Source organism: Oryctolagus cuniculus, chromosome 8 (assembly GCF_051225735.1).
Source record: "Oryctolagus cuniculus isolate XC-2025 breed Fujian yellow rabbit chromosome 8, ASM5122573v1, whole genome shotgun sequence".
In the NCBI taxonomy this organism is placed as follows: domain Eukaryota; kingdom Metazoa; phylum Chordata; class Mammalia; order Lagomorpha; family Leporidae; genus Oryctolagus; species Oryctolagus cuniculus.
This window is the reverse complement of record NC_142874.1, coordinates 105174825-105463182: the sequence shown is the minus strand read 5'-3', so window position 1 is coordinate 105463182 and position 288358 is coordinate 105174825. Positions and strand designations below refer to the sequence as shown.

General features: G+C 39.5%; 2 protein-coding genes and 1 pseudogene across 10 annotated transcripts; 1 reads left to right on the top strand and 2 right to left on the bottom strand.

Annotated features, from left to right (window-relative positions):
• Positions 1 to 89302: 89302 nt before the first annotated feature.
• SNCA (synuclein alpha) lies at positions 89303 to 215727 on the bottom strand. Of its 9 annotated transcripts, none has more exons than XM_070047864.1 (6): positions 215000 to 215727; positions 213387 to 213532; positions 207802 to 207843; positions 199060 to 199202; positions 91230 to 91313; positions 89303 to 89899 (listed from the first exon to the last, which is right to left on the bottom strand). In XM_070047864.1, the coding sequence occupies exons 2-6, from the start codon at positions 213505 to 213507 to the stop codon at positions 89867 to 89869; spliced, it is 423 nt and encodes a 140-aa protein (XP_069903965.1). In that variant the 5' UTR covers positions 213508 to 213532; positions 215000 to 215727; the 3' UTR covers positions 89303 to 89866. The 9 variants fall into 9 exon arrangements, with proteins under 9 accessions (XP_069903965.1, XP_069903966.1, XP_069903968.1 ...); XM_070047865.2 differs by having other exon boundaries at positions 214636 to 215109; XM_070047867.2 differs by lacking the exon at positions 215000 to 215727 and adding an exon at positions 214243 to 214637.
• On the bottom strand, positions 158100 to 159358 carry LOC100358185 (L-lactate dehydrogenase B chain-like). Its single transcript, XM_089302629.1, is given in 2 exon segments — positions 158100 to 158861; positions 158864 to 159358. Coding segments are annotated over 2 exon segments (1002 nt in total). The 5' UTR covers positions 159312 to 159358; the 3' UTR covers positions 158100 to 158307.
• Positions 215728 to 242876: 27149 nt separating the features above from the next.
• On the top strand, positions 242877 to 264715 carry LOC108178048 (small ubiquitin-related modifier 1 pseudogene; annotated as a pseudogene).
• The last annotated feature ends 23643 nt before the right edge of the window (positions 264716 to 288358 follow it).

The following is a 288358-nucleotide window of genomic DNA, read 5'->3' as shown; positions in this document are numbered from 1 at the left end:
AGAAGGGGTTTCCTATCATTTTGTTTGCTTATACTACCACCTTCTCTTAGTAAAATTGTAGAAATAATCTCCAAAATGACGTTTCTGACTTCATCCCATTTCTGTCACATTTTTTCTCTGAGCTGTAGCCTGAATGAGTTTTTCTGAAGGGCAAGTTTGAGATAACTCTCATTTAAAAGTCTTCAATAATTACCCATTACCCAAGTCCTTGAATTGTTTCTGTGGACATTTATGATCTGGCCATATCTTACTTTCTTAGGCTCCATTTCTTCCTACTGTCCCTGTTTCATATTGTCCCATGTTCATATTCTGAACTTGAATAAAGTTCAAGTCTGGGCTCTCCCTAGTCTCTGGAACAACCTTCTCTCTGGTTTCACACTCTTCCTGGGTAGTCCTGGTTGTCCTTCAGGACTCAGCTGGGATTCTGATTCTAGCTCATCCATGTGGGCTGGCTATAATCTTCCACTCTTGTCTGTTTCTGCTCACAGATTTCCCTTGAAGAATATCTTTGTCCTGGAATGCTACTAATCTAGATTCTAGATTAATCCTTTCACTTTATATGTGGAAACAGGCTCGTATTTATAAAAAAAATAGTGGCAGTCTTGATTCCTTTCCCTTCATTCCAGTTCTTTCTACTCATGCAACTGAGAACTCTTCCCTGACTACTGCAGTCCCTTTGTTCCCAAACACTCATAGCTTATGGACCTAGGCCTCTGACAAGCAAGATGTCAGAGCTCTTCTCAAAGAACTCCTAATATTAGGGGGAGACAAATGTCAACCCATAATGATTCAATGCAATGAATCATAGGAGGTGCAATGTTAGCAATACGCATAGTATGTTAATAATTTCTAAATCTAGAATTGTCTTCATATGTGTTGATTGTATTGCTCAAACTTCAACATAAATTTGTTCAGGAAGTGTTTCTTTGGTTTCCTTTGTGTCTTCTATTGTTTCTTATCTGTCTAGATAGGGTTTATGTCCTATCAGGCTTAATTAAATTCACTGAAAGAATGTCAGTAATCCACTGTGTTCTACTTTCTGCAACAAAATGAAGATGTAGCTATACCAAGGGCCTGAAAAGATGTTTTGATTTTCTAGCTGGGATCAGAAGAAATATCAGTGGGAAGATTATAGTGACTTTGTAAAATGTATCCCTTTAAATCAGACTGCCTGTGTACCAAAGTACTTTCTGAATAAAATTTTTTCTCACTGTATTAGAAATTGTAAAAATTAAGTTGGAAAGAAATTTTTCAACTTGAAGTATACTGATAGGTAACATTGAACCATGTGCTTCTCAAGTATTCTATCTGTAATATTTAATTTAATGGTCACAATGACTTGCTTCTGCTATTATCATCATTATCACTTTATAGGCAAGAAAAAAGCAGGGGCCTGCATTGTATTGCAGCAGGCCAAACTGTCATCCTGTATCAGAGCACCTGTCAGAGTTCTGGTTTCTCATCTTTTAGTCCAGGTTCCCTCTAATGTGCTGGGGAAAGCAGCAGAGGATTGCCTAAGTCCTCAGCTCCTGCACCCAACATTGGAGACCTCAGCCTGCCTGGCTCAGCTCTGACTGTTGTGGTCATTTGTGGAGTGAAGCAGCTTACAGAGGATCTCTTTTACTTTGTTTTGTGTTTTCTTACTGTCACTCTGCCTTTCAACTAAATAAATAAATAAATCTCTTTAAGAAACACAAAAGCATAGAGACTTTAAAGAATGCTTCAAAAATCATATAGTCAAAATATCACGGAGTTGAGATTTTTTTTTTTTCATTTGACAGGTAGCATTGTAAACAGTGAGAGACAAAGGTCTTCCTTCTGTTGGTTCACTCCCCAAATGGCCTCCACGGCCGGCATTGTGCAGATCAGAAGCCAGGAGCCAGGTGCTTCTTCCTGGTCTCCCATGCGGTTGCAGGAGCCCAAATACCTGGGCCATCCTCACTGCCCTCCCGGGCCACAGCAGAGAGCTGGACTGGAAGAGGAGCAACCGGGACCAGAACCTGACGGCCATATGGGATGCCGGCGCTTCAGGTGGAAGATTAACCAAGTGAGCCATGGCGCTGGCCCCTGGAGTTGAGATTTCTAACCCAGGCAGTCTGACTTAAAGGGATACATTTGACAAAGTTACTATAATCTTCCCACTGATATTTCTTCTGATTCCAGCTAGAAAATCAAAACATCTTTTCAGTCCCTATTTTGTTTTGCTTTTCTTTCCAAATTACTTTGTTTTGGACAGAAAGATTGGATATGATTAAGAGGACTGTGTCATACTCACATATAGAATCTCTCTGAACTTTTACTGTACTATACTATATTCATTCCTGGGTAAAAACATTTTCTTATATTTTGTACAGCCCTCATCGTTTTACCACCTATTAACTCTAAAATAATTACCATGCACTTAATCATTCACATTTTCTGAGACTTGTAATAGAATCAGAACATTTGGAAACCAGATTTTCTTTATCTGGGAGAATTGAAAAAAAAATAACTGAATGAGAATTGAAAACCTGATTAGTCTGGGTGAAATGCAATTGTGTATTTCCCCCAAATAAAACTACCACAAATTTAAAATTCTTTTTATATCCTATGATCAACCTATTATGCAATGATTAATGGCCAGAGCAATTTGTTTTCCATCAGACAGAAGCTAATATTAGACAACCTCTACTCATAAGCAGACAGATACTTTAAGCTTCCTTTCAGAACTGGGCCAGCTCTCCAGAGAACCCAGGCTCCTTTATTTGGAGATGGATCTATAAATTGACTAATACTCACACACACCAAAAAGGCTTTTGGGAAAGCCTTTGAGAAGGTCAACCTTCCTACCTGCCACTCACTAAAGATAAATGAAGGAAGACAGCTTTTATTTTTGTTTTTCTGGATTTACTTTTCTGGATCAAGGATCTTGCTATACTTATGGTATACTATGGTCACATATTGGGTCTTTCTATGTCTGTAGTATATGATACTGTGCTCATGAACTTAAACATAGAATTTATGATTCTGCTGTTAGGACAGTCCCATACCACATATTTTCCTTATGATATTTTACATATCTTAGAGATATTTCCAATGTTTCAGAAGCCATCCTGGGCTTTCAGTCAGCTAAAGGGTAAATGGAAAGCATTATTAACACTTTCAAAGACTTAGAATGTAAGGACAATAAAGATTTCTAAGGAAGAAATGTCAACAGAACAAGCAACGGTCAAATGTGCAAGAAAATCAGTAAAAGGACATTGCCTTTGTAAACATCAGAGAAGTTCCTCCTTTAAAGTCTTAATCTTGTTAAGACAAGAATTTGTCAATCAACTCAGTGGGAAAATTGGATTATTCTTTGACCCATGTTTGAATGGGTTGCAGAAAATGTTTCAGGATAAGAAATTAAATAAAAATAAATTTAATAAATTCAAATTTTCCTTGATATGGAGCATAAATATTCTGAAGCCACCATCTTTTTTTTTCCTACCAAAAGGGATAAATTGCTGGTGAAATAAAGACCTCCAGGGAGTATATAAAAGATACTCTCCAGGAAAAAAAAAGAATTTTCCCTCTGCTCAATTATTACTGGAAGCCCTGTTGCTACTTGGGGCATTTCCTTTTTCAGCCGTAATCCATTGCATTTGCATACATTGTGCATAGTCACTCTTACATACACTGGTGATGGTTTTCCTTAATAGCTATATCCTTCTTCTTCCAGCATGGTAATAATTTTTATTTTTATTTTTGGTTGATGTCAGGATTCTAATTTATAGCCAAATGAAATAAAATTTTATTATCTTGTGTATCTGCCACTTGCAGTTCGTGTCTAAAGTGGAGGGTGGACATTCTTGTGAGACTGAACTCTCAGTTTGTGGGATCTGGGCTAGCTTTAGGCTGTTAGTGTCAAAGTTACTTGGTATGGGACTCCTACACATCTGGTATAAGAAATTCTCTGTAGAATTTGGAAACAGAAAAACAACAAGCTTGTTTTTCCTAAACAGCTAGTAATAGCAAGATACTATTACCAACTGTAGGTCCAAAGACACAAAAGGACAGAGTAGTCACTAGAACCCAGAGTTTGAGCACCTCCTCAGAGGAGCTGTAACCACTGGTAGAGGAATGCAGCTAGACCTGCAGGTCCTATAGAGAAGCAGTCAAGGAAATAAATACCCTGATCTCTCTCTCCTACTACTTGGATAGTTTTGTTAACATTCCCAAAACTGATTTGAGGAATTACGTATAGGGCCCTCAAAATGGATCTACTTGCCTGATGTATAAGAAGTCAACACTGACACCAGAGTGGTAGAGGGGAGTAGGTGTTCATTTTGCAATGCACAGAGTGAGGAGTCAGACAGCTGTTAGTCAGTTCCCCAACTCTCCAAGGGGTTGGCAGTGATGAATCTCATTGATTAAAGTAGGGGTCAGATACACATGATCAGCTGTTCGTGGGTCTCTGGTTGGCCCACAGTACTCATAGCCTTCTTTTGATTGGTCAGTGATAGAAAGTCAGCATGTTTCTTCTGTGATGATAAAGTGGTCTCGGGAATCCAGGGAGATTGGGTGCTACTGTCTTTGAACTGCTCCGGCTAGTTCCCATAAAGCTTTCAGAAAAAAAGCTAGCACTGAAGTGTACAATATTGAATTCTAAAGCTTTGTGATTGGGGTCTTATAGCACCAGTCTTATCCTAGTGTCATTCCTTTAATTTAGTACATTAATCTTTAGCAAGAAGTTGACTTGTAATTATCAAATAGAAGACATAGGAACTACAAGCTAAGAGAGAGCTAACTGGGGCCTGATAAAGTCTACTTCAAAGGGGTAGGGACTTCTATTGATGCTTTGCATTGAGGGACTCCAATCAGAAACCAGGAGGCAAAAGAACTTGTTGTCCCAGCTCATGGAGGTCAGGTCAGTGCAAGATGGATAGGAGGAGAATGTAGAGACACTCTCCACCACTCCTGCCATGATGCCTCCTTAGCCAGACTTGATGACCCAAATCTTATTATATTTACAGTATATTTGAACATAGCACTTACTATACCTGAAATTTCCCTTTATGCTCCATTCTTCTTTTTTTTTTTTTTTTTTTGGACAGGCAGAGTGGACAGTGAGAGAGAGAGAGACAGAGAGAAAGGTCTTCCTTTTGCCGTTGGTTCACCCTCCAATGGCCGCGCTGATCCGATGGCAGGAGCCAGGAGCCAGGTGCTTTTCCTGGTCTCCCATGGGGTGCAGGGCCCAAGCACCTGGGCCATCCTCCACTGCACTCCCTGGCCACAGCAGAGGGCTGGCCTGGAAGAGGGGCAACCGGGACAGAATCCGGCGCCCCGACCGGGACTAGAACCCGGTGTGCCGGCGCCGCTAGGCGGAGGATTAGCCTAGTGAGCCGCGGCGCCGGCCCATTCTTCTTTTTTTTTAACTTTTATTTAATGAATATAAATTTCCAAAGTACAGCTTATGCATTACAATGGCTTCCCCCCCATAACGTCCCTCCCCTTATCCACTCCCTCTCCCCTTCCATTCACATCAAGATTCATTTTCGATTCTCTTTATATACAGAAGATCAGTTGAGCATACATTAAGTAAAGATTTCAACAGTTTGCTCCCACACAGAAACATAAAGTGAAAAATACTGTTTGAGTACTAGTTATAGCATTAAATCACAATGTACAGCACACTAAGGACAAAGATCCTACATGAGGAGTAAGTGCACAGTGACTCCTGTTGTTGACTTAACAAATTGACACTCTTGTTTATGGCATCAGTAATCACCCTAGGCTCTTGTCATGAGCTGCCAAGGCTATGGAAGCCCCCTGAGTTCACTGACTCTGATCATATTTAGACAAGACCATGGTCAAAGTGGAAGTTCTCTCCTCCCTTCAGAAAAAGGCACCTCCTTCCTTGATGACCCATTCTTTCCACTGGGATCTCACTCGTGGAGATCTTTCATTTAGGTTTTTTTTCCTTCAGAGTGTCTTCGCTTTCCATGCTTGAAATACTCTCATGGGCATTTCAGCCGGATCCGCATGCCTTAAGGGCTGATTATGAGGCCAGAGTGCTGTTTAGGACATCTGCCATTCTATGGGTCTGCTGTGTATCTCACTTCCCATGTTGGATCGTGCTCTCCCTTTTTTATTCTATCAGCTAGTATTTGCAGACACTATTCTTGTTTATGTGATCCCTTTGGTTCTTAGTCCTATCATTATGATCAATTGTGAACAGAAATTGATCACTGGGACTAGTGAGATGGCATTGGTACATGCCACCTCAAAGGGATTGAATTCGAATCCCCTGGTATGTTTCTAACTCTACCGTTTGAGGCAAGTTAGCTTGAGCATGTCCCGAATTGCACATCTCTTCCCTCTCTTATTCCCACTCTTATATTTAACAGCGATCACTTTTCAGTTAAGTTTCAGCACCTAAGAATAATTGTGTATTGATTACAGTATTCAACCAAAAGTATTAAGTAGAACAAACAAAAAACATACTAAGAAGGATAACATATCAAGCTGCTCATCAACAGTCAGGGTGAGGGCTGATCAAGTCACCGTTTCTCATAGTGTTCATTTCACTTTAACAGGTTTCCTTTTTGGTGCTCAGTTAGTTGTCACCTATCAAGGAGAACAAGTGGTATTTGTCCCTTTGGGATTGGCTTATTTCACTCAACATAATGTTTTCCAAATTCCTAACAGGGATCACTTTTCAATTAAAATTTAAACACCTAAGAACAATTGTGTGTTAATTACAGAGTTCAACCAATGGTACTAGAACAAAAACAAAATACTAAAATGGATAAAGTATTACATTGTACATCAACCGTCAGGACAAGAGCTGATCAAGTCATTGTTTCTCACAGTGTCCATTTCACATTCTTTTTTATAAAGACTCATTTACTTATTTGAAAGTCAGAGTTACAGAGAGAGAGAGAGAGGGAGAGAGAGAGAGAGAGAGATCTTCTATCTGCTGGTTCATTCACCAAAAGTCCACAATATCCAGGGCTGGCCCAGGGTAAATCCAGGAGCCAGGAGCCTTCTCTGGTTCTGCCTAGTGGGTGACAGGGGCGCAAGGACTTGAGCCATCCTCTGCTGCTTCCCCAGACCATTAGCAGGGAGCTGGTTCAGAAGTGGAGCAGCCGGGACTCAAACCAGCACCCATATGGGATGCTGGCATGGTAGATGACAGCTTAACCCATTATGCCATAGTGTTGGCCCCTATTCTCCATACTTCTAGGACAATCACCCTTCCAATAACACAAGATCTCTTTGTGTGAAGATCTATTTTAAGACTCAAAACAAGTCTTCCCTCCCCTGGGCAGTAGGCACTGTGTCTATTCCTGATAAGTAGCTGAAATGGTTAGAATTAGGCTCAGCTGCATAATGCAGAAAAACCCAATAAAAGATTGGCTTATCTGATAAACATTTATTTCTCACCTAAGTAAATTAAATCTACCTAGGAAAACCCACAATCATCAAGGAAGTATCCTGTAGGAAATGAATGAACTCACCTCAACGTATTGGAGCCTGGGTCCAAGAAGAAATGGGCTGCAGAACTTACAATTGTCAGTTACAGTTTTCATAGGGGTAGGCACTAGTTTCTACAGACTTATAGTAACATCCAAGAAGAATCATTAGGTAATATTTAGCTATAGTGTACCATTTTATGAGTATATTTTCAAAATAAATAAAAAAAAAACAGAATAAAGTGATAAGGATGGAGTGAAACACAGCAAAAACATTTTCTTTCAATAACACGCACAAAAATTATAGTAAATTGGGTCTAGTCCTGCTAAATCTTTGAAAATAGGACTCCAAATAATTTGCTCTCCAATAAGGCTAATCATTGCCAATTATATGAAAGTACATTTGCAGAACCAGCACAGAAAGATATGAAGAATCCTGCCAACAATAGTCATGTTTTCATACTACAAGAGGCCTGAGCTAATAGGTGAATGAGAAGTTGTTGACTCAATACTCCTGGGAAACTGTAGACATCACCAATAGTAAAAGCATCTTGTGTCCATTCATTGTTCCAGTATCAGACTTCATCTGAAAAGATGCCACACTCAGAGGGCATCTCTACCATCTACCGTTATGTCCTGTACCTTATCAGAGAGGAGCAAATGATTGGTGCATGCTTCTTAATTCTTGGAAGGATAATTTGGGAGGCAATGAAACCCTTTTTTAAAAAACTAAGATGATAGGAATGATTTCAGAGGAAGTAATTTTGCTCATTTGTAATTTTGCAGTGGCTATTAAGATATTGCTGTATAGCTCTCAGGACTTAGGGTGAATATTGAGTTTGTGCTCTAGGATGTGGTGGGTGTCGTTAGTGACCTAAATGTTTCTACTGGGGCTTTCCTGATCTCTCCCATTCCTGTTGTTGCTTGTCCTGTTCTTCCCCACCCTTGTTTGCATAAATGTCTCTTAAAAATTAATATTAAGTAATATACAGAGTTTCTAAAAATTATTTCATTTTATTAAGAATAAGTTAAACATAACTTTTCGAAGAAAATAATCTGACATAACATGAGAGGCAAAGAGGCTGAATATTAGATAGTGCCATGTATAAACAGCAACTTTACTGGCTTATGAGAATCCAAGGAAGGAAGGAAGAAATAAGAGACAGAAACGGAAGGAGAGAGGTAGGGAGAATGGGATGGGAAAATAGAAGGAAAAAAGAATACGCCTTTAAATCACAAGAATGTTTGTGAACTGAATGAACTGATTTTTTTTTTTTAAGATTTAACTATTCCTTTGAAAACCAGAATTACAGAGAGAGAAAGGAGGAGACAGAGGGCGAGAGAAAGAGATCTTCCATCCTCTGGGTCACTTCCCAAATGGCCTCAATGACTGGGACTGAAGCCAGGAACCAGGAGCTTCTTCCAGGTCTCCCATGTGGATGGGCAAGGCCCAAATACTTGGGCTACCTTCTGCTGCTTTCCCAGGAACATTAGGAGGGAGCTGGATTGAAAGTGGAACAGCCAGGACTTGACCTGGTGCCCTATGGTATGCCTGTGTTGCAGGTGGCTGCTTAACCTGCTATGCCACAACATCAGCCCCTGAATGAACTGATTCTGACTAGTGCTATGGCACTTGAGATTCAATAACACAACTATAACTCTTTAAAGACATTTTACAAATTAGCAAAGCAACAATTATAAAAGTACCATTGTCTTATTACATTTAGAAGTACATTTGGTAGAGTTCTGAAGAATTTTATCCAACTGGCAGAGACTTAACACATTCTATTGATCCATTAAGTACGAAGAGAAAACGTGGGAATAAACTTCTAACTACATTTTTTTACTGCTCTGGAGACATAAAAGGAAAACATATCAATTATGATTCAGACATTGTTCTCAGGCTGATATTATAGAACAGAATTTAAATTGGGCTTGACTATGAAGGAGTTTGCTACAGGTGCTCCAGGAAAGAAGTATGTATTCTGGTTTAAATGTTAATTCCAAAATGCAAAAGCCCCAGGTTTGCTCGCATATGTCTTGATGGAATCAGCTAGAAACAGTTTTATCTGTCCTTGAAAAAAGGTTTTAAAATTGGCTCTCAAGTTTCATCTTCCAGATGGGCAGCCTAAAGCAGGCCCTGCTGAGATGGCATATTAAAGTCCCAAATATGCCTTCAGTCTACACATGGATTCCCAGGTTGACAATAAATATTTAAAGAGCTGCTGGTGTGTCATGAAAACAAAACTGTACCTTGTGTCGATGTAGGATGGTTTATAAATAAATCTGTTTTTCACTTCTTTGTGTCTAGTCATTTTTGTATAAAGGGGCTGAGCCAGCTGCATTTTCAATGGCTCACCAGTACCTTGAGCCACGTAGCTGAGTCACATAGTCTTAAGAAGTTACAAAGAGGTGCCGTGTGTTCTGGGGATTCTACCAATATACACATTCATGTTTCCAGCAGAAAACAGAGACATATGTGGTTCAGAGACAAAAAACTAATGCCACTTGTGCAACAGTAAGTCTCTTTATTCACTTATCTGGTGAGAATACTCATTATAGGAACTGACAACTTCTGAGTTATCAGCAGCAATGAAAGAAAATGTTCCAAAGTTCAAAACATAAAAAGCTAACAAACATAGGGATGAGCATTTAGCAGAGTGGGTAAGATACCCACATCCTACATCAGAATGCCTAGGCTCAATTGCCAGCTTTTGACTCTAGCTGCTTGCTAATGCAGACCCTTGGAGGCAGCAGTGATGGCTAAGGTGGTTTGGTTCCGGTCACCTTCATGAGAGCCCAGGATTGAGTTTCTGGCTCTTGACTTTGGCTCCCTGACCATTGTGAACATTTGGGGAGTGGACTAGCAAGACAGAACTTTCCGTCTTTCTTTACCTCTCAAAAGGAGAAGAAAGAAAGAAAAAAGAGAGAAAGAAAGAAAGAAAAAGTATAAATCTTAATATATATGAAGTGATGGATGCCAATTATCCTAATTTAATCATTAAATGTATGCATGTATCAAAATAATACATTATATCCCATAAATATGTACAATATGTACAATAATTGTTCAATAAAACAAATAATCTAATAAAATAATATTAAAAAGTAAAATACATTTCACAAATAATATCATTCAAGATAATGAACAAATACAGATTGAATCTCTTTTTTTCCTAAGTGCCCAATCAAGATGTATGCTCTAACCCTACCATTTCTTTACCATTTCCTAAAGAAAAAAATGTTGTTCCTCTTAGCATTTATACCAAGTACTAAGATAATTCCAATCTAGGTTTCTTTGGGAAAAAATTTAAAAAATGATTATGCAGTGGCTGGTGCTGTGGCGTAATGGGTAAAGCAGCTGCCTGCAGTGCCAGCGTCCCATGTGGGTGCTGATTCAAATCCCAGCTGCCCCACTTCTGATCTAGCTCACTGCTTATGGCCTGGGAAAGCAGTGGAAGATAACCCAAGTCCTTGGGCCCCTGTACCCATATGGGAGACCCAGAAGAACTCCTGGTTCCTGGCTTTGAATCAGTGCAGTGTTGGCTGTTGCAGCCATTTGGGGAGTAAACCAGAGGATGGAAGACTCTCTCTGTCTCTGTCTCTGTCTCCCTCTCTCCCCGGTAACTCTGCTTTTCAAATAAATAAATCTTTAAAAAAGATTATGCCAATCTCTTCATATATTTAATATTTCTTACTTACATATGAGGAAACTGAATCCAAGGATGTTTAAATAACTTTGATCTCTTGGCCAGTAAATATTACATCTATTCAGGAATGAATCCAAGTCTGTGTGATTAGAAAATTAGTTTCCTTAAGTGAATCAATGAGAATGTTTTTGTAGTAAATAATATAAATTTGGTTTTATGGTTATAATGTTGGCCTACGGGTATTATCCAAACTATATCAGAAAAATATAATTAGATCAAGATATAATAGTGGTGTAAAATTCCAATTCTCTTAATATATATAGGAAATGTTACGTAACTGAACAATAAATGCTGGATGTGATCCTGAAGTCTTGTGTTTCCCTTAGGTATCTATAATTGACAAGATATTTCCAAGGTGTCTCAAGATATCCTTAGGGATAAAATCAACAAATACAGGCCAGCTGTTAGTATAAGTAAATAGAAAAAGAAATTCCGACCCAGCTCTCTGCTATGGGAACAGCAGTGAAAAGATGGCCCAAGCCCTTGGGCCCCTGTGCCTGCGTGGGAGACCTGGAGGAAGCTCCTGGCTCCTGGATTCAGATCAGCAAAGCTCCAGTCATTGTAGCCAATTGGAGAGTGAACCAGCGGATGGAAAATCTCTCTCTCTTTCTGTCTCTCCTTCTCTCTCTGTGTAACTCTGACTTTCAAATAAATAAATAAAAAGGGAAAAGAAACTGTTCATATTATCACACCGAGATGTTTTTAATAGATTGATTCCAATCTGTTAACATCTTCTTAATGTCCTTAATGAAGAATTGGACAGCATATTTATTGTTTTCACACAGTAAGATTATTGTTGTGAGAAAAATACACTGGAGCAGGATCAAATGGTATATAAAGAGATTAAAAGAATAAGTTAATCTTTAGAAATCACATTTGACAAAAATTTTTGTCCTTTGTTATGGAAATCCAAGTACCATCTTAGGGAAACAAAATAGTAAATATAGGTGAAGAAAGTGGAAACAATGGGAAGATTAGTGTTTTCCCTCAATTTTCAGACCAAAGTAAACCAATAGGCTAATGTGAGTGCCTCAAAACAAAACAAAACAAACACACACAAAAAAGAGAAAAAAAGAAATTTCTGTCTGAACTAACACATGTTGTGAAGTAACCATCTCCCTTAACGAATGCAGAATCGCCCAGACTAGTTAGATTGTCTCCCATATGAGGCTGCTGCGTGCAGGCAAGAACATCTGATAAAGCAGAGGTTATAAATGGTGAATACGTCTGCATTTTCCTTAGAACTCAACTACTGGGAATATAGCTGCCATCCGGAGGGCTGATAACAGTGTGCTGTGCCCTCCCCCATTCCCAGCCAGGATCAAATGTGAATTTTGCATATTCTTCTGATCTTGGGCGAAATTTTCAGAAATTTTGCTCAACACTAACAGAAAACAAAAGAGAAATTATTAAAGATTTCAAGGTACCTACAAATAGTTCATCTCAAAGATCTGAGAATGCAAATTTTCCCAAAAGAAAGAGGAGACATTTGTCTCTTGTCCTGAAGGAGCTCATAAACCTTAGTTGTCCAGGCCAAAGTTACCTCTAGCTCTTACCTTGACCTCATTTCAGTGATGCCACTTTTCGATTCATCTTCCAGGAACCAGTTGCCTAAAACCTTGTTCCCTTGACATACATCATAGTCTCCTCTTTAGTTCAGCATTTAGGTCTGAGAAATAGGAATCTTCAACAATAATTAGTAGATTTCAATTTCACCTTTTAGGTGATTCTTGATTATCTTCTATACTTGGAAAGAAACAATATTCTTCTGTGCTCCAAAGAGTAATAATATTCTAATCCACAATGCTTCCCTCAAGACACTTTACAAAAAGGTTGTATGGTTAGAAATGTTTGGAAATCATTGAATTATGTTCATGCCTTGGGGAGCTACCAGGCACAATGACATATTAAAGGTTCTGATGTGTCTTATGACTTAAAAGTCTCTTCAGGGCAGGCATTTAACCTAAAACATCATTGAACACCCATATTCCACATTAGAGTGCCTGGATTCAAGGCCACGTTCAGGCTCCTGACTCCAGCTTCAGACTAATGCAGACTCTGGGAGGCTGTGATGATGGCTGAATTAATTCAATGGATCCCTGTCACCCACATGGATGGGGTTCCCTGCTCCTATCTTCAGCCCTGAGGCTCCACCTTGTCTTATGTGGATACCTGCAGAGTGAAGCAGCAGATGGGAGCTCTCTGTCTCTCAAACAAACAAACAAGTTGTTGAAATTTACATTAACTGAAATTTTCCAAGCTAATTTAACCAGGAAACAATTATGAATATGTGTTACATCAGGGTATAGTACCTATGAACTCCTATGGAACTCAGTTTGTATAACAATGCCCTAAACCAAAGAAATATACAGCTAGACTTTTCAAATAACATTTTTGAAAAATTTATTTATATGAAAGGAACAAATTTTATGTATTTCATATATACAGTTTTAAGAATATAAGACTTACCATCCTTCCTCCTCCCCTCCATCCCTCTCTTGCTCTGTCTCTCCTCTTTCCTTTCTTAGTTTTCTTTTCATTTTTGCACTGACATATTTTGAATTTACTTTATAATCACAAACTCAAGACTCCACTAAATAAGTATTCAACAAGTATTAATAGAAAAAACTGTTCCACAGGAGTATAGACAAGGACTATACATGATAATCTAATCTCAAGATTTCAATTTCACTCATATATGTTACCATTTTTAGTACTCTGTATGTTAGTTACCACGAATTAAAAAAAATATATATATTTATGTTTTTGGGATTGGCTTATTTCACTAAGTATACTGGTCTCCAATTGCATCCATTTTGTTGTGAAATATTTCATTCTTTTTATGGCTTAGTAGTATTCCATCATGTGTGTCTACCATATTTTCTTTTTCTTTCTTTCTTTTTTTTTTTTTTTTTTTTTTGACAGGCAGAGTGGACAGTAAGAGAAAGAAACAGAGAGAAAGGTCTTCCTTTTTCCGTTGGTTCACCCCCAATGGCCGCTGCGGCCGGCACACCACATTGATCCAAAGCCAGGAGCCAGGTGCTTCTCCTGGTCTCCCATGCTGGCGCAGGGCCCAAGGACTTGGGCCATCCTCCACTGCACTCCCGGGCCACAGCAGAGAGCTGGACTGGAAGAGGAGCAACCAGGACAGAATCCGACTGGGACTAGAACCCGGGGTGCCAGTGCCGCAGGTGGAGGATTATCCTGTTGAGCCATGGTGCCGGCCAACCATATTTTCTTTATCCTCACCAGTTGATGAACTGATCTGGGCTGATTCCATATCTTAGCTATTGTGAATTGAGCTGCTATAAACATGGTGGTACAGATAACTATTTCATGTGCTGATTTCCTGTCTTCCATAATGGTTATGCTATTTTATAATTCCCAACAACAAGGTATTGGGGTACCTTTTTCTCCACATCCTTGTTAGCATTGATAATTTTTTATTTTTGTATGATTGCTGCTGAGGGTATGGCCAAGTAGGGACAGCAACACTGCAGGCAGAGGATGCCACCTGCCTTTACCTGGCCAGCTCTCCTCCCAGGCCAGCTAGGTAATGGAAGTCAACAGGGTGCCTTCCCCAAGGAGGTTCACACCTCCCTTAGGATGTACCCCATGTGAAGAGATTGATAGGCCTGGGCCTCATACTGGCAAGGCCTTAAAGCCCATCAGATTATTATCAGGCCTTTTCTGTCAGTTTCTATTTGCCTCTCAGTTGGAGAACTTATTTGTGGCTTAGACAGCACCTTTCTTAGGTCCTCTGATAATGACTCTGTTCCTTGTTCTAGACCCTGTCTAGCCCACTTGAGGCCTCATTCCTTTGTAATCATAGCCTCTACTCTTACATCAATGGCTCTACTCCTGACCTGTGTTTATTGATGGTCCTCTCCCTCACTTAAAGTTGTATGATTGTTCAGGATTTCCCTACAGACAAACTCCTCTAACTGCAAAGGATGGTGGCTTTTCTCCCTGTCTTGGTTGGGGTCGGCTTCAAACCACATCCATCAGACAGTCTTTACAAGGGTCCAGAGACACCCCCCGCCCCATTTCCTCTCCTCTATGAAATCCTCTCATTACTTGGTTAATGCTACTCTTAGGCTCATTGGCTGCTGGTCTCACCCTGTCTTTTATACTACCATGTCTGTTTTTATACTACCATGTCTGTTTAGAAGTAGCTCTAAAGACAGATCATTGTCCCTCTGCCCTTCCTGGACTTTTGGGCTGATGTAATCCCACACAACGCCTGCTTTATAAAAAAACCAAGGAGGGAATGTTAGTAAAATGGCACAGTCTTATCTATGGCGCAAATTACACCCTGGACACCATCCTAGGCTCTAACCCCCCCCCCCCCACCATTGCTGAAAGCCAGGTGGCCACATGGCCCAACCACCGGTGTCAGCTCCACCCCCATCCTAGTGGGATTCGCTGCTCCTACTTCCCTTCCCCCCTCCTCAGCAAAGTTTTAAGAGGACCTGTTCCTGATCTCTCTCCCTCTCTCTGTCTCTCAATCTCTCTCTCTCTCTCTTGCTCTCTCTTACACTCACCTTCTCCCTCTTTTTCCTTCTTTGCTTCTTCCCTCCAGTCTGTCAGGTTTCTCCCTATAAACCCTCTCCCTTAAAAAAATTAAATAAAATAAACTGTCCTTTCTCCAGGGAGTGATTTTTAGCTTTATTTTTTTTAATCAAAGATTAGTTTATTATAGATGTGTAGATTAATTTCTGGGGTCTCTAATCTGCTCAGTTAGTACATGTGTCTATTCTTGTGCCAGCAGCAGGCTGTTTTGATCATAACTGCCCTGTAACATGTCTGAAACCTGATATTGCGATGCCTCCAGCATTGTTTTTATTATTTAATATTACTCTAGGTATCCAAGGTGTCTTGTGTTTCCATATGAATTTTAAGGTTGTTTTTTCTTGATCTGTCTATATTCTCACTAAACTAGGGTCTTTTTGCTTTTTACTAGTTAACTTTTTATTCAGTGAAGTATTAAGCCCAGGATCCCACTCTCACAGTCTCATTTAACCTTTATTATCTCCTCAAAGGAATTATATCCAAGCACACTCACACTGGGAGTTATGAATATGACTTTCTTATATGCACAGCTCAGTCCATAAGAAAGGAAGAACAGAGAGAGGGTTTAGAGATGAGTATTTAGTTGCTACAAAATCAAGGAAACCACTATACATTAAAATATGATAATTTTTCTAATGCACATTTTACAAATGAACTATTTTCCAGAATAAATATTGTTTAAAGGCTTGTTCAGTATTGCTTTGTTTCATATGCAAGTAATAGACTCATAACAACTTTATCTTGAACTTAAGTTGAAGAAAAATTGGAATATCCTTGAGTCAGAGACTTCTGGCTGTCTATGGCTGACACAAACATTTACACCTAATACTTCAGAAAAGGCCTTTTTTGCTGCCATTTTAAAATGATAACTTCATTTAGTGTTTATGATTGTTATGCACCAAAGGAGCTGCCATGCTCCTGCCAGCTAAAACTTTCCTTGTCACATGAGGAACTCTGGTTTTAGTGGAAACTCTGGACAATCATCGTGCAGACTGCTTAGCATGACTAATGACAGTGACAGCTTGTTCCATTGGAGTTAATGTTTTCATGGGCAGACGTCCAAGTTCCCTAAAGGAACTCCTTAGCATGGTGGACAAATATCTATGCAAAAAGTATAGATATAGTATAGGTTCTGACAAATGGATCTTTTGCTATCCATGATGGTGTTGATCATGAGCCTCTCTTTGCAAGGGAAATGTTCTCCCTTAGAAGAGACAAAATAGTTCTGAATGTTGTGATATCATTTTCTATCCACTCAGGAACTTAAAAATGCATCGCTAGCATTCAATGGATCTCTAGTTATTATATTAGCTCTTTAAATAATTCTCCCACGTGGTAATGTTTATCTCATAGTTAATGCAACTTTAACTACACAACAAACTGGATTTTGCCATCATCTTATTTACTTCAAGATTTCAAATTGATTTTCTTCTAAAATATTAATTTAAATCCATAATGGAAATTAAGTTAATCTTATTATCAAAATTCAACTCCTCACACAATTGATATTTTAATATTTTTCTTACAAACTTACAAATCATAACCCTGATGATCATGAGTTAAATTTTTCCTTTAACATAATATGTAAGTTTGACACCTTAAATAATTTTGAAAATAAAATTGGGCTTTACTTTGTTAGAAAACTAAGATTTAAGAGCTATATATTAAAGGCAACACTGGATCTTTGAAGTTCTCTAAGCTGAGATATATTTAACTGATTGCTGGTCAGTTTTATGGTTATGGATCTAGAAAGCTGTAGTTGGTTATATCTGTGGGTTATAGTGGAGAATATATTGCCTAGAAACTCTATTATTGATGGACTGAAATATTAAGATATCCATAATCTTAGGGGTCAATGCTTTTAGGGACAATGGATATCAGGAAATAATTTTCAAGGGGGTAAATTTTGAGTTTGCCAGCTGAAATCAATTCCAAAATAGCTATTATTTTTATAGAAAGTTACTACTGTATTATAAAGCTCTAATACATTAACATATAAACTATTCTTTGGGATGTGTCATTGCTATGTAACCTGGTTGTTTTCTTTGCATTAGTGTTTACCATTTTCTTTTTTTTTTTTTTTTTTTCTTTTATTTAATGAATATAAATTTCCAAAGTACGTCTCATGGGTTACAATGGCTTTCCCCCCCATACCGTCCCTCCCACCCACCACCCTCCCCTTTCCCACTCCCTCTCCCCTTCCATTCACATCAAGATTCATTTTCGATTATCTTAGTATACAGAAGATCAGCTTAGTATACCTTAAGTAAGGATTTCAACAGTTTGTTCCCACACAGAAACATAAAGTGAAAAATAATAGATGATTTTTTTTAAATGATGATGAAATCAGATCAGACCTATTGTCATGTTTAATCCCAGTGAGAGTCAAGTTGGGAATTGATAGTTTCTTTTTTTTTTTTTTTTTTTTTAACAGAAGATCAGTTTAGTGTACATTAAGTAAAGATTTCAATCGTTTGCACCCCCATAGAAACACAAAGTGAAATATACTGTTTGAGTACTCGTTATAGCATTAAGCCTCAATGTATAGCACATTAAGGACAGAGATCCTACATGAGGAGTAAGTGCACAGTGACTCCTGTTGTTGACTTTACAAATTGACACTCCTGTTTATGGCATCAGTAATCTCCCTATGCACCAGTCATGAGTTTCCAAGGCTATGGAAGCCCCTTGAGTTCTCCGACTCTTATCTTGTTTAGACAAGGTCATAGTCAAAGTGGAGGTTCTCTCCTCCCTTCAGAGAAAGGCACCTCCCTCTTTGAAGACCTGTTCTTTCCACTGGGATCTCACTCACAGAGATCTTTTTGCCAGAGTGTCTTGGCTTTCCATGCCTGAAATACTCTCATGGGCTTTTCAGCCAGATCCGAGTGCCTTTAGGGCTGATTCTGAGGCCAGAGTGCTATTTAGGACATCCGCCATTCTATGAGTCTGCTGAGTATCTCACTTCCCATGTTGGATCACTCTCCCCTTTATTTATTCTATCGGTTAGTGTTAGCAGATACTAGACTTGTTTATGTGCTCCCTTTGACTCTTAGTCCTTTCATTATGATCAATTGTGAACTGAAATTGATCACTTGGAATAGTGAGATGGCATTGGCACATGCCACCTTGATGGGATTGAATTGGAATCCCCTAGTATGTTTCCAACTCTACCAATTGGGGCAAGTCAGCCCAAGCATGCCCCAAATTATACATCTCTTCCCTCTCTTATTCCCACTTTTATGTTTAACAGGGATCACATTTCAGTTAATTTTCAACACTTAAGAATAACTGTGTGATAATTACAGAATTAAACCAGTCATATTAAGTAGAACAGACAAAAAAAAAATACTATGAGGGATAATGTATTAAGTTGTCCATTAGCAGTCAGGGCTATGCTGATCAAGTCACCATTTCTCATAGTGTCCATTTCACTTCAGGAGGTTTCCTTTTTGGTGTTCAGTCAGTTGTCACCAATCAGGGAGAACATATGGTATTTGTCCCTTTGGGACTGGCTTACTTCACTCAGCATGATGTGTTCCAGATTCCTCCATTTTGTTGCAAATGACTGGATTTCGTTGTTTCTTACTGCGGTATAGTATTCTAAAGAATACATATCCCATAATTTCTTTATCCAGTCTACCATTGATGGGCATTTAGGTTGGTTCCAGGTCTTGGCTATTGTGAATTGTGCTGCAATAAACATTAGGGTGCAGACCGCTTTTTTCTTTATCAATTTAAACTCCTTTGGGTAAATTCCAAGGAGTGGGATGGCTGGGTCGAACGGTAGGGTTATATTCAGGTTTCTGAGGAATCTCCAGACTGATTTCCATAGTGGCTTGACCAGTTTGCATTCCCACCAACAGTGGGTTAGTGTCCCTTTTTCCCCACATCCTCGCCAGCATCTGTTGTTGGTAGATTTCTGTATGTGAGCCATTCTAACCGGGGTGAGGTGAAACCTCATTGTGCTTTTGATTTGCATTTCCCTGATTGCTAGTGACCTTGAACATTTTTTCATGTGCCTGTTGGCCATTTGGATTTCCTCTTTTGAAAAATGTCTATTGAAGTCCTTGGCCCATCTCTTAAGTGGGTTGTTGGTTTTGTTTTTGTGGAGTTTCTTGATCTCTTTGTAGATTCTGGTTATTAACCCTTTATCTGTTGCATAGTTTGCAAATATTTTTTCCCATTCTGTTGGTTGTCTCTTCACTCTCCTGACTGTTTCTTTTGCAGTACAGAAACTTCTCAATTTGATGCAATCCCAATAGTTGATTTTGGCTTTGACTGTCTGTGCCTCCCGGGTCTTTTCCAGAAATTCTTTGCCTGTGCCAATATCTTGAAGGGTTTCTCCAATGTTCTCTAATAACTTAATGGTGTCAGGACGTAGATTTAGGTCTTTAATCCACGTTGAGTGGATTTTTGTGTAAGGTGTAAGGTAGGGGTCTTGCTTCATGCTTCTGCACGTGGAAATCCAGTTTTCCCAGCACCATTTATTGAATAGACTGTCCTTGCTCCAGGAATTAGTTTTAGATCCTTGATCAAATATAAGTTGGCTGTAGATGTTTGGATTGATTTCTGGTGTTTCAATTCTGTTCCATTGGTCTATCCATCTGTTTCTGTACCAGTACCATGCTGTTTTGATTACAACTGCCCTGTAGTATGTCCTGAAATCTGGTATTGTGATGCCTCCGGCTTTGTTTTTGTTGTACAAGATTGCTTTAGCTATTCGAGGTCTCTTGTGCCTCCATATGAATTTCAGCATCATTTTTTCTAGATCTGCGAAGAATGTCTTTGGTATCTTGATTGGGATTGCATTGAATCTATAAATTGCTTTTGGGAGAATGGACATTTTGATGATGTTGATTCTTCCAATCCATGAGCATGGAAGATTTTTCCATTTTTTGGTATCCTCTTCTATTTCTTTCTTTAAGGTTTTGTAATTTTCATCGTAGAGATCTTTAACGTCCTTGGTTAAGTTTATTCCAAGGTATTTGATTGTTTTTGTAGCTATTGTGAATGGGATTGATCTTAGCAGTTCTTTCTCAGTCATGGCATTACTTGTGTATACAAAGGCTGTTGATTTTTGTGCATTGATTTTATATCCTGCCACTTTGCCAAACTCCTCTATGAGTTCCAATAGTCTCTTAGTAGAGTTCTTTGGATCCTCTAAGTACAGAATCATATCGTCTGCAAAGAGGGATAGTTTGACTTCTTCCTTCTTGATTTGTATTCCTTTGATTTCTTTTTCTTGTCTGATGGCTCTGGCTAAAACTTCCAGAACTATGTTAAATAGCAGTGGTGAGAGTGGGCATCCCTGCCTGGTGCCAGATTTCAGTGGAAATGCTTCCAACTTTTCCCCATTCAATAGGATGCTGGCTGTGGGTTTTTTATAAATTGCTTTGATTATATTGAGGAATGTTCCTTCTATACCCAATTTGCTTAGAGTTTTCATCATGAAAGGGTGTTGAATTTTATCAAATGCTTTCTCTGCATCAATTGAGATAATCATATGGTTTTTCTTCTGCAGTCTGTTAATGTGGTGAATCACATTGATTGATTTGCGAATGTTGAACCATCCCTGCATACCAGGGATGAATCCCACTTGGTCTGGGTGGATGATTTTCCTGATGTGTTGTTGTATTCTATTGGCCAGAATTTTATTGAGGATTTTTGCATCTATGTTCATCAGGGATATTGGTCTGTAATTTTCTTTCAGTGCTGCATCTTTCTCTGGCTTAGGGATTAAGGTGATGCTGGCTTCATAGAAAGAATTTGGGAGGATTCCCTCTTCTTCGATTGTTCTGAATAGTTTGAGAAGAAATGGGATTAGTTCTTCTTTAAATGTCTGGTAGAATTCAGCAGTGAATCCATCTGGTCCTGGGCTTTTCTTTGTTGGGAGGGCCTTTATTACTGTTTCAATTTCTGTTTCAGTTATGGGTCTATTTAGGTTTTCGATGTCTTCATGGTTCAATTTTGGTAGATTGCATGTGTCCAGGAATCTATCCATTTCTGATAGGTTTTCCTGTTTGCTGGCATACAGGTCCTTGTAGTAATTTCTGATGATTCTTTTTATTTCTGTGGTGTCTGTTGTTACGTTTCTTTTTTCATCTCTGATTTTATTGATTTGGGTCTTTTCTCTTCTTTTTTTAGTTAGTTGGGCCAATGGGGTGTCAATTTTGTTTATTTTTTCAAAAAACCAGCTTCTTGCTTGGCTGATTTTTTGTAATGTTTTTTTGGATTCAATCCTGTTAATTTCTTCTCTGGTTTTAATTATTTCTCTTCTCCTACTAGATTTGGGTTTGGTTTGCTGCAGTTTTTCTAGGTCCTTGAGGTGCGCTGAAAGCTCATTTATTTGGTACCTTTCCAATTTCTTGATATAGGCACCTATTGCTATAAATTTGCCTCTCAATACTGCTTTTGCTGTATCCCATAAGTTTTGATATGTTGTGTTGTTGTCTTCATTTACTTCCAGAAAGTTTTTGATTTCTCTTTTGATTTCTTGAATGACCCAGTGTTCATTCAGGAGCATGTTGTTCAGTCTCCATGTGTTTGCATACTTTCTGGGGTTTCCTGAGTTGCTAATTTCCAGCTTCATCCCGCTGTGGTCTGAGAAGCTGCATGGTATGATTCTAATTCTTTTAAATTTGCTGAGACTTGCTTTATGGCCTAGTATGTGATCAATCCTAGAGAAGGTTCCATGCGCTGCTGAGAAGAATGTGAAGTCTGTAGATGTAGGGTTGAAAGTTCTGTAGATATCTGTTAGATCCATTTGGGCAATAGTGTCAATTAAATCTGCTGTTTCCTTGTTGATCTTCTGTCCGGATGATCTGTCTATTTCTGAGAGTGGAGTATTGAAGTCCCCCAGTACTATTGTATTGGAATCTAAATCTCCCTTTAAGTCCCTTAACATATCTTTTAAATAGACCGGTGCCCTGTAATTAGGTGCATATACATTTATAATAGTTACATCTTCCTGTTGAATTGAACCCTTAATCATTATATAGTGTCCCTCTTTGTCTCTCTTAACAGTTTTTGTATTAAAGTTTATTTTGTCTGATATTAATATGGCTACACCTGCTTTTTTTTGGTTTCTGTTGGCATGGAATATCTTTTTCCAACCTTTCACTTTCAGTCTGCATGCCTCTTTGTTAGAGAGATGTGTTTCTTGTAGGCAACAAATAGTTGGGTTGTGTTCTGTGAGCCAGTCAGCTAAACGGTGTCTTTTAACTGAAGAATTCAGACCATTAATGTTCAATGTGACAATTGATACGTAGTGACTTTGCCCTGCCATTTTCCTGGAAATATTTTCTAGTATATGCTTTGAGCTTCCCATGCTCTTTTACTGGTAGGTGTTCTTCCTTTCCCTTCTTTCATATTGATGGCCGTGTTTCTGTGTTTCTGAGTGTAGCACATCTTTAAGTATCTTTTGCAGGGCCGGACGAGTGGCCACAAAGTCTTTCAATTTCTGTTTGCTATGAAAGGTCTTTATTTCACCTTCATTCACAAATGAGAGCTTGGCAGGATATAATATTCTGGGCTGGCAATTTTTCTCTCTTAGCACCTGTGCTATGTCTCGCCATTCCCTCCTAGCTTGTAGGGTTTCTGATGAGAAGTCAGCTGTGAGTCTGATTGGAGATCCTCTGAGAGTAATCTGACGTTTCTCTCTTGCACATTTTAGGATCTTTTCTTTATGTTTCACTGTGGTAAGTTTAATTACCACGTGTCGTGGTGAGGATCTCTTTTGGTCATGTTTATTGGGGGTTCTATGAGCTTCCTGTACTAGGATATCTCTGTCCTTCTCCAAACCTGGAAAGTTCTCTGCTAGTATCTCACTAAAAAGGCCTTCCAATCCTTTCTCTCTCTCCATGCCTTCAGGAACTCCTAGAACTCGAATGTTGGTTTTTTTAATAGTATCCTGTAGATTCCCAACAATATTTTTCAGGTTTCTAATTTCCTCTTCTTTTCTTTGGTTTGACTGTATGTTTTCCTGTGCTCTATCTTCTAAGTCCGATATTCTCTCTTCTGCTTCACCCATTCTGTTTTTAAGGCTTTCTAATGTGTTTGTCATTTGATCTATTGAGCTCTTCATTTCATTTTGATTTCTCTTGACTATTACACTTTCCTGTTCTACTAGTTTCTGAGTTTCATTTTGACTCTTCCTTAAAATTTCATTTTCACGAGAGAGATTTTCAATCTTGTCCATTAAGGATTTCTGTAGTTCAAGGATTTGCTTTTGAAAACTTCTAAATGTTCTTATCATAAATTTTTTGAAATCCGTATCTTGCATTTCTTCTATCTCATCATCTTCATACTCTTGGCTTGGGGTGTTTTGCTTATTTGGAGGCATCATAGTGTCATCGTTGATCTTGCTCCCTCTATTTCTGTGTTTGTTACTCGGCATAGTTAATTCTTCTTGCGTCACTGTGCGCTTTTTTTTTTTTTTCTTTCTTTTTTTTTTTTTTTATACTGTGTCCTTGTTAAGTGGACTGCCTGCTGTTGGAGGAGCCTTGGAGGCTTGAGATGGGTGCGGCCTGAGAGCTCTGCCTGGTTCTTCCTGGTTAAGGGTGTGCAAAGGTGACACCCTCAGGTTATGCGTGGTAAATCTCTCTCTTTTTATTTATTTATTTATTTTATTTATTCAGGGGGTAAGTAACACTGCAGGGCAGGGCTGTGCAGAATTGATGGTATTTAGCTTCCAGTCTTTGGCTCCTCTGGACTCCCACTGGGTTGCCTAGGCTACTGAATTGTAGTGACTCAGTTCCTTAACTCTCCCCCACTGATATGTAAATCCAAAGAGGAGGCCTGCTCTTTGTCTCTTGGGAATTCTTCAAGTCTTGCAGCCTTGTAACCTTTGCAAGGTTAGGGGGAAGAGAAACCCGAAGCTTTTTTTTTTCCTTCTTTCAGGTAGTGAGTTTGCTGCACTTTCCGGCCCCCCTCTAGATTCTGACCCCCGTTTCCCCACCAATGTCTCGGGTTATTGAGCTCACCTCCCCTTCCAGCGCCGATGTGTGGACTCGGAGCCCTGAGCGTCTCAAGTCTCCCCGCTGTTTTCTGTGTGGCGTGCACTCTCCTTGGAGCACTGTCGCGCAGACCCTGGGGCTTCTGCGGCTGGGTCCCGGGACCTGTGTTTACCATTTTCTAATGTGAGATACACTGTCTGATGGTCCCTTCTTACTCACTACTGAGTTCCAAGCTGATGAACAAACATCCCAAGCTGCTCCCAGTCCTGTCCGGGGAGGGATAAACACTATTGATGGATGAGTAGAAGAAGCTGACTCCCATGCCTGCTATCTTATCCCAGAAACTAAAGTGTTTCTTCTTATGTATGAATAATATTAAAGACTACTCTGTATCTCTAATTTACTACACTTCAATATATTATTTTTTCAATGAAGAAAATTCTTTCAGCTGGAGAGAGCTAAGGTACTATGGAAAAATTCTGTCTACTCAAATGCAACTAGCTCCAAGCCCCCATAGTGCCAGTCTCTTAGAAAGATGAGGCATCATTATTGAATTGAAGCAACCATGTATTTTAGACCAAGATTCTACTTCTAGCTTTCATTCAGGCATTTTATGAGAGTGAAAAGCAGGGAGTTGAATTAAGTTTGATGTGAATTGCCACCCACTTAACATTATTTGGATTGTATCTCTGTGACAAAAACTGAACCAGTAGATGGCGATATTTATTTCAATGAGAACAGTACAGTTTCCTTGCTAATTAAAGAAGTTTGGAATAAAAATTAGGGGAAGCTGGGTGTGGTTCATTAATTGTGACAATGATACTGAAAGAAGATGTTAATGGGGAAGTAAAGTGAGGGGAATATGGGAACTCTTTGTATTTCTACTTCACAATTTTTGTTTTATAAATTTAAAGCTACATTAAAATAAAATGCTTTTAAAAATTTCTTAAATTGAAAATAAGTGAAATTCTTTACATTTTATTGTGTATGTCTCCCAATTGGTTTCTATTTAAATACCTCAAGGAGACATAAAATTAACACAGTTTTCCTCACTGAAGAATGAACAAGCAATGAACTTCAATGGCTGTGTGTGTTTTTCCCAAAAAATGATACAAAGAAAAATGATAAATTTAGAAATATTTATTTGGGGGCTTTGCTGTTAGCCTTAAAATGAAATATTCTAAAAATGAATGTTATGGAAATCAATATTTTTAAAAACATAACTCAGTGATTGCTATACAACCTGGAGATTCTTTCCCCAGTGCTTAAGCCAAGACAGACACAGTAAGTATATATTCTGAAAACCTCTTCTCCCAGCACACAAATTAAGGCAAGGTTAACATGAAAATAACTACAAAGATTGGCCATTTTTGGATGCAATACAAGGATCATTGTGGAGCAAAGGTGGAATTAAAATACAAAGTGATAAATGAGACAGGCTTGCTGGCTTGCCAGGCATTGAAGCCAAAAGCAAGCCTATGCTGAGAGGACACTTGATCCTTTGGATAATGGAAACCAAAATCTTTCTCCTGTGGGTTGGAGAACTCAACCCTGTTCACCAGCTGAACCCATTCAAGGGGAAGGAACCTCCAAAAAGCCAGGGCTTGCCCCTGAAGAACTGGGGAAGTGGACGTGGAGGAAGCCTTCCAGGTAGGGCATGAGCCATGTTGCCTGGTCTGAGATGGGGTCAGCATCTCTCATTGCCACCTAGAGCTCAAAGTCACTGCCATTGCACTGGTTGCAGAAGAGGTGGAGTTGAAAGAGAAGCTTCTTACAGCCTAGTAGTCTTGGTTCTGTGGAAAGAAATTAAGAAAGATATGCCTTTAAACAGTTCAAATAGCAAAGCATTCTATTTTAGTTTTAAAATAGATTAAAAAAAAGATTCAAAATTAGAGTGATTAAATATTTTCCAGATTTGAAATTTTAAATGTCTTAATCTTGGCAATTCACCTTGAGGGCTAAAAAGGAGAAATGAAAATAAGCCTAGAGTCAGACACATCCTAATGAAACATCAGGATGTCAAAAATAAAGAAAAAAAAATAGAATCTACCAGAGAAGGATTCCTGCCAGAAAACCACAGCTAGGCTAAGGGTAAGCCTCTCAAGAGCCACTTACTAGCTGAGAGCAATGCTAATTTACACTCAAGTGCTGAAGAAAGGTAATTCTCCACCCAGGACTCCAGATTAATCAAGCTGCTACTAAGATATAGAGGGAATTATATCAGAGGTCTTCAAAAAGTTCATGGAAAATGCGCATTATAAAAAAAACTATGCATATGTTTCAACTTATTTCGCACCTCAAATACATGTATTTTTAGCTGCATTTTTCCATGAAACACACAGGAACAGAGAGCTTACCATCCATATTTTTCCAAAAAGAACTAAATGGGGAGGGGGTATTTTCCTGGTGATAAAGATGCTGGCTGGAATACTCACAGCCCACGTTGGAGTGAATAGTCTAGTCCCAGTCCTGCTCCTGTTTCCAGTTTCCTGCCACTGTGCTCCCTAGGAGCAGCAGGTGATGATTCAAGTAATTATATCCCTACCACCAACATGGGAGATCCACACTGAGTTCCCAGCCCCCAGGTTTGACCTGGCTCAGCCTTGGGAATTTGGGGGGTGTACTAGTGCATGAGAGCACCTCTCTCTCCCTCTCTCTCTCTCTCTCTCCTCTCTCACCTCTCTCTCCTCCCTTCCCTCTAACTGCTAAAACATATATTGAACCAAAAAGATTAAATCCAGAGAAAAAGAACAGAACTCATGAAAAAAACAGTGAATGTGAAAACTGGTAAGATAGGTTGGCAAATTTAATTAACTATTGATTAGAAAATAAATTATTTAGGATGACAAAATATAAAACTGAAGTATTTGTCACAAACAACAGATTAATTGGGGTAGGATAGGGGGGATAAAGCCAAGATCCTTGCTTGATATAAGAGGAAGAATAATTTTATACAACATAGGAAAAAGATGCACAGTTAAGGAATAAAGTATAAAAAGGGCAAATAAAGAAACTTTAGAAGTACCTCAGAAGAAAAAAATGAATGGAAAGAAAGGAGTGACTCAGAACAATGACTGTCTGCTGTGGGCATAAATATATTAAATTTCATTCCAAATTCGTGCCCCACAGAGCGAAAAAGTTAAAGCAGAGGCATAAATACAGTGCGCAAGTGAGAGTGGGATTTCCTTACAGGTTTGAAAGTGAGTGTGCACTCACAGGACAACGTGGACACCCCACGCAGGGAGATACACATCCAGAGTTGCCTATGAGGACAAAAAGAGGGAAGAGCTCAGAGAAGAACACATAACAAGTTCCAGAAGCCAAAAGGAAAAAACGATGTTCCCATAGGCGCCAGTCACTTAGATACAAGGGTGGATTTGGGCTTGCATGAGGCTTTCTGGGAGTTTCATACCACCTCCACATGCAGCTTGACTTCCATGAGGTCAGCATGCATCTCCTCCCTCCTGGCCCTGGATGAAACATAGGGGCATCAAGAGAGAGTGGGTACACTGAATGGACGGGTAAGGGACAGAGGTACAATGCAAGTGCTACAAAGAAATTATGAAAAAATATTTCAGCTCAGCTATTCCTATCTCATCTTCCTGCTTAGGTCCCCCAAATCAACACTAAGGAAAAAGGGAAGTCAGCATGCATGGAAAGAAAGGGGGCATCCAGGTAAATCTTAGTCTTTTGCATATTAAAAGACAAAGATCTATGGACATTTATTTGTTGCATGTGGCTGGCAAGTACTTAAGTATTTTTATATTATTCTTAAATATTCTTTATATAATTTGCTGTACTTCTCTGAATGACTAAAGCATTGCAAGATGTAAGTCAACACCAAGAAAAAAGAAAACAAACGAATCATTGCAATGGATATGCATTAACCCTACCCCTTCCCAGGCCCTAATACTGAAGTTGAAGAGGTTTAAAGCAGTTAGAGCTAATATATTGGAGATAACCCCAAAACAGGTTTTCTTTAAAAACCTAACAAAATGGAAGAAAAATGGGGTGCAAAAACTTGCTCAAATTCTTTTGCATATTTTCTGCTTGTTTTTACTTTAGAAATCCACAGTAGCTCTGCTCAGCTCACATTTGTGTATATTGATGCCTACCAGTTACGTGGGGTAGCATGAAGGCCCCTAGCCTCACACAGGGTCATGAGCCTGTGTCAGTGCAAATCAACAGCCTTTCCTTAGCACCAAACTCGCCTTAGGAAATAACACTGCAAGTATTAGAATTGCATATTTTTGTGTGTTCCTATGAACCAAAACATTTAATTGGACTATTTGTGGTATTTGAAAACAACATCTAACCTGGCAGCTTTACTAATGAAGACAAGTTAGCTTGCTCCCAAATTTAAAGGCTTTCAAGTACACATAAAGAGATTTAAACCTGGGTGTAATAAAGGATAATAAGGGATTTTTTTTTCTTAGGTAGGGGATCTTAACACCACACAAAATCTCTATTTGTGATGTATGAATGAGATTTTTAAAATTCAAGTTAGCATAATCAATAATCCTCTCATGGAGAGAAAAACTATCTTGCTCATATTAGGAGGCAATCCCAAATTATACTTAGCTCCTAGACAAAGGAAAACATATTTTTTCAGAAAAGCTCCTGAAACCAAAGTGATTTGAAAGACTTAATATAAAAAATAAAATGCACATAAATAAAAAACATTAAAACTCATTGACAGCCTGACTTGAAATGACAGATTGACTATAACGTTCACTCCCTATCCTACCAGCAATTCTATTGATGTAACAGAAAATATATTTATAAAGAATAAGCCTGTGAAACAAGTATAGATTTTTGACAATAGGCTAGAAAGTGTGAAAAATTCTAAAGGCTCTCAAGTAGATGGGATTTGATGGCAGAAAAACCAGGCTACAGAACCCTGCAGCCACAGCAGATGGAGGGGTGGAGTGTGCTATAGGAAAGGGCAGTTTGTCTCACTAAGCCCAGAGAAGTCCTGTATTCAGAGAAGCAAAAGCACCAGCAGGCAGGGCCACTCAGGAAGCGCTGGGATCCACACAGAGCTGCTCGTGCGTGTGGAATGACCAAGTCACACAGCAACCACAGGCTCCTTGTGTGAGTCAGTGCGTCCCAAGGAGAGAACAGAGACCATGGAGGGAAGAAAATCAAACAAATAGTAATAGGACATTTGTGGAGGCAGGAAAAAGTGCATCTTTCAGTTTAAAGGATTTACATACATAGTGCCAAGTGGGATTTGAAAATAGTCATATTTAGATATTTTATACAAAATTTGGAAACTTAACAGTTTCCTAGGAATATCATAACAAATTACCATGAACTGGATGGCTTAAAGCAACAGAAATTCATTCCCCCATAGTTCTGAAGGTTATAAGTCTGAAACCAGCACGTTGGCTGGGCCATGCCCCCTCTGAAGTTTCTAGGGGGGCGTCTTCAAGTTTCCGGCAGTTGCCAGAAATTCTTGGCATTCCTTGGCTCATGGACATAGCACTTCAATCTCTACCATTGTCAACACATGGCACAGTTGGTGTGTGTATCTGCATCCATATTTCCCTCTTAGAAAGACCCCAGGGATTGGATTAGAGAAAACAAATATGAAAGAAAATTTTGAAAATGTAAAAGACTTATCTACATTAGAGTCTAAATATAATAAAATACATAAAATACTCAGACCCAGATCATTACAAAATGATGCTGAAAGTGGAACATATCTAGAGAAATGGATGCATATACAATGTTCATGAACTGAAAGAATCAATATTGTTAATACGTAAATTCGAACCATAAATACATTGCCTAATTAAAATGGTTAGTACTGAATGGGATGTGAAGTTCAGAAGAATAATTAAGTTCATATAATGCATGAAGAAAGAATTTTTTTCAAAGATTTATTTATTTATTTAAAAGAGTTACAGAGAGAGAGGGAGAGACAGACAGAGAAGAGTCTTCCATCTGCTGATTCACTCCCCAAGTGGATGCAATAGTCAAGCCTGAAGCAAGCAGGAGTCAAGAACCAGGGTCTGCATCTGGGTCTCCCTTGTGGGTGCTGGAACCCAAGCACTTGGGCCATCCTCTGATCAGAAGTAGAACAGCAGGGACACAAACAAGCTTATGTGGGATGTAGGTGTTGCATGTGTAACAGGCAGCAGCTCTATATGCCGTGCCACAATGCTGGCTTCAGGGGAAAAAAAAATTCATAACCATTTAATAAAATCTTAAAAACAAATTAAAATAAAAATTGTCTGCTCAATAAAAAACAAACTAGTTATTTTAAAAGATGAAGACAGAAGATAACAATTGGATAATGTGACGAAGAAAAAGAATATGGGTTGAACATTAGGAATGACAAAGGGACATAGGTATTGAGACACATTTATGTTTTCTAATATAAAAGCAGTTCACATAAATATTGTTGATCAATTTAACAATCATAACAAAATGGATGCAATTTTGAAAATGTTGACTACTAATATGATTCATCACATAGAAAATCTTGTTGACCCATAACTGTAGATAAGAAACACATGAAATAAGTATTATCAACATATGGTAATACTGCCATCTTTCAAATTGCCCTTCAGAGATTTTAAGTAATTGCTTAGTTAATACTACTATTAAAGCACTGAAGTCAGGGTGGGCAGTTGGTGGAGCAGTTAGGATGCCACTTGAGACAGGCACATCCCATATCTGAGCACATACGTTTGGGTCTTGCTTTTGCTTCTGATTCTACCTTCCTGCTAATGCCAACCTAGCCAATGCCATCATTTGGGGAGTGAACCAGCAGGTGGAAGACCTCTTTCTCTCTCTGGCTCTATCTTTCTCTGTAACTGTATCTTTCAATCAAATAAAATAAATCTTAAAAAAAAAACTTTTTATTTTTAGAAGTACAGTATCATTTCTGTATTGTTACCAATTTACCTCCAATCATCAAAGAAGGTAGTAAAGACAATAATTCACTTATTGATTCAATAAACACATTAAATATCCATTTGTCCATCTGGCAAAGTGGACACTAGATGCTCAATAGTAAATAAATCTCAGTTTTTGTCCTTGGTAGCTCTCAGTTTTAAACAATGTTAATTTAGTATTTAATATTAACACTTTAATACTAAGATGTGATAAAATGGCAATGATGGTGCAATAAAGTTCAGTGGGTTGATAAAGAAAGAAAGGATTACATGTAGATATCAGAAAATTGCCATAAGTGATGAATATCTACTGAGCACCAAGCAAAACAATATGATGATGGAGAAAACTTAATGAAACAACTATTCAAAAATTATAAAGCATGTCAAAACATCTGCCTTATGCTAAAAAAAGTCATTATTAAAACAAGTGACCAGAAACTGTCATTTCTCTTCAAGTCATTGTTAGAATGAATTTGTCTTTAAGACTAACCTGGCAACTTTTTACCTGAAACCACTTTATATACATCTGTTAACGCATCAATGACCACACCTTGTTATTAGAAAGAAATTTTTGAAAAGATTTTATTTATTTATTTATGTGAAAGGCAGAGAGACAGACAGAGAAAGAAATATTTTTTCATCCACTGATTCACCATCAGAAAAGGCTTCTACATTCAGGGCTAGATTGGGCCAAAGCCATGAGCCATGGAATCAAGTCTAGCTCCCCATATGAGTGGCAAGGGGCCAAGGCATTTGTACCATCATCTACTGCCTTCCTAGCTGGAGTAGAAGTGGGGCAGCTGAGACTCCGATATGGGACGCAGGCATCTCAAGTGGTGCCCTAACCTGCTAGCCCACAAAAGAAAGATATTTTTATCTATTTTGCATATGAGATAACTGAGCCCAGAAATGCTAATCATTTCTCTAAAGAATATAACTACAGAGGCTTGCATTGTGACATAGTGGGTTAAGCCTCTGCCTGCTATGCTGGCATCCCATATGGGCACTGGTCTAAGTCCTGGCTGTTCCACTTCCAATCAAAGCAGAGGAAGATGCAGGCTCCTGGCTTCAGCCTGGCACAGCCGTGGCAGTTGCAGCCATTTGAGGAGTGAACCAACTGCATAGAATCAATCTCTCTCTCTGTCTCTTTCTCTCTCTCTCTCTGCCCCTTCTTATTGTAACTCTACCTTTTAAATAAATAAAAATAAATCTAAAAAAAGACTATAACAACAAAAAAGAAATAAAAACTAAACTCCATGTCATTCTTTTATATATATATATATATGTTTATTTATTTATTTATTAGAGTTAGACAGTGAGAGAGACACAAGAGAAAGATCTTCCTTCCGTTGGTTCACCCCCCAGATGGCTGCTACAGCTGGCACTGTGCCAATCCAAAGCCAGGAGCCAGGTGCTTGCTCCTGGTCTCCCACATGGGTGCAGGGCCCAAGCACTTGGGCCATCCTCCACTGCCTTCCCGGGCCACAGCAGAGAGCTGGACTGGAAGAGGAGCAACAGGGACTAGAACCTGGCGCCCATATGGGATGCTGGCGCTGCAGGCAGAGGATTAACCAAGTGAGCCATGGCGCCGGCCCTGTGATTCTTGAATCTGTAAGGCAATAATGATGGGGGCGGGGCAGGCAAGTGATATTATTCCAGATTGCTGGGCCTGGAGATACAAAGACACAGAGAGTATGGGAAAGAAGCTCCCTTATAGTGACAACCTGACTGGACAAAGAAGAATACAATAAATGGACTACAGTTAGAACAGAGACAGAGATGAAAGGAAGAGAGATTTGTAGTGCAGAAGAGGAAGAAAGGGGATATCAGCTACTCCAAGGGGCATATAGTGTGTAGGAGGAACTGACCCCTAACATGACCCTTTCACTGTCATAGAGGCTGGGAGATCGCAGGGAAATTGCCAGCAACATGGCACTGGGCAGACACAATGGCTAAGCTTGCAGCCATCACTCCTTTGCTGCAGGTTAGCATCACTTACCTGTGCCTGGGTGGGGACAAAGCAACTTGGTATTTAAAGAAACTTCTCATATTCAGCTCTGAGTGCAGCAGCTCTGCTTAGAATAAGCCTTTCTATAAAGGTGGTATTTTTCCAGGGAGACATGTGTACTTGAGAAAGTTATATTAAGCCAAAGGTCCTTACGTTTAGGGGAGCTGATCAGGGCAGATCTAAATTGAGACTTCCTGAAGAGCAGAGATCCTGGAAAGGATGTGGGGGCAGGATGCAAAGGCCTGGAGGAAGGTCGGTGGTTTCTCAGTTTCCCCGTCCTTGGCCCCTTGGGCAGATCAGATGGACCAAGTCAGCAGGAAGATGATTTTAGGGAGGCGGAATGCCGACAGGCAGAGGAAGGATTGCTGCCTCTGATGGTGCTGGGATCTTCTATTAATGAATGCATTTGCTCTGAGATCAGATTTGAAATGTTAATAAGCCCATTCCTCTTGAGGACTTTGAAGCAGTGTTTTAATTATTACACCTCCTGTTAAATAACCTGATATTTTTAGTCTCTCGCTGCTTTCAGAAGAACAGTCAGGCACAATGGTAAGATGAGGAAAATGTGTTTGGGGTTCTCCTTTCTTAATTCAAGGAAGTTTCTTCATCAGACTCACTCTACCAAGTGCCTCGAATGTGCCCACCCACCTACCGTGACAATGACCTTTCTCTTTCTCATCATCTTGCTAATGATACCATGGAAAATCTTTACAGGTGTCAGAACATGTTGAAAGTCAATGTGTTGGGGCTGCTGCCTGTGATGCCAGTATCGCATTTGGGCACTTGTTGAAGTCAAGCTCCCTGCTAATGTGCCTGGGAAAGCACCAGAAGATGGTCCGTCAAAGTCTTTGGGCCCCGGTACCCACATGGGAGACCTTGAAGAAGCTTTTGGCTCCTGGCTTTGACCTGGCCCAGCCCCAGTTGTTGCAGCCATTTGGGGAGTAAACCAGAGGATGGAAGATCTCTCTTTCTCTCTAATTTTCAAATAAATAAAATAAACCTTAAAAAAAGTCAATGTGCTATGTCCAGCAAAGCTGTTTACATTTTAACTAAAGATGTCTAGAGATTGAAGATATTTATGATTTACAAATGAGTCTTTAAAATTAGAATTTCTATTATTCTGGTAAGCTATGGCAGAGAACTGTAAACTCAAAAAAGTGTGTGTGTGTGTGTGTGTGTGGTTAGCATTTATTTATTTGGAAGGTAGAGTTACACAGAAAGGGAGAGACAAAGAAAGAGAGAGATCAAGAGAACTTCCATCCACTGGTTCATTCCCCAAATGTCCACAGTGATCAGGGCTGGAGCAGGTCAAAGCCAAGAGCCTGGAACTTCTTCTGGGTATCCATATGGGTGGCAGGGGCCCAAGTACTTGGGCCATCTTTCTCTGCTTTCCTAGATGCATTAGCAGGCAGCTGGATTAGAAGTGGAGCAGCAGGGACTTGAACCAGTGCCCATAAGGGATGCCAGTGTTGCAGGCAGCAGCACCACAACACCAGCCCCATGATTTTTAAATAACGTACACAACTGAAAGAAATAAGCAAAGAATTTCTTTGCAGGTCCCATGATAACTGATACTATTTCTATCTACATGATAGAGTGTTGGGAAGATGCAACCCCTCCAGATGCTCCCCTGATCCTAGTACAAGGGGTCAGCAGAAGGCTGCACACTGTATGTCATCTGTGTGTGAGCCTGGATTCATAAGGAAAACAGTCAACACACTGATTTACCAGTCTCTCCCATTCGTTCAAAACAAGCCACATGTTCCTCCTTTACAGAGTTCTCAGGAGAGATACGAGAACACAATTCAACTGACAAGACAGCTTTCCTTCCTTACTTAAGAATAGTTTCCCTTTATTTTGGGAGGCAATCTAGAAAGGTGGTGACAGTGATAATTCATCTGATGGATGAAAATGGTCATCTGTTTCAGAAAAATGAAAACCATTTCAGAGGAACAGGCAGGAGCAGAACAATGAGAGCCAAGATTGATAGTTGTAGTAATTGTTATTTTTATTACAGTAACTCCTTTCCGTCACTCTTCAAAGCATATTGAATCTAGTTTTTTCATAAGCACACACATTCTTATCGGGCTGTCATTAAACATGACATATTTCTATCAATTTTCCCATTTAACGTTCCCAAAGTAACCTCTGGTAACTTCACCATTCCAACAGTTTGACAATCTTCTTACCAGAGTGGTTATTTCCCAATATCCAATGGCAAGTAGTCTAACATGAATCATTAATTGGTAAGAAAAACTTTTTCCTCCAACAAGAATTAGGCCAAGTCAACTAGTAATTTGGCTTCCACCATGTGTTTACATTGGAGAAACAAAATACAAAATGAGAGAAACTATGGTTTCTGTGTACTTACTTTGATCTGACTTTGAAAGGTTAAGTCATCTCACATAAAGACAGAGAAGCTAAGGAAGTATCCTTGAGGCATCTTACCGGTGGATAGATGTCTGTAAAGCACTAGATTCAGAGTTCATCTTCAATCTGTGTGGTTTTAAGAAAAGGCTCAGTAAAACAAGTTGCCTCCATGTATAGAAATACCTACCAAAATGCAAAATATTAAAGGTGAACCTACAAGGCAAAGAGAATGCCCTGGCAACCAAAAATGTGTAAAAGAAAGAAACTGCTACAGTTGCCAGTGATTCTGTGCAGAGACGTGCTCTTTTGGAAATAAGGAGAACTTTCTCTGGATCTTTCCAAGAATCTGGCTCCTGGGCCCAGGGAGATGGCATTTGCTGCTGGAAGAATGGTTTCGATGTTGGCACATGAGTTGCTCTTGACATCAAAGACAAACCAGGAGTAAGAAATGCTGCAACCAACTCCCTGGGTTGCCTTCCACCAACCCTTCCCTATGACTGCAACCCTAGGCTTAAAGCTGTATCTCATTTCCAGCATCATTCTCTGAACCGGAGAAGAGCAGTGCCCTCTCCTTGGTGTGGTAAAGAGGGCTTTCTAAGCAAACTCCTGGATGGAATAGGGCATCTAATCATCCCATATCCAAATGCATGGACAGAAAGAATGTGGGAAAGCAGATAACTAAAACTGATGCACCTAGGAGATGCTCTAACAGAGGGAGCACAGGATTTGGGTGGTACGGGTGAGCACTGCTTCCTGTAGCTCTGGAGAGAAGCATCTTCTTCCCATCCGTTAATGCTGAGAAGCTATGCCAGAACAGCCATTGGTTCTGTCGTCGTCAGTCATCACTGCTGATCAGTCTCCCACCTTTGTCCCACAACCACACCACACAGCCTTCAGAACAGAACAGGAACAGGTAAGAAACCCTTCCTTCCAGCAAAGGGCAGATTATCTGCTTTTCTGTCAGTGGGGTGCTTCTAACAAGGATAAATACCTGGACAGAGTAAATCCCAGAATTTTGTTCTCTTTCACAGAATTGTGGGCACATATGTAGAAAAGATGGAGAGAGGCCGGCGCCACGGCTCTATAGGCTAATCCTCCGCCTGCGGCGCTGGCTAGTTCCAGTCGGGGTGCCAGATTCTGTCCCAGTTGCTCCTCTTCCAGTCCAGCTCTCTGCTGTGGCCAGGGAGTGCAGTGGAGGATGGCCCAAGTGCTTGGGCCCTGCACCCCATGGGAGACCAGGAGAAGCACCTTGCTCCTGGCTTTGGATCAGCACCATGCGCCGGCTGTGGCGCGCTGACTGCAGAGGCCATTGGAGGGTGAACCAACGAAAAAGACCTTTCTGTCTCTCTCTCTCTCACTGTCCACTCTGCCTGTCAAATAAAAAGAAAAAAAGAAAAGATGGAGAGAACTCACTACTGTTGGTTGCAGACCCAGAGATTCAGCTTCATAAATTAAAAGCAACTCACAATCTGGGAAGTGGGAAAAAGTAATTATAGTAAGTAACTTCCTTACTCAACTATTATGCTTATAACCATCTAGAATAGAAGCTTAGCAAAGAGAGTACTTATAAGAACAGTACCATTAACAACAGCTACAAAAAATTTTAAGTAACATGGAATAAATTTAACCAATGATGTGAAAAATATCTACAATGAAGATTACAAAATATTAATGAAAGAAATAGAAGAAGGCCCAAGAAAATGGAATAATCTTCCATGTTTCTGGACTGGAAGAATTAATATCATTAAAATGTCCATAATACCAAAAGCAATTTATGGGTTCAATGTGATCCCAATCAAAATACCAACAACATTCTTCTCAGATAGAGGAAAAATAATGCTAAAATTCATACAGAAACACAAGAGACCCTGAATAGCTAAAGCAATCTTATACAACAAAAATAAAGCCAGAGGCATCATAGTCTCAGAATTCAATATATACTATAGGGAAGTTGCAATCGAAACAGCCTATTACCGGCACAAAAATAAACCAGTAGAACAGAATATAAATCCAATAAATCTATCCACACATCCACAACTAACTAATCTTTGACAAAAAAGGTAAAACTAATCACTGGAACAAGGACAGCCTCTTAACAAATGGTGCTGGGAAAACTGGATCTCTGCATGCAGAAGTAGGAAACAAGACCCCTACCTTATGCTTATACAAAAATCAACTCACAGTGGATCAAGGATCTAAATCTATGACATGATACCATAAAATTACTACAGGACAACATTGGGGAAACTCTGTAAGACATTGACATAGTCAAAGACTTCTTAGAAAAGACCTCAGAAGCACAGGCAATTAAAACAAAAATAGACAAATGGGATTGCATCAAGCTAAGAAGCTCTGGATTGCAAAGGGAAGAGGAAACCAACAGAATGAGAGAAAATATTTGCAAACTATGCAACTGATAAGGGATTAATATACAGAATCTAAAAAGAGCTCAAGAAACTCAACAACAACAAAACAAACAATCCAATTAAGAAATAGGCAAAGGAATTGAACAGGCATTTTTCAAAAGAGGAAATTTAAATGGCCAACAGACACTAGCCATCAGGGAAATTCAAATCAAAATCACAATGAGGTTTCACCTCACCCCCATTAGAATGGCTTTCAAACAGAAATCAACTAACATCAGATGCTGACAAGGCTATGGAGAAAAAGTTACCCTAATCCACTGTTGGTGGGAATGTAAACTGATGCAGCCACTGTGGAAGACTGGAGATATCTCAGAAATCTGAATGTACATTTACAATATGACCCAACTGGGAATTCACCCAAATGGAATGAAATTAGCATATGAAAGAGTTGTGTAATCCCACCTTGTTTATTGCAGCTCAATTCATAATATCTAAGATATGAAATCAACCCAGATGTCCATCAGCTGATGACTGAATAAAAAAAGTGTGGTATATATACACTATGGAATAGTACTCAGCCATAAAAAAGAATGTCTTTTACAGCAATATGGATGCATTTAGAGGCTAGTATGCTTAGTGAAATAAACCAGTCCCAAAAATGCAAATATGTGTTTTCCCTGATCTGTAGTAATTAATAGAGTACAAAAAATGTAGTATGTATGAATGAAATTGACATTTTGAGATTTGATTATTGTTTTCGGCCTTGTCTCTACTGTTGAGAAACAGTGTTTTTTCTTTTTACTATTTGTTGAATTCTTCATTTAACGGAGGGTTAGGCTTATGATTATAAAATAAATAAAGTGTATCATTGTAGAAATTAAGAGTAAGAAAGGAAGGAGGAAAGATAATGGGAACATAGTAGGAGGGAGGGTAGGGTGAGAAGTATCATTATGCTTCTATATATGACATAAATGAAATTTGTTCACCTTATATAAATAAAAATTATTTAAAAAGAAGAAAAATTTACATACATCAAATAATTCTTAAATGTTCACATTATACAAATCTCTAGCCCAAAGCAAGAAATAGAACATTTCTTTCACAACAGAGAGATCCCGGGAGCCCCCTTCCCAGTCAGTCTCCTTTCTGTAGGCAACCGCTTTCTGATTTCTACCCCAGTATCTGTCAAGAGTCTATGAGCTTATCTTTGAAAGTGAACAAGTTACACTGCTACAGTTGCATAGATTCTGGCAAAAGATACCGGTTATAGTAAGAGTGCAACAGTTTTGGATCACCAGCAAAGGATGCACTAAAAATGAAAACAGCCCTGATTGCAAACCTTCTAAGGGAGTAGTGAACAAGTAACAGGAGCCTTCAAAGGAACACCCCACACAAGTTTAAGGTTTAGCTACACTTTCGTGTTTCGTCATGGAATTCTAATTCTAGTTTGAACTAAATTAATTTAAAAGGCTAGAGTCCAATTTATCACATTATCATTTTATATTTATTTATTTATTTAGATTTAAAAACAAGATTTATTAGAGTCAAAGACCTCCAGCCAGAGCAGCATGGAGGGAGGCTCCAAGAAAAGAAAAAATTCTGAAGGGGCTGGTGGTACTAGGGTTGTTAAGCACAATTTTGGGGAAGAAAAAAGCTTGACATTCATTTACAAGGCTGGGACAAAATCCATCAAAAGACCTGATTTGCAATCTTTCATCCTGTCTGGCTTGGGCAGGATAAAACAAAGAGCCATCAGAAGGGTGGGATACCTAAGTTACTTTACAATGAACTAAGAGCTCAGAAGGAATGACCACTCGCTTGCTATTCTCATGATAAAATTGGAAGCTTTCAAGCAGTGAGCAGGCAGGCACTTTAGACCTTATTAAAGATTTTGCACCCTCTGTTTCCACTGGGACTACCCTGACTGCTTATTAACACCATCTGCCTCTTCGTTTTCGCCCCCCACAAAAGAATGGACCTTAACTTCTGTTAGGGGAACTGGGTGATGACAGCTCTGGCTGCTTCTTGATGAGAAGGGGAGTCACTGGGATTGACAGTCAAGACAGAGTTCCAGCAGGAGGTGGCTTCTCAGCAGGAGGTGCTTCTCCAGGGGGGTGCAGTGCCAGCTTGCAGAAACTGCTTCCATCTGAAGTTTCATGTGCATGGCCACCTAGAATTTCACTGTTTCAAATCTGGAGAAAATGAATCTAACAAGCATATTAAACCCACAGGGTCTAAAACAAAGGACAGAGTCATTATTAGAGGACCTAAGAAAGGTACTGTCTCAACCACAAGAAAGTTTTCCCATTGAGAGGCAAATAGAAACTGAGAGAAGGGGCCTGATAACAATCAGGAGGGCTTTAATGCCTGGCCATATTACTGTTTAGAATGACATTCATGAGACAATTTTGTGGCTTTATGAACAATATTTGTTTCCACTTTTCATTTTAATGTGGTATAAGTGCCTCTGTTTGACAGTTCAGCTCATGATGGTGGTCACCGCAAAGAGATTTAGTAGAGATACAGATTAGGGTGATAGCATGAGTTAATCTTTAATCATGTTTAGGGGAAAAAATGTATATCATGAGATATCACATATTTATCAAAAAGTTCTATTATGCTCCATAAATCTATATAATTATTATTTGTCAATTAAACATGAAATAAAAAAAGAATTGAATAAATAGGTATCTGTTTTTGGATACTTGGCTTTGCAATAATTGTTTTTCAAATTTTGAATTGCTTTCTTCCAACCATGTTTTTAAGAAAGTAAATGTGATGTGCAGAATGGGAATTACTATGTCTCTTTGTATGCTCTCTGTCATGTAGTACACAAAACAAAAAAGTAAACATTTATTGGTTTTTCTATCAAAGTAAAAATGTATTCACAAGGAAACTGAAGTCAGAGCTATTAAGCTTACTTAGGTAAGCACAAATGTAACAACCAAATTCAACCCCAAAATTTCTGCTTCTCATGTCAATCTAGCAACAAGTCAGATTAGAACATATCACCACTTAGTTTCAATTAGAGGAAGTAAATCTTCCAGAGTGATTCCAGGGTTGCTATGATCTGGAAGAAAACAGCTGTTTAACTGCTTCAGGCTCATTTGGAGCTCAAGAACAAGGGAATGCAAGTCGGGGAGAACACAGGCGAATCATCATGCAGCGAGACAGGAACAAGGCATTTAGGCTTCAGAGGTAGAAATTCAGGTCAGGAAACAGGTTTGCTGATTCTGAGTTGTCCAAGAACCATATTCTCAGAACAAAATCAGAGCTAAATGCTAGGTAAAAAGAAGTCTACAAGAGCAATTGTATCAAAGAACAACAAGTACAGCAAAATACAGCAACTCCAGGGGAATAACTAAAGTTGCTGACAAAAAAAACAATGCTTGTGTTGCTTGAGAAATGAAAATTGTTACTAAGAGACTCCAAATTACGAGTATTCACTTGAAAAGTTATGAAATACAAACTAATTCATATTCCAGTCAAGCCAAGAACCTAGTATTTCTACAAAATGTAGTCCTAAATACGGTTCATTTCATATGTTAATGCTTTTTCTTTCTTTCCACCTTCTCAAGGCAAAAATGAGACCGGGGTCTCCCTAGAAGAGCATATATAATATAATGACTTTAGCTAAGCCCAATTAACTTCTTCTCTACAGACAAAAACAAGCTGTTGTCTCATGTGAAGTTCCTCTTTTTTCCTATCACTGTCCTCTCTGTTAAAAATTCACCTTTCCCTCAAGGTCTAATTTAGTACTTACTCCTTCAAGGATTCATTTCAGAAATCCATTAGTTCAAATTATTGTGTCTTTTTCCCAGGTAATACTATTGCTGGATATTTTCCACTTTTTCTTATCTATATTAAAGTGATTCTTCATCAATATCCCCCTATTACAGTGTCCATGGTGCATTTGTTTCTATGTGACCCAACATACTGAATATCGTTAATAAATCAGTGATAAAAATAAGTCTGAGTTAATTGATGAATGATAGATCTGATATTCTGGATGATTCTGTGTGGTTTAAGTTATGTCGCATGAGAGCACATGTGGAGAGTGTGGAGGTTATCCAGCGCAGGGAAAGTGCTTCGGTGGCTTTGTACCACTGCCAGTGGTAAGTCTAGAAACACAACAGGAGAATTTCAGTCGGGAGCTTTCTTTCACCATCCCACTCTACACCTGTATCATTGCCTTCCTGATAATTCCTACTTTCATGTAAGAAAAGAATGTCATTAGATGTAAATATACTCTATCCATGCTTTTACTGCTGAGATTTGAATTAGTATCATCCATTAGTCCATTTGTTTTCAGAATGCATCCACTGAATATCTCCTATCCTATCCAAACAACAATTATAGTACAGCCTGAGCACTCTGTTGGAGGGACTTCTCTCCCTACCCAGTGCTGCCAGAACCATTCAACCCTAGCTCTGGAGTTTAATTTATGTATTATTTCCCCTTAATTTGTGCAGGCTAGTTTTGCATTGCAAGAATTTCTGCCTTCTTTTTCACAAAAGAAAGATTTAAGTAAACAAAATCTGGCAATCAAACCAACACTCTTGGGTGACAATGATTAAATGTGGAGTTTTGCTACCTGCTGCCTGAGCAGCTTTAGCAATATCAGTTCTCTGATAGCTCTTTTTCCTTCAGAGATTGACTCTGTCCTGCCACTTGGTACGATGGCGCCAGCCCCTGTATTTAGAACTGTGGTCTAACAAGGAGACACTAGCAGCATAAACAATCTAAAAGCATTAGATGCTACCTGACCTGTTAACTACAGAGGGACTCGCTGCTTATTCTGGCTAAAATCCAAGCTATAATTCAAAATGAAGTCAGTAGCTTTTGTAATTTTTTTTTTCCATTTGCCAGCAAATAAAGAAGCTGCCTCAAATTGCCATGAATCCATTCCAAAGCATGGTGGCTGAAAATAACTATTCAGTTGGCTCACATCTCATATCTGGCCTGAGAGCTTGGCTCGGTCTTGTTTCAGGTCTGGTGCTGGTCAGCTGGGGGCTGTTTGATCTAGGATGGCCTCTGCTAAGACTGCTCCTCCCTTTTCTTTTTTTTTTTTTTTTAATTCATCTATTTTCCATTCCTTGAGATTGTGTTTTCTTTATTATTGATGCCTAGTACCTACAACAATGTATGACACTGTGTATGGGGGGAAGGAAACCTGCCTCAAGATTCCCACTCTGAGCTCACTCCCCATTGGCTACACCATACCAGGAGATTCTTAACTTTCAGGAAAGCTCAATAAGGCTCTGCTCTTTTCCAAAAAGTGTGTCCCTTCACCGAAATATCAGGCCTCAGAGGGTGGCAACGATGGGAAAAGCAATGCTGAGAAGTGAAAAGACACAACTAAAATGGTCTTCCCTGGTCAGCACACCCAGCCCTCTTCTGCTCTAAGGTCATCAACTCAGAGACTAGAATTCAAGTACCTTCTACCTCCCTGAGGGTTACTTCGGTTTTATCTATGTGTTTGTGTCTTTTGAGAGACAAAGACAGAGTGAGCTCCCTTCTGCTGGTCATTCCTCACATGTCCACCATGACTGGGGCTGGGCCAGGCTAAAGCCAGGAGCAGAGAACTCTATCCAGGTCTCCCACAAGGGCGGCAGGAACCCAAGTACCTCAGCCAGCGCCTGCTGCCTATCAGGATCTGTTTCAGCAAGAAGCCACAATCAGGAACCAACGCTGGGGATCAATCCCCGGTATTCCAATGTGACATGTGGGTGTCTTTACCGGCATCTAATCACGAAGCTAAACACTTGCCCCTCATAGTTCTTGTTTTCTTTCACTTGTGTGGCATTTCTAGTTTCAAGAAGGGAGTTGGCTGCCACAAATTATCAAGAATTCCATGGTGACACAAATTATCTACAGTTCAGGAGGTCAGAAGTCGGAATGGCTCTGAGCTAAAACTGGGGAGTTGGCAGAGGTGCATTCCTTTACGAAGGCTTTAAGGACTTCCAGAGGCTGCTCACACTTCCTTGACTCATGGCCTCTGTAATCCTTGTCTCACCACACTGACTCTGCTGCCTCCCAGGGTGTGCATTAGCAGGAAGCTGAAATTAGAAGCAGAGCTGAGACGCGAACCCAGGCACTGTGATATGGATGCAGGCCTCCCAAGCAGATTCTCACTCACTGGGTCAAAGCCCTGACCTTAGGGTTTCTTTAACTGGAGTCCAGCTCTGGGTTTCAGGGGTTCTGCAAATCCTTGAAACAACCTGCACAATGTTTTGTGCCTTTGTGAATATTTTTCAAGAGACAGAGTTCTCCCAGTTCTCAAGTTACATGTGAGCCCATCACTACATAAAGGTCTGAGATCAAGGCCTGAGTGAGGAAAGAGAGCAGATCCCAGCGCTGTCCGCTCCTCCCTTTTCCACACGGCATCACAACCCCCAGCAGCCTAGACCAGCATCATACATAAGGTGGTAGCGGAGTCCCAGGCTCAGAAACAGCACAGTGCCACCCCCACCACATCCTACTCACCAGCCCAGACCAGACTTCAGCTCCTGACGGGATTGAAAATTGTATCAAGAAAAGAGTGGTGATTGTTGCCATTTTGCCAGGTGCCATGCTTGTCCTTGGCCAAGAAGATGGATTGCGTGTCTCTGGTGGAGAAAGTGATCTTGTTTGAGAGCAGAGACTTCACTAATGTCCCATTCAGATATAAGATTACTTATGTGGTGTGGGACAGGATCCAAGGCAGAAAAGCATCGCTGTGTTGACTTCTGTTTTGTCAGAAGATTTTACTTTTAAACCATGTGCTGGTACTGTTTTATTGAGGAAAAATAGGAAGTAGTTCCAAAATGTAGTAGCAGGCAACTCTATACTTCAGTCAGCATTTAATAAAACTTTCCTTGAAACAAAGGACAAGAGAGACAATCAAGGCTGTTCTACTAAATTAGCTTCTTCATATCAAAATCTGTCAAGTTTGTGATTCATCCAGATAGCACTTGTTTTTGGTATAATAACTAAATTGTTCCTTTAGTGTACTGCATTCTCTTATTATTTTGTTCAAGCAGGATACCATGCTGAATTGAACCATGAAATGAGTTGTATCGAACAACATCAACAACAGAAATGTTCCAGGGTCTCATCTGCATTTTCATTTCTGACTGTTCAATTCTTTTCACAGTTATCACTTTGATAGTAACATAATATTTTTCATTATGTATCAAACCATAGAAGAAGACAATAAAGACTGGTTAAGTTAACATAGTTTAACATAATACAGCAATTGGCAGCATCAGTAAAAGCAGCGGGTGCTAATGGACCTTCCAGTTCAGTTCTATTGCAATATTACAACACAGCATTTGTTAACTCTTTGTGGCACATTGCTACAATGCCAAAGATCATTTTTCAAGGCTGAAAATATGACATTTGAGCAGGTCTTGAAGCATGGGGTGGGGAGGTAAAACAAGCAGATATCAGGGGCAGACGAGAAGAGCTGTGAGAAAGAGTTAGAGTGAGAGGCATTCCCAGTGTCATTTAAGAAGAGAAGCTAGTTCCTCACTATGGCTGGAGAAAATTTGAGTTGGGGAAAACAAAGGAGTTTAGGCACAGTGAGGGGGCAGATCATGCCTTAGGCCACTGTGATGAGTCTGATGTTAGCTCCGTAAGTTAGGAAGACAATTATAGGATTGGGGCAGAAGAGTGAAATGATTTGCCTTCATTTATGAAAGGGTCACTTTGCCTGCTCTGTTGGAGTAGGGTGTGTATGTACTGGGGAGTGAAGGTAGGTTGATGGCTACACTGGAAGTTGAGGGCAAATTAGGAAGTGTTCTGTGTTCTTTCAAATTCATTCCTTCCCCTTTCCTTGATGTATTACATCTATTGAATGGGGTCTATTCCCTACAGAATTTATTTCCCAGAGTCCATTGCTAACTGGTTTCAAAGTGAATTTGATCAAGTAGAGAACTGTTTTGATATTAAAGGCAAAAAGAAGAGAGAAAAGCCAGGATAGTGTCCCCTTTATATTTTGGGGCTACAGTTCTGGTGTCTGTTGCATATGCTCCAAGCCAGTCCCCGGTGGGGAAGTCACTGTGGTGGATCCTTAACATTGGGCAATCTTGGCTTTTATGTTCCAGTGATAGCACCTCGAGAGAAAGCTGCTGCGTACATTAACAATGTCTGGATTATCCTAACTCTCCTCTGTATTCATGCAGATATACTAACTTTTTTAAAATAATTGGCTCAAATTCATTCCCCTGGGTGGATTCTGCTATTGCACTAGACCCTGACTAATAGAGCAAGCTACTATAATAATCTATGCTAATAATGATTCTGGTTTGGAACAGACATGGTAGCAGTGAAAGTGATGATATTCCATTCAATAGATATAGATAGTAGTAGAAGAAAAACTAAATGTTTGATCTTTGTCCCTGGTTCCCCACAAACAGCTCCTAAAGATTTGAGATCTCTAGAATAATAAGCATCTTTGTGCTCATGATATTGTTATGGGCTGGGTTTGGGCCTCAATTAATTTTCCAGGTTCTTGACTTTAAGAATTCAAAATACAGGCCCAAACACAGCATGCAGTATGATAAACTTTATTTACAAAGTGAGAAAAATACACAGGCCCATTAGGGCTTTATTTTGGGAAAGCGGGACATAGAAATGGAATTATCACACCCTGTTCTGCTTGTCCTGAGAAGGGGAGAGCAAGCTTCCATTCCTCCAAGCTTTTTATGCACTTAGTAAAATGGAAGTGTTTACGCAGTACCACCCCCACATCACAAGTAAGAGAAGGTACTTCCTGGGGAGGGGTTCCCTGATTGACAGGTAGATGAACTTGGCAACACAAAGTAAAGAGGTGCAGCTTCCAGCTCATGAACTTAAAATTATGTATCTAAGCTGTCCTATATCAAAATAACTGGTGTCTGGGGGCCCCTAGAAAGCTCTAGGACGAGGGCTGGTCACCAGAATGACCAGGACATGATTAGAAGGTCAGAACTCTCATCCCTACTCCCTGAGGGCAGATGGGCTGGAGAGATTGAATTCAATCATTCATGCCCACTGATTGTATTACTCATAGCAGTGTAATGAATCCTTCATAGAAACCCCTGAACACATCAAGCCCAAAAAAGAAATGGAAGTCTGTGCACCTCCCTCCCTTCCTTGTCCTGTGCATCTCTTCTACTTGGTTGTTCCTAAGCTGTCTCCTTTACATAATCAACGTGACATTTGATAGGATGCATAACTGTTATGAAATAATTGAAGCATCAAAAATGACTCTAGGGGCTGGCGTTGTGTAGCTTACAATTCTTGCATCCCGTATGGATGCTGATTTGTGTCCCAGCTGCTCCACTTTTAATCCAGTTCCCTGCTAATAGCCTGGAAAAATACGATGGAAGTTGGACCAAGTGTTTGGACTCCTGTCACCCATCTGGGAGGGTGGCTTTTGGCTCCTGGCTTCAGCCTGGCCTAGCCCTGGCTGTTGTGACCAACTGTGAGTGGACCAGTGAATGGAAGATGTCTTCTTTTTCTCTGTAGTTCTTAATTTCAGAAAAATAAATAAATCTTTTAAAAAGAATGACTTTAGTGTTTTTCCTAAGAAATTAACAGTGCTATAATTACCACTAAGGTCAGAAAGCTCTATAAACAAAGTGAGAATAGAATGCAGGAAATCAGAAGTTCAGTTTTGTATGTGCTGTGCTTAGGAGGTCTATTGCATATCTAGTTGGAGGTGTCAAATGATCAGTTGTATATATGTGTATCTAGAGTTCAGAAGAGGGGTCCAGTAGCTTTTATGGTTGTCCAGGCAAAACTACGAGACTAGATGATATCACCCTGGAAAATGAGTATACATTCAAAAAAAAATACCAAGAGTGAATTGAGAGCTCCATTTACCATACCCTCAAATTCTTCAAAATCTTATAATTCAATGCTATCCAACAGAACTTCCTTCAGTGTTGGAAATGCTGATCTCTGCACTATCTAGTGTAGCAACTGCATTAGTTCTCTATTCTCATTAAGAAAGTCTCAAATTTGATGGCTGAAGAATACAACTTTATTATCTTATGGTTCTGTAGGACAAAAGTCCAGTGTGGTTTCACTGGGTGAAAGTCACAATGTCAACATGGTTACATTCCTCTCTGGAGTCTCTCGGGGACAATCTGTCTGTCCCCTTGCTTGTTCCACCTGCTGGAGACACCTACATTCCTTAACTCACGCAGTTAGTAAGTCTCCTGGAACTAAAAACTCAGTATTCTAGTTGTATCCTCTGTTTGCCCTTTTGGCTTCAAAGGTCTCTATAATAATGGGTCCACCCAGATAATCCTGCCTAATTTCCCTATATCCATGTCTTTAACTTTAATCAGATCTATACGATCCAACGTATTGACACATTCCAGAAATTAAAATGTGATCACCTTTAGGAAAACATGACTTTTACTACTGTAGTGCTCATTACCATCATACGGTGATTGGGCACTTGCAACCAAGGACATTTTAAATTTTTGCTTAATTTTAAAGAATTAAAATTGAAGTTAAAATGCTCACTTGTTGATAGTGGCTGTTTATTGGACAGCACAGATCTAGAAAAATAGGAGGGTAAAGAGAACAGGTATAAGTGGTATAAGCACAGATCAGCACTGAGAGCCCAAGTGTGGTTTATAGTCATGACTTTCCAACAAGACTTTAGCATGGTTGTGAGTATTTCAACAATCATGCCTATCTTTCACAAGGGATGGCATCCTTAGAATTGGCTTGAGAATGCATTATTAAAAGAAAAGCTACAAAACAAGGATGAGGAAAATTTTGAACTCAAGAAACAGTGAGGAGCAGAAGGGTCGGTAGAGTGTTCATTTAATTTTGCAAATGTAATGTAATTTTTAAAAAAAAAAAACATTTATTTATTTGAAAGAGTTACAGTGAGAGAGGGAGAAACAGAGAGAAGGGACATTCACCATCTACTGGTTCATTCCCCAAATGGCCACAATGACCAGCAAGGCTCCAGGCCAAAGCCAGGAGCCAGGAGCTTCATCCAGGTCTCCCACGTGGGTGTAGAGGCCCAACCACTTGATCCATCTTCTGCTGCTTTCCCAGATGCATTAACAAGGAGATGGATTGGAAGTGGAACAATCTGGACTCAAACCAGAGCCCATATGGCATACCATAACTACAGATGGCAACTAAACCTGCTGTACATAACACTGACCCTTAATGTGATTTTTTTTTTTAAAAATCCATGAAACAGAAGACCCAGAATGTAATCGACAATTTTAATTTACCAAAATTCAAATGGCTAATTCCTGACAATGATAGATAAGTAGACTTCAATATTTTGCTCCAAATTTAAGGATAGCTAATATAATAATAGAAATAAGATATAGAGTTCATTAGAAATAAATAGCAAAGCTGAAGGTAGAAAAATATTTTAAATGGCATTCAAAAACATAATAAAATCACAACACAATGTAACAGAAAAAAGTTTAAACATACTGTGATAATTATAGGTTGAGAATCCCTTCCCTAAAACACTTGGGACCAGAAATGCTTCAGATTTTGTGTTTTTCAGATTATTGAAATATTTTCATAAACTATTTGTTGAACTACCCTAATCTTAAAATGTGAAATCTTCTAGAATCTAAAATTTCTTGAATGAAAGTACTGCTCAAATTTGAAAATTTTCAGGTTTCAGATTTTGGACTGGGGATGTTCAACCTGTATTGCTTAGAAAAACTCTCCTGTCAAAGATAAAACTGTTTATTGAGTGACACTAAAATAAAATAATACCCAAAATAAAAGACCAAGCCAGGCCATCAGAAGCCAGACAACATACAGAAAAAAAAAATTGTGGTGGTGGGTACCATCCTTACCAGTAGAAGTTGGAATTTACAAAACTTATGGAGCTCAAAAAAGACCAAATTAAAATTTTATTTAAAATATTCTCCAATCAGTAGTTTCTTCAAGATACCTGGCTGAAGCACTTACAAATCCATTCATTTTGCTTTTGTTACTCCTCAGGCAAGGAGAGTGGGTCCAGCTGCTCCATGCCCTTGAGTTCTACAATGAAGCCCACAGATTCACACTCCTTGACCATGCGCCCAGAGATTTCACTTCCACCTTTCAAGAAAGAATAACGTAGGGAAACAGACATACATGGCAACAGTAAAATTTTACATCAGCTGCCAAAATTAACAAATTCTCCACTTATAGTGAAAAAGAAAATGATCACCAGACATTTGCAAAAGATCAGTAGCACAAAAGAGAAACACAATCCAACAATAATTTTTGGTCAAACATCTCTAAAAGAGTGGACAATTTTGAGAATATTGGAAAATCTATTTTCTAACAACAAGAAGCAGAAAGATAAGATATTCAGGGAAAAACTAAAATCTACACAATAAAAAATGGTTCTAATACTCAGCAAAGTAAAATGGGATGTGATTTTGAGTGGTCAAAAGAGTGTAAAATAAAGAACGCACTTGACATTGGTACTTTCAATGTCACAGGGCCATGACATTGGGCCTACTAGGAAAGAAAGGTAAATGCCACTGCATTTTTTGCCTCAGGACTGAACAAAATAATAAGGAAAATATAGTTTGTTGGTTTGAACATTTGATCAAACTTTTGTGTAGCACAGATGAGTTAAATTGAATTTTACTGTCTTTTGACATTATAATAGTGAAAGTATCTATGTGGAAGTTTGAGATGAGGAGAAAATGATATAGTAGGGTCAATTATATCCTCCTGGTACATGGTGGGTGGTTTAGCTACTTGTCTAAAGTTATTATCTTGTAAAAGAATGGCTTAGGAATATTACTTAAAATTGCTAAGGTACCAATAGAAGAGTTAAAAATAAAATATCAAGTGTAAAAATGACAAAAGCAAGAAGAAATAGTAAGTAATGTGAACAAATTCAGATCTTTCAAAGGGAGAAGACAATGTATAATGTCTAAAATTGTTAATCCACAAAATAGAGATGTAATTATCTGATGCAAAGTTAAAAAAATAAGCATCAGAATAGCATAAATCAGAAATGGCAAAAGTGTTGCCTCTGGGACATGTGATTATAGATATTATAATACTCTGCTCTGTCAAAATGTGCTTTTAAAAAAGAGTAGATACAAAGAGAACAGTTTTTTATTTGAAATTTGTATCCTCAGGGAATGTCAAGAAATTAATGCATTCACAAAAGAGTAATAGGTATTTGAAAAGATAGAACTTTCTTGAAAGGTGGCATAATCAGAGCTGCCTAAAAATGTTTGCAATTTTGATTTCCTCTTTAATCTGAGTTATTTAGAAGAGTATTTATTTCAAATTAGGTGGATTTATCTTATTGTTTTTTGTGTCTTTTCACTATTAAGCCAGAGTTTTATTGTGCTCAGAAAATGTCACAGGAAAGTAGACAAAAATCTACTGTTTTTTAGAGATTTGCTTTATTGATGAAGAGATTTTTACAACATCTCCATAGGATTTTAGAAATGAATAAATGATCTTTCTTTGTAAGGTATAAAGAATTCTGAAACTTAGCTGCATTAGAATACTGTATAATACTGTAACACTATGCTATTTTAGGTTAGTATAATTTTTCTTAAAGCAATGGGTTGAAGCCTTGACATTTGTGGCTTTGTCTGTTTCTCCCATTGTATGTGTATATATCAAAGTCATGTTGTTTGTAACACCAAAATCATGACTATTATGTATTTGATAGAAACAAAATATTTTAGCCATTTATATTTTAATTTTGAATTTATTTTTGTTGAATGTAAATGTCAATTATACACATTTTTACTCCTACCAATCTGGATATAATTTTGTAATCTGCTTTAATTGTTTTAAAATTAAAGGAAGAGGGGACGAATGCCTAGCACAACTAAGAAGTCCCCAGAGATGTCCTCATCCCTTATAGGAGTACCTGGATTCAAGTCCTGGCTTCACCTCTGCTTCCAGCATCTTGCTACGCAGACTTTGGAGGGCAGCAGTGATGCTGAAGTACTTGAGTCTTTGTCAACCACGTGGGAGACCCAGATTAAGTTCCAGGTACTTGGGTTTGGTCTTGCCTAGTACTAGCTTTAGCAGGTATTTGAGAAGTGCACCAATGGCTAGAAGAATTCTCCCTCCCCACCTCCAGTCTCTATGTCCCTCTACCTTTCAACTGATTTTAAAAATAAAGAAATAAATTATAAATAAATAAGTCAATAAAAGAAACAGGGAGAAGTACTTACAGAATGGTGGGGTAAAGCACTCCAAGAATGTTTTCAATATTGATCAAATTGTCAAAATGAACTTTTTTGGAATTCTGGAAACTAATCAAAGGCTTTCATAAACCTGAGAAACTTTCATTTAAAATTGAATCTTGGTAGAAACAGTGAGCTTTGTCGTTTCAAACCCACTTCACTCTAACTGACCTCTTGTTGGTTATATTCATTGTAGTACACAAGCGTAGTAGACAAGCAAATCCCCAGCCTGGCATCGATGGAGGGGAAAGAGGGATTCTGGAACTCATGGGAGCCCCCACCACACCTGCCTGTTACTGCTCAACCTGTGTGGAAGCTACTTTCTCAGAGCTTAACTCTTTACTCAATTTCCTCTAATATAAGTTCTTGCAAAAATCTAATATGATACTACAACCAGAATATTCACATTCATTCAATCAAAATACATAATCAATCACTATAGGTTCAATTCTTTAATGTTAATCAGGAAAAGGTATTACTTTTTTGAGAGCTTACTGTGGGATGAGTTTTCTGTGCTTTATTTCGTTTAATTCTAATTACAGGCAATTTTTAAGATAAGGCTCAGCTACAAATGGAAGTCAGGTCCAAAGTCTGTGTCTGACTTAACAGTCTTTATTCTTTCTATTCACGTGCTGCCCCTGAAACAAATCTGGAAGATCTTCATCATTCCTTTACGTAGTATTAAATTTCATCACACATGCCACTGGAAATATATGTGTGTGATGTGCATCTGTTTCCACCAGGAAAATTTTGCTTATGCAGCTTTACAGAGCCTCAGATCTCTGAGATTTAAAACATATCCAGGTCTAGGTCACCTAGCCCATCAGCTGTGCTGGGATTAAATTTGCACTGTCTCCTGGACTCGCTCCTTTCTTTTTCACATTTTGCACCATGGCCTCATTCTCTGAATGATAAATGAGGGCAGAATACTGCAGAGAAAAAGCAGAACACAAAGTCATTTATATGTTCCCGGGAAGAAAAGTAATGTTGCAATCAAATCTGTTCAGAGACTTCCTTGTTTCTGTAGGACAAACTGACAAAACCAAACACTCTTCTCTTTGAAAATATACATGTAAAATTGACAATCATGTTGCTGGTTTTTGACCATTCTCTACCAATCTCCTAGGGTTCAAACCTCAAAGTCTTTCTGATTTCTTTGAGATTCTTAGGAACCTTAGGCCCCATGAAGAAGCTACAAGGACGTGTCTAGACAACAGTTCCAGTTCAGGACATGAGGGACAACCAGGATTAACCTCCTGGTAAATTAAAGGTACCCCAAAGTTAAAGTAAAAATTACAAAGTTTACATAATACAAATGTATTGAGGGTCTTTTATGTCAAGATTAAAATGCTGGGGATATATGAAACCAGAAAGACACAGCTCTTTCATGATGCAAATGGAATGCAAATACACTCTGCCTGCTCTATCTGTTGGTTCTGCAGCCACATTTAACCACCTAGAACTGAAAATATGCAGAAAAAAAGTCACATCTTTACTTACCATGTACAGACTTTTATCTTGTTGTTATTCTTTAAATGACATCAATATCAAAGCTGTTTACATTGCACTTTCGCTGTTTTAGGTGTAATAAATAATCTAGAGGGGATTTAAAGTATCCAGAGGGATGCACATTGGATATAGGCAAATATTGTAGCCTTTTATATGAGGGACTGGAACATCCTTGGATTCCAGTATCCTTGAGGGTCTTGGATCCATACCCCACAGACACCAAGGGAAAATTGTGCAATTATACAGATAGATACATACTGATTTTCCACATGCGGTGTTGCAGGAATTCACACCGTGTTAGGATTGTGCATGAAAGGGTAACTCAACAGAATCTGAAAGTTTGGAGTAAACTTCTTTGAGGTTGGAATATCTAACATGAGAAGTGAATGATGAGAGGACAGCTTCTCTGTACAGACAGGAGCCCTGCGTCCTGGGTGCTGGCACCCTCTGAAAGTCTGTATGTTTGCTCCTTCTCATACCTGGAGAGGTGGCTGACCATTGAGACTCAGCACTGGCTGTCTGCGGAACATGTACTTGTGGCTTTACCATGTGGTCTGGGCTTCCTCATGGCATGGTGGCTGGGTCTCAAAGATGAAGAGGGGGAAGTGAGCCAGGTGGAAGCAGTGTCCCATGTTACGCCCAGGTGCCCTAGGCAGGGCGGTCCCTGAGCATCACTTCCACCATGTTGTGTTTGCAGAGGTAGCCACAAAGGCCAGCCCAATTTTAAGGGAAGGAGAGATTGACTCCATCTCCTGATAAGGAGCGGTAATATTCTGGAAGAGCATCAATGCAGCAAATATTATATTTTTAGTGATTTTGGGGAAAATTCAATCTACCATAAATATCATAGTTCTAATCTACAAAACAGAGCCCAATTAAATTGACAGCTCTTCATCAACGTATGAAAAACTTCAAGTCCATTTTGATACTTTAAATTCAAAACCTATATTTTATTTCTAGATCTCATGTTCAATAAAAAATTTCCTATTTCTTAAAAATATGTTTCATATATTAGTTTCTATATACTTGTCCAACTTTGTGTCAAGTATCAACAATATTTGGACCTCTAAGTATTAAGGGAATGAGAGCTAAATTTATAAATATATTTTAAAGGTTTGTTTATTTATTTGAAAGGCAGATTTACAGAGAGACAGAAGCAGAGAGTGAGAGAGAGGTCTTCCATCCACTGGTTTACTCCCAAGTTGGACACAACGGTGAGAGCTGGGCCCATCCAAAGCCAGGAGCCTAGAGCTTCTTCCAGGTCTCCCATGTGGGTGCAGAGGCCCAAGGACCTGGGCCATCTTATACTGCTTTTCCAGGCCATTGCAGAGAGCTGGATCAGAAGTGGACTCGAACTGGTGCCCATATGGGATACTGGCAGTGCAGGTGGTAGCTTTACCTGTTATGCCACAGTGCTGGCCCTTATAAATAGATTTTAATCAAATATGAACTGATCTACATTCTCTGGCCTTCTGATCAAAAAACTATTCTAAATAAATAAACTCCATTCATGGTGACAAATGTCTTATTTCTCTTCCAGTTACCTCTATCTGCCACTATATTTATTCCTGTTTGAGGAAACATGATATGAAGACTGCAAGTAATATATTCAGCTGTTCTAATAGAGATTCTCAAAGGAAGTAGAAAGAGAAGCATAGTACAACACAGTTGAGTGTTTGCGTGCATGGGCTCTGAAGTCAACCTCCTGAGTTTGAAATCAAGTTCTAAATGCACCACATGTGAGTCTGTTTACCTAACTTCTTTGTAACTTCTGGTTCCTTTCTGTCACATAGGGTAATAAGAGGACCAAACAACTGAGTTGTTTAGCTAAAAATAAGGAAAAGCTTATAAACCATGCTCAGCATGAAGCGTATATTAAGCCCTCAAGAAATGTTGGCCATAACATTTATGACATAATTATGTCATAGTTGCTTTTATTAATGAGAAAAAATGGCTTCCAATTTACCTTTCCAATGAAGCTAAGGACATAGGAATGAGGATGATTGATTGATGTTGGTGTTATCACATCTTATTTGTGGTGTATCTTCAGTCATATAGTCTTTTTTATTTTTTTTATTTTTTATTTATTTATTTGACAGAGTTATAGACAGTGAGAGAGAGAGACAGAGAGAAGGTCTTCCTTCACTCTGTACAGGTGCCCAAGCAGTTGGGCCATCCTCCACTTCCCTTCCAGGCCACAGCAAAGAGATGGACTGGAAGAGGAGCAACCAGAACCAGAACCCAGTACCCATATGGGATGCTGGTGCCACAAGGTGGAGGATTAACCAAGTGAGCCACAGTGCCGGCCCCCCAGCGTATAATCTTCTAGTCCAATACTCTTCAGGTAGACCTGGGAGAATAGCTTCATATCATTGGGACTATAGCATGAGTGCAAATGATATTGACTGTTGTATTGAGACCTCACATACCTCTCAAAGAAACTGATTGGGTTATCTTCATTAACAGTTATAATGATCTCTGCACTTACACTTAGACAAAATTACTTTAACTCTGTGTCCAATCAGTTGAGGTTTGCTTGCTGTTTAATACCAACCCAAAGGCAGAATCATTTGTTAAAAGTAGGACTGTAGGCTCAGCAAGCTCCTAGAGTGACACAGATCTTCTGTGAATATAGGCTTGTTTGGCAAAAATGAACTCATCTCAGAGCACATGAGGGATCCCTCCCTCCACAGCCCTCGTGGCCACTGTCAGTCATCAACCACTTAAATAATCACCTGTGTGGTGCAGCTGCTCTTTCTTGGCCTCCCACAACATCAACGGGCTTCACATCTGTATTTTTTCAACCATCACTGAAGTGTAGAATCTTTGAGATAAGAAGTGTTTTGATTTATTGTTGTATCATTGCTGCTGTTTGCTCTGTTCCTTGACCTGTGTCTCTTCTGCTGCTTCTAAACTCCTCTAAATTTTCCTCTCCATGATTAATGGATCCCAGAGCTAACCAAACTTTTCAAAAAATATTTTCTACATCTTGGATTTAAGTGAAATCACATTCTCCTGGAAGACCCTGAGTAAAGTTTTCTTCTTTTAAGCAAAGTTGTGTATGCTCCCATGTCTTGCATCTTATTCATTGAGTGACAGGCTCTCAATGTGCTATGATCTTAATCATCTCTTTCAGACCCAAATTCTTCTGCCTTCTTTTAAAAATGTCATGCTCCAGGGCCGACGCCATGGCTCACTTGGTTAATCCTCTGCCTGCGGCGACAGCATCCCATATGGGCATCTGGTTCTAGTCCCGATTGCTCCTCTTCCAGTCCAGCTCTCTCCTGTGGCCCTGGAGGGCAGTGGAGGATGGCCCAAGTACTTGGGCCCCTGCGCCCGCATGGGAGACCAGGAAGAAGCACCTGGCTCCTGGCTTCAGATTGGCGCAGCGCCAGCCGTAGTGGCCATTTGGAGAGTGAACCAACAGAAGGAAGACCTTTCTCTCTCTCTCACCGTTTGTAACTCTACCTGTCAAATTAAAAAAAAAAAAAAAGTCACTCTCCTTCATGACTCATGTCGATAAACTATACTATCTGTATCTCAGTGCTGAGGAGTAATCGAGGAGTGTCAAATTCTCTGCTGCACATGACATAGCCTTGTTCCAGAATCTTTAAGATTTGGACTATACATTGAAAGTTTGTCATTGCAAAAATTAAAAGAAAAAGAATAAAGGAGGAGGGAGGGAGGGAATGTGGGAAGTATTGTCATGTTCTTAAAACTGTACATATGAAATACATAAAAAAAGTTCTTTTAAAAAATAAATAATTTTTTTAAAAAAAGGCCTGTTGAACTCCAACAAGAGTTTCTAAGAATTTCCACAGATTTTTTTTTTACCACAAAAGGTGGGTCATATTATTAAGTATGAAACGGCAGGGGCCGATGCTGTGGCATAGCTGTCTGTGGTGCCGGCATTCCATGTGGGCGCCGGTTTGTGTCTCGACTGCTCCACTTCCAGTCCAGCTCTCTGCTATGGCCTGGGAAAGTAGTGGAGGATGGCCCAAGTCCTTGGGCCCCTGTGCCCACGTGGGAGACCATGAAGAAGCTCCTGGCCCCCGGCTTCAGATTGGTGCAGCTCCAACCGTTGTGGCCAGTTGGGGAGTGAAGCAGTGGATAGCTGATCTCTCTCTCTCCCTCTCTCCCTCTTTCTTTCTCTTTCTGTGTAACTCTGACTTTCAAATAAATAAAATAAATCCTTCATAGAAACCCCTGAACACATCAAGCCCAAAAAAGAAATGGAAGTCTGTGCACCTCCCTCCCTTCCTTGTCCTGTGCATCTCTTCTACTTGATTGTTCCTAAGCTGTCTCCTTTACATAATCAACGTGACATTTGATAGGATGCATAACTGTTATGAAATAATTGAAGCATCAAAAATGACTCTAGGGGCTGGCGTTGTGTAGCTTACAATTCTTGCATCCCATATGGATGCTGATTTGTGTCCCAGCTGCTCCACTTTTGATCCAGTTCCCTGCTAATAGCCTGGAAAAATACAATGGAAGATGGACCAAGTGTTTGGACTCCTGTCACCCATCTGGGAAACTTGGATGAGGCTCTTGGCTCCTGGCTTTCAGCATGAAACTTCAAATGATACGAGATATTACTCTATAAAATTATGAGTTAGGTTATCTATGTATATCTATCTTTCATCTGTTTATCTATCTATGTATATATGTATCTCTAAAAGCCTAGGCCTCTGGATAACAGAACAGACCATTTATTTACAGACCATCTCAGCAGGACCCTAACTCTCCACTGGCAACCAATGAGGCCATATATTACTTGTTTAGGCAGAGGTCACAGTTGAAAAAAGGAATCTTGAATTTAAGGGAACCAGAGCTTGCACAGGGTAGATGACACCTGTGTTTCTCCTCCTCTCTAAGAAGACTATTTTGTTTTGCAATGCAAGCAAATCTAGTCCAAGGAGGAGAAGATAAAATCTCTAACTTCTCTTTACCACATTGGAATATAAACAATTGGTTCCATGACGGAGTTTTGTTTAGTATTCTTTTCAGGCATCCTTTACTTAGGAATTCACATGATGCATAAATGGAAAGTATTGGTTGTTTCACGACACCATGGTTGAATTTGGCAGACGCTTTTCATAGCAGCCTGGATCTGCTGCAGGCCGCTACTCTGTTCTATATACCCATTACATTTGCCTGCCTTCCATGCTACCCACTCACGTACTGTTCCCAAGGGTGGAATTTTCTGCCTCTCAGGCCCAAAGATGCTTTATTCTTATTGATGAGATGTGTAAGTTCCAACAATTTCTCCTTTCTTTTGAAGGAGATGTCTAAGCACTGTCCAGAGCCATGGGACCCTAAAACCTTTCCAAGGCAATTGGTCTTGATTCTTCATAGGATTTATTTACCATCATCTGGAGTTCATGTGTTTAATAAAAATCATTTGATTAACATATTTGCCACTTCTAGCTCATCTGATCCCATTACATGATTTTGTCCATACAATGGACTAATAAGATGTCTCATAAATATTCAGATGGTATGAATTTCTTCAGAGTATGTGAAGAAATGGCAGGGTAGTTAACCCAGCTTTGTGGCAAGCCCAATGAGGTATGTTGCTCTGTCCAAAATGAATGCAAATTTATTTTGATGCCCCTTCTCAGTAGTGATGGGAATAGATCAGTGGCTATGCACAAGGTATGTAAGTCCAAGTTAAATAGTCCATGTCTAGGTCGACAGACAGAATTCATCTGGCTGTCTAGTGAATTAATTTGGGAATGTGATGGTGATTGTCTCGTCTACATTTCCTAAGTCTGTAAAGATGGAATTAATCTCTGTCGTTCCCTTCAGGATACATTATTATTATTAATTTAAAATCCTGACCAGTAGGGAGGGCTTCCATGACACTTTCAAAGGCTCCATGTGGCCTTTCTTAGTATAGTAATTTTACCAACCAGGAAAGGAACACATGCAGGTGTTCTAACAACAACTCTGTAAATCTAAACCAAGTATATCTTCAGGACCAGGGAACTGTCCGCTGGGTGGGTCTGGAAACTCATGGTTGACAATCTGGAACTCTATTGCATTTAGTTTATTCTCATCAATTTCCACTTAGAGCCAATGTCCTACAACTGTTAAAATAGTGTTGTGACTATTTGAGTAAATGGCTGTAATTTATTTTGAGGAAAGACTGTGAGAATTATTTTCCCAAATACTTTCCCATTTGCACAGTCAGGTGGGGTTCTTTCTGAGGACCCAGTTTGTCCTTCAGTAAATATGCTTCAGATCTGAAAATCAGCTCTGTATGGAAATCAGTAAGAATGGTAAGTCTTTAGCCTGGTGTCCCAGGCCTCCTCTCTAGATTTATTTTGGTTATACACATTGAGTCATACACCTGTAACTTACCACTCTATCTTGCCCCTAGGGAAGGTACATTTTATGGGCTATTTCAATGGTGCTTGTAATTCAGGATTTCTGGTTGTCTACTCATGCATTAATTATAACCTTCTTGCTTTTGATAGTCGAATGCCATAACCTGGTATCCATTAATTTGAGATTCCCAATTATATTATTGATCCCAGTTCTGTAACAGAATCTCCTGCTGCTTTTCCTCCGCTGCAGAGGAAAAATCACTGCTGAGTTTTCCAGGGATGTCTGTGACTCCCTCACCAGAGCATAAATTATCACTCTGGTGAAAGAAGTGTTTTCCGGTTACAGCCCCGGAGTGTTGTCAGCTGGCAATTTCTAACCCCATATCAAAACGCACTGTAACATTTCCGTTTCTGCTATCTGCCTTTGAAGTTGTTCTGCTCTATTCCACTTACTGTGGGCCACTACTATCACCAGACTCCTAAGTGCATCCAAGGATCGTATTAGCTTAATCTCCTAGAGTCCTCACCAGGCTATTGGATCCTGTGTTATGGGAGAATGCTTCCAAGTTGTTGCACTCCTTATTATTCAGACTTCTGCTCCAACCATCCCTCAGTCTCACAATTTAGCACCTTCAGGATTCAGTGCCACACACCATTTTCTGACTGCCTTCAGTACATCTTGGCTTCATCATAGAGATTCTTTAGTATATAAGCCATTTCTTCTCGTCTAGTTCTAGAATTTTATTGGGGAGCTCCTGTTGCAGATTGATACTGCTGACTTGTCTGGTGGTTAGGAAGGGAGGTAGGATTAGATTCTTAGGTGGGATTGCAGGCTAAAGACTGCTGCATACACTACGGAGTACTACTCAGCTGTTAAAAAAGAACAATGGGCAGGCACTATGGCGTAGTGGGTAAAGCCACCGCCTGCAGTTCTGGCATCCTATATGGGCACCAGTTCGAGTCTCGGCTGCTCCACTTCCAATCTAGCCCCCTGCTGTGGACTGGGAAAGCAGTGGAAGGTGGCCCAAGGACTTGCACCCACGGGGAGACCTAGAAGAAGCTCCTGACTCCTGGCTTTGGATCGGTGCAGCTCTGGCTGTCGTGGTCAATTGGGGAGTGAACCAGCAGATGGAAGACCTCTCTCTCTCTCTCTGCCTCTCCTTGTCTCTCTGTGTAATTATGAGTTTCAAATAAATAAATAAATCTTTAAAAGAAAAAAAAGGACAAAAGAATCCTGCATTTTGCAACAAAATGGATGCAACTGGAAACCAATATACTTAGTAAAATAAACCAGTCCCAAAAAGACAGATACCATATGATTTTTCAGATCTGTGGTAACTAACAAGAGTACCTAAAATGTAACATATTGGAATGAAATTGACATTTTGAGATTTAATGATTGTTTACAGCCCTTGTGTCAACTGTTAAGGAACCTATGTTTTTTCTTCTTTACTTAGTGTAGGATTAATCTTATGAGTATAAAGTCAAATGAAAATAGATCTTTGTAAAATTTAAGAATGGGAATAGGAGAGGGAGGAGGAGAAGGGTGGGAGAATGTGTGGGAGAGAGGGTAGGATGGGAAGAATCAGTATGTTCTGAATCTGTAAATAGGAAATACATGAAATTCCTGCACAGTAAATAAGATCTAAACAAGTATTACTCAGATGCTCAGTGAAGATGAACTTATCCTTCTAAAAATTGCACAATAGATTGAATTTCATTTTCTTAATGTTTATTAAATTTTCATCGATGCTCAGAATTATTTCTAGTAACCAAATATGTTAAAAATTCATCTGTTTAGAATGAAAATGTCGATGATACTTTCTACTCTGCGTGGTTGATGCATTTTTAATAAATTAGAAGCTTCAATTTTCCAAAACAAAGACTGCTGCATTGTCTCTGAGCAGGAGAAAAATGATCATCTCAGACAAGGAGAAGTGGAAACGTCCTTTAGGCGCAGAGGGTTCAAGGGGATGCGCTTCAGCATTCTCTGCCCGCACGGCATCAATCCAGGCCTGAGTCTCCTTTCCAAGCAGACTTTGCCTCAGTGCAGTGGAGATTTAAGCTTGTGCTGGCCTTATCCTCTGCTTTTCCTGTCTAAAGCTGTAAACGATAAGAGCTGCTTTTTAAGCTGCCAACAGGAACCTCTGACTTTCACATTTTGCTTTTGATCTGTGATTAATTATCCTCAGCCTTTTGGTATCTTTCTCCAGTGCATCAGTTATGCTCAGCAAGAACCATCTGATTCTATTGTCCTTAAAATTAGTACTTCCACTAAGCCTCAACAAAGCCTGATAAGCTGAGCCAGCCTGTGGAGTTCCATTTTCTGGTGTTTCAGTGCACGTCAACTGCGGAAGTTTAATAACCATCACTCTCATCAAACCTCATTCTCTCTCCTTGTTTGATACCTTTCTTCTAGATTCCACAACATTCAAAAGGAGTTGCAAGTCTTCAGTGTCGGACACAATGTAATTACTCTATTTATTGAATATGTAAATATTAGATTTCTTTTAAGGCCTGTGTGATGATTTTCACTAAGCCCAATAATTGGTTGCTTATTAGTATAATGTAAATAGAACAAAGCTAATTCTAGTAGCTGATACATTGGAGCTGGAATCTGTCTACTGGAATGAATCTAATTCACAATAAGAAATAGATTGCAGCTAAGCTAATGGTTATCAATTATTTAAAATTGGCTTAGGCAGACCCAATGGATGTGTTGCAATCTATTCTGGCTTGCTACAGGATGTACCTCTTTCATTCAGATTTGTTAGAAACAGACAACAGAGTGTTTGGCAAAGACCTCTCCACATATTAAGAAATAACTCCAGTCGGCAAGCTAGTTTAATTAGTTACATCAAATACATTAATTAGTCAAAGAAGTTATCACCTTAATGCACAGACACAAACACCCACACACACAGACAAATGTGTACAAGGGGACTTCGGAAGTTTATAAAAATGTATATTATGAAAATGTTGTGCATGGACTTCAAACATGTTTTGCACCAAAATAAAATTATTTTTTAATTCCATTTTCCATGAACATTTTGAAGTTCATTCAGATTTCCCTTTGCAATCGAATGTATCATAACTCACAATGGATCCCAGAGAAATTCCAGTAATACTTTAGCCAATGGAACATAATGGAATCCGTTGTCACAGCCTCCCTCATCTACACTCACAGAAATCCCTGCCTCTTGTTCACTGTAAGGCAGCATGGCATGCTACCACAGAGAGATTGCCATTTTGGCTTCTTTGCATCCTTCGGGGTGAGGGTCAAGGACTCCAAATATGTTTTTCTTCTTCCAAAGAAAGAAAGAACAGGAAAGACGGAGCTTTGTGGGGCAGTGCTCATTTCCCCGCATGTGCCGCTGCCAGTGTGCTGAACAGCAAGGCTTCCATCTCCGCACGCACAGACATCCAGGCTTGCTTGCCGCCTTCCATGTGCTGCTGGTATCCGCCCTTGAATCAGACAGCACCGCTGAATGCACAAAGGGCTTGGTTGTATTTCTTGTCATTTCTGTTCTTGCTCGAGCCCCACTGATGCTCCTGCAGCTCAGCATCAGCTGCTCAGACAATGAGAGCTTGTCTCTTCATCTGGCAATTTCCTGCCCTCCCTTCTCCACTCCCAATAGCCAACAAAAGGAATTCATTAGAGGAGTTAAGCACTTGCTTATTATCAGAAGGGGAAAACAAATTTAGCTATTTTTGAGCATACAGGGCTTTCTCAGCAGTCAGCTCTCTCCTCAGTTAACAGTAAGCATACAGAATCACCTAAAGTTTCTTCCGGTCCCCTCATGATGCCATTATAGGACCCGCAGAAGAACAATTACAGATTTTGTTGTTATTTAAAATCAAGGGTAGATTATGTAATCTTTTAAGGCATGCAGTGTTTCCTTTGTTCTTTGCTCACTTACAAGTCACTTGTGTAATCACTGAATCTCTTGGTAAAGTTCTGAATGTTAAAGTAACTAGGCTGGTGCATTATTATCTCCCTGGAGAGCAAGTCAAGGAAACGTCTTTACTTAGTTCATCAAGTGCAATTTGTAAGAGTAAAATCCTTTAACCCAAGAGCAGTCAAATGCTCTAGTATCTTGAAATGCTCAGAAGGAAACCTATGTGTTTCTAAAAGGCACCAAACCTATATGTTTTTGATAAACCCATAGGTATGTAGAAAAGTTATTCTTTTTTCATATGGTTGTTTTCAACTTTGTGTGAAATTCGAAAGTTGAGTGATTACATTTTACATCTAAGATTTTATAAAAGAAGAAAAACAATGATTGAGCTGAGGTTTTTTTTTTTTTTTCTCTCAAAGTGTTTACTTATAAAAATAAAATTGAAATCATTTTGTAATACTTCTCTCTGTGAACCTCAAAGGAAGACTGGACATGTATTTTAGTCATATTGCTGATCATGGGGGACTTCTACCCATAATTGGTAAACAAACTCAAAGGTTTTTAAAGATGAAATCTGAGGCTGGCCAGTGGGGCTGGGGGCATGTGGGCCCCTCAGACATAGCAAGCTGCCAGCTATGGCTGGAAAGCCTGTCTCAGACGGACTGGCATCTCCCCACTAACGGCTTCTTGTGCTGCATGTGTGACCTTGAGGCTTTAAATCCCACCTTCAGGGTGGGTGCAATCTTTCACTCAGAGCCAGCAGGGGAAGGCCTGAGCCCCTGGAGAGACTCAGATTGGCTCTGGGAGATCCCAGTTATCTTGTGTTACCCTTGTGGTTTTAAACCATGCCTTTAAATTAGTTGCAGCCTTACCCAGAGCTAGCAGAGGAGGGGGCTGAGTCCCTAAGGAGATGAGCTGTCTCCAGGAGATCCCCTGCTATCTCCATGAGCCCCAAACCAATCAACATACAGTATCTGAAACCCCTGTCCAATGGGCACCCTCACAGAATGACCCAATGAAAAAAAGCAGTAATGCCTTAAAAACCCGGGGCACTTCCTCAAAGCCAGTGTCCCGCTCAGGCACTCCGCCGGCTCTCCTCTCTGACCAGACACTTTCTCTGTCACTTGCCAATCAAATAAAAGTTTCTTTTCTGTCTGATAAAAGTTTCTGCCTCTTTGCAAATTGTTTCCCAGCTTTTTATTTCTATACCAAACTGAGGAAAATTATCCAAGAGACTTGCTCCAGCAGCCGCCCTCCCCTCCACAACCAGTAATGAAATCCAGGAGTGGTTTTCTCATAATACACATTTTTATGAATTTTTGGAAGGCTCCCTCGTATGCATGATTTAAAAAAATTTTACAGCAAAAACAATGTTATCTTTTAGTTTCATTTTCCAGGAACTTTTTGGAGTACCATGCTATTGAGTCTTCAAATCTTTTCATAATCATTAATTTTACTAGTATTTTAAAAGACTTATGTATTTGATAGGCAAAGCAACAGAGACAGAGGGAAAGATAGATGATTGATAGATGATTGGTAGATGGAAAGATAGATAGATAGATAGATAGATAGATAGATACAGATAAATGAGATTTTCCAACAGCTGGTTCACTCTCCAGATGTCTGTAACAGTTCTGTGCCAGGCCAAGCAGCAGGAACTCCATTCTGGCCGCCCACATGTGTAGCCAGGGCTCTTGGGCTGTCTTCCACTGCCTTCCCAGGTACGTCAGCAGCAAGCTGGGTAGGAAATGGAGTCCTACATTCTGATATGTTTGTATTGTAAGCAACCACTTAACCTGTTGGGCCACAATCATTGCCCCTAATCATTAAACTTCACTTCGGTAAACTATTACACACTTTTCTTTCAATTTATGGAATATGCTTGTCTTAGTCTGTTTTCTGCTGCTGAAAAATCACAAACTGATTAGATTGTAAGTGATACAAGTTTATTTTGCTCACAAGTTTGGAGGCTGAGAAGTCCAAGATCAAGGTTGTCGGGTTTTTTTTTTTTTTTTTTTTTTTGGACAGGTAGAGTTATAGACAGAGAGAGAGAGAGAGAGAGAGAGAGAGAGACGGAGAGAAAGGTCTTCCTTCTGTTGGTTCACTCCCAAAATGGCCCTATGGCTGGCACTGTGCCTATCCAATGCCAGGAGCCAGGTGCTTCCTCCTGGTCTCCCATGCGGTTGCAGGAGCCCAAATACCTGGGCCATCCTCCACTGCCCTCCCGGGCCACAGCAGAGAGCTGGACTGGAAGAGGAGCAACCGGGACTAGAACCCGGCGCCCATATGGGATGCCGGATGCCGGCGCCTCAGGCGGAAGATTAACCAAGTGAGCCAAGGCGCCTGCTCCCGGATCAAGGCTTTTGATGATGGACTTCTTATTGCTCTTAAAATGGGAGAAGGCACCACACAGCAAGAGAGCATTTGAGTATCAGAGAGGAAATCAGACTAAAATTAGCCTTTTTATCCAGAGCCAAGTCCTGAGATAACTAACTTACTCCACGATAAGGACATTAATCTGTTCATGAAAGCAAATCTGTCACGATTTCACCACCATTTAAAGGTTCCACCTCTTAATACTGCTACAAGGTCAATTAAATTTCAACATGAATTTCAGAAGGGGCATGGCTCTTGGGTTATGGCCTAGTTATCAATAGTTCTCTATGGAAGCTATCACTGATGCAGAGAGTTTGGTCTCTTCCATGCTTGGCTCTGCTCTGTGACCCACTTTTTTGCCATTGTTTGGCTCTCATGTAGCTATTTCATTTAAGCTGTGGCAGTTAGATGATCACAGGAATTTAGAAAACTGAATTGAGAGACATACAGGCTGGGAGCTTCTGGTAGCTGACTTATTAATGGCAGTGTCCCTAGCGTTTATGAATTCCCATAGCTCAAACCTACTCTGATGACTGCTTTACCCAAGACCAGGCTGTTTAGTTCCAGTTCTGTTTCTGTGAGATGTGTGTGTTTATTTGTTTTATTTAGTTCCACTTTGTAACTCATAGCTAAATAAAACCCAACTGTCACCTTGAGTCTATCCCACCAGGAATATACATTTATTTTTACATTATAAACATTAATATCATTTTACATTTTTATTGCTTACTGAAAAATGTAGAACAAATATTTTTCTCTGAAAATTTTCACCCAGGTAAAAATGTTTGCATTAATCATATTGAAACAATATTTCAAAGATATCCATAATAAAAATCCATATTTAACATTGTGGTTCATATTTAATATTACTTACAGAGTATGACCTTCATCTAAACGTACAGAAAGTATTGTGTTGAACTCTGATGAATTTAATTAAGTTCAGTTATTATATGTAGACTACCATGGTCTTGGAAAGCTCATTCCTATTTCTCTGTACACCACACTAATTTTTGGGAATTCAATGTGCTAGCTAATGACAGCAGTGCAAAAGATAGTTGTTAAAGAACACAGTATAATAAAAATCAGTTCAGCACTCTAAATCCCATTACATTCCAACATAGAGCTTTTTAACAAAATAGATTTCCTAAAAATGTTCATAATTCTTTTGAAAATAAAGAAGCCATTTACCAATGTGGAGTAATATCAGCTGCCATAGCAACTCCGAGACAATACGAAAGCAGCATTCTACAAATGAAGAGTAAAGTTAGTGATGTCATATCTCATTACTACCAAATAAAAGCCCCTTATTGGAAACTTCATACTATTCTTGGATCGAGTAGCAGCTTTCCTTGTCCTTTGCTCTCGTGTGAGTTAGGCAGCTTCCCTGCATCTTGGAATAAGTCCTCCTAAACAAATATATGCAGCCTTCTGCTTATCATACATACTCCATAAATATTTGTGGAATGAAAACTTATCTCTCTGGGAGGCTAATGAAGAACAGATGTAGGCAAAAACAAGATGGTGACACTGGCGGAGAACATAGTTGCTAAAAAACATTAGTGTAAGCAGAGGGAATTAAAGAAAAATAGCAGTTGTCAGCTTAAATGGAATCAGTGGATATAATTGAATAGTTGATAAAGTAGAGAGGAAGGAAAGGGATGACCTGTAATCTTATTTTCTTTCTTTAGGTTACAGCTGTGATTTTGGTAGAAATAAAATACAGTTCCTATTCACTTATAAGGAACATCAATCCTACTGGAAGCAGTTACATAGAATGCTTCAGTCTGAAGAAGTATGGCAATGAAGATTCAGTATTAATCAAGTTTAATTAGCAGTAGAGTATTTGATTCTTGGCTAATCATCTCTCCCCAGCTGGTTTAGTTTGTTTGTTGACATAGGTTTACAATGGATTAAACATCAAATCCTGGTAATCTAGAAGCTAAAATGCAGTTCTTTGCTATACTTAACACATTTTATATGGTTTTACCAATGACTGTAATTCCTGGAGTTTTAAGTTAAAACATTCTCTTGTTTTATTTGCTTCCCTGTCTTGTGCTGTTCTTACCTCTCTCTCTATATATATATATGACTAATAGATATTATATATCTCTCTATATGATCAATATATAATAGTTTATATATGATACATAATTATATATTACATTATAAATATTATATAAGAAATTATATTTAAATTGTATTCATATTATAAATATTATATATAATATTATGTATATAATATATAATGCATAATATAATATATACTGCACAATATAAATATATTTATATTTAATGTTTATATTAAATATATAAGTTTTATGTACTATATTTACATATAATATATTCTATAATATTTATAATATAACATATAATGATATATATTATATAAATAATATGATTATATATAATTTTATTTAGATAAATTTATAATTATTATATATTATATAATTAGTATGTGTATGATTTATATTTATTATATAATTATATAATGTGTAGAAATAATTATATATATAATTTTTTTCTGTAGTGACTAGTAAGGATCCTTGGGACAAACAAAAACAGACAACCCGGTTGCCCCTCTTCCAGGCCAGCTCTCTACTATGGCCCGGGAGTGCAGTGGAGGATGGCCCAAGTGCTTGGGCCCTGCACCCCATGGGAGACCAGGAGAAGTACCTGGCTCCTGGCTTCGGATCAGCGCGATGTGTGGCTGCAGCGCGCTGGCCGCGGCGGCCATTGGAGGGTGAACAAACAGCAAAGGAAGACCTTTGTCTCTCTCTCTCACTGTCCACTCTGCCTGTCAAAAAAAAAAAAAAAAAAAGACAATATTTTTCTTTTAAAAAATATTTCCATTTCATTTGAAATGGGGGTGGGGAGGAGAAAGAGAGAGAGAGAGGTCTTCCATCTGCTATTTCACTTTCTAAATGCCTTCAACAGCTAGGGCTGTGCCAGGCAGAAGCTACGAGCCCAGAACTCAATCCAGGTTTCCCACGTGAGTGGCAGGGACCAAAGGACTTGCGTCATCCCCTGCTGCCTCCCAGGCTGCACATTAGCAGGGAGATAGAATTGAGAGCAGAACTTAGACTTGAACTGATAGGTGATGTGAACATCTTTATCTCCGGGCCAAATGCCTGATCCCAAGCAATATATTTCCTAAAGACGAGTTGCCTCGATGATTAAATTACATGTGGAGAAGTATTCATTCAACTGCTGGTCAGTTTACCTAGCTGTTCAAAACTGTGGTTAGTGGTTTTTGGAGAGCAGTGTGGTGCCGTAGGCACAAGTGTCATTTTACTTACTAGACATTTTTGGCTGATTTAAGCTAAATTATAAATGCCTCGTTTCATTACAATCTCTCACTCAATGTTTGATGAGGAAGTGCCGTGTGGAATCACATTTCCACAGACACTTTCCTTGGAATACCAGAGCTAGGCAGGGTTCCCCAGATAAGCAATTTCCCTGGCTGGTGAGATTTGGAAACACTGCCTAGTGCTTCACACTCTGGGAGATGAACAATACTCTTAAAATGCTAAAAACCCTGCAATATGAAAGCTTAATTTATTCTGTCAAATCCTCTTGTATCTATTTAACTACCTGGGAACTAGTGTTCTATGGAATATATTTTAGGAAAATAATGTTTTAGTCAGTAATTCTGAGATCAGTACAGTAGTCTCTCAAGATTATTCTTTAGATTCCCAGCCTCTTTTGAGTCACATCTACTTTATAAGTGGATGAAGAACATAAATGTTTTTATTCAAAGAGTAAATAGAAATATATAGGCATTTAATTTATATAAAATTCTAATTTTGCAGATTACTTTTAAGGGTAACACTTAAAATCCATCACTGGAAACTTTTGGCACATTAATAGAGTAACCTTCCTTTTCGGTACTGCTCCCAGCAGGTGTGTTTAGTTATTGATCATTTCAGTTTTGCGGGGGGAGTTTCCTGCTGTTCTTTACTAACTGTAGTATTTGACTTTCACCCTGGCCATGGGCCGTTTGAATCAACCGGCAAATTGCACTTTACCAGATAACCAAGAACAAAAAAATCAAAGTTGTTTTCCTCTCTTGGATGCATACTGAAATAACTGAGTTTATTTAGCAGATAAAATTAGAATTTTCTTACCCTGTTATAGAATTTATATTAGAATTTATTAGTCATATAATAATTTCTTTACTCTGTTTATATTACTGGTATTCAAAAGTAGAATATTTTTAAAAAGTAGAATATTGAGTCTGTTCAAAAAAATCTGTAAAACATTTCTCAGTGCTCTGTAGTAGCCAAAAGTGAGACATGCAGACTGTATTCAGTTGGTGTGCAGACTGTTTCAAATATGCAGTACATTTAGCTTTTCTATTATTTTCTTTTTCCTTCCATGTATGCCAGGATGCTGTGAGTATTCAGCTAGATGTTGTTTTGAAATTAAATTAAAACTCTATGTGTATGTACTTCTTACTGAATAAAAAAGAGCTTTCAGGCATTACCAAATTCTCTCCAAGATAATTTCCAGGAATATATCATTGCATGGATAAGAAAAATTTTAAAATGTTATTCCTATTATTTTTCCTTCAGTTTCTTTTACCTTAAGCCTTAAATGCTCTAAGTTTTTCTCCTTTTTTTGACATTTTCTTTTCTTTTTTATAATATTCATCATAATAATGTAAAGAATTGCTGCATTATAAGCCCAAACAGATATATTTATTTGAACTGCATATTTATTTAAATACTATTTTAATCCTATTATATTTTGATCTGAAAATTTATTTTACAAGTGGAGATGAGAAACAGAAATGAAGAAATGTTGGATAGAATTATAAATAATTTAATTATATTAAATCTCATTGAATCTAAAAGAAGTACAATCAATTCATTATTTTCACTTTATCTAATTTTCAGAAAGACTAAGGTATTCCCTAGAGTCACATAGCTAAAATGTGTTAGAGCTAAAATCAGAACCCAGGATTAAAAAACAGCAGTATGTTGGTGATTTTTAATGACTTTAAAATCACTAACAGTGTTACTATTTGGGGAAGATTTTCAAAAATAAATTAAAAATTGCGTTTAGGGAACCATAGTCCTAAGGCTTAAAGCATGGTAATGATTGAGTTAGTTTGCACAGTAAGCAGACTGATTTCTTTTTTCCCCTTTTGTTGTCAAATTCTTTGCTTTCCTTTGCTTATTGTTCCCATCCTAGGATCTAGATTCATGTGGCATTATCACGCTTATAATTATTAATGCATTTTACACAACACACACGCATGCTTTTATATCTTTTCTAAACTAAATCCATCCCCTAGCCTCAAATGTGAAAGACCTTAATTGGCTGGCCTAGTTTGGAATCTTGTCCCTTGTATAGTTGCTGAGTTCACACCTGCTGTTTTCCCATCTGCTACAATTTTAGATCAGTGAGACCTTCTTGGAATATGTGGAAAATGTCAAACATACTCCCAGAAAAGTGTTGTCTTCTTCTAAGCTGGAGATGTCCTGAAATGACTGAGGCTTTTTCTCTCCCGAAAGATTAGCACTTTTTTTTTGTCACTGACCTGGAATCTTTATTTAAAGGATGGAGACAATTTGGTCATGGTTTAGAGAACAGAGAGCTAGCATTTCCAAAGTAAATGTCATTGTAATTGATGGTAAGCTCTTGAAAGGGCATCCTATACTTAGAAGATTTTAATGGTACACCTGAATGACATAACAAATTTTAGCCACTTTTTAATTTAATGAAAGTGCAAATGGATTTCTTTCCATCTTAATCTTAACATCCACAAGATATTTTATATGTAAGAATAATATCTAATAGTTTGATTGATTCATTCAGATATTTACTCTGAATGAATTAATTGTACTAGGAACTGTACTAAGAGGGTCCAAAATTAGGTCATTAAGGAGCATAATAAAATTATTTTTGTGGGGCTGGCACTATGGCAGAGTGGGTTAAAGCCCTGGCCTGTGGCACCGGCATCCCATATGGGCACCAGTTCTAGTCCTGGCTGCTCCTCTCTCTGTCTTTCTCTCTGTCTCTACCTCTCTCTCTGTAACCCTGTCTTTCAAATAAATAAAAATAAACCTTAAAAGAAAAGAAACCAAGGCCTGCATACTGAGGTTTCCAAAAAAAAAATTTGTTTGGGTTTGTGAATGGTTCTTAAATTCATATTACATTTTTACTTTTTGTGCTTAATATTTCAACATGGAATATTTTACTTATTTTCTTATACACTTATATGGAAATATATTGTACTTTTCTTAACTTGCACTCAGTCCTTCATTCCATTGGTTGCATATCTGCACATTAAATCAATGTGGGATGGAATATATTTGAAAAGAAAATGTTATGTTGTGCCATAGTTGCATCTATATTGATCATGTGCAGATTTCTCTTGTGTTATTCCCTTAAAAAACAGTATAACAACTATTTATGTAGTATTTATCTTATTAGATATTATAAATAATCTAGACATGATTTAAATTAGATATGAAGAGGGAGAATCTACATGGATTATATGCAAATACTTTGCTATTTTATATGAGAATTGAGCATCTAGAGATGTTGTTATCTACAGATTTCTATGGAACCAATCATTGTACTTAAAATTTATAATATTTCCTCCCACAGAAATAAGGAAGATGTAGATATTAAAAGTAAACCCAGTAGTTGAAAGGAGCAGGAAGTAGTGAATCCTGAATCTGTTATTCAATAGAATTTTCAATAATTTGGAGCATTACTATGCTTTCAGGATATGTTGAGGTTTAGTATTAATATTTTACATTGCTTGTGGAGACATATACTGGAATATAGTCAAGATTTAGAATGGAATTCATCAGTAAATAGTTTTACAGCAATAAGTTATTGGTGGAAAGTTTTATTTCTACTGAAACTGTGCAACACCATGCCATCTTGTGCATGTGTTTATAAAGTGAAAGCACTTGAGAGTTTTAATGTTGTGTGGTTCTCCAGTCTTAAGCTAATCCACAGCTTTGTGGTCATACTGCAGCAAGGTTTCTTTGTCACTAGAAAGAGATGATGGGGAACAAAAAGGTGAGATGCCTTCTAGGAGATCTGGAAGTCCTACAGGGAAGTACTGCCATACAGACGGTCAGGTTGATTTTCCTTAGCACATCTGCTAAGTGCTAAACCTTGACCTGATCTATCTCTTTTTTTGATAATTTTAATGATCTAGATTTTTGCAATTGTTCTCTTTTTATTGCTGTCACCTAGGGAATCTCACTGTAGCTATCCCACTTGCTTCTCCTGCATGACCTTAATAGGACTATCACACCCACCAAATAGAAAACTATGTAGGTCACAGGAATCCAGTCAAGATTCCACGTAGTAACTTGAACCTTTTCAAGTATGTTCTTTGAGACTTTTCAGAATGCACAATACCAGTCAATTTGCTTCTTGGAATTTGGATGTTAAGAGGCTTTAGGTTTTTTTCCGTGAAAGAAAAACAACACAGAGGGAACTAAAATGTGCGTTCTACCTTAGAGATTTAGAGGCTCACACAGATGGAAAATGGCATTTTTCATATTTCTGCTTCACTTTGGCCTTAGATATATAAAAACATTTAGTTCAGGACAAATTCAACAGCAACACTAACCCTTCCAAAAATTTGAAATTCCTCAAATTATCAACAGCATGGTTAAGAGCTTTGTTTATTATTTTGGCAATTAACTGGGTGAGTCAAGGCTGACATTTTGTTTGGATTACCTTCGTTGATTGGCAATAAAGTTATTTTTAGCAGATATTTATTGTTAAGCTTTTCAGAACCCTTGTCTTTTTTGTCTGTAAACTGACCTTGGTCTTGTTAATTCACCAGCGGCTCTGGAATTCCACCACTGAGCCCTTGGCATGGGGTGGGGATAATGCTGCTGTCTGATGTCAAGCTTCATTGATGTTGCCTTTGATGAGTAGTGCAAGTTTCTAACTCAGAACTCCCTCACCTGCATTCTGGCTACTTTTTGTTGGATCCTTGTGTACTCATCCTGCGAGGTCCACACTGTAGGGATTGTGGGCCAACAGTGTTCTTAGACAAGAACCACTGGAAAGAGTTTCAGCAACTCTTCAGCAGTTAGGCACAAGCTTTTATAGGGCAGGCAAAGGGAAGCAGCTAGCTCAGGGTAGCAACACTGATTCTATAGGATAAAGCTGATACTGGTGCCATTATGCTTCTCCAATCAGCTTGAAGGTCACATAGCCCATGTAGCCTTCCAAGCAGTCTTATGGGTCTGGGCCATATCTTGGAGCTGTTTACCTAGCTAACAGTTACAAGGCCCCTCAATAGGAAGCGGGGGTTGGGGAAATGTGCCTGAAGCACCTGCCACCTGCCAGCACTCAGGTCGTTTGTGGGTCTTGGTGTGCTGAGTCCTCAACCAGGGTTTTTCCTGGGGGTAAGGAAGCGGGCATGGTGTGCCATGCCCTCTTGACCCCCAGCATGGTCTAGGCAGACAGTCTTCCAGCCAGGCACAGGTTCACCCACAGATCCTTAATGCACTGTCATTTGTAGGATTTATATGGATTTGTTCCTATTGCCTATATCTAGACTTCTTTCCAATGTTTCCTTCTTTCTATCAACAAGTAAATTTCAACATGTCTTATTCGACAAGTATGAGGATTCTATATGTGAATGTAGTTAGAAAACTTCACAATCAGCAAAGATCATTCTAGTTGACCTTTTTCTTAAGGAGAAATGTTGTAATGCTCATAATGCTGTCACTGAATAGGCAACACTTGGGACTTGGTCTAATTGCTTCTAGAAGTTTAGAAGATATCTATTCAGGTCTATGCTACTCATCATGTGGCCCATAATACAGGGGAAGACTTAGTAGTTTATTCAGTTCCTCTATAGTTAGCATGATCTAGGATATTGACCATTTCTTCTTCGGGAAAGATCTTGGTGACAGGTTTTTGACCATAAGGAGTTACAATTTGGAAGGGTAAAAGTTGTGTTAGGTTTTAAAAGAGCTGCCTGGCAGACTCATAGAATGGCAGATGTCCTAAACAGCACTCTGGCCTCAGAATCAGCCCTTAAGGCATTTGGATCTGGCTGAAGAGCCCATGAGAGTATTTTAGGCATGGAAAGCCAAGACACTCTGGCAAAAAAAAGACCTAAATGAAAGATCTCTACGAGTGAGATCCCAGTGGAAAGAATGGGTCATCAAAGAAGGAGGTACCTTTCTCTGAAGGGAGGAGAGAACTTCCACTTTGACTATGACCTTGTCTAAATAATATGGGAGTTGGCAAACTCAAAAGACTTCCATAGCCTTGGCAACCCATGCAAGAGCCTAGGCTGATTACTGACGCCATAAACAAGAGTGTCAATTGTTAAGTCAACAACAGGAGTCACTGTGCACTTACTCCCCATGTAGCATCTCTGTTCTTAATGTGTTATACAATGTAAATTAATGCTATAACTAGTACTCAAACAGTACTTAACACTTTGTGTTTCTTTGTGGGTGCAAACTGATGAAATCTTTACTTAATATATACTAAATTGATCTTCTGTTTATAATGATAATTGAAAATGAATCTTGATGTGAATGGGATGGGGGAGGGAGCAGGAGATGGGATGGTTGCAGGTGGGAGGGAAGTTATGGGGGGGGCACTGTAATCCAAAAGCTGTGCTTTGGAAATTTATATTTATTATATAAAAGTTTAAAAAAAGCTGCTTAGCAGGGATGGTGCTGTGGCACAGTGGGTTAAAGCCCTGGCCTGAAGCACCAGCATCCCATATAGGCGCCAGTTCTAGTCCCGTCTGCTTCTTTCCCAATCCAGCTCTCTGCTACGGCCTGGGAAAGCAGCAGAAAATGGCCCAAGTCCTTGGGCCCCTGCACCCGCATGGCAGACCTGGAAGAAGCTCCTGGCTTCACATTGGCACAGCTCCGGCCATTGCAGCCATCTGGGGAGTGAACCAGCAGATGGAAGACCTTTCTCTCTGTCTCTACCTCTCTCTGTAACTCTTTCAAATAAATAAAATAAATCTTAAAAAAATTTTTAAAAAGCTGCTTGGCAATAAATTTTTACTTTATTAGAAATAAGAAATATTACAAGAGCTCTCTGTCCCTCTGCAAAATAATGATGATGATGACCATACACAATGATAATAACAAAATGCTTCTTACAATTATAAAAAGCTATGTAATCTTAATGTTTCTTATACGGTTTCTTAATTACCAAACAACATAGATGTGAATTAGAGTCTAAAGATATTTTTACATACAATATTCTTAGTCATTTTCTCTCCACTATCTTTAAATGATTTCTACTTTAAAAAATTCAGCTTTATTTCATGGTCCAATGTAATTCTTTCTGTTTGTTGGTTTGCTTGCTTGTTTTATTACAAGAGTGGTCTAAAGTTTTTGGAGGTAAGTTGGATATAATAAAAACACATTTTTAAGTCAAAAACAGTATACATAAATCAAGTGTTAAAGATTAGCTATCAACATCTCCATATTGAACACAGTCTGTAATTGATATGCAAGATGACAGATTGGTCTAAGCTAATGATGGGCATGAGTGGGAGTATAATGAAGAGATTTGTCAGCTAAGATACTGCTTGAAGAATCCAAGTAAATTATAAACTAACAATAGCAATTATCATCTATAAAAAGGCAACTGTTATGTGGAAATCATTGTTATTACAGATATAATTACTTTGAGCAAACTATTTCCAGGACATCCAGGAATTCTTGGCATGAAAACAGTAACCAAAATCTATGTCTAATGGCCTGGAACTAGGTCTAAAAGTGAATAAATTGAGAGGGTATAGCATTTGGATGTCTAGTCTCAGTGTGAGTGGTGACAAAACAGTCATAAAAACCCCATACTACTGATTTACAGGGCTGTCCCTAGACACAACGATGTATTGTGCTACACTTCTTTTCAGGAGGGAACCAAGTATTCAATAGTATTTCTTTTTATATAGAAAGCTTTTATTTAATAAATATAAATTTAATAAGTACAAATTTTGTATTGTAGCAGTTCTTCACCCCATGCCCACCCGCAGACCCCCAAACCATCCCATCTCCTATTCCCTCTCCCATTCCATTCTTCATTAAGATTCATTTTTAATTATCTTTATATACAGAAGATCAACTCTATACTAAGTACAGATTTCCACAATTTACACCCACACAGACACACAAAGCATAAAGTACTGTTTGAATACTAGTTTTACCATTAATTTTCATAAAACAGCACATTAAGGACAAAGGTCCTACATGGGGAGCAAGTGCACAGTGATTCTCGTTGTTGATTTAACAATTGATACACTTATTTATGAAGTCAGTGATCACCTGAGGCTGTTGTCATGAGCTGCCAAGGCTATGGAAGCCTCTTGAGTTCACAAACTCTGACTTTATTTAGAAAAGACCATAATCAAAATGTAAGTTCTCTCCTCCCTTCACAGAAAGGTATCTCCTTCTTTGATGGCCCCTTCTTTCCACCGAGATCTCACTCACAGGGATCTTTCAGTTGGGTCATTTTTTGCCACAGTGCCTTGGCTTTCTATGCCTGAGAAACTCTCATGGGCTTTTTAGCCAGATCTGAATGCCTTAAGGGCTGATTTGAGGCCAGAGTGCTGTTTAGGGCATTTGTCATTCTATGAGTCTGCTGTGTAGTCTGCTTCTCATGTTGGATCATTCACTCCTTTTTAATTCTATGTATAATTATTAGCAGACACTGGTCTTATTTATGTGATCCCTTTGACACTCAGTCCTATCTTTATAATCAGTTATGAACTTAAACTGATCATTTTAACTAGTAAGGTGGCATTGGTACCTGCCAACTTAATGGGATTTGGAGTCCCATGGCAAGTTATTAGTTTTACCCTTGGGGTTAAGTCTGAGGGAACGTGTCCTGAACTGTACACCTCCCTTTCTTTATTCCCACTCATATTTTCAATAGTGATCAATTTTAAATTGAATTTAAACACCTAAGAATAATTCTGTGTTAAGTAAAGAGTTCAACCAAAAGTATTAAGTAGAAAAAGAAATAATAAATAGAATAAAATAGTAAGCTGTTCCTCAACAGTCAGGACAAGGGCTGATCAAGTCATTGCTTCTCATAGTTTTAGTTTCACCTCTACAGGTTTTTTGTTAGGTGCTCAGTTAGTTGTCACAAATCAGGGAAAATATATAATATTTATTCCTTTGAGATTGTATTATTTCACTCAGCATGATGTTTTCCAGATTCCTCCATTTTGTTGCAAATGACAGATACCATTTTTTTCACTACTGTGTAGTACTCCATGGAGTACATATCCTGCTACTTTACTAAACTCTTCTATGAGTTCCAATAGTCTCTTAGTGGAATTCTTTGGCTCCTCTAAATAAAGAATCATATCATCTGCAAAAAGGGATAGTTTGACTTCCTTTTTCCCAATTTGTATCCCTTTGATTTCTTTTTCTTGCCTAACGGCTCTGGCTAAACTTTCAGGATTATATTGAATAGCAGTGGTGGGAGTGGGCATCCCTGTCTGGTACCAGATCTCAGTGGAAATGCTTCCAACTTTTCCCCATTCAATAGGATGCTGGCCTTGATTGTGTTGAGGAATGTTCCTTCTAGACCCAATTTTCGTAGAGCTTTCATCATGAAAGGGTGTTGTATTTTATCAAATGCTTTCTCTGCATCTATTGAGATAATCATATTGTTTTTCTTCTGCAGTTTGTTAATGTGGTGTAGCACATTGATCGATTTGTGAATGTTGAACCATCCCTGCATACCAGGGAAAAATCCCACTTGGTCTGGGTGGATGATCTTTCTAATTGTTGTCAAATTTTATTGGCTAGAATTTTATTGAGGATTTTTTCATTTATGTTCATCAGGGAAATTGGTCTGTAATTCTCTTTCTCTGCTGCATCTTTTTCAGGTTTAGGAATTAAGGTGATGCTGGCTTCATAGAAAGAATTTGGGAGGATTCCTTCTCTTTCTATTGTTCTGAATAGTTTGAGAAAAATTGGAGTTAGTTCTTCTTTAAATGTCTGGTAGAAATCAGCAGTGAATCCATCTGGTTCTGGGCTTTTCTTTGTTGGGAGGGCCTTTACTACTTATTCTATTTCTGTCTTGGTTATAGCTCTGTTTAAGTTTTCTATGTCTGCATGATTCAATTTAGGTAGATTGTATGTGTCCAGGAACCCATCCATTTCTGCTAGATTTCCCAATTTGTTGGCATACAACTCTTTGTAGTAATTTCTGATGACTCTTTTTTTTCTGTGGTATCTGTTGTAACATTCCGTTTTTCATCTCTAATTTTATTGATTTGGGTCTTCTCTCGCTCTCTCTCTCTCTTTTTTTTTGTTTTTTTTTTTTTTTTTTTTTTTTTGGTTAGTTGGGTCAATGGTGTGTCTATTTTTTTTTTTCAAAAAAAAAAAAAAAAAAAAAAAAAACCTGATCTTTGTTTTGCTGATCTTTTGTAACTTTTTTGGATTCAATTTTGTGATTTTTTTTCCTCTAATTTTAATTATTTCTTTTCTCCTACTGGTTGTGCTTTTGGTTTGCTGTAGCTTTTCTAGATCCTTGAAATGCATTAATAGCTCATTTATTTGGTGCCTTTCCAATTTCGTGATGTTGGCACTTATTGCTATAAACTTTCCTCTTAACATTGCTTTTGCGGCACCCCGTAAGTTTTAATATATTGTGTTGTTATCTTCATTTTTTTCCAGAAAGTTTTTGGCTTCTCTTTTGAATTTTTTATTTCTCTTTTGATTTCAATAGTATTTCATCTCTAATCATTGTTGCAATAATGAGAGCTCAGAATCAGTTACTAATAACATGTGGGTGCTTCAAAAACATTAATGGAAAAATGGAATGAAATAATGTTTATTTAGATGCAAAGTTTTTGAAATCTGTATGTATTTAGAATATAATCCTATGAATGTACAAGGGTGCATTTAAAAGTTTGTGGAAAATGAAATAAAATTAGTTTATTTTGCAGAATATTTTATGTAATGCATTCACATGATGGGATTTTCAAAAGGTTCATGAAACATACATATTATGAAAAAACTGCTATGGATTTCAAAAATTTTACACTTATGTAAACTTAACTTTTAATCCATTTTACAAACTTTTTAATGTATCTTCCCACATATTTTACAATTATTTTAGGTTTGATTATATGCTTTAGATGCAATTAATAAAATTGTCAGAAAGGTCTTTATCTCAGCTATTACCATTTTGCTTATTATTGCTAGGCAAGTGGCTTACCTAAAAGCATGGCACAAACCACTAAGGGTGCTCAAGTCTGATTGCCAAGGAAGTTTGCCAAAAACAGTTGCCAGATTTCTCCTCATTCACTATGACACTCATTCCTCAACAGCAGGAGTCAGTTCTGCTCAATGACAAATGTTTGGCAGTCTCTCAAGACTTGCCCTGACCATTTCCAGAGATTTGAATGAGGCCTTATACAGCTAATCATCTGTTCTAGATGATCATCTGTCTGTCATTAGTCTTTGGTTATTTTTATGATTGGTTGTTTTTGTTAGCAAAATTAATGTTGTTACTCCAACTTAGTTCATTAGGTTGTGACAGTGTCCAGAGGGTAAAAGGACAAGTGTGCGTGTCCTACTAGTTCACATCCAACACTGCTGCTCAGATGATCTGAAGGCGTGCAATCATGTTCTTGTGCTTCTCTTTTGGTCCTGATTCCCAGGGACTCACAAAGACATAAAGAGAAAACAACGTTTTTACTAGAACTGCAATCACTGATATTTTCATTGTTTCTAGTGTAATAGAAAAGTTGTGAAAACATTATCTCCTTTTAGGTAAAAAAAAAAAAAAAAGTGACAATTAGCCACATAGGAAGGGTAAAGAGGAAGATAGTGATAAGACATGAATCAGATTTGGGAAACTGATGGAGATACAAGTGTTTGGTTTTGTCCCTTGTAGTTGATATTATCTGTTTTAGGTCAGTGAATTTTACTTATACATGTTTGTCATTTTTTATAGCAATCAGAATCATAATCAGTGAACATACTGTATATCTGGAAATATCAAACACATGCTATCTCAGTCAATGAGAAGATATGTGACAATGAGTATAGGGAATCAAAAATTAGATATGTTCCATGAACATAGCAATTATAGATTTGGTAAATAATCACCCCTAAATTATGCTTTCCAAATCATTATTTTATTTGTGGTGCTAGATGATACTCTGCTAAGTACACCTACATATAGCAATATTGATCATTAAGATATTTAAATGCCCCCTAGCTAACCTCTGTCTCCCAAGTGTCCTTATGATCACCACAATCTTGACTGAGATATAAATGAATGTATCTGAACATTTTAAAAATATGTTATTTCACACTTTCCCTAAAAGATATGGCACTGTCTTCTACTACTAACACAACTACCATTAATAATAGCATCACTGATCCACTGATCCCTTACTATCAGCCAAGCACTGTCCTAAATATTTGATGTATATTAACTCATTTAATTCTGACAATTCATAACATCCCATGTTATACAACCTTGTCTTCTGCATTACTACAGATAAAGAAACAAAGGCATCAAGAGTGATTATGTAACTTTCCCAAAGTATCACAACCGGTAAGGAACATAACTTGGAACCAAATCACACAGTCTGGCTTTAGAATCAGCATCTTCACCACTTAACCCTGCCAGCCTCATCAAGCCAGGGTCCCCGACTATTCCAGCTAGAGTATTGTATTCTCTTCTAAGATAAATAGATAGACTTGCTACTCTATTTGTTTATATTTGACTTTACTGGACCCTAAGATTGGCTTTGACATTTACAGACTTGAGTTAGCTTTCATCTTACTGCAAAACATAAGGCAACCTGGTATTTAGTTTACCTGGAAAAAGCAGCAAGGAAGCCCTAGAGGAATCTAATTAAAATGCAGCATATTTCCAAGGCACCGTATCTTGCTGTGCTGCCATAGAAACAGTAGGAATTTCTGGTCATTGATCACTGAGGGAATCTGAGGATACATTTCCATAAGGTTCATAAGAGAAACCATCCTACTTACATTAATCTACAGTTGCAGGATCAACATTTGGAATCCCCTGTACAATCCTAACTGGATTTAGAACTAAATTACATTGGCAAAACTTACTAGAGACTTAAACTAGAGCTTTTTAAAAAAAGTTTTAGAAATTTCTTTAGTTGAAGGGCAGAGACAGGAAGACAGAGAGAACTCATCAGCTGGCTCATCACCCAAGTGCCTGCAGTGGCTGGTATTTCCTAGGCTGAGGCCAAAAGTCAGGAACTCAATTCAGATCTCCCATGTGGGTGCCAGAAACCCAATTACCTGAACCATCACTGTTGCCTCCCAGGGTGTGTATCACCAGGAAATGAGTCAGGAGCTGGAGCCAGGTATTGAACCAAGGTACCCTAATGTGAGACACAGGCATCTTAACTGGTAGGCGAGAAGCCCGCCTCCAGAGTTTCTTGAAGGAATGCAGTTAACTACTTCCAATACAGGATTTAAAATAATTGGAGACAGTGTAGTAGCAGTAAAGAAACATCAAAGGAAATCTAGGTTATTCTACAGGAAATACTGGAACTAAAATCATATTTAGAAATATACTAGTGTTATATCTATTCTATTACATTTTGGGTTCTTCAAGTCTAGACTTACTCAAAGGATAAAATACAGTATAACAGCATCAAAAAGCAATTGAGAAAAATAAAGCTTTTTCTAAAAAATTAAGGCAATGGGGCCGGTGTTGTGGTGTAGTGGGTAAAGCCGCCAGCTGCAGTACCGGCGTCCCATATGAACGCTGTTTCGAGTCCCAGCTGCTCCTCTTCTGATTCAGCTCTCTGCTGTGGCCTGGAAAAGCAGTGGAAGATGGCCCAAGTCTTTGGGCCCCTGCACCCGCGTGGGAGACCTGGAAGAAGCTGCTGGTCCTGGCTCCTGGCTTTGGATTGGCACAACTCCGGCCCTTGCAGCCAACTGGGGAGTGAACCAGCAGATTGAAGATCTCTCTCTCTCTCTCTGCCTCTCCTTTCTCTGAGTAACTCTGACTTTCAAATAAATAAGTAAATCTTTGGAAAAAAGATTAAGGCATTAATATTATTACAAATTTTTAACTCAAGCCCTTTACTCCTTAATTATTATAGATACAGTCATTCAATTACTAAATATGTATAGTCGAAAATACTATAACTTAATTTGTATTTTTCTTTGGCCATTTGGTAGGAGCTAAGTACCCACTGTTCAACATGGAAGACGACAAAACCTGCCTTGCTGTAGACTGCTATTATTATTATCTGAACATTTTTTATATTGTGCTGAAGTTAAACTGCTACATATTCTATCATCAGAATATGCACATTTTAATTATAAGAAAATAAGTACTAGGAGATAGCTACATATTCCTAGAATCAGAAATAATATTGAGGTCTGGCACTGTGGCATAGTGGGTAAGACTGCCACCTGCAGTGCTGCTATCCCATATGGGTGCCGGTTCAAGTCCCCACTGCTCCACCTTCAATCCAGTTCTCTGCTATACCCTGGGAAGGCAGCAGAGGATGACTCAAGTCCTTGGGCCCCTACATCTGTATGAGAGACCCAGAAGAAGCTCCTGGCTCCTGGCTTTGGATTAGCACAACTCTAGCCATTGCGGCTATCTGGGGGGGTGGAGCAGCGGATGGAAGACCTCTCTCTCTGCCTCTCCTCTCTCTGTGTAATTCTGACTTTCAAGGAAATGAAGAAATCTTTTAAAAAATCATTCAAGAGAAATAGAAATATACTAATAATTACACCAGTAAATGGGAGGTTGCCATCCTCATTCTCTGGAATTTTGAAATGTTCTCTTATATAGTTCCATGTCCTCATGCTGAGAGGCAGTGTGGCCTAAGGGCTGAGAGCACAGACTATGATGTTGTACTGATTGCAATTCCTCGCCCAGCCACCTACAAGCTGTGTAGCCTTGAGAAAGTTCTTAGCCTATGAGTACCTTGCTCTATTCATGCATGAAATTACAATAACAGTGGGAACTCCTAGGGTTGCTTTAAGAATTAAATGACTGCCCTTTGATACATCTCTTACATCTAGATTTGATGCATAATAATTTTTAAAGGTATATCCAGAGTGCCAGTTCTGTTCCATTCCTGCTATACCCAAGAAAGAAAGAACAAAGAGAGATGAGCTCATCCCAGATGGCCAGAATGCCATCCGTGCAGTGGACAGAGGCAGTGTGTCAATTTGCAGTTAGAAAGAAGGATTTTTCCTTCACACTATGGATTTTAAACAGTGATATCTATGAGAATTTCTGTTTATCTTTGAGGTGTGTGTATTTGTTTAATCCAAAAGTGAAAAGGAAAACCCAACTGTTCTTTCTTCTACACTCACTCACAACACCCAATATTTCCAGACGACTTCACTGTGACACCAGATGTATGTAAGTTTTTCCCACACCAAGCAATTCTCTAATTCTCAGCAGACATAAACTGAGTGTCCTGTAACTCACATTAGACATGATCTGCCCAGAATAAGCACAGATCCACAGGCAAAGGCTTAGTCTCACTTTTAGACAACAATTGCATGTGGCAGGTCCTTGGATTTTCCACAACGACCGTCTGACTTGACTTCAAGTTGGAGGTCTCCATGACCTTCTCCTCAAGCTTAGTAATTTGCTAGACCAGTTTGGAGAATCCAGGAAGGAAAATACTTTTCTTACTATATTCCCCATTTGTTATAAAAGGATGCAATTAGGAACAGCCAGATGGAAAAGTTGTTGAGAGCAGGGTATGCAAAGGAGGTTGGAGGAGGGGACTTCCATGCCCTGAGTGTATCAGCTCCGAGCACCTATCCTGAAGCTCTCTGAACTGTACGTGAGAGAAGCTTCATCAAGGAAGATTGTTCACTGATTAATTCAGTCTTAAGCTCTTCACTCCACCGAGGAGAGGCTCAACATTCCAAGCTTCTATAATCATAGCTTTTGTCTTTCTCATAATCTATGTAGGGACTCAGAACAGAAAACCTTGATATATAGCACTTTCCCATACCAAGTGATTTAAGCTGAAGGAAAATGGGAGAACTGCAGAAGCAGGAAGGTGTCTTTGAGGTTCTCCCACCCGAAGACTTGCAAGTGCCAGGGTCCTTCTCCATGCCCAGAGGGAAGGATTAGAGAGAGAGGCCAAGACAAATCTGAACACACAATCCTTGCTAGACTCCCTCCAACTGATTATCATTAAGGCACAATCCATTTAGGTCCAATCTCACTTCTATACCACTATCCATTTTCATCAAAACTAAGCTTAAAAATGGTTTTCCCTTGGTCATTGTTTCTTCATTTCTGAAGGCTCCTTTTTCAGGTAAAGCTTGTGTTGAACAAATTTTGGAGGCTTTTCTCTTGTTAATCTGTGGTAAGGGGCCGGCACTGTAGCATAACGGGTAAAGCTGCAGCCTGCAGTACCAGCATCCCATATGGGCGCTTGTTCGAGTCTCGGCTGTTCCAGCTCTCTGCTATGGCCTGGGATAGCAGTAGAAGATGGTCCAACTCCTTGGGCCCCTGCATCTGCGTGGGAGACCCGGAAGAAGCTTCTGGTTCCTGGCTTTGGATCAGCACAGCTCTGGCTTTTGCAACCATCTGAGGAGTGAACCAGCAGATGGAAGACCTCTCTCTAACTCTGCATCCCTGTAACTCTGCCTTTCAAATAAATAAATAAATCTTACGAATCCATAAGCTGTACTTTGGAAATTTATATTTACTAAATGTTAAAAAAAAGAACTGACCCAGTTAAAAAATAATTTTTTTTTTAAATCTGTTATAGGAGTGTCAATCATGATCCCTGTGAAGAGTGAAGGAAATATTACACTTTTTGTCTCCTGTGATGTGGGATAAATAGGCAAGTAACTAGTCAGGTCTGCAGAGCTGGAAATAGGCAGCAGCTAGTTGGATCTACAGAGCCAGAAGTCCCCACATACCCTAGTTGTCTGTCAAAAACATCTGCTTTCCCATGATGCATCTGTTGCACCTGTGACCTGCACACAGAGATAAAAGGAGGTAGAAGTTATTAGAGTCCCTCTGCCCTGGGCCTCACTTGGAGGTGCTTTGCCCATCTTTTCAGTGCTTGAAAAATGGAACATTTCCACTCTCCTGCCTTCCTATCATCAGAGCTTCCCTACCACAGGTACCATTTTCAGTTTCCCATTTCTCCCTAGTTTATGGGCAAGTCTTTGGCGCACTCATGTTGTGCATTTCTGTGTGGGGCAGCCCATGCTTGGGTGTGAATGTATGTTCCTTCCCTCAGTACCAAACAACTCTTCTTATTTTCACAGAACACCAGTCTCCACTTAGTATTTCTATCTCTGCAGGAGACAACACCTGGTTTAAAAATGAATAAATTCATTGTCCCACATCACCAACATCAGCCCCGCTCTCCATCCAAAAGCCCACCAAGGGTTTTCTCATTAGAACAAGAGACAGTCCTATCACTAGGGAAATTCCAAGAAATTTGGGAACTCTGAGTCAGGAACAAGTCAAAAACCAGATATTAGAGCAAAGGATAAACCTGGAGCCCCTACCTCTCAAGGATTTGCAAGAGTTTTAGAAGCCCCACTGGCAAAAATTTAATACATACATTTTATGATGTCACAAATAGCTACTTACCGGTTGAGCCAACAGGATGAGGTAATGTTTTCGCATCTCATACTGGTGCAGAGATTTTTTTCAAAACTCCACCTTGGAATGCCAAGTGATGCCTCAGACTGTTCTGCTGCCAACCGTGTGCCGAAGCCTGTCCTGAGCTGCTTTGCTGAAGTCCCCATGGAGCCATGTAAGACTGAGTTGCTCAGAGTTGGGGGGAGTATCTATCCAAAAACTAAACATAAGGCCAGTGTGACCTCAGGTGATGTCTCCAGAATGAATATGAGAGAGACTTGTGTGGCTTACAGATAGATCTTATGGGACAAAACACTTTACATTGGTAGAAGTTCTACCAATATAAATCCTTAAGTTCAGGTTCACAGATTTTTTTTTTCTTTTTTTAAGATTTGTTTATTTGAAAGACAGAGTTAGAGAGAGAGATTGATTTTCCATCTGCTGGTTCACTCCCCAGATGGCTGCCAGGAGCCAGAAGCTTCATTGAGATCTCCCATATGGGTACAGGGGCCCTCTGCTGCTTTCCCAGGTGCATTACCAGAGAGCTGGATCAGAAGTGGAGCAGGGGCTGACACTGTGGCTCAGCAGGTTAACACCCTGGCCTGAAGTGCCAACATCCCATAAGGGCGACGGTTTGAGACCTGGCTGCTCCACTTCCCATCCAGCTCTCTGCTGTGACCTGGGAAAGCAGTGGAAGATGGCCCAAGTCCTTGCGCCCCTGCACCTGCATGGGAGACCCGGAAGAAGCTTCTGGCTTCTGGCTCCTAGCTTCGGATCAGCACAATTCTGGCCATTAAGGCCAACTGGGGAGTGAACCATCAGATGGACGACCTCTCTCTCTCTCTCTCTCTCTGCTTCTCCTCGCTCTGTGTAACTCTGACTTTCAGATAAATAAATAAATCTTAAAAAAAAAAAGAAGTGGAGCAGCTGGGATTCACACAGGCACCCATATGGGACGCCAGCATTGCAGGCAGTGATTTAACCTTCTATGCCATGATACCTGCCTTAGGTTGACAGCTTTTCTAAACTCAAACTGTTCTCAGTCTCTGCTCTCAATCTAATTCTGTTCTCATTTTATTTTTATAATTATCAATATGTTTTGTTTTTTAAAATACAGTGCTTTATTGGATTGAAAACATATCCTAACCACTGGTTTACAGCCTATTTTGAAATACACTGCTCAACAATGAGTCTTTCACTTGTTTAAACATAACTTAAACACAGTGAGACTTTCCACTTCTCTCTACTGTAAGACTATACATGGAGCTTAGCACTAAGTAGTAGTCTCTGATTTGGAAAAAATGGAAGTTTCTATGATGACCATGCTTATAGTCACAGTCCTTCTTGCAAATGTCCACTGTATATCAAATGTCTCATTGATTCCACATAAAGTTCTAGCAGGTCTAGAATATTCTTTCTTGAAATTATACTTTCTTCTAGTGACTTTTAAAAGTAGCTATGCCATTTTTATCCTGAATAATTAAATAGATAACGTGAATTTTTTTAATAAATTATACAGTTTTCAGAGTCAGGTTTATTTTATTAGCACCTATGGAGAATAATGGAGCTTCCCAAAGGAGGAACACTTTCCCTAAAGAAGTATCCCAGCTCTCATGTAGGTAGCAGAATCTAAGGAAGTCAATGAGACTTCTACAAATCCAGAGAGTAGGCATTTCTTAAGCTGGGATCTCTTAGGGATAATTTAAGGCATTTCCTGGAAACGGAAACAACAACAACAACAAAAAGATTTGGGATTATTCAACAAAACTGGGGTTGGGGTGGGGATGCTTACCAGGTTCTCTCAGAGTCTTAGGAATATCTAAACAGTATGTAGACAAAATCATTTGCTACACTTCTTAGTTCCATGGAAGCCACTTTTCCAGGACAGTCTCTTAAGAGACCAGTGGATATCAGAATACACGCTGGCCACAGTGGAATGCCCAGAATGTAATGTTAATGTCTTTTCCCCTCTGTTGAACGCCTCAAAAATTGCTCCTTCACCAAATGGATGTTAGGAACTCTGTGTTTAACTTCATTGTGTCAGTTCTCATTTCATGCTGTTAATAAGCATGATGATATTCTTAAAATGAAGTGGGATAAAAATATTTTGTAATGAGATTACATTTTATTTTAGTTTTCACCATTTATATATAAACACAAGTTAATAAAACATCACAAAATGGTAAAATTTCATAGTTAATATTTATAGGTGCATAGTTTCATGCTCACATTTTATATATTGTATATATTAACAAATTTCACAATACATCAATTCATAGACAGAAAAATCATTAAAAGACACCTAAAAACCTTAGAATATGTGATAGTCACTCACAACTTTTCAACAACAGCAACAAAAAAATAGTGAAGATTTAGAAATAAGTGATAGTCACTTAGGTGTTTTTAATTTGCTTTAACATTTTAGATTTGAAGCCACAACATCCACAGCACACAAGGACCCTGCTACCATATATTCACTTCAGTGAGAGGGAAGCACCGAGATGCTGGGTGGGGGCAGGTGCGGATGCGTCAATCACTGCTGATGGAAGACTTCAAGATACACTGTACAAACTCTGAGAAAATGTCATGACTGGGCACATTGGAACTGAGCACTTGCACAGGATGGAACATCTGTCAGCAGATCTGAAGCAACGGAGCAAAGGTCTTTCTTAGGCTTCAGGTTCATAGTCTTGATACCCTTCCTAGTATTAGAAAAATCAACAAGACGACATACAGTGTTAGTGGAAGGGAAGAGTCATCGAGAGTTGAGAAGCTAATTAAAGGAATAAGGTCTTCCAGTTTGAGTAAAAATAAGGTTCTTTTGGTTGGTAGCAGGAGAGCTGATGGTTTTAGATGCTACAAACAAAATTAACTGCATTTTTTAACAGTTTTTTCTTACTTGTCAGATACTAAAGTGAATCAGGGTAGCAGTCCGAGTTAGGATATCTGGGTTCTACTTCCAAATGTGAATCACCTGGCCAAATCCTCTGGGATAAATGAGTCAGACTATCTAGTACTCGGTTTCTTCAACTGGAAATGTCAGAACCAAATCAAGTGGTCTGTAGAGCCTCTTCCAGGGCCGAGACACTCTACTTTTTAGAAGCAGATGAAGACACTTAGAGGCAGGAGACATCTTCCTTCCTTTCACTCTCTATTGGAAGTTTCATCTTTATCCATGGCTTCAGTGACTACTTTGATTCCAAAGCCCAAGTCCCCTGACACAATATCTGCATAACATCCTTAATAAAAATATGAATGGTCTTAACTAAAGAGTTCAAGTTAGTCTAGAGAACAATTCTAGTAATAGCAGCATTCTGCTTGAGTGTAAACAAATAAACATTCCTTCAATAACATTTCTTTTCTATTTAAAACAATCCTTTCATTTCATTTTATTTGGAAAGCAGACAGAAAGGGACACGGGCAGAGAAATCTTCCATATGCCAATTCACTCCCCAAATGCCTAAAGAGCCAGAACTATGCCAGGCTGAAGCCAGGAGCCTACATCTCATCAGGATCTCCCATGTGGGTGGCAGTCACCGAAGTACTTGAGCCATCACTTGCTGCCTCCCAGGGTGCACATGAGCAGGAAGCTGGAATCAGAAGCAGATGCAGAACCTGAACCTAGGCACTCTGCTATGAAAGGCAGGCCTCCTACGTGGTGTCTACCTCTCAAGTTGCTTTCTGATTAAAATACAAACTTGCATGCAAGGGTGCAAGGTTGCCCTAGTACTCTACAGTTTGTCTTGACTTGTCTGCAATGTTAAGCTGTCACTGTTCTGTTCTCTAGACTTGCATCCTAACTACCTCTGTTCCTCTGACATATTCGTACACATTCTCAGACACACTTGTCTTTGCTTCTGACATTCCCTGATTGTAGAAATGGCCTCCCTTCATTTTGCCCAGTTATAGTGTCTGTCTTCTCACCACCAGGTCAACACCATCTCTCCATAGAACTTTTCCACAGAGTCTGGCAGTGACAGATTTTTGGTGTTGCCTATTTGAAAGACCCAACTTGAACTCTCAAAGTCTCACCTCCGAGGGCATTTCATAAGCTTCACTGTCAGGATCCATGGGCATAGCTTCCAGAATTCCTTCCTGTGGGGCTCCTTCTTCACTCTAATATTTAAAGTGGGAAGTACGAAAAAGAATGTGATGAGGTACTATTCTTCACTTTTTAAAAATCACAAACATATTTTTAAAAATCTTCCATACAATGTGTACACCAGGATATTGATGGAGATGGTATAAAAAATGACACTGAATATTGCTACTGGAATTTTGAGCTATACAATACCTTTGGGAGAACACTGTGGAGGCATGGGCTACTAACCCTAAAACTGTACCGAGTTTTTACCCAAACACTTTGCTACCCAAGAAATGGTCAGAAGCTATAATCCACAGATGTTTTCCACAAGATCAATAACAGCAGTAAAAATTGTCAACTCAATCAATGTTCAATGGACAATGAAGAGTTAAAAAATTATCATCCAACTAACCACTCAATAGATTCACACAAAGACATATATTACTATGACATTGGAATTACGTAACAAAATGAGTATTTGTAGTATAATGTTCAGCAGATACAAAGTGTTATACATATTGTGGATATAATCTATGCAGAATTCAGATGCAAAGGGAAAACATTTGGAAGAAAACAATTAAAAGTTTGTTGAAAGATAAAGGGTGAACAGTTATGCAATTTTTTACTATTTACTGAATTTTAACTTATATAACCATTTACAATATAAACATATATTTTCCAGTTTATTTTAAAATAATGGCAATGAAACAAATTCTTATTTAAAATGTGAATACTGATACTACATATCTGAAGATAGTTCAAAAAGTTCATGGAAAATGGAATTAAAACCTAATTTTATTTTGGTGCAAGGTTTTTTTTTAATCAATGCATAGTTTTTTCCAAATATGCATTCTCATGAACTTTTTGAAGACTTCTCATGTTTGAAGCAAGAAAATTAAAGACATGGCCAGACAATTTTTCCAGGTATCTCTTCACAGAAACAGGATACCACAAAATTCAGCCTGAAATGGTCATAGCTTTATTAATATTCTTCATTAAATGTCTTTTTGCTTTGCATTTACTGTGGGAAACAAATCATAAATGGTAAAATTTCATCAAAAATTGGAAGAGTGGAGAAATAATCTGAGTCTCATTAGACTTTCTCAAAGAGATTAAATAGTTCCCCAGCCAATGTGGCTTATGTTTAACCAATATGTCTGATGTAAATAACACCTCAACATGGCTTCATAATGGAAGTAACAACAGGTAGGCAAAAAGATGAAGAAGGGGCAGACAGAAGACCAAGCTAAAAATTGTGCCACTGGCAGCTGGCCAAGAAAGCTTGTGGATCATCCTCCCCTGCCCAACCTCTGTTTTATACAGCAAAAATGTCTGGGTTATTTATAAAATTAATAAAGTATAACCCCTCTAAACTGCTTCTCTTCGAAGTATTCAGTAAAGCCATTATTTTCACAGTATTTCACTTGCTGGTACACATCAAGAATGCAGGTCCTGTTGCATGCTGTGTATGTGCAAGGACTGTAGTGTCAAAGGACCTAGGTTCAAATCCAGCTTCCTTACATTACAGATTTTTTTGTGACATTGAACATGTGTGTCTTATGCTTTAGCTAAGCTTCAATTAGGCTAATGGTAAAATGGGGCAGCAAAACCTTCTTTGTAACTGCGAAGCATATGACATCATTAACCCGCCCATTAATATGTAGATAACTATTAGTTATGTCAAGTACAGTAGAAAACCCTGATCCTCAGGAGAATTGTGTTCCAGGACCTTGACTGCATGCCTGAAACTACCAACAGTACCAAACTATATATATGCTCCTGTTGACTATATATATGTATCCATTAACATACAAATCTGGCACAATTTAAGATTAATAAAAATTAATAATAATAGAGCAATTATAATGATATACTGTAATAAGACTGTAATAAAAGTGATTTAAAACTTTGTTATTTCTGAAAATTTTCACATAATATATTTGAACTGCAGCTGACTGCAAATAATTGAAATCACAGAAAGCAAAACCATGGATAAAGGAGAATTACTATATAAAGAAAATAAAGCAAACTTCTTGTTTCTGTGCATTTTTAAGCTAACAAGTGAGGATCTATTTTTCTAGTCTAATGTTTTAGGAAATTTTGATATAGGCTAAGAAATTTTGATACAGACTAGACTAGCAAATATTGAAGACAGGGTTTGATTATTGTTTGACTATCACAAATTAGTTGCTACTATAAATCTAAAACTGGCAAAGGCCAGAACAGGTAAGAGATGGAGTACTGGGCTGGCATCGTGGCTCACTTGGCTAATCCTCTGCCTGCAGCGCCAGAATCCCATATGGGCCCCAGGTTCTAGTCCTGGTTGCTCCTCTTCCAGTCCAGCTCTCTGCTGTGGCCCAGGAGTGCAGTGGAGGATGGCCCAAGTGCTTGGGTGCCTGCACCCATGTGGGAGACCAGGAAGAAGCACCTGGCTCCTGGCTTCGGATCGGCGTAGCTCTGGCCATAGTGGCCATTTGGGGGGTGAACCAACTGGAAGGAAGATCTTCACTCGGTCTCTCCCTCTCACTGTTTGTAAACCTACCTGTCAAATAAATAAATAAATAAGCTTTTTTTTTTTTTTTTTTTTGAAAAAAAGAGAGACGGAGTATTTCATGGAAGCGAGACATTTGCACAAGAACTGACCAGGAGCCATGTCATCTGGGAAAACCATCAAGCATACATCTCGCCTTTTCTGGAGAAACCATGTCTCAGGGTAAACAAGGAGATGATGAGCAGTTCTCCTGTATAAACACAATCTGGTTAAGGCACTAAAGACAGAACCAGAATATCATTTTTGTTACAATGATTCTGGCCAATGAGCACCCAAGGCTGCTGGCGGAACATGAAGAGGCCATGATTTACGTGTTTGTCGAGGAACTACACATCACCATGCTTTAGAATAAGTTAATATCATTTGAGAGCAATCAGGAAATTTCAGACTGTGGGAAACTGCACAGGAAAAATTACACAGACCACACAGCTACTTCAATAAGTAAATCACAAGGAAAATAAAAGTTATTGAGAGTCTATAAAGCAGATTTGAGAGAGAATCAGCAAATCACAACCTCATTTCAAACAGAAAAATAAGAGGCATTTGGAAAAATCTGACACTGACTAGATATTTTAAAAGTTGTGGTTTTTTTTTCAGTATTAAAATATATTAGGCTTTTCCTTAAAAAGGGGTCCTTAACTTTTAATTAAATGATCAAATGTTTACAGATAAAATAAGATGTCAGTTATTTGCTTTTAAGCTATTTAAATTTGGGTGGGGAGAAATGGGTGGAGTCTAGAAGAAACAAGAGTATAGTTTTTCATGAAAAGTTTTAAGAAGTAGACACACTCAGTTTAATTGTTATTTCTCTAATATATTTTTCTGAATATAATTCTGTTAGCTAAATTTGTTGATTCAGTAATATTAACAGATTTGTAAACATACTCAAATACTTGGCAGCTATTCCAACAGTATAACAGCAAACATGTTACATCATTACCAGATGTAATTTTACCTCTATATCTGTGTATTTACTGTTCTATAAACTGCAAACCTAACCCACAATCAGAGAGAGATTCTTCAAAGGAAAAGTACGCTTATTTGGGAATAGCAGAACATCTTAACAGGAATATGCATATCTCGGAAATCTATGAGTGGATTCAAAGAGGCTGAGGCAAAGGGAGGTTTTTAAAGGTGAGATCAGGAGGATTACATAAGACATTTTGACACAATAATCCTTGGCTACAATGATCAATAACCAGAGTGGCATCAGTGTAAGATTAAACAGACTGCGGTTGGGCAGACGTCCTTGCAGAAGTATTTTTTGGTGCAAGGTTGCTGTGACGTTGCACAAGGTTGTGGTTCTGGCAGTCTTTTTTGACTAATTCTTGCTGTTACACACATACCTGAGACCTCTCCTTCATAACCTCCAGCTCCATTTATTTACTTTTTTTGGGCTAAGTCTTGACAAAAGTGATTCCGTTTTGATTCTGACAACTTTCAAAAAGTCTATCTCTAAAAACATGATATGTGACTTACAAAGAATTCTTCTAATACATTTCTATATTCCAATTTAGAACTGTGCCTAATCATGCTTTAATACAAAAAAAAAGAAATGTTGCATTTTATAGATATTGAAAACTTATTTTCAAAATGTAATCACCTTTGAAAATAGGAAGTGAATTTTATATTCATTTTTACTATGCAGCAAAGAAAAAATATCAATGTTGAACATATTTGGTAAAAGCCATTTTGTTCTCAAGTTTTCAATTTGGTATTACATTAAATCAGAATGTATTAGGGCAATAAAATACAGGAGAAAAATTTCTGCATTCTGGTATATGGCTGTATCTTTAGGAAGAGAACCTATGGACTATGTATTTGTAGATATTTATAGAATGACAGAATACCTTTTTACCTCCTCTCCAATAGGTTCCATCCTTTTTCAAAAAGCATTTTTTCTTTATAACATGGAAACAAAGTAAGTTCAGTATCTTATCTCTGCATTTGATCCATGGAAAGGAAAATGAGTATCAAAATCACATTTTGAGCTTCCATTGCTAACAACGAAAGATTGAAAAGCTACATCCTTGGTAGGGAACAGAAATGGTTGAAACAGACTCTCCTTCCCCCAACAAACCTGCTCAAGCGCTTTATTAATGAAGCTATTGTGTCCAACACCTGATACAAAACCAATGACCAACTGGTGCTTGGCTTACCTAAAGTTCTCTTAAGACAGATCCTAGGACTACACTTAACTGTTAATATTTTATTGAGAAGTACAATTCCAGGAAGAAGGGGAGTGAGTGAGGAGAACTGAAAAAGAAATTTCAGCTGTGTGGAGAAAAGACACAGCCGACCACTGAGCTTGCTCCAGGGAAATGGTGTGAATCACACAGCTTACAGCTGCATTCTGAGCAAGACAGCCAAGGTCTCGGAACTCTCACAACCTCTCACAGTACTTTTATTGGCTGTGAAATGGAATGATTCCCTGTACTAAAGACTCGCATATTTGGGTGCAGGAATTTAGTGCAGTGGTCAAGATTCTGTTTGCAATGCTAGCATCCTACATCAGTGTGCTGGAGTCTGAGTCCCAGTTTCATTTCCAATTCCAGCCTCCTGCTGATGTGTACCTTGAGAGGCAGAGATGATGTCTCAAGTAGTGAGGTCCCTTGCCACCCGTGCAGGAGACCAGGACTGAGTTCTGGCCCAGCCCCAGCTGTTCTGGGCATTTGGGGAGTGCACCAGATGCGGAAGACCTCTCTATCTGCCTTTCAAATAAAAATAAATAAATAAATAAATTACTTTTCAAAGGAAACCCTTGTATATCTTGAAAACAGAGCATAGTCTGTTTCCTTGACCAAACTCTGGATCAAAAGACAAATTAAATTCAATTAACTTTTATTTCTATTTGCCATTAATTTTTCATATTGTTGTATAGGTTTTGGTAAGCATATGAATCTTTATAGATACTACTTCATACAAAATCTTTCGTTTTATTTCATATTTTAATCCATATTGTACGTAGGCATCTACTAATACTTTCTGTAAAGTTATTTTTATTAAATTCTATGACTCTCATGAGTAATTTACTATATATTTAATCTGACACACAAGGAAGATAAAAACTGCATTCCCAAATCACACTCTCAGGTAAAACCTACAATCCTTTGAGGCCCTTGTTAAAAATGCAGGTTTTAGAGGCTGGCACTGTGGCAAAGTAGGCTATGCCTCTGCCTGTGGCACTGGTATCCTATATGGGTGCCGGATTGTGTCCCAGCTGCTCTTCTTCCTATCCAGTTCCCTGCTAGGACCCGGGAAAGCAGTGGAAGATGCCCTGACTGCTCAGGCTGCTGCACCCACGTGGGAGACTTGGAAGAAGCTCCTTGCTCCTGGCTTCAGATTGGCCCAGCTCCGGCCGTTGCAACCATTTGGGAGTGAACTAGTGGATGGAAGACCTTTCTCTCTGTCTCTGCCTCTCTCAGTCTGTAACTCTGACTCTCAAATAAATAAATAAATCTTTTTAAAAATGCAGGTTTAAAAGATTTTGTGAGTGCCTTTTTAACTTTGCTCCTTGGAAGCCCCTGCCCACCAACTGTTGATAAACTCTAGGGTGTTACTTGGTATTGAAGAATGCATATGAATGTATTGTTGTCAATGTGGATACATTAATAATAATAATAATAATAATGATAAAATATCTTACATTTTGAAGTCTATGAAAGGCTGACAATGGGCAGGGTTTTCTGAAGACATGGTACTTGTTTGTACATGCTGATGTTTATAAAGACAGGGCTTCTTTAGTTACCTGACATCTGCGCCTTATGCATTCAAAGCCCTCTTTTCCCCTTTGTGAAGACCCATTATTTTGCTGCATTGTTGAACAACATTAATGATCCTGATGAATGGGACTGAACTCTTTGTTCAACAGATCCAATCATAGGGATATAGGAGACAGATGGCAGCCATAAGATAAAGGGAGAAACTCAACAGAAAGAACTCTGACTTAAAAGTGGGGAAAAAAAAAGCTTCAACTGAAGTACCCATTTGCAAGATTCCAGTGTTTTTAATATGAAATCAAGCTTAGAAATCTTATTTAAATCTTTCAAATGTGTATATATCAGAACCTCCCCATCTAAAACAGTTGTCTTAATACTATGTGTAGGAAAAAAACAATATCATAAGGACTACCTCCTTTTCCAGTTAGGTATAATTAAGTCAAAATTTAAATTTTAGTTTTTGGGGAAGTATAGTTATGGTTTAGATCTAAAGCACCATCAAAATGACTAAAGGACTTGGGCCATTCAATGCACTAACATCATTCAAAATAGATGAAAAATGACAGGTCCAGCATTAATGGTATCTATGATTAGAAGTTTTGTGGTTGAAGTCTGTGGATTTTATTTATTTATTTATTAGAAAACTGTGTAGACAAAAGACAAACAGTGCAACATCATTGATAATATTATAACTTCTTAGAGGAATTATAAGGTAAAGTAAGTAAAATTCATAACATTATAGTTAGTGAGACAGATATAAATGAGACTGGGTAAAGAGAAGAGTAAGGTATCATCCCTGTGTAGAGCACCAGGCCTTCCACAATCACACAGACATGTTTATAGTGTTTTGAATATTTTGAATTCCTACTTCAATGTGACACTAGTTTCGGTTCTGTTAGCCTAACTTTACAACAGGATGAAAAATGTTTAGCTTTGATCATGCATTGTCTGTTGTGTTGTACATGCTGGAGACTATAATTTTCTAGCATTTTCTACTCACTTGCACGAGACATACTTTAGGATGTGAAAAGACACACATGTGTGCAGCCAGTTGACCACTGATTATCTCTGGTGCTACCTCCTGAGACCATCTTAAATCTCTTGATTAAAGAGTGGAATGACAGAATATGATTTTCATCATAAATTGCATTGGTACAACAAACAAAATCTAACAATAAGGCTTAGTGAAGATTCAGCTCCTGAGTCATCCGCTAGGCTTTGTTTATTGCAAAGTGACTTACTTTGCCTCAGCCATGTCGTACACCTGATCAGCTTATGCTGCTGCAAATTACAATCACAATGTCATCAACCATTTTGGTTATGTGGGCATACTCAAAACAATGAATAGTGTAAGTCACATAATAAAAACATTGCAAACCTACAAGGAACCTTTTCAGAGTAAGAATACAAATATATTTTAATTAAATGATACTTTTGGAGAGACCAGTCTCACAAATAAGTAATAAGCACTTAGAAGCCATCATTCTCAACTTCAAGTAATCTGCTGGCATATTACTTTGGATTTCTAGCTATCTCTTTAGTCTTGGTAATCCCCTTAGAGAGAAAGATAAATGGAACAAATGAAATGAGAACAAGCTTTCCTCACTGTTTTTTAAGTGGGGGTGAAAGAAGAGAGTAAAGATAATGCATTAAGTCAATCTGGGAGTTATTTTTGGATACTATTTATCAATGTTATCCCTGCATCCAATTTTAAATACTGCATGTTCAACCGTAAATTATAAAAATAACTGGTATGCAAATTAGAAATCAGTGAAAATCATTTTTAGGGGAGATTTTCATTATGTAGCAAAGAGGCAGCATTCTCTCTTCAATCCTAATTCTCTTTGGTAAGCATAACAAGCAGTTCAGTGCTTGCCTTGTTAATGGCTGAGCTGTTTAATTAGCTGACTCATCTAATAAGACGTCACACCACAGCAACCACTGCCAGTTTTTTCCCTGTTACTTGGATATAGACCTGGCTGCAAATCATACACAATGGAAATCTGGGGATAAGCCAGTTCCACTTTCCATTTCTAGGGATTGATTCTCCTTTTCTACTAATGAAAAAATATTATCATCCTAGATGCTTAAAAAATTTGTTTATTATTTTGAGCTTGCACGGATTGGATTCTTAAAGATCAGTTTCTTGCATGGTGACAGAATACTACACCATTAAAGGGAAAGTGGATTGAGAAAGGTCTGCTCTGTGTTGCACTTGCAATCCACCAGTCATTTCATCTGTGTAAGTGCACAGCTATTGGGAGGCAAGTCTCAAAGCCAGCAACTGAGCGAGGCCTCAGTGGGACATAGGCCCAGGTGTTCAGTTAGAAAGTAATGAGGGCCGGCGCCATGGCTCACTAGGCTAATCCTCCGCCTTGCGGCACCGGCACACCGGGTTCTAGTCCCGGTCGGGGCGCCGGATTCTGTCCCGGTTGCCCCTCTTCCAGGGCAGCTCTCTGCTGTGGCCAGGGAGTGCAGTGGAGGATGGCCCAAGTGCCAGGGCCCTGTACCCCATGGGAGACCAGGATAAGTACCTGGCTCCTGCCATTGGATCAGCACGGTGTGCCGGCTGCAGCGCGCTGGCCACGGCGGCCATTGGAGGGTGAACCAACAGCAAAGGAAGACCTTTCTCTCTGTCTCTCTCTCTCACTGTCCACTCTGCCTGCCAAAAAAAAAAAAAAAGTAATGGGAAGCCAGTCTTAGTTCTCATATCTGACTGGGAAAAAAATACTTCTGGCAAAACGAACAGCCCATAATCAACAGGAGCACCTGGGCAGGAATCCTGCAGTTGGGCGCATACAGTACCTGTGGAGTCTCCAGACTACCTGGGACAGGTACCAGGTGAAGATAGGGAGAATGTAAGGTCTGGAAGGAGAAGTCATCAAGTGAGGCTCGGTCTTCAGGTTGGAATATCTTTGCTTAGAGTCCAGCCATGGCAGGGGGCACCACAGTGGTAATTTTGAAAAGCAGTTATAATTACTTGACCCTGTAAATTTTTTACTGTGAAGTTTTTGCACATAAGTTGTGTCTGCCACTTCTCTTGGTTACATGTAAGCTTCCTTTGAAACTTCCAATCTCACCTCTACAGATTGGAGGTGATGGTGATTATGATGATAATAATAATAAAAACTTTCTCACCAGATTATCAGGAAAGACAGTGAGCATACTTAGGATGTCACTGATAGGAATAACTGTTAAGATGTCACTTTCCCATCTTACTCTATCATGGAATAATAATAATGCCTAATATCTCTTTAGTGCTTACGCTGTATTTAGCACCATTCCAAATCATTTATATTCATTATTTGATCTCAGAAAATCAACCCTCTGAGAAAGTTACCACCATTATCAACATTTTATTCATAAATGAGCAGAGACAGGCTGGCAGGCTCTAGGACCCTGCTATGTATCATTATTTGTCAAGCTCCTTGAAAGAAAACAAAACCTCGTCTTATTTACTGAAATATAAAGTTGGGCTGCTTAAAAAAATAAAATTTCAAAAATTAATTTTCTCAAAATTCAATGTATTTTATGATTTAAATATGAGTATTACTCTAAATATCTTACTAATCACTTGTAGTCTGTTATTTTTATCAGCAAAAATAGGATGTTAAGGAAATTATTGATATTCATGTACCTGCTACTTCTGCCAAGGCAAAAAGCAAACAGATGTATTTTTTACTATCTGGTTATTAAATCTACAAGCACTAAATTGATCAACACTTGGTACAGGGAAAATGGCTTACTATGCATTCAAGGCACATGCATTCTGGTTGGCTTGGATATTTTTCACTAGAGTGGTTTTTAATAAAATGAAGACAAAAATTTATCAGAATCAATTGTTCATCCACCCAACCCCCAAACACACAGCACAAACACTGCAGTTATTTAGAACGGTTTGAAATATCCTCACTTGACTTCCTTACCTGGGTCTCAGCCTGGTCTTTCTCAGCATTCCACTGGACGAGGTAATCCCTCCCCAGCCTTGCAACATGTTCATTTTGATTATCACAGTAAAACATAATGATCCATTAAGTCCAGAGGCAGATGTTACACTGGGTCGTGATGTTTATTTATTTATAGCCCAACTGCACAGGGAATTTGAAGAGGAATAAAAGATTATTTCCTCACCACAGCAAACGAGTATCCTTTGTTTTGTTTAATGTTCTCTCTCTCTTTAATTAGGTACCAAATGTTTATTTGTGTTCTTTTAATTACTTTTAAAGCATCCATTATTTCTGGATTACATTATTTAACTCAATAAATCAATATGCAGTTCTGCATTTCATCTTTTTCAATGATTCTCCCTTCTTTAATTTGGTTCCTTTGTATTTCCTTTTGCCATTTATTGGGTAGGGGCTTCTGGTTTCTGTTTCAGAGGGACAAAAAACAAACAATGCAGAGAATGTTCTGTATGTACGATGCTACAGCTGTCACTGTGGTTGCAAGGGCCAGGTGAGGACAAGTGCATGTGCTTTGGAAAAATCTATGTTAATGAAGATTCCTAACTCTATCATTGAGAGGAATTGAAAATGTGACTCCACAATCACATTGTGTCACAGTTTCCTTCCACCAACAACTGCATGTACTGTGTGTGTTATTTAGAAGCTCAGGAGAAAACACGCTTTCAAGAGTATGGTATTTGGTGGCAGTCTGGCCTACTGGCAGATGATACCTGTCAGATCTTCAGCAACGTAGATGTCTCAATTGGAAAAATGACACAAGACTTTTTTCAGAGGTTGTTGTATCTACACATGAGGTAGTCTGTAATGGTCAGTACTAACACCAGATACTTACTGAGCATCCACTACGTGCTAGACTAGTTTAATCACTTCATTTTTGTTACTTAAGTATCCCAATTAATGCATACCATATATTATCTCAATGAATATAATCACGGGTGTTACATTTTCCACTTACTACTAATTTTATTTTATGTTTCAAAAACTTTTCCTAGAAAAGATTTGACAAAAAATTCTCTTTCAAGAACAGAAATTTTGCTTAACTTCATGGCTAGCCACTTTCATATTGGTGTTTTGCTTTTCTCAAACTGGTTAACAGGTCTTCTTCCTTGTTTCCTTTCTCTCGTTGCAGAGAAAGGAAAGCTTTAAAAAGCTGCAGTAATGGGTAATAGAGTATCCTACTGTCACATATAAAAGCACATGCTACACAGCTATCAGTGTAAATGCCGCAAGTAGAATTTTTAATTGTTTTTAACTGAAAACTATGATGCCATACCAATAAGTTCATGGAGAATGCATATTATGAAACAATTATACATGAATTTAAACATTTTTGCAAAAAAATTACTTATCTTTTAATTTAATTCTCCTTGAATTTTCTGAAATGCCCCCATAAAATCAGAAGATGTAAGCTAATGTTGTATTTAGGCCATACTTTCAAAAATATTTATTTATTTTCATTTCATTTGAAATGCAGAGACAGACAGAAATCAAACCAGACACTCCAATATGGAATGTGAGCATCCCAAGCACTGTCTTAACAGCTGCTATGCCAAATGCTTGGCCCAAATATACTTTTATTGGTAATTGTAACACTGGAAAAGAAGCACCTCTTGCTCTTTCCTATACAGTCTTTGGGTAACCTAACCTACGCTTATTTGCAAATGACGTGATTCAATAAATAGGGATCAAAAAGGCTCCACTGAGAGACTATTGGAACTCATAAAAGACTTTGGTAAAGTGGCGGGATATAAAATTAACACACAAAAATCAATAGCCTTTGTATACACAGATAATGCTATGTCTGAGAAAGAACTTCTAAGATCAATCCCATTCACAATGGCTATGAAAACACTTAAATAGCTTGGAATAAATTTAGCTAAGAATGTCAAAGATTTCTATGGTGAAAATCATAAAACATTAAAGAAATAAATAGAAGAAAACACAAAAAATGGAAAAATCTTCCATATTCATGCATTGGAATAATCAATTCCATCAAAAGTCTACACTAAAAAAGCAATTTAGGCCGGCGCCGCGGCTCACTAGGCTAATCCTCCGCCTAGCGGCGCCGGCACACCGGGTTCTAGTCCCGGTCGGGGCGCCGGATTCTGTCCCGGTTGCCCCTCTTCCAGGCCAGCCCTCTGCTGTGGCCAGGGAGTGCAGTGGAGGATGGCCCAGGTGCTTGGGCCCTGCACCCCATGGGAGACCAGGAAAAGCACCTGGCTCCTGGCTCCTGCCATCGGATCAGCGCGGTGCGCCGGCCGCAGCGCGCTGGCCGCGGCGGCCATTGGAGGGTGAACCAACGGCAAAGGAAGACCTTTCTCTCTGTCTCTCTCTCTCACTGTCCACTCTGCCTGTCAAAAAAAAAAAAATAAAAAAAAAAAAAAAAAACAATTTACAGATTCAATGTGTTCCCAATCAAAATAACAATGACATTCTTCTCAGATCTAGAAAAATGATGCTAAAATTCATATGGACACCAAAGAGACCTCAAATGGCTAAAACAATCTTATAAAAAAAAGAAAAGCTAGAGGCATCATAGTACCAGATTTCAAGACATACTACAGGGCAGTTATCAAAGCAGACTGGTACTGGCACAAAAACAGACATGTAGACCAATGGAACAGAATAGAAACTCCAGAAATCAATCCATGCAGCTACCACCAACTTATCTTTGACAAAGGAGCTAAAATCAATCCCTGGAGCAAGGACAGTCTCTCCAACAAATGGTGCTGGGAAAACTGGACCTCCATGTGCGAAGTACGAAACAAGACCCCTACATTGCACCTTACACAAAAATATACTCAAAATGGACCAAAGACCTAAATCTATGACCCAATATCATCAAATACTAGAAAAGAACATTGTGGTATTTCTGCAAGACACTGGGATAGGCAAAGACTTCTTGGAAAAGACCCCAGAAGCACAGGTAATGAAAACAAAAAATGGCAAATGGGATTACATCAAGCTGAGAAGCTTCTGCACTACAAAGTAACCTCTCAATAAAGGGAAGAGGCAACTGACAGAATAGGAGACAATATTTGCCAACTATGCAACTGGTAAAGGATTAATATCCAGGATCTATAAAAAGCTCAAGAAATTCAATAACAAAACAAGCAATCCAGTTAAGAAATGGGCAACAGAGTTGAATATACATTTTTTCAAGAGAAGGAATTCAAATGGCCAAGAGACACTTGGAAAAATGCTCAAGATCACTAACTATCAGGGAAATGCAAATCAAAACTACCACAATGAGGTTTTCCTTCATCTCAGTTAGAATGGCTCTCAGGCAGAAATCAACAAACAAGGATGTAGGGAAATAGGTATGTTCACCCACTGTTGGTGGGAATGTAAAAGTGGTACAATCAGCCGGCTAATCCTCCTCCTGCAGCACCGGCACACCGGGTTCTAGTCCCGGTCAGGGCACTGGATTCTGTCCCGGTTGCCCCTCTTCCAGGCCATCTCTCTGCTGTGGCCCGGGAGTGCAGTGGAGGATGGCCCAAGTCCTTGGGCCCTGCACCCCATGGGACACCAGGACAAGTACCTGGCTCCTGCCATCGGATCAGTGCGGTGCGCCGGCCACAGCGCGCCAGCCATGGCGGCCATTGGAGGGTGAACCAATGGCAAAAGGAAGACCTTTCTCTCTGTCTCTCTCTCTCTCACTGTCCACTCTGCCTGTCAAAAAATAAATTAAAAAAAGAACATTAAAAAAAAAGTGGTACAATCAACTTTGGAATACAGTACAGAGATACCTTAGAAATCCCAAATAAGACCTACCATATGGCCCAGCAATCCCACTCCTGGGAATTTACTTAAACCAAAAGAAATCAGGATATGCAAGGATTATCTGCATCCTCATATGCATTGCAGCTCAATTCATAAGAGCTATAGTATGGGACCAACCCAGATGTCCATCAGCTGATGACTGGAGAAAGAAAATATAGTAAATATATACTATGGAGCACTATTCAGTTGTAAAAAAAAGAAATGCTTTCTTTTGGAGCAAAGACCCTGCAACTGGAAACCATTATACTTAGTGAAATAAGCCAGTCCAAAAAAGGCAGATATCATATGTTTTTCCTGATCTGGGGTAACTAATAGAGTACTTAAAATGTAATGTATTGAAGTGAAATGGACATTTTGAGGTTCATTGATTTTACCACCCTTGTCTCTATAGTTGAGGAATAATGGTTTTTTCTTCATACTATTTATTGAACTCTTTATTTAATGTAGGGTTATCCTTATGAGTATAAAGTATACTAAAAATAGATCAATGTAAAAATTAAGAGTGGGAATAGGAGAGGGAGGAGGAAGCAGGTATGGAGCATGGGTGGCAGGGAGGTTAGGTTGGGAAGTATCACTCTGTTTCTAAATCTCTAAATAGGAAATACATCAAACTTATATACCTTAAATAAAACTTTTTAAAAAGGGTCATTACTGTACCTATGAAACTCTAGATGGCTTTTATAAGTCAACTAAGAGCCTGGCAGAGAAAGATAACATAGCAAGATTGTTACCTTTTTGGGTAACTGATTGTTGAGATCTCAGAGTGGCAAACACCAGTCATGTAATACTAGCATTTATGACAATTCATCACAGTAACGGGTAGCATTGTTACTTACTTCCAAAAATCTACCATTCATTCATGTTTAAAAGGCTGATATGATCTTGGTAGGAAATTTAGAATTAAATTTATTTTGTACTAAGAACTGAGCTAGTAATAATAATGTTAATTTCTGCAAAATTATTTATCGATAAAACTTTCAAATTATAGTAAATTAAAAAAACAGAAAAGTTGCTTCTATACAGTCTAATTAAGAGATGGGGTCTACTCATATTTGTTTTGTTATGAAATATGAAATCTTACAACCAATTTAGCTTATCTGACTAATCAACAGAAAATACCATTCTTACATTCTCATGTTAGTGCATTATGTCAAGAATTTCAGAACACATCAGATGTACAAGATGTCTTCACCTCAAGCAATTTGAAGTATAAAAAGATAAGTAAGAGGTATATGAAAGCTAATATAACACAAGGCTATAAATGTGATAAAGGGCATAAAGTACCTCTGTTATGTTGAGAATATGGAGAGATCACTTAGGAAAAGTATCATTAAACCTTGGACTGAATGTTTTGGTCTAGAACTTCAGGGAGAAGGTGAATCAGGAACATAAACAGCAGCCAGAGAGTGATTCTCTCTGACCAGAGAGCCAGGCGTGGAGATAAGTGGGTGCCATGAAGACCAGAGTGGAGTTTGTAATTTAAGAATCATTTCAAGAGAAAATTCTGTTTCAGGAAGACTACTCTGGCCATGATGTGCAGAATAGTTAGGAAGGAAAGGATAAGCCATGTAGACTACAGCAGCAATGCAGGGGAGGTGATGTGACGACTAGAGCAATGAGATTGGAAACGGAGCAAACAGATTGGATGAGATACTGTAGAAGTTGAATGTACAGCATTTAAAACATGAAGCGTTTAAGGATCATGAAGAGTCTGAGATTTTGTCATACTTGCAATCTAATTAGTCTGGTAGAGTTTGATGAGTGCTGGGCAGACATAATAGCAATGAATTAGAGACAAAGGACGTCATTACTCACAATAAAGCCATAGCCAGAGTATCATCATTCTCTTGCATTGATTCCCCAAACCTTAAATCCCACAGGGAAATTCAGATGGCACCTACACACCCAGAGGCACCCAGAGGTTAGGTCAACTGAATCTTTTATATTGGGAGTAAATATCTCCTTCTGCTCCAGAAAGAGGCCCTATCCCCAACCATGCTTCTTGCTGGTAAGGGTGAGGAAGCCTTTTCTGCCAAGGGCTATTCGTATATTTCCAGCATCATTCGTGAGCCATACAAAATGATCAACTTAAAAAGTAGCCTGTTATAGCTTTATTGAATTTTGGATCCTGCCTATGGTTGCCAGGGCAGAGGCAGACCAAATGATTTCACAGGCCTACTATCCTCATTCCTGAGAACTATAGCCTATTTCCACCTTCCCAGGCTGTTCACCACACAAAAAGCCTTGAAAAGATAGTCTCAAACAAAAGGCAGTTAGGGACTTGCTTGTGAGAACATGAGTCTCCCACACTGTCTAAATGTGGGCAGATGACACAGATACACTGGGTAAAAATGATTCATTTTTGAGCTTTACTGACTAGAAAGATAGGGATTATTATTAACAGTAGAGAAACAGGAAAAAAGATTTTTAAGGACACATAAATCATTCTTTGGATATGTTGAATCTGAGATGCCTCCAGAAATGTATGCTGAAAATATGAGACTGGAGTTGAGAGATTTCAGAAATGCAGATATATTTTAGGTATTTACCCCAAAGAGGTAACTGAAGCAATCAACAGAGTTCATAAAATTCAGGAGAGAAAAAGAGGCAAGTGAAGTGAAACAATCTAGCATCACATGAGGAACTTTCTCAGGATGCAAGATAGAAAATGAAGAGGAGAAATCAAAGGAAGAGTCAGAGACGGACGATGAAGACGGAGAAGCGATGTTTTGGAAGTTTCAAGAAAAAGCAGGTCTTTTGCTAAGGGATTGGAACTGCTACTTGTCAGTTTCAAGCACTGATAAAGCATGTATGTACCTTCCTTACTATAGACTTTATGGATGAGAGATACACACATGTCTAATAAATGTTTGCTTTGTTGAGGTTGTTGAGAAAAGAAGCCCAGAAAAAGAAGTCAGAAGTAAGACTTCGGGGGATAAAGGAATAAGCAAGGCCACTGCAGGCCACGCTTGGAGGCAGCAGTCTGTGAAGTTATGAACAGAGCAAGCTGGTGTTGAGACAATTAATTTGCAGAGTATCAGGATTTGGGATTTGAGGAGAGTTTTCAGCATTGTTATATATTTAGCTTGTTTTATTTCCTTTTTTTAAAGCAGACTTCTTCATGATTAAGTGGAAGTAGAATTTCATGATGCAAGGAAGAGAGAGGTTGGTGGGTGGAGCAAGACCTCAAAAGAGAAGGAAAACTATGGAGTGAAGACCAGGGGGGATGCTTACTTTGGAAAACATGGGACACATTAACATGCGGGTTCGTTTCTCAATGGAGTCCAGAGTAGTGCAAAGAGCTTGTGAAATGGAGGAGTCTATTTCCTCCGTAAAACACACACTGAGGTTATAAAGATGAAGCCTCAAAGGAGAGGGAACTTGGATTTACTGAATAATCTTGTAAAGCAGTTAATCACTGCATTGCATTGAGGATAAAGTATGTCAAAGGCTATGCTTTTGCCTAAGGTCACAAAGATGATTGACAGACTGAGCTCAAGCCATTATTAGTCTTAGGTCAACCTGTGAGCTGCTAATTGTGGTGGTAGGGCTGTGATGCTGCCATCTTAAAGGAGGTGAGAAAGTTTTGTAACAGACTCTCAGACAAGTAAGACAACTACTGTGAAACAAAAAGTGACAAGTGGAATCTAAGTGTCATTGCTTTTTAATCAAATCAACCAATCCATTATCAGGATTTTCTTAAACAGCAAAATATGTAGGGTAAATCTTGAATCTCTCAAATGGACTGTGTTCACTGTAGACTGTTTTACAGCAGTAACATAATAGTGTCCAATCCTGTAGATAACAAAGAAAATCCAACACCTTCACAGACAGTCCTATGACCCCGGTTTCTCCTCCTACATGACTTTGTGGCTAGTTTTCGAGTAAATAATTCAGTTGGATTTACTGTGTCCTTTTAGCTAAAAACCAAACCTAAATCAGACCAAAGATAACATTTTCATGCAAAAATTCCTACATCATTCAAGTATTTTTTAAAAATAATTACAACTATTTGGAAACAAAAAAAATCACTTAGATACCATTCTGACATATGAAGCAGATTGTCCATAAAGAGTTTAAAACAAGATGATAAAACCTGAAATTTGATCTTTGAGATAAAAATGATTTCAGTTTATATCAATTTAATTTTTTGGAAAATTGTATATTTATTGTACTTGCTTTCCATACAAACTTTTATTGTGTCTTGCTTACTGTCTTTTTTAAGATTTCTCCCACTTTTGCCTGATTTATCTGAATGTTAAGACTACAGGATTATTCAATGTTTGCTAGCCCCATCTTTTTCAGAACCAGCATTTCTCATTTTTCAAGCTATGGCTTTCCTGTCCCATTTTTCACATCCCAAACCATAATTTGGTGTGGGGTACCCATGCATCCCATTTCTATGGAAACCAAGACGTAAGCAGCACAAAGATCATTTTATTTGAAAGTCCACTAGAGCAGAGAGCCAGCACACACTATTTACTTTCCTAGCAGACTCAGCAAATTTAGCCTGGAAAAAAAATGTCTGCTTCTGTTGAATTATCCCAGGCAAATGAAAGATCTGAAAGGTACTGAGTGTTCCAAACAAAACAACAGTCAGGTGTCCAACTATGTGCGTGCTCTCGTGTGCTAATTATGCCTAGAACATAAACAGACTGGAACTTCTCCGTGATTACATGAAATTGTAGTGGAACATTTCCCGCCCAGCTTTGACAATCCAATCAATTTAAACTTCTGTATCATCATCATCATTACCATAGCATCGTCAGTAACTTTACTAAAAGACCTCTGTGCAAATAGAGATTTCTGCCCATCACTCCTTTTCCATGACAAGCAGGGGGGTGGACACAGTAAAGGAATTCATAGGGCTGCTTGGAGCAATGGGAAAATCACAGTGATGAATGAAAATGCCTCTATCAAAAGAAAAACAAAAACACATCACATCAGAAAAGGCACTGTGATATAATGGAGTATTCCCTGTTAAGAAACTTGAGGAGGCCGGCGCCGAGGCTCACTAGGCTAATCCTCTGCCTTGCAGCGCCGGCACACTGGGTTCTAGTCCCGGTCGGGGTGCCGGATTCTGTCCCGGTTGCCCCTCTTCCAGGCCAGCTCTCTGCTATGGCTTGGGAGTGCAGTGGAGGACAGCCCAAGTGCTTGGGCCCTGCACCCGCATGGGAGACCAGGAGAAGTACCTGGCTCCTGGCTTTGGATCAGCGTGGTGTGTCGGCCGCATCGTGCTGGCTGCGGCGGCCATTGGAGGGTGAACCAACGGCAAAGGAAGACCTTTCTCTCTGTCTCTCTCTCTCACTGTCCACTCTGTCAAAAAAAAAAAAAAAAGAAGAAGAAACCTGAGGTACCACTGATAAATTATGTGACAGTGTTGTTAATGTCTGTACACTTCGTCCACATATCTGAAAAAATGGAGACTGTTGAAACATATATTCCCACCAGTTACACAGATACTTTAAAAAGGGCTTGGTGAACAACCAAATAGGAAAGCTGACAACTTCAGCTTTATTTTTTTGTGGCCCAGCATAATATGCATCAGTTGAGTTAATAAACTAAAAAAATTATTTGACATGGGTTAGTTTCTTTTTTAAATTTTTATTTATTTATTTGAGAGGCAGAGAAATGCAGAGACTGGAAGAGAGAGAGAGACAGAACTGGAGCCAGGTCTCAAACCCATGCACTAGGATATGGGATGCAGGCAGCTCAGCCAACAGGTTAACAGTTAGGCCAAAACCTATTGACACGAGTTAGCTTTAATTATTTTCAGAGCAGAAGTCATTTCCATGAACCCACAGCACACATCATGTCTTGGTTCTAAATCTCTCTGTGATTGCCTGCTCCGATTGCTGGAAGCTCTTCAGCCTTGGGTATCTAGCATTATGCTTTGCCTGACCCTCTCTTTAAATGTCACAACTATTTCTAGCAGGCAAAATGACTGCCTTGGTTAAAGTGAACCCACCAACCGTGGAGCCAAAGCACCTGTGGAAAAAAAAAAAAAAAGGCTGCCAAAATCAAGGAAATGACTCAGAATTAAAAAAAAAAAAGGAGAGCATCCTAAAACTACAACAGACACATATGGGTCGTCTTACAATCATCCATCATGTCTAGCATAGAAAGAATATCAGGTGTTGAGAAAATACTGCGTTATCTGCAGCTATACTTAGGGCTGTGACCACTGAATGCAAGTGCTGTTCTTGCTTGCTCTTGGGAAGGGCAATTTAGAAGTGAGAGCTCAGTCTCTAAGGAGGGTTTATGCACTCTATCTTGAGGCACATCAAGGAGATAGAGTTTACCATTTTTAGAAAGCACTGCCATAATTCAAGTCAGAGAGAAGGCTGATGGAAGATTTTGAAGCCTTAGGAAGATTATGAAGGCGAGCTGGCTTTTAACAAAAACAAAGTGTTTTCACGCAGTTTCTGTCTGTCTGAATTTATGAAGTCCAGAGACTCATGTGAAAGCCAAGGCTTTTCTATTTTTTTATTGGTATGGGAGGGTGGAATTGGATATTATTTGGGCTATTGTGAAGTTCAGTATGAAGGAAATGTTGCTAATGGGTGGTTTTAAGATTCATAAATGTGATGGCTCAGCAAATTTTATGCAGTGCTTTCCATTGCAAGACCACTAATTAATTACCATTTTTACGAATGACCATAACATTATGTGATACTGGATTTTTCTCTGCCAACAGACAGTGCTTATAATTATTAATATGTCTTAGTATTCTATTCCACATTCACTTCTATCTGAGTATTTCTTAATTTTCATTTTATCCAGTCCTGTCACTCTATTACAAAAGCTGCTATTGAAATCTTCTTGCTGAGATTCAGTAGTGTTTCGAGTTCTAGGGACTCACGTGACAGTAAGCTGACTTTGTTAGCCATAAACATCAACATGAAGAAAAGAGTTTAACAACAAGCGCATGAATGAAACTAGGAAGTCAAGTTCTTCAGGGTGTTTTGTGGCCCAGAACTTGATGCCGTGATTATCTGAAGCCTTCGGATAGCTAATTATTGAGGGACTCTTGCAACTGTCCCTTGCCTCTACAGAGAGCACCACATTAATTAAGAGAGCCTCTCTGGGGAAAGGATGCTGTTTCACTTCTTTAAGTATTTTTAGCCCTTTGTTTTCAAAAGAGGGGAAAAAAGCATTAAGAAAATGCTTCCTGGCCACATTTTCTGATATGTAGATAGCCTCAAAAAAAAAAAAAAAAAACACTTCTGGAATGCATCTTCACAGTGCTATTTTTGTGCGTTTTTTAAAAAGCGGTCCTGAAATTTGCACATCTTTCATGACCTTTAATGCATTTCTCTAACCTGATTCACTTGAGCTTGGAAAGAAATACAAATTGGGTGCTTTCTGGGCTCAAGCTGGCAAAGTCATATTTACACCACAGCCCAGCTGTCAGGTAGGATGAGACAGGAAGCAAACTGATAATTAATCAGCCACAGAGCGGCCCAAATCTACCTCAAGAGGGTCTTCTTGGGCTCAGGTAGTGATGGGAGAACTTGGCTTCCTCCTCATTAAAGAAATGCCGGCCAAAATGTATGTACCTCTGGACTTTGGAGGATGCTTTTTTTGTTTGTTTTTTTTTTGTTTTTTTTTTTTTTTTTTTTTTTTTTTTTTGACAGGCAGAGTGGACAGTGAGAAAGAGACAGAGAAAGGTCTTCCTTTTGCTGCGGCCGGCACATCGCGTTGATCCGAAGCCAGGAGCCAGGTGTTTCTCCTGGTCTCCCATGTGGGTGCAGGGCCCAAGCACTTGGGCCATCCTCCACTGCACTCCTGGGCCATAGCAGAGAGCTGGCCTGGAAAAGGGGCAACCGGGACAGAATCCGGCGCCCCGACCGGGACTAGAACCCGGTGTGCCGGCACCGCAAGGTGGAGGATTAGCCTAGTGAGCCATGGCACCAGCTATGGAGGATGCTTTATTATTCTGAGTTGCAGCAAAATAAAAGCAAAAACAAAGGCAAGAAAATCAAGTGATCAGGAACTTCTTCAATTTCCTCACCAACATCCTTAATAACCTTTGTCAAAGGCCAGCCTACATGCCCACTAGAAGAGAAGGGATGGGAGAAAAATAAGTGCTCTTGCTCACCCTAGAACTTGTAGATAAATGAGTGCTGAGCCAATATTCGAGGTGTGACTGCCCCTCTCTATGAGTTCTTCCTTTCTGATCTCCCAACAGGGTTAATCTGCCTTTTCTATGTGGTCCCTTAAGTGCTCTCCTCAGGGACTCAGTTCAGCATAAACTGCCATGTTGTCAGAGTTTCAGTCTAAGCCAAAGTCCTCTACTGAGTTATGAGTCCTCTACTGGGTTATGCGAAGCTAACAGCAAGGACCACGTAGATGTTGTTATCTTCTACTGTTCATTACCCACTGACTAGAATATAATGCCAAGTAAAAACTGCAGCAGGGGTTGGAGGAGAATAAGAGTGCCTAAAACAATAGTAGAGAAAACAGAAAATCAAGAATTATTTTTTAAAAAGTTATTTTTTTGAAAAATAGGAATCCCTCCTGTACTTACAGCTGAAATCAGAATTCGAATCCAAATAAAAAGCCATTATTGCCCCAAGATGACATCACAACTTGTTGCAAAGTGGACTAAAATGTATATAGTGTGCTTTGAATTTTTATACCTCATTTCAAGTTTTAAAAAATTTATTTACCTTTATCTGTTGATAGCTACAGATCATTAGGAAATACATGCATAACTATCACTTTAGATATACATTGCAGACACAACATCCTTGGTTTTATCCCTTAACTACTGAGTCAGAGTCTTCTGGATGAATCAACAGGAAACTGATTTTTAAAAATAAGTTCTTAGGGGGCTGGTACTGTGGCACAGTGGGTTAATGCCCTGATCTGCAGCACCAGCATCCCATGTGGGCGCCAGTTCATGGCCTGGCTGCTCCATTTCTGATCCAGCTCTCTGCTATGGCCTGGGAAAGCAGTAGAAGATGGCCCAAGTCCTAGGCCCTCTGCACATGCATGGGAGACCCTAAAGAAGCTCCTGGCTCCGGCCATTGCAGCCATTTGGGGAATGAATCAGTGGATGGAAGACCTCTCTCTGTCGCTGCCTCTGCCTCTCTGTAACTCTGCCTTTCAAATAAATAAAATAAATCTTTTTTGGCCGGCGCCGTGGCTCACTAGGCTAATCCTCCGCCTCACTAGGCCAATCCTCCGACCGGGGCGCCGGTTGCCCCTCTTCCAGGCCAGCTCTCTGCTGTGGCCCGGGAGTGCAGTGGAGGATGGCCCAAGTGCTTGGGCCCTGCACCCCATGGGAGACCAGGATAAGTACCTGGCTCCTGCCATCAGATCAGCGCGGTGCGCCGGCCGCAGCGCGCCGGCCGCAGCGGCCATTGGAGGGTGAACCAACAGCAAAAGGAAGACCTTTCTCTCTGTCTGTCTCTCTCTCACTACCCACTCTGCCTGTCAAAAAAATAAATAAATAAAAATAAAAATAAATCTTTTTAAAAATAAGTTCTTAGGGTGATTCTTACACATATAAGGACAACTGCTTTAATATACAATAAAGAAGGCTCAAGAGAGAAACCTGAGGGTTATCTTAACATCCCTCTTTGCATAGATACTAATAGTGACTATTAATTCCTCTTCTGCTTAGAGTTTTACATATGCATTGGATGCTAAGTCTCATTTTCCTGACAAAAAGACTAATTTCTCTGGGAAACATGAAAAGAAGGTAATCAACTGTCCCAGAGAACACTCGAGCAAGGCGATGAGAGCACCCTTTATCTCCTCTACCTCACCCTCTTGCAAAAGGGGGCTCTCAAATCCCATCACAGATGGTTCCGTCTATGTATTGGTGCTATCCATGGGACTCCCACAGAAGTTTAGGAATCTGGATAAAGGAAGGAATGCACAAACCTTAAACCTCTTAATAAGAAAAAAATAGTAGTGTTGAGAGTTACAATAAAAAATGAATATAGACAGTGTTTAAATTAGAGTACCTTGACTATAAAATGAAATTGTAGGCTAGATAATCATCATAGCTGGTAAGTTTTAAAGATTTACTTGTTAACTGTTTATTAGTAGCTTTACGAACACCGTGAGACTGGGTGAAGATGATGTCCACCCCACAGATACAATTAATGTTCCCCAGTTCTCTCACTGGAGAGGAGAAGCAATCAGGGAACTAGAGCAGCTGCGGTCTGAGCTCTTGGGCCACAGTGTCCATCAAAGCATGCCGGTATGTGTGTGTGTGTATGCCTAGGCACACAAACTTCCCAGGGAGCTACGGTAAAACTTTTTACCAATCTCACCTAAGGGCTGAAATTCCAGGAAAAGGAGACCATATTTGTGCCTGTAAACCATTAAAAGTCAAGTGGAATTCATTGATAGTCTGTATCTCTGTGTATTTCAGCAGCATATTAAGTGTAATAGCTACAAGTAAAAGAAATACTGAAGTTTATACAAGAAGAAAAACTGCTTTCTCCAGTTGACATTTACTCCTACATTTCTGGTTCCCTCTTGATCTGACTTTAGTATCTTCTAGCTGACTTCTATGAAGGATTTAGAAAAAGATTAAAAGATATACAAATGCAAGTGACTATTGTAATACTGCCCTTCTCTTGTTTGCTTTCTCTAGAGCATATCACCTCCTCCAAAATCAGTTCAAAAGAGTAAACTCCCAGCATGCTTTGTTTTTTAAAACACATATACAAAAATATATGTCTAAGTACACACACATTATATCACATGTATGTGTATAAATGTTTCCTTGGAGGTACTGCTAGGGGCATATTTTTATCATTTAAGAATTTTGAGTATTCATCTTTATGAGAAAAGTTATTGTAAATGTGGAAATACAGAAAATGACTATATATCTGTTAAAGGGTTTTTTTTTCTAATAAGCTCATCCAATGATTATGAAGTTATCCAAGAAAAAAATACACGAGCTCGACTTTCCTATTAACTCTTTGATCAGACAGTCCCATGACTTTAAAGTTGTATGTTAACATGTAGATTTCCATCAAGTAGAAAGCATAATTCCAAGTGTTACGGTTTATTACCAGATAAAATATTAACAAGTTTTGTAACTATTAGCCCACTCATTCCCGAATTTCTTTAACTCACTGTTCCTATAAATCTTTACTCCTTACATTTATCATTAAGTTAGCTGAATGATTTTATTGTTAATGAAATAGATGAGTAAAATCTTTGACATGCAATTTTTTTATTTTGTACAGAAGTCATGTTGCTTATGTTTGGAAAACTCTCACTTGCTATACTAGATTCAGTAGAAGAATTTCTGAATCATCTTTTCTTCTTTTGGTTTTAACATTCTGTACAATTTTAACTTACTTAAAACTTCAGAAAATATGTCAGGCTCACATTTATAGACTTTTAAAGTCATATAATCTTCAACTTAGATTAGTTAAGTAAGCTTTCTAGGAAACTTTTATGAACAATGGAAAATTGTGTATGGCACTGTTGTTCTACTCTAAAAATAAAAATTATTTTCCAGATCTCTAAGCCATCTTCAATATAACGACTCCTTAAAATGGAGCTCAACAAAAAGATTGCATGGATTAAAAAAAAAATCCCACTGGATATTCTTATGTTATTTTTATAATTATATTGTCTTTTTATGTGCAATGCATTGCCCACTTTGGTGATTTCGGAGGAAGCTTGTCGTTATTGCCAGCATCTTTTCTACAGAGCGCAGGTCAGGATGCCCAAGAAGAGCAAGAACCACGGCCACTGGAGAAGTCAAGGACTTGCTACCACACTGTGTGCCGCTCTGGGACAGTGATTACTTCAGGATGGAATCACTTGAGGGACGTCACTTTCAAAACGCCCCGTTGTCCTATCTTTCTCTTCATGCAGCAAGTCATAAATGTCACCCTTCAGCTTTAGCCACCAAAGACAAGCTACTGGGGCTGTAATGAACCTGAGTAAACAAACTTCTTGAAGAAACCCTTCCCTTCCGTGAGTGTTTACTTCCCTCCTTCAACCCTTGCCAGTGTCCCTCTCAGTGACACCCCTGGAATTTACTACCCTAGTCCAGAGATCCATTTGCCTGTTATTCCTTCTCAAATCTATTGTTCTTTTTCTTAAAAAAAATATATATATAAAACTACTTTGCTATAGTCATTTCCTTAGACTTCACTCTCTTGAGAAATCCTCATGTAAAGTAAAATTAAAAAAAAAAACAAAAACAAAAAAAAAAAAAACTTGTGTGCTTTTCTCTTATTGATCAGCACGTGTATAATCTGGGTCCTAGATCCAGCAAAGAGCCCATAGAAGGCCTATGGTGGGTAGAGTGGATATCTTCCTCCCCATAGAAAACCTATGGTGGGTAGAGTGGATCTCTCCCTCCCCTACTTATCCATGGAATCCTGCGTCCTCAGAAGGACAGACAGAGGATCCAAAGCAATGAAAAAGAGCAACCATTGGGAAAACCACACGGAAGGAAGGGGTTGCTTCATTTCCTTTTCCACAAGCCTTCATACACAGCACCTGTCTGCTCTCCGGTAAGAGACGTTAACTCCCAAGACAACTACTCACCTTTCCACAATTCCTCTCCCACCCCGACACCTACATACAAACCCACGGAGATTAATTAACACTTTTTCCAGGAAGAAACACAGACAATAGCATCCGATATTGCAATACTCCTTTGTGAATACATACAAAACTTATGGAGGGAGAGGGAGATGTTTTGAGAAAGGAAAAAAAGCATTGAACTTCATTGCCTAAAGCCAAAAGAAATTAATATTTGTGGTAAATGTAAAACAATGAAACTTTGTGCTGAGTGTCTGTTTGTGGTGATGGTCTGTTACCTTAAGACTTACATAAAATGAAAAACTGCACCTGGGACACTTGCTATTTTACTCTACTCAGAGGCTATGAGGATTTTTAATGAACAGTTGGGATACTACAAGTAGACATATACTTAAAAAGGCACATACACAATGGATTCTTTTAAAGTATAACATAAATAATTTAACATAATACAGTTGTAAATATAGTTTATCTTTTCAAAGCTACATGTAGTCTGATCTAAAATCTTTCTATTCTGAGACAGATACTTGACAATTTAAAGACTTCCTTTTTTTCCTTATGAAATTTATGAAAGTAAATGCTTTTGAGAACTTGGCTGAGTCTGAGCCCATTTCAATAAGTAGCTTTCTCATTCACTTTTGAGCAATGACTTGGAAGCTGTCAAGACCTACTAGTTATAATCTTTCTATGTACAGAGTTACTTGGAAGTGTTTCATGGACATATCTAACAATTTCTTCTCACAGCATTCCAGGAATATAAAACATGAGCATGCATTAACTCAACAGACACCAAGATGTTTCCCATTGGTAAATGGTAATCATAAAATAAAAACCATGTTTAGCAATGTTCCCTATGAAATGCTCATGTTTATAAACACATGCATATCAGAATTTATGTTCAGATTCAAAATATTGAGCTATTTTTACATTGTGAAAATACATATGCATTTTATATTGAAAACAATCACCATAATCCCACTGTGATTACTTAATCTGTTGTTGTTTTTCTCCTTTTTAAAATTTGTTTATTTACAGCATTTTTTATCATAAATCATGACATAAATGAAACAATGTTAATCCCCTTTTTATAAAACTCAATGTCTTCCCACAAGTCTATGCATGAAACCCAAACCTTAAGAGATCCAAAAGAATATGTATATCCAGCCTCATCTCTTCTCACACTCACTATATTTGAGGTAGTCTGGCCTCTTATGCCATTAAAAACACCAGAATCTCCCATTCTCAAAGTTCTCACAGGTCACTGTGCTCTGCTTTGGATATTTGTGTCCCTCATTCTTTTTTTTTTTTTTTTTTAATTGGATATTTGTGTCCCTCATTCTAATAACTCCATCCCAAAACATTCCTTCTCTCATCACATGGGAGGGAATGGATTCTTCTCCCTATTTTGAACTCAATTTAAATGTGACCATCTTGTATAAACTTTCCATAGGCTGAGTTGTCTGACAATCCAACTGGCTAGTGGGATTTCCTTCCATTACACACTCTCCATACACCTCTATTACAGTTGGAAAAAATAGGGGTGGGAGCAGGGAGCATGCCAGTATGCTGTAGAGGTGCAAGGGATCAGACTGATATTTACAAGAGAGACAGGGAGAGGGATGGGGGTGGGGGGGAGACGAGAGAACCACAGTCACTGCCGATGGTGCTATTTTGATGGAATACTCAGGGCATAAGAAGTAAGATCACTGGAGAGGCCAGCAGTGACATCATTCCCTCTTTAGTCACTCACAGGAAAAAGATTTCAAAAAGGTAAGCCAAGTAGAAAAAAGTGAAAAAGTGAGCAGATTTGTTCGTGAGCACAGGTAAGCACCCTCGGAGATTCCAGTAACTCATGGAAGAATCTGCTAGCAGGCTTTGGTCCTGCAGATGGCATCTGCAATGGGAAGAAATCATGTTGATGCTCAGGCTGTCAGGTCTGAGGATAGTTGGGTTAAGTGAATGACCCCGAGATGGCTGGCAACAGTCAGCGATTATTAGCAGCTGCAGATCCATCTCTACATCAGAACAGGCAACAACATCCAGGAATTATCAATGCCACAAATCAACCTCAGTGTCTTGTCACGCACCCACATAGTGCTCCTCCCTTTCCTCCCAGATACTTAATGGATACAGGCAAGCTGTCACAAAGAAGAGAGGATAAATGTAGCTCCCAAGTTTAGGGTGAATCATTCATCAGCCTTGGTGTGGTCGGGGAATTTCGTCTGATTTCTAACTAGCTTACTTGCAGCACAGCTATAAATCTGATTGTAATTGTCTCCAAGTCCAGTGACTCAATACATTTAAACATTTCACTCGACTCTCACCCATGAAAAATCGTCACTGATTTGACATCACGGCTTTGCTGTTACACAAACGCACGTGATCATGTGATGCTCTCAGCACGACATGTGCCCCCGAATGCGTTTTCTTATAATCTTGATGAATTATCATGAACTTTCTTACATTTTCCCTGGTCCTGTGCTGGTTCAACAGGATGCATCTGAGAGGCAATGGTAGAGTTTGTGGTCAGTGGCTACATTCATTTCTAAATATCCAGAAAATCAGCTTGTATGGGAACTGAACAGAGAATGGGTACCTTTTTTTTTTTTTAATTAATTGACCCATTTGAAACATCACCTCAGTCAATGAAGAAACTAAATATACTCCAAATGTGATAATGAGATTATTTTTATCTGAGATATAACAAATTGTTATTTTAATCATATGGCTTATTTAAAACAAATAGGAAAATATTTCCATCAGGAAACAATTCAAAATAATATTTTTTTTTGCTTTCAAACCTTTATTTAATGAATATAAATTTCCAAAGTACAGCTTATGGATTACAATGGCTTCCCTCCCATAACGTCCCTCCCACCTGCAATCCTCCTCTTTCCCACAAAATAATATTTTATATTTAAATCACATGGCACATGCTGTATAATGAATAGTAAACATGTTTAAAAATTAAAAATTTCTTTGATACTTTGTGGGTATTCCTCCACATACTCATGATTTTCATTTCTCGCAGTATTTTTATTCATTCACAGAAGCAAAATGTCAAGGCTTTGTAAGATTCCATCAAGTGCTAATTTAACACCTAAGTTCCTATTAATTAATTTGAAAAGAGATAATAATGAGATTCAAAGGAAAAGGCATCATCTGTAGACAGTTCCATTTCCAGATTTCAACAAATCTATTAAAATATTTATGGCATTGAGACTGAATCAGATGGGTCTTGTGTACTCTCTTGTGTGGCCATATTGCATAGCAGTGGGGGGCCTAGAATAATGAGATTCTCTCATCCACTTAGACTCTGGCAACTTCAATCTGTCCTTATGATGATAAATTTCAAAAAAGATACACTATTTGTAGACCTGTGCTAAAAATTATGCAGTGGAAGCAAAAGGCTACATATTTGGAAAATAAAAAGGAACAGATAATCAAATATAAAGGCATGAAATTTTGTCATTTGCAGAAAATAGTTGGACTGGAGGACATCCTGTTGAGTAAAATAATCCAGACACAGAGACAAATGTCACATGTTCTCCCTTATATGTGGGAGCTAAAATTTAAAAAAAAAAAAGAAGAAATGCCCACATCAACTTTGATGCAAAAACAGTGTTTTCTCAAACTTTGTTTTAAATCTTTGGCCAAAAAATTGATAGCAATTACATATGACTATCATTTTCATGATTTTGTAACTATTTTAAAGTTTATATGAGTGAACTTGGACATCTTACATTTGATTAGTGCTTATAGCCCTTGCCTTTTTTTTTTTCTTTTTACTTGCTGAACTCTTTATTTAGTAGAGCCATTAAACCTTTGACTACAAGGTAAAAAAAAAAATTAAGATAAAAATATGTTATCTCTAGGACTGGTATTGTGACACAGAGGGTTAAGCTGCCAAATGCAACATTGGCATTCCATATGGATGCCGATTAGGGTCCTGGCTGCTCCACTTCTGAGCCAGCTCCCTGCTAATGCACCTGGGAAAGCAGTGGAAAATGACCCAAGTCCTTGGGTGGGACAATGCACCCACCTCTGAGACCCAGATGGAGTTCCTGGCTCCTGGCTTCAGCCTGGCTCAGCCCTGGCCTTTGTGGCCATTTCAGGAGTTAACCAGCAAATGGAAGATTTTCTCTCACTCTCTCTCTCTTTCTCTCTCACCCCTTTCTCCATAACTCTGCCTTTCAAATAAATAAATCTTTAACAAAAATTTAAATATTCCCTACATGTTTGGTGAGACTTAAGATAAAATATAGCCTTTCAAAAACCCCTAACAAAGAGATATACTCAAGAAGCAAAGATTTTTGTAGAAGCAAGGATTTTTATTGAATTCAGGGAAAGCTGAAAAATGGCCTTTGTTATATATTCCTCAGATTTTTAAAAGTAAATGATAGTGTCTTAAGGAGCTTGCAAAATTGCTAAAATTAAATGTTTGGACATAAATGTGGGATGCACGGTAAGCTATCCTTTCTAAATTCAACATTCTTGAAGAAAAATTAAAATTAATAATTACATTGGTTATTCAATTATAAATTAATCTTATCAGAAAAGTTGACAAAAGCATAATAGATTTTAAAAACTCTAAATAAGTAAGTAGATTTGCAAGGATGCATTCATTTTCAAATGTTTAGCATGTTAGTGTTCACACATTTTCAGCAACTTTTCCCCTTTTGACTTCTTCTATCTTGCCACTCAGCTAATGATCAAGCAAAAAAATTAAGATGAATAATTGGAAAGAATAATTAAATGAATAAGAAACTGATAACTGAAGCGAAGTAATGTGAGATAAGTATTTTATGAATTACTTGAACTTACAAACTGTGTAGGGGTTCTAATAATACATCTAGCAGTTTATCTAACTAATTAATGCTATAATTCTTAAGGACTATTAACTCAAAGTAGTGAATTACACCTACATAAAGGATGCCTTTATATATATATATTTGTTCTTATTTCTAGCCATGTAGTCTTCAAATGTTTTTTAGGCATAATTTACCAAGATGACAAGAAATATAAAATCTGTGTATACAATAGAGAGATCCAGGAAGTTACTCAGTTTGTAATACCAGAAAAAAATTTTTTTTATCATAGGCTAAAGCAATCTGAATTGAACAAATATATTCTTTGTTGGAACTATTGTACTCTCTAGTCCTTAAAAATCCTCACACACATTTACAGTGATGGTAGGGTTCATTATTTCTCTTCATCCCATGGATTCAATGTTGTAGCAGTATCTCTGTGTGAAACATTTTTGATGGATAGGGAAGTTTAAAAAAGAGATGTTTCAAAGATGTGGAAATAGTTTATAGAGATCCATCATTATAAGGAATACAGAATTATAAGCCAACAGAATACATCGTTATAAGTCATATGCAGATGGAAAGCCAAGACACTCTGGCAAAAAGAAAAAAAAATGACGTAAATGAAAGCTCTGTGAGTGAGACTCAGTGGAAAGAACGGGCCATCAAAGAAGGAAATACCTTTCTCTGAAGGGAGGAGAGAACTTCCACTTTGACTATGATCTTGTCTAAATAAGATTGGAGTTGGCAAACTCAAAATGCTTCCATAGCCTTGGCAACTCATGACAAGAGCCTAGGGTGATTACTGATGCCATAAACAAGAGTGTCAATTTGCTAAGTCAACAACAGGAGTCACTGTGCACTTACTCCTCATGTAGGATCTCTGTCCTTAATGTGTTGTACAATGTGAATTAATGCTATAACTAGTACTCAAACAGTAGTTTACACTTTATGTTTCTGTGTGGGTGCAAACTGTTGAAATCTTTACTTAATATATACTAAATTGATCTTCTGTATATAAAGATAATTGAAAATGAATCTTGATGTGAATGGAATGGGAGAGGGAGCGGGAGATGGGAGGGTTACGGGTGGGAGGGAAATTATGGGGGGGGGGAGCCACTGTAATCCATAAGCTGTACTTTGGAAATTTATATTTATTAAATAAAAGTTTAAAAAAAAGAAAAAAATAAGGCATATGCAGAATACAACATATCAGTTAAGAACAATGGCATCTTTAAATAAAAATAGTGTGTGTTTGTCTTTTGAGAGGTTGTCTCACTGTTTGGCATCACCGTTTAAGGTAAGAGCATGAAAATGGTATCTGTGTACCAATGTAGCGTTTGTTAGACTAGGGTATCCATATATTCAAATTGTTGTGAGAAGAATGAAATATTTGAAAACAGGGCATTAAGGGGTTATCATGATAGTTATTCCAAACAACTGAGTTCAAAATCAGTGCATCAATTCTATTATCAAATGTTCTAAAACATGAGGTAAAAATAAATGTTATGTAAATTATATACTGGAAAAAAAAAAACCTTAATTCAGAGAAGCAGTAATTTCCTCATATGTGAACTGTTCTCGGTGTCTTTAAAACCTGTTAGTTCTGCCAATGTGAGTAGCAGATGACGAGCAGGCAGTCTGTGTAACATCATTCATTACACAGTCAGAAATCAAGTCTTCCTTTCGCTTTATAAGCTGTTAGAAAGAAGTGTGTGTGTGAAATGGGAAGCAAAGAGAAATTAGCCTATAAGCCATTATCTGATGCAAAAACAGACATGTATGAAGTCATCTATGTGAAGATGGTTCAATACACTCAAGCATTCACATAAATCTTTAGGGACCCTGATTCTCCCAGTGTAACAGAACACTCATCTCTACTGCCAGCACTCCTATTTGAAAAGATCACATTTGGCAAATGGCGCTGGTGACAGGCTGGTTTTCAACCTGATTAACCTTATTTGAGGACAATGACACAACCTTCAATTAAAACCACTTTTACATTTTGTCTACCTGTGCTCCACCAGGGACAACCTTTGGCTCTTCTTTTAGAATGATCTTTAAAACATGAAAAGCTGATTTGAAAGAGATACCTTGGAAGCCATGGAAAATAATCACTGTTCAATGCTCTTCTACACAGCACTAGCAACACCACATAGCAGAACACAGATTCATCCAGAAAAGGAGCATTATCCTGCCTTCTGAACACACAGTAAGTCAGCACAAGTGAGCAAAATGTGGAACAGGTGATGCCCTAACACACAGTTTAAGATTCTCACTCGGCTCCTTGCTTTCATCTGATCCCTGTAACATCCAGGCTTCCCACAACATACTGGATGAAGCAATGTTGCTGTCACAGGGTTCTTAGGCATACATTATTCATTGTTCTAATTGTGCTCACGTAATCACAGATGAGCAGGCAAATGTATCACCAGCCTACATCAGCACCCCTGCTTAAAATTCCACTGTGTTTTGCTTTTGGGAATTTTTGGGTAATTTACATTGGGAATAACCTCTGGAAATAAATAATGGTTAATTAACTGTGACTCTTTATGAATTCTCATAGTGTCAAAAAATCAAGTCAATAAACCTTTTGTAGAATCCTTATGTTCACAGGACAAAAGAGATCATGTACTTTTTATGAAAGAAAAAAGACAAAGTTTGTACACACTCAGAAGGAGCAGCCTAAATCATTTATGCATCTGTTTCTGGACTTGTGATGGAACTCATTATTTTAAGAAATGCTTTTATTTTAAAAGTATATTCATTTATGATATTGTCCTTCTCTTCTATAAAAGGATATTTTTGTGTAAGTATAATATCATTTACATTATTTGTAATTTCCATTTAATTTACCAGTTAACCCCATTTCATTTATTTGCTAGTAATTTGGCATAATTATACTTATTGTTATTAATTAAAATCATAATCTCCCAGCATTACGAAGGAAATAGAGACATCAAATTCATCCAGGCAGGAAAGACAGTGGTTTGCCAAGAACTAACTACAAGCTTTTAAAATTTGACCTTGGTCTATGCTAGCTACACATTCAGGAGAGCTGTCTAAAGTGAGGAGATGGCACACTAAGGGGTCAAGAGGCTCTGTGGTGGCTCATTCTTCCTCAGGACACTTTACCCACAAGGCCTGCCTTTACTCATAGACTTGTAACAGTAGACAAACACCAGAAACCAGGCGAGGCACAGCCAGTCACTATCCTGAGGTACAGCGGATACGAGTCACGTGAATAGAAACTATGAAGTTTGTATCAGTACAGTGTTGTCTGGAGCCTGGAAGTACGAATGGAAAGTCAACTGGATGTGCACCTATATGCAGTGTGGAGAAAACAGCCAGGTATGAGGGACGCTCCTAAAATGACACCTATTATTTTAGGAACTGGAGAGGGAACAACTATAATTGCATTTCTACTATTCATCCCTAAGAGATCTTCCAAGAAAATGGATGACAGTGAGTGAAAAACAAATTCCATTTCTTGTTCTACCCACAAAGTACATAAAACTTGAAATATTTCCCAGCTAGAAAGTAGTTACATGTTCTGGCATCAGTTTTAATTTCTCCTACAACCATTTCTCCCATAATAAAGTGACAAAGCCATTCATATTTCACACACATGTTACATCTAATTCTTTGTTTTTCATTTAGATAAATATGCCTACACCCTAGATACCATAGGAAATCCCACAGTTCAGAAAATCCCTAATGAGAATGGAAGAAAGCAACCATCATGAAAACTGAAGCACACAGCTCCTATGCAACACTGCTCAGAGTTCATGTAGCAGTTTAATCGTGTAGCAGCTGTTCAATGAACTCTATTGCAACTGGAGTCTCACATTCTAAGTCTGAAATATCTATTTTTAAGAAATGCAGTAATTTCATGTCTTGCAAAAAATAGTGTTCTAATGTTATTTATAATGTTTTAAATGAGATGTTTAAATTAATTTAACCTTTGTCTTACCTCAGACAATTTCTCTTCTGTTTTTACCTGGGTCTTCATTGTAAAGTAATGACAACATGAGGGGAATGTTAATTATTCTGATTCAAGGAGTACACATTTCATTCATGTATTGTGAAGGTTGAATGGGAAATTATATTGTTGAATTTAAAATGGCTTTAACTGAATTATTTAGCGTCAGCACAGTGATATATCTTCATACTAAATTTCATCATTTAGTATTCATCAAGGAAAGGTGGTGTTGGGAAGTTATATTTGGTAGATGTATGTATATAATTTCTAACATTCCCAGATGACATGATTTTTCCTAACACGTAACTTAAAATATAAATGCTACAACATTTAAAGCTATAACACTTTTACTAGTCTTTTAAAGAACTATAGATCAATACTTGTTTTGCATTAAGTCAAAGCGCATTAATATACACAACATAAAAAGATCTGCAAAACATAAATCATATGTACTACTCCTATAAGAAATCCATGGGAGTGAAATTATGATTATAAAACTCAGCAGACCTAAACAAATGAACACATTCTTCAATAAAGTTTATAGATACCAAAGATATTTTATTGTTAAAATCCCACTGTGTAAAATCAAATGAAAAATGACACAATGCTCAAATACGTGTTTAGTATCATACCTGCTGCCTAACTACAAGCTAATTAATTTTATAGCTGTCCTGGAACCAGCATGGTCCCTCTTTTCGCCTTAGATAAAGAATAGTTCTACCACCCTTACCATGCAGAGTTATCTTCAACAAAATAATCCAGTTGGAGAAGGAAGAAAATAAAGCGATAACAAATTTTCACTTGTTTCTAGTCCCAAAAGATATTTGTTCATTGACATCTCATTCTATATAAATGCACATAGAATCTTAACATTCCTCATTGGTCAATTTTATTGATAATAAATTTTCACAAATCACTTTAGGACTATCTTGTATCCAGAGATATTATACAGTTAATTGGCATCAATAAGTATCATTGTGAACCTATGATGAGCTTATATGTATTAGTATAGGCTTGACCGATCATTTACAAATCACATGCTTGTTCTGTAAGGATAAATTTCATCATTCATACTTTAGTAAGTTTCATCTTTATGTTACCTGTTACAAATTTGCAACCCATTTATTTTAAGCTGTGAACTTCACATAACATTTTGAAAAGTCAATTATGAAGGTACTTCAAAAGTTCATGAAAACTGAAATAAACTTCAGTTTATTTTGGTGCAAAGAAGTTTTGAAATCCATGCTCATCAGGAGTCTTCAAAATGTTTATGAAAAGTGGGTATTGTGAAAAAAAACTACAAATGATTTTTTAAAAATTTTAGATAAATTAAACATCTTTTAATTCCATTTTCATAAACATTTAAAGTACCCTTATATAATTTCAATAATTGAAAGATTATTTGAAATGCAATACTACTCGTGGCTACTTCTTTTATGTGGGGATTTTTATAGATTCTTTTTAGGAGTAACAATTATGTGGAAACCAGTAACCGCAATGCCCTAACTTTTAATCACAAATTTCTCATTTCCATTTTTGTACAAAGAGGCCAAAACCACAAACAGCCTTTTCTGTTTTCTCCTTTATCACTTCCCACAAGTGCACTGCTTCTCTCTTCCTAGTAGTGCAGGTATACGCCTTGCTGTCACCTTCTGTTTGTCTGTCACTACCTTCAATCACCAAGGATGTGTTCTTTCCAAGTCATTGTCTAACTTCTATTTTACAGACATATATCTATATAGGAATATGTTAAACATGAAAATAAAGTCAATCCTTTTCCCTTTACATTAGTAGCCATCACCAAATTGCTAAGGGGTGAATACTGTTAAATACTTTCTTTAGACCCTACAAAGAAGTGGTAATTTTTATTCTTAGCTCACATATGAAGAAAATGAAACATATAAACATTAAAGAATCTTGCCCAAGGTCTCACAGCCGCCCAGTAGTCTGTCATGAGTAAAAATAGAGCTTTCAATGACTCTACCATAAGGTCTCTTGTGTTATTACTATAAATCTCTCATTCCATGGTCTTGACATGCAGGTTCTTTACCTTCAAACTTAACTGTCTTGCAACCATGACACTAGGTTGTCACTTGCACTAGAAGTCAATTGCTGGAAAACCAGTATTCAGAATAAGACAAAGACAGGCCATGGAGTACCTGAACAGGTGGAAGAGAGGTTCAGGAAGTGTTTTGTATTGGCTGGGAAATCATGGAAGAGTTGTAGCTGAGGATGTGCAGAATCACATGGTGTAGGGATCAAGAGAGCAGGGGAAAGACGAAAGGTCCTGAACTATGTTGATGTTGGCAATCTTGAGGAGGAGAGAAAGAGTCAAACAGTATTCAGAAAGTGGGATTTCGAGGTCCCTGTGATTGATTGGATGGAGAGATAAGAAGGTGAGATCATTCCCTGGTACATCGCACACACATCATAACTGTGGATGTTGTTACACTGGGAACATGGTCTCTTCCTGTCCCTGCTCCCAATCCTATGCTCATCCTGGGCTGAGCCTTTCCCATGGTTGCTGCTTCTCATGAGCAAAAGCACTCTAGTTTCCTAGTCAGCAAACACATCTGAATTGTAGAAAAGGAAAGAGAGTGATCAGAGGTTCAGGTGGTACCTGGACAGGGGCTCTGTGTGTTTGCCTGAACACAGATGAAATCATAGTCACGGACACACTTGTTTCAAATAATGTTATTTACTATGAAAATCTGGTCATAAATGGGATTTAACTGGTTCCTTATCTTTCCAAATAAAACTTCTCCCTGTATGAGAGCACCTTATGATTGCTTATAAATGCAAGTGAAGAATAATTTTGTTAGCTTCTAAAACCTAAAGGATTCCATAATACACTCATGTACTTATATCAATATTCTATAATTAAAATCTTGTGATTTTCAAGACCATCCTCTAGTTGCAAAAATAAAATAGGTGTCATGAGAGTTTACCTGCACTATTTCAACAGAAAAGTTAATTTTAAAATATATTTTTCTTATAGCTACTAATGAAATCCTTTGGACAGCTTAGCCTTGAAGACTCCAGAGTCCCATAGGCCTTGCTCAGCTAGGTCAAGATCACAGCAAGGGATCAGGTAAGAAGCTAAATTAAACAAATACATTCATAGTAGTATGGATGCAAAACAACACATTGACTATGAAAGAATCAATGACATGCATCCAGTATACAAGGAACCTTCAAACAGTCCACAGAAATGTACATTGTTTTATTTATTTATTTGAAAGGGAAAATAGGAGAGGGAGAGGGAGAGGGAGAGGGAAGGGAGAGAGGGAGAGAGGGAGGGAGAGGGAGAGGGAGAGGGAGAGGGGAGGGAGAGAGGGAGAGAGGGAGGGAGAGGGAGAGGGAGGGGGAGAGGGAGAGGGGAGAGAGGGAGGGGGAGAGAGGGAGGGGGAGAGGGAGGGAGGGAGAGGGAGAGAGGGAGGGGGAGAGGGAGGGAGTGAGAGGGAGAGGGAGAGGGGAGGGGGAGAGGGAGGGAGGGAGAGGGAGAGGGAGAGGGGAGGGGGAGGGGGAGGGAGAGAGGGAGGGGGAGAGGGAGGGAGTGAGAGGGAGAGGGAGAGGGGAGGGGGAGAGGGAGGGAGGGAGAGGGAGAGGGAGAGGGGAGGGGGAGGGGGAGGGAGAGAGGGAGGGGGAGAGAGGGAGGGGGAGAGGGAGGGAGGGAGAGGGAGAGAGGGAGGGGGAGAGAGGGAGGGGGAGAGGGAGGGAGGGAGAGGGAGAGGGAGAGGGGAGGGGGAGAGGGAGGGAGGGAGAGGGAGAGGGAGAGGGGAGGGGGAGGGGGAGGGAGAGAGGGAGGGGGAGAGAGGGAGGGGGAGAGGGGGAGAGGGAGAGAGGGAGGGAGGGAGAGGGAGAGGGAGAGGGAGAGAGAGAGAGAGAGAGAGAATCCCATCCCTTGCTTGACTCTCCAAATTTTCAAAAGCCAGGGCTGGGCGAGGCTGAAGCCAGGGGTCAGGAAATCAACCCAAGTCTCCCATATAAGTCTCAGGGACCCAAGTACTTGAGCCATCAACTGCTACCTCTCAGGGTGCACATAAGCAGCCAGCTTGAATTAGGAAAACCCAGGAACTGCGATATGGGATGTGGGTGTCCTAAGTGACACCTCAACAGCAGCACCAAACACTTGCCCCCATATTATCTGTTTAATTCCATTTTACCACAAGATTTTGAACTTCCCTTGATCATGTCTAGGTATACACACAGAAAATTTATGAAAGAGTACATAGTACTATTACTAGGATGATAGATGTATTTTGTAAAATATAGTTTGCTTTAAATTAAAGTGACTTTGAAAAGAAAACACAAAAAATGTTTTTTTAACTTTATATGTTTATGATGTGTCCAAGAACTGGCACACAGACTGGACACACAGTAGGTTCTTTGTGGATAGGTGTGGAATAATGAATAACACACAGGAGTCAGGGGTGAGAATTTTAGGGAAGTGTAATAAACATGAGCTTCTCAAGCTATATCCAAGTTATTTCTAAGTTTGAAGCATCCTGTTTGCAGGAAGTTTAGGCCTGTGTAATAAAAATCTAGCACAGGATGTTCCTGGACTCAAACATTCAGCTACATTATAAGAATGGAGACTGCTCAGAAGGGACAACTGTTTGTACTTAGTGCAGCATCAGAGGGGGCTTTATGCCTGTGGGTGGAGGGTAACCACCTCTACCAGGAAAGATTTGGAGCCACACCAAAGATGAGGCTTCTTCTTCAGCAAATCCGCTTCATCTCCAGATGAGGGCAAGAAACCCGACACTCAGGGACAAGGAGGTAGATCTGCCCTCTCATTTGAGGATGAAATGGAACTCCTGGGCCTAACAACACATGCCAAGTCTCCAAACAAGCTCTTTTTAACATATATAATTTCTCAATTCTTTCACTTAGGCGCATTGTAGGGACAACTTTGATAATTCTACTATCCATTGCCAAGACGCAATAAAATCCAATATTTATTGAGTATTCACTATGTGCCAAGAAGTTTTCACAACACTACTTGGTTTAGCTTGTTTATTTGAGGCAAATATTTTATTGCCCTCCCTTCGGGAGATGTGGGAGAGGCAACCTGACTCACTTACATGGCACTATTCATTAGTGGGAGAACAGGACTCTAATGCCAGCAATATAACTCAGAGACTATTGTCTCGATGCATTTATTACACACCTCACTGAGGAAACCGACCAAATTAAAAGTATGCCATATCCTATCATTTTCACATGGGCAGAAGAAATCTCAAGAGAAAAACTCAATAATCAACAGGAATCATAAATAGTTGCAGAACATAGTTCTTTTCAAAGCAAGTGAACATTTCATGAACTTTGAAAGACAGATTTGGGTTTCCTTGATGGTGGTGGTTTTCTGCTAAGACTGTTAATGAATGGCTTCTGTTAACTCAAGCACCTCTCACACACTCTGCAGTAGGTGTGTTTACTGTTATTCTGACAGCAGAGGCCTATGCACATCAAATTGCACATCAAAACTATGCATATCAAAAACAATTCCATTTGTTTTATGTCCCACGATTGTGAAGATTCACAAGAAACAGACAAACATGTCCTCACAAATCTATAAATAAATCCTCATCAAATTATGAAATTCAAAGATGTTTGGTGCAAAATAATTTTGGAAATACATGCAGACAAGGAGTCTTCGAAAAATTCAGACAACAGTAGGATGCAAGAATGTGTTTCCTCCACTGGCTTTGAGATCCTGTGGTTAGGGACAGTATTGTAGTCTTCCCTGAATCTCCAATGTTGATGCTTCCGGAGACGCTTGCTGAGATCTAAATGGGAATATGTACAAGGGCATATAAATGACGCTAAGGAAGGAGGAAGTAGTTTCAAGAATTCTCTTGTTGCATGCTTCAGTGCAAAGTGCCAGTCACTGATACATGATTATGTTATGATTTTTCAAATTATGTGAGACCCTTGGTTTTGAAGATATTGAGGGTATTTCTAACTTGAATACAGTGAAATTTTTAGTCTCTTCTATAAAAAGGGCATTATTCAAAATCACAAAATTTTCTGCCTCCTAGAATTTCCGTGAGCCACAAGTGATACACCTGTCAAATTAAGGATATCCCCAGGGGCCGGTGCTGTGGCGCACTGAAGTACCGGCATTCCATATGGATGCCGGTTCGAGTCCTGGCTGCTCTACTCTCAATCCAGCTCTCTGCTGTGCCCTGGGAAAGCAGTGGAAGATGGCCCAAGTCCTTGAGCCCCTGCACCCATGCAGGAGACCTGGAAAAAGCTCCTGGCTCCTGTCTTCGGATCAGTGCAGCTCTGGCCGTTGCAGCCAACTGGGGAGTGAACCATCAGATGGAAGAACTTTCTCTCTCTCTCTCTTTCTCTCTCTCTCTCTCTGCCTCTCCTCTCTGACTTTCAATTAAATAAATAAATAAATCTTTAAAAAAAAAAAAGAATATCCCCAGTCTCAGGGAAATAGACAGCCATGCAGTATACCTCCTGATGAACCAGGTTACCCCTTCTGCTGGTGAGCACAGTCATGGTGTAGACTTCTTACTTAGATTACAGGTGCCCATGTTGCTGAAAATTGTGATGTTCAGTGTGTTCACTGAAGTAGAATTCTTACTGAATATTTCTCTAATAAAACCTGAGGACAGGAATAATAAGTGTGGAGCTATTTAAAGGGATGAGAATTCATTGTAATTCATTGCAGATATCCTGTTTTCAGTTATTATTACCACTATATTATTTATCCTTAGGTGCATACATTTTATTCCAGATGGTTGGAAATGATTAAGAAAGATTTGAAAGTACATAACAAAAATTAATTTTAATACAGAAGAACATTCTTCTACTCTGTGAACAACTAGCACTCTGTTTCTATTTATCTAAAGTTGAAATAAGCAGTTTTTTCATTTCCAGCTCTTCCATAGGATAAGATTAATATCAAAAGCATTTAATACTTTCTAAAAGATCTGAATAGAAAAATACTGATAGTAAAATTAAGAAAGAAGTAAGCTATACAAAAAGCTGGCTACAAGAGTAAACTTAAAAAATTTCTCAGTCTATTGAGAATATATTTCATATATATGTAAAGAAGAAATTGCTTAATAATTTATTTAAATTGGGAATAAAAACATACAGCTATAAATATATTCTGCATCTATAAAATTTATAAAAATCAAAGCTTAGATGTTGTTAATCTTTTTTACTTCGACCCTTCATATGTATAATATTTGTTCCCAGGCACAAAAAGTCCTCTTGAAGACTCATTTTTATAAGGGTGGAGTTACAGAGTTGCCTTGGTAACAGCTACTATCACCAAACTGAGTGTTAACGACAGAACATGTTTAAAATGCAGACACCAAAGTAGGACAGTGTAAGGAAAAGATATTTTAAGTTCCTTTTCCCACATCTATTTAAACTTACAAGGTTTGTACTACTTTCAGAAATGTTCAAGTGTTCAAAAAGGAATCATATAAACACATATAAAAATATAGAATGCTTCCTATTGAAGTAATCACTGTAAAAATTATAAAAAGTAATGAAAAACAGAATGATTTTCTAATCATCGACTAAGAGAGCAAAGAATCTTTACTCTGAGACCAAGGCGAGTCATACAAAATCATGAAGCTGTGTCTTGTTCCCTCTCACTTGTAAAGAGAAGTCTGGAGCCAGATTCAGAGGATTTTTAGCATCAGGTCTAGAATTATTTTGATGGATAAGTCTGGTGCTATGATGCTATGCACAAACAAAATTGGTGTTTGGCTCCAATAACATGCGTGGGACTAGCTACTTCTTCCCTCGGCAACAGGCACCCGGCCAAATAAGTTTTAACCAAATCTTGGATCCCAGTTCTGTATGAGCTACTAAGATGCTATTTCAAATTGATATAAGGAAATGGAGGAAAGTGACAGACTGATACTCGTGAGCCCAGAACTTAAGGCTGCACCCATACAATTCCTGTTTGCTTCCTAGCCACTGGGCGGTTTCTTCCATCTCAAATTCCAGGTTTATAATTTTTTGTTTGTGGTAGTTTTGTTTTTAAACTAGATTTGGTGAGAAGCAGAGACTAAGTATACTAGCAATTTTTACATTTTCATTTTATTTTAAAGGTAAAGAGACAGAGATTTGGCTTCCCATCCACTATTTCATTCCTCAAAAGTCTACAACAGGCAAGGCAGCACCAGGAGCCTGGAACTCAGTCTGAACCTCCCATATGGGCGACTGAGACCCAAGTTCTTGACCCATCACCTAGGTTACCCATTAGTAGGAAACTGTAGGGTGGAACCAGGATTCCAACCCAGGCACTCTGATAAAAGATGCAGTCATTCCAAGTAACATCTTAATTGTTGCAACAAACACCCAGCCCAACATAAATATTTTAAGCAAAACATTAAACTTACAGTGAATCACTTAAAATCAAAACCTAAGACTCTTCATACACTGAGTCTTTGTTATTTACAAATAATGAAAGGAAGTTGGATTTTATTAGTAAAAGGTACAGGACAAATAAATAAAAGGCACTTTTTCCTTTTGCTACACATAATGCTGGCATTAATAACACTACGTAAAATTTTTGTTTCTTTCCTTGGTTTCCAAATAACAATGAAATGAAACATTTTCCTTTAGAGCATAATTATTGCATTTTAATTAAGAGTTACTGTCATTATCATCTATCTTCCTAGCTCATGATGTAAATTTGCAGCTGAATTTCTTTAACCTTTGTTATTTTTTTCTTTTGTTTGGCACATAGAACAATTGTTTCATGTCTTAGCTGCATTTTTAACTTGAGTTGATCTACAATCATTTTTTTTTTTTTTTACAGGCAGAGTGGACAGTGAGAGAGAGAGACAGAGAGAAAGGTCTTCCTTTTGCTGTTGGTTCACCCTCCAATGGCCGCCGCGGCCGGCACACCGCGCTGATCCGATTGCAGGAGCCAGGTACTTATCCTGGTCTCCCATGGAGTGCAGGGCCCAAGTACTTGGGCCATCCTCCACTGCCTTCCTGGGCCACAGCAGAGAGCTGGCCTGGAAGAGGGGCAACCGGGACAGAATCTGGCGCCCCGACCGGGACTAGAACCTGGTGTGCCGGCGCTGCAAGGCGGAGGATTAGCCTAGTGAGCCGCGGCGCCGGCCTACAATCATCTTTAATTTTGTCTCTGCTAAATTTTTTTAAGGTTTGTTTATTTATTTATTTATTTATTTGAAAGTCAGAGTTACATAGAGAAAGGAGACGTGGATTTGTAGAGAGGTAGAGAGGTAGAGAGGTAGAGAGGTAGAGAGGTAGAGAGGTAGAGAGGTAGAGAGGTAGAGAGGTAGAGAGGTAGAGGTAGAGGTAGAGGTAGAGAGAGAGAGATCCTCCAACCAATGTTTTACTCCTCAATTGGCTGCAATGGCCGCAGCTGCACTGATCTGAAGCCGGGAGCCAGGAGCTTCTTCCAGGTCTGCCACGTGGATGCAGGGGTCTACTGCTTTCCCAGGCCATAGCAGAGAGCTGGATTGGAAGTAGAGCAGCTGGGTCTCGAACCAGCACCCATATGGGATGCCGGCGTTTCAGGCCAGGGCGTTAACACACTGCGCCACAGCGCAGGCCCCACAAAATTTTAAATATAATAAGTATGGCCTGGTAAAAGATGTAGCATCTTTTTGCCTTTAACAGTCATACTAAGACTTTTTTATTGAATGAAATATATTTCCCTTGAAATATGTCTTATGATTATAACATAATCAATTTCTGAATCAACGAAAATGGGTAGTAGTGTATAAAACAAAGATCTCTCAGACTTTGTGCAGTATGTTCTTTCTTTTCCTCTACAGCATTAATTTAAAGTTAAAAATTATTATAATGTAACATGTTTCTGCAGGTCATCAAACATATATAATGTTTCAATAAATTTTATTGTGTATAATTAAGACATGCAACATGTTATGAGATACAAACGTAGTAAGCATTATTACAGTGAAATGAATTAACATATCCATCATCTCACATAGCTATATTTTTCCTCTCCCTTGTGGCAAGAGTAGCTACAATTTAATCATTGAGCAAAAATATGATATAGTCTTGATAACTCCAGTCCTCATGTTGCACATGTTTAGACTTGTTTAGACTTGTTTCTCCTACTTACCTGTTTAGTTTGTATCACTTGATTTGCATCTCCACATTTCCTCCTCCCCACATCATCTCTGCTGCTATTATACTCTACCTCTGTAGATTTGACCCTGTTGGATATTTTTTTTAAGATTCCACACAGAAGTGAGATTAAACAGCACTTTTTTCTGTCTCCATACTTTACTAAACATAATGTTCTCTAGATCCATACACGTTGTGGTAAAAGCTAGGATCTCCTGGAGACTATGGTTTCCTCATCCATTCTTCCACAATAATCCCATAAGTTATCTTATATCGACTATGACTGTGAACAATGCTGCAACAGAAGTGCAGCTATCTTTCCAACATGGTCATTTTATTTCCTTTGGTTATATATCTGGAGAAGGGATGGCTGGGTCATGTCATAGTTTTGTTTTTAATTTCTTTAGAAATCCCCATACTGTTTTTCATAAAGATAGCACAAACTTATGTTCCCACCAACAGTGGGCAATGATTCCCTTTCTCCCCATCCTCATCAACACTTCTTATTTTGATTTATTGATAATAGCTAGCTATTTTCATGGGAATGAGGTGAGACCTAATAGTCACTAAGTTTACATTTTCCTGATTATTAGTTATATTGAACACCTTCTCAGATATATATTAAAGTTACAGAGAGAGAGAAGGAGAAAGAGAGAGAGAGAGAGAGAAAGAAAGAGAGAGAAAGAGAGAGAAAGAGAGAGAAAGAAAAAGAGAAAGAGAAAGAAGAAGAAAGAAAGAAAGAGACAGAAAGAGACAGAAAGAGACAGAAAGAGACAGAAAGAAAGAAGAAAGAAGAAAGAAGAAAGAAGAAAGAAGAAAGAAGAAAGAAGAAAGAAGAAAGAAAGAAAGAAAGAAAGAAAGAAAGAAAGAAAGAAAGAAAGAAAGAAAGAAAGAAAGAAAGAAAGAAAGAAAGAAAGAAAGAAAGAAAGAAAGAAAGAAAGAAAGAAAGAAAGAAAGAAAGATAGATCTTCCATCCACTGGTTCACTCCCCCTTGGCCTCAACGGTGAGAGCTGTGTTGCTCCAAAGCCAGCAGCCAGGAGCTTCTTCCAGGTCTCCCACATGAGTGCAGGGGCCCAAGGACTTGAGCCATCTTCCACTGCTTTCCCGGGCCATAACAGAGAACTGGATTATAAATGGAGCAGCTGGGACTTGAACCAGTGCCCATATGGGATACCGGCCTTGCAGGTGGCAGCTTTATCCACTATACCACAGCACTGGCCCCCTCCTCATATATTTGCTGGCCATTTTTATGATACCTTAGGAGAAATGCCTATTCAGGTCCATTACTCATTTTTAAATTGGGTTGTTTATTTCTTGCTATAGAATTTTATGAGGTCTTTATAAATATTTGATATCAAATACAGTTTCCAAATAATTTTTCTCAATCAGTAGGTTGCTTTTTCATTTTGTTGACTGTTTCCTTCGCTGTGCAGAAGCTTTTTAGCTTGATGCAGTCCCAATTATTTTTGCATTTATAGCCTGAACTTTTGGTCTGATATCCAAAAATGGCTCTGCCAAGGCCCAGACCAGTATCAAGAAACTTTTCCCCCTTGTTTTCTTCAAGGAGCTTTGTGATTTTAGGTCTTGCATTTAGGTGTTTTGTTCATTTGGAGTTGATTTCTGTGTATGGTGTAATAAGAGAATTCAACTTCCTTCCTTTGCATGTGGACAGCCAGTTTTTCCAGCATCATTTACTGAATCATGTAGCCTTTCTTTCAGTGAGCCTTGGTTCCCTTGTCAAAAATTAGCCAGCCACATACGTTTGGATTTACACATATTTCTGAGTTCCATCTTCTGTTCCTATGGGCTTCGGGTCTGTTTTTATGGCATGGTATTTCAATTACTCTGGCTGTGTAATATAATTTTAAAACAGGAAGTGTGTTGATTCCAACTTTTCATGAGATGATAAAGGGTATTCATATAATTGGAAGAAGTATATTTAGAAAGTAAATGAATTAAAATAAATAAGTCTAACAACAAAGTTCTTCTTATCTTCCCTAAATTATTTTGTACTATGTTCGCTTAAACTTCTTTTATGATTTAAAAGGCCAATATTTTAGTTTCTTATTGCTGCTGTAACATATTATGAAAAATGTAGTGGCTTAAAACAATAGAAATTACTTTACAGTTCTGGGAGTTAAATGTCCTACACAGTTCTCACTGGACCAACATCAAGGTGTTGGCACGTCTGAGTTTGTTTACAGAGGCTCAAGGAAGATCCACTCCCTTTACTGCTCCAATTTCCTGAGGCTGCCCACATTCCTTAGCATATGCTCGTATTCCTTAGTATATGCCTTATGATTGCACTGACCCCACCTTGATAATCCTGGGTAAACTGCTCATCTCAAGATCAGCTGAATAGCAGCCTTCTTTCTGTCTGCAACCTGAATTCCTTTTTCCATAACACACTACATTTTCAGATTCCAGGGGTTGGGACCTGGATACCTTTGAGGGATGAGTAAGTGGAGGAGCATTATTTTACTTACCACACTAATGCATTATTCTTAAAAGAAAAATAAAACCTGTCTTTAAATAATAATTTTTTAATTATGTCTTCCATTTCACCCTGGGATTTAGTTAGAAATAAAGATTGATAGAATATTAATTATTAAAATGTACCAGAAGCAGAAACAATACTAATCTTTTAATAACACTGATCTAGGGTGGCACTTATGCTTATATTATAATGTGATAGTGGCTTATTACTGTTCTTACTCATTGGTGGGTGATTTGCAGCTGACAATCTTTTGTTAATTGCAGATCTCCCACACAATCATAGAATAGGTCCACTATAATGCAAATACAAAAATTATTTCATCATTTTTCTTCCATAGACTCCACATTTTCACTTGTTATAAGTACAATCATTGGATGACCTACTGTTTGAATTCTTTAACCAATTCTGTTTGTTTTTAATTAGCATATAGTATATTTATATATTATATCTTCATGTGACTGATAGTCCATAAGTGATCAGGGATTTATTTACCCCCGAAAATATGAGTCCCAGGGTTTGAACTAAGACTCACCTTTGGAAACAGAAGTCTGCTTATTTTCCTTTTTTTCCATTGTGCTATAATAAATACATATACAGGAATTGGGTTCTGCTAATTACTTACTTTTTGACTCAAAATTAACATCCAATCCCCAAACTGCCTGTCCACAGCAATCTTCCCATTGCCTATCCATCCCATTGATAGATTCCCTCTGTCAGTAGTGTCTCCATTTATGATGCCAGATGTTCTCATATTAGTAATCAATAAGGTGTTAAAACTAATGAGAAAAAAGTATTACTGTCATCTGCTTACAGAGAAAACAACCAGCAATTACCTCTTACTAAGATAAAATGGCTTTGCTTCAAAATATTTTCAAGATATTTCAAACTGCAGATGATCTTTCCCAGTTTTTGTGCTTTCATCTATCACAGAAAAGGCCAACTTTAGATTGAAGTGGTCAGACTTTTATTAAACCGACCTTTGTATTTGAGAGCTGACTGCTGTTTCAACAACACTTTAGAAAGGACTCCTATTCTGCTTTCATTTAGGGAAGTTTGATTCTCCAAGGCCAGGACTGCATTTACAATGGTATAAATGCAGATTTTTTCTTATATTTGACAGCATTTTCATCTTTGTGATAACTCACACATGCCTCGTAGATTTTATATCCAAAAACATTTTTAAAAAATTGTCAGAGGACTATTTGGATTAACCGTAGATTTCTAAAGTTGGAAAAGGTAAACAGTAAAGTCTAAATTAATGGTAGCATTAATTAGAAAGGCAAACATTTTTCAAGTAATGAAACATGTTTTAGATGTAAATGTCATGTACAAAAATCACATACAACATTGCCAGAAAATAATTGAAACAGGTTTTTTCCCCAATCCAGAATTAGTTTTATTTCATTACAATTTTTTCTAAAACAGTAATCCATCCACCTCTACTCCTCCCTCACAGTTTCACTTTCTATGATTTCAATTCCTTACAATAAATATGGTCTGCAAACATAAAATGGAAAATTCCAGAAAAAAACAATCCATACATTTTTAACTTGCACACCATTCTGAGTGGCATGATGAAATCCCATGTGGTCATGCCCAAGATGTCCACTATCTTGGTGCTGCCTTTCCCGCTGGTCACTGTGTTGACATCATCTGTCCCTGTATCATGGTACTTGTGTTCAGGAGACCCTTATTTTACTTAATAATGGCCTCCAAGTGCAAATTTTCATTACAGTATACTGTTATAATTATTCTAAGTGATGTAATCAATTGTTGCTGTAATCTCCTATTATATGTAAATTAATCTCTATCATAGGTATGTTGTATAGGAAAAAAACATTGCGTAGACAGAATTTGAAACTGACCATGATTTCATGCCTCCACTGGGTACATATAAGAAGGACCACTGTGTTCACATCTGTGTAAATATTTATCTGTTTCATCAAGGAGAAAAGTATGACTGCACAGAATCTTTGAGTAAAAGTGTTCACAGAGCTTATCCACACTTGGAAGAAAGAAATAAGTAGAAGAATAAACAACAATGGATTTTTTCCTTCCCATTACTTTCATATTCAATGTGTTAAATCCTCTGGATTATATATCATAGGTAGCTTCATGCTTTGGTTCAGGATGACATTATTCATAAATCTGCATCATTAGTCATCAAAATGTCTTCCAGTCTTCGGTTTTGCTGTCTCTTAGAGTTCAACGTTGTTGCTCTAAAACAGTGATTCTTCAGGAGTTCTCATCACCTGTGGGATAAGGTTAACTCTGAGGCACAAAAGTGCCCACCTAATTTTCTTACCTAAACTTCTGCCAATCTTTCACATGCATCCTCTTGCTAACTGCCTCTCAGAGGTAGGAAAGGGAACATATCTTTCTTTTCCAAAGTTTAATATGTGTGTTTTCCCCATGTTGTTGAACAAGTGAACCTCTTATCCAGCATGTTTTTGTCCTTCCATGTACAGGAAGAACAGCATATCCAACTAGAAGAAGCATCAGAGCTTCCTCTCCTTTCCAGCCAGAGCTGGATGCACAGTTTCCTATGGCCTCCATTCATTTGGGGTCAACAGCTTGCCTTTTTGCTTCCTGCCTAAGGGCATCTGCAGTGCCCAAAGAAAGAGGAGACCTCTGCAGGACTGAAAGGAGTTAAGATTCTGGTGGTAGCTCTCAATCAATGGGAGACCAGTGTTGATGGACACGTATTTCCTCCTTTTGACCTTCAGGCAGATGATTTGGGGAGACTGTTGGCACAACTCCTGAGTGGGTACACTCAATAATGTACCTTGGATCTTTCTCCTCACCTGCCAGTCCCCTCCCCTTTTCCTGGATTGGTAGCCACATGAACTATTGCTGCTGTACACAGTATTTCAGACTCTGCTTTCAGGGAGTTGTACCCAAGCTAAGGCAAAGACCACTCCTATTTAAACTCATCCTGCTTCTGTGCTCCCAAGATCCCTGAACCTATTTCTTTTACAGAACTTGTCATAGAAATGTCTTTAACCATGAGATTTCCCTGGCTCATCTTTGAATCTCTGGTGATACTACAGTCCCTGAGGAACTAAACTGGTCAGTAAATATTCAGTGATGAAATAAACACTCTCATAGCTCTCATTTGTGGACTTTCAGTGAAGCTGTGACCTTTAGGAAAAAGACTTACAAAAATACATCTCTAAGCTTTATGGCACCTACCACTGAGTGCCAGCTCAAAATGTTTGTGGAATGAAAGAAAATGAAGGAACTCAAGTCATCAAAACATACACATTCTTATATTCTTACATTATTGCAACCAAAGTCAGGAAAAAAGCAGTAGTGCCCAATGTAACTTCTAATAGGTTGTAAAGGAGAGAGGAAAAAACAAGATCGGTTCCGTTCTCAGACTTCACACCTAGAAGGCTTAAGCTGGGGAAAGGAAAAGACTCTGAAAAGGGACTCAAGCAATATCACTTTCTTCCTCCCTTTCTCAGGTGATCAATTTCCTGCAAAGAAATCCCTAGGCTGCTTTGCAATGGACAAGGCACTAGCACTCTGGTCATTCATACTTTTATTTTTTAAGACACAGAAGCATGAATATCTAGTTCTAGATAAGTTTTCTTGTCTTTAAATATTCCAGGAAAATTTGACAATTTAGCACAGATCACACAGAATCCCATGTCCTGTTGACCTTCTAATTGTAGGAGCCCACTTTAACATTTCTTATTCATGGTCTCCTCACTGAATATTCACGGGCCCACCAAGGAGAGGTTTAAGACATGGGTAATAATTCAGTCTCCTTACAACTTCCTTTACAGTCTTGAAAATAAATTTTATATTTGTAGGATTACACATAAAATATAATAAAACCTTTTACTCTAGGATGAAATCCATGCATAGTCTTACAACTATATTAGAAGTAGCCTTAAGCTAATAGAGTTCACTGAAAAATAAATTTAGGTTCTAATGCAATGGTTAGGGATGCACAGAACTATGCTTTATCAAAGCTTGGAAAAATACAAGTATAGGGGCCGGCGCTGTGGTGCAGTGGGGTAACGCCCTGGCCTGAAGCGCTGGCATCCCATATGGGCGCCGGTTTGAGACGTGGCTGCTCACTTCATCCAGATCTCCACTATGGCCTGGGAAAGCAGAGAAGATGGCCTAAGTCCTTGGGCCCCTGCACCCACATGGGAGACCCGGAAGAAGCTCCTGGCTTCGGATCAGTGTAGCTCCAGCCATTGCGTCCAATTGGGGAGTGAACCAGCGGCTGGAAGACCCCTCTCTCTCTCTCTCTCTCTCTCTCTCTCTGCCTCTCCTCTCTCTGTGTAACTCTTTCAAATAAATAAATAAATCTTTTAAAAAAAGAAAAATACTAGTATAAAAATATGAAATGATATAAATTAGAGCATTGTTAGTAATACCTAGTAGATAAAGTTTAAGTGTTTCAAAAATCACTCACTTATTTTGTTTGAGAAGCAGAAGGAGCGAGGGAGAGAGAAAGAGAAAGAGAGAGAGAGAGAGAGAGAGGTCTTCCATCCACTGGTTCACTCCGCAAATGCCCACAACAGCAACAGGTAGTGTTGGGCCAGGCTGAAACCAGGAGCTGGGAACTCAATATGGATATCCCAGGAGGATGGCCGGGACCCAACTACTCGAGCTATTACTGCCAGTGTGCTCTTTAGCAGGAAGCTGGAATTGGGATCTCCAAGTGACATCTTAACCACTATATCAGATGTCTACCCCAAAGTTTTTATAATCATATCATTTTTAAGTGTTTGAACTATTTTAGGAAATATTTAACCAGTTAATTCCAAAAATATTTACAGTAACATTTCTATTTTGGGGAGGAAAATATTTTTACCCAATTGTAAATGTTTCAGTTTAGGAAAACAATTTCTTTACTCAAAATATTTATAAAGATAAGCAGTTTTATTAAAATTTATTAAAATATAAACACCATTCTAGTAATACATAAACACATTATCAGAAACAAGGCAATGAGCTTTTCATACAGGATTCCTAAAATGGGTAGAATTCACTTGTTTTGCTTGTCTAGAATTACAATGGAATTTGGAGGTAATGGGGCTGGACTTCTCTGTCAGATCAGACACAGAGAAAAGTTGTGAAGTAAGGATTTCTACTTGTTCAGTTTTCCATCCACCGCTGAAATGATAAATTTCAAGAGTTTTGCTTTGTTCAAAAGTATAATGTCTGATTAGTTTAAATACTCAAACTGGGGCCAGCATTGTGGTGCAGTGGGTTAAAACCCTGGCCTGAAGTGCTGGCATCCCTTATGGGCACCAGTTGGAGTACTGGCTGCTACGCTTCCTATCCAGCTCCTCTGCTGTGGCCTGGGGAAGCAGTAGAAGATGGCCCAAGTCCTTGGGCCCCTAATCCATGTTGGAGACCTGGAAGAAGCTCCTGGCTCCTGGCTTCAGATTGGCACAGCTCTGGCCATTGCGGCCATCTGGGGAGTGAACCAGCAGATGGAAGACCTCTCTGTCTCTACCTCCCTCTGTAACTCTTTCAAATAAATAGAATAAATCTTAAAAAAAAAAAAATACTCAAACTTTCATTTACTTCTTAAAAACAGGTCCACACTTAGTCATTCTTCCACACCTCCCTCCCGCACCCTCCTCACACCCAAATTGTTACCTATTTTCCTCCCTTTAATTCTCACATTTACAATCTGGGTCAGACCTTCAGTGATCTCTCACTTACGCGTGTGCTTAAATTTCTTAATTGGGATTCCTATCTCTGATCTCTTGATTCTGTATATGTCAGAGTTTTCTTTCTAAACCCACATATGGTTTCTCTACTCCCTTGAAAACTCCTCACCATGTCCACATTGTCCACTGGCCATAGGGTTCAAAGTAGGATACACAAAAGGTCACTCATGACATGGCATAACCAGCTTCCTACTTCACCTCTGGGTATTCTTTGCTTTGTTCTCAGCACAGTGAAAGGCTATATAAGTACATGAAACAGCGATTGCTCAGGCAAGCAAACTATTATAACAATTTGGGTAGTGTAATGACAGAACTGTGCTCAAGTGCCATGGAGCAAAAAGGAAAGATAGATCCAGACTGGAAGGAAGACTTTCTGCAGGAAGATTTTTCACAATGCCAGCACAAGTCTTCCAATGGAGGGAAGAGCTGCCCAAGAGAAGGGGAAAGAAGGCGGCAGAAAGACACCAGATAATAAAAGCCCAGAAAGAAGTAGTTCTGTGTCGCTGTTTTTCTCACAACACTTCTGTGAAGTTTTCTACAATCTTCTCCTTTAGAGTTCAATTCTTAACTTTCCAAGTTCTATCACTTTAGAGTTACTTCCATTACTGTATCTATCACGCCCATGGCCTCCATTCTTCCTTGTACCTCCAGTTCCTGCAGTAAGTCCATTGTGCGTGACTCACATCAATGTTCTATGAATGTGTGGGTTGCATAAGATTCAGTGGTGGTTCCGTGGGTATGGACATTTTATGACTTTCTATCATGTAATCACAGAGAAACTGGGTGACCAAAATATGTCAAGTTGTTAAGAAGTCCAAGTTCATTAACTCTCCTTGTAAACTATGTTGAATCCTCTAAATTATGCATATTTTTAAAACAGAGACAAAAAGACTAAAAGAAAAACACACTCAATAATTTAATAGTTTAGGTCCCAAATTACTGTGAAATTAGTCATAAGAAAAAGCAACAACCTCTCCTACAGCATTTCTTTGAAACTGTTGTAACTGCTGGACCGACTGATTGTCCATGAGTTCTGCTCCCTCTTATATTCCAGAATCAGCCTAACTTGAGGCTGTCAGTGCTTAAGCAACTTGCAATGCCTAAGATAGTACTGTAATGGCAGTCCTACCTCTACTTCCCTATCGATAATAAGTCCTAATTCACGTCTCTTTGGTAGTCAGACCTGGGACATAACAGACACCAAATTATCTTTCTGTAAGGTTCATCACAGCAGTGCTTGAGAACTGACCATGGACACTTTTACCTCTACACTTATGTCACCCTTGGTGTTGATCTGTTTACAGACTAGCAGTAGCAACCTGGTTCACAGAATTGTCTCTTTATCAGTGGTGTTCCTCAACACACTTATAACCCCCTTCGTGGCATGTAAGGCCCTGTCCTGAGATGAGTATTTTCAAGCCTAAATTTCAGAGACCTGCTTCCTCTACCCCAGGTGTCTCAATTTGTCACCTGGGCTCCTACTTTGAATCCTTCTCTGAAATGTCAAAATACTGCACTTGTTTAGGCTGGGTTTATGCCATGTACCTAAGGAAACTGAAACCCACTCCCTGATGGCCATCAAAGAAGCCTGGTTTTCTGCACTACCAGGAACCTCCACAGATGCCTATTGGTTTGTGTGTGTGTGTGTGTGTGTGTGTTGTTTTACTGGACCCCTGAGGAAGATAGAACTCCATTGATGCTCTTCGCAATCTGTTGGCAAAATCTCAATGTAAACCTCTGATATTATCAGGGTTTCAGACCTAAGCCATACAGCTTGGACACTGGTTCCTTTTGCTGCCCTGTTTTGAGATGTGTATCCCTAGACCAAACCCACACATCAAAATAACAAAAGGCAAAGGTGTCCAATATTCTAAAGAGTTTTCAGGTAGCATTTCAACATCATATAATTGTTGGTCAATATCTCAGAACCAATAACAAGTGTTTCACATATTATTTATAATAGGGGCTTTAAGAAAATTACCTAAGCGTATAGAAGCCCATTGATTAGTAATATGCAAATTATTCTTCAAATGCCTTTCTAAATCCATTTCATAAATTGAGGAAAGTATTTTTATTTCTTTTGCCAGGCAGAGTTAGACAGTGAGAGAGAGACAGAGACAGAGTTACAGACAGTGAGAGAGAGACAGAAAGGTCTTCCTTCCGTTGGTTCACTCCCCCAATGGCCACCACGGCCGGTGCTACACCGATCCAAAACCAGGAGCCAGGTACTTCCTCCAGGTCCCCCATGCGGGCACAGGGACCCAAGCGCTTGGGCCATCCTCCACTGCCCTCCAGGGCCACAGCAGAGAGCTGGACTGGAAGAGGAGCAACCAGGACTAGTACCCGGCACCCCAACCAGGACCAGAACCCAGGGTGCCGGTGCCGCAGGCAGAGGATCAGCCAAGTGAGCCACGGTGCCGGCCAGAAAGTATTATTTTCAAAAAATTATTACACATGGACTATTGCTGGAAGAGTGTATTAACTTACAAAAACCAACCTTTAAATATTTGACTGCCAGTTAGAGTATCTTAAAAAAATTCACTCAAAACTCTTGTGAGTTTAAGATCAATCTATTATGGACTTCGAAGTGTCATTCTTACACCTAACCTCTTTTCTCTTAAAAGTATTCTGCACATTACCATCACACTAATTATTTGAAAGATTCAATTTCATCATGTCAGTTCTCTCATTCAAGATTTTCAAGGACCTCACTAAACTACATCAATATGGTATGGTTTATTCCCAATCATCCCTTTACTAAAATTATGTGTTCTTTTCTAAAATTATTGTCTTTAACACTTCTATAGTATATATTTTATTTCTTAATGTATTACTTTTAATGAATTATTTTACATTATTAAATTATTAACTGTATTATTACGGCTTCACATTGTAATTCATTAATAAATTAACCCCCCTTTATCAATTAGATTATGAAGCCTTGAGGGCCATTGACTAGAAGTACAATAAGTGATTAATGGATGTAATTATACCTCTTTATATAGAGATCCTCTATACTGGCCTCATATATGCTTTTTTTTTTTTTTTTTTTGACAGGCAGAGTGGACAATGAGAGAGAGAGAGAGAGAGAGAGAAAGGTCTTCCTTTTGCCGTTGGTTCACCCTCCAATGGACGCTGCGGCCAGCACACCACGCTGATCTGATGGCAGGAGCCAGGTGCTTTTCCTGGTCTCCCATGGGGTGCAGGGCCCAAGCACTTGGGCCATCCTCCACTGCACTCCCGGACCATAGCAGAGAGCTGGCCTGGAAGAGGGGCAACCGGGATAGAATCCGGTGCCCTGACCGGGACTAGAACCCGGTGTGCTGGCGCCGCAAGGCGGAGGATTAGCCTATTGAGCCGTGGCGCCGGCCTCATATATGCTCTTGCATAAAATACAATTACCTACACATCAGTTGACTGATTAATAAACTGGTTTTACTTTTTAAAAAGTTTTGTATAAACAATTTGTTGTTGGAAAAAATTAAAATTTAGTTCAAATATACGATGTAAAAGATACAACTGAAGTGGCTTCCTAATTTTTCCATTTTTTTAAATTTATTTATATTCATTTTACTTGAAAGTCAGAAATAGGACATATAATCAGACACACAGATATCTTCCATCCACCGATTGATTTCTCAAATGTCTCTAACAATCAGCTTGGTAGGAGCCAAGAACACAATCCAGGTGTCCTATGTGGGTGGCAGAGATCCAAGTACTTAAGCTGTCGCTTCTAAGGGTACACATCAGCAGGAAACTAGAATCAGAAACTGAGCCCAGACTCTAATCCAGGCATTTGGATATGAGATGCAAGTGTCCCAAGCAGTGTCTTAACTGTTGCGCCCAATAGCCACCCCAGCTTCCTACTTTGAACGCTACTCTCAAAGTCAAACCCTTTCTGGACCCATCAACTTCACATGGGATATAACTCTTTCACACATGGGGAGAATAATCCTGTACCTGACTTGTGCATTGCAACACAAATTATGCCCCTAGAGAGGGAACTGTCTCAGTGCCACCCAACAACAGTCATAGGAAAAAGAAAATTATTGTCCAAGGTTGGGCAGAATCCTTACTGTAGCTCACACTTAATCTTCAGTAAGAGGTCTTTTTATACACTCACTTAAGTGGCTCTATAAGACAATAGTGCAGAATTTTACCTAATAGTATCAACTTACTTTTTCTTTAGACTGTAGGTTGACCTTAGGTTTTTTTGTTTTGTTTTTTTTTTTTTTTTTTTTTTTTTTTTTTTTTTTTGACAGGCAGAGTGGACAGTGAGAGAGAGAGAGACAGAGAGAAAGGTCTTCCTTTTCCATTGGTTCACCCTCCAATGGCCGCTGCGGCCAGCGTGCTGCGGCCGGTGCACGGCACTGATCCGAAGGCAGGAGCCAGGTGCTTCTCCTGGTCTCCCATGGGGTGCAGGGCCCAAGCACTTGGGCCATCCTCTACTGCCTTCCCGGGCCACAGCAGAGAGCTGGACTGGAAGAGGGGCAACTGGGACAGAATCCAGCGCCCTAACCAGGACTAGAACCTGCTGTGCAGGCGCCTCAAGGCAGAGGATTAGCCTATTGAGCCGCGGCGCCGGCCAACCTTAGATATTTTTAAAATCCTTTATACTTTATTTCTGAACAAAGACATAAAAGGAAAACATGTTCTAACACTTATCTCAGAAACATAGTTCTCAAAGTAGATATATCCAAATACTGAGTTCTGCTCTTTTGCTTTTAACTATGTATTTCATATACATAGCCAGAAATCACTTAGAACTGCATAAAAACAAGTGGAATAAATGTTATCTGGTTCTCTTGTCTATTCCTGAGGCCAGGATTTCATTAAGGATTCTTCATTAACAACCATGAGGAAGGTGTTACTTTTACAGTTTTGTTGTCTTTAAAAATGGTGAAATCAGCTCAGTAATGTGATAATGAGTATGATCTAAAAAACAATAAAAAAAACTTTATATTTGAGAACAGATGGTTAATAACTAACACAGAGAACACATCCAAGGTTAATGACCTACATGCTGAAATTGTTTTAATTTTTAAAATCTATTACCAATTGAAAAGCAGCCTTGCTTTATCTGAATCAACACAGGAATATTTTTTTAAATCTCTTTATATCACTGGAAAAGTTCTCCAGCTGTTGGTTCTCTCTAGAGCAATAGAGGGCTCTGCGTGGGGGGTTTTCCTTTGTGAATACAAGCCTCTTTACAGAATACCTTGTTTCTGCACTCGTACACAAATATATTTTATTATACCAGTGCCTTAAATGCAAATTTTTTTCTAGAATTACTTTGAAATTCTTTAAAATTACAAGCAATTCCACCAGCAATTGCAATGGACTTCTTCCATTAAATTATTATTTATCTTCTAACCAAAGGGTATTTGCAGGTCCTATCACTTCGATGTTTGAAGAGTCAGGTGAAACAAAAAAGTATACTAATTACAGTTATCCAAAGAATATTTAGATTTTTAATATGAATGGCAGTTCTATGTTCTGGTTATTTGATGCATTCTAACAGTGGTCAGGAAACAAAAAGAGATTGGATCTGCATTGTGTTTTCAAATTGTACGTTCTTTTTTTTTTTTAACAGATGTTACTTGAAAAAACACACATTTCTTTTTTATTTTTTTTTTAATTTTTTTTTTGGACAGGCAGAGTGAACAGTGAGAGAGAGAGACAGAGAGAAAGGTCTTCCTTTTGCCATTGGTTCACCTTCCAATGGCCGCCACGGCCGGCGCACCACACTGATCTGAAGCCAGGAGCCAGGTGCTTCTCCTGGTCTCCCATGTGGGTGCAGGGCCCAAGCACTTGGGCCATCCTCCACTGCACTCCCTGGCCACAGAGGAGAGCTGGCCTGGAAGAGGAGCAACTGGGACAGAATCCGGTGCCCCGACTGGGACTAGAACCTGGTGTGCTGGCGCCACAAGGTGGAGGATTAGCCTATTGAGCCACGGCGCCGGCCACATTTTTTCTTAATCATTACAAATATAGTTGGATGGATCACACGCACTCCTACCTGAAGTAGGTAATCTTATATCATCACCTATTATTGTTCCTCCAGTAAATCAAGACAAACAAATTGTGCTTCCATACTCAAGTTTAGCATTAATATAGACATATCTTTTGAATGATAAAAAAAGATATATTTTTCTCAAGTCTAAACTTAAGTCTTGTTAAGTCTATACTATTGGAAAAAATGTCTCATCATTTTTGATTCACATGATGATAACAAATAGAATTTAATCAGTTAATTATCTGAATAATGAATAACTGCCCCTACTAAAATTTTTAAATATTTCCACTGAGGAAACAAAATACAATATTTGCTATTAAATCTTAAAGGCCCAAAAGTTAGCTGGAGACTAAGACAACAATATTATTAAATGTGGTTCTGTAAAGAAACCCATTTATAGGAATGCCATCCAAGGATAGGCATTTCAATCACATTTGCTTCTTAAAAATACTGGCCTGGCCTTTAGGCAGGGAAGAAACAATATAAGTTGTTTATAGTATTGATATGAAACCTACTTGGGTACTTCAAAAAGCTCATGGAAAATGCATATTGCCTTTTAATTTTACTTTTCCATTAACTTTTTATTAAGTCATCTCCTATATCCTTTCCCAATATCTATATCTGAGATCATTTAAACTATCAATAAATAACACTATACAATATTTTAATAGAACATATAATTTAGAGTTTATCATCAGTCATTTTTTAGTCAATTTTAAGTAAAGAAATAAAGTGACTAAGAGAATATTTATGCTACAGTAATAACATTAAACAATCAGAAACCCAAAGTACAACAATGAGGTCAAGGTCAAGGCTCGAAAGATAGAAGCAAATATATTAAGAAAGAAAAGATATCATCCAATGGCAGATTGTCAGAAACTCAATTTGAGACCAAATCAATAGTAGTTAATTATCAGCTAAAGCACTAGATGAGGAAGAAGATGGATGATGGGCAGATGGATGGATGCGTGCACATGGGGACCCTTCTGTCACTGTGCATAGGCTGATTATGTTTTTAGAAAATGCCTTGAAAAATGCTTCCTTCTCCTGTGAGTAAAAGGAATCAAATATGGGCACTAGGAGAACAAGGAGTCACAAAGCTCAGACTGTTATAATAAGGGAGGCAAAGAAAGTTTGAAATTTCTCTATTGAAGAAAATTTTGCATTCGATAGTATATAATATCTCCATTAGTGAACAGAAAAACCGTGCCTTGCAGTGGAAGAAAACATTTATTTTGGAAGCCATTACAATCAAATGTCTTGTAAACAAAGCAGAGAGAGTGACCATGTTTTAAGAGAGGGAGGAGATGTACAGTTTGGCACATGTTCCCTCAGACTTAGCCCTAAGGTTAAAACTGAAAATTTGCCATGGGACTCCGAATCGTTTTAAGTTGGCAGGTACCAATGCCACCTTACTAGTTAAAGTGATCAGTGTAAGTTCATAACAAATCATAAAGATAGGATTAAGTGTCAAAGGGATCACATAAATAAGACCAGTGTCTGCTAATAATAATTGATAGAATTAAAAAGGAGAGAACGATCCAACATGGGAAGCAGGATACACAGCAGACTCACAGAATGGCACATGTCCTAAACAGCACTCTGGCCTCAGAATCAGCCCTTAAGGCATTCAGATCTGGCTAAAAAGCCCATGAGAGTTTCTCAGGCATGGAAAGCCAAGACACTGTGGCAAAAATGACCCAACTGAAAGATCTCTGTGAATGAGATCTCGGTGAAAAGAAGGGGCCATCAAAGGAGGAGGTACCTTTCTCTAAAGGGAGGAGAGAACTTCCACTTTGACTATGGCCTGGTCTGAATAAGGTCGGAGTCTGAGATCTCAAGAGGCTTCCATGGACTTGGCAGCTCATGACAAGAGCCTCGGGTGATTACTGAGGTCATAAATAAGAGTGTCAATTGTCAAATCAATAACAGGAGTCACCGTGCACTTGCTCCCCATGTAGGACCTCTGTCCTTAATGTGTTGTACTATGAGAATTAATGGTAAAAATAGTCTTCAAACAGTACTTTATGCTTTGTGTGTGTAGGTGCAAAGTGTTGAAACCTTTACTCAATATAGAGTTGATCTTCTGTATATAAAGATAATTAAAAATGAATCTTAATTAAGAATAGAATGGAAGGGGGAGTAGGAGATGGGATGGTTTATGGGTGGGAGGGTGGTTATGGGGAGAATAAGAGCTATAATCCAAAAGTTGTACTTTTGAAATTTATATTTATTAAATAAAAGCTTTCCATTAAAAAAAGAAAAAGCTAACAAATAAAATCAAATCCACTCCTTTTGCTAAAAAAAAGAAACCAATCAATCATCTTCTTCTTTTCTTTTACTTGTATATTTTATTTGAAATATCTGAGAGGAGAGTTGGCCATTTTAATCTACCTGCATAAATTCAATATTAAAGTAACAATTTTAGGAATGTGGGGTGGGTCCATCAACCATTATTTATTATAGCAATGTATATCCTTCTAAAATATTGTGTGAATAGAATGTAAAATTCCAACAACAAAAAAGGGACTGATTCCACAAATCATACAATACAGGTTTGGGAAATTAGGTACTGAAATGATTGTTTTTAAAGGAACAAGCTATTCTTCAAGATCAAAACACTGAATTCTCTGGTTTTGTTCTTCTAATCCCACCATGCACCTGGCATACAATCACTGCTGTCAATAAACTGCATCCAGAAGGTGGGATAAAATGCCAAGTTGTACTTTTGGCAGAATTTCAGAGATTTTTAGATTTTTTCCTCTCTCTTCTTTAAAACTGTATCATAGGAACTAAATTTATTTTGAAATGTCTATGAACAATAAGCTAGATCTTTCTTGAAATTGGCCTCTCTTGCTAAAGAATTGCTTTTGGAAATACTTCATTTAAATCTTTGTCAATTTTCTTCCTTTATTCCACTCATAAGTCAGTCCTCTATAAAGAGCTTCAATATTTCACCATGGGGGCTGGTGCTGTGGCATAGGAGGTTAAGCCGCCACCTGCAGTGCCAGCATCCCATATGGAAGCCAGTTCGAGTCCCAGTTGCTCCACTTCCAATCCAGCTCTCTGTTATGGCCTGGGAAAGCAACAGAAAATGGCCCAAGTCCTTGGGCTTCTGCACCCACATGGGAGACCTGGAAGAAGCTCCTGGCTCCTGGCTTCAGATCAGCTCCAGCCATTGTGGTCCATTGGGTAGTAATCCAGATGATGGAACACTCTCTCTCTCTCTTTCTCTCTCTCTCTTTCTGCCTCTCCTTCTCTCTCTGTGTAACTCTGACTTCAAATAAATAAATAAATATTTTTAAAAAAATTTCATCATGTCAAATATTATTGTAAAAACATATATTATATGTGTAATTGAAAGACATTAGGTCAATTTATTAGGAGAACTTTACTTTCTGATCTTAAGAAATAGTCGAAGAAAATAAATATAACCTGAAACTGAAGATCATTAAATGAGTTGATCACTTTATGTATCAAAACTTAATAGTAATAAAACATAGTGTTTACCGCTTATAAAGTAATATTTCACATTTCCATTTACTCTCATAACAACACTGCTATAACATATAAGCATGTACACTCATTATATACAATAACCCTTTATTATACATAAGATTAATGGAGTAAGTGAAATGAAAAGGTCATAGAGCCCTTAAATTATGTGCTATTTATTACGTTTCTTAAATTATTTCTATAGGATTAATTGGCTCCAGTGCCATTGAAAATTGTATACAGTTATTTGATTTTATCAAATTCTACCAACTGCTTAGTGAATGCATATGCATTTGTCAGGAAACTACTGTAAGAATAAGAAGATAAATTCATTAAAGTAATAAACATTTACTAAATATAATGCATTTATTGTATGTCAGGAATTAACAGCAGATATGCTTCTCTAATAGTTATTTCTCTGATCTTTTCTAAGGAAGTTCATCAAAAAGTTATTATGATTTATACTAGATACCTTTATTTTTCTGTGAATATTTTTAATATCTGTTATGTTCATCTACTTGAAAGACAGAGAAACAGACACAGAAAGAGACATATTCCATCCTCTGGTTCACTCCCCAAAAGTCCCAAACAGTCAGCGCTTTGTGAGGCTAAAGCCTGGCCCACATATTAGTTATTATCTGCTGTTTCCCAGAATGCATTAGCAGGATCCTAGATTGAAAGTGGAGTAGCTGAGAATAGAACCTGCACTTCAATATGGAATACAGGCATCCCAAGCAGTGATCTAACCTGTTGTACCACAGGGCTCATCCACTCCGAAAATATTTCACATCGTTCACAAATAAACTGTAACCAGAAAGGTCACATGATTTTATCATAAGCACTGTGGTAGCTAGGACTCAACTCCATGCTAGCTCTCCCAAGACATAAAACTCTATCAGGACACTTTTTAAACAATACTTTCACTGTAGGACTCATGGTTTGCCCTGTGGTTTTTTGCATACGGGAATGGGTGTGTGTTTAATTGTGATTAAAATCATTATTCACTTAAATAAAAAGGGAGAATGGGTAGGTAAATAGATTACGCTTTGGCCAAACAGCAGGTTGTTACACAGCCACATGTACCACCTCTTAGATAATATACTTCAGGTTAAGTATATTTTCAAGGCTTTTATCTTCCTCAGAAGTTAGCTCTCCATCAGAAGTCACAAAGTTGTGTGATGCTCTGGTAGAAACTAGAAACCACGAATGCAGAGCATCTCTATCAGATGACCACTAAATGAGTGAGTTAACTGGAACTTAAAATAAAATTTATTAATTTTAGAGAAAAGCCAAAGCCAATACTTCAACTAATTTTCTCCATAAAAAATTTTATTTACTAAGATAATACTTCTAGTTTCTTCGAAGAAACCAAAGAGGAATGGCAGAGAAAAGTGAACGCAGAGATATTAAATGAAAACTGCAGGCGAATATTCAGAGCAGTTTCAAATGCTCTTCTGGCGTTCGATGCTACTAAGAGTGAATTATTTCCAAGAAGCCAAGGTCAAGCTGGTCCACAAGCTGCACATTAATTACTTGAAAAACTTCCCAGTAGGGCAAGGTCTAAATATATTTCAGTGAGAATAGCATATAGATTTGTTACAATGGTGATGAGCTAGCCAAAAGAATGTCAACTTCCTAAATACAACCACTAATAAAAATGTAATGAGCATTTGCAAAACAGTGGCTAAGGAAGTCTGCAGCACAGATGGGCTTCTCCACATTTTGGCCATGACTGCACATTTGGCCAGATCAATCTTCACGATCAATTCCATGTAAAGCCAACAACATGGTTAGTTGGTTGTGGAAAATGTAGCATTTGCATTGCTAACATGCTCCTTTCTTATGGTTTTAAAATTACAGTCCTTAGCCGGCGCCGTGGCTCAATAGGCTAATCCTCCGCCTTGCGGCGCCGGCACACCGGGTTCTAGTCCCAGTTGGGGCGCCGGATTCTGTCCCGGTTGCCCCTCTTCCAGGCCAGCTCTCTGCTATGGCCAGGGAGTGCAGTGGAGGATGGCCCAGGTGCTTGGGCCCTGCACCCCATGGGAGACCAGGAAAAGCACCTGGATCCTGGCTCCTGCCATCGGATCAGCGCGGTGCGCCGGCTGCAGCGGCGGCCATTGGAGGGTGAACCAACGGCAAAAGGAAGACCTTTCTCTCTCTGTCTCTCTCTCACTGTCCACTCTGCCTGTCAAAAAAATTAAAAAAAAAATTACAGTCCTTACACCTGAATGTTAGAAAGTATAAACATGTTTAAATATAGAAAAAACTAAAAAATTGACAACTCTAACTGCAAAGATAAATTCCTCAATCCAAACACCTTCTTTATCTCCTTGACATAGTAACATCCAAATATAATGTACAGCCATCCCACAGAAATGTATTGATAAATCACACTCAGTCTACAACTTTACCTCAGTGGCACCTGCTCTTCGTTGGCATGATTCTACCACATCCTTTGTGAGCAGACAGACAAGAGTAAAACTATGTCTTTATAAGCTTTCTAAATATCCCCATCACCTAGTTTGGTTCTGATCAAAGAAAATACATTAAGGACATGTTGACTGAAGGGAAGAGACTCTCCTTCTGTTTGGCATCCACACAAAAGGCTTAATCACAACTGAAGCAAAGTTTGTTCCAATCCATAGAAACTGTTCTGCCTTTTTTATCATGGAATATGGCTATGTTCTACATTTTCCAGTTGCTCTTGAATTGATCTTGACCAGTATACAATGGAGAAAGAAAGAAAATACCATACACTACTTCAAGCTAGGGATGGGTGGGCCCCTCCTAGCATTTGTTGTGTCTATGTGATGGAAGGACATCAGGTCCCTCAATCACTCCATGGAAGAAATTCACCCTTCTGCCCAAAACACCTACCATGGACTTAAGAGAAAGAGAAATATACTTATGTTTGAGCATTTATAAAGAACTTTATCCTATGGCACTGAATGTACTGATATTCAATATTCACTGAACTAATTCCTTTTTAGCTTTTATTTTTAAAAAATAACTGAAATACATTAAAATTGACACAAAAATGATGATAACAGTAAGGCAGGTCTCCAAATCCTCTTCAACTAAAATATATAATTATTAGCATTGGATTTCACGTGTCTCCCTGTCCACCATATGTATGCACACATTGTCTGCATGTATATAAATGCACACATAATCATGCATGTGTGTGTTTGTGAGTGTGTATATTTCTGCTATGATAGTACATGAACCTTAAATTCTCCAGCATGTATATTCCCCAAACAAGGACGCATCTACACTAATTCTAAAAAACTCCCACAACCAACAACACAACACTGATGCAATACTACCATCTAAGTGGACTATGCTGAAATTACTGTATGCTCAATTATTTGCTCAGTGTGGCAAATCTCTTATCCACACTGGCTTCCTCATTCACTGACCATCCGCACATCCCACTTTCCCTCCTGCTTCATTGGCTGCCAGGCACCTTGCTCTTGACCTCTGCTTGGCCCCCCATCCCTCAGCACCAAGCTTGTTCAGATACCAGGCTCCTTATTCTTTACCAAGAAGGGAAGAAAATGGGGTATGGAAGGGAATGTGAGAGAGGTGAAGGGAGATGCATGAAGAAATCCATTTTTAATTTACTGCTATATCAAAGGAAATGCCTATAAGTAACTTTTTTTTTTCGCACTACAATAGCTAATTTTATTTGTTCAAGAGCTCATTTTTGCAAGCCTAAGCCAGGCTGCGCTTGGAGTCTGAGTCCGAAATTCACCTAGTAAGGAGGAGGAAAAGCAAACAGTGCCCTACACCAGGGCATGAGCACTGTGGGCTCAGGACTAATCACATTAGAGCTTTGGTTTCTACAGCCTAGCACTCTCGAGTCACAGGTCTTTGAGGTCTTTCTGGATGTCCCACAAGGTGTCTGCACTTTTCTTGAGCTGGGCAACCTCATCGTCCTTGAGCTTCTGGTTGATGACGCTGGTTAATCCCCGGGCATTGAGGATGCACGGAAGGCTCAGGAAGACTTCGTTCTCAATGCCATACATGCCCTTCACCATTGTGGACACTGGGTGAATCCTGGAGAGATTTTTCAGCATGGATTCAATGAGATCAGCCACACTTAATCCAATGGCCCAGTTAGTGTACCCTTTTAGCTTGATGACTTCATAGGCACTGTCCACCACCATCTTGTGCACCTCCTTCCAGTTTTCACTATCGCTGTCTGTTCCCATCTCTGGATTCAGTTCCTGGAGAGAAACACCTGCCACATTCACTCCACTCCAGACAGCCGCACTTGAGTCTCCATGTTCTCCCAAAATCCATCCATGGCAGCTGCTGGGATGAATGCCAAGCTTTTCAGCCATGAGATAGTGAAATCTAGCAGAATCCAGATTGCACCCACTTCCAATCACACAGTGCTTGGGCAGTCCACTAGTTTCCAGGTCACGTATATAAGAATGTCCACTGGGTTGGAAACCACGATGATGATGCAGTTGGGACTGTACTTGACAATCTGGGGAATAATGAACTTGAAGACATTCACATTTCTCTGCACCAGGTTGAGACGGCTCTCCCCCTCCTGCTGTCGGACTCCCACGGTCACCACCACGATCTTAGAATTGGCCGTCACGGAGTAGTCTTTATCCGCCACAATTTTGGGTGTCTGGAGAAACAAGCTTCCGTGCTGCAGATCCATCATCTCTCCTTTGAGCTTATCTTCCAGGACATCCACAAGAGCAAGCTCATCAGCCAGAGACTTTCCCAGAACGCTAATAGCGCAGGCCATCACGACTTGTCCAACACCCACTACAGTGATCTTATTGTTGGGGACTGCTGCCTCATTGTCTGTGACTGGCGCAATGAGTTTCTCCTTAAGGGTTGCCATTGTGCACGGGCGGGGGGGCGCAGGAGCTGCGAGGCGCTACAAGTAACTTTTTAAAAGTCAGTTGTGAAACCATACCCAGAGGCTACCCCATGTGACATTTCACTAAAATTCTGAGTTTAGGAAAGTAGTTGAAAGGGTTGAAAATTACAGTTTGCTGCCTAAACTTATAATTCTCTTTGCTCAACAGTATCTTCTTACTACTTCCCTAAATAGCAGGGTCAGGCACCCAAAGCGGAATTCTTTATCCAGAATGAAATCTAAATCTCTTGTTCCCTTGGTTGTTAAGTATCTTCTCAGGCTAATGACAGTTTAATAGCCACATTCAATTGTCCAAGTAGCATAATACAGATTGTCCACAAGGCCTTATTTATGTATGCTTATCATGTATCTTCTTACATCTCACAAACCAAATGCTGCTTTTTTACAAAATGTACATGTAAGTCAGTGTGAGCTTTTTTTGTCAAAACAAAGATTTTCTCTGAAATACAACTGCAGGAGAACAGAGGTTCCTAAGAAGTTTATAGTACACATCCAGAAACATTTTGTCTCAAAGACATTTCTATGTGGGAGTTAAAATATTTCTGCTAAAAATACATTCCCTTCCTTGAAAAGTCATAATTGCTTGCCAACAATTCTCAAAAAAGAATAGACAGGGCTGATTGGCATTTATGTTATTTAATTTTATAACAATTTAGATTTTAAATAATTTCTAATCTATTCATTATGTTTTATAATACTATAAAAAGCTCTTGATTTAGTATTATATACAAAGTTTTATCAAGTTCGCTGGTTAATTAACAGAATAATAAAGACTTTTTAAAATATCCACACTATTACTACCTAAATGAGCTAAAAAGAATAAATATAAGTGAGAATCTACAAGAAAACAAGTCATGATTTAACAATATAATGGGTCAGAACTTCTGGTGCAGTGAGGTAAGCTACCACTTCAAATGTCTGCATCCCATAATGGTGTGCCTGTTTACAGAGGCCCAGTTACTCCATTCTTCCAATCCCATTTCCTGCTAATGCACTTGGGATACAGCAAATGATGGCCCAAGTATTTAGGTTCTTATCACCTACACAGAAGACCCAGATGGAGCTCCTGGCTCTTGGCTTCATCATGGACCAATCCAGGCTATCGCAGGCATCCATAGCCTTGGCAACTCATAACAAGAGCCTAGGGTGATTACTGGTGCCATAAACAAGAATGTCAATTTGTCAAGTCAACAACAGGAGTCACTGTGCACTTACTCCTCATGTAGGATCTTTGTCCTAAGTGTGCTGTACATTGTGATTTAATGCTATAACGAGTACTCAAACAGTATTTTTCACTTTGTGTTTCTATGTGGGTGCAAACTGTTGAAATCTTTACTTAATATATGCTAAACTGATCTTCTGTATATAAAGAGAATGAATCTTGATGTGAATGGAAGGGGGGAGGGAGAGGGAAAGGGGAGGGTTGCGGGTGGGAGGGAAGTTATGGGGGGGAAAAGCCATTGTAATCCATAAGCTGTACTTTGGAAATTTATATTCATGAAATAAAAGTTAAAAAAAAGAAAAGCAGATGGAAGATCTCTGTCTCTCTCTCTTTCTGACTTTCTCACTCTCTCCCTCTCTTTCTCATTCTGCCTTTCAAAACAAGCAAATAAACCTTTTGACAAATAAAATAAAAGCACAACAGGAGGAGAACATCACTACTCAGACACTGCCTCTTCAGTTGTCAATGAGTTTCCTCCCCACCTGTGTCTGCCTTTTGCTTGAACAAAGAACTTATTTCCACCACAGAAATTACAATAAGGATATTTTTTTAGTTCCCAAGACAAAATCCAAACCAATCATTTTTATTCATTATATCATGAAGCTACAACACTGCATTATTTTTGTGTCTCTTACCAAAAATACCTGATGTCCATCCTCAAGACCTGGGTTTCTCTGCTAGTTTTAGCAGCATTAGTTATATCGGTTCTCAGCAGTAAGTTTTCTTAGCTCCTTTAAACAATTATTTATTTTCACTTTATTTGAAAGGCAGAATGATAGAGCCAGACAGAGATCTCTCATTCACTGTCCACTCCCCAAATTCCTGCAGAATCTGGAGCTGGGCCAGGCCGAAGCCAGGAACCAGGAACTCAATTTCGATCTCCTATGTAGCTGGCAGGGATCCAAGTACTTGGTTCTCACCTGCTGCCTCCCAGGGTCCACATGAAGAGAGAGCTGGAATCAAATGTAGGGCTGGGACTCAAACGCAGGTCAACAGATACAGGATGCAGATGTTCTAAGCAGTGTGTTAACCTCAGCACCAAATACTCATATCCTCCTGAGTTCTTAACAGTAAGATATAAAAATCCCAAGGCTCCTGGTGTAAGAGAGGGGTTCCCAGGTCAAAGCAGAGAAGCTATAGAAAAAGACTGAGTCTTCATGTACAATGTTTGGTAGTAGCTGTGTCCAGTTCTTATCAGGTATCCCGAGCTTGCAGCAGAAACTGCTTGGGAAAATAACTATGATTTTGGTGACAAAAATATTGGTGGAAGGAGAATGGAAAGAGATACACGACACAACTAAGGATGATGGAACAATGGTGGAAGGACAGTTCCAATAGCCCATTTGAGTGACAGAATCTTAAGCTTGGGAAAATATCTCTTCTGAGTATATATGCATACACACACATGTGTACACACACATACACAGGCTTAGTATACCAACTGGAACACTGCAAGCTAGTTCAAAATAATTATTACTATTTAATAATTTCAACTATTTAGATTCAGTGTTTTATAGCATTGCTCTGATATTAATGAGAACAAATTGTACATGAGTGGTTCTTCAAACAGTTCATTGAATAATGTAATATGAAACAGTTCATGGAAAATGTATAATATGAAAAATCCATGGATAGATTTTAAAAAAGGTTTGCACCTACATCAACACTTTTAATTCCATTTTTGTGCACACTGTTTGAGCCTTGCATTTATGAAATGCTTGAGTATATAGCTGCTATAAAAGATTGATGTGCTAGGTAATATTTGTGTTTTCTCTCTCCTATCTCAGGAGGCATAACTGACATCATTGAGACAGCTCAGCATGTCATATGGAAAAATCTCTTATAAAGTAAAGGTCAGAGATTAAGTAGGATAGTCATTGAATTAATTTTGGTTTTTCTTAAGAGGCATTTTCCTCAGGTCAAAACTAAAGTCACTGACATACTGCTCTCAAATATTGTTCACCAAGTATAAAGACAGCAACTTGTGGGTTTCCTTTGGTGGCTTTTTTCTTGTCTCAAAAGAATAAATTAATAAATTCTGCTCTGCTGTGATTTACTATATGACAGAAATGAAGAATGTGCTTCTCTGTCCACAGAGCAAACCCAATATGGACCCCCTGCCTTGCCTTCCTCCCCAGTCATCAGCACACAGCCTGGTGAGGCGTTCTAATCCAACCGCTTTAAAAGGTTTTGATATAATGTTGCCTCAAAATCTTACTAATCACAATGTTCCATCCTTTTGTAAATACATATACACTGAATTTCTTGTTTATATTTTATATAGAATTGATTCCTACAGGTAAAAAATGTCCTCCCATTAGTCATTTTGATTCAGCTACCTTTACACCTGAACATTGACCCCTGCAAACTGCTTTCACTGGAAACAATGCAATGAGCTTTCCAACTTCCAAAAGAGCAAGTCTTTCCAACTTGTACCCAGAGGGCCTTAACAATTTCTCACCTCTGAATGGCTTGCACTGAGGACGCTTAATCTATATTTATTTCTAGAATGCCTGTTTTTTACATCTGGTTTTTAAAATGAGAAATTTGAAGATCACACATATTTAGCATATTCATGACAGAACAGCAAATCACTGTGGAGGCCATGGAGAACTATATTTTTACAGTTGCAAAGAAACTTAGAGACCCTGTATCACATGTCCTCACATTTACAAAGAGGGAAACAGGGTATACAAGGCTAGGCGACTTGCTTAAGCCACAAGTAGTGGGAGAACTGTTATTAGGTCATCCATTCCATTTTCTCCCTGATATAAACCAAGTGATGCAGCAACTGCTAATTCTTTCACAGTAAGCTGGCATCTTGTCTGAGAATCATACAGTGGACAGTCTTCCTAAGTAACACAAGTTCTTAGAATGTTTCTAATTTCATTCTTTTATTCTTTTTGAATAAAAATGATTTACTTATTTTACAACCTTCCTCAGTATTTAAATTCCTAATGTTCTGACTTTTAGATTTTGAAAGGTATTATTCTATATCTGTAATTAACTGGTTTGAATAATAATATAAGCAAGAGGTTAATAATAGTGAACCAGAGTATTAATGACTAATAAAATTAATAATAGAAAGAATCTGACAGGATCCCTGGAGAAACTGATATATTTAAGGTAATATAAAAACTATTCAGTATAATTTTACATCATGTAATTTCACATGTAGTCTCCTATAAATAATCGGATAGTTCCTAAATAGGAGATGAAAGGTCAAATTCTATTTTCCTATTACATTATAACACAGCATTTGGAAAAAGAATGCACACAGTGTTCTTAGTATCCTTCTACTGTGTTTCTGTAAGCTTTGTCTGAAATATTAACTTCAGCTTTATTCGAAGAGAATAAAATAAGATTTTTAAAGGATTGGGATATGAATGGTGATTTTTTGATAGAAAATTATGTTATTTACATTCTAAGTGCTTTATTCCATTTAATCCTCATTAGCACAGTATGTAAGTAACTTTGCACAGACAGGTAGTGTAGGTTTTCTGATTGTAGGTCGTATCTTCTTAATCCTTACACTGTATTGTTCCTCATGAGAAGCAGAGTCATTTGTGTTGCACCATGATTCCACAGTGTCTGTATTCAACATGTAGGTAAAATCAACAAAAGCTTGGCCACAAGGTGTACCAAATGTAAACAACCATGCTAGGGGTTTGCAATATTAAAGTTAAATTAGTCCTTAATGCAATCAAATTGTGCACTTGGTACCTGTAGTACACAACCCAAAATGCTCCTGCAACCCACACTGCTATGAAGAGATAATCACAGAGAACAAGGTAAAGTGTAAATAGTACATACTCATGTCAAGGAGAATTTTCACCAGGAAAGAAAATTAAGAACAATATGAAGGCAGATAACCATCCTCAGATTTCTGCAAGTGAATATAAATTGCCTGAGTTAAGAATTTAAATAACAAGTTCTCCAGTCTAGCCCAACAAGTTAGCCAAAAGATAGACACCTGTTACAAGCTTACTCACTCCCATAACCATTGCAAAACTGTATACATAGACATAAGAATAATGTACTATTAGGGAGTGGGCCCACATTGGTGTGCCTAGGTTCAGAACTCTGCTTTGGGTTCTGATTCTAGCTTCCTGATAATTCTGACCCTGGGAGATGGTTGTAATAATTCAAGTAACTGAGTCCCTGACACCCATGTGGGAGACCTTGGACTGTGTTCTTGGCTCCTGGCTTCAGCCCTGGCCTAACCCGGCCATTACAGGCATTTGGGGAGCGAACCAGTGAATGCACTCTGTGTGTGTGTGTGTCTGTGTGTGTATGTGTTTCTCTTTATCTCTCTGCCTCTCATAAATAATAAAAAGTATCATAAAACAATATTAAATATGTATCTCAATTACATTGCTTGTACACATTAAACACTCATGTGCACTATTTCTATTTAAAAAGCAACATCCTATGTAATTATTAAGTCACATATATAATTTTTAATTTTCTAGTTGCCATATTTTAAAAATAAAAAGAAACAGATGGACTATATATTATTCTTAATGCAATATATGGAAAATGTTATAGTTTCCACATACAAGCCACACATATAACACTATTAAAAAATTTATTCTGTTTTTCATAGCAATTCTTTAAAATCTAATGTTCTACCTATATCTAAAATCTAATTTTCTACCTATATCTCAATTCAAGCTAGCTACATTTTAAGTGTGTAATATTAACACGTCTAGTGGCTACCATCCTAGACAGTGTGAGCTGGAGATGAATAAGAAACTTACATTAAGAATCTATCAACAGTATAAGAAATTATACTAAGTCCTAGGGAAACTAAGAGGGAAAAATGTCACCTTTGAGAAATCCAGAAAGAGCAATATGGACAATAGTTTTCACAAGAATTTATAGCAGATTATGGTAATACTGTGCAAAAAGATGTGATATTTGAATGGCTGGTGTTGTGATGCAGTGCCAGCATCACATAGAAGTGCTGGTTTGAGTTTAAGCTGATCCACTTCCAATCCAGCTACAAGATAATGACCATTGGAAAGCAATGGAAGTTGGTTCAAGTTCTTGGAACTCTGCTACCCACATAGGAGACCTGGATGGGGGTTCCTGACTCCCAGTTTCAGCCTAGCCTAGCCCTGACCATCACAACCAATTTGAGAGTGAACCAACAGATGTAAGATCTCTTTCACTTCGTCTCTCCCTCTCTCTCTCTTACTCTGCCTTCAAATAAATAAAACAAACCTTTTTTGAGATCCCAATGGAAAGAAGTGGCCATCAAAGAAGGATGTACTGGGGCTGGTGCCGTGGTGCAGTAGGTTAATCCTCCGTCTGTGGAGACAGCATCCCATGTGGGTGCCGGTTCTAGTCCTGGCTGCTCCTCTTCCAATCCAGCTCTCTGCTGTGGCATGGGAAAGCAGTGGAAGATGGCCCAAGTGCTTGGGCCCCTGCACCCACGTGGGAGACTGGGAGGAAGCTCCTGTCTCTTCTTCTGTCTGTAACTCTACCTCTCAAATAAATAAAATCTTTAAAAAAAAAAAAAAAAGAAGGATGTACTTTTCTCTAAAGGGAGGAGAGAACTTCCACTTTGCTCTGGCCTTTTCTAAATACTGAGTTTGTGGATTCAAAAGCTCCCATACCCTAGGCAGCTCAAGTCAAGAACCTCAGGTGGTCACTGACATCATACATAAGAGCGCTACTTATTAAATTAACAACAGGAGTCACTGTGCACTAACTCCCCATGCAGGACCTCTGTACTCAATGAGTTGTATTATGAGAGTTAATTTTGATACTTGTTCTCAAATAGTTTTTGTGTGTGTGTATGTGTGTGTGCAAATTGTTGAAATCTTTACTTAGTATAGAGTTGGTCTTCCATGTACAAAGTTAATTGAAAATGAATCTTAATAGAGAATGGGACTGGGAAGGGGAGAGGGAGGAGGAGAAGGAGTGGGAGTGTGGGTGAGAGGGTGGGTATAGTAGGAAGAATCACTATATTCCTAAAGTTGTACATAAGAAATTTGCATAATAAATTAGCTAATTAATTTTAAAAAAGGATATGATATTTGAGATTTAAGAACTTTAGTTGTAAAATATGACAAACATATTTACAAAGGTAGTAAAAGCCTAATATATTATGGTGACAATGGATGAACCATCATTAAATAGTTCATATGACAGACAGTGAATTTTCTAGATGTGTAATGATTAGCTAAACTCTTAAATGTGTGAATGAAAAAATGACAAAAGATATAACATTAGAATAACAACAAAGAAAAGGTTTAAACTTTAAAATATCAGTCTAATAACAAACTCTTACTTCTATATAATTAAGAGTTTGTTTGACGGCCGGCGCCGTGGCTCAATAGGCTAATCCTCCACCTTGCGGCGCCGGCACACCGGGTTCTAGTCCCGGTCGGGGCGCCGGATTCTGTCCCAGTTGCCCCTCTTCCAGGCCAGCTCTCTGCTATGGCCAGGGAGTGCAGTGGAGGATGGCCCAGGTGCTTGGGCCCTGCACCCCACGGGAGACCAGGAGAAGCACCTGGCTCCTGCCATCGGATCAGCGCGGTGCGCCGGCTGCAGCGGCGGCCATTGGAGGGTGAACCAACGGCAAAGGAAGACCTTTCTCTCTCTGTCTCTCTCTCTCACTGTCCACTCTGCCTGTCAAAAATAAAAAAATAAAAATAAAAAAAAAATATATATATATAAGAGTTTGTTTGAATGGGAAATGAAATGCGATATGATAAATATGGAAATTAACTGTTAATTGGAACAGCCAAGCCACAGCTAGACCAGCTCAATACAGCGCAACCTAAATAAAGAAGAGACAGAAGAAAGAATGAAGGGAGATGGGAAAAGATAAAGATTTTAGAATCATCTTGTGACTGAATGTGAAAGAGGAGATTACAAATGCACTAGTGGTGTATATTATGGATGAGAGAAAATACTGACAACTGACGCAGAGGGACACTTTAGGGGAAAGAGAAGTTCAACGCTGAGGTTTTTTTTTTTTTTTTTTTTGATCTGTTGGAATCAAAGTGGTGGTATGATATCAAAGAAAAATGTTCAGTGGATAAGGAGAAATATGAGAGTGTGTATTAGACAAGAGATTTGCCTAGAAATGTAGACAAAGGGATAAATGGTTATAAGAGTACATGACATAGCTAAGGGGAAAAGACTTGGATAATGAATCAAGAATCCATACAGCAGAATAAAGGTTTAAGTTGTAAAAATTGAGAGCTAGTGTTTCTGAGAACCCTCTGGGGAATAAATTAGAGCTCAATAAAAGAATCAAATGTCAATTAGGTAGGAAAGGCATGTACCTCATGTACAATCATATATAGCTACAGTAATGTTGAGTTTACTATTGTATGTGGCTATATAATACGCAAATTATAGCCTTTAATGCTACATGAGTGTAAGCAACATGGAGATTATGTAGTCATGAAATCTTCCCATACAACACATGATTCTATTACATTCTCAGCCATGTTTTATATAATATGACTGGAATGTGAGTATTATATGTGCCCTTTATTAATAAACCCTTGTATAAACTCCATAAGGATTTCTCTTAAGAGAAATATACCTTGCTAAACATTATGTACTTCAGGATGAATTTTAATAAATTCCCTGAAACACTACCGATGTACTTCTGAGACTTCTGTGTTTTAGTTGCTGTCTTTTCCCCCATGTCTGCCATCTTCGTTGGTTTCTTCCATGGGCTATGCTGGCTTCTTCCTTTATTCCCTTTTGAAACTCTCTCTACCCTACTCCTACCTTGTGCACTGGGAAGATGGCCCACACGCATTACATCAGAGTTTCTCAACCTTGGCACTGGTGACACCCTGGTCAGTTGACTTCATCACAGGAGGATATCCGGGGGGAGTCCAGGATGTTTGCAAGAATCCCTAGGCTCTATCTACTGAACGCCATTAGAGCTTCCTTTTCTGCCCCTACCAAAGTCAGGAGACCGAAAAATGTCTCCTGGTAGCAAAATTTCCCTCAGTGGACAAGTACTACACATCAGTGTACTCCTTTTCCTTTGGGCTGCCATGTGAGTTTGGCCAAAGGGGCCACCAAGAGGAAGGTATGGAGAAGGTATGGGTGTGTGAATTGTTTTCCAGATTTTCACTATTCACTCCCTGCCAGGCCAGTCAGGAAACTGTGATCCTAGCAGCCAGCCAGTATCTTCAACCCTTCACACAGTCCTTGTTTCTTCCTCTCTCTCCCCCGACTCTTTCACCCTCTCTCCCTCCCTCTTCTTCTCTTTCTCCAACTCTATGCCAGCCTCCCCTGTTCATTTCACTCATTTACACCTAGTGGTTATGATGGTGCCCATGGTTACATAGTCTCTGAAGTACTGCACTATTCCTTGTATTTTTCCTAACCCTGTCCAAGCCTTCATAACTACTGCCTTCATCCAGTCTCCTGAAATTACCTAATTTGTGCTCACCATCTGTTTCCTGAAGGAATTATAATTGATACAGAGTAAATACATACCAAAACATTTACAGAAAAGCGAAATAGCAAGTAGCTATTGAATTTTTTTAAATATTAACCCCAGTCCTTGGAATGCTAAGTGCACACAGCCTTACTGATATACTAATTGGTACATATGTTACTTTTTATAACTTGATTTGTTCAATGATGTCAGGTAAGAATAACAAGATCATTAAAACATCCTCTCGCCCTACCACTCTCCAGTGAAATGGGGTATGAATTTCTAGCAGAATAGCACGATGGTGCAATTGTGCAACAGCACTACACCCAAGAAAAGGGTAGTAGGATTGTAATGAAATGAGACTGAGTCCAGAAGAAGGTAACATAAACCTGTTTCTGTGTTTGTTTGTCTCACCAAAGAAATAAGAAGGGAGGCAGAAATAGATGCTTGTTTGTTAATTTAGTCATAGATTCCTCATCGAGTCAATCAATTCTTGGGGCCTACTGTTTTGGGAGGCGTTGACTGTACAGACCATGGAGGATACAAGGGTGAGTAAAATATGGTCTAAGCTGAGGAGGACTTAAGCAGTGAAATTTGTAAATGAAAATTGAATGATAAATCACCAAGGCCACAGAGTGTACCTCCTCAGTGCCTTAGGGAAGGGGCCACATAATAGGCCCCCAATAAATATTTGTTGAATGTGTAGTTAAATAAAATTTGAAGGAAGGAAACAGAAGACTTTCACATGCCTCACAGTGCTAAGCAGAAGCTATTAGTGTAACACACCTTCTGCAGTTTCTAATTGCATTCCTGGAATACCTTATCTACATTAATCTTCTGTGATTAAATGAAACATTAAGGGCTCTATTCACACTAACTGTAAAACAATGCATTAATTAAGGATTATTTTGAAATACAAATTTCCCCATAAATCTTAAATTCAGATATTTCAAAGCCAGTCTTACTTAAGTGCAACACTGCTATAAAGGTAGGATAGAAGGAATAATGTGAAATAAAATTGCTACTATTTTGCAACTATATTTTATTTGGGCTTTACATCTTTTTAGTAGACTCTATTTTGAAGAGAGGTTTTAGGCTTACAGAATAATTTCATAGAAAGTACAGAGTTTCCTTATTCTCTCTTCTTTCCCCCAATTCCACTACTGTCATCATCTTAAACTACTATGGTATATTAATGATACTGATGAAATATTGACACATTATTATAACTGAAGTGCACAGTTTACATTAGGGTTTACCCTTTGTGTTGTACCGTTCTGAATTTTAACAAAGGCATAACATCTTGTGCCCATCACTACAGTGTCACAGAGAATAGTTTCATTGCCTTAAATTTGCCTTATGCTCCACCCATTCATTCCTCTGCCCTTCCCCAGAGTCCCTGGTAACCACTGCTTTTTACCCTGTCTCTACAGTCTTCTTTTTCTCAGAATGTTATATAGTTGGAATCATATAGTATGCAGCCTTTTTAGACTGACTTATTTTACTTTGAAATATGTGTAAGTTTAATTCATGCGTTTTTGTGGCTTACTAGTTCATTTCTTGTTATCGCTGAATAATATTCCATTAAGTGTCTATGCCACAGTTTGTTTATCCATTCACCTATTGAAGAACATCTTGGTTGCTTCCAAGTTTTGAAAACTATGATTAAAGCTGCTATAAACATCCAGGAGCAGGTTTTTGTGTAGGCTTAAGTTTCCAACTCATTTGGGTAAATACCAAGGAGCATGATAGTTGGATCATATGTTATGTCTAGGTTTAGTTTTTAAAGAAACTGCAGACTAATTTCCAAAGAGGTTGGTCTATTTCATATTCCCACCAACAAGCAATGAGCATTCCTGTTGCTCTAGATACTTGCCAGCATTTGGTACCATTACTGTTTTGGATCTCAAGCATGCTAATAGGTACGCAGTCAGCTTTACAATTTTGTAGGTATGTTATGGATGGGCCAAAAAAAAAAAAAAAATGTATCCAAGAAAAGGTAACAAGAGGTTCTGCTTTTCTGTTGAAGTGATGAGGAAATGTGTTGAAACTAAAGATAGTTTGTATGCTAAAAAGATTTTTACATTTACTTAAAATTTAAAAGTGTATTAACATACTTTGCTTGTACAGCTTTCTAGGGCATATGCATATTTGCATGCACAATCATCTCTACCTTGCCATCCTTCCTCCCATGTTTTAGAGTCTACTGGCTCTGCTTCTCCTTTCACTATCCATTTTTACATTGGTATCAATGCTTCATTTTGTAAATACTTAAGCATAAATCACTGTTGGTAGCTGTTACTTGTTAGCAATTTTGAGTAGTAGAACACTTTTCTGTCTTGAAGTAGAAATATTTTCTGAAACACTGGAGATTTCCCTGGGAGATGTAATAGTCTATAATGTTGTAGGGCAATCACTGAGCTATGAATCAGCTGATTTCAGCTTGTTTCTTTTGGGTCATGGGAGTATGGTTCAATTGACTACGGACAACCTTAAACATTAATTTATGTGTAAAATTTTTTTTTACTTTTTCTTTCCGTTTTACTGTGAAGCTGTTATAATAATAATACTGAAAATAATGATAATAATAAGCACTTAACTGTGTTGCGTACTTGAAGCTCTGCCAACAATTTGAAAATCACAAAGCACTATGTAAAAGGCAAAGTCATAGCAGTGGCAATCTTTACCACAGTTTACAATTTGGCAGGGAAGCATCAAACCAAGTGCATCACAATTCAGTCTGTGCCAGAGATGAAGTACGACAATTTCCTGCAGTGTGCAAAGGAGGAACAGAGCAATGTGTGGTCTTTGTACCATTTTTGGGACATTAATTCTGTGTAGTCAGCACATCACTAAGGCATGAATTTCATTACTCTCACTTCATAAGGATGATCATTCTAACTGAATAATGAAGCAGGTTTTTCATGGTCACATGAAGATATCATAATTCCATTCACAGAAAATTGGAGAAGACTATGTCATGTATCCTTAATTTGTAGGAGCCATTTCTAAAATTTAGATTTTTAGGAATCCAACAATACTGCACACAACCTATTACCATATAGCTTACTGATGGTCCTAAAATATGCGATCCCTTTGCATGGAGACACATACAGGCAGGATTCCTATTTACTAAGAATCTGTTGTATACATTGGCTCAGGGCTCATATTGCTGTTTTTTTATTCATTTCTTATTAAAAAAACACACACACACACACACAACCTCATTCTGTTTGTGACCTTCAGAACCAAGTAAGATTGCACAGAATATCAAGACAAATCTGTGGCAGATTTAGTGTGCTCTCTGTCTCATCTTTGTGATTGCCCAGAAGTTAAGAGGCTTGGAATGATTCCAGGTTGATAAGGAGAAAAAGACATTGACCTAAGTATCTGGAGTCTAAAACAATCTGAGAATCTATTCCTTTAGCTTTCCTTGGACTTAAAATGAAAATGAAGCAGGAAAGAGGAGTCAGAATAACTGCTACATGGAGATGCGATGCTCCTTTCTCCTGAGACCTCAGAGCATCTCTTATTCATTCTTGTATCTTAGAAGTTATGGAGGGGATGGCGCTGCACAGCTCATTAAATATTTGTTGAAACTACCAGTGGAGGAAGGTTTGTAATTCACATAGGACCTAACAGAATGATTGTAGACTCACTTACATTCTGTGTTTGACTATAAGGTTGCTTTTAGATAGTTTTGCTATTAGAGCTTTTATTGGATGTTATCTAGAGCTCACCTTCAATTCTTATTCCAAATACTACATTTAAAAAGAATGAAAACTAAAAATATAAGTGCACTTCTTGCTTAGATTACAAAGGATCTGAAATGGACAAATAAAAGATGGCAAGTTTAGTCTCCATGCAATAGTAGGTCCTGCGAAAAGTACTCATTATCAGCTTGTGTGAAACCCAACAATGGTATTAGAAACACGGTACCGTGTTTACCCTAGAAGAATTCATAACAACCATGCACAATACAACAATATTGTATTAATTTATTTCACAGCAACATAAGTTAGAAAACAATGTATCTGCAACAGGAGAAAACTCAAGTGCTATTTTACCTAGAGATCCCATTAATTTTTTTTGTTTGTTTGTTTGTTTGCTTGTTTGAGAAGCAGAAAGAAAGAAAGAAATATCCTATCCCCACAGTGGCTGGGGCTGGGCCAGGGCAGAACTAGGAGCCAGTATCGCAACTCAGGTCTCCTATGCAGGCGGCAGGGACTCAATTACTTGAGCCATCACCACTGCCTCTCAGGCTGTAAATTAACAGGAAACTAGAAACAGGAGAGGACCTGGGACTCAAATGATGTTAGATGAAAGTGTCTCAACTGGTAGGCCAAACATGCACTCCCACTTCAAGTACTTTAAACCATATTCCCTAAGGTAATAAGTTAATTCTAAAAAAATCTAATAAACTAATTCTGGAAAGGAAGATATAGAAAATGTATTTAAAAAGTCGTATTCAGAATTGAGAGAGCTGCTCATAGAAACTAACATAAAAAGCAGGTTGAAAATCAATTTGAGCAAGAAAAATATAGAATATAATGAAAGGAAAATGGAAACATACATAAAAAACACTAGATGAATACAAATTTTCAAAAGCCCATTTTATGAGACTTTTAAAATTAACTTCCAAAGAAGAATGATGGCAGCGAAAGCCTTGCACATGTCGGGTTGATGCAGCTTCAGTTGAAAGTTTGGATAAAGACATGTGTTTGGCCTATCAATTAAGACACCACAGAACATACAAGAGTGCCTAGATTCAAGTCCTGGTTCCGCTTCAAATTCTAGCTTGCAAGGCTGCTGCTGACTAGCAGGTAGGTGGTGGCCCAAGTAATTAGGTTCCTGTCACCTTGGTGGCCACGAATGAGTTCCTGGACCATTGGTCCCCTGACTGGTGCAGGCATCTGGGGAGTTAATCAGCAGATGGGAACTTCCTTCTATCTGTCTCTCTGCCTCACAAATTTAAACAAAAGTCATTATAAAAAACAAGTTCGGATCTAGGACAACTGAAAATTTGGGACAAATATAAACCTATACAAAATTTGACCTGTGGACTCATATAACCAGTTTTCAATATTTTAATATGGTAGAAAGTATTGGTCAAAGCAAATATTAAACATCTGTAGGAAGAAAAAAAATGAAGAGGTGACAATTACCGCAAAGCAGAATGGGCAGAGCACAGCAGATGGTTCTACAGGTCTTCTAATTTTACTGTCACAGTTAGAAGAGGTGCAAGAACAGGAAATGAAAAGAGCTGTGGCCCTCCAGCCAACTCGCTCACAGAATTTTCGCTGGCATCTAGATATGGAGGCTATATTTTGGATTAAGAAAAAGTAAATAAAAAAGAAAGTAAATATTTGCAAAATTTGCATTCAATGTGAAGCTAGTGATCCCTACATCCAATATGGCTGTAGGAGCAGGAAATGTTAAACTAAAATTATTTCCACCAGATCAAATATTATAGTAGGCAAAATTTATCTGTCATTTTCAGTAGACTCATCATGGTTTATCATAAAAATCTGCCACATCCAGTGATACCTCTGAAATTAGAATTTTCTAGCTAAGGCAGGATAGCCTGCAGACAAAAAAGAAGTTACAAAGCCTTTGTTAGGGTTTGAGGGTCTTCAAGGGCTCATGTGTTGAAATGTAATCCCCACTGGGAGGGATTAAGAGGGTGGAAACTTAATCTGACTGTGGTGTTTAAAGGTGGGGTCACTGGGAAGTGATTAGTATTGGATAAGGTCATCAGGGTGTAGTCCCTATGATGGGCTTTACAGGGGGTGGGGGATGGGGAGAGTGAGAGAGAACAGAACACAGACACGCACACACCCTTCCCATGTCTTGCCATGTGATGCCCTACACCACCTCAGGGCTCTGCCAGCAAGAAGGACTTCACCACATGCAGATGTAGCCTCTCAGCCTTGGACATGAGTCAAACTATATCCTTTTTCTTTAAGTATCCAGACTTGGCTATTTCACTATAATAATGATAAGCAGGCTAACACAACCTACCTCATGAATCTTGACCAATATTCAGAGATGACTACTCAGTACCAAAAAAGTAAATTAGTTTTTAACATTTTCCTCTGTTCCTAATGAAGTCTTTTTTGCTACAATATTCCCAAGAAATAAATAAAGGAGCCTGATGTTTCAGCCAGTGCCTCCAAACTGATGAGTCCAGGCAGTGACAAATGATACTCTATTCTTCCATGTACAACCTCTCTCCCCCTCTCAGCTTCTGCAATGGAACACTGTTACAGTCACTGCAGGGGAGACACACATTTCATAGCTGTCATCCTGGCATAAAAGGCAAAGGAAGGAGAAACTCCTCTTCCAATGTGCCTAAATATTTAATTCATTATTTATGTTCCGATTACCATGAGAAGACAGTGAGTATGTCTGGGTATGAAACATGGGAAGGTGTCTTGGAAGGCACTGGTTTTCAAAAGAAACAAAGTAGAGAGGCAGGAGCAAAGGACCAAGGTTTTCAAGAGCAATCGGAAGCTCCCTGCCTTTTTATTCCTAATCTTCTTTCTGGCATCTTATGCTCACCAACTGTGTAATGTTGGATCCATGTGGCTCTGCCCATCTGTCCAACAGACATTCTAAGTCATGCGGTTTACTAAGAAAATATTTAACAAAATATGAATAATGTATAGTTAGAAGCGGTTTTTAAACCTCTAAGATTTGTCTCATGAGTGAACTACATTGCTCTTAAGGAGAGGATTAATTTGATATATCCATGTTCAGTAACTACAGTCATTATAAAGAAAGAATTCTTCAGAAAAGTATAAAAGATACTGTTAAATTCAATAGAGGAGGCTCACATTCCATAATATACTAAATCTCTGATATGTAGTAAAACCATATGGAAATCTGAAGTAGAAAATATCATTGCTATTTTACACATTCATCCAATTTATATTTTTAAAATTAAGATCAAGAATTCTGAATCATTTTCTTTTTGAACATAAATAATATATCATTTACCTTTTCTCTTAGAAGGTAACAGCCAACATTTAATAATAACCCTTTTTCCATGTGTTCACTGGCTGTTGGAAAGGTGCTTGGCAGGTTCAAAGAACTAAGAGGCGAACCACATAGCTGAAGGGTAGTGTACAGGAGATAGGGGATGAGGGTTAGGCGAATGCAGGGCTGTTCAACCATAGTGAGCATTTGGAGTTCATTCTCTTCATGATAGGTGGCCACTGGATCTTTGAGAGCAGGGTGGGGAAGACACAGACTAGCTAGAATGTAGATGTGTTGCACAGAGACTCTTGAAGAGGCTAGGGAAGGAGTCTAGGTGGGAAATGATGGCCTGGCCCAGGAGGGTAGCAGAGGAGAAAGGAGGTGTGGTAACATTAGGGCTATGCTGGGAAATACAGGTAATGTGATTAGCTGAAGGGGAATGTGAAGGGCATGAAAGGCAAAGAATCAAGGACATACATGGTATATATGCAAATGCTACCAGTTCAAAGCAAGATAGAATTACTATTTGTTTTAACAGTTAGGGAAGACTTTTTGGAGTTTTGGTGGTTTGAGCTAAATTTCTTTTTCTTTTTTTTTTTTTTTTAATTTTTTGACAGGCAGAGTGGACAGTGAGAGAGAGAGACAGAGAGAAAGGTCTTCCTTTGCCGTTGGTTCACCCTCCAATGGCCGCCACGGCCGGCACGCTGTGGCCGGCGCACCGTGCTCATCCAATGGCAGGAGCCAGATACTTATCCTAGTCTCCCATGGGGTGCAGGGCCCAAGCACTTGGCCATCCTCCACTGCACTCCCTGGCCACAGCAGAGAGCTGGCCTGGAAGAGGGGCAACCGGGAGAGAATCCGGCACCCCGACCGGGACTAGAACCCGGTGTGCCGGCACCACAAGGCGGAGGATTAGCCTAGTGAGCCGCGGCGCCAGTCTCTTTTTCTTTTTTTTTATTTTATTTTATTTTTTTTATTTAGTAAATATAAATTTCCAAAGTACAGTTTATGGATTACAGTGGCTTTCCACACCCATAATTTCTCTCCCACTCGCACCCCTCCCCTCTCCCGCACCTTCTCCCATTCCATTCACATCAAGATTCATTTTCAATTCTCTTTATATACAGAAGATCAATTTAGTATATATTAAGTAAAGATTTCATCAGTTTGCACCCACACAGAAACACAAAGTGTAAAATACTGTTTCAGTACTAGTTATAGCATTACTTCACATTGGACAACACATTAAGGACAGATCCCACATGAGAAGTAAGTGCACAGTGACTCCTGTTGTTGACTTAACAATTTGACACTCTTGTTTACGGCATCAGCAATCTCCCTAGGCTCTAGTCATGAGTTGCCAAGGCTATGAAGCCTTTTGAGTTTGCCAACTTCGATCTTATTCCGACAGGGTCATAGCCAAAGTGGAAGTTCTCTCCTCCCTTCAGAGAAAGGTACCTCCTTCTTTGATGGCCCCGTTCTTTCCACTGGGATCTCACTTGCAAAGATCTTTCATTTAGTTGTTTTTTTTTTTGTTTTTTTTTGCCAGAGTGTCTTGGCTTTCCATGCCTAAAATACTCTCATGGGCTCTTCAGCCAGATCTGAATGCCTTAAGGGCTGATTCTGAGGCCAGAGTGCTATTTAGGACATCTGCCATTCTATGAGTCTGCTGTGTATCCCGCTTCCCATGATGGATCGTTCTCTCCCTTTTTGATTCTATCAGTTAGTATTAGAGCTAAATTTCTTAGCACAGATAAAATTCTGACAGGAGACAAAAGTCTTCTCAAAGGTAAAACAGAGTCAAAAGTCACATATTGTATCATTAGGTAACTGGCAAGTATTTTGAAGACACTTCTCTACCTAGATTAAGGAATTCTATTCAGTAATTGGGAGATGCATGATTGAAAAGACAGAGAGGTAAGAAAAACAGGGACTTGAATAACAGGATTAGTCCTTAGGCCTTGATTCTACAGATAGCGAAAAGCCATTGGCTAATTTTATGGAACTAATATGACTGCTAATGTCCAAATTTCCAGCACAATATATTAAAAGAAATAATTGCCAAGATTCCAAGGATAGAGACCAGCATAGACATATTTATAGAATGATCACTCTGTACCAGATATTTTAAATTTGTTGACATGTTTGCACTTGGGTTTACTGATAAAACAAGTTACACTTGTGTTAGATATTTAAGCACTGTTTCCAGATACATGCATTCTTTCATTTTTTTATTTTATTTTATTTTCTTATAGGCAGAGTGGACAGTGAGAGAGAGACAGAAAGAAAAGTCTTCCTTTTTCTGTTGGTTCACCCCCCAATGGCCGCTGTGGCTGGCGTGGTGGCCGGCGCATCACACTGATCCGAAGCCAGGAGCCAGGTGCTTCCTCCTGGTCTCCCATGCGGCTAGAACTTGGGCCATCCTCCACTGCACTCCCGGGTCACAGCAGAGAGCTGGGCTGGAAGAGGAGCAACCGGGACAGAATCCGGCACCCTGACCGGGACTAGAACCCCGGGTGCCGGCACCGCAGGCGGAGGATTAGCCAAGTGAGCCGCAGCGCCGGCCTAGATACACGTACTCTTGAAATTTATAGAATGCATTGGACCTTCTGGAAATGTTTTCATAAGTTGTTATCTAACAGTTAAACTTGTTTGCTAAGTTTTCATTTGATATTGTTATTGTCAGTAAGTGTCCTGGGAAGTCTGACTTGTTCTGTCATTTGTCTGTATTCTCTTCAAGAAGGGAAATGAATCTATTCTGAAGGACTCTCCAGGATGCACAATTTGATCTTAGACCTTATAAAGGGGATAGCTAACATTTTTCTGTAATAATAGCATAGCTAGGATGAGAGCTTAAATTACTATTTCATAGCTAGATTTACTTTGCCATGGGCACAGTAAAGAGGCAAGAACTCCCTTTCAGACCAAATGAAGGGAGAGAAAGTTTTAAAGTGAGGACATAGCTTTTCTCATGGGCATTGTCTACCTCAAAGAAAAACCAGTCTCAGAACATGCCTGTGACTATACATTTCTAGTTCAGGCCTCCAAAGATTAGGGACAGAGTACCCCCATGATTTGCATCCTCTAGAAGTTTTCCTATGGTCTATTTTAACAAAAACCAGGAGGAAGAGGAAGCTAGGCAACAAAAGAAATGTAAAGATAGGTGGCAGGCCAATTAGTGGCTGCTTTTTACAGTGATCTGCCATCAAGGAGACCCAACAGGCCAGTCCACCACAAATGGCATTCGTTTTCGATGTAGAAAGTCAGGGCAGCAGATGGACACAGAAGGAAACTTTTGAAGAGCCCTGACCATTCTGTCAGCCAAGACCTGGGTCACTGGAAACAGAACTGCCTTGGGGATTGGAGGACTCCTGGGTCAGAACTGGAGACCTTGTTGGCCCCAAGCTAAAAAGCCCTTAACTCTTCCCATCTTCCAAAATAACTACTGCTACTGAGGGGACGGCCAAGTAGGGTCAGTAACATTACAGGAAGAACTGTAAATTTCCTGTTAGAGATGCTACCTGCCTTGACTTGGCCAGCTCTCCTCCCAGGCAAGCTAGACAATGGAAGTCAACAGAGTTCTATCGCTAAGGAGGTTCACACCTCCCCTATGATGTCTCGTCCAGTACTCCATGTGAAAAGATAGGTCTGCACTCTTATTTGGCCAGGACCTTAGCCCACCTGACTGTTATCAGGTCCCTCCTGTCAGTTTCTATCTGCCTCTCCATGGGAAAACTTGATCATGGTTTAGATAACACCTTTCGTAGGGCCTCTACTAATGACTCTGTCCTTAGTTTTAGACTCTGTGAGTTTAAACTGCTTGTTAGGTTCGTTTTCTCCAGACTTGAAACAGTGAAATTCTAGGTGGCCATGCACATTGAAACCTCGGATGGAAGCAGTTTCTGCAAGCTGGCAAGGTCATCCCCTTTGAGAAGCCACCTCCTGCTGAGAAGCCACCTGCTGGAACTGTCTTGACTTCCTTTCTCAACAATGCCCCTTTCCAGCATGAAGCAGCCAGAGTGATCATCACCAATCCCCTAACAGATGTTAGGGTGCATTTTTGTTGAGGGGGGTGGAATTTGAGGAGTCAAATGGATTAATAGGCAGTCTAGAAATTGAGGGTGGAAAATGTTTCCCCCCAAAATTACCCTTGTCAAGGTCTGAAGTTCCTGCTTGCCCACTCCTTGAGAGCTTCCAATCTTATCAACAGAATAGCAAAGGAGTCATGACTCCATCCTTCTGAGCTCCCAGTTTATTGTGAAAACAAATTAGGTATCACACCCTTGTGATGGCTCTTTTGTTTTATCATGAGCAAGCCAGATAGGATAAAGGATTGTAAATCAGGTATTTTATGGGGTTTGTCCCCACCTATTGATTGACAGTTTTGTACTTAACCCCCCCCCCCCACCAGTCCCTTTGGGTTTTTTCCTCTCTTGGAAGTCCCCCTCTATGCTGCTGTGGCTAGAGGTCTTTGACTCTAATAAATCTTTTTAAATCTCAAAAAATAAAATAAAATAAATGATCAAATTCTGAGAAGGCAGTGGATTTCTGAAGAAAATGATAACATAAATTTCATCATATCAACCAACACACACATGCTATATACACACATGCAACATTGAACTGCCAGCCATAATATAAACCAGTATGAAAAAAATAAGTGTTCTGCAGTTTATTTTTATAAAGGTGTCAATTAGACTGTAAAAAGAGAGGGGATGTATGAAAGAGAGAAGCAATTTCATTCTCCTAAAATAAAATGAAAACACAAATATCCATTAGCAATAAAAAATACATTTTGGTTTTCCTCAAATAATTTTAGGATATTTATCACATGAAAAAATAAGCACTTTAGTGAGTTTTTTCCTTTAAAGCCTTCACTTTTTTTATACATAGTTGACTATATTTTTTAAATCTAAAAACCTCAGCAGTTAAAGTCTTCATTTGGGATACCCACATCCCAGGTTGGAGCGCATATTTGAGACTGGCTACTCCATTTCAGAATGGCTGTTGCAGGCATTTGAGTAGTGAACCAGCAGATAGAAGAGATATCTCTCTCTTTCTCTCTCTCTCCCTGTCTCTTTCTCCCCCTCTTTATTTCACTGCCTTTCAAACAAAATTTTAAAAATATGAAATACTGATTTCCATTCACATTTGAATTTTATTTCCAAATATATTTTAGTACTTTAATCCTTCTTACACTTCATTAATGTTTTAGACCCCAAAATACAACTTATTTTAAAGTGTGAATCTGAATATTTTGTATGACCAGATTTTCTTATTACACGGAACAAAAAGTATACTAACATGAAGACACTGAAAAGTTATAATGGAGGGATTAAAGAATAAAAATGCTGCCCTCAGTCTGTGGTCATATGTAACATAAACCTATATACTATGGATGGGGTTATCAAACCACAGCAGAAATAAGCTACAGTGAAATGCCTATCATTTATACATAGCATGAATCAACACACACGGGCCAAATGAATGAGTGGATAAATGGGTAAGTGAATGGACAAACAGCCAGTACTCTAGCAGTACTTTTAAGTGTCTAGGAAGTTAAGCTGACTGATCTGAATCAGTTGAATGAATGCAAGAGGGGTCTGGGACACAAAGAAGGGAAATCAGATTCTTTAAGTTCTAACAGTGACAAAAGCAGAATTTCAGTCACACAAATTTTGAACAGCATGGACTATTATAAATAACATTTATTATGTTTTTGTTATGAATCTAATCATATTTACTAGAGAAAATATAAGAAAAGCAAGACAATAAAATGACTATAATCTATGACCAGAAAAAGTCACTTGGTTGCAATGTTTTCTCAAGGACAATGTGGGAGGCATTTCTGTGGTTGTTGCAATGCCTGGGGAGCACTGCTGGCATTTAACAAGTGACGCCAAGGGCTTGTTTGACGGCTGGCTGGCATTCTGGCACAGCAGATAAAGAGGCCACCAGTGATGTTGGTGACCCATGTGGATGCTGGTTTGTGTCCTGGCTACTCCACTTTCCATCCCGATCAGCTTGCTGCTAATAGACTTGGAAAAGCAGTGGAGGATGGCCCAACCACTTGGGCCTTTGTCCACTGACATGGGAGACCCAGATGGAGTTCCAGGCTTCTTGGCTTCAGCCTTGCCTAAGCCCTGATTGATGTGATCATTTGGGGAGTGAACCTGTGGGTGGAAGATCTCTCTGTGCATGTTTCTCCCTCTCTCTCTGTAACTCTGCTTTCAAATAAATAAATAAATCTAAAAAAAAAAAAAAAAACTGCAGTGAATGATAGTTCATCACAGGGGGAGAAAAAAATCCTTAGTGAACTAGAGTTCACAATAGCAAAGGCCTACTTAGCTTAAAATGCAGTGTGTTTCACTGTAAAGAGCTGAGAGCCTGGTGCATTTACTGAAACACTAAGCACCCAGTGTCTTTATACATGTACATACCACATAAAGATTGTTTTAAAAACTAAAAATATTACAGTATACAATTGTTCATATTGTCTGGTATCGCTCTTCTCACATAATGTAGTGAGAACATCCTTCTACAACATTATTTTTAACATCAACACTTTAATGACTGTTCACCACACTATTATATGCGACAACCATAACACATATAACAAAGTCCCTATTGCCACTTCTAGTATTTTTCCTATTGTATACTATAATTAGTGCTATGAAAAACAGCCTTATATTTAAGCTTACAATAATTTGAAATCTTAGACATGAAATTGTTGAGTCAAAGAGCATGCATAATTCCAAGGCTTTTAGTATGGACTTCCAGCGTGTCCTCCAGAGTCACCTGTATCCATTCATCCCTTGGCTCTAGTGTTGGTGATTGGTGGGCATCTCTAAGTTAAGTTGCTGAAAATGTAAAACACCAACTGAAGGCAGTCCTTGGGAATGGGCTGGCCCCTTCTGCACCTCTCACCCAGAAGGAGAACAAGTCCACAGCTGAAAACCTTATAACTATATTCCAACTCTAAGTGCCAGAAAGAAAAGATGTTTTCAGGGAGAGACATTTGAAGCATTAGCAGAACAGCAGAGTTTGTTTTCTGCCTTCGTCCTTGCTGCGTGGACGCAAGTGGTGACTCATGAGGTCTGGTGTTGTCTGGAAGCAGCAGTGACCTGCGTCTTACTGTCCAGTAGGATGCAGCTGAGGAGGAAGACCTGCGGAGCCTTCACAGCACTGAGTATGAGCCAACAACCACACAGACATGCTGGTGATGGACCACGTGCCTGCTCACACCTGTGCCCCTGGTTCCTGAGACCTGAGCCAGGAGTAGTAGGGGTCCCAAGATTTCCCATGGGCTTAGATCAGGTGTTGGAAAGCAATGCAGGCAGGGCCTGGCTGGCTGAAGTGTGGAGGACAGGGCCAGTGACTGATAAGAGAGCATGTTTTCCTTTCTTGACTCGTGTTATGAGGAGGGAATCAGCCTGGCACATTTATCCCCTAGAATGGACCGCATCATAGTGCCACCCAAGACATTAGGGGCTGCGCAGTAGTGTGCAGGAGAAAGTAGAACCCATCAACAGCATGGATACCCCTGTTCTTACCCTTATTCCCCTGATCCTTTATAGGCGATCAGCACACTTCCAAGTGAATTTGGAGAGAGAGGGTCCTAAATTCCAGTGGGAGGAGGTTTTTCCCCTCCTTGAACTGCTCCCATTCTAGGAAGTTCTGGCACAGAACATTAACTGGAAGGAAAACTCTGCTCTCTTTCTTGCCTGCCTCCCAGGAGGAGAGAAAGGGGCTGGGAAGACACAGCTGCAGTCCTCACCTGCCCCGACCTAGCTCATCACGGATCCCTGTGAAAAGCCTCATAGGAATGAACCGGGTCATTTCTTCGGTCTTAACCTGAAGAATCTTAGAGAAGATGGCTAGGAGAGAAGGCATTCTGATATGGGATGCTGAGAGCTGATCATCTTTCTCCAGGTCTTCCATCCAGGATCTAAAACCAGCCAGCATTTTATATAGGAGGAAAGGAGGGTGGAGGGGATAGTTTTCATTAAACTGGGCATCACAAATCTGTGTGCCAGGGGGCATCTAGAAGTCTTCTCTGTGGGGGATGTGGGACATCAAAGAGGCATGGGGAAATGCAGAACCTACACCCCTAACAGATACTATAGGGACCCTGAGACTATCTTTAGTTTAAAAGAGAAACATGTTAACTCTGTTTACTCCAATGCTTCCCAAATTATTTGAGCACAGAACCCCCTTTTAACCACACCATGTGTGTATTGGTCAATGAAACCACGTGACTTTGGGGGAAATCTGAGGAAAAGTAGTAACAGTGTGACTTCAAGTTATTTAGCTTAATAAAGGGGCATATTTGGTGAAGCTACTTCTCTGTTACACAATTTACTTATTTAATCATCAAACTGTAAACAAATATGGAAAAGGTCTGCTGTAATCATCTACTATGTCTTACTCATTTCAGAGAAAAGTGATAGCTTTTCTTAGCAAAATGCTGGGACTATACAGTGCATTACAGATTATTGTTTATCTCTTGTCTGGATTATCTCATTACATTCACACTGCAACCCAGTGCAGTTGGCTGACCACTCAGAGATGAATAGCTTCAGTTTAAAAGGTTAAATGAGTTGCCAGGGGTCCAGCAGTGCATAATTGAATAAACTGGACTGAAATTCAGACTACTAAACACAGATTTAAAACATCTGAACTCACTGAATCCAACAATGCTATTTCACAGTTGGAAAAAACTCTTGCTCAGGGCTGGCGCTGTGGCACAGTAGATTAATCTTCTGCCTGTGGTAATATGATCCCACATGGGCGCCAGTTCTAGTCCTGGCTGCTCCTCTTCCAATCCAGCTCTCTGCTGTGGCCTGGGAAGGCAGTGGAAGATGACTCCAAATGCTTGGGCCCCTGCACCCGTGTGGGAGACTCGGAAGAAGCTCCTGGCTCCGGATCAGCCCAGCTCTAGTCGATGTAACCACTTGGAGAGTGAACCAGTAAGTGATGGCAGACCTCTCTCTGTCTCCCTCTCTCACTGTCTAACTCTACCTGTCAAGTAAATAAATTAAAGACTAAAAAATAAATAAATAAAAACTAAAAAAAGAAAGAGAGCACTTGCTCAGAGAGATGGGATGACGCAATTCAGCACAAGACAAGGCTGACTCCAGGTGCCCGGACTGAAAGCTCATGCCCTCTACACCAAGCTGTGATTTCCCTGTGCATAACCAGATCTAATGATGCAGGTGAATCAGGGACCCAGTGCACCGGACAAAGCCAACTGGCCATCACTGTCACACAGGAGACACGGAGCAAATCAGAACAATTGTGAATGGCCTTCGTTTTAAACTCCAGAGCAAGCTAGTTTCCCGTTGCAAGAACACTTTGGGTGTATTGCTACTGTAATAACAGTTGTTAGTATTGTGTAGTGATTATTTTTTAAAGATGCCTGCTTTACAAATGTTAAATTTAATCATATGTTAAGTAAAACATTATCCCCTTCTTTATTCATTTATTAGTCGATTTTTTTTTTTTTACATGCAGAGTTAGTGAGAGAGAGAGACAGAGAGAAATGTCTTTCTTCTGTTGGTTTACCCCCCAAATGGCTGCCATGGCCGGCGCGCCGTGCCGATCTGAAGCCAGGAGCCAGGTGTTTCTCCTGGTCTCCCATGCGGGTGCAGGGCCCAAGCACTTGGGCCATCCTCCACTGCCTTCCCAGGCCACAACAGAGAGCTGGACTGGAAGAAGAGCAACTGGGACAGAACCGGCGCCCCAACCGGGACTAGAACCTGGAGTACCGGCGCCACAGGCGGCGCTGGCCCATTTAGTCAATCATTCATGTATTCAACAAATATATATACTGTGGCTTATTGTTCTTTATATACACTGTATACACAGTGGCTGTAATAAAAATTAAAAACTACTTTTGGAATTTTTATAACTATCTGTTTAGTGACTCCAAACTTGTAGAGAGGGACAATTATATTTTAACTTAATAATTCAAATGTTAGGTAAAGGTTTTCATAAATTTCCTTATAAAAGAATTACCTCATATTTAAATTGACTAAGTATTAATTTTCTTTTTGTAGAAAAACAATTAGGCTGATGAGATGTAACATCTAACTGTAGCTTCTGTAAGTATATATTTGCATGCAAAACAAAACTGGCATCTTATTTACCTTATTTCTGTTCCTTGACTCTCAGGTAAATATATTTTGTTCTAGATTTTTGTGTACTTTGAATATTTTGAGAACCATAAGACTTTTTTCAATATTTTCTCTTGATAAAGCAAACTGTCTCCATGCAAATTAAAAAAACTAAAACCTGCATTTGAAGGGACAAAAATATCAATGTTTTCTTACTTTTTATTGCCAACCGTGTGATTAGCATTGAAAGTTGGGGTGATATTACTGTATATGATAATATATAAATAGATCTAATTTTCTTTATACCTGTCACCTAAACATATAAAGGATATTTTTCAGGCTCAAATTACAAAGTAGAAATATGGATCAGTTTGTAATAGAGGTAGAAACAAAACAAAACAATCATCTGAATTATATAGGATGAATTAGTCTAGAAATTTAATGTAACAACTATAATTAATAATATTATATTGTGGGCCAGCACAGTGGCTCATTTGGTTAATCCTCCGCCTATACCGTCAGCATCCCATATTGGTGCCAGGTTCTAGTCCTGGTTGCTCCTCTTCCAGTCCAGCTCTCTGTTGTGGCCCAAGAAGGCAGTGGAGGATGGCCCAAGTGCTTGGGCCCTACACCTGCATGGGAGACCAGGAGGAAGCACCTGGCTCCTAGCTTTGGATCGGCGCAGCACCGACCGTAGCGGCCATTTGGGGGGTGAACCAATGGAAGGAAAACCTTTCTCTTTCTCTCACTGTCTAACTCTGTCTGTCAAATTAAAAAATAATAATAATATTATATTGTGTTCTGTTGACTTGCCTAGAGATTAGATTTTAGGTATTTTGTTTTCAAAAGAAGAAAGAAAAAAAGATTTGAAAAATTAATGTAAGCTTATGAGATAATGAAAATGTTAATGTTCTTGACTCTGAGAATCACTTCACTGTGTACAGATATATCAAGATACATATATCAAAATACCACCTTAAACACATACAATAAAAGGCAAATTTTATAAACCACCTGTTTGAAACCATACTATATATAATAGTATCTGATTAACACAATCAAAAATATCATGCTATATTATTTACATGTAGGGGGACATTAACAATAAATGTTGGCTCCTGCACATGAAGATGGGATCATAAAAGGGTCACTGTCACTCTCATATTGCAATCTGCAAATTTAATCTATGGTAAGCATTTATGAAGGAACAGCCAATTGCGCAAATACAATTTTTTTTTTTTTTTGACAGGCAGAGAGTAGACAGTGAGAGAGAGAGAGACAGAGAGAAAGGTCTTCCTTTTGCCGTTGGTTCACTCTCCAATGGCTGCCGCGGCCAGCGCGTTGCAGCCAGCGCACCGCGCTGATCCGATGGCAGGAGCCAGGAGCCAGGTACTTCTCCTGGTCTCCCATGGGGTGCAGGGCCCAAGCACTTGGGCCATCCTCCACTGCACTCCCTGGCCACAGCAGAGAGCTGGCCTGGAAGAGGGGCAACCGGGACAGAATCCGGCGCCCTGACCGGGACTAGAACCTGGTGTGCCAGCACCGCAAGGTGGAGGATTAGCCTAGTGAGCCACAGTGCCGGCACACAAATACAATTTAAATCTATTTGTTGCTGCCTTGAAGCTGTTCTGTCACATTCACCCTGTTTCTCTCTAAGAAACAAAATTATCATCATGATTGGCTCTCTGAAAATGGAAATTCGGTCACGTCTCAATGTTGTTGTGCATGCAGGTGATGAACCACTGCTCCTAGGATTTGGGTGCAAGTCTGCTTATGTTCCTATATCTAAGCACCTAAGACACAGCAGGTACTGTCTCTCTGTGTGTGTAAGGAAGTTTATCTATTGGCAAAGATACAATTGAAGATGTAAAATTTATTGAGAATAATATTTGCTAAGTACATGTATGATATTTATTGAGAGGAAGGGTTTCTCTCATCACTTTTATTTAAACTTTTATTTAATAAATATAAATTTCAAAAGTACAATTTTTGGATTATAGCGGTTTTTTTCCCCCCATAACCACCCTTCCACCTGCAAAGCATCCCATCTCCTACTCCCTCTCCCATCACATCCTTCATAAGATTCATTTTAATTATCTTTATATACATAAGATCAACTTAGTATATACTGAGTAAAGATTTCAACAGTTTGTACCCACACAGACACACAAAGTATAAAGTACTGTTTGAATACTAGTTTTACCGTTAATTCACATAGTACAACACATTAAGGACAGAGATCCTACATGGGTGTGTCTCATTTCTAACAGAAGTCTTTTTTTTTTTTTTGCCCCCTTTAACTGTTTCAACTACTTATAGTTCTCAGAGACCACCACTTTCTAGGATTAAACATGTCAGTCCTCCTGCCTGGACTGCATGAGTCTTGAGGTCTGAAGCCATGCATGTGTGAGTGTTTCTCACAACTGAGTGTCTGGCACCCAGAGTAATTAGTAAAGCATTGCATGTTATTGAATTTAACAAAAACCTAAGAGTCAGCACATTTTTCTAACAACTTTCTGTATAATTACAGTGTACTTCCCACTTGGAATCTCACAAGATTAAGACTCATTGAGATTAATGATCCATCTATCACAAACCCAGTATTGTCAGGCACTAAGAAAAGCTGTGATGGATGCATTTCTAAGTAAGGACAGTTCTGGTACCATTAATAGAGTCTCATATGAGTACAAAAATTGATTTTTATATACCAGATTGCAAAGTGTTGCTGATTATGTCTCTTTGAAAGAAATCAATTAGTTGTTTAGGTTTTTTTCTTTAATCACCACATTATGCTTGAAGTAAGATGACAATACTCTTAAAAGTACACTCAGTTCTCACTACAACTACAAATTAGGTAATTCATTGCTTCATAAACCTTTTAATTTATTGGCAATACACCTAACAGTCAAGTGGTTATCATCTGAGGTCAAGCACAAAGATATACATCAAACTTCTAATTACTGAGATTATTATATCAATCACTATTAAACATTTAAGAAGAAATTTTGCTATAAATTAAAATATTGCACTAATCCTGCCACTTCTTATTATGGCCTTAATACAAACAATATTGAAATTATAACTGAGTTCTGTGTGAGTCTTCAAATAAATCTCAAAGGTTTCCTTCAACCCATGGCTTGTTTGTGAATTCATTAGCAAAGGATTCAGCTGACGGCAGCACCTGCCATCTGATGAATCACTTCATCAGTGAGTCCATAACTCTCAAATGTTAGGAAAAAAGTTGCATGAAGCTAAATATGACAACCCTGGTAAGTCACAGAAAATAAGTGGAAGGAGGCTTAAACATAACAGATCACAAAGTCAAAGCAGATATTTTCAGCCTGCTTTTGTTATTCATCTAGCACACACTTAACTATCTTCTTGTTAATTAAAGCAGGGAAATGGAATATCTGCTTTTGGCCATTTAAAATAAAGATTCTGAAAGATGGTTTCAGATCTACTCTTCTGATTTTCCCAAAATGGCATGGTTTAGGAACTTCATTTTGATTCTGCAGAAAAATAAATAGCTCCACTGCATCTGGATATCTGAAGTATCGAAAGCTATACATATTTCAAGTTTATTTCTTGCATGGAAACTATTAATTGCCATCTAGATAGATCTACACCAAAGTGGGATAGGATAATGAAACCAATCACTGTACTATTTCTCAGGCAACAGATTCATATTATTCAGAACTTTCAAACTCTGAAAATTAAAAAAAAAAAAACTCAGGAACCTACTCTTCTAGAATATTCCAGATTGTATTAAAGAAAAGCCATTTGTTCAGCAAGGTTTTGTTTGAGCAACAGCTACACGCACAGCACTGAGGTGATTAGCGCTACATCGCAAACACAGTAACACTACAGAACAACTCTGACTGAAGATACTCTCTTTGTACAATATTCCTGGTACAAGAAGTGGGTAACACAATTTTATCTATATAACATCACTGTTAGGTTGAATTTAAAATTTCTGCCAATGCTAAAAATGCCTTTTCCTACTTTGTCTATCAAATGAGTTAATTTTAAGAAATGAACAGTATGGCTGATAACCTTTTCAGTGTGCACAGGTGAAAGCAAAGATCGGATCTGTTACTCTGATGTATTAAATAGACAAGCTAAGGGTGGGCATTTAGCCCAGTGGCTAAGACGTCAGTTAAGATGCCTGTCCCACACCAGAGTGCTTGTATTTGATTCTCCGGTTCAGCTCCTAATTCAAGATTCCTGCAAATGAATACCCTAGGAGCAAACAGATGATGACTCAGGAGTTGGGTCCATACCACCCACATGAAAGATCTGGATTGATTTCCTGGATCCCAACTTTAGCCCGGCTGAGCCCGGGCCTTTGTAGGCATTTGGAACTTGAACAAATGATAGCATTCTCTCTCTGTCTTACTCCCTCTCAAGTAAATAAACAGAAATTTAAAAATAAACAGAGAAGCTAATGTTTGAAAAAACAAATTCCTAAAATTCAAGACACACTGTCATTTTTAAAAAATTATTTTATTTATATAAGGAGAACAAATTTCATTTATTTTTAATCTAATGTTTTAAACCAGAAATCATTATTAAGGGTGATTCCAGTCATGTGACTGAATTAACAATGAAACCACTTAGGTAGGTATTTCTTTTGATTTCTTCTTGATCAATTGGTGGTTCAGGAATGTATTGTTTTATTCTTACATGTTCTTGGATTTTCCAATTTCCTCTTGCTATTGATTTCTAGTTTAATGCCATTACAGTTAGAAAAAATATTTGATGATTTCAGTCTTCTTAAATTTGGTGAGACTTGTTTTTTGATCTCACATACGATCTATCCTGAAAAATGTCCCATGTGCACTTAAAAAGAATATGTATTCTGCTACTGGTGGATAGAGTGACCTGTGCATGTTTATTATACTAATTTGATCTACAGTGCTGTTCAAGTTGCCTTTTCTTTATGACTTGTCTAGATGATTAATTCAGTGTTCAAAGTGGAATACTGAAATCGCCTACTATCTTTATTTTGCTACCTTTTTCTCCCCCTCAGTCTGTGTTTTTTTGTTTGCTTAAATGATTATGTGCTTGAATGCTGGTTGCACTTATACTTACAATGGTTAAATCATCTTGGTGAACTGACCACTTTATATGATATTATATATGATGTACAAGCTGAATATCCCTTATTCAGCAAGCTTCAGATCAGAGGTGATTCAGACTTTGAATCTTTTCAGATTCTGAAAAAATTTGCAGATACACAGTAAGATATCTTGGGGATGGAATCCAAGTCTAAACATGAAATTCACTTATGTTTTATTTATATTTTTAAGAACAGGTTTATTTTATTTACTTGAAAGGCAGAGTGACAGACAGAGAAGGAAATACAGAGACAGAAAGAGATCTTTCCATCTATTGGTTTAGTTCCCAAATGGCCATAACAGATGGCGCTGGGCAGGGCTAAAGCCAGGAGCCTGGCATTCCATCTAGGTCTCTCAGGTGGGTGGCAGGGGCCAAGCACTTGGTACATCTTCCTCTACTTTTCCAGGTGCATTAGCAGGGAGCTGGATCAAAAGTGAAACAGCCGGGACTTGAACTAGCTCTCTGAAATGGGATGCCAATGTAGACAGCCACAGCTTAACCCATTAAACCCTCAGGTATGTACACTTCAAACACAGCCTGAGGGTAGTTTTAAATCACCTGTTTGTGCCTGCATTTTGACTGTGACGTGACAAATGAGACAAGGTGTGGAATTTCTCATTTGTGGCATCATGCATTTTGTGGCATTCAAATGATAACAGATACTCACAGAGTATCTTGATAACTTGATAACAGAGTAACTTGATAACAGAGATACACAAAGAGTCATGTATTACATTATATATAACTTTCTTTGTCTCTTGTGATAGTTTTGGACTTGGAGTCTGTTTTGTCTAATACAAGTATAGCCATCCCTGTTCTAATTTGTTACCATTTATATACAATATCTTCTTCTATCCCTTCACTTTCAGACTATGTGAACACTTAAAGCTCAACTGAGTCTTTCCCAGGCACCATATAGTTGAATCTTGTGGTTTTTTTATTGATTTGACCATTCTATATAGTTTTATCCATTAATTTGAAATATTAGACATTTTCTTTTTAAAAAATTTTATTCATTGATGTTTCTTCATTTGAAAGACACAGAGACAAAGAGAGAAACAAAAACAGAGTTTCCATATGCTGGTTTATTCCCTCAAACACCTGTGACAACTAGGCAGGGCTAGGCTTGAAGCCAGGAGGCTGGAACTCATCTAGGTCTCCCACATGCGTTGTAGGGATATAAGTATCTAGGGCATCGTTTACTGCCTACCAGGTGCACATCAGCAGGAGGCTGGAAGTGAAAGTGGATCCAGGCCTGAACTTCCACATGGGATAAAAATATATCAAGTGTGTAACCACTGCACCAAATGCTCGTCCTACTCTATTGCTTCTAATTAAGTAAATTTAATTTATTTACATTTGAAGTAATTGTTAATTGGTAAGAACTTCCTACTGCTATCACCTGAGGATATCAAGGGATAAAGAAACAGAAGTTGACAAAATTTAACATTTTTCATATCAAAACTCTCAAAAATTAGGTGTGGAAAGAATATAGCTGAACATCATTTAAAAAAATCCATCTAACACAACTGACATCACATTAAACAGAAGAACTGAAAGTTTTTCCTCTAAAATCAGGAACAAGGCAGGAATGTCCACTCTTGTCACATCTATTCAACATAGAACTGGAAATCTGGAGCTGGCACTGTTGTGTAGCAGGTAAAGCCCCCTCCTGCAATGCTGGTATCCCATATGGGCACTCGCTCAAATCCCAGCTGTCCCACTCTGATCTAGCTCTCTTCTGTGGCCTGGGAAAGCAGTGGTAGATGGCCTAAGCCTTTGGGCCCCTGCACCCGCATGGGTGACCTGGAAGAAGCTCCTGGCTCCTGGCTTCAGATCAGTGCAGCTCCGGCTGTTGTGGCCAATTAGGGAGTGAACCATCAGATGGAAGACCTCCCTCTCCCCTCTCCCCTCTCCCCTCTCCCCTCTCCCCTCTCCCCTCTCTCTCTTCTTCTTTCTCTGTGTAACTTTGACTTTCAAATAAATAAACAAATCTGAAAAAGAAAAAAAGAACTGGAAATCCTAGTCAGAGCAATTAGCAAGAAAAAGAAATAAAACACACCTAAATTGCAGAGCAAGAAGTAAATGTGTCCATGTTCATCTCACATGAATAAAAACTCAAATTACTCCAATAAAAAAAGGTTAGGTCTTGTAAACAAATTCAGTAATATTACTGGATACAAAAAGAACATACAAAAAACTGTGGAATTTTTATAGACTAACAAAAAACTATCCACAATAAGAAATCAACAATCCAATTTACAATAGCATTAAAAAATGTAATAATAAAGTTAATCAAGGATGTGGAAGATCTGTGTAATAAAAACTATAAAGCAGTGTTGAAAGAAACTACAGAAGACATAAATGAACGGAAATGTATTCTGTGTTCATAGATCAGAAGAATCAAGATTGTCAAAATGTCCACACTATCCAAAACAATCTAGAGATTCAATGTACTCCTTCTCAAAATTCCAGTGACATTTTCCTCAGAAATAGAAAAAACAACCCTAAAAGTCATATGGAATTCAGAAGAGCCAAGCAAAAGACTCCAAATAGCACAAATAATCTTCAGCAACAACAACACAGGTATCATTATAGCTTATTAGCTGAACCCATCACACTGCCTTGTTTCAAAATATACTACAAAACTATGATAATCAAAAGAGCATGTATGAACATAAAAACATACCTATGGACAAATGAAACTGAATAGAGAACCCAGAAATAAATACACACACTTACAACTGATCTTAGACATAGATACAAGAACACAAAATGGGGGAAGGATAGCTTCTGCAATAAATGGCGTTCAGAAAACTAAGTATCTACAAGCAGAAAAATAAAATCAGACTCTTATTTCACAGTATATATCCAAATCTGAACACTGAATAAAGACATATAACATCTGAAACTGTAAAATTAGATGAAAACAGAAAAAATCATCCTACCATTGGTCTGGGGAGTGATTTTTTGTACATGATAATAAAAGCACAGGTAACAAGTGCCAAGAGAGAAAAATGGGATTGCACCAAACCAAACAGCAAAGAAAACAATCAGCAGAGTGATGACTCAACCCAGGGGATGGCAGAAAATATCTGGAAACTACACATCTGATGGGGTAAATATCTAAAATACATCATAAGAAACCCAGGCAACCCAATAGCAATAAAATAAGCATGCTGATTTTAAAATGGCTAAGGACCTGAATAGACATTTCTTAAAATAAGACCTACATCTTCAAAGAAGGATGTACCTTTCTTTGAAGGGAGGAGAGAACTTCCACTTTGACTATGACCTTGTCTAAACAAGATAAGAGTCGGAGAACTCAAAAGGCTTCCATAGCCTTGGAAACTCATGACTGGAGCATAGGGAGATTACTGATGCCATAAACAGGAGTGTCAATTTGTAAAGTCAACAACAGGAGTCACTGTGCACTTACTCCTCATGTAGGATCTCTGTCCTTAATGTGCTGTACATTGAGATTTAATGCTATAACGAGTACTCAAACAGTATTTTTCACTTTGTGTTTCTATGTGGGTGCAAACTGTTGAAATCTTTACTTAATGTATACTAAACTGATCTTCTATATATATAGAAAATTGAAAATGAATCTTGATATGAATGGAAGGGGAGAGGGAGCGGGAAAGGGGAGGGTTGTGGGTGGGAGGGAAGTCATGGCGGGGGGAAGCCAATGTAGTCCATAAGCTGTACTTTGGAAATCTATATTCATTAAATAAAAGTTAAAAAAGATGAAAAAAAATAAGACCTACAAAAGGCCAACAGGTAAATGAAAAATACAAACAAACAAAACCTCAGTACCATTAATCATCAGGGGAATGCAAATCAAAATCACAAGGAGAGATTACCTTTTACCTGTTAGCATAGCTGTTATCAGTAAGTCAGAAGAGAAGAGAAGACAGGATGTGGAGAAAAGAGAACCCTTGTTCTCTGTTGGTAAGAATGCTGATACAGCTATTATGCAAAACAGCTTGGAGATTCCTCAAAAAATTAAAAATAGAACTACCTTATCATTAGTAATTCTACAATTAGGTCTGTAACTTAAGAAAACAAAATCACTCTCTTGATGAAATATTGCACTCCCGTGTTCACTGTAGCATTATTCACAACAACCAAGACGAACAAATCCAAGTGTTAATGAAAGGATGAATGGATAAAGAAAATGTGGTAGCACACACATAGAATATTATTTAGCCTTACAAAAGAAGAAAATCATTGCATTTTCCACAACATGGATGAATGTTGAAGACATTACGCAAAATGAAATAAGCTAGGCATGCAAAGACAAACACTGCATGATCCCTCTTCTCTGTAAAATCTACAAAAGTCAAACTTGTAGTAACAGAGAGTGGAACGGCTGTTACCAGGGGTTAGGGTTTGAAATGGGGGCTGCAGGTCAAGTGGTACAAAATTTCAGTTATGTAGAATGCATCATTTCTGGAGATGTAATGCATAGTATGTTGTCTATAATTAATAACACTGTACTGTACGGTTAAAAATTTGCTCAGATAGTAGCTTTTAAATGTCACCATGAAAAAGAAAAATACAACTATATAAAGAACAACTTACATTGTCTTGATTGTTGTAATCACATCACGATATATGAATATATTAAAACATCAATTCGCACTATAAGTCTATACAAGCTCTATTTTCAATTATCATTTAATAAAAATATATACGAATTTTATTTATTGATTAAACTTTAATAAAGTTAAAAAAGAGAAAACCACTTGGATAATTATGGTCATATCTCTGTTAACATCAGAAGTATACCAAAGCAATCATGCTTTAAAGAGATAAAGTTAACAAATAAAAAAAAGAAAGAAAAGTAACTGGAACTCTTGGTTTCAGAAAAAAGAGAACAAAACAAGAAAACAGAAAGAGAAGGAAACAAGAAGGGAGGAGGGGTGGTGGAAGTCTTGCCTCCTCATCAGCCAGCCAACAAGGATCCAAATTCCCTCACAAAAGCACAAAAGGTGAAAACCAATGCCATTACTTCTGCTACAGTTTTCTGACCCTGAAGAGAGATGCCAACTACCAAGAGAATGACCCACATTTCTAGAAACCTGATATCTAAGAGCTCTAATTGTTACATCCCTCTTACTCTAAGTTTCTGGCACATTATGAGTAACCATTTCTTGAATGATAAAGGAATGTCTCAATGAGGTCATTAACAAGCAAGTTAAGGTTTTAAAAAACAAGCTTACTTCTACTCACAAGGAACATTTTGTTCATAGTCTGAAAGATTAAACTATTTCAAATTTCACAGCAAATAATTTGAGTGATCTTATTTAAACCCTTTAGATATTTTGGCATCCCATAGATGTGCTGATTATATGCAGTTATTGAGACATTACTTGAATTGTTATGGAAACTCCCAACTTCATTGCTAAACTGGGCTTTAATAACTTTCTAGTACAGTTTTCTCATTACATGAAAAAGGGACTTAGGAGAGATGAGAAAGCTCATCCAGCCAGTTAAGAGACCAAGCAGAATGTGAAGATGAACCATTCCAACTGCCAGTCTATGTTATCTTCTACAACTGTGCTGCAATTTCCATAGTTTATAGCTTCATTCTCATATGAAAAATTTATAAGAACCTGAACTACCCATAGAGAAATATCTCCAAATGGTTAATTTTGTCCCATCGTTTAGATTTCTACTCTAAAATATTAAACTGAGTACCCGTAGTTTCTAGAAGGCACAAGCTCAATTTTGTAAAGATGAAACACTTCTATGCCTCGTCTGCTATTTACATAAGCCTTAAATCGGGACAGCAAAGGTTGGTGCATGTTTCTTTATACTACAAAGCAATGAAATTCTCCAATTAAATCTGCTTGTCCATAATTCAATTTGTGATGGCTGGAAGGAAGGTAGATTCTGAAGAAGTGGCTGGGGAAGTGATGCAGCAGTTGGAAAAGCACCGTTGGTGTCCAATCTGCTACAATCTACTATAACTGACTATGCAACCTGCCTTCCTTTGTCTGGATTTCATTTTCCACAGCTGTAATTCCCGGGAATTGCTAGAAGTCATAGAGAGTAAGTGTGGCATCCTTCAATGAACCTCCTCCTGACACCTAAGGGGCATGTGTGTGTGTGTGTGTGTGTGTGTATGTGTATTCATTTTCCTGGGTAGAGGACCCATAACTTCTTTTAGCTTGTAAAAAAGTATCTAGGACAAAAAATATATTAAATGCCTCTGTACTAATTTCTAAGATCCTTCCTAATTTCTCAAATATGACAAAACCAAAAATGTAATTTCAAATGGAAAATAGATATTAGCACAAACAAGCCTATTTGGAAAGCATATCTGCACACACAGTCCCATCATGATGAAACAAAGATACATTCAAGTGTTGGCTAAAAGAAGTTCACTAGAAGCCCAGTCAGTTCTTCATAATTAGCAGGAACTGGCAAACACAATGTAACTGCATATGGTGAATCGAAGTCTACAACAGGTTTCTAGTCCTGTCTTTTCATTACCAGTGTTTTAATGTGCTGTCAAGGTCAGCCTGCTATTTTGATTGCATGAGGTAGAGACAACCAATAACATTCTGCCAGCAAATGAAGCTCCCTGCTTTGTTTTCAGAATATCCGTTCCAAAACCATGTTGACTGCAACTTTCAGATGCTTGAAGAGCCACCATTTTTATAGTATATTGATTATAAAAAACTTAGACACTAAAAAAGTCATTCTACCTATTTCCTTCCTCTCTTCCCTTCTTAACTTAATAAATGTTCACTGAATATATTGCATCCATTGGGAGCTCTACCAGAGCTGATACTGTAAAATACCAATAAACAAAATACATACACCCCACCCTCTTGATGCTTGCATTGAAGAAGGGAAAAACAAAATTATCAACACCCATAAACAATAAGCAAATTATTTATTATTTTTAAAGGTGATATCTACTTTGGGGGGTGAGAGAATTATACAGATTGGGAATATAAAAGGAGAGGAGAATGGCTCCAATTTTAAGCAGGTCAGCTCTCCCCAGAAGGTGTCGTTTAGGGAAGATCTGAGGGGAGTCAGGGACTTCTGCTGCCTTGGGGATGAACTTACAGGCAGAGAGAGGAGAGAAGGCAAAGAGGCAGGGCTAACTTGTTCAAGGGATAGCAAGGAGGCCATTGTGGCAGAGCAGAAACAAAATCCTCCTCCTCCTGTGGCCATGAAATTTATAAAATGTCATCTTTCACACAACACCTCATATTCTATTACTTCCATGTATAAAACAGAAGGTTTATAATCTTACTAGAGTCCTCTATTTGTTAAGAAATACAAAGTTACAATTCTGAGAATTCAGCAATCACCTCAAAACAGGTTTCTGGTAGTATATGCATTTTGAGTCTGTGTTCTCACAAACATATATGTGTATGAACTGCTATGTAATATGCAAATATGCCATTTAGCAGGTGATGACATGAAGAAATCAAGTACCAAATATGAGTAAAGGATTTTTATGTTGGAACTTTAGAGATTAGCCACAAATGATTGGCGTTTCCAACAAAGAGGCATTCCAAGATGCACAGTTAACATAAAGCATCCATTCTTTGTGAAATGTCATTGTTCCTTTTGGCATTTACCACATCGCTCATTTCATTAGTGCTCTTCCAGAAACTGAAACAGTCGTGATGACTGTACAATTTGCATGGCATTTCTCGGTGTTCATACCCTAAATACAAGCTCCATATGAAAGAAGTACTTTTTTCTGAGGAGAATCAGGCAGTACTCCCCCCACGGCAGTCATCTTGTTTCTGAGTTTCGCCTCCTTTGAGAATGAGCCATGATCTTGCGATAGTTTAAATATAACATCAAACTCACACAACATACCTTGCCTTGCTGGTCTTTTTTGACGAAGCCGGTGGCGGCTGCAATGCTCCCCGCTCCTTCCACTGTCTTCTGGGCGACTGCTGTCACACCTGTCACCACTGCCTCTCCAACATTTGTCACTTGCTCTTTGGTCTTCTCAGCCACTGGGGTGAATGAAAAGCAATAGCAGATTAAAGACAGCAGCAACTTTATAAAATTCTACTTCCACTAACAGTCAACTTCCATTCAGCCTGTATTTTTTTCTTTTTTTTTTTTAAGATTTTTTTTTTATTTGACAGATAGAGTTAGACAGTGAAGGAGAGAGACAGAGAGAAAGGTCTTCCTTCTGTTGGTTCACCCCCTAAATGGCTGCTGCACCGATTCAAAGTTAGGAGCCAGGTGCTTCTTCCTGGTCTCCCATGTGGGTGCAGAGGCCCAAGCACCTGGGTCATCCTCCACTGCCCTCCCGGGCCACAGCAGAGAGCTGGACTGGAAGAGGAGCAACCAGGACTAGAAACCGGCACCCATCTGGGATGCCAGCGCCACAGGCGGAGTATTAACCAAGTGAGCCATAGTGTAAGCCCCAGTTCAGCCTGTATTTACACAGGCTTTAGGCAATTGAAGGATCACAGGAAATAGTAGCTACCAAGATTTCTAAGTGAGAGGGATTACTCAAAATCTGCATCTTCACTGACATCTTGTTATAATCACACAGACTTTAGAAGGTGCCTCCTCTTTAATGATCACAAGTGTAGGCCCACAAGCAGCTTGGGTTTGACTTATTTTTAGGAAAGTTGCAGAAAGTAGCACTTCCAAAGTCAGATATAGTGGAATCAGACTCAGCAAGAAATTTATTTCTTTATTTCAATTTCAGGGCCGATTCTTCTATCTCAATCAGCAAGTTCATTTTCAGCAGATTGCTGAGCAACATGACACATTCTACCTACAGGTTGAGCATCCCTAATCTGAAAATTCAAAATTCTCCAAAATCTGAAACATTTGGAGTGCTAACATGATGGCACAAGGGGAAAATTCCACACCATGAGACTTTGTTTCATGTACAAAATTATTTAAAACACTGTATAAAATAGCCTCCAGGCCAGTCATATACGGTATATGTGATACTCAAATCATGTGTATAGACTTGGGTCTCATTCCCAAAATATCTTATTTGGTATATGCAAATATACCATAATTCCCCCCACCGAAACAAAAGAAATCCAAGATCCAAAACACTTCCAAACCTAACTATTTTAGATAAGGGAGACTCCAACTGTTTTTGTGCTCATACATGTTACTATCAAAATGCACAATGGCAGAGGAATGGTTAAGAAGGAATTCTGAACCTTTTATAAAATTTCAGTTTGTGAAACAGAAAGGTTCTTAATTATAAGATTGTCAGTAATTTTAATGGGAACAAAGCATCTAGATTTTAAGTTAATATGAAAATTAAGAGGCTTATTGAACATATAATTCACTTCCATAAAACAAAATATGATATAATAATTCAGTATATTTCTAAAACCAATTAAAAATTTAGAGAAGATGGTGTAAATAATGTAAATTTATAATCTAGAGATTTAATTTCTTATCAAAAACTCCCAAAGACATCCTAGAAATGTACCTGCTTGTGGAATCAAGTTTTCTATATTATTTCAATATAATTATATAAAGAAAGCCCAAATAAAATTTTAATTTCAATTAACTAAAAAGTTGTATGCAACCAAATATAAAAGATTCTATGCTGTTAATAATTCAATACAGGGGGCCGCAGCACATGGTGCAGTGGGTTAATCCTCTGCCTGCGGCACCGGCATCCCATATGGGCACCAGTTCTAGTCCCCGCTGCTTCTCTTCCAATCCAGCTCTCTGCTATGTCCTGGGAGAGCAGTGGAGGATGGCCCAAGTGCTTGGGCCCCTGCACCTGCATGGGAGACCAAGAAGAAGCAGTGCAGCTCCGGCCATTGCGGCCAGTTGGAGAGTGAACCAACGGAGGGAAGACCTTTCTCTCTGTCTCTTCCTCTCACTGTTTGTAACTCTACCTCTCAAATAAATAAATAAATAAAAATAATAATTCAATACAGAAATAAAACCATCCATTTCCATCCAACCTGCTATAACATCCATCCATGCCATGAAGCCTTTGGTCCTGCATCTCTTATTTGTCTACAGAATCTCTGCCCTCTTTCCTTCTGCTCCCACAAACTCATTCCTGTTCTGCTTTTTCCCCCAACATTCAGGAATTTGGGGTTTTGAGGGATTCATTCATTAGGCACTCCATTAAGAATAAAGCCATATTTTCATGTTTCACCATCCTTATATCCTCCTGGTGAGCCTCTCTCTGAGAAACATCTCCAAATGCTACTCGCGTGATCCTTTTCAGATCTTACACCACTAGTTTGGGGCGTCAATAATTAAACAGTGGCACAAGGCAATTTGTTTTCAAGTAGAGTGTTTGGGTCAAGAAAGCAAGGGTGGTGAGTAAGGACTCTCATCCAGGCACTGTAGGGAAGGGTGAAGCAGCCACACAGTCTAAAATCAACGAACCCACAGCAGGTGTTGTTCTCAGTCTGCCTTTTGCCCAGAATTCTGCAGGTTTGCCTAGTGACGTTGTGCCACTGAACATACTAATGTCTCTGAAGGAGTAACAGCTATTTACAATTCAAAGTTCAATTTAAATGCCAGTGAAAAGCTGTACTGGAAAATTTATGTTTTTAAACATTTCTGGAGTGTTGATCTTTTAAAAATGGTGAATTATGTATTTCAAGTTGTCATTTTTTCCTTTTTTAAGAACATGAACAGAAAGTTTTGCTTGAAATGAACATTTTCTTGTTATAAATCTCCCAGTAAGAAAAAAACAGATTTTGGTTTTTTTACAAACTCATAGTTTCTCTGCCCTTCATGAATTTTACAAAATCTAGGCAATCCTTTAGATAGAAACTTTTATCTATTATTTTAATGCATCCAAACTATACAGTAAAGTGTATTTGTTATGTAATTGCAACTCATGAGGCTTTGTGGCTGTAATGATACATAATTTAGGTATATTATAAAATGACAGCATATACAGGCGGCAATAATAGACATATGTACTAAGATTTCTTTAGGACTGACTTTGCTAGTATGTTCCCTGTTGCCTGTGAGCCTCCTTTTTATACCTTTGAGAACTTTCAGACTGTTTCCCTTTTCCCTGCTCATCAACACTCCAAAGAGGGATAAAACAAAAGCTAAGAAGACACATTCAAGTACATTTTGGATATAACAAATGGCAATTATTTTTAAGATAAAAGACTTTCTAATGAGGGTCAAAGGGAGACACTACTCCAAACCAACTGATGCTATAATATTTTGATCTCATTTAGCTTTTCCCCAAGGTCCCTCTCTTTCCCATTTTGGTATATGCAGCTCCATCTGGCCAGAAACCTTTAATTCACCCCTGTTGACTCAGCTAAGTCAATTCCTTTGTTAAAACCCAGCTCAAATGTCACCTTCCATGTTAAAAGCATCTTCTCCCAGAAAGTGCTTTGTTCCTTCTCCTGCAACTCCGAATCATTAGAAACATCTCTACTATGACATAATTATTCATTTATCAGTGTGTTTGTTCCAATCCATCACCCTATTTTGACTCATCCAAAATTAAGGAGCTTGTTTTATGTTCCTTTATGTTATTTCATGGTGATAGGTAATTTAGAGTATGGGCCAACATCATGGCACAGCAGATTGAACTGCCGCCTGCAATGCCAGCATCCCATATCAGAATGCCGGTTCTGAGTCCCCACTGCTCTGCTTCTGATCTGGCTCCCTGCTAATGTGCCTGGGAAAGCAGTGGAAAATGGCCCAACTGTATGGGAACCTTCCACTCACATGGAGTTCCAGGCTCCTGGCTTCAGCCTCGCTCAGTCCCAGTTGTGGGCATTTGAGGAGTGCATATATTTCTCCATCTCTCTGCTGAAAGTAAATAAGTAAGATTTTAAATAACCCTACTCAACAAATTAAGTAATTTATCTGACATGTGAGAGAAATGGTACGAATGGCAGCAAATTTCTTCCATTGCATTTCTCATAGCCACATTAGTTATGACAGCATTTTTGATATTTTACCACTGTCGAGGCGTTTAACTGGTTTAACAACCACAAAGACTGCTCATGCCCATACCTTCATGGCCTTGCTGCTCAGCAGCGTTTCTCATAGGTATCTGGAATACAAGTCTGTTCGAACCCCCACTAACTGAAGATCTCAACAGTCAAACAGATTAAAAAAAATCCTAGTTTATAAACTGTGTTATGCAAATTTACTTCCTGTAGATTATTCAATATGATAAAGAGAAGATGTGGAATGCAAAGTTTTCAACAAGATAAAACTATAGAAACATGAGCTGGTGGATGGATATTCTTCGGAAAATGTTTTCTAAAATGTTGCCTTGTACCTGCCTCAGTTACCATCCCCTTCCCCCTTCTCATACACTTTGGGGCATTCTGGAAAAAACTAAAATATTGTGACATGTCTACAGTTATCCTTGTAATTCATCTCCTCCATGAGATAATGTTATTAGCTAAGTACTTGAATTTTTACACAGGCTCTGAACACTGCCACTTGCTTATCTGCTTTTTAAATGTAAATGGTTCTCCCTCAACTATCACGATGAAATATCATTAATCTTGGTTGGGTCTCTTCAGGCAGCAGCACAGTCTCCCACTGTCAGCTAGACAGTCCTTACTAAAATCCATGCTTACTATCATCACATTGGTAGAAGGTCCCAAGAAGACAATACAGCCCATTTACTTGGCTACTTCTCTGTATTACGTAATTTGGTTATAACAAAGCAAATGAAAATTACAAAATTTTCTTCTAATAGACTCAGTTTCAAGGGATGCTGATTTCTTCTTACATCATCATCCATTATTGTCGCTCCCCGTCTTCGTGGAGGAACGACACAGGACCCTGCGCTGTTCTTTCGTCTGCTCGGCCCTCCCCGGGTTTGCTGCTGGTTCTTCCCGGGTTGGCTACCGTCCCTTCCACCTCCGTGGAAGGGCGGTTCCCCCTAGCCACTTTCCCCACTTCCACGGGGGAGCGGCACACCACCGGCCGGCTCTCTCGGGGGCTGCTCAGATGTTCCTCAGGTGTTCCTGGTGCATGTTGTCTCTCTCCTCCTTTATAGTCCTCTTCCACCAATCCCAACTCTGCTACCCACACGCCGAGTACGCTGCTCTCCTCCAATCAGGAGTAGGTCCTACAGTTTATTGGTTGAACTGGAGGCAGCTGTATAGAAGCTGTTTCTCCCTTCTCAGCACCATATTGTGGGAGAACAGATGCATAGAATAAGTCTTAATTCCAGTAACTTAGTCTAGTCCGAGTTGCTCCCCACAGATCCCCCTTTCTTTTTATTTTTTGGCGTTGATACGTGCCTGTCTTCGGTGCCCCGCGGCACACACTCTGCTCTGCTTGCTAGAGTTGCCCACAGGTGCTTACAAGCCCTACCAATCAGGCAAACCGAGTCCGGGTCCTCTCTTCGCCATGTTGTGAGGAGGTTTTTAGGCGCTGATGCGTGCCTGTGTTCGGTACCCTGCAGCACATGCTCTGCTCTGCTAGAACTGCCTGCAGGTGCTTACAAGCCCTATCAATCAGGCAAACCGAATCCAAGCCTTCTCATTGCCGTATTGTGGGGAGACTTATTGGTGTTGATTCGTGCCTATGTTCGGTGACCTGTAGCTCATACTCTGGTCGAGCTGCCTGCTGGTGCTTATCGCCTTACTAATCAGGCAGACCGAATCCAAGCCTTCTCATTGCGGTGTTGTGGGGAGACTTATTGATGTTAATTCGTGCCTGTCTTCGGTGACCTGCGGCGCATAAGCTGCTAGCCCCCCGCAGGTGCTCACCACCTCCCTAATCAGGCAGACCGAATCCAAGCTCTCTCATTGCCATGTTGAGGGGAGGCCTTATTTTTCTCTATTTCTCTATCTCCGGGCATTCCTATCTCTCCCATTTTACTTCTATCTGCCAGCATTCCTATTTCTCTCATTTTACTTCTAAACTTCTGTTTCTCTTATCCCCGCGGCTTCCCGGCGCCCACCCCGAGGCTGCTTCTCGGCGCCTCACCCCGCGGCTTCCCGGCTCTGAGCCGCTTCCCGGCTTCGCGTGCTCTCTGCGGTCTCTGCGCCCCTTCGCGCCTGCACCACGGCCTTCGCGCTAGCCCCACGTTCCCTATCTATTCATGCCCCGCACACTCTCTCTGCACGCAGCGGCTTCCGCGAGTCACACAGCGTAGCTTACGTTTCCGCCACCGGTATTCAATCTAAGTTCCCCGGGCTAACCTGGCGAATTCAACCTAGCTTACGCGTCTCCGCCTTATGGTTTGGCTTCCCGTCTTTTGCTCCCCAGGCTAATCTGACGGATTCCAACCTGGCCCACGTTTCTGCCTCTGGTTTAACTTTTCGCCTTTTGCTCCCCGGGCTGACTTAAAGAATTCCAACATAGCTTACGTTTCCGCCTCGGCCTGCCCCCGCAGTTTCAATTTCCCTAACATTTTTCTCTACCCGGTATGTTTCCCTAAGTTTTCTTCCAACAATATTCCTCCCTCATTTCTCCTGGCTTCTCCCCACAGTCCGTATCCGAGTCTGTTTGTTCTAGCTTTCACTTTCGCTTTCGACCTTAGAGATTTCTCCCAGCTTCCCCCCGTAGTCCGTATCTGAGTCTATGCCTAGGCTTTCAATAGCTTCTTCCGGCACCTTTTCCATCCGGCTTTTCCCTAGGCTCTTTGCTAGTCTCTCTCTCCGGTATTTTCCCACTTCTTCCCGTTTCTTCCCTCCTAGGTTTCCTATCCGAGTCACGGCACCATTATGTCGCTCCCCGTCTTCGTGGAGGAACGACACAGGACCCTGCGCTGTTCTTTCGTCTGCTCGGCCCTCCCCGGGTTTGCTGCTGGTTCTTCCCGGGTTGGCTACCGTCCCTTCCACCTCCGTGGAAGGGCGGTTCCCCCTAGCCACTTTCCCCACTTCCACGGGGGAGCGGCACACCACCGGCCGGCTCTCTCGGGGGCTGCTCAGATGTTCCTCAGGTGTTCCTGGTGCATGTTGTCTCTCTCCTCCTTTATAGTCCTCTTCCACCAATCCCAACTCTGCTACCCACACGCCGAGTACGCTGCTCTCCTCCAATCAGGAGTAGGTCCTACAGTTTATTGGTTGAACTGGAGGCAGCTGTATAGAAGCTGTTTCTCCCTTCTCAGCACCATATTGTGGGAGAACAGATGCATAGAATAAGTCTTAATTCCAGTAACTTAGTCTAGTCCGAGTTGCTCCCCACACATTATCAAAAGTACTCACTTAAAAAGTCATATACAAAAATCACATGAAATTCATTTTCCACCAGCTAAAAAAATGTTAAGAAAGATCTGCTATAGAGCAATCAAAAGTAAAAACTATATAACAGAAACTATACTTTCAGTTATCTAGTTCATTTACTCTTTTACAATTGAGAAAGTTAAACCACACAGAGTTTAAGTATCTTGGCAGAAAATCACATAGCCAGTAAGGAGAATAAATTTGAACTCAGGAGATCTGACTTCTGTTTATGCTGTTAATTTTTACATTGGATTAAGACTCTCATTTCATTTCCCCATTTCTATTTTATAACACTGACAGGAACATGATACGTTTAAGAGGCATTATTATATGTAATGCCTTCTTATCGTGTGAATTGTATTTCTGATGATATCTCCTATTTCACCCTAACTATCAGGGAGCATGGAGTACTTCGACCGTGAGACTCAACAACAGCAAGTTTATGGGCTCATAATTTGTTACATTTTGGTTCTTCTTTGATTCTGCTATAGCTATCCATGACCCTCATCCTCCTTATTACCATCATCACTAACATTTTCATCACTTTTGCTCTCTCTTTATTATAAACCTTCTTACAGACCTACTCAAATTCTTGGTAAGATCAGATTACTGATCATTGTAAGTGTTGCCCAAAACATACTCTCAACCATAAAGAAAACATTATAATCAGTTGAGGATCAGAATATTTTATTGGGCTCTCCAGAGAAGCTTACTTTAATCCCTTGAAAAATAGAAATCTTTACATTTTATTTACACTAGCAAATTGCCAATTGGGCAGAATACTTAAATGTCCAACTACCACAAATTAAACACAACTGGTCAATTCAAAGTTATCAATCTTGACAATGAAATATATGGTTTATCGGCTGGCGCCGTGGCTCACTAGGCTAATCCTCCGCCTAGCGGCGCCGGCACACCAGGTTCTAGTCCCGGTCGGGGCGCCGGATTCTGTCCCGGTTGCCCCTCTTCCAGGCCAGCCCTCTGCTGTGGCCAGGGAGTGCAGTGGAGGATGGCCCAGGTGCTTGGGCCCTGCACCCCATGGGAGACCAGGAAAAGCACCTGGCTCCTGGCTCCTGCCATCGGATCAGCGCGGTGCGCCGGCCGCAGCGCACCGGCCGCGGCGGCCATTGGAGGGTGAACCAACGGCAAAAGGAAGACCTTTCTCTCTCTCTCTCTATCACTGTCCACTCTGCCTGTCAAAAAAAAAAAAAAAAGAAATATATGGTTTATCTACTTATAAAAAGGACCTATTTAAAAAGTACTCCATAAATCATCAAGTACGTTCAAGGCTGATGGTCTCATAGGATGATCCTGTATGCACACGATGGTTCTTTACAATTACACTCTAGATAAATGATGCTGGGGCCATACTAGTTACTAGGCTATATTTCAATCCCATCCTGGACCCAAGCTTTCTGGAACTTACCTGTTGTCACACCATGAACAACTCCCTCCTTGGTTTTGGAACCTATGAAAACAAACAAATTCAAAATATAAGCTTCAAACTACCTTATCTTACTAATTCGCTAGTTTTAAACACAACTAACTTTAAAATGCTCCATCTTCAGGAGCTCATATGTAATGACAGCTTCAGCATGTAAAAGAACTAAAGTGAGGAAACCAATAAACACCACAACAAGTACAAGGCAAAACTAACAGGAAGTTCTCTCCAATTAAGATTCTTGCACATGGGGTCTGCGCTGTGGCATAGCAGGTTAAGCCGCTGCCTGCAGTGCCGGCATCCTATATGGGCACCAGTTCAAGTCCTGGCTGCTCCACTTCTGATCCTGCTCTCTATTATAGCCTGGAAAAGCAGTGGAGATGGTCCAAGTCATTCGGCCCTTGAACCCACATGGGAGACCCAGAGGAAGCTCCTGGCTCCTGGCTTCAGATTAGCACAGCTCTAGCAGTTTTGGCCAGCTGGGGAGTGAATCAGTGGATGCAAGACTCACTCTCTCTCTCTCTCTTTCTCTCTCTCTGCCTCTCCTTCTCTAACTCAAATAAATAAATAAATCTTAAAAAAATTCTTGCACAGAATGTTGACCTCATCCTCTTGCTTCGCACTTTCTAATAACAACTTTTAGTGGGGAAAAAAAGGTGATAAAACACTGGGACCCAGAGGGAAGACAATTTGGCTTCAGATCTGAAAAAGCTTTACAAATACAACACAGCAGAGAGATTAACTCATGAAACATGAAATAGAAGACGGAAGGAGACAGAGCCTTAAGATTCACTAACCACCTCCTATCTATGAGGCATTTTAGATCTCATCTCATTTCATGTGCATAACATCCACTTAATATAGGTGTCTTATGCCCATTTTTTACATGAGGAAATTAAAAATCACAGCTAAGTCATTTGCCTAATGTTACACATAAAATAGGCTATAAGCACATTCAAACTAGGTCTCTTCACATGGCAAGAAACCCCTCCTCCAAATACAAACAGCATAAACAAAGTAAAAAATCCCCTCAAATCTTGACCATTATTAAATTTGTATATAAATTATTATATAATTACTAAAACTGTTAATTTTAATCATAGCCATTCTAATGTTAGCTTCTTCATTGAAATTCATACTTCTTTTTAATTATAAGGTTTTTAGGTAAAATAATACATTGAAAATTTATTTGAAAACTACTCTATAACTCAAATAATGTAGTTCTATCAAGAAATAGAAAAATAAAGAGAAATAAAGGTGTAAAAACTGAGGCGAATTTAAACCTATATGTAGATGCTAAGAAAGTTATCCACCTTTTGTTTAAAAATGCACAAAGTTGGGGCCAGCACTGTGGCTCAGCTGGTTAATGCCCTGGCCTGAAGCGCTGGCATCCCATGTAGGCGCTGGTTCGAGACCCCACTGCTCCATGTCCTGTCCAGCTCTCTTATGTGGCCTGGGAAAGCAGTGGAAGATGGCCCAAGCAAGTCCTTGGGCTCCTGCACCCGCGTGGGCAACCTGGAGGAAGCTCCTGGCTCCTGGCTTCAGATCCGTGCAGCTCCAGCCATTGTGGCCAATTGGGGAGTAAACCATAGCATGGAAGACCTCTCTTTCTCTTTCTCTCTCTCTCTCTGCCTCTCCGCCTCTCTTCTCTCTGTGTAACTCTGACTTTCAAGTAAAATAAATACATCTTTAAAAAATGAAAAATAAATAAAAATGCACAAAGTTGGGGTTGGTGTTGTGATGCACTGAGCACTGTATGGGCACTGGTTCTTTTTTTTTTTTTTAAGATTTACATTTATTTATTTGAAAGGCAGAATTAAAGAGAAAGAGAGGAAGAGAGAGAGTGAGCAGCCCCACAATGGCCAGGGCTGGGCCAGGCCAAAGCCAGGAGCCAGAGCTTATTCCAGGTCTCCCACATGGGTGCAGGGGCCCAAGGATTTGAGCCATCTTCTGCTGCTTTTCCCAGCCTGTTAGCAGAGAGCTGGACCAGAAGAGGAGCAGCCAGGATTCAAACCAGTGCCCATATGGGATGCTGGCACAGCAGATGGTGGCTTAACCTGCTATACCACAGTGCTGGCCCCACACTGGTTCTAATCCCAGCTGATCTACTTCTGATCCAGCTCCCTGATAATGTACCTGATAAAGCAACAGAAAATGGCCCAAGTGCTTGAACCCCTGGCACCCACATGGGAGACCCTGATAGCATTCACAGCTCCTGGTTGTGGCCATCTGGGGATAGAAGATATCTCTGTATATCCTGAACCACCCCCCATAACTGTGCCTTCCAAGTAAATAAATAAAACCTTCTTAAAGAAGAGCATGGAGTTGGGGCCAGTGCTGTGGCACAATGGGTTAACGCCCTGGCCTGAAGTGCCAACATCCCACATGTTGGCACCAGTTCAAGGCTCCGCTGCTTTGCTTTTGATCCAGCTCTCTGCAATGGCCTGGGAAAGCAGTGGAAGATGGCCCAAGCTCTTGGGCCCCTGCACCCATGTGGGAGACCCAGAAGAAGCTTCTGGCTTCTGGCTTCGGATCGGTGCAGCTGCGGCCATTGCGACCAGTTGAGGAATGAACCATCGGATGCAGGACCTCTCTTTCTCTACCTCTCCTCTCTCTGTGTAACTTTGACTTTCAAATAAATAAATAAATCTTTAAGAAAAAAAAAAGAGCATGGAGTTTTAACTCTAAGTATGAAAAAAATAACTGCACACATTTTTAAAACAAAGGAAAAATGTATTCTTTTTATTAAAATTAGCACATAAGATTAATTGATTACTGTGAAAAAAACTGAAAAACCATGGAGTGGAGCACACTTAGGCGAGTGTTCTGGTTAAAAATGCTGCGCAAGCCACCAGCTGTTCAATAAACAAAGAATAGATATTTACATGTTTATTTAATCGTATGATATTATAAAGATAACTCAGATAACTCCTGGCTCAAATTTTTAGAAACACAAGTTTGATCTAGTCTCCAGATTCAAATTTATTGTATAATTTTGAAGTACTCATACATATTTATGTCCTCAAAAATGTGATGGGAGCAGCATCCCATATTTGAGTCTCAGCTCCTGTTTCTTGTCCAGCTCTCTGCCTGGGAAAGCAGTGGGCCACTGCCAGCCACATGGGAAATCCCAGCCATTGCGGCCATCTGGGGTGTGCACGAGCAAATAGAAAGTGTCTCTCTCTGTCTCTCAATCCCACCCTCTCTATCACTCTACCTTTCAAGTAAATAAATAAATCTTTAAACAAGAAAATAATGTGATGACCAATGGGCTAATTCATAGAACTCACTATCTGGTCCTTTACAAAATAAGTTGTCAATCCCTGGACAATACTATTGTGTCTCCACATTATCATTTTCCTCCTGAATCCTATATATAACTTACCTTTCATTAGAGTTCTGAACATAGCCAAAAAATTATATGTAGAATATACTTGTGTGTGTTAAATAGCATGGTAGAAAATGGTTTAACAAATATGTGACACATAAACAAGTTAAAATTGTATACAACTGGGCCAGCGCTGAGTCATAGTAAGTAAACACATGGCCTGGGACACCAACATACTGTATGGGCACCAGTTAATCTCGACTGCTCCACTTCAGATCCAGCTCCCTGTTTATGGTCAGGGAAAAGCAGCAGAAGATGGTCCAAATATTTGGGCCCTGTCACCCACATGGGAAACCAAGATGAAGCTCCTGACATCTTGACTTCGATCTGACCCAGCCCTGGCAATTGCAACCATGTGGGAATTGAACCAGCAGATGGACTCACTCACTCTCTCTCTCTCTCTCTCTCTCTCTCTCTCTCCATATATATATATACACATATATATAAAATTCTGATTTTCAAATTTTTTGAAAAACTGTATATAATCATCTCAAAGAAAATAACAGAACTGATCTCTGAGAAATAAAATCATTTCACTTGCCCAAACTCATAGTCAACACGAAAGCAAATAAGTGTTGCAGATGATAAAACTTATTCATTACCAGGAAAGAGCAAAGTATTAAATTAATATTTAGTAGTTTCTGAATTTACAACAAATGACTAGAGGGAATGTTGACTCCCTAAAGAAAAATCTTTAAACACACAAATTATAGTCAAAGGAGCTTGTACTTACAGAAGTTGGAAAACTGAGGACCAACAGAAAAATACTGATCATCTTTGTCATTGTTTCAGTATTACCAATTCTAACTAAAATGATACAATTCATCCTTTACAAAAAAACTTGCACTTAACTTCCCAATTTTTCCCTCTTTCAATGATATTTCTGAAAACATATTTGCAGAAAAAAAGTAATTTAACTGAAGACTTACGGGAAGATCAAGCCAACATAAAAAGAGTCTGAAGAACAAGGAAAAAGTACTCTGCTGTAAACTGTAAAGAGAAGCAGTCATAAAAAGCATCTCAAGTGTAAGTTTTCTCCTGTGATCTACATCTGAGAGTAGCTCAGCATCTTTCACTCCACAGACACAGGCACAGCAAGTGTATCGCCCATGCCATGCAAATGCTCACCCTCCACCTGCCTGCTCAGGCTATGGCTCCTGCTGCTGTAGTCGCCACCAGAGAAGGCAGCAGAGCTCAGAGGAGCAGTGGAGAAAGAAGAGAGGAACAGGCAATGTGTGTGTACATAATGAGTCTTCAAGAAGTTCTCCCAAAAATGCCTACTGGGAAAAACTTATGCATGCATTTCAAAAATGTTTGACACTGAAATAAACTTCTCTTTTCATTCAATTTTCCATGATCCTTTGTAGTGCCTTCCATGTGGATATGTACCTATGTGTCCATTTGTTCTCCAAAAAATTTAAAGTAATTTGCAAAATAACACCCAGTTTAACACAGTTCAAGATACAGATAAGAGGGTCAAGCTCTTGGCGGATACTCCCAGGTGGGAATTTAGAACCAAGTAGAGTGATAGGCAACAACTGCATGATTATTTTCTGCATGTCATTTGAGAGATGAACTACATAAATATTTCTGAAGATAGCTGCAGCACCTTTAAGCACTTCCTTCAGCCTTTGGACCGAGTGTCCACAGGAATCAAGGCATCACAAGGAGTAATCACAACACAGAATAACCTCTTCTTTCCATTTTGGAGTTACAGTCACAGAGCAGGGCTGTATCAAAGTCTTATTTTATAATTGCCAGACATTAAAATTAGTAAATATTATTCATCATGATAAAAGAGATCAATAGTCGATGAATTATTTTGATCATTAGAAATGTTTTAATTTTTTAAAAAAGGACTAAGTTTTCCAAACAGCCCTCTGAATACAGCCATTCATTCATTGGGGAAAAAAAGGATAAAAAAGTTCTAAGTGTTCTAAGTGTTACTGCAACATTTAAAAATCTGGGGAAACAAAAGATTAGCCACATTTTCTCACGATTAGCTCAAACATACACCTTCACATTCACCTACCTACCCAGTCCTCCGACTCAATCCATCCTTTTGACAAGTGATGATGCAAGAACGAATCACGTGAGAAATGTCAGCATTCTTGTATCCATCATTGTAACTAATCAATCAGGGACCAGTATCAGAATGACATGGGGGGGGGGGGCTACCTACCTACATAGAGAACACCCTCTTTTGTCTTCCCTGCAGCCTCTGCCACACCCTGTTTGGTTTTCTCAGCGGCAGCCACAACTCCCTCCTTGGCCTTTGAAAGCCCTTTCATGAACACATCCATGGCTAATGAATTCCTTTACACCACACTGGAAAACACAAAATACATGCTGAGTGAGAACTTTTTGGTAAAAGCAAGCAAAATTCAAACCATCCAAGCTAAAAACAAAACAGAAAACGAAAACACTAAAAATCTGTAGAAATCCCCAAAAGCGTGAAAACTCTTTGACGTGACCCCTCATTTCAACCACTTGGACAAAGCAGTCCGCCCCTCACTCGCACCCCAGCCCACTCCCCTTAAGCTTTAGCTTTAGGAATTTCTCCTCCCCCATCCATCTTGACTCATGCTGACCAGGGAGAGCATCTGAGCTGTTCTTACTGCATCTCCGAAGTGGAGTGGCAGGAACAGATGCGCCCTTCTTCCAACTTCCCAGGGTCCAAAGGGTGACCCTCTAAGTCAGCAGGAGGTTTAGAGGAAAGACCTCAGGAAAAGGACGGGAGCTGGGGGCCATGGCCAGGCGCATCCTTAAAATGAATCCCAGAAAAGGGGTAACAGGTTGATCCCAGGGGAGGGAAGAGCACTACTCACTCTGCATGTGGTTAAACCGCAAGACAACAAGGAAGGAGCCCGGGGACGCTCCTCTGAATCCACGGTGCCCTCCACCTCCGCCCTCTGCTATCTATCCGGAGCAGGCGCTGGTCTTCACCCGCTGGCAGCGTCCACACCCCTGCCAGCCACACTCAGCCGCACCGCACCCCTAAGCAGACCTAGCGCCTGCACCTGTTAACCCCTTCCTACCTGTTGCCTTGTCCCCTCTGCACTTTATTTAGAAATTGGCCAAAGGTGTTTCCTCTCTTCTCGGGAAACAGCGAGAAAGCGGCCTACGGGGTGGCGGTTACCGTAAGAGAAGAAAAGTTGGATGCTCTTGCTCCACCCAGCACCCGGCGCTTCCGCGGGGAAAACGCACCCCGGAGAAGCCGCTGATTTCGCAGCCTTTGGGGAGGCCGGAGACAGCCGGGTCAACATCCACTCCTGACGTGCACGCGAGGGACCTGCACGCCCCGCCAAGAGCCTGGACACCGCGGTCCTGGGGTGCACCCTACCACCACCCCGCGTCCGCGGCGGCTCCTCTGCCTTCCCGGGTTTCTCCACGATTTCCAAAGCTGCCCGTTCAGAGCCACAGGTACTCACCCGAGAACTCTGCTTCTCCGGGACTCCGAGTCCTCCCCTCCCCCCCTTTCCCTTTAATTTAAACAAGTGCCAAATATTATTTAAACGGGCCAAGGGAGGGGACGGGAGCGCACAGGAAGGGCGGAGGCGGCGCCAAGAGACGGATGATCCCCAGAGGAGGCTGCCGTCAGCGCAAGCCGGCGACGGGAGGCGGGGGGCGTGGGAGGCACACGCGCGAACCTCGCGTCCAATTGCCACTCCCCGTCCCCCGCACGGAGGATGGGGGAGGAAGAAAGCGAGGGTCGCGAGGGAAGGCGGGCGGAGGGCTGGAGGTAGGCGCAGGGCGGGGCTGCGTCCCGGGGCTGCCCAGAGGCCAAGCACACACCTCGCTGCGCGTCAGCACACACTCCCGCTCCGCCGTCGTCCCGCTCGCGGGCCCCTGGTCGCGGCCGTCCTCCTCCTCGCCGTCCTCCTCCACCTCCTCCTCCGGCGCCCGGATCTCCTCGACTCACCGCCCCCACGGCTGATTTGTCAGCGCCTCTCCCCGCCCCTCTCCCGCGCTCGCTGCGCTCCCGGCGCGTGCTCTCGGCTCTCGTGCTCCGTGGGGAGGGGGTGCGGGGCAGGTGGCCCCGGCCACTGCAGCCGGCCGCCTCGGCCTGGGAGGCGTAAAGGCGCGGGGCCCGGTGCTTCACCGCAGGCTCAGAGGCACCGGGAACGTGCGGACCTCCGGAGCGCTTTGGCTCGGGCTGAGGTCTCTTCTTTCCACCCGCTCCCTCGCTGTCTCCTTTCCTCTGGTTTCTCGGGGACCTCGCTCCCAGCAGAGCCTAACCCTGGGGCTTGGGGACCGAGGAATGGGCGTCGCAGCCGAGCCTGGCTCCGGGAGCGGACGGAGGAGACACGGGGCGCGGCGGGGGCGCCTGCACCTGCCCCGCGTCAGCCCGCTTCCTGACACTTAGCACACGGCCGAGGGGCGCCTCGTGCAGGGTCGCTTTTGTTCGAACATCCTCGAGGTTTTCTGTTCTCGCTTAACCCCGGGTGAGCCCGAAAGGGTCCCGCGGGCAGGCTGGGGACCACCGAGCAACAGATACAGGTTCGGGAGGCACGAGGGGACTCGTCAAATCGTCTCCCTACCAGGCTCTCACCATTTTCTTTTCCACCAATCAGCGGCTGCCAGAAGCTGATTTTTTTTTTTTCCCCATCTGTGAAGCAGGCAATAAATATTCCCCAGCCGTCGAAAGCGAGCGGCCCCAAGGCTTTTCGCTCTGGAAACGCGGCTTCGTTTCCAGACCCCAGGACAAGGTCTAGGAGGCAAATCCAACGTGGTGCACGTTGCCCTCCGAGCTGACACCCCCTCCCCTTACACGGCACACGCGAGAGAGCCCCCGCCGATTTCTGCGTCGTTTAACGCATTTTCACCCTTGTCAGTGCTGGGTGGAAAACAGCTGTTCCTAGATCACACCAGAAGGGAGAACCAGGCTCCCCCCCTCCAGCAGAAGGCCTTGCTTTCCTGGCCCGGTTCTTGGAGATGGGCTTAGCACGGAGGGGAGAACAAGGCTCTGCTGCCTCGTTTGTTCCTTGGTCTGTTTCTGTTTTTCTGCCGCTTGCACGCATCTGGGTTCTGAAATTTGAGTCAGATGTGCTTTCCACCTATAAAGCACAACTTGAAACCACAAGGGATGGAAGCTAACGACTACATAGAAAGGATAGAGATAGCTAAATATATAGATTGTTAGATAAAAGATGGATAGATGACAGGTGACAACCAATACATAAGAAGGGGAGGGGATGGTGGTAGAAAGAAATGATACAGATAGATTCCGAAGAAAAAAAAAATGTGAAAATTAGATCACAAGTATTTATCACTTAATAGATCCTCACACTCCTTGCCTCCCTTTTGAAAAACAGCCTTTGGACGATACAGCCGCTCATATTTTGTTTTCCTGGGATCAGAGGAAGAAAGCAGACACGGGAGCTAGTTTGCCATCTGATTTTAAGGCCGTGAGCAAGTTATGTCCTCCTGTTTACAGCTTTTCCTCCTGTAAATGAGGAGGTGAACTAGATGATCCCTCTCTTTTCAGTTTTTTATTATGGAAAATTTTCAGACATGTACAGAAGTAGAATCAAAGACTCTCACATGAGTATCACCCAACTTTCACAATGTTTCAATGCCTGCCTAATCATATCTAACTATAAACACTCCACTTTATCGCTACCAATCTTCATTTTTAAGTAAATTCCAAGTTTTATATGCATATTTTATCTGTAAACATTTCAACATGGATTCACAAAATGTAAATTATGAAACAATAATCACCATAGCACTTGAGAATTTTTATTCTTGGTTATAATTTACATAGAGTAAATGCTCAGCTCTTAAGTGTCGCTATGTGTCCATTTTGAAAAATCTGCACTATTTGGAAAACCCAGAACATTTTCATCACCCCACAAAGGTCCCATGGACCCTTCTTAGGTGTGTACATTCTAACACTTCATCAAAATGGAATCATAAAGTATGAACTTTATTTCCTATTTGACTTCTCTCTTCTAGCATAGTATTTCTGAGACTCATTCATGCTGTTACATGAATCACTGGTTTGATTTTTTAATGCTTTTCATTACTGCTAATAATGCATTTTTCCACTGTGACCCACCACGACCACATGTCTCAACAGATATAAATAATTATGACAGTTATTTTTTAAAGATGTGTTTATTTAGTTGAAAGGCAGAGGTACACAGAGAGAAGAAGAGGCAGAGAGACAGAGAGGTCTTCCATCCCTTGGTTCACTCCCCAATTGGCCGCAACGGCTGGAGCTGCGCCGATCTGAAGCCAGGGGCCTCTTCTGGGTTTCCCACACTGGTGCAGGGGCCCAAGGACTTGGGCCATCTTCTGCTTTCCCAGGCCATAGCAGAGAGCTGGATGGGAAGTGGAGCAGCCAGGACTAGAACTGGTGCCCACATGGAATGCCGGCGCTTTAGGTCAGGGCGTTAACCCACCACACCACAGTGCTGGCCCCTGACAGTTATTTAATATGTGATTTTATATGACATATTTGTGGTTTACCAGGGACCTGGTCCTTTAAGATGGAGGGGTGAATGAAATGACAGTTATTTTAGGTGTCATGAGCAAATCAGTGATTTATTTTGGGGATGATTATGCATCTTATAACATATCATGATCCCATACTTTTATATAGTACCTATGTTTGGCAAAGGACTAAAATCCCGTGTCACTTAATCATAACAATTGGATAAGTTAAATTTTATATAACTTTTATAGGCAGAGAATCTGCTGGGGAGATAGACTGAAGTTAATTAGCTTTATGGTGGTAGAGCTGAGATGATCTAGCAGAGACTGTACCAGAAGGCACAATCATCTGAACTGCAGCTCATCCTTGAAGCCTCATAGATTGAGTGTGTACCATGGGGAAGAAGTGGTGGGACCCAGCTCTGTTAGAAATAACCTTTGAGTTTGGATATCACAATGGAAATCAAGGAAAATGTACACTATTATAAAGCAATATATTCAGATTTGCAACTTCACCTTCTCTGTGCCAGTACCCCACCACTCCCGTGTGAGATACGGGTATCCCAAATGATAGAGTGACCTAATCCTGATGTGAACATTTTCTTAATAATTACCATACATGTCCTTCATTTTCTCTTCAGTACATGAAATATCAGTATTTTACCCCACATTAGTAAATTATTTTATCCAGGTTTATTTCAGTAATTTCACTATAGATTAGCATTCAGTGAAATGTATGCTTTCCCTAGACTTAATTTTCTCTGTGAGATAACCAAATATTTAGTTATGTCCTGTGGTAAGCCTGTGCTATGGCAAAAACAGCAGAGCAGGAGCCAGCGTTGTGGCACAGTGGGTTAAAGCCCTGGCCTAAAGCGCAGGCATCCCATATGGGCGCTGGTTCTAGTCCCGGCTCCTCCCCTTCTGACCTAGCTCTCTGCTATGGCCTGGGATAGCAGTAGAAGATGGCCCAAGTCCTTGGGCCCCTGCACCTGTGTGGGAGGCCCAGAAGAAGCTCCTGGCTCTGGATCGGCACAGCTCCGGCCGTTGCAGCCATCTGGGGAGTGACCAGCAGATGGAAGACCTTTTTCTCTGTCTCTACCTCTCTCTCTAACTCTTTCAAATAAATAAAATAAATCTTTAAAAAAAATTAAAAAAGAGAGCCGGCGCCGTGGCTCAATAGGCTAATCCTCCACCTTGCGGCGCCGGCAAACCGGGTTCTAGTCCCGGTTGGGGCGCCGGATTCTGTCCCGGTTGCCCCTCTTCCAGGCCAGCTCTCTGCTATGGCCAGGGAGTGCAGTGGAGGATGGCCCAGGTGCTTGGGCCCTGCACCCCATGGGAGACCAGGAAAAGCACCTGGCTCCTGGCTCCTGCCAGGATCAGCGCGGTGCGCCGGCTGCAGCGGCGGCCATTGGAGGGTGAACCAGCGGCAAAGGAAGACCTTTCTCTCTCTGTCTCTCTCTCTCACTGTCCACTCTGCCTGTAAAAAAAAAAAAAAAAAAAAAAAAAAAAAAAAAAAATTAAAAAAGAAACAGCAGAGTAAAATAACATGAAAGCAAGGAAGCTGCCCTTTACCAAGAGTGGGAAAGAGTTAATTTAATGCACTTAAGCATGGGAAACGCAAACTTTAGTAGCTGTAGATAATGCTCCATATTTGTTGTGAACACAAGGACAATGTAATGTTGATCTTTGGGCCATCTGCTTCTTGTTCTCTCTCTGCACCTTCCTCTCATCTCCTGGAAAGCTGTGGGAAATACAGGTAATGAGATCTCTAGATGCAAAAGGGAAAACCCAGTGTCTTCTTTGAGATGATATTGTGTATGATTTGGAAAGGGAGTGAGCTTGAGACAGAGCAAAAGTGACCGCAAAGAAATATAAAGGGCAAATGAAGAAGGAGTGTAGTGTCCAAAGAAGAGACTCTAATTTGATCCCACAGACAACTTCATATTGTTTCTAAAATACCTTAGGCAGCAAATCACAATGGACAATGATGTAGAATGATGATAAAATGTGACTATGGGAAAAATGTCATGTGAGGTATATAAAATTCAGTTAGATATCATTCTTCACATCCTCGAAGTTTTGTGTTCCTACAAATTGGAAGGCACTCAAGATTCCAAAATTAAAGTCTATAAAACCAGTTAGAAAAGATATTTAAATATTATGGGTTCTAAAAAATTTCAGATGATGACTTTAAAATTAGAAGGCAAAAGCATTATTGATGAGCACAAGTAATATACCTCAGTGAGCATGATAGGTTTCCAACAAGAGAGAAATGACCAAACTAAAATGCAGGGATTCATTGAGGCCCTGCTACTCATTAGCAGTAACTCAGGACAAGTCACTTATCTCTAGTTTTCTATTTCTACAAGACATAGTCTACTTGTATGATTGTTGTAAGGGATAAATGAAAGTTTTTATCAAAGAACTAAGCACAGCACATGTCTCAATACAAGTAGGTATTGTTATTACCTAGATCCCATGGCTTGGGGTTCATAGGAAACATTATTTCTTTTTCATTGCAGTGGTATTCAATTTATTCCCAGGCCTCCCCAGTCTCTCATCCCACTAGTGATACATTTGAGTGATACATCTGACAGCTCCCTTTCATCACTTGGTCTTGCTATAGAAAGTAAAACATTTCCAACCAGAGATGAAAGTCATGGAAAGATGGAGTGGTGAACATCAAACAGCATTGGTGGGCATCTTTAAGTAGAAGTGTGCTAATGTCTCTTTTCCTAAGGTGTAGGTTATAATAACATAACTCAGCCTTTTGCTTCAGCAGCCTGAAGCAAACTGGAGCAGCATTGCTAGAATTAACATTCCCTATCTTTATTCACTTTTTGAAAACTTAAACCCAGTCTCAGTAAAGGGGCAGTTACAGAATTCTGCATAAATTTTGTTGATTCACCAAGAGAAACAAATGAAATGATAGAACACATGGTAGCCGGCGCCGTGGCTCAATAGGCTAATCCTCCACCTTGCGGCGCCGGCACACCGGGTTCTAGTCCCGGTTGGGACACCGGATTCTGTCCCGGTTGCCCCTCTTCCAGGCCAGCCCTCTGCTATGGCCAGGGAGTGCAGTGGAGGATGGCCCAGGTGCTTGGGCCCTGCACCCCATGGGAGACCAGGAAAAGCACCTGGCTCCTGGCTCCTGCCATCGGATCAGCGCGGTGCGCCGGCTGCAGCGGCGGCCATTGGAGGGTGAACCAACGGCAAAGGAAGACCTTTCTCTCTCTGTCTCTCTCTCTCACTGTCCACTCTGCCTGTCAAAAATAAAAAAAAAAAAAAAAAAGAACACATGGTTCTCCAGGTTTGGAGCTCAATAAAAGCTCCCATATGAATGGCAGGAACACAATTTCTTGAGCCACCACCACTACCTCCCGGAGTTTACATTAACAGGAAGTTGGATTCAGGAACCAGAGTCAGACCCAGTATTTGGATATGGAATGTGGGCATCTTAACCACTATGCTAAAGCCCTGCTCTATCTAGCTCTTTTTGTATATACATTAGTTTAATTCTATTCCTATTCTTTCATTTGTAAGAGTAGGACAATAACCTGTCTATATAATCAGCCTAGTAATTCTTTAAATATACTAGGGAACTTCAAAAATTAGGGGATAGGGAATTAAAAGTTGTTTATTTTGGTAGAAAAGAATTTTGAAATTTATGTGTAGTATCTTCATAATATACATTTTATTTTTTTCAGGTTTATTTATCTGCCCTGAAAGGCAGAGTTCTGGAAAGAGGGGGAGAGACAGAGAAAGAGATCCTCCATCCAGTGGTTCACCCTGCAAATGGCCAAAATGTCCAGGGCTGAGCCAGGCAGACACTAGGAGCCTAGAACCCCAACCAGATCTCCCATGTTGGTAGCAGGGGTCCAATTACTTGGGCCATCTTCAATTGCTTTCCCAGGGAAATTATCAGACACCTGGATTGGAATTGTAACAGCCAGGACTTAAAATTGGCACCCTCACTAAAATATTGGGCTAAAAGTTGTTGGGAGGGGATGGCAGATACATGTTTAGATCAGAATTATAAGAAATTTTAAGTAATCAGATTTACCCAAAATAGGCTTTTTTGTTAAAGGCTATTAAAAACTTGAGAATTAATGAAAAATAAAGTTATGAATTTTTTTAGCTAACAAAATTTACAGCAAGAAAGTAAAATTGTTTACTTACATAAATCTGATTCCCACATGAAGTCTGTCTCATAGATAAATCTTTATTTTTTAATAATTTCTTTTTTTAGATTTATTGATTTTTTACTTGAGAGAGTTACACAGAGAAAGGAGAGGCAGAGAGAGAGAGAGAGAGAGAGAGGTCTTCCATCAGATGGTTCAATCCCCAGTTGGCAGCAATGGCCAGAACTCCGCCGATCCGAAGCCAGGAGCTCGGAGCTTCTTTTGGGTTTCCCACGTGGGTGCAGAGGCCCAAGGACTTGGGCCATCTTCCACTGCTATCCCAGGCCATAGCAGAGAGCTGGATCGGAAGTGGAGCAGATAGAATTAGAACTGGTGCCCATATGGGATGCCAGCGCTTCAGGCCAGGGCGTTAACCTGCTGCGCCACAGTGCCAGCCCCAGATAAATCTTAAAATTTGTCTTTAAAAGAGAAAAAATAATATTTTATCTTCACTAAATGTGACCATCAAAAGGAAAACTGATTTACATTCAATGGTGTGCACCTCATTGTCAAGTGACAATGTAAATACAATATGGATATTATATACCTTAAAGAATAGGAGTGAAATGACTTCCCAAGCCCTTTTTTTTTTTTTTTTTTTTTTTTTGGACAGGCAGAGTGGACAGTGAGAGAGAGAGAGAGAGAGAGAGAGAAAGGTCTTCCTTTGCCATTGGTTCACCCTCCAATGGCCACCGCGGCCAGCGCGCTGTGGCCGGTGCACCACGCTGATCCGATGGCAGGAGCCAGGAGCCAGGTGCTTTTCCTGGTCTCCCATGCGGGTGCAGGGCCCAAGCACTTGGGCCATCCTCCACTGCACTCCCTGGCCACAGCAGAGAGCTGGCCTGGAAGAGGGGCAACCGGGACAGAATCCGGCACCCCGACTGGGACTAGAACCCTGGTGTGCCGGCGCCGCAAGGCGGAGGATTAGCCTACTGAGCCATGTGCCAGGGATTAGCCTAGTGAGCCGAGGAGCCAGCCCCCAAGCCCTTTGAAATATAAGAAGAGACCTATGTTTCAACAATAAACTAAAGGAGAACATTCAATCTCCTTAATTATCTTAGAATATAGTCTTATCCTATAGGGAGCATTTAAATAGTTATGATACTCTCAAGATAAATGTTAATTCAAAGTGTATTTTCATGACAGGACAAACTAACATTACACGCCACAGATACAATTATCTTTTCCTTTTTGTTGTTATACAAATAGTACATGCTCACTAAAGAAGAATAAATACATGCAGATAAGAAAATGGAAAAAGCAAATACAATATCATTAAGTTCAGTAACGTGAAATAATCATTTGGCTTTTCTATTTAAAAATACCTTTCATTTTTTTCAAGATTATTTTTATTTCCTTGGAAAGCAGAGTTACATAGAGAGAAAAGAGAGAGAGAGAGAGAAGAAATTTTCCATCTGCTGGTTCATTCTCTAAATGGCCACAATAACCGGGGCTGAGCCAAGCTGAAGCCAGCAGCCAGGAGCTTCATCCAGGTATCCCACACGTGTGCAGATGCCCAAGGACTTGGGGCATCTTCTGCTTTCCCGGGCGTATTAGCAGGGAGCTTGATCAGAAGTGGAACAGCTGGGACTCAAATCAGCACCTACATGGGATGCCTGTATTGCAGACATTGGCTTTGTCCATTAACCACCATGCCAGACCCTAAAATATTTCTAAAATATTATTTTTAAATACCTATCAAAATCATTCAATATATATCTTACTAATTCCACTTCGAGAACTGCATCCTAAGAAAATAATGTCATATTTCAAAGAAACATACAGTATACATGTTATACGACTTTAAGAATATTCCTGTATTTTCCACAGAAAGTTTTCTCCAGTGCAGTTGTCCAAGTTAAATTTCTGATTAGGTATTTACCAAAGACTGCTTCCTATTTATGTGATATAAAGTGACAGAGCTGGCCAATGACAAGACATGTTGGCTCTATGTTCTTTCTTTTAAAGCAGTCCAAAATATAGCTGCAAATACTTACAAGTGACCTTTCCCTCCACTTACTCTCTGATCTTAAAGAGGTAAAGGTTAACTATCCTACCTCACAAATTCATGAAAATGGATTGAGCTAATGCATGTAAACAACTACTATGATAGTATGTGAAAGAGCTGACCCCACTTAGCTTGTGAATCTTACTTTATGATAAAAAAAAAAAAAGTGTATTTGTGGGTTATCCCATGAGTCTGCCTGCCTAGCCCATGCAGAAGGTTAGCCTGACTGCTGGCAGGTGGCAGGAGCCCAGGCACATTTCCCCCACCCCCACCTTCTACAAATCAGGTAAACTGCTCCCAAGTGTGGCCCAGGCCTATCAGGAAAGCTACGGTAGCTAGTAGCCTACGTTGCCCTCAAGCTGATATTGGTTCTATCCTATAGAATTAGTGTTGCCCTGAATTAGTTATGCCCCTTCTGCCTGTTCTTTAACAAAGTGTGCGTGGTTGTTAATAAAGTGGACATGTTCACCGAAACTTGTCTCTGGTGCTTCTTGCTGACAGTGTGCAGGCCTCACGGGATGAGTCTACGTGTATCATTTAACTTCATTTGTTCAGGCTGAGACAAGTGCATATGCCAAAATAAGGCTTGCAGAATTATAAAGAATGAATTTAATTCATGGCACAGAAGAATTACTAATTGTAAAAAAAAAGAAAGTGGAGTTATAGAAACTTTTTCAGGTCGGCAGAAATGCATCAAAACAAAGGAAGGTCTAGCATCCAGAGGTCCCATAGAGAGGCAAAGATTAGTTGGCCCAGGTGTGTTTTCTATTTATTACTAGCTTTTTAAGCTAATTTATTTATCTATTCCATTTTATTGTCAAAAAATGATAACCCCTTAAGAAGGGATGTCATCAAAATGTGCAGCTAAACATGATAGATTTCAGTGATTCGTCATACATAGTATGCATCATTCCTTTTAAACATTTTTTATTCATTTGTTTTTACTAATTTGAAAGGCAGAGAGAGAGCACTCCCATCCACTGGTTCACTCCCTCAATTGCCTACAACAACAACCAAGGCTGGGTCAGGCCAAAGCCAGGAGCTAGGATCTCAATCCTGCTTCCTCTCAGGGTGTACATTAACATAAAACTGGATTTGGGGTTGAAGCTGGGGCTTGAACCTGGGCACTCTGATATGGGATGCAAGTGTCTGAAGCTATGTCTTAATGGCTGTGTAAATTTTCACCCTTGCCTTTGTGGTTTAAATTAGAAAGTTAATCAACTTTGAACATTTGAAACAATCTGGAAGAGCCAAAATTTAAATCAGAAGTGAAAATATTAAAAATTCTTCTTTCTAAAAACAATTCTTTATTCTTCTCTTTCATTAAAGACAGGTCTATTAGAATAGCTTCCAAAGAAAAACACTGAATCACCTAAATGCAACCAGGTCCATGAAGTTGTTGATTTTCGACTTGTTGAAGAGCTTTTAGTTTGTTTTCATTTATGCAATGTTTAATTAATAATCCTTTTTATATATGTAATTAGAAAAGTTGGTTAGCATGAATTGGGAATCCTGAGAGAATACTGCAGGAGTCAGGCTCTCCTATCTTTATGAAACAACTGCAGAAGTATCTGCATAGGTAACATAGAGACTTACTCAAAGATGAGTAGACACCCTGGTGTCTTTCATTATCAGAGCTGAAAACTGTCTAGTAGAGTGACCAAGAAGAAGGGAAAGGTTTAACAGAGCACCTGCTCCTCTCCCTTGTGGAAAGGGACAGCATCGCAAAGACTGAGCTTCAAAGAGAAGTTTCCAGACGAAATCACGTATTCCTTTTTTTTTTTTTTTTTTTTTTTTTTTGACAGGCAGAGTGGACAGTGAGAGAGAGAGACAGAGAGAGAAAGGTCTTCCTTTGCCGTTGGTTCACCCTCCAATGGCCGCCGCTGCAGCCGGCGCACCGCGCTGATCCGATGGCAGGAGCCAGGATCCAGGTGCTTTTCCTGGTCTCCCATGGGGTGCAGGGCCCAAGCACCTGGGCCATCCTCCACTGCACTCCCTGGCCATAGCAGAGAGCTGGCCTGGAAGAGGGGCAACCGGGACAGAATCCGGCACCCCGACCGGGACTAGAACCCGGTGTGCCGGCGCCGCAAGGTGGAGGATTAGCCTATTGAGCCACGGCGCCGGCCGAAATCACGTATTCCTATCGGAGAGAGAAGCATGCTCTTTAACTCATGCCCCATGGCTAGCACCATTTATGACATTATTTTTTTCATTACATTTTATCTCTTAAAGCCTTAATGATTTGGCCTTGTTGATTCATAGCCTCATGATCACAATATTCCTACGTCTCAAGATTTCTTCCCTATCTCTCTTTTCCCCAAGGCGGGGAGGGAAATGAATTGAACACGTTTTGAAAGAGCTCAATTGTAGAGAAACAGTGTTATACTTTTTAGAATTCTAATTAAACCCAGTAGTAATGGGATAAGTCTCATCTAAAATCTTTTAAAATTACTCTGTCAATGTTAAATTGGTGTTGACTTTGCATCCTTGACAAATAAGCAAATTATTTTTTCTATGGATTTAGAGAAAAAATTATAAGGAAATTGCCCATATGTGAATTGTATAATCTGACTAACATATTATCCAGAGCTTTAATGAAAGTAAATGGTAATACAGAAATTCCTGTGAAGAGTAAAAAGATAGAATTTAGAAGTATAACAAAACTAGGCTGACTCTTAATCAGCCAGGATAAAGTAGAAGCAGCGTTTCATTCCTTTTTCCTCCTTTTCACTTTTTTCTTTCTCACTTTTCCTCTTACTTCTCATGGTGAATTTTCCTATATCTCAGGGGAAAGAAAACAACAATAAAACTTTCTATTTTGGAATGTATCTTGACATTCATTCAGCAAGGTGCTAATAGACAGTGAACATCCTAGGTTTTATGGACTAAATTGTGTCCCCTTAAATAATATGCTCAACTCCTAATCCTGAGGACCTCAGGCTATGACTGGGTTAAGATAGAGGGTCTTTAAGGAGGAAATCAAGGTTAAATGAGGCATTGAAATAAACCTGAATCCACTATAACTGATCTCTCAATAAGAGATGGTTAGAACACATTGGATGCATACAGAACAAAGACAATGCAAAGACACTGAAAGAAAGCAGTCATCCACAAGCCAAGGAGAGAGCATTAGAAGGAACCAACCCTCAGGATACCTTGATCCCAGACTTTCTGTGTCCAGAACTCTGAGGAAATAAGTTTCCATTGTTTAATTCACACAGTCTGTGGTGTTTGATAATGGCAATCCCAGCAAACTAATGCACCAGGATAAAAACTCTAACCGCAGGATGAGGATTGCTCGCTGTTTTGTTAGCAACCCAACATTAACCAGTTTGGCATCGTGTGGGTGGATTCTGTGGAAGCCATATTTTCATGTCTGCCAGCCCCTTGTGCAGCTTCTCATGATCAAGTGTACCAGGGATGAAATACATAGAATTAGCACCCTACCATTACCTCCTTTACACATGCTTGTTTTGTACTTCCCAGTCTCCAAGGGGTGGAGAACAAAAGCTGAGAGTAGAGAACCTGAGCTAGAACTTCAACAAAACTACTAAAAACAGTGTTCTGCAGCTTGAACTTGAAACTCTAAAGTCAACCCTATTCATATCTTACACCTGCTCTCATTCAAAAGGGTATGTGGGTTGGGGAGGAGTTAGTCTAAAAAAATCATCAGCTAGTAAACAAAGTTAAGGTCTGAGGACCAACAAAGTGAACTATGATCATGCTATAATGAAGATGTTGTTTGATTTTACCACATCTGGAAGAGTGAAGGCATACATTAACTCTTGAATTTCCTACAGGATTTCCTCTATCTGTACGATTTATTTATTTGAAAGGCAGAGTTACAGAGAGAGGAAGAGACAGAGAGAAAAATCTTCCATCTGCTGGTTTACTCCCCAAATGACTGCAACAGCCAGGGTCAGGGCTGCAAAAGTCCAAAGCCAGGAGCTTCTTCAGGGTCTCCCAAGTGGGTGCAGAGGCCCAAGCACTTGGACTATCCTCCAAGCACATTGGCAGGAAGCTGGATCAAAAGCATAGGTAGGGGGTGGGAGGGACGTTATGGGGGGGAAGCCATTGTAATCTATAAGCTGTACTTTGGAAATTTATATTCATTAAATAAAAGTTAAAAAAAAAAAAAAGCAGAGGTAGGGCCGGCGCCGCAGCTCAGTAGGCTAATCCTCTGCCTTGTGGCGCCGGCACACTGGGTTCTAGTCCTGGTCAGGGCGCCGGATTCTGTCCCGGTTGCCCCTCTTCCAGGCCAGCTCTCTGCTGTGGCCAGGGAGTGCAGTGGAGGATGGCCCAAGTGCTTGGGCCCGGCACCCCATGGGAGACCAAGAGAAGCACCTGGCTCCTGCCTTCGGATAGACGCGGTGTGCCGGCCGCAGCGTGCTGGCCGCGGTGGCCATTGGAGGGTGAACCAACAGCAAAAGGAAGACTTTTCTCTCTGTCTCTCTCTCTCACTGTCCACTCTGCCTGTCAAAAAAAAAAAAAAAAAAAAAAAGCAGAGGTAGACTTTGATTTGAGGCACTTTGGTATGGAATACACACATTCCAAAGGGCTGGTTAACCCATATCACCAAATGTCTGCCTTTATTTCTTTTTATTTTTTATTGAGAGAAGGAGACCAAACAAGAGAATGTCCAACTGCTGGTTCATCTCCCAGATGCCTGCGGTGGTTTGGACTAGGCCAAGCCAAAGCCAGGGACCAGGAATTTAATCCACATCTCTCACATGGGTGGCAGGGATGCAACCACTTAAGTTGTTACCGATTGCCTTGCAAGATGTGCAATAGCAGAAAGTTGAAATCAGGAGCAGATCTGGGACTTTAACCCAGACACCCCAGCAGGGTATGTGGGTGTCCCAAACAGCATATTAACCGCTAGACCAAACACTCACCTCTGAACTTTCAAATCCTGACTGTGGATCACTGATTCAGTTCACATCAATGGCTGTTTAGTGAACAACTGAGTGTACACATTCCAATACATCCCCAGTGTCTGGCTGGTGCCTGGAGCAAGCACCCAGAAGGTTCTCAGTAGGTTCACCTACTGACCTTCATTTACAGTGCTCAGCCCCTCCAGTGTCTGTTAATGGAGAAACTGTCTACCCACCCCAGGGACCCCTCCAAATGAGGATCAGGGGCCTCCTTTGGTCTAGACATTACTTGCCTATAGAAATTGTCAGTTTGCTCCAAAATGCAGACCTCTTTGTACATGAAAAGACCACTTTTGATATAAAATGTTTTTGGATCATTCTAATTTGGGTATTTGAGATTTTTATGAGAATACCATCAATTCAGACATTCTCATTCTCTCTTTTTTCCAACCCACAATCTCCAGCTTTACTGAAGCTATTCCTTTTTTTTTTTTTATTTGACAGTTATAGACAGTGAGAGAGAGACAGAGAGAAAGGTCTTCCCTCCGTTGGTTCACTCCCCAAATGGCCGCCACAGCCAGCGCTGCATCGATCCGAAGCCAGGAGCCAGGCGCTTCCTCCTGGTCTCCCATGCGGGTGCAGGGGCCCAAGCACCTGGTCCATCCTCCACTGCCTTCCCAGGCCACAGCAGAGAGCTGGACTGGAAGAGGAGCAACCAGGACTAGAACCTGGCGCCCATATGGGATGCCAGCGCCACAGGCGGAGGATTAACCAAGTGAGCCACGGCGCCAGCCCCCTGAAGTTATTCTCCCATTAAGGAACCAAATTTATCCAGACAGTAGAATTAGTTATTTTGGTAGCATGAAAAGACTTGTCAGAATCTGAAAGCATGGCCTTGAAGAACTCACTTAGCTTGCTTGCTTTTTTAACCTGGGTATTAGATTGTTTACTTCCCAGACTCAGTTTAAGAAACTATCGTTGCAGTAACATTTTCAGTGACAAGACCATTGGACACTCTGCAAAGGAAATGAAGACTGAAGAGCAGTTTTGCAGTGGAGTGTAGAATATGAGCCCTACGGGGAAAGCTAGACTTCTTTGGTTACCACATTAATTTTATACTACATTGCTCAGATTGCTCATCCTTCCAATTGCTCCAGAGTGTGTCTTGTGCCCTGCTGTGTATACATGGTGGGGAAACTGTGATTCAAGTAGAACTTCAACATGAATGCAGTTTTATAGGTGCTGAAAAAAGCACTGGGAGTAAAGCTAATAACACCAGCAGCAAGGATTCTGGAAACATGAAGGGCGAGTGTTCCTCAAATATAAAACACAAATATTTCTGAACCCATTCAAATCACTGTCACATGTTATACCATGGGACACAGTAAATAAAGGATTCAGATACAGCACATGGCTGTTTGGATAAATACCAAGCAGGGTGCTTGTTTAGTAAATAATAATAACAATAATAAACCACTTATTATTCATTTCATAGAATACTAAGAGATGTATCTTACTAACACATGCTTAAGATTTTGAGAACATTAATAATAATTTATCAGAATTAATACCACTTTTGCATGTATATCATTGTATTTGGGCAATCAAATCAACAGATGATGATACTTCAACTGTTCTCTGAATTTAAATTAAGACATTTAACACTGAATTGGAAATAACATTATTATATTATTTTACTTTTCATAAATACCAGATTCTCAATTCTTTGTTGATAGATTATCACAGAGCCAACCCACATTAATAACTTAATTTGTTGCAGAAAATTTATGATGAGATTTACTAAATTTTTCAAAATTTACTAAACTTCACTGGATCAGGGATAAAACTGTTGCTCTTTAAATTCAAGTCTATTTTTTTCTCTGCTTTCTGGACCTGGAACTAGGATTTACAAACCATACACCATAGTACTTTGCCAAATCATTTTTTAAATATGGTTCTACCAATCGAGGACCTTAAAGGGACAGTAGAGGCAGGGGAGAGGGATGTGATTCTTGTTTGACGCCTGTTTCTATCAGTGTCACCACTCCAGCCTACTTCTTTATTTCAACAGCAGCAACTGGTTCCAGCTTCTAGCTTCCTGCTGTATTTCCAGGAAGCCTGCCATTGCTGTTCTCTTGGATTCCAGGGTAGGGTACAGCACACCTTCCTCAAATAACTGAAACCCAACAATGTGGGGCTCTTCCTTGGGGCTCCTGAGTCGTTAGCACCAGCCATCCAGACAACACCCCTTCCTAGTGAGTCTGATTATAGCTCCTGAAGGCCAATTCTCTGAGCTCCTGAGCACAAGCTTGGTGGTGCCCTCTTCTCTGAGGTGTGGGAGCCAAACTCTATCGAAGTCCAGATTTGAGCATTTTAGTTCTGTCAACCCCAACCTGTGGCCTTAGTTGCCCCAGTCTTAGAGGAGATCCATGCTTCCTGCACTCATCAATCTTTATGGTACCCCATTATGTTCTTTTGCAGTCATCAAAACAACTGGACCAGTTCCTATGCTAACCTCTCTCTGTTGAAAAGCCTACTATTATTTTCCTTTTTCCTTGAGGTTTTCTTGAAAAACTCAGTATTTGGATAAACTATAACTAAGATATTCTGAATTAACGAAGATAAAATTATAGAATAATTTCTAAAAAGTTAATATTAGAACATAAAAATGTTGAATAAGCAAAGCTTTTAGGCTATTAATTCATTTAACATCTAAACTTATCAATATATATATATTAATTAAACAGAATAATATTTCAATCACATGTTTTCAATATTATTTTCATAGTATTTGCAAATAAGTCCAGGGAAAATAAACTTTAGGCTCTATTTCAATGATTTGAAGGCTTGAATAACCACAATGAACTTTCAGAATTCCACAGTGGGAATTCTGCTTAAATTTGTAGATACATAGAATTCTATTTTATTATTGCTTCACCAGTCTGTAAACTAACACTCATACTAGCTAGTAGCACAAAGTCAACACACAGGATAATCTGATAGAATATATATTTTATTTTTACAAACCACAGATTAAAATGATTCAAAATAACATCTTGCCTTTCTTCTTTATATATGTAAATTGGAAAAGAAAATGTCCAAAAATAAATACCCCACAATATTTTTTGAGCACTAACTTACAAAAGGCAATATGTCCCTTGCTTCATATAACATTTAATCTCTACATTAACGTTTGAGGTAAGAATCATAGGCCCCTTTTCCCCTACTATTGGAACATGTGAAAACTGAGTCCTAAGGGAGCTGTAAGTGTAGGGTCAGGATTTGAACCCAGTTCTCCTGCTTCCGATGCCTCTGCTCTTTCTATTAATGCAGTCTTAGCCTAGTTGGTGCTTAGTGCACTCATTACAAGAAAGAATGAATTGAATTTTTAGTTGCCTATATGATTCAGTTCTCTATCACATTTTTTTTTCCAGAACGTACCAAGTGTCTCCCTTCATTTATATAAGATAGATTCTTATCCCTCCCGTTTACTTCCTCAACTTCTCTTCCTTCTCCAGCTCCTTCTCCTATCTAGCTTCTCCTTCTCATTCATTTCTCAAATGTTTTTTACTTAAAATACATTAGGGGAGGGCACTTGGCCTAGCAGTTAAGATGCTGAACGGGGTGTCCACATCCGATACAGGAGGGCCTAGGTTCAGTCCCAGCTACAACTCCTGGTTCCAGTTTCCAGCTAATGCACACCCTGAGAGTCAGCAGGTGATGGCTCAAGAAGCTGGCCCGCTGCCACCCATGTGGGAGACCTGGATGATTTACCAGTCATTGCCTCTCAGCTTCATCATGCCCCAGTATTTACCGCTACGGGCATTTGGGGGAGCAAACCAATGAATGGGCTTTCTCCCTCTCCCTCTCTCTCTCTCTCCATCTGCTCTCTCTAGAATAAAAGAAAATGTGAAAAGTTCAAGAGCTGTCTTCCCACTAAGGAAGTTTAAGTTTTTTTTTAAAATGCATGTAAGGTACAGCATTTGTGATTTGCATATGTCTGTATGTGTGTATATATATTATATATATGAGTATAAATACATGTATATACATTTATTGTCTACTCATTGACCAGTAAAAATTCATGAAAATAGTCATAACTTTCTTCATCTATATCAATTTCTAAAATGGCCAATTTCACAGTAGTCTCATTTAATTCTTAATTGGCATATAATGTAAATTACTTGGTTTTAATTAAGAATACCAATTATGTTCTCATCTGTGTCAGAACATTTTGTTCAATGTCAATTTTGAGAAAAGTTTTAGTACACATCTTTTTCTGAAACAGTCTTGCATATTAACATATAGATCTAATGTTTCTTTAAACCTATTTCAGCAACTAAATGGAACCATTGCTTGATTGTCTCACTTATGGCCCATATTCTTTGATTTTCTTCTTCTTTAAAACAATGGCCTGTTCTTTGCTATTTATTAAAAATTATTTAAACTTTTAAACATGTTGAATTATATCTTGAGGACTTTTGAGATTTAAATTTTTAAAAGATTACAGTGTTTTTCACCTGATTTTACTCTCAAAGCTAGCAAGTTACAAATTTCAAAGTGGCCAGAGGAGAGCTGACACGCATTAACACTCAGTGTTTACTTAAAATATGAGCAATTCCCACAGGACAAAGAGCCAGACAGTTTCTATCCAGGGAATATGCGGAATTCAGAGAAGCTAGCAGTGAATGCATGGGATTTATACTGCTAGACTTAAAGTGAGGTTTAAAGTGACTAGAATGATAAAGGACCACTTCCAGCAACTTTCTCAGCAAACACAAAATGTTGAAAAGAAACATTTCAAGGGATTAAAGTAAGATGTTTTCCTGCAGAGTAATAACTCCAGTGGAGACTCCGCAGGACTCCTTCATCCCAGCTTGGACTTTCATGATGAGGTCAGCATACAGGGCCAGATCAGGAAGCATCTCAACTCTTACCCACCCTCACTTTCTTTCCCAAGCCACAAACCAGTTGACACCTGACCTTCCAATCAGTATGCTTTTAAATTAGGTCCAGGTCAGACCTGTTTATCAGCCAGCCTGAGAAACACACACACTATTGGAAAGCATTATCAAGCTGTGTATAACACATGCACATAGGATAGCTAAACTGTTACTACGAGTTAAATTCAATATTATCATTATCTGTAAGCTATCAGAATTCTAGGCAGGTAATCTAAGTATCACTAAATCTCATAAAAATAGTTTTTAAAGCTTTGAGTCCTGTGATGGCTAATTCCATGAGCAGAATGAATCAGGCCACTCTCAGGTCCACGGAAAATAGTCATTAGTGGGCAGAAGGTTTATAAAATAATAAGAATATAGACTTTTATAATTATCTTTTAGACAGTTTGCTGAGTGTGCTGATCCATACTTTCCAGAATTTTCTCAAAGACCCAAAACAGAGATATAAAAAAATGTGAGCTCCCACATTCTAAAGTGATGCATCAACACTTGGGGCTATACACCTGCCTTGCCCAGACTTCACCTAATGACAAAATCATTTCTTGTATATTAGCCTCCCTCCCTACCTTTCACATAAGGAATGATCTGAACAGCTAAGTTGGAGATTGCACCAAGAAAATTGCTCAGAGTTAGGGAGTAAAGAAAAGAATCCATCAGTGGTCAGTGAGTGCAGAATCTGAAGGCCCCTCTTGTCTGGTCAGTAAGGTGAATTTTGACATGGAGCTGCTGCAGCTGGAAGAGGCTGGAAAACACTGGAGCTGAGTCCTGTTTGTTTCTAGAGATGAGGTTTCTAGAGATGAAGGGAGCCATTGAGCGAATGAAGTCATGGAAGGGAATGCTGTGTGCCTTGGACGCCCTAAGAGAACATCTCTCTCTTACAGTCCCCACAGCCGTGGAGTTTGCAGAATTCCCCCTAGTACCTGTGGGCCTCCAACACTGACCAACAGGGGTTGATCTTCCCAGAGAGTCACTAGGAAGGTGCCTGAGTATTGTTCTATCCACAAGAAGAAACTAGAAGAAAGTCTGACGCTGCCACAAACCCTACACAGGAAACCATCACCACCACTCATGGAATCCCAAAAAAGAAAACTGAGGCCAGGAGTGATCTCGTGCCAAGTACAGGCAACCGATTTTAAATTCACCTCTGCTTTCTCTCAGAGGAAAGGCCAGGAGAAGCTGTGTGGTAACCAGAGATACCACACAGATCTGGCCTCCTCGTGTGAGGGGGGAAGAAGTTTGGAACTGATTATGCTGTTGACGCTTTAACAGCTCCAGGACTAAATTTAATAACTGACATTTGTCAGGAAGTTATCATTTCTACAAAGATTGTGTTAAGGGATGAGAAAGAGAAACTGGACGTAACACAGCTGCATGCAAAGAATAAATACAGCTTCAATTTATATTCAATCAAGGTGAAGTTGCTCAATAAAGTGGCTCCTGGGTTTGAGTCTTCTTGCCCTTCTGGCCTGGGAGTCAGAGCTGTCCTCTCTGTGTGAATACACATAGTTCCCAGCCTCAGATCTGAAGCAGAACCGACTCCATAATGAATGTATATAATGGAGTATCATGAATGAACTCCTGCACATTATGCTGTCATTTTGGGAAAAGCATTACTGCATTCAGATGCTTCCGTCTGAGTGTTTTTGCCCTTTCAGGCCCCGACCATCCTGGACTAGGCAATAGAAATTTTTGCTGTTGAAAATCATCTACAATTTGAAACTGTCCAATCCTGAGTTTCAACAACATGGATCTTTTCCAACTATTTTCTTCTCTCTCTCTGTCGCTACATAGTCTTCTTTATAGACTACCATTCTCTATTTGTTACTCCTCAGAAAGTTGTTTCTCTTCCTGACGTCCTCACTGGGGTGAGTGGCAATACCAAACATTGAGTCCCCAACAACAAAAACCTGGAATTTAACCTACTGTCCTATAAACAGCTAGTCAAAAAGTCATTCGAATCCACCTCCTTAATTTTTTTAGCAATCATTGATCTTTTCCTGTTTGCCAAAGTAGAGTCTAAATTTGTGCCCTGTTTGTCTGGAGAGTTGTTGCTCTAGAGGGAGTGTCTCACCTCACTAGTCCAGCCACACTGCCACTGGGCTGATCTTTCTGAATTCTATACTGTTCATGTTCTTTCCTCATGTGACCTCCATCAGAGACTCACCATTATTCACAGGGACTGGTCAATAATTCTCGGTGAGTCCAGCCTCTATGCACCTGTCTAGCTTCATCCGTGTCTCCTCCTATGTCCCATCCCACTTCCACTGAATATGTAGAGAATCATTTTTTCACAAGAGCTGATCTCTTCCTTTGTGCATTCTCACAAAACCTTGAATCTAATCCCTGCCTCTTCTTGCAAGACTTGTGTAATCCCTTGTTTCCGTGATTGTTTTCTTAGCTTCTCTGGCTTCAAGCTGCCTTAACATTGCTCAAGTAGTTTATATTTGGAGGTCAATGATAGTTTTATGAATGAAGAAATGAAGATTTTTTGTGTGATATTATAGAGATCAAACTGAATAATGAAGGCGATGAAAAGGATTGCCATATAGCTAAGTAATTTCTAGAATAGAAGGGTATACTATTAATAACTACACCAGATCAGCAACTATAAACGTGGACTGTCTGCACTGGGAAAACTGTATATATGAAATACATGATATCTGTTCCCTTTATATAGAAATAAGTAACTAAACAGTGTGGCCTACTAAGTTTTTGAGTTTCGTGTATTGAAGAAGTTAAGGGCTGCCAACAAGAAGATGACTGCAAGGCATATTGGTTGAACCAGAGGATGGATTCTCTCTCTCTCTCTCTCTCTCTCTCTCTCTTTCTCTCTCATTCTCTCTCTCTCTCTGTCTTTCTCATTATCTCTCTCTCTCATTCTCTCTCTCTCTCATTCTCTCTCTCTCGCTCGCTCTCTCTTTCTCTCTCTGTTGTCCTTCCATCTCTCTCTGAAACTCTGACTTAAAAAATAAATAATTTAAAAAAGACATACTGGTAATATTTTTAACTAATGGAGTTATTGTTTAAAGAACAAACGAGATTTAAATCTATTCTGCTAACAAAAACATGACCTGAACTAATTTGAATAAATCATGCTGTTTATATTATCCATGGAAAAGATAAATGTTTCTTGCCTTTTGAAAATGTATTTAACTATTTTAACTGTAGACTCAGCTCTTCATCATGTCCTCCTTTAATACCTTTTCTGATAGCTCAAGTTGATTTAAATATTCACAAGCTACTGTGTGTATTCCTCTACTGCCATATCTGTGCCATTATGTACAAGTACTTTGTTAAATATTTATATATATATTTATATATTCCATCTCCCCTATTGGGATGCATACTTTTCAAGTACAGGGAGCACACACTATTGTTCTTACTACCCACTGTTTTGTCCAATGCCTAGAAGGTATTAGATACTTAATATACATTTGTAGAATCCAAGTAAGTACCATATGTGCATTCTTTTTGCCTGAAAAGTATCTCAAATGTTAAGTCAGAATAATTGTGTTTATTGTGCACCTGTTATATGTCTTGTGTTATTTTGGAGCAGAGGCCTGGCTTATAATCCAGTGGCAGAGGTACTCAAGAAAAGTATGCATGAGGCAACATCAAAAAAGTTCACAGAAAATGGAATGAAAATGTTTTGGTGGAAAAAAATTTTAAATCCATGCACAGTCTTCTCCCGTGTTCATTTTCCATGAACTTCTTAAAGATCATGTGTTTTGTGTATGTGTGTGTGTGTGTGTGTGTGTGTTAGAAATAATTAAATTAAAAAGAAATGAAGGGGTGGGTATTTGGCCTAGCACTTAAGATGCCAATTAGGATGCCCACATCTTACATCAGAGTGCCTGAGTTTCATTCCTGTTTCTAGCTTTCTGATTATTTGCATCTTGGTAGATAGCAGTGATGGTTCCAGCAGGTGGGTCCTTGCTAATGTGAGAGATTCAGATGGAATTCTTGGCTCCTGGCTTAGGTCTCAGACCAGCCTTGCTGTTGTAAACCACCAGATGAGATCTCTCTCTCTCTCTCTCTCTGTCTCTCTGTCTCTCTCTCTCTGTCACTTTGCTTTTCGATTACATAAATTAGTTTTAAAAAATAAGAGCATGGTATCCTCATCCACTCAGCTCTAGTGAGGGCTCTGTTGGCTCTGTCACAACATCATGGATGGATACTTGGAGAGATGTCTGTTGTACTTCTGTAACAACTGCTCTCTCAGGAAGTAACCCCCTAAGAACAGCAGGAGTCACCTGTGAGGGTGCACCACATGTGACCCAATTACCTCCCATAGGCCTGCCTCTTAAAGGCTTTACCATCCCCCAACAGTGCCCCACTCAGAACCAAGCTTCTCACACAGGAACCCTTGGGGGACAAACCACATCCAAACTGTATCAGCCAGGGTAGAGAACCTTCCATCTTACATAGAATCCATCTATGGGAGAGTGGTATTTGGAGTCACTCTGCATTTCAAATCAGCCTAAATGCTTCAGCTATGAAGGTTAGGGGAGTGGAGGAAAACTCTATCTTAAGTTAGGAAGGAAAAGCAAGGCAGAGCACACCAAGGACTCCGGGGATAGAGCAGCCCTGAGAGAGCGGGAAGGAGACAAGAGGTCAACAGGGAAGGGCGTTCCGAAGAGGCACAGGCAGGTGGAAGACAGGCTCACCCTGGGTGGACATCTGGTGTCAGGGATGAGGGTTTTTCTAACCAAGGAGCACAATACAGGACATGCATTTTGAAAAGATTTCCAATTTTATTTTGAACAATATAATAAGATTTGGTTTCTATAAGAAGAAATACTTAAGGGTGAAATAAGTATCAGTCAGTATCAGATTTCTTTTTCTCCCAAATAATGTTCAGTGTTTCTGTTGTGGGGCCTTGGTTGTTGCTGTTGTTGTTGTTTTGCCGGATAAACTAAATCAGCAGGTTTTGGTAGATTTGGGGTGGGGCCAGAGCGTTTGCATTCTCTTTCCCCACGTGATGCCAATGCTGCTTTCCTGAGAACTGCACTTAGAAAATTATTGTATTAGTGGCCAGCGGTATGGCACAGCAGATAAAGCCTCCACCTGTGACAACCAGCATCCCAGATGAGTGCCAGTTCAAGCCCTGTCTTCTCCCTTCTCCACTTCCATTCCAGCTCTCTGCTAATGGCCTCAGAAAAGCAGCAGAAGATGGCTCAAGTGCCTGGGCCCCTGCCACCCAGCGTGGGAGAAATGGATGAAGCTCCTGGCTCCTGGTTTTTGCCTGGCCCAGCCCTAGCCACTGTGGCCAGCAGGTAAGGGAGCCAACAGATGGAAGATCTTCCCCCACCCCCTTCCTCTCTCCCTGTAACTCTTTCAAATAAATAAATACATCTTAAAAAAAAAAGAACCTAATTCACTAATATCCAGGGGGCTGGTGTTAAATAAATTCATGTTAAAGTAAGCTCAAATTTTACCACTTTAATTTTTATTTCTGTTAGTGCCTTAGGCTATTTTATGAAAATCAGGTTTTTTCTTACATTAATCCAACAAATATGTAAGTCATTCCATCACCCAAGTGGAAGTAAAGATTGCTGACACCAATAATGAGTACTTATTGATATCCTGTTATGGCCTAGACCATGAACTAAGTGTTTAGAATTAATTAACCTCATTCAATCTTCTGAATTGTGTTGGGCATTAATGATGATATTCACTTTGAAGATAAGGAAAGAGAATCCCAAAGGCCATGTGCTGGTGCTGAGGACCCAGGCTGGGCGATCCAGAGCCTCGTTCTTTTCCGCTGGCTCTTTTGCTCTGCCAGAGGCAAAGAAGCAGACAGCTCATCCACAGAGGGATCGCAGACGTCCCCTGGAGCTTCTGCTCCTCATTTTCCAGCACTGACGCCTCGTGCTTTGAAATAGTGGGTCCTTGCCAGCGCCGCGGCTCACTAGGCTAATCCTCCGCCTGCGGCGCCGGCACACCAGGTTCTAGTCCCGGTCGGGGCGCCGGATTCTGTCCCGGTTGTCCCTCTTCCAGGCCAGCTCTCTGCTGTGGCCAGGGAGTGCAGTGGAGGATAGCCCAAGTGCTTGGGCCCTGCACCCGCAAGGGAGACCAGGATAAGTACCTGGCTCCTGCCATCGGATCAGCGGCCGCTGCGGCCATTGGAGAGTGAACCAACGGCAAAGGAAGACCTTTCTCTCTGTCTCTCTCTCTCTCTCTCTCTCTCTCACTGTCCACTCTGCCTGTCAGAAAGAAAAGAAAAGAAATAGTGGGTCCTCTGGCAGCAACACGGTGTGGCGGCATGCTGTTAATCCAAGGGAAAGCACACTGATCTACTTTGCATATTTATATCTTTCAATGGCACTGGGAATTTGTTCACTGTTAAAGTCCACAAGTTGTTCACTGGACAAAAACAGAGCTTTGTAAATACGTACTTGCTGGTTCTGTGGCATGGAACCCAGGCGGGTGGGGAGCTATTCTGCAGGACTGTATGATAACACTCTCCACATCCATTTGAAGGCTGCCAGCCTCTTTTGAGGCAGGGAAGTTTTGTGGATGCAATCAGTTACAGAAGCAGAGGGCACTTAAAACAGGAAGGCAGTAAGCTTTAGTTTTTCTTGGGTGATTTTTAATTGGGTAACTGTTGAAAAATTTAGTTTATCTGCCTATGGAGTCAAATACGTATCACAAAGAGCTCCAGTGCTCGTATTGAGAGTCATTCTGGGAATCCATGATCAAACCAGGTGTGGGAGGGCAGTGCAGCCAGTCACCACTTCATGCTGAGTACAGAGGTTTCTCCCCTGCAAGACTGGGGAGTCAGAGTCGTGCTGACACGCCTTTGCAGGGTGACTCACGCATGCTGCACACAGGACCAATTTAAGTTTCCTTTTATTTAAAAAGTAGAAGAGACAGAGAGATGGAGACAGAGATATCCCATCTACTGGTTCATTCCCTAAAATAGCCACAATAGCTAAGGCTGGCCCAGGTCAAAGCTAGGAGCCAAGAATTCAAAGCAGGTGTCTCACAGAGGTGGCAGGGACCATCTATTGTCTCACAGGGTGCCCATTAACAGGAAACTGGAATAAGGAATTGGGATAAAGAGCTGGAGTTGTGGCACAGCTCATTAAACCACCACCTGCAAACACTGGCATCCCATATGAGCACTGGTTCGGGTCCTGACTGCTCCATTTCCTCTCCAGCTATTCTTATTCCACCATGTGGAAGAGCCAGAGGAAGCTCTTGGCTCCTGGCTTTAGCCTGGACCAGCCCTACACCTTTGTGGCCATTTGGGGAGTGAACCAGTGATAGAAGGTCTCTCTGTTTCTCTGTCTCTTTTTCTTTCTCTGTAACTCTGCTTTCAAATAAATGAATAAAAGCTTTTTTTTTAAGCAGTGGGACTAAGACCCAATCACATACACTCTGATATGAGATGCAGGTGTACCAAGTAGTTAAAATCACTGTGCCAAACATGTGCCCTGAAACAAATTGCATTTAATACACAGCATCACAATAGAACATAAATGTGCACAAGGTATTTGTGCCTAAAAACAGGTAATGAGGAAGAAAATTATCATTTAAGTACACTTGTTCCTTTTGTGTTATTTATAGGCTGAGAAGAAGAGAACAAGCATTGCAAGTGGGGTAGCAAAGAGAAACACTTTTGTCATGGATATTCTGCTTTCTGATTCACTTTATAAGATTTATTTACTGCGGCTCACTAGGCTAATCCTCCGCCTGCAGCGCCAGCACACCAGGTTCTAGTCCTGGTCTGGGCACGGATTCTGTCCTGGTTGCCCCTTTTCCAGGCCAGTTCTCTGCTGTGGCCAGGGAGTGCAGTGGAGGATGGCCCAAGTGCTTGGGCCCTGCACCCGCATGGGAGACCAGGAGAAGCACTTGGCTCCTGGTTTTGGATCAGCGTGGTGCACTGGCCACAGTGCGCCGGCCGCAGCAACCATTAGAGGGTGAACCAACGGTAAAAGGAAGATCTTTCCCTCTGTCTCTCTCTCCACTGTCCACTGTCAAAAAAAAGAAAAAAAAAAGATTTATTTATTTGAAAGTCTGAGATACACGTAGAGAGAAGGAGAGGCAGAGAGCGAGAGAGAGGTCTTCCATCCACTGGTTCACCCCGAGATGGCCACAATGGCTGGAACTGCACCTATTCAAAGCCAGGAGCCTGGAGCTTCTTCCAGGTCTCCCACGCGGGTGCAGGGGCCCAAGGAGTTGGGCCATCTTCCACTGCTTTCCCAGGCCACAGCAGAGTGCTGGATCGGAAGTGGAGCACCTGGGACTAGAACCGGTGCCCATTCGGGATGCCGGCACGGCAGGCTGAGGCTGTACCCACTATGCCACAGCACCAGCCCAATTGTGATTCACTTTGGATGACAAGGACCAAAGTGTTTGCAGGTGAGGATCAGGAGTGGATGAACTATCCAAGTGTCATCCTGGTGATGGGAAGGACATGTAGTAAGGACAGTTCCCCCACATTTCTGGGGTTTCATGAGAAGGGATTTCCCCTAAATTGCCCTAAATTCTTTTCCCAGCCCTTACTCTGCCAAGACAAGATGGGAGTAATTTAATATATTTGTAAAATTGGAAAGAATGTGCTTTTAGGTTTAGATCAAGTCCAGTCTGTTACCACTTGGGGAGAAAAATAAGTCTTCCTTTTTCTCCTTAATGCAAGTACACTATAACACTTCGGAGTGCCTTCCTCAAATGTTCCCAATCCCACTTCCTTGAAGCCCGCAGTGCTTGTCAGAAGAGGCAAGGCAAGCTTGCACCAGGACCCCTGTGTGGCCAGTCCCTTCTCCTTTTTGAAGTCCTACTCTCTGACTCCATAGCCGCTCTGCCTATGGAGTCGAATACGTATCACAAAGAGCTCCAGTGCTCGTATTGAGGGTCATTCTGGGAATCCATGATCAAACCAGGTGCTGACACGCCTTTGCAGGGTGACTCACGCATGCTGCACACAGGACCAGATTAAGTTTCTGGGATTGCCATCAACTGTCACTGAGCCTGGGGGCTGGAGCTGTGTGTCGGGCTCATGCATGCAGTCTTGCCTGTCTGTGTTTCCTTGCTGAAGCCACCTTAGATAAGCAACACCACAACAAGCAGAGTCAGGGGAAGGCACCTTCGACCCTAGGCGCCTCCTCAGCTTGCTCCACAGACTCTTCGCCGCCCAGCAGGCAGCCTTCCAGGGGTGGCCATACCTGTCTCCTCTGGGACTTTTCACGGTCATTGTTCTATATGGTAGATGGACTCTTTACCCAATGTCTTTTCTCATTTCTCTTCAATGTGGTGAAGGTGTTCTCCAGAACTGGTCTTAAGCTGTGCTGGAGGTAGGAATAGACATTTTTAGACAAATGTGGTGTTCTTCTTGCTCTGTCCTCAGACCCTTTCATGTGCTCCCAGCTGATGGCCATGTCTGAGGCAGGGTGAAGTCATCCTTGAAAGAAATCACATTCTGAAAATTCAATGATTATGTCCTAGAAAGTTCAAGAGAAGGCATGACTGGGAAATATGCTAGTCTAAATTTCCAGTATAAAATTCTGAAAGGCAAACTTAATAGGAGGAGGAAAAACAATTGTTCACATTTTCCTCCAGATTCTAAGACTTGTGTGCTTGGTCCTCATCCACAAAGCAAAGTAACCACCAGTGAGAGAGTCATTGGAAGCCAGATGGATGGTGAAGCATGTGCAGTTATGTGAACAGCATTAAATAAATGGCACAGGGATCTGCAGGTACGGGAAGATACCTGACATTTCCAACAAACTAGGTAGCTTAAAACAGAAGACATTTATTTTCTCACAGTTCTCGAAGCTGTAGGCCTGAAATTATGGTTTTAGTGGCTAATAGTCCCTCTGAAATCTTGGGGTAAGAATCCTTTCTTGCCTCCTCTAGGACTGGTTACCAGAAATCCCTGGCATTTTGTGGTTTGTAAAATTGAGAAAATCGAGGCTCAGAAAGACACAAAAGTGAAAGGGCCTGCTGAAATCCACCTTGCTGCTGCACTCAGTTCATTATAGTGATTTTGTGTGTTGTTGCGTTATAAGCTTTTTGCTTGAAATATGCATTTAGAAAAAGCACATATTACCAAAACTGTACTGCTTGATACGTTTTCATAAACATAACACACCCAATGTGATCCATGCCCATACCAAGAGAAACAATAGCATGACCTCACAAGCCCTGCCATGTGTCCTGTCAGTCACTGTTCCTAAGGGTGACCCCTCTCCTGACTTCCAAGAATGAGTACTTTTCCCATTGCTATTATTTATACAAATTTCATAACACACACATGGGAGGGGGATATTGTGTTAGTTTCTATTGCTGATATAACAAATTACCACAAATTTAGTGTCTTAAAAATAACAAATTTATAATGTTCTGTAGGTTTGAGGTTTGAGGCAGGTCTTACTGGGTCAAAATTGAAGAGTGAGCAAGGCTGTGTTCCTGAGGGGAAACCCAGGCCTCCCAACCTTTTCTACCTTCTAGGAATCACCCACAGTCCTTGGTTTGAGTACCATCATTAATATTAACAGTGCTGCATCACCCTGCTCAGTATCCCACATTGTCACATCTTCCCCTTACCCACAGCCAGGAAAGCCTCTACAGCATTAAGAAGTTACAAAATCAGATTAAGTCCACTTGGATAATCCACAGCAATCTCCCCATCTCAAGCTCTTTAGTCTTAATCACATCACCTAAGTGAACATAGTCCCAAATCCCAGTGTTTAAGTCATAAATCTTTAGGAGTTCTTTTCTCTAGGGTGGAACTGCTAAGCTAAGGATATATATAAGATTTGAAAGATATCATATATAGATATAATAGATTTGATAGATATCACCAATTCTTCAAAGTAATTCTATCATTTTGTACTTCTACCAGCAGTATATAAGATTTTTCAATATTTGATATTTTGTCTTTTTTGACTTTAGCTATTCTGAAGAAGAGTACTATGATATGTGTCTGAAATATCAACATTCCAAATTGTCTATGTTTCCCTTTTTCTCCTAAAAGATTTATTTTATGTATTTGAAGGACAGAGTTACAGAAAGAGGTAGAGCCAGAGAGAGAGAGAGAGGTCTTCCATCTGCTGGTTCACTCCCCAAATGACCATAATGGCCAGCGCTGAGCTTATCCGAAGCCAGGAGCCAGGAGCCTCTTCTGGATCTCCCATAATGGGGCAGGGGCCCTAGGAGTTGGGCCATCTTCCACTGCTTTCCCAGGCCATAGCAGAGAGCTGGATCGGAAGTGGAACACTTGGGACTCGAATCAGCGCCCAACGGAATGCTGAGCACTGCAGGCTGGGGCTTTAACCTGCTGAGTCAGAGCGCCAACCCCTGTCTATGCTTTTCAAAATCCACACTCAAGAACTGTGAACGTTCTGAAATTTAACCCTACTTTCAAGCTGGCAAGCTGCTTTGACACTGTTTCATGGATTCTGACAAAAGATATGAGATTCCTGGGTCAGAGATAAAGACAGTTTCATTACTTATAGCAATAGCAGTGTTAAGAGCATCTGCATTCACTCCTGTTCCCCAAGTCCCAATATCTACAGGACAGCTTAAATAGTAGATGTCTGCTTTGCAAACAGGGCATTACAGAAGACAAACTCTGAGTTTAAACAATCAAATCTTTGGTACTGGAGAAACTGTATACTTGCCCTCTGCCCTAGAATAAGACAGTATGACTATCTTCCAATGCTTTAAAAACAAAAACAAAACAAAAAATGTTATTCTGGAGGCAGACACTATATTCAGCATATTAAGCCATTCCTGGGGCGGGTGTTGTGGCTTAACGGGTTATACCACCACTTAGGACACCTGTATTCCATATCAGAGTGCGAATGTCCGTCACAGCTGCTATACTTCAGCTATAATCCAGTTCCCTGCTAATGTGCCTGCAAAGCAACAGATGATGGCTCAAAAACTTGAGTCCCTGTCACCCTAGTCTGGGAGATACAGATAGCATTCCTGGCCCAGCCTGGAAGTAGCAGTCGTTTGAGGGAGTGAAGTGGTAAATGGGAGGTATCTTTCTCCCTCTCTCTTCCTCTGTCACTTTGTCTTTCAAATAAATAAATAGATAAAACAAAATGCAAAGCCATTCCCACTAGGAATAATATTTAGCAAATATTCCAGAATAAAGGCAGTGGGTCAATCTGCTCTCAGTACATGCAAAGAAATCAAGAGACAGGGGAATTATCTTCCAACCTGTTGTCTATCTTTATTATTGTGATTAGCGGATGGTGATACATTTAACAACACAAAGATATACCATTTATGAGAAGTTCTACAAAAAAAATAAACCAAAGCATGTCCTTGCATCTAGAAGCTTACAAACTTGTAGATGATGAAAAGCACACACAAGTCGGCACTGTGGCTCACTAGGCTAATCCTCCGCCTTTGGCACCGGCACACTGGGTTCTAGTCCTGGTTGGGGCGCCGGATTCTGTCCCGGTTGCCCCTCTTCCAGGCCAGCTCTCTGCTGTGGCCCAGGAGTGCAGTGGAGGATGGCCCAGGTGCTTGGGCCCTGCACCCCATGGGAGACCAGGAGAAGCACCTGGCTCCTGCCTTCGGATCAGCGTGGTGTGTTGGCCGCAGCGTGCTGGCTGCGGCGGCCATTGGAGGGTGAACCAACGGCAAAGGAAGACCTTTCTCTCTGTCTCTCTCTCTCACTGTCCACTCTGCCTGTCAAAAAATAAAAATAAAAATAAAGCACACACAAGAATAAGTTTAGTATAATGTCCTAAGCATGTACCAGGAAGTCTCTCTTCACAGCTATGTAATTACAGAACCTACTGTTATTAAACTTTATTATGTAGTCTTTGATATTTACAGGTTTAAACTTCTATGTAATACTATGTTCTTTTGTTATATATCTTTGGGCCTAGAACTCAATAGCTGTGTATTAACTACTAAAGCAAGCTTTTATAAAGAAGAAAGGAGGAGATCTTTTTTGCTGTAGGATTTAGGGAAAAATTTATAGTAGAGATCCTTCAATTAGAGCTTAATGTATGAAAGAGCACAATGAAGACAGGGTAAACATTTTAGGTGAAAGGAATAGATATGTGGAGTGAATCTGGAGAACTAATAAAAATTCATTTTTTTACTAAAATGAGACTTCATTTGGAGAATAAGAAAGAGAATCCTGTTAGATAGCCCCTTTCCCAAGTCTTCTCAAGTGCAGGAATTTGGTCTTAATTCTTTGTCAATAGAAGTGTTTTATTCCATCATATGGAATAAAATATATTCTTTATTTTATTGATTGAATTAAGTAGAACTGAAAACTAGAGTCCACTGTGGAGCCTTAAAATGCTTGAGTCCACCAAGAAAGGCCCAGAAGTCTTGAATTGCACTAGGAATTTGTGACAATGCTTGATGGGAGACAGATGCGATGCACTGTGTCACAGTAAGACATGGAGATAACGTGGCAGCAAATTCCCAACAGCTCAGCTGAACTGGAGTGCAGCAGAGGGAGGGGTGAAGGTCTCTCTGCCACTCAATCTCGCATTTCTGAGTTGATTTCTTTGTCCTTGGGCCTCAGAGTAGAGTGGTAGCTTTAACCCTGGGAAAGAAGGCAGGAAGAAATGAGAGCTCTGAGGAAAGCAGCCCGAGTGTTTGTTTTGGGGTTTTGGACACTTTAATGAATCGCTGGAACAAACATTTCTTTACATTTGTCTGCCTTTTAAACTCATAGAACACAACTCATGAATTTAGAGTGTGCTTTCTGGAACAGGCACGGGTGCTGAAAGATTGGGAAATTTAATTACTTCCTGACACATACAGTATTTGACATCTTAACACTCCTGCTATTTATTTACATATTAAGTGTAACAAGCATTTTAGTTGGGAGGTGATATGGATTGACTTTATTTAAACTAATTTTAGCTTCTCTCTTCTGTCTTCTTGTGTGCAATATTATTAATATAATTAACTCTAACAACCACAAAATTTGTATTTTAAAATACTTCAAGACTGAATATATGTAAAGCTTTTCTATGTTAAAATAATATGAGATTTAGATTCGAATCTTAAGTGGTAGAGAGTTCCTGTGTATCTTTCCTTCAGTGTCCATTAATATTAAAATCTTGTATAGTCATGGTACCTTTATAAAAAATAAAGCTGATGGCCTGAGAAAGCAGTGGAAGATGACCCAAGTCCTTGGGCCCCTGCACCCACGTGGGAGACCCGGAAGAAGCTCCTGGCTCTTGGCTTCAGATCAGTGTAGCTCTGGCTGTTGCAGCCATTTGGGGAGTAAACCATTGGATGGAAGACCCCTCTCTCTCTCTCTCTCTGCCTCTCTTCTCTGTGTAACTCTGACTTTCAAATAAATAAGTAAAACTTTAAAAAAAATCTGAACACTTAAAATTTGGCTTTTGAAAAATAAAAGTTTAATGTGGACAGTGTTTAAGACTAATTTTCACATTTATATAAAGAGAGGAGTACATGCTTTTATATATATATATGTCTCATACATGTATATGTCATCAAAAATATTTTAGGTTGTAGCATTTTGTGCTAGGAGACAGAACATAATCTTAACCTAAAGGTTACTCTAAGTCCCTGATGACACTGCATTTCATCAGTTCTCTTTCAGTTAGTTCATATTCAGGAGAATGACTTAACTGTTCTGTTAGTGAATAGCAAATGAAAATTATAAGCATTTTAACAAGCAGATTTCATATTAAATTTTTCCTATTTAGACCTTCACATTTCATTTCCAATAACTCACTGTAAAACCAAAACAAAAAATAATTAAATCAAATACATTACAGATCTGCTAAAAATATGTCAAAGTAGTCAAAACTGTGTTTTTCTCAACTGAGCCAACTGAGAAACAAATATTATTTTAAACACAGGCCATTAAACAAATCCTGCAGCATTTTTTTCAAAAGATTTGTTAGAAATGTATTATTTATGTTGTGAAAATAATGCATATATATCAACCATTCCAGTTACCATAACAACAAAGTATAAAGCATTTCCCTTTATTTTAGTTTCAATCAAATCCATTTTTATTTGGTTTCCACAACCAAAAATAAGAGAAAAACTGAGAGAGACCCAGAGAAAGAAATATTAATACAGCATTTCTACTTCCACTCATAGGCAAAAATCTCAGTTTTTGTCCATTCTTTTTGGTAGGCTCGAACAATACCACACTTGAGAATTGCTCTGTGATAACGTCTAGGTAAAGTGATCAAAGGTACATTTTCTAGCATCTCTGTGTCTTGGCACAATATCAGATTAAGCTTTTGCCAAAAGTGAACAGAAGTTTCCTATGGAAGCTTCTGGGACCTTTAGTAAATGCTAGCTAGTGCACACATTTTTACCTCCTCTTCAGCTCCATCTATGTCTCCATTGTACTCCCTGAAACACTGATATGGGGAGAACTTTCACTGCCATTCTGGACCCTGAGGACAGGTGGCATACACCAGAGATGGCTGAGCATGGGGCTAGTTTGAGAACTTTTCATAACACACCAGCACTTGACTGTCTTTCTCAAAACTTTTCCATGTTTTTACCATTGTGGTGTAGCAGGTAAAGCTGCCACTAGCAACACCAGCATCCAATATGGGCACCAGTTCATGTCCTGGCTGCTCTACTTTCTTTTCTGCTTCCTGCTAATGCCTGGGAAAAACAGCCACAGATAGCTCAAGTCTTGGGCCCCGGCACCCATGTGGAAGACCCAGATGAAGCTTCTGACTCCCGGTTTGGGCATGTTTCAGCCCTGGTTGCTGCAGCCACTTGCTAAATAAACCAGTGGTTTGAAGACCTCTCTCTCTGTCTCTCCTTTTCTCTCTGTAACTCTTTCAGTTAATAAAAAATCTTAAAAAAAAAAAAAAACACTTTTCCACAAGAGAGAAAGTGGATCTATTTTATTTACACTGTTACTGTTCTGCATTTTTATGCTGTTTGCAACTAAAACCAATCCTCATATCCTGTATTTTTATGAAACATGGAAATATGGAAGGACCTGACATTCCTATTTTTGAGAGAAATGTATCTTCATTCATTTATCTGCATATCTATCACTGCATGTGTTTGAGTTGGCTACCTCTGCTACTGCTACTATGCTCTTGGTGGACTCTAGCAGGATGCCACCAACACTGTTACCGCCTCCCTCTCTTCCTGAGCCTGCCAACAGAGTTCTCAGTCCGTCTTAGACACTTCTTTATTTGATCTTGGTTTGTTTATTTCCAAGAATATCTTGGCATTCTAAAATAAATAATAAAGTTCTAGAGTTTTACACGACCAGGAGTGGGAAATTGCTACTTCAAGCTTTCAGTTTTGGGAAAATAGTAAAGATAACACAATCTTACAATGTTACTAAATAAGCAGAGTAAATGTACGTTGTTTAGAATATACTCAAAATAATTAAGTAATTCATTTATAAACTCAGTAGGGAAATAGAGTGAACATATGTGAAGGGACTTCAAAAAACTCATGTATTGGGACCAGCATTGTTCCATAGTGAGTAAAACCTTGCATGTAATGCTGGCATTCCGTATCGACACTGGTTCTAGTCCCGTCTGCTCCACTTCTGATCCAGCTCCCCACTAATGACCTGGGAAAAACAATGGAAGATGGCTCATGTGCTTTGTCTACTGACACAAACATGAGAAACCCTAATCAAGGTTGTGGTTCCTGATCTTGGCTTAGTCTATTCCTGGCCACTGCAGCCATGTGGGGAGCAAACCAGCAGATGGGAGAAAAACCTCTCTCTCTCTCTCCGCATGTGTGTGTGTGTGTGTGTGTGTGTCTCCCTCTTCCACCCTCTCTGCAACTCTGACTTTCAAATAAATAAAAAAGTTTGGAAACAAAAAGTTCATGGAAAATAGAATTCATAGAGGAATTTTTTGGTACAAAAATGTTTTAAATTCATGCATAATTTGTCACAATATATATTTCTTGTAAACTAAAGTAGGGATCTCTTCTAAGTTACAGCAAAGAGGCATTCTGAAATAGAAAAAATATATTAAGTAAGATTAAAACACACAAAAAGCAATAGCCTTTATATACATAGACAATGCTATGGCTGAGAAAGAACATCTAACATCAATCCCATTTACAATAGCTACAAAAAACATTAAATACCTTGGAATAAATTTAACCAAGGGGATCAAAATCTCTATAATGAAAATCACAAAACATTAAAGTAAGAAATAGGAGACATAAAAAAGGAAAAATCTGCCATGTTTGTGGATTGGAAGAATTAATATCATCAAAATGTCTGCATTATTCAAAACAATTTACAGGTTAAATGCAATTCCAATCAAAATAGCAATGACATATTTTTTCTAGAAAAAATGATTCTAAAATTCATATGGAAATGTAAGAAACACTGAAAAGCTAAAGCAACCTCATACAACAAAAACAAAACTGGAGGCCTCACAATACCAGATTTCAAGCCACACTACAGGGAAGTTATAATCAAAATAGCCTGGTACTGGCAAATATATATATATATATATATATATATATATATATAGACGTGTAGACAAATGGAACAGAATAGAAACTCTAGAAATCAATTCATGCATCTACAACCAACTAATCTTTGAGAAAGGAACTAAAGCCAATCCCTGGAGCAAGGACAGTCTCTTCAAAAATAGTTCTAGGAAAACGATCTCCATGTGCAGAAGTATGAAACAAGACCCCTACTTTACACCTTACACAAAAATCTACTAAAAATGTATCAAGGACCTAAATCTACAATCTGATATGATCAAATTATTGGAGAACATTAGGGAAACTGCAAGACATTGGCATACACAAAGACTCCTTGGAAAAGACCCCAGAGCACAAGCAATCAAAGCCAAAATTGACAAATGGGATTACATCAAGCTGAGAAACTTCTGCACTGCAAAGGCACCCCTCAACAAAAGGAAGAGAAAACCAACAGAATGGGAGAAAATATTTGCAAACTATGCAACTAATAAAAGATTAATACCCAGAATCTAATTAATATACAGAGCTCAAGAAATTCAACAACAACAAAGCAAACAATCCAGTTAAGAAATGACCAGAGGGGGCCTGCGCCGTGGCGCACTAGGTTAATCCTCCTCCTGCAGTGCCCACATCCCTTATGGGTGCCGACTTCTAGTCCTGGTAGCTCCTCTTCCAGTCCAGCTTTCTGCTGTGGCCTGGGGGGGCAGTGGAGGATGGCTCAAGTGCTTGGGTCCCTGCACCCACGTAGGAGACCAGGAAGAGGCACCTGGCTCCTGGCTTCAGATTGGTGTAGCTCTGGCCGTTGAGGCCATTTGGGGAGTGAGCCAATGGAGGGAAGACCTTTCTCTCTTTCTCTCTCACTGTCTGTTACTCTACCTGTCAAGTAAATAAATAAAATCTTAAAAAAAAAAAAAAAAAGAAAAGAAATGAGCAGAGGACTTGAACAGACATTTTTCAAAAGAGGAAATTCAAATGGCCAACAGACACAAGCAAAAATGCTCAGGATCACTAGCCATCTGGAAAATGTGAATCAAAACCATAACAAGTTATATACATAACAATTAGAATGGCACTCATACAGAAATCAAAAAACAATAAATGCAGTGAAGATGTGGGGAAAAAGTAACCTAATCCACTACTGGTGTGAATGTAAACTGGTGCAGCTATTGTGGAAGACAGTATGGAGATAACTCAGAAAGCTGCAAATAGATGTGCCATATGATCCATCCATCCCACACCTGGAAATTTACCCAAACAAAATGAAATCTGTATATAAAAGATTTATCTGTACCCCTATGTTCATTACATCTCAACTCACAATAGCTAAGATATGTAATCAACCCAGATGTTCATCAGCTGATGACTAGATAAAGAAATTATGGTATGTACACTATAGAGCACTACTCAGCTGTAAAAAAAAAAATGAAATCCTGTCTTTTGCAACAAAATGGGTGCAACTGGAAACCATTATATTCAGTGAAATAAGCCCATCCCAAAAAGACAAATATCATATGTTCTCCCTGATCAGTGATAACTAATAGAGCACTAAAATGTAATGATGGGGGTGAAACTGATATGAGATTTGATGATTTTTTACAGCCCTTGTCACTACTGTTGAGAAACGGTATTTTTTGCTTCATACTATTGATTGAATTCATTACTTAGTGTAATCTTATGAGTAAACTGAAGATAGATCTTTGTAAAAATTAAGAGTGTGAATATGAAAGGAGGGTGGAGGTAGGGTGGGAGCATGGCGGGGCATGATGGTAATGTGAGAAGTATCACTATGTTCCTAAATATGTATATATGGAATACATGAAATTTGTATGCCTTAAATAAAATGAAAAAATACATTTAAATCTCATTTGAAAACCTATTTGTCCAGTAAAATAAGAATTTGAAAATAAAAGGGAAAAGGATAAATTATTAATACACACTAAAAATAAGAACAAAGATATGTTGACAGTTTACTATTAAATGGTAAACAAAATATTAGAGAGGAAAAGTATCTTTTGATAAAGAAAACATACAAGAGATTAGATGGTGATAGATCAAGGCTAATTTAGGCTAAATCTCTAGAATGTTGTTCTAACATAAAACAATTGGCACAACAGAATGGTGTGTCATCAGTCTTACTAAAAGTGGAATGTAATAGGATACAGACGTTTATAAAAATTTGAATCTGGCAACTCTGGTTCAGGCCCTATAAAGCAGCTCCTGGCTAGACAAGAATCGCAGAATCATCAAGATAAAGTTGTTGGCTCTAAGCACTCCTGCCAAAATACTCATGTTCATGTACTCACATCCTCCCTCCTCCTTCCTTTCATATTTTTCTTTTAATTTTTACAATGACATACTCTCACTTTATTTTATAATCAAAAGGTTAACCCTCCACTAAATAAAGAATTCAACAGGTAGTAAGTAGAAAAACCACACAGTTCCTCAAGCATATAGACATGGGCTGTAAATAATAACAAATTTTCAAAATTTCCATTTCACTCATATACAATACTGGTTTTGTACTCTGTATATTGTTACCACAAATAATGGAGGTATCTGTCTTTTGGAGACAAGCTTATTTCACTAAGCATAATGGTTTCCAGTTGCATCCATTTTGTTTCCAAAGGTAAATTTCATTCATTTTTATTGCTGAGTAGTAATCCATAGTTCATGTCTACCACATTTTCCCTATCCAGTAATTAGCTGATGGATATCTGGGTTGATTCCATATCTTAGCTATGGTGAATAGAGCTGACATGAACATGGGGTTAAAGATCACTAGTTCATATGCTGATTTCATTTCATTTCATTTGGGTAATATCCAAGGGGTGGGAAAGATGAGTCATATGGTGTATCTCTTTTCAGCTTTCTGAGTATCTCCACACTGTTTTCTACAATGGTTGTACTAGTTTACATTCTCACCAACAGTGGATTAGGTTAACTTTTTAATCAAATCCTCACCAGCATTTATTGGTTTTTTGATTTCTATATGAGAGCCATTCTAAGTGGGGTGAGGTGAAACCTCATTTTGGTTTTGATTTGCATTTCTCTAATGACTAGTGTTCCTGAGCATTTTTGCATGTCTGTAGGCCACTTGAATTTTATCCTTTGAAAAATGCCCATCCAAGTCTTTTGCCCATTTCTTAACTGGATTGTATGTTTTGTTGTTGAGTTTATTAAGCTCAATATAGATTCTGGATATTAATATTTTATCAGTTGCATAGTTTGCAAATATTTTTTCCCATTCATTGGTTTCCTCTTCCCTTTGTTGAGGGGTTCCTTTACAGTGCAGAAGCTTCTCAGCTTGATGTAATCACTTTGTCAGTTTTGGCTTTGATTGCCTGTGCTTGTGTGGTTTTTTCCAAGAAGTCTTTGCCTATGTCAGTGTCAGACAGTTTCCCCAATGCTCTTCTCCAGTAATTTGATAGTCTCAGGTCTTAGATTTAGATCCTTGATCATTCTGAGTTGATTTTTGTATTAGGTGCAAGGTAGGGTCTTGTTTCTCTCTTTTGCATGCATAGATCAAATTTTCCCAATGCCATATGTTGAAGAGACTGTCCTTTCTTTAGGGATTTATTTTAGCTCCTTTGTCAAAATTAGTTGGTTGTAGATGTGTGGATAATTTCTGGGGTTTCTGTTCTGTTCCATTGGTCTACATGTCTGTTTTTTGTGACAGTACCAGACTGTTTTGATTAGAACTGCCTTGACATCAGGTATTGTGATACCTCCAGCTTTGTTTTTGTTGTATAAGATTGCTTTAGCTATTCAAAGTCTATGGTGTTTCCATATGAATTTAATATTCTTTTCTAGGTATGAGAAGAATTTTATTGATACTTTATTTGGGATGGCATTGAATCTATAAATCGCTTTGGATAGTACAGACATTTTGACAATATTAATCCTTCCAATCCACAAACATGGAAGATTTTTACCTTTTTTTTGGTGTCTTCCTCCATTTATTTCTTTAATGTTTTGTAATTTTCATTTTAGGTATCTTTGACCTCCTTAGTTAAATTTATTTAAGATATTTACAATTAAATTTATTCAAGATATTTACAACTTTTGTAGCTGTTGTGAATTGGACTGATATTACAAGTTCTTTCTCAGCGATGGCATTATCTGTGCACATAAATACTATTGATTTTTATGTGTTTATTTCAATCCTGCAAATTTACCAAACTCTCTTATGAGTTCGAATAGTCTCTTAGTGGAGTCTTTTGGTTCCCCTATATATAGGATCAAGTCATTTGCAAACAGGGATAATATGATTCCCTCCTTTCCAATTTGTATTCATTTTACTTTTTTTCTTGCCTAATGGCTCTGGCTAAAACTTTCAGAACTACAATAAATAGCAATGGTGAAAGTGGGCATTCTTGTCTGGGTCTGTATCCAAGTGGAAATGCTTCCAACTTCTCCCCATTCAATATGATGCTGACTGTAGCTGTGTCATACATTCCCTTGACTGTGTTAAGAAATGTTCCTTCTATATATTGTATGCTTAAAATTATTATCTTGAAAGAATGTTGTATTTTATCAAATGCTTTCTCAGCATCTATTGAGATAATTCTGTGGGTTTTATTCTTAAATGCATTAATGTGATGCATGACATTGATTGACTTGTGAATGTTGAACCGTCCCTACATACCAGGCATAAATCCCATTTGGTTGGGGTGAACGATCTTTCTGATGTGTTGTTGCATTCAATTAGCTAGTATTTTCTTGAGTATTTCTGCATCTATGTTCATCAGTCATGTTGATCTTCAGTTCTCTTGTTGTATATTTTTTCCGGTTTTGGAATTGGGTGATGTGTGCCTCATAGAGGGAGTTTGGGAGGATTACCTCCCTTCCAATTGTTTTTGAATAGTTTCAGATTGGGATTAATTCTTCTTTAAAAGTTTGGTAAAATATAGCAGTGATGCCTTCTGGTCCTGGGCTTTTCTTTGTGGTGTAGGTCTTTACATCTGGTTCAATCTCCATCTTGATTATTGGTCTGTTTATATTTTCTGTCTTTATGACTCAACTTTGGAAGATTGCATGTGTCAAGAAATCTATCAATTTCTTCTAGATTTTCCAATTTGTTGGCAAAAAATTCTTTGTAGTAATTCCTGATGATTCATTTTATTTCTGTGGTAGCCATTGTAACATCTCTTTTTTCACCTCTGATTTTATTAATTTGGGTCATCTCCATTTTTTGGTAAGTTGGGCCAATGGTATATCAATTTTGTTTATATTTTTCAAAACCAAGGTTATTAATGTAACTAATGACTGGCCCTGCCATTTTTTCATAATTATTCCTATTGTTTGCTTAGGATTTCCTTTGTACTTTTACTAGGAGATTTTCTAACTTCATATTCTTTCATAATGATGACTGTCTTTCTCTATTTCTCTCTGTATAGCTTTTTTTTATGTATCATTTGTAAGAGTGGATAAGTGGTGACAATTTTTTCATTTCCTATTGTTTTGGAAAGGTCTTTATTTCACCTTCATTCATAAATGAGAGCTTTGCAGTGGATAGTATTCTGGGTGGAGTTTTTTTCCTCTAGGACGGGACTATGTCTCTTCATTCTCTCCTAGCACGTAGTGTTTCTAATGAGAAATCAGCTGTCAGTGTAATTGGAGAGCCTCTGAAGGTAATCTGGCATTTTTCTTGTACATATTTTAGAATCTTTTCTCTATTTTTGTTGTTGTTGTTGAAAGTTTTACTATAATGCATATTGGTGAAGATCTTTTCTGCTCATGTCTGTTGGCATTATGTGCTTCCTATACTTGGTGTCTTCATTTTCTACATCTAGAGACATTTTCTGCTATGATTTCACTAAATAGGCCTTCTAATCCATTCTCTCTTTCCACACCTTCAGGAATTCCTAAAACCAGTATGTTATGTTGTCTGATAGTATCACATAAATCTCAAACACGTTTTCAGTTTGTCTAATTTTTTTCTTTTTTTTTCTTTATTTATTTTTGTGTGACTGAGATATTTCCAAAGATTTGTCTTCTAGCTTAGATATTCTTTCTTCTGTACCACCAAATCTATTGTTAAGGCTTTTCACTGTATTTTTTTTATTAATTATACTGAATTCTTCATTTCTAATATTTCAGTTTGATTTTTCTTCTACATCTTGGCAAAATTTTTCATCATTGTCATGCATGGATTTCTTTAACTCATGGATTTGCTTCTCATTGTTTTTGAGTAATCTTATGATCACTCTACTGAATTCCTTTTCAAGCATGTCTTCAATCTCTTCAACTTCACATCCTAATATTGAAGTGTTTTGTTCTTTTGGGGGTTTCATATGGTCTTCTTTGTTCATGTTTCTTGTATTTCTACATCTATTTTGAGACTTCTTTGTAACCAGTTGTTGGTTTTCTCCTCTGATGGCTTTTGTCTTTGAAATATATCATTGTGTCTCAGTGGAGTGTCTGTTCCTTCAGTAGATATTCAGAGGTATGTGCTGAGTGGGGCCAGTGAACTCTGGTCAGTGCTTGGGAATGGTGCAAGAGTCCACGGTAACACCCAAGTTGGGTGTGGTAGATTTCCTCTATTGTCAGTAGGAGGGAGAATGTGATCATGTTGGCTGGTGTGATCGCTGCCTCACCTCCTCTCTTCCAAGGTGATCAATGCCAGCAATAAGCCCACCATGGCTATACAACCCACCCACACAGGCACATGAACCACATAAAGGATCTGTGTGTTTTTCAGTGTGAACACAGAACCCCTGCTATGGCCCACCCCAAGCACTCAAGGAACTCTGAGCTTCTGATGCCAGACACAGTGCTTGTCCAGAGAGCCAGCTTTACCCCATGTCCTATTGTGCAGACACAGAATCTATACACTCTTAGTGCACAAGGCTCCCACAGTCACTGGGATCAGGGGATTCTCCCTCATCCCTGTGAGCATGCTCCATCCATGTAGAGAGCCAAGGCTGTCCCAGAGCCTGATAAAATCCCCAATTGTGTGTGTTAGAAGTGGGGGGCTGTGGTTGCCTGCACTCAACTTACCAAGATGGCACCTCCTCTCTAATAGCTCCTGGGAGCCCTTGTGGTGGGAATGGGAAGCAGGCAATATGTTCTCCCATAGCAAGGTTAAATGGGCACCCTGCCTCCTGCTAGTGCTATGGGTTGTACTCATGTCAGTATGGATTGCAAGGTTCTCCCTCAGGCATTAACACCAGTAATATGAGTGACCACAGACTCCTCTCTCTCTAAGGAGATGGAGTCTCCTTGTGACTCTGATTCTGATATTGGTAGGAATGGAACAGAGGCAAACTGCCCTACTTTTCGCTGCAGCGTATGGAGCTCCATGGGAGTGGAGGAGGGGAAGGAAGCAAGGTGTGTTTCCTGCTCCAAACCCAGCAGGTGCTCAGACCCCAGTCAGCTCTCCAGACTCAAGTGAAAGTCACTGTGTGACTGTGGAATTCCCCCTCAGCTAAAAGTGTGAGGGGTGGGGCTCACAACAGTTCTTTCCTACCTTGGTGTGGTAAGATGGCTGCTCACAGCCAGTCGCTGGCTACCACAGATAGCTAGTGTAGCAGTGTCTCTGTCTTCTCTCCTCTGTGCCACAGAGTCTTTATTGTTTTTTTTTTTTTTTTAATTTCATTTCTTTGCAGAATACTTCCATAAGTCAAACCTCTGGAAATGTGGTCCTTCCTTTGTTCTCTAGTGTGGCTACACCCTATTCAGCCACTGTGGAAGTACTTGTAATATCTATTTTCTGCAAGAACAAAACCATGGTTTTTTTCGTCTATTTTTCTTCTCCTTAATTCTTCCCCAATGTGTTCTGCCTAAACTACAGTTCTTGAGGGAACCAAAATGACAAATCAACCATTTTATTATTTCATTTTATTTTACCTTCTATAATCTCTGTGACAGTCAGTCATTGTTCTTCCCAGTGGCCACCAAGCTCTAGTGTTGTCCGGGTGAGCCTCTTTCACCACCACCATTTTCTCCACTAATGCTCAGGAAACATACCCTGGTTCTAAAGCAGAGTGTTCCCTTGCTATTGGTGTAAATCATTGATTATGACCTTGATTTAATTTATTTTGATGTTCATGCTTGAAAAATTTGATCACTCAGATTTCAATTACCGGTCAGATGTCAATTCTGAAAAGATAGCTTTTTATTCAAATTTCTGTACATTTTTTCTTTAAGATTGGATGTAAATGACAGTGTTACATATGAATTAAATCTAATTGTTTATCTGATGCTAAGATAGCTATAGAATTTTTTTTTAAATTAAGATATGAGAAAAATGGAAAAGATTATATAGTGAATCTAGAATTTGATACTGCCATCTGTTGGTTTGAAGAAACCTTGCATGAGTTCTAAAGCTTTCAGTTCTTTCTCTACCAGTTTTCAAGAAAAACATGGTGAAGTTTACGTTCTCTGTAGTTCATGCTCCTGTTCTCAGAGCTCCCATATAACCAATACTCAGAAGTATCAATATTTTGACAAAATTGTGCTTTTGATTCTTTTTTCCTAAAATATTTCTAAATTTCATATTGTTCATATGTTCACATCTATACTTCAGCATATATTTAAAAAATACAAGGGTGCTTTGAAAAGTTTATGGAAACTATATACTGTGAAAAAACTATGCATGAATTTCAAAATATTTTATTTCTTTTAAGCTTATCTTTTAAATCTATTTTTCATCAACCTTTTAAAAGTAATGTCATATAACTATCTTTTATGTTACTACAATATTATCACATGTAATTAAATTAACTATTCACACTTATCTAATATCTAATCCACAGCCAATTACTCTGATTTCCTCAAAACATCTTTTTGCAATTGTTTTATTTGTGCCATAACCAAAGTTGGTGGCATTTCATAAAGAGGAGTGACAATTTCACTATTCATATAATACTGCTTTGAATGTATTTTATTTTTGAAAAATTATAATTTTTCTTGAGTTTTAAATTAGGGAGACAATTAAGCAATTTATTATAAACATCCTAATCTTGACACTATATGTGACACTAAATGAAAATCTTCAATCCAAACAATTCATTTAAATTCATATTATTGTTATTACCAATAAAATTCATTTGTTATACCATTATTTAAATCATACATAACATTTTCTTTTTGTAATTACACAAAGCTTAGGGACTGGCATTGTGACATACAGGGTAAAACTGACTCCGGCTGCTCAACTTCCAACCCATCTCCCTGCTAATGGCCTGAAAAAATAGAAGACTGTGCTTGGGTCCTAGCCACTGACGCGAGAGATCAGAAGAAGCTCCTGGCTCCTGGCTTCAGCCTGGCCCAGCCCCAGCCATTGCAGGTATCTGGGGAAGTGTACCTGCAAATGGAAGATATCCCCCCACCCCCATATCTCAGACTTTCAAAAATAAATAAATCTTTAAAAATTGTAGAGGGATTAGCTTCTATACATACAGCCCAGCAACATTTAAATTTTACATGTAATCACCAGAGAAAATAACAGTATAGCCATCCGAAGTAATGATGTCACAGCCCTGGAAATGAAAGTAGTCCTAGCAAGGGTAAGTGGAAACTCAGCCATCTTGCAAATAAGCATCTGTTCAACATATTACAATTAGTAATCGTAGGTCCAAGACCCAACATTACTGCGACGTGTTTACAAAGCAGCATTTTATTTCGGCCATATGAGCACTCAGTAAAAACACCTTTCAGAATGTTTACATTGCCTTCCATTTTTTATCTATTTCGCTAAAAGTTACACGGGTATTTTATAAAAAAATAAAACTTCTTTTCTTTCTTAGCTCAAAATCAATGACAACATTTGTCTTTCTCTTCGTGTAGGCATTAAGTTTGGCTTTCTTTTATTAATCATTCTTCAATAGCAAATTACTTGATGTAGAACATGTAGAAAGTGATTTGAAGCTGATGATTCCATTCATCAAATTCCAAAAAAAAATGATGTGTCATTTTTACAATATACATTACTGAACCTGAACTGAACAAAAGAGACTCAACCTTAATTAATCATCCTGTCCTTTTCCCACAATCCTCTGCTGCCTGATGGCAAAATGATGCATCTCCTTCACACTGTGCAGTACTAAAGCCAGAGTAGAGGAAGTGAGATCACAGGGACTAGGAGAGAGATGGCAGTGCCTGGGCTAGGCTGGAAGTACTGGATGTCAGACAAATAGGTTATGTTCCAAATACGTTGTGGAAGTAAAAGTGTCACTTTCATTTGTGTGGTGGATATGTATGTGAGAAAAAGCAGTTGGTCAGTTATTATGAGTGAAACATTTAGAAGACACGTTCTTGGGGTAGGAGGGAGGTGTAGGTATTCATTTTAATAGAGACAGGGAAATAAAACTCCATGTTCAAGTTACCCATTAGCAACCCAAATGGCGATTTTAATTAGTAATTAGCTGTGACTGTGAGGAACACAGGAAAGAATTTTTAGTTCAAGATAGAAGTGTTGGAGTCATCTGAATGTAGATGATGTTTAAAATCCTCAAATTAAAAGTTATCCTTTAGGAACTAAAGATAGGAAATGAAAGAAGCTGTGCACTCAACTATGGGGCACGCTTACTCTAGAGGCTGGGGAGAGTAGACGGAGTGAGGAAGAGACTGAGAAAAAGTGGCTAACAAGAGGAGAGGAAAATGCAGGACAGGTATTCCAATCAGAAAGCTGTTCCTAGGAAGACGGGGTCACCAGACAATTTAATATTTAGACAGCTGGGATAATATGAGGTCTAAGCTCTGACCATCAGAATTTGGCAATACATTTGTCATAATAGAGTCAGTTCAAGGAGATCTTCAGAATAATTGGGTCAATGGAATAAGAAGTAATGGAAGGGGCCAGCACTGTGGCACAGCAGGTTAACGCCCTGGCCTGAAGCTCCAGCATCCAATATGGGTGCCAGTTCTAGTCCAGGCTGCTCCTCTTCCAATCCAGCTCTCTGCTATGGCCTGGGATAGCAGTAGTAGATGGCCCAAGTCCTTGGGCCCCTGCATCCGTGGGAGACCCGGAAGAAGCTCCTGGCTCCTGGCTTTGGATCGGCACAGCTCTGGCCGTTGCGGCCATCTGGGAAGTGAACCAGCGGTTGGAAGACCTCTCTCTCTGCCTCTCTTCTCTCTGTGTAACTCTGACTTTCAAATAAATGAATACATCTTTTAAAAAAAAGAAGTAATGCAAACCTTACTTGGTGGTAGAAGTTGTGGAGAGACAGGAGAATGAGGAAGTGCATGCATGGAGTATTAAAAAGAGCAGAGAAATGGGGTCATGAAGTAGGGATTATAGAGAGGATTTTTTCCTTTATTTATATATTTATTTATTTTTACTGTATTCAAAGCCACACAAACTTCCATTGAAAATAGCAACACTCAGGAGTGGACATTTGGCCTAGAGTTTGGGACAGCCTTGTCTCACATTGGGCTGCCTGGTTTTCATTCCTGGATCTAGCTTCTGACTCCAGCTTCTTGTTACTACAGACAGTGGAAGCTGTGGTAGTGGCTGAAGTAGTTGGATTCCTGCTCCCACATGAGAGACCTGAATTGAGTTTCCAGCTCCTGGCTCCGGCCTCAATCCCAGTTCCAGCCCAGCCCTATTCATTCTGGGCATCTGCGATATGAACCAGATGAATGGGAGTTTTCTCTCTCTCACACACACAAAGACTCTCAATTTGTTTCTGTCTCTGTTTCTCTCTGTCTCTCTCTTGTGTAAAGAGAGCAATATTCGTATATGATTTTACTTTAAAAGCTTTTAATTTTATTTTTTCTAGCTACCATTACCCAATGGCTCCCTGAAACACAACTTAATGGTAGATATCTTGATCATAATGAACCAAATTTTATTACAGCTACTCAAGTTATTTCTAATCACACCTAAAGTAGATACCGTTCATGTACTGAACACTTTGCTTAAAGGAAATAGTTTTATCTTATCAATATGGCTATAAATTTTATCTTTGTGTGCTATAAAGACTATAGAATGGAAAATGTGACTGTAAATGTTTTTGTTGAGGAATATTTAAACTTTGGTACTAAAATATTATTTACATTGTTTAGAAAATAAAATGAGAAAAAAGATTAAAACCAGCAGAATAGGAAAATATGGTATTCTTAAATTAGTAAAATAAATAAATAAATAAATAAGTAAATCAATGCCCAAAGCTTTTACTTGGGCAGTACTAATTATATTCATGTAGGGTGCTCAATACTGTAGAACTTGTTACTGACATCATAGAGTGTATAGACAGTTGGGAAGACAAGGAACATACAATAAGCCAACAATGAAGCAAAACGGTGAACCAATGAGCAGTGAAAACAATGCCGCCCATGGGGCTGGCACTGTGGCTCACTTGGTTAATCCTCCACCTGTGGCACCGACATCCTATATGGGCGCTGGGTTCTACTCCCGGTTGCTCCTCTTCCAATCCAGCTCTCTGCTGTGGCCCTGGAAGGCAGTGGAGGATGGCTCAAGTGCTTGGGTCCTGCACCCCATGGGAGACCTGGAAGAAACTCCTGGCTCCAGGCTTTGGATCAGCGTAGCTCTAGCCCTTGTGGCCATTTGGGAGGTGAACCAATGGAAGGAAGACCTTTCTTTCTGTCTCTCTCTCTCACACACACTGTCTAACTCTATCTGTCAAATAAATAAAGAAAAAAAATACCTCCCATCAAATTCAGGTATAAAAATAACTGATATGGCTAATTCTTCCGTAGCAGAAGCAAGCGCAGCAGCGCGTAAAATGGGAAAAACATTCCCTAGACAGAGAAGAACACTTTGGAGTAATTTAGGAACAAGTCAGTTAAAAATACTGTCTGTGATTCCTGTTGTGTTATATTCTTAATGGTGGAAATAAGAAGGAGGAGGAGGAGAAGGAGAATCTTCTCACTACAACATTATAATCAGAAAGACAGACAATAACACATGTTGGTGAATATGTGGGGAAGATGAAACGCATGCATTGTTAGTGGTTGTGTAAAAGCTGAAATTACTTTGGAAAATCTGACATTTCCTCAAAAAGTCAAACATAAAATCACTTCATGATCAAGCAACTGCAGTCCTAGGTGACTTGAAAGGTGTCTGTATAAAAACATACACATTAATGCTTATGTTGGCATTATTCATTCTAGCTAACAGATGGAAATAACTCAAGTACCTACATATTAATAAATGTATAAACAAATATGATCCATGATACGTATCCCACCATACATATAAAATGGTGTTTTATTCATTCATGAAAAGGAATAAAGTCCTGATACATGCAACACTAGGAATGAGAAGTCCCTTCAGCTGCGGTGTTGTGCTGCAGGCAAGGGAAAAAGATCTGTAAATCCCAGATCGAGGTTCTGCCTATCCCAGGTTGCTGCTTTACAATGTCCCAGGGAAAGCCACCGCCACCACGTGTGACCAGGAGGCAAAACTTTCAGCTGAGGACTTGGGGAATAAGAAGGAAGGAGAATACATTAAACGTCAAGTCACTGGACAGGACAGCAGTGAGATTCTCTTCAAAGTGAAAATGACAGCAAACCTCAAGAATCTCAAAGAATCATACTGTCAGTGTTCACTCAGGTTTCTCTTTGAAGGTCAGAGAATTGCTGATAATCATACTCCAAAAGAACTGGGAATGGAGGAAGGCGACGTGGTTGAAGTTTATCAGGAATGAACAGGGAGTTCAACCGTTTAGGTACTCTTTTTTTTTTTTTCTCTCTTCTCCCTTAATCCTTTTTTTTATTTTTAAAAATAGTTCCTTTGTAATGTGGTATTCCAAAGGGGCTTGAAAGCTGGCACCCCATTTTTTTTTTTGACAGATAGAGTTACACAGTGAAAGAGAGAGACAGAGAGACAGAGAGAAAGGTCTTCCCTCCGTTGGTTCACCCCCCAAATGTCTGCTACGGCCAGCACTGCGCCTATCCGAAGCCAGGAGCCAGGTGCTTCCTCCTGTTCTCCCATGCGGGAGCAGGGCCCAAGCTCTTGGGCCATCCTCCACTGCCTTCCCGGGCCACAGTAGAGAGCTGTACTGGAAGAGGAGCAACCAGGACTAGAACCGGCGCCCATATGGGATGCCGGCACCACAGGCAGAGGATTAACCAAGTGAGCCACAGCAGTGGCCCCTGCATCCCATCTTTTTAAGCCATATGGTAACTTGAATTTTAGTGCTCACTATCATTCTTGTTTTCATTGTGCTGATTTTTCGTGATCAAGCCTCAGCTCCCTGTCTTTTTTAGAATTCCGTGTGTATGCAGAGAGGCCACCTTTTTCAGAACTGTGCATTTTCAGGCTTGTAGTCATAGTTAAGACCGACTTTCCAAGAGGCCCTGAGATCCTAACAGGTGATTGCTCCGCTCCTGGACTGTGACTTTCAGCGGGAGATGGAAGTTCTTCAGAGGACAGAACTGTGGAAAAATGACCTTTCCTTAACTTGAAGCTACTTCTAAAAATACGAGGGTCTTGGCCAAAAGAAGAACAGATTGGTGTCAAGATGACAGATTTGGTGAGAGAAATGACTAACTCCAAAGACGGCTTCACGGAAGAGAAAGCATTTTAAGATTTTTAAAAAAATCTTGTCAAAAGATCTCAGAAAAGTTCTGACTTTCATAAGCAATTCATAAAATTATTCATGCAGAAGTGTGTACAACAGAACACTGCTCCTTTTGATTTCCTTTGTATTTTTTGGCCCAGGATACAGGTTTTAAATGGACATTATCTGTACCAGCTTCATTAAAATAAACAATACTGTAAAAATCGTACTAATGCTTATTTTATTTTTTAAGAATTATTTATTTATTTGAAAGTCAGAGTTACACAGAGAAAGGAGAGGCAGAGAGAGAGAGAGAGAGAGAGAGAGAGAGGTCCTCCATCTGCTGATACACTCCCCAATTGGCCACAACAGCCAGAATTGCATGGATCTGGAGCCACGCAGATCTAAATCCAAGAGCCAGTAACTTCCTCCGGGTCTTCCCATGCAGGTGCAAGGGCCTGAAGACTTGGGCCATCTTCTACTGCTTTCCCAGGCCATAGCAGAGAGCTGGATTGGAAGTGGAGCAGCAGGGACCCGAACCATCGCACACATGGGATCCTGGCACTGCAGGTGGTGGTTTTACCTACTATGCCACAGCACTAGCCCCCATTTTATTTTAATTGTATAGGAAGGAAAATGAAAATGCCTAAAATAAGGTTTCTTGTATAATACTGGAAATTGTACAATTTTTTCTTCACTACTGTACAGTGATGATGTTAATGACTTTGAAGAACTGAAAGTTACTAAAATGCCAACTCAATCAAGGATTTAATTAAGGCCACAATAACCTTTTTTAAATATTCAGTGTTCTGTTTTTTTAAAACTTGATATTTGTGTATGGTGCATATGTAATACGGTTATTCAAACCTGTTGAGTAAATGGACACACCAAAAATTACTGGTTTATATTGGTAATTTCAGTTCTTCAACAATTTTAAAATGTTCTGCATAGTTAAGGTTTTATATTTTTTCCTTGATATCATAAATATTTCTACTTTGTAAAATTAAAATGCCATATCGGTTCTTGCTAGAGGGCTTAACTTTTCCTTTTAAATCTTTAAGAATTACAGAATTTGGTATACACATAATTCAGTTTCATTTTATTCTAAATAGAATGTCAGCTAATGCTTAAGAAGAGCAAATAAAATTATCTTGAATGCATTTTACAAACTGTTACAGCTACTGAAGTCACCTGTTGAAAAATAGATTGACTTGATCCTACACATTGTTATATTTGACCCTTATTCGAAAAATTACTTGTATTGTATGTGTTAGGTCTTTTAGACTGTCATCTGGCAATTATTATGTTCATTATAGTGACTAGGAAGTAAGCCCATTTTTAGAAAATGAGTTGCATACTTCTGTAAAGATTGAATAACAAAACATATTGGCTATATGACCTAATCCAAAAATGCATGAATCTATAGCTTACTATTTTAATTCTGTTTATATCTTTAAGTGTCTGAAGGCTCTCAGAATTCAGGTGGTAGAGTTTACTTAGGTACTGAGGAAATAGTTTTTAGTTTATTAGATTCTTCTAAATGCTTTGTACTCAAAGGTTACCTTAAAAATGCTTATCAGATATAGGAGAGCTGATAAAATAGGCGTGTCATGGCAAAAATGTAATAAAGAACATCACATTGGAAGGACCTTGAATAACATTTAATGGAGATACTCTCACTGGTCCTTGACTGCAACATCTAAATTTGTAAAAGAAGGGAGAAAATAAAGTCAATAATGATAATTTCCTCCTTGAGGATGTTTTCTTTGTTCATTCTGTTCTTGAATTATTTGACATGCCCTTTTCTTATCTAATTAAGTATTAGTGAATGAATGTGCAAGTAGAGTTATAAGCTCAAATAACTTTTTAAGCTCAAAATACTAGCGTTTTGTCCATTTTATTTCTATTTCATTTTACCTAAAACAAGGAGTTAAAGTAAGCATCTAACCTAAGCAAACCCAATAATGGAGTAATACAGAATCTGAAATAAAACCAATTTCTGGGTTGTAGCAGATCTTTAGAAAGTAAATAACTAACTAGGAACTTTAATGAGAAATTGCAGGAAATTACCTGCAGATAGTAAGCTTTGAGCTGTGGGAAATGTAGAGTAGGGCTGAAGGAAATTCGTAGGAGAATTAAGGTTCAGATATTTTGCCTTGTTTACTGTCTATTTTCTTTTCATTTTATTTGAAGGGCAGGGAGATCTTCCACCTCCTGGTTCACTCCCCAAGTAATTGCAACAAACGGGGTTGGAACAAGCCGAGGTCAGTACCTCAGAAGTCCAAACTGGTTTCCCACATGGGTGTCATGGACCCAAGTATCTGAGCTATCATCTGCCTCTTAGGATATACATTAGCAGGAAGCCAGATAGGAAGTGGAAGTGCTGACACTCGAACCCAGGCACTCCAATCTGGGACATAGGTGTCCCACACAGTGTCTTAACTGCTGCACTAAATGTCCACTCCTAAATGGCAGTAGCTAACCAGCTTACTCACAAGGCACAGTTAGGTGCAGAAAAATCAGTATTTCTTAAATTTTCAGGGCTCCAGAATAATGCTACCCCACAGAACTTTCTGTGGGGATGGAAATCTCTATCTATGTCATACAGTAGTAGCCAGAAGCTACATATGATCATTGAGAACAAGCAGATAGCTAGTGTATCTGAAGACTGTTTTAAATAGCTACATGTGACTGACTGGTAAACCATCTTACTAGATAATGCTGCTCTACAATCTACTTTGAGGATATGAGAAGAGTATCACAAAACAACTAATTTTGCTCATCAAGGGATTATAAACACCTTATTCTATATAGAGATTAAATTTTAGACTCTTAGGATGAAATGGCTACAGTTTTGCTTTACAAAGAGATTTATAATAAAATGCTTAATGTATGAAAAAAATAAAAAGAATGAACCTGGAAAACACAGCAAGTGAAAGAAGCCATATGCCAAAGCCTACACGTTCTATGATCCCATTTATAGGAAATGCATAAAATAGGCAAATCCATAGAAAGAGAAAGTAGATTAGTGGATACCAGGGCTTCAGGGGGGCAGGGGGTGCAGTGTGGGGACTGTAATTGGGAATGGGATGTTTTTACAGGGTGAGAAAAATATTCTAGAATTACATAGTGGCAATGATTGCACAACCCTGTGAATGTCATAAAAACCAACAAACTATAGACTTCAAGAAAGTGAATTTTATAGCACATGAATCATACCTCATTTTTAAATAAAGATTTAACTATTTATTTGAAAGGCAGAGAGAGAGAGAGAATCTTCCATCCCCCTGGTTCACTCCCTAAATGGCAGCAACAGCCAGGGCTAGGCCAGGCTGAAGTCAGGAGTCGGGAGCTTCTTCTGGGTCTCCCATGTGGGTACAGGGCCCCAAGGACCTGGGCCATCTTCTGCTGTTTTCTCAGGAGCCTTAGCAGGGAGCTGGGTCAGAAACGGAGCAGCCAAGAATCAAACTAGTGCCCATTTGGGATGCTGGTGCCCATGGCGACAGCTTTACCCAGTACACCACAGGATTGGCTCCCGTACCTCAATTTTTTTAAGGAGAGATTTATAACAAGTTAATAAATAAAAAAGAGGGAGGCATTTTTCTTAACTGAATATCTCAGCTTTGCATGGAGAGATGGGGAAATATTGAGTAGACTGGACTATGGCTAGTTAGGGGAGAGTGTGGGCTCCTGGACATAACTTTAAAAGATGTGTTGTGTCAATAGTATAATTTTAAAAATAAGGACAATGATATCAAGAATTAGGAAAGGATGAAAGATCCAAGTCTTTTTCTGGCCTGTGACACGTAAAGAAAGTGTTATTAATGTCTGCATCTAAGAGGTAAGGATAAGGAAACAGGTACAGGTACCTGAGATAAATTCCTGAGATCATCAGGACACTTCACAAAGTTCATGAAAAATTGCAAATAGAAAATAAGATTTGTTTGGTGTAAAAATGTTTGAAATTCACTCATAGTTTTTCATAATATACATTTTCCATGAAATTTTTGAAGACTGCTTATGTGAATAAATGATGGAGTCAGGATTTGGACCCAGATTTGATGGACTTTGAATAGTTTACCTTGATGAAATTTCTGATGTAAACCAACTCACTTTAATAGTACCAAGTTTCAATTTTTTTTCCACTGTCAGATGAAAAGTTTAGTTTGCATTACAATTTACTCACACTAGTTTCTCTCTCTCTCTCTCTCTCTTTTTTTTTTTTTTTTTTTTTTTTGGACAGGCAGAGTGGACAATGAGAGAGAGTCAGAGAGAAAGGTCCTCCTTTTGCCGTTGGTTCACCCTCCAATGGCCGCCGCGGCTGGCGCGCTGTGGCCGGCGCACCGCGCTGATCCGATGGCAGGAGCCAGGTACTTATCCTGGTCTCCCATGGAGTGCAGGGCCCAAGCACCTGGGCCATCCTCCACTGCACTCCCTGGCCACAGCAGAGAGCTGGCCTGGAAGAAGGGCAACCGGGACAGAATCCGGCGCCCCGACCGGGACTAGAACCCGGTGTGCCGGCGCCGCAAGGCGGAGGATTAGCTTAGTGAGCCCCGGCACCAGCCTCACACTAGTTTCTTAAGAACCAACAGATATCAAGAACAAAAAACAGACAATTGTATTCTAGTATGATTACTTCTCCTTGAAGTTGAATCATTTTGGTGGCATTTGCTCTTAGAGGATTATATAGAGCAGCCTATTTTTCCTTAGACCTTACTAACTGCATGTAACAGTGTATAAATGGTTATAGTAGAGAGGAAAATTAGCACAACAAGAACAGAATACATGTTTTATAGCCCTAATCAAGGTCATTTAAATCAGTACCATTGAATAAAGTCCCATTGTTAAGATAGACTTGCCTTCTGTTCTTTCACTTTGTCTTAGGCATGCTTACAGAAAAATTTTGTCTAAAAAAGGTAACTTCTCTATAATTGTTTATTAATGTGTTATTATTGCAGGCTGCTTCTGGGAGGGGTGCACCATTGTGTGACATAGCTCTCTGCAGCTGAGATCATTTCTGAAGAAGAGGAGTTGAAGGCTGCTTTCAGTTCAATGGTTTGTATAATAAATCATTCGTTTCTGAGGAAGCATCTAGCTACAACATCACAGCATGTACAGCAGCAGACTGGTACACAAACAGGGACACCTGTCGCTCATGCTGTGGTGGCTAAAAAAGGAAATAACAAAAATGTATACTGCCCTGGCCATATGGGGAACGTAACTTTTCAGTTATATTCCAAATAACTCTAATACCAGGCAGAAAGGTTTAAATGTTTAAAGAGCAAGTTGGATAAAGCACTATTGGAGTCCGAGGTTACTTTTCATTCATTCATGTGCAATTATTTATTAAGCACCAACTGTATGTTAGATACTGTTCTAAGCAATAGCATAAAAGAGATGAATGTAATAGACACGTTCATTTGCTATCATGGAATTTAATGACTCAGTTGGAGGGAATGATTGAAAACAAGTGTTTCTTTTGCAGTACAGAAACTTCTCAATTTGATGTATTCTCATTTGTTAATTTTGGCTTTGACTGCCTGTGTCTCTGGGGTCTTCTCCTGGATCTGTTTGCCTGTGCTGATATCTTTTAGGGTTTCCCCAATGTTCTCTAATAATTCAGATTTCTGAGGTATCTCCATACTGTCTTCCATAGTGGCTTCACCAGTTTACATTCCAACAAACAGTGGATTAGGATACCTTTTTCCTCACATCTTCACCACAATTTGTTGTTTGTTGATTTCTGTATGAAAGCCATTCTAACTGGGGTGAGATGAAACCTCATTGTGGTTTTGATTTGCATTTCCCTGATGGCTAATGATCCTGAACATTTTTCATGTGTCTGTTGGCAATTTGGATTTTCTCTTTTGAAAAAAGCCTGTTTAAGTCCTTTGCCCATCTCTTAAGTGGGTTGCTTGTTTTGTTGTTACGGAGTTTCTTGATCTCTTTGTAGATTCTGGTTATCAATCCTTTATCAGTTGCATAGTTTGCAAATAATTTCTCCCATTCTGTCCCATTCTGTCTTCACTTTCCTGAATGTTTGCTTTGGTTCTTGATTTCGGGGCTTCACAGTTTAAAGTTGGGAGTTGCCTTAGTTCAGAATCTGGTGACGGTGATCTTGCTGGCAGAGTCCCGAGGTGGTACAGACAGTGCACGGCGGGAGGGAGCACACCTACAGGAAGGATCACATGCCAAGCCAGGAGGCAGAGAATACAACTGGGTCCAGCTCGGCCGTTTATCCCCAACCCTCTTCAGAAAACTGTTTTCTCATAGTTCATCTCCGTGAGCTAAGGCCCTCCTATTAGACCCTACTTATAACCACAATAACTGGATTGTTTTCTCCATGTTAGTACCATCAATTGATGACGTGGGGTTTAATGTCCATGTGAGTCTGGGAGCCAAATCTTGTTCAAACCATAGCAGTTATTAAACAATATAGATGAATACATAGAAAAAAAAAGCAAATGAATAAGCAATTGTGAAACATTTCTTCCAAGGAGATGCTCATAGGGAAGAGGGGGCCATATAAGATGAGAATGAACCACGAGAAGGAAGTGGCCCTGGGAAGGACAGGAAGCTGGATTTCCAGGCAGGTGCCCCAAGTGTTCCTCAACCATATGACAAGTTGGAGAACTCAAGACTGCCAGTGAGCCTGGGGCATACATCGCAAGGGAAGCGCTGGTGGGAAGGAAATTAGAGTGCGAAGATCGGTCAGTGCTAAGGGGCGCACAGCATGTGAAAAACATGTTCCGTAAGTTACCTCTGGCTGCAGTAAAGAAAACAATGTTGTGGGACTGGCAAGGCTTCAAGAAACCTGTCGTTCACTCAACAATTATTTATTAAGCACATGAAAGTGCCACATTCTAGAAACACTGTAATGTGACCAAAAAAATTCCTTGCCTCCTCAAGTTCATTTTTCCATGCAGAGATTCTCTCTCCCTCTCTATGAATTTTAAAAATGAATGGGTGAGAAGAAATCTCTGACCAGCTCCCAGGGTTCTTTACATATTTTGCTCTTTAAAGTGCATTTTTTTTCTTTAAGAAACTCCTTCTTTCACCCTGTATTAGAATTACTTGGTAAATACATGTATACATACTGTATAATAAATTATGCACATTTTTAGAGATGTATTTATTTGTTTGAAAGGCAGAGTTACATACAGGCAGAAAGAGAGAGAGAAATGTTAACCCTCTGCTGGTTCACTCCCCAAATTGCCACAATATGTGGAGCTGCACGGATCCAAAGCCAGGAGCCAGAGTTTCTTCCAGGTCTCCCACACGGGTGCAGGGGCCCAAGGACTTGGGCCATCTTCTACTGCTTTTCCAGGCCATAGCAGAAAGCTGGATTGGAAGTGGAGCAGCCAAGACTCGAAACTTCACCCATATGGGGTGCAGACACTGCAGGCAATGCCTTTACCCGCTACACCACAGTGTCAGCCACTTATGCACATATTTTGTATTATGAATGAATACACATATGAACGTATAGTATATACACTATAAATATATAAAATATTACATTGAGGTGCCAGCACTATGGCATAGCAGCCTTTAGTGCCAGTATCCCGTATGGGTGCCGGTTCGAGTCCCAGCTGCTCCACTTCAGAGCCAGCTCTCTGTTATGGCCTAGAAAAGCTCTGGAAGATGGCCCAAGTCCTTGGGCCCCTGCACCCAGGTGGGAGACCTGGAGCAAGTTCCAAGTACCTGTCTTCAGATTGGCACAGCTTCGGCTGTTGAGGCCATCTGGGGAGTAAACCAGAGGTTGCAAGACCTCTCTCTCTCTCTTTCTCTCTCTCTCTCTCTTCCCCTCCTCTGTAACTCTGCCTTTCAAATAAATAAATAAATCTTTAAAAATTACTACACTGATATCATATGTATAACATACTATATACTAAGTAATACAGTATTCCTAAGAGTTTTGAAGCTTTTTGTAATATTTAAGTAAATTATTAACTTTATTAAAATAATTTACACAGAGCAAACTCAATTTTGTCTGATGTGATACTGTATGCCATACCTACACAGTACTCTGTAGAATTCACAGACTTTGCTTGGATGTTTTTATGAAAATAATTTTATTTTTATAAGTGGAAACAATGACTCCAAAACCAGCACCTTTTTTAAGATTAATTGCTGCTTCCAGGCAGGTTAACAGGAAGGTGAATTGGGGAGCAGTGTGATGGGGACTTGAAATGGCACTCGGAATGGGGTGCTGGTATCCCAAACAGCAGCTTAACCTTCTGTTCCACAGTGCTGACCCCCAATTTTATGTTTTTATTTTAATGCATAAATATTGTTTTAAATATCTTCACCTTTTTATTTAACTTTATTTCCTTTTTAAGGAATTTATTGATGCATTCGATTCTCAGGGTCTATAGCAAAAGTATAATAACAGCAACACAATTCTCATCAATGTTATTGTGGTATTAATACAAAGAGAAATACTCAATGTTGTTTATAGACACAATTCTAATAAATTAATAACACTTCCCTTCTTCTCTCCCTCCCACCCTCCCTCTCTGCCTCTTTAAAATTCTATATGAGATTATACCCAAATATTAGGGTCAAAGAAATATATTTTGATTTACTTACGACTCATTCTTCTACTTGTGATGGAATAATGTATTTATTCGATGATTAAGAAGCTACAGGCTCTGACTCTAAATAAGAGAGGCCAGTTGCACATACAGGAGACCTAAACTTAGTAACTTTTAGTTATTTGCAGAGAATTCTGTGATAAAATATTATTTTATGTGAGAGATGTATGATAGTACAAGTATGTTAGAATTCTACCCACTTCATAAAAGTAGGACAACTAATAGAATGTCTGATTCATTTCCTAAAAAGAACAACATTCTCTGATTTTTTTTTCCTAAACAGACCTTATTTTTCTTCTGTGTCTCTTAAAAGCAGAATGCTGAAAAGAAAAAAAAAAAAAAAAGAAAAGAAATCACCGAGATCCAGACACAATGGCACTTCTACCCATATGTGTCTAAACTTTCAAAAGTGCTTCAGGCAGGGAGATCTGAATGTGCTAAAATCTGGAGACTTCCCCAACAATGAGCGATGTGCTTAGCTGGGGAGTCTCCGCTCATCAGAGAGAAGAAAGCGTCCATGTGTAAGATACGTGTGAGGGAGAATTCAAGCCTATGTCACCGCTTCCACTACTTTGAGCTACAAAAACAAAAAGTACTTTTGAGCTACAAAAAAAAAAAAAAAAAGGAAAAGAAAGGAAGTCACTTCAGTTCAACACATTTATTGATCTACATGTACAAGATTGGGCCTTTGGCACTAAAAAGATGAACAAAGCACAGTCCGCAGCCACACAATCTAGAGAGCATTGACTATTTACTAAACAGCAGAAACGTGACAAATGCAACAGAGATAGCTGCTGAGTGAGTGCAAAGTGATCCTGCCAGGGAGAGTTTCTCCCCGACACAGACACCCATGAACTCACTTTCCACCCACTTAAAGAAGCCATGGAAGGAACTTTGGGATGAGCTCTGGAGATTTTATCACTGCACTGTGTATAACTATGAAAACTCTCAGAAATGCAATCCAGCATCACACCAATAGTGTTAATCAATGAACTGGAATATTTGACCCCAGCTTCCATTATTTTTTCCTTTTCTTTCTTAACTGGGTAGAATGAAGTGGCTAAATCTTTAACATATAAGATTTCTATCTTATACCTGTTTTCTATACAGGTATAAATATTACAAATTACCAAATTATAATACCATCAGTATTTTTGACAAAATTCAGCCATGCATTACTCTGAACACTTTAATCATGGTGCTAGCTCAACTTTCAGGATGTTTAACTCTTTTCAGTTAGAGCCCTAGGCTCCCAAGCTACCCAGAAAGGAGAAGAGACAGGCTGGGGGTCAGTGCCCCAGGCATCTCAGTTTCTAGGTCCCTGGACCTCTGTTGCTAAGCATTCAATAAAGGAATAGTGACAAGGCCATTGTAAGGGTGGTTTGCCCCGCCCCCCCCTTTAATCTCTGCTTTCTCTGCTTCTGAAAAATAAGCGAATATTTGGAGCCCGCCTACAGAGACTCACAAGAGATTTCCACATGTTGATTTCTAGGTTGTATCGATGGGCAAAGAATTTTAAGGTAAGAGTCACTGGTGATCTTTAAAAAACTAAAATTCTACTGATTTGTTGCAAACAAAATATTTCTATTGCTACTTCTAGTGAGATTACAGGTCTGTTTTGAGTTTTTATAGTAGAGCACTGTGTGTAACATACAATGACTTTTTTCCTTTAAACAGTATTAACTTTTCCTTTAAAATGTGTGGTATTTATAATCTATTAAGAGTGAACTGAACGTGGAGAAAATCTTCTGGCAGATTCTAACAAGAGAGATGAAAATAGCCAGAAGGAAAGCATTCATGTTGAAAATTGTTACCATGTTATTATCGCTTTTGGCACATTAGTTGATAGACTGAGTTAACTACTAAATCAACAAACTTTGTACTGTAAACTGGAAATCTTCTGGACATGGTTTGCTGCTGGTTTAATCTTATCGGTGTTCTGATTGCTCTGGGTACAGAAACCCCGGGGGAGAACAATGGATGTGTTTACATATACTGCTTTCTTTTCTTTTGGAAACACCTTAGGCTTGCTGTTTTTGTCAGTTTTCTAACATAGTAGCAGAAGTTGAATCACGTGTGAAGAAAATCACTAAGAATCTAAATGAATGCAAGAAATCAAGTCTCCCTGGAGGAGAGAGTTTAGTTTAATCTCTGGGTTTAAACCACAGTTCTGACAGGTCTCAGCTGCCGCGAGGGGCGCAGTTACTTGACTTTTTGCTACAACGGGGATTGTGAGAAATAAACAGGATAATGGGGTTTATGTGTCACTTAATAGAGTGCTTAGCATCAAATCAGTGCACAAAGAGTTAATTACTATCATTATCTGGAGGGAATCAATCAGTACTTATCTGCCATTCTTTGGTATAAGGAGGAAAAAATGCAGAGATTTTGTTACCTGTCCAACAAAAATTTACAGAAAGGTAAGTCACACAGAAGGCTTTCTGGTGTTTAGAGTAAGACTTAGCTTGCCTGAAGACCAAAGAAATGCAGTGATCGGTGAGGCCAGGCTGTCGCCATGGCAGAGGGAAAATGAAACAGAAGTGAAGAGGAAGACTGATGATGTGTGGCTCTGGCTTCGTGATATGACGTAACTATGCTTACTAATCTATTACTGTACATTGTATAAAACAGCCGTAGGCAGTGATCCATGTAGTCATTGGAAGAAGAATCCAGAAGAGAGGACTGAACACTTTTCTCAACTCAGTGATGGACTGATGCCAATTGTCTACTGAATCCATTGGTGTAGGGCTACCTTTGAACTTGTAATTTGGCTTTTGCGAACTGGACAGTAACAATACAGCTCATAAAAGAATGGAGTATCCTAACTTATGCACTAAAAATTATTGAAAAGCTTTCAGATGAATGTAAAGTACTTTATGGGACATTTTTGGATTTTTGTCCTGAATATAACGTTTGTTTATAACGTCTGGTCATTTCCTAAACTTCTTTCTAATGAGAGCAGCCAAGGTAACTCCGAATTTAGGCTATGTTTGTTTAAATTGAAGTCATATTTGAACTACCTTCCCACTGCTGAAGAAAGTAACCCTGTCACAAAGATTACCATAGATGTCATTGTGGTGCAATCACATTCAGTAGAATGAACATTCCTCCTTAATTCCAATGATACGGGTGAATTATAGCCTCTTAATTTGTCTTTCTTAATTTCTGTTGTGACAAAAAAAAAGAAAAGAACCGTTGGGTTGCTGTTCATCTACTTAACTAGGTTTTTGTTGTTGCTGTCTTTTTAAAAACTTATATCCTTGACACTTAAGAATTTCTATAAATATTATTTTAAGAGTAAATTTGTATGGCCGGTGCCGCAGCTCACTAGGCTAATCCTCCGCCTGCGGCGCCGGCCCTCTGGGGTTCTAGTCCCGGTTGGGGCGCCGGATTCTGTCCTGGTTGCCCCTCTTCCAGGCCAGCTCTCTGCTGTGGCCCGGGAGTGCAGTGGAGGATGGCCCAAGTACTTAGGCCCTGCATCCCCATGGGAGACCAGGAGAAGCACCTGGCTCCTGGCTTCAGATCGGCACACCAGTCGCAATGCACTGGCGGTAGCGGCCACTTGTGGGGTGAACCAACAGCAAAAGGAAGACCTTTCTCTCTGTCTCTCTCTCACTGTCTAATTCTGTGAAAAAAAAAAAAAAGTAAATTTGTAAATGCCCATGTTGATTAAAAAAATAACTCATACCATCTTTCCTCTTCAATGGAATTCTTAAAAAATCTTCCAAGCTCTATATTTAACTGATATTTTATTATTATAAGAGAACTTGAATGAAGAGTTATTTTTTGAAAGACTACTGATTAAGTCTTAGAAATTAGATTTTAGTCCTGATTCTAATGTGATTTTTTTTTCTTACATTCTTTTGTATTTTTTCCCTTCATTTCATATTCTAAGCATATTAACTTTTTGGTAAACATCAATTCAGTTTAGGTTGACTTTTTGCCTTAAATTTAGATCTCTGCTCTTCAGAAGAATATAGGTGTTAGATTTGTTGTATGACAAAGGGAAGATTGTACATTTGATTTAAGAAAGATCTTAGTAGTTTTTTTGTCTGTTCTACTTAATACGACTGGTTTAATTCTGTAAATTAATACACAGTTATTCTTAAGTGTTAAAAATTAACTGAAATGTGATCCCTGTTAAACATAAGAGTGGGAATAAGAGAGGGAAGAGATGTATAATTTGGGACATGCTCAAGCTGACTTGCCCCAAATGGTAGAGTTAGAAACATACCAGGGGATTCCAATTCAATCCCATCAAGGTGGCATGTACCAATGCCATCTCACTATTCCAAGTGATCAATTTCAGTTCACAATTGATCATAATGAAAGGACTAAGAGTCAAAGGGAGCACATAAACAAGTCTAGTACCTGCTAACACTAACCGATGGAATAAATAAAGGGGAGAGTGATCCAACATGGGAAGTGAGATACTCAGCAGACTCATAGAATGGCAGATGTCCTAAATAGCACTCTGGCCTCAGAATCAGCCCTAAAGGCATTCGGATCTGGCTGAAAAGCCCATGAGAGTATTTCAGGCATGGAAAGCCAAGACACTCTGGCAAAAGATCTCTGCGAGTGAGATCCCAGTGGAAAGAACAGGTCTTCAAAGAAGGAGGTACCTTTCTCTGAAGGGAGGAGAGAACTTCCACTTTGACTATGACCTTGTCTAAACAAGATAAGAATCGGAGAACTCAGAGGGCTTCCATAGCCTTGGAAACTCATGACTGGAGCATAGGGAGACTACTGATGCCATAGACAGGAGTGTCAATTGGTAAAGTCAACAACAGGAGTCACTGTGCACTTACTCCTCATGTAGGATCTCTGTCCTTAATGTGCTGTGTATTGAGATTTAATGCTATAACGAGTACTCAAACAATATATTTCACTTTGTGTTTCTATGGGGGTGCAAACTGTTGAAATCTTTACTTAATGTATACTAAACTGATCCTCTGTAAAAAAAAAAAAAAAAAAAAAAAAAAAAAGAAATTATCAACTCCCAACTTGACTCTCACTGGGATTAAACATGACAATAGGTCTGATCTGATTTCATCATCATTTAAAAAAAAATCATCTATTATTTTTCACTTTATGTTTCTGTGTGAGAGCAAACTGTTGAAATCCTTACTTAATGTATACTAAGCTGATCTTCTGTATATTAAGATAATCGAAAATGAATCTTGATGTGAATGGAGGGGAGAGGGAGTGGGAAAGGGGAGGGTAGTGGGTGGGAGGGACGGTATGTGGGGGAAGCCATTGTAATCCATAAATCGTACTTTGGAAATTTATATTCATTAAATAAAAGTTTTAAAAAATAAATAAAAAAAAAGAAAGATCAATGCAATTCTGGAAAAGGGCAAATGTTTTTATTTCAACCTCATTAGGGTTTTTTAACTTTAAAAATATCTAATTTATGTACAATAATATGCACAGCTCTTAGGTGTTCAGTTCATTAGGTTTTGAAAATTCCATATATCAGTAGCCACAACCCAGAAAGATCTTTCATATTCCTTTCAATCAATTCTTCCAACTCCAGAGAAAATATTTTCTGATTTCTAGCACTATAAATTAATATGTCTTCTCCTGGACTTCATATAATAGAAATGTAGCAGACATTATTTTCCATCCACAAATTGATTTTGATGTTCATTCATGTTATTGCATGCAACAGTAATCATCCATTTTTATTTATTTATTTTATTGACAGGTAGGGTTATAGACAGTGAGAGAGAGAGAGACAGAGAGAAAGGTCTTCCATCTGTTGTTTCACCCCCCAAATGGCCACCACGGCCAGCACTGTGCTGATCTAAAGCCAGGAGCCAGGAGCTTCTTCCTGGTCTCCCATGCAGGTGCAGGGCCCAAGCACCTGGGCCATCCTGCACTGCTTTCCTGGGCCACAGCAGAGAGCTGGACTGGAAGGGGAGCAACTGTAACTAGAACCTGGCGCCTATATGGGATGCCGGCGCCACAGGTAGAGGATTAACCTAGTGAGCCATGACGCCGGCCCCATTTTTATTTCATAGTGTTCCATTGTATGAGTACAATATTCCAGTATTTGTTTCTTATAGTCTCTTGATCGACATTTGGACTGTTATGAATATTCCCCAACAAATATATTGTGGGTGTATATTTTTATCTCTCTTGTATAAATACTTCGAGGGAATTCTTGTGTCATGGGTGACATATGTTTCAACTTTATATTGCTGAACGATTCTCCAAAGTGGTTAGTGGTAGTATTTTAAACTTCCCCTGAAAATGTATAAGAGTTTTTATTGCTTCATTCCTTTCCAACATTTGATGCTGTACTTTTCTAATGAGTGTGAAACTACACCTGGTTACATTTATAATTGCTTTGTTTCTCTTTGATAACTAAAGATGCTGGACATCTTTTCATGATTTAGTTGGTCATTTGTACAACTTTGTGATGTGTCTGGTTAGGGCTTTTGACAATTTATTAATTGTCTTTTATTATTTATATACAAATTATTTTTATATTCTGGATGGAGGAGTTGTTCAAGTATCCAAACTCATATTATGTTTTCCCTATGCACCACTTGCCTTTTCATTTCTTTTTGATGAACTTATGTTTTTCCAATTTAGTGTATCAGCTTTTAAAATGATTCCTGCTTTCCTTGTACTAATCAAAGAAATGTTTCTTTATACCATGACTATGAATACCTTTTCTTACATTTCTTTCTTTAAAGTTTATTATTTTATTTTTTATTTTTAGATACATTTTAAATGAAATGGATAAATCCATCCTTAAAAACTTACAAGAACTAATAGAAGCAGGAAAAATAAAACTAAAAAAAAAAAAAACATTAGTAGCACAGAACAGCAGGTCAAGCCACTGCTTGAGATGCACACATCCATCATCAGAGTACCTGGGATCAAGTTCTGACTTCTCTTTTAATCCAGCTTCCGTTAATGCACACCTTGGCAGGCAGCTCAAGTAACTGGGCTCCCACCATCCACATGGAAGGTCTTGATGGAGTTTTGTGCATTAGCCTGGAACAGCCCTGGCAATTCTGGGCATTTAGAGAGTGAACCACTGGATGAACTCTCTCTCTTTCTCTCTCTGTCTCTCTCTGTCTCTCTCTGTCTCTCTCTCAGATACAGAAAGAGAAATCTTGCATCCACTGGTTCCCTCCCCATATAGCCACAACAGTTGGGGCTGGGCCAGGTTGAAGCCAGAAGCCAGGAGCTTCATCCGCATCCCCTACATGAATGCAGGGACCCTATTACTTGGGCCATCCTCAGTTGCATTCCCAGGGGCATTAGTAGGGAGCTGCATCACAAATGGAGCAGCCGTCACTCATGTAGGATGCTGGCATCACAGGCAGTGGCTTAAACTGCTATATAACAACAACAGCCTGCAGGTGAAAATATTTTAAGCCTCCCCTTTGCTTTCATCTTTGACACATGGATTATTTAGAAGTTATGTTTCTTCCTTCTCTAAATAGGGAATTTTAATATGCTTTTATAACATAAAACTTTTGTGTTCATTGAATAATATAGCTATGATTTTTATCCTTTTAAATTCACTGAGAAATAGTGCATAATGCAGCATACATTCTATCTCAATAATCATTCCATGTGCATTTGAATAGTATATATTTTGCAGTTAATGCTTGCTCCATAAATATCAATGAGGTACAATTGGCTGGTAATTTTGCTCAAATATTTTCTATCATTGTCAAATATGTGTCCTAACCACAAGTTCTTCTCCCTACTCTGCTCCAGCAGATAAGGCCTCCTAGCTCAGGAAGCCTCCTTATCAAGGGGACCCGAAATAGTTCCTGCTGATCCCTGAGCAGAGGCTCTCCGTTTCTGGCCAGCTAAAGATTATCCAATCAAGCCAATTGCATGCTGCTGTGGAAGCCAGGGCCACCCACTCCCTTGACTTTATGAAGTTTGCCTCCAATGGACCTTGCTGGTTTGCCCTGCTCCTGAGTACATCCCTGTGTGGCCCTGTTTGGTGCACCATGTCCTCCCCCTCAGTGCCATGAGTATTTGTCTACACTGCTGCTATTCTCATCCATCTGGTATTGGGTTACATGTGTTCAGCCATCTCCATAGCCCTATGGTGGAGGTTCCTCCCTTACAAAGGCAGTAAAAACGGGTGATAAAGTGTAGATTTCCTTCTGCTGTCCAGTCAGATGTCACCTTTTTTTAAAAGATTTATTTATTTACTTGAGAAGGAGAGGCAGAGAGAGACAGAGAAAGACAGAGTGACAGAGACAGAGAGACACAGAGAGAGAGAGGCCTTCCATCCGCTGGTTCACTCCCCAAATGACCACAGCAGCTGGAGCTGGGCTGACCTGAAGCCAGCAGCCAGGAGGCTTCCTCTGGGTCTCCCATGCTGGTGCAGGAGCCCAAGCACTTGGCCATCTTCTCCTGCTTCCCCAGACCATAGCGGAGAGCTGGATTGGAATTTGAGCATCTAGGGCTTGAACTGGTGCCCATATCAGGTGTGGGCACTCTAAGTGGATGCTTAACCTACTACGCCATAGCACTGGCCCCAAGAAGTCATCTTTTAAAAATATCTATTAAGGTCTCATTTCTTTCCAGACTAACACTGGATTTCTACACCCTGAACGACATCTCTCCAACTGCTTGCCTTATCTCTAGCCCTTTGAGAACCAGTTCTCTGGAGATGGCTCAGCCTTGCGCTTTCCTTTCTGTGCAGGCTCTTAGAGAGTTCAGGAAGTACATTCAGTAGAGCCTTCTCGATAAGAAAATTTCTGGCTTTTCTCTTCACACTCTCTGACACATCCGACAGCAGGGAGACAGAAGTGAGGGCCCCATATTACCATCTTGCAAAATAGAAGTCTAGCTCTTCATTCAGCCTTAGCTGGCAGGGGTAGAATTTTTATCCTAAGAGATTTGATAGGAGTAGAAAGATATTTCCTAAAAGGCTTTCTGTTTTTGCAGGCTGACCTTTTTTTGGTCCTTGAGAACAGGTTTTTGTTTGCTTGTTTGGTCGGGTTTTTTTTTTTTTAAGTTTATTTATTTATTTATTTTGACAGGCAGAGTTAGGCAGTGAGAGAGAGAGTGACAGAGAGAAAGGTCTTCCTTCCGTTGGTTCACTCCCCGAATGGCCGCTACAGCCAGCGCTGTGCCAATCCGAAGCCAGGAGCCAGGTGCTTCCTCCCGGTCTTCCTTCCGGGTGCAGGGACCCAAGCACTTGGGCCATCCTCCACTGCCCTCCTAGGCCACAGCAGAGAGCTGGACTGGAAGAGGAGCAACCGGGACTAGTGCCCAGTGCCCCAACCGGGACTAGAACCCCATGGTGCTGGCACTGCAGGCAGAGGATTAGCCAAGTGAGCCACAGCGCTGGCCTAAGTTTTTTTTTCTTTTAAGATTTATTTATTTATTTATTTATTTGAAATAGTTACACAGAGAAGGAGAGCCGGGGTGGGGGGGGGGGTCTTCGATCTGCTGGTTCACTCCCCAGTTGGCTGCAATGGCTGGAGCTGTGCCAATCTGGAGCCAGGAGCTTCTGGATCTCCCACATGGGTGCAGGGGTCCAAGCACACTTGGGCCATCTTCTACCACTTTCCCAGGCCATAGCAGAGAGCTAGATCTGAAGTGGAGCAGCTGGGACTTGAACCGGTACCCATATGGGATGCTGGCACTGCAGGCAGCAGCTTTACCCACTATGCCACAACACTGGCCCCAGTTTTTAAGCTTTTTATTCAGTGAGAGGAATGCACAGGCAAGTGAAGGATTTATCTAGGGAAGAAAGAGATTTATTTAGGGAAGAAAGAAGCTAAGTTGGGTCCATACCAGGCACAGAGCAGGCCATGAACAAGCCATGTGGAGCAAACTTGTGGTTCTGAGCGCCACAGGTAGCTTAGTGCGGCAGCAAAGCAAAGGCAGAGAGCAGGCCATGAGCCACGTGGAGCAAGCGTGCAGGCCGGAAAGCAGAGAGCGGGTAATCCAGAGGCCACGCACCTGCAGGGAAACAAGGGCGAGAACATGTTTTTATTCTTGGAGGTAATATTATTCATGTCCATTGGTATTCCTAGTTTTCCAAATTCCAAATTCCCCAGTGCCTAGTCAGGGAAATACAAGGAAAAAAGAAAACCCAGGGGAGTGAATACTTAATCTAATGGTTACAATGTCCGCAACCCATATTGGAGCGCCTGGATTTGACCCCTGGGTCCAGATTGCTGCTAACGCAGACCCCAAGAGGCAGTGCTGACGGCTGAAGTAGTTGGGCTCCTGGCACTCATGTGGGAGACCTGCATTGACGTCCAAGCTTCCAGCCTTGGCCCTAACTTCAGTCCTGGCCCAGTCCCAGCAGAGGAGAATGAACTACCAAACAGGAGCACCCCTCCACCCCAAGTAGGATAAATAAATAAACAAACAAGTAAATCCAGGAAACTCAATGCTGTGTTGTTCTTTGGCTCACCAGGCCACTCTGCCTTCTCTCCCTGCACAGTTTTTTTTTTTTTTTTTTTTTTTTTTTTTTTTTTTTTTTTTTTTTTTTTTGACAGGCAGAGTGGACAGTGAGAGAGAGAGACAGAGAGAGAAAGGTCTTCCTTTGCCGTTGGTTCACCCTCCAATGGCTGCTGCGGCCGGCGCACCGTGCTGATCCGATGGCAGGAGCCAGGTACTTATCCTGGTCTCCCATGGGGTGCAGGGCCCAAGGACTTGGGCCATCCTCCACTGCACTCCCGGGCCACAGCAGAGAGCTGGCCTGGAAGAGGGGCAACTGGGACAGAATCCAGCGCCCCGACCGGCACTAGAACCCAGTGTGCCAGCACCGCAAAGCGGAGGATTAGCCTAGTGAGGCACAGCGCTGGGCAACAGTTTTCTTATGTTTATTTTGCATATAATGTCTAGGATGTTTTAGATGCACTTAGCAAGAGGAATAGGAAAAATGTGTCTAGTCCATATTTCCAGAAGCAGAAATCACTAACAATAATCACTATTTCACTTTATTTTTTTTATTTTATTTTTTTTTTATTTTTTGACAGGCAGAGTGGACAGTGAGAGAGTCAGAGAGAAAGGTCTTCCTTTGCCGTTGGTTCACCCTCCAGTGGCCACCACGGCTGGCGCACTGCGGCTGGCATACTGCGCTGATCTGATGGCAGGAGCCAGGTGCTTCTCCTGGTCTCCCATGGGGTGCAGGGCCCAAGCACTTGGGCCATCCTCCACTGCCTTCCTGGGCCACAACAGAGAGCTGGCCTGGAAGAGGGGCAACCGGGACAGAATCCGGCGCCCCGACTGGGACTAGAACCCGGTGTGCCGGCACCTCAAGGCGGAGGATTAGCCTAGTGAGCCGCAACGCCGGCCACCATTTCACTTTAAACATACCGCTCTACTTAAGTAAAAAATATAAAACAAGCAACAGGAAAGTTTTACAGACTATCAATACAGACATTTCCTTATGAGAGGAACTTGGTCATCTTTACCAGGACGTTCTTTATGTTCTCAACTATAAAGTTGAACTTTTAATAGTAAAACAAAATGTATTGTGTTTTTTCCCTGAAAAGCTAATATGCCTCTTTCATTTATGTTAAAAATTATATAAATAATTACATTTTCATATTCCTTTTTCTGCAAGCCTACTCAGACCTAAATTTTGTTCTTAACTTCAATCTATTTGCATTTCAGAATGTTCTGGCATGGCTACAGGTTCATTATCCTTTATTATATAGCTCCAACTCTATGTTTATGAGTGCAATATGGCTGTTATTGTTTTTTTAAAAACCTCAAATTTTTTTTGAAATCAGATGATGTACAAATCGGGAGATTTCTGTTATTAGGAGGGATTCTGGGAATTAATATGACTTAAAGTATATTCCAGTTAACTTCCAAAGCCGTGTTCCTAGAACACATGCATTGCATTGTAGATTGTATTGAATTGTAGATTGCTTTTTTTTTTTCTCTTATGTGGCTATGAGAAGGTGAAATCAGGGCCTGCATCACTGCTGACACAGGCTATTACTGTGTAAGAGCACACGCTGAGTGTTTACAACACACTGCTGTAGATGTTGAGGATGTGATCATCTACTTTCTAGAGACTCCATTATAACAGACAAAATGAGCATGTTATATGTGCTGGCAAATAGATGACAACATCTGCTCTTACAATTGTTTGTAAGAATGGAAAAAAATCATCCAAAGAGAAAAGGAAGTAATCATTAGACTGAAAACAAACATACAGAAACACAAATTTCCTCTCTAATTGCATAAACTCAGACTAATAGAAATCATTAGATTATCAGAAATATCATATTTTAGTTGTGTAATAAAACTAAGTTAAAAACTATTGAGAATCAATTTAAGATAATTTGAAAATTATTTTTCTCTCCGTTTCTGTAAACTTAGATGTTCATTCAGTATTTATTTTGGAAAATACTATCAGATTGTGTAAAGAATTATAATTGGGCATAAATATCTGTTGTATTAATTATTAATAAGTTACCTTAGGGAGACACATATTAAACATCTCTAACTTCTCATGAGCAAATTGAGAAGAGAATACTTGGCGTGATTGTGAGAGTTAGCTAATATAACACATTTAACTCAAAATAATACCTGTGTGGCTCATCAAACACAAGCAAGATTCTATTTCCTTTCCCTAGCCCCTTCCCTACATGCTGACTCCTTTTGTCCACATTTACTATTAACAGATCTTTAATATTTTTCAACCAACATAAAATCGAAAATTTGCTTTGAATTCTGTTTTTTACACATATTTTTGACAGCATCAAGTTAAGAAGGAAAACTATAAGGGAATTCTTCCTTTAATGTTTTAAATTATTTTAAGAAATAAAAATTTCTCATGTCAAAAATAAAGAAGTTGTTGAGGAAGTTATTCCATACTCCCAACATTTTACACAAAATAATAACTCTTAAAGCCATTAAAAACTCCTTTGAATAATACATAGCACAATCTTAGCAAACTCTTCAATCTAAGATTTTCTTTAAAAAAAAAAAAAGATTTATTTATTTATTTGAAAGTCAGAGTTACACAGAGAGAGAAGGAGAGGCAGAGAGAGAGAAATCTTCCAGCTGCTGGTTCACCCCCCAATTGGCTGCGACGGCTGGAGCTGCACCGATCTGAAGCCAGGAGCCAGGAGCTTCCTCCAGGTATCCCATGCAAGTGCAGAGGACTAGGACTTGGGCCAACTTCTACTGCTTTCCCAGGCCATATCAGAGAGCTGGATCAGAAGTGGAGCAGCCGGGACTTGAACCAGCGCCCATATGGGATGCCGGCACCAAAGGCAGTGGCTTTACCCACTGCGCCACAGTGCCAGCCCCAAGATTTTCTTTTTAACTCTTATTTGTATTTTGTTTCAGCTTAATAAATATTTTTGTCCTTGATCATATATAATTATAGATTAATGAGAGAAAAAAAATCCATTAACCCATCAGAGAGAAATAACCTATCTTGCAGTATATATTTAGTTCTCCATGATACATTGGAAACATGACATAAAAATTTCCCAGAGAGCAAAAAATATAATTTTTTATGATTTATTTCTCAATAAGTGTCTGAAGGGCATGGAGGAAAGTAAGGCAAATGGTGGGACTAGGTATTCAAAACTGATGGTATAGGGGCCAGCACTGTAGCGTATTGGGTAAAGCCGCCACCTGTAGTGCCAGCATCCCATATGGGCACTGGTTCGAGTCCTGGCTGCTCCACTTCCAATGCAGCTCTCTGCTAAGGCCTGGAAAAGCAGTAAAAGATGGCCCAAATCCTGGGGCTCTTGCACCCACATGGGAGACCCAGAGGAAGCTCCTGGCTCCTGGCTTCAGATTGGCTCAGCTCCAGCTGTTGCAGCCATTTGGCGAGTGAACCAGCAGATGGAAGACCTCTCTCTCTCTGCCTCTCTTTCTCTAACTCTTTAAAGTAAATAAATAAATCTTAAAAAGAAACTGATGGTATAGTTTAACAGAACAATAGTATTTAGAATTCTAGAAGGAAGAATGAACTGAGTATTATAAAGGAGTACAATATTTCTTAATTGCTATTTGATGAGCACTAATGCATCTCAGAGAGCAGAACTGAAGTTAGGCCTCTGACAGTTTCTCGAGTATAAATGCTTTATGTCTCCAATTAAAAGCCAGTCCACACACTGAAAACCATCAAATGAGCTGGAGATTCTCTGGGGAGGTGCAACTTAAGATGGCTTAGTAGATCAATAATGAGATACAGAACCCTTAACCTTTGATCACAAGGTCACTTGTAAGC

Coding starts and splice junctions, on each gene's coding strand:
- SNCA (XM_070047864.1), bottom strand. CDS start 213,507: ATGGATGTGTTCATGAAAGGGCTTTCAAAGGCCAAGGAGGGAGTTGTG. Junction 199,203..207,801: donor TGTTCATGGTGTGACAACAG/GTAAGTTCCAGA, acceptor CATTCACCCCAG/TGGCTGAGAAGACCAAAGAG. Junction 89,900..91,229: donor CTTATGAAATGCCCTCGGAG/GTGAGACTTTGA, acceptor TTCTAATACTAG/GAAGGGTATCAAGACTATGA.